The sequence below is a fragment of the Mchenga conophoros genome, linkage group LG7, assembly GCF_057382185.1.
Source record: "Mchenga conophoros isolate Kocher_MC1m ecotype Shallow Benthic linkage group LG7, M_conophoros_male_GT1.1, whole genome shotgun sequence".
Taxonomy (NCBI): domain Eukaryota; kingdom Metazoa; phylum Chordata; class Actinopteri; order Cichliformes; family Cichlidae; genus Mchenga; species Mchenga conophoros.
The window spans coordinates 5,069,578-5,290,295 of record NC_140532.1 but is presented as its reverse complement, the minus strand read 5'-3'; the positions used below and the strand labels follow the sequence as shown (position 1 = coordinate 5,290,295).

At 41.6% G+C, this 220,718-nt stretch overlaps 13 protein-coding genes and 1 long non-coding RNA gene across 30 annotated transcripts; 6 read left to right on the top strand and 8 right to left on the bottom strand.

Moving 5' to 3' along the window:
- Positions 1–16,874: 16,874 nt before the first annotated feature.
- Positions 16,875–71,391, top strand: mob2a (MOB kinase activator 2a). 5 transcript variants are annotated; one of them, XM_085281691.1, is made up of 5 exons: positions 16,875–17,543; positions 65,019–65,179; positions 66,596–66,689; positions 70,410–70,534; positions 70,907–71,391. In XM_085281691.1, exons 1-5 carry the CDS (start codon positions 17,527–17,529, stop codon positions 71,218–71,220), a joined length of 711 nt encoding a protein of 236 aa, XP_085137817.1. In that variant the 5' UTR covers positions 16,875–17,526; the 3' UTR covers positions 71,221–71,391. The 5 variants fall into 5 exon arrangements, with proteins under 5 accessions (XP_085137817.1, XP_085137816.1, XP_085137815.1 ...); XM_085281690.1 differs by lacking the exon at positions 16,875–17,543 and adding an exon at positions 39,348–40,143; XM_085281689.1 differs by lacking the exon at positions 16,875–17,543 and adding an exon at positions 42,755–43,107.
- Positions 71,392–73,611: 2,220 nt separating this feature from the next.
- Positions 73,612–75,729, bottom strand: kcnj11 (potassium inwardly rectifying channel subfamily J member 11). The gene has a single exon (XM_085281685.1). It carries the CDS (start codon positions 75,093–75,095, stop codon positions 73,923–73,925), a length of 1,173 nt encoding a protein of 390 aa, XP_085137811.1. The 5' UTR covers positions 75,096–75,729; the 3' UTR covers positions 73,612–73,922.
- Positions 75,730–76,135: 406 nt separating this feature from the next.
- abcc8 (ATP-binding cassette, sub-family C (CFTR/MRP), member 8) lies at positions 76,136–143,190 on the bottom strand. Of its 5 annotated transcripts, XM_085281680.1 has the most exons (40): positions 142,828–143,190; positions 139,676–139,838; positions 131,771–131,912; positions 130,261–130,382; positions 128,822–128,988; positions 125,373–125,615; positions 121,073–121,261; positions 120,049–120,213; positions 118,564–118,719; positions 115,373–115,507; positions 114,764–114,926; positions 112,587–112,627; positions 112,043–112,188; positions 106,274–106,388; positions 105,952–106,131; positions 104,333–104,405; positions 104,105–104,210; positions 98,674–98,706; positions 97,495–97,533; positions 96,797–96,895; positions 94,060–94,144; positions 93,668–93,748; positions 92,634–92,771; positions 92,315–92,440; positions 92,032–92,127; positions 91,506–91,566; positions 88,797–89,044; positions 86,119–86,285; positions 84,550–84,777; positions 84,257–84,349; positions 83,587–83,689; positions 83,055–83,168; positions 82,039–82,159; positions 81,453–81,583; positions 80,647–80,725; positions 80,283–80,391; positions 79,473–79,576; positions 77,851–77,984; positions 76,942–77,004; positions 76,136–76,455 (listed from the first exon to the last, which is right to left on the bottom strand). In XM_085281680.1, the coding sequence occupies exons 1-40, from the start codon at positions 142,846–142,848 to the stop codon at positions 76,318–76,320; spliced, it is 4,917 nt and encodes a 1,638-aa protein (XP_085137806.1). In that variant the 5' UTR covers positions 142,849–143,190; the 3' UTR covers positions 76,136–76,317. The 5 variants fall into 5 exon arrangements, with proteins under 5 accessions (XP_085137806.1, XP_085137802.1, XP_085137804.1 ...); XM_085281676.1 differs by lacking the exon at positions 91,506–91,566 and having other exon boundaries at positions 92,031–92,127; positions 142,828–143,189; XM_085281678.1 differs by lacking the exon at positions 91,506–91,566 and having other exon boundaries at positions 92,031–92,127; positions 105,952–106,071; positions 142,828–143,188.
- A 736-nt stretch (positions 143,191–143,926) lies between these two features.
- On the bottom strand, positions 143,927–165,458 carry ush1c (Usher syndrome 1C). Its single transcript, XM_085281362.1, is given in 28 exon segments — positions 143,927–144,393; positions 145,384–145,439; positions 145,664–145,773; positions 147,236–147,335; positions 147,423–147,476; positions 148,351–148,392; positions 149,152–149,285; positions 149,288–149,369; positions 150,077–150,205; positions 150,373–150,426; positions 150,824–151,474; positions 151,824–151,940; positions 152,076–152,240; positions 152,485–152,534; positions 152,905–152,973; positions 153,149–153,282; positions 153,366–153,431; positions 157,780–157,922; positions 159,867–159,923; positions 160,306–160,365; positions 160,459–160,647; positions 160,727–160,784; positions 160,894–160,918; positions 161,016–161,124; positions 161,969–162,107; positions 162,230–162,373; positions 163,540–163,607; positions 165,336–165,458. Coding segments are annotated over 28 exon segments (3,054 nt in total). The 5' UTR covers positions 165,372–165,458; the 3' UTR covers positions 143,927–144,380.
- On the top strand, positions 165,331–170,340 carry ccdc77 (coiled-coil domain containing 77). Of its 3 annotated transcripts, none has more exons than XM_085281683.1 (13): positions 165,331–165,458; positions 165,809–165,948; positions 166,634–166,681; positions 167,047–167,233; positions 167,335–167,477; positions 167,832–167,928; positions 168,193–168,283; positions 168,464–168,552; positions 168,673–168,821; positions 168,991–169,246; positions 169,416–169,541; positions 169,665–169,817; positions 170,046–170,340. In XM_085281683.1, exons 3-13 carry the CDS (start codon positions 166,647–166,649, stop codon positions 170,190–170,192), a joined length of 1,473 nt encoding a protein of 490 aa, XP_085137809.1. In that variant the 5' UTR covers positions 165,331–165,458; positions 165,809–165,948; positions 166,634–166,646; the 3' UTR covers positions 170,193–170,340. The 3 variants fall into 3 exon arrangements, with proteins under 3 accessions (XP_085137809.1, XP_085137807.1, XP_085137808.1); XM_085281681.1 differs by having other exon boundaries at positions 168,461–168,552; XM_085281682.1 differs by lacking the exons at positions 165,331–165,458; positions 165,809–165,948 and adding an exon at positions 166,262–166,281 and having other exon boundaries at positions 168,461–168,552.
- A 995-nt stretch (positions 170,341–171,335) lies between these two features.
- hdhd5 (haloacid dehalogenase like hydrolase domain containing 5) lies at positions 171,336–177,136 on the top strand. The gene is made up of 8 exons (XM_085281684.1): positions 171,336–171,719; positions 173,316–173,519; positions 173,626–173,738; positions 174,122–174,215; positions 174,290–174,323; positions 174,423–174,597; positions 175,586–175,774; positions 175,855–177,136. The coding sequence occupies exons 1-8, from the start codon at positions 171,609–171,611 to the stop codon at positions 176,264–176,266; spliced, it is 1,332 nt and encodes a 443-aa protein (XP_085137810.1). The 5' UTR covers positions 171,336–171,608; the 3' UTR covers positions 176,267–177,136.
- On the bottom strand, positions 177,134–181,450 carry rab19 (RAB19, member RAS oncogene family). 3 transcript variants are annotated; one of them, XM_085281692.1, is made up of 5 exons: positions 179,969–181,450; positions 179,798–179,892; positions 179,007–179,195; positions 178,432–178,615; positions 177,134–177,671 (listed from the first exon to the last, which is right to left on the bottom strand). In XM_085281692.1, exons 2-5 carry the CDS (start codon positions 179,846–179,848, stop codon positions 177,388–177,390), a joined length of 708 nt encoding a protein of 235 aa, XP_085137818.1. In that variant the 5' UTR covers positions 179,849–179,892; positions 179,969–181,450; the 3' UTR covers positions 177,134–177,387. The 3 variants fall into 3 exon arrangements, with proteins under 3 accessions (XP_085137818.1, XP_085137819.1, XP_085137820.1); XM_085281693.1 differs by having other exon boundaries at positions 181,295–181,450; XM_085281694.1 differs by having other exon boundaries at positions 179,013–179,195; positions 179,798–181,450.
- A 144-nt stretch (positions 181,451–181,594) lies between these two features.
- ccdc34 (coiled-coil domain containing 34) lies at positions 181,595–184,496 on the bottom strand. Its single transcript, XM_085281686.1, has 7 exons — positions 184,334–184,496; positions 183,836–184,086; positions 183,630–183,753; positions 183,410–183,517; positions 183,166–183,324; positions 182,953–183,082; positions 181,595–182,110 (listed from the first exon to the last, which is right to left on the bottom strand). Exons 2-7 carry the CDS (start codon positions 184,069–184,071, stop codon positions 181,908–181,910), a joined length of 960 nt encoding a protein of 319 aa, XP_085137812.1. The 5' UTR covers positions 184,072–184,086; positions 184,334–184,496; the 3' UTR covers positions 181,595–181,907.
- A 1,638-nt stretch (positions 184,497–186,134) lies between these two features.
- Positions 186,135–189,527, top strand: slc15a5 (solute carrier family 15 member 5). The gene is made up of 9 exons (XM_085281361.1): positions 186,135–186,486; positions 186,825–187,047; positions 187,383–187,552; positions 187,663–187,883; positions 187,973–188,159; positions 188,329–188,517; positions 188,638–188,769; positions 188,864–188,972; positions 189,240–189,527. The coding sequence occupies exons 1-9, from the start codon at positions 186,135–186,137 to the stop codon at positions 189,361–189,363; spliced, it is 1,707 nt and encodes a 568-aa protein (XP_085137487.1). The 3' UTR covers positions 189,364–189,527.
- LOC146569403 (E3 ubiquitin/ISG15 ligase TRIM25-like) lies at positions 189,167–193,922 on the bottom strand. Its single transcript, XM_085281675.1, has 6 exons — positions 193,293–193,922; positions 193,114–193,209; positions 192,350–192,595; positions 192,105–192,258; positions 191,940–192,002; positions 189,167–191,854 (listed from the first exon to the last, which is right to left on the bottom strand). The coding sequence occupies exons 1-6, from the start codon at positions 193,884–193,886 to the stop codon at positions 191,325–191,327; spliced, it is 1,683 nt and encodes a 560-aa protein (XP_085137801.1). The 5' UTR covers positions 193,887–193,922; the 3' UTR covers positions 189,167–191,324.
- A 1,616-nt stretch (positions 193,923–195,538) lies between these two features.
- Positions 195,539–198,412, bottom strand: LOC146569402 (tripartite motif-containing protein 16-like). Its single transcript, XM_085281078.1, has 6 exons — positions 197,901–198,412; positions 197,635–197,730; positions 197,117–197,350; positions 196,878–197,034; positions 196,723–196,767; positions 195,539–196,623 (listed from the first exon to the last, which is right to left on the bottom strand). Exons 1-6 carry the CDS (start codon positions 198,381–198,383, stop codon positions 196,103–196,105), a joined length of 1,536 nt encoding a protein of 511 aa, XP_085137204.1. The 5' UTR covers positions 198,384–198,412; the 3' UTR covers positions 195,539–196,102.
- Positions 198,413–198,673: 261 nt separating this feature from the next.
- LOC146569401 (uncharacterized) lies at positions 198,674–201,174 on the top strand. The gene is made up of 3 exons (XR_014893171.1): positions 198,674–198,806; positions 199,542–199,602; positions 200,089–201,174. It is a non-coding gene; the product is annotated as an uncharacterized LOC146569401 (long non-coding RNA).
- Positions 201,175–201,588: 414 nt separating this feature from the next.
- Positions 201,589–204,204, top strand: tmem17 (transmembrane protein 17). The gene is made up of 5 exons (XM_085281674.1): positions 201,589–201,800; positions 201,962–202,065; positions 203,443–203,556; positions 203,670–203,813; positions 203,896–204,204. The coding sequence occupies exons 1-5, from the start codon at positions 201,686–201,688 to the stop codon at positions 203,971–203,973; spliced, it is 555 nt and encodes a 184-aa protein (XP_085137800.1). The 5' UTR covers positions 201,589–201,685; the 3' UTR covers positions 203,974–204,204.
- On the bottom strand, positions 204,109–213,035 carry agbl2 (AGBL carboxypeptidase 2). 5 transcript variants are annotated; one of them, XM_085281671.1, is made up of 25 exons: positions 212,901–213,035; positions 212,696–212,746; positions 212,171–212,297; positions 211,122–211,251; positions 210,676–210,843; positions 210,441–210,548; positions 210,107–210,257; positions 209,749–210,004; positions 209,151–209,552; positions 208,776–208,918; positions 208,376–208,535; positions 208,063–208,189; positions 207,874–207,974; positions 207,617–207,711; positions 207,430–207,505; positions 207,222–207,317; positions 206,198–206,278; positions 205,987–206,076; positions 205,765–205,840; positions 205,524–205,676; positions 205,365–205,395; positions 205,074–205,285; positions 204,834–204,957; positions 204,558–204,717; positions 204,109–204,436 (listed from the first exon to the last, which is right to left on the bottom strand). In XM_085281671.1, exons 3-25 carry the CDS (start codon positions 212,228–212,230, stop codon positions 204,365–204,367), a joined length of 3,072 nt encoding a protein of 1,023 aa, XP_085137797.1. In that variant the 5' UTR covers positions 212,231–212,297; positions 212,696–212,746; positions 212,901–213,035; the 3' UTR covers positions 204,109–204,364. The 5 variants fall into 5 exon arrangements, 4 of the variants coding, with proteins under 4 accessions (XP_085137797.1, XP_085137796.1, XP_085137799.1 ...); XM_085281670.1 differs by lacking the exon at positions 212,171–212,297; XM_085281673.1 differs by lacking the exon at positions 212,171–212,297 and having other exon boundaries at positions 206,020–206,076.
- Between the last annotated feature and the right edge of the window lie 7,683 nt (positions 213,036–220,718).

Below are 220,718 nucleotides of genomic sequence, written 5' to 3'. Positions count from 1 at the left end.
GTTGATTTCAATTGAGGGCTTAAGCGTTACCTAAAAAGACTGTTTTGTTTGTCTGTGTGACGAGGGAGACAGAGCAGCCATGCAATCTCTGATCACTCACACACAGTGAAACATCCTCTGCCAGTTTCATGAGGGCTTGCATAACAACAGCTATATGCAAACAGACGCAATCTTTCACAAGTTTGAGATTTAAAGGCTGAGCGTCCTCCCTGAGCCAGCACATGTTTATCAGTCATCATCACAGTGCATCCACCAAAGCTGAAACCAACACACACACACGCATACACACCTCACACTGTATGCCCTTATACTCACACATGTAAAGCCTAGCTCCCCTCCCTTACACACACACACACACACACCCTTTTGTTCATTCTCAGGGGATCTTTCAGTGAGCCAAGCCCGACACAGGGTACACAGCTGCTGGTACATCAGCACAATGCATGTCCATAAAGCTCCTTAGCTTTTCTTTCTTTCTGTCTGTTTTTTGTTTTCTTATTTCTTATTTTCCAAAGCTTTGATTAAAAACACCAGTAACAAAATGGAAAGGAAAAAAGTGAGGATCTTCGTATCCTGAGGTGAAAGACATGAATGCTCTCCTGGTGCGAGATGGTTATTTATTTATGATGTAAATGTGTTTATTTTTCCTTTGACCCTTGATTAGCTTTACTCTTTGGCAATCTCTGACTTTTGACCTTATGCTGCTGCAACTACAGTAAGTTCAGATAGATTCCTATGTTTCCCCCGGGGCTCAAGCAACCTTTCTTTTCCTCACCTCCCTCCTTATATTTTTTAAAAAACTGTTGTTAGAATTATTTATGACATGTAACAAGGATGATGCAGGCTGTCCCATTTGCTAAAATTATTATTATTATTGTTATTATTATTACTATGTTGTTGTGTAAATAGCAACGCATCTAAGAACACTGATGAATTTAGATGAGTTTTTAAAAGAAAATCCTGATACCTTAGGCTGCTTGATGCAAAAATACCTCAGGTTCTACTGAAAGGCTTTTCCTTCCCCTGTTCATGTTTTTGTGAAAATGAGACAAAAATACAGAAATGACAAAATACAAACTCCTCTCTGCTTCTTCTTCTTCTTCTTCTTCTTTGTGTGTTTACATTGTGTGCGATCAGGGCTGGGGAGGGAATTCCACCAACAGATTAACAACACATTACGACATCCAGAGATGCAGAGGCTCAGTATTGATTTTCTGTTTAACAAACTCGTCTCTGACCACACAACAGGGTTTCATTGATTTTTTCTTCCTCTTGTTCTCCGTCAGTGCCGGTGGCACATGGTTGCATATGCTGGTAGGGTTGTGAATTATTAAATGCAAAGACTAATTTGAAGAGAACAAGAGAAAAGAGACATGTCTTAATAAGAATTAAGCAACATTTCAGGTTCCTACTTTCAAAAAAGAAGAGTATATTACAGTGAATGAAAGTAGGGGTGTCAGATGGCTTTTTGGCATCGTTTTTTTAATTATCTAGAAAATTATTTGAGCTAGGTCTTTCAACTTTTTTTAGGGTAAATATCTGGTACTGTTGCTATATAAATGTTGACTCTCACAACGTGGCTCAAGATAACTTAGAAGGAAGGATGTCTTAAGTCCCTAAAGTATTTGGATGTCCGATCTCTGACAGCAGATTTAGCAGCTTGTACTAATCGCAGTTTTGCACGGAGGGGACATATTATTTTATTTACAGCTTTTCATATACAAAACACATTCTTTTAATGAGTCCAAATAAGGGTAATGGATTTACAGATAGTAAAGCTCAAACGTAGGACAACAATCCAAAAAAACAACCAAAACATCAAAGCAGTCCCAGGTAAAACAAAAGTTGACAAATCCAAATAACTTTGGATTTTTAATATATAGTCATATTTACAGTTCTTAGCAAGTTTATTATGTCACTTGTCATTTTAAAAAAAGTCATGTTCTAGATTGAAAGTAAATATCTGTACCGTGCTGCCAGTAATTATATTTTTAGAAATATCCCTTGGATTAAAGCGCATCCACATATGGGTGGATTATTAGTTACAGAAACATTTAAAACATGAATTTGGTAATTCCCACTGCTGTTAATTTAGGGCAGCTGCAGCTAGGGTTGCCAACCGTCCCTTAAAAAACGGAATCGTCCCGTATTTCGAAACAAAAGCACACGTCCCGTATTGAGCTAATAAGGGACGCACTTTGTCCCGTAATACAGTGAGAATCAAAAGTAGTCTATAACTTTTAATGGAATTAACGCTTTGTTTGAAAACATAATTCCCAGCCCCTCTCCTGCTTTGTGACCAATGAGCTGACACCACACTTATGACGAGTATGACAATTCAGATTACCGCTCATCTCATTGGTCGAGGAAAGGTCGCTTACGGAGAAAATACCGGAAGACAACAGATGACCACAACAAGAAGCATGGCCAACAGGGAAACAAACGCCGACTCTGCGGTGCAAGTCTCGGACGACAGTACACCTAAAGCTGGGCAGACACTGTGCGATTTTTTCAGTCGCGTTATTCAGCTCCTGCTCAAACTGCACGATTGACTCACAGGGGTTAAAAGTTGGTAGGTCACGATGCAGGTCTCACACTATACCGCCCGATGCTCTGATGCGACCTGAGTGCTCACACTGTGTCTCCATAAAATGAAGGTTATAACAGAAAATCTGTCGCGCTCTCCCTCTGTCTTTCACTCACACAGACACACCACCATCAACTTTGCTAAATTGCTAATGAAAAACATTGATCAGGCAGCTGTGATTGAGCAGCAGTGTAAATCCAACTATTTTCATGGTTGTTGTGGTCATGATAATTTTGTGAGGCCACATCGAAATGGCTCGGATGAGCTTTCCAAAGTTCTACAAGTTGTGCCTCCATCGCTTGTGTCCAGATCACACGCTGCACAGCCGTGCTGCTCCGTCTTTTTCGCTGACATTTGTGTTTGCGCGTGCGCAGTGTGACAAACTGCGGTGACACCCTCACGACCAAGCGATTGATGATCGGGAGCTGGTCTTGAGGTGTTAATCGCGTCTCGTTACCCCACGTATACTACACGATGCACGATGAAGGCCAAAATCGGGCCGATCGCCAAATCGGTCGCACGACTCAAAAATCGGTTCAAAATGGGCCAAAAATCGCACAGTGTAAGCCCAGCATTACACTCACACAGACACACCACTACCATCAACTTTGCTAAATTGCTAATAAAAAACATTGATCAGGCAGCTGTGATTGAGCAGCAATGTAGATCCCACTATTTTCACGGTTGTTGTGGTCGTGATAATTTTGTGATGCCACATCGAAAAGGCTCGGATGAGCTTTGAAAAGTTCTACAAGTTGTGCCTCCATCGCTTGTGTCCAGATCACACGCTGCACAGCCGTGCTGCTCCGTCTTTTACACCAACGTTTACGTGTTTGCGCGCGAGCAGTGTGAGCGGCTGTGATGAGACCCTCACGAGCGATTGATGATCGGGAGCTGGTCGTGAGGTGTTAATCGCTTCTCGTTACCCCACGTATACTACACGATGCACGATGAAGATCACTCAAAAATCGGCTCAAAATGGGCCTAAAACCACACAGTGTAAGCCCAGCATTAGAGCAGCAATGTTTGTTCCCCTCAGAGAAAGGGAAGAATGGGGAAAGGAAAACACCTGGCTGGAAAAAGTTAATATGGGCATGTGCAGTGAATATCAGCGCTATGTGGCCAGAAGTGTGATAATATAACTTATTTTGTGTAATAAACAACTGCAAGGATAGATGATTACAAATAGATGACTAATACATAAAAGTAATACATAGATGAATAATGATGATGAGTTAAGATGCGTAATCATGGGAACAAGCGGGTTTACAAACAGGAGCAGCTGATTAGCATTAGAAAAGCTGAAATAATACCTCAACTGAAGCCAATTGTACTAAATGCACTAAATGTGCACTGTTACAAGAATGTTTTTCTTTCTATTGTTTTCTATTATTTTAAGTTAAGCAGGACAGAGTTCTTTTAAAGAAAGATTTACTTATATTCTCAAAAATTAAGCATGACAGGCTTCTGTTTAAGAAAGAGACCTGTTTTATTGTGTTAATGTTGTCATTTTGAGCTAAAAATAAATGGCTAAATGATCATTTGTTTCACATGTGTTCATATCACAAAGAATAAACATCTACTTAAATCAAATTCAAGTCAAATGGTTAAAAAAATAATTTCACACACAAAAAAAGAGCTAGAAAATTCACCACACTGGGAAGGGTGAAGACAACTGGGTCGCCCGGCCCTGGCCACGAGGTGTCCCTTATTTATTTTTCAGGGAGTTGGCAACCCTAGCTGCAGCACAAACATTGGGTGATGGTCTAATAAATTTGTTAGCCACTGGTTGTACAGTATACTTTATGCACCCTCAAGCTTTGTTCTGGCCAAGAAGAGAGGACGTGTGCTAAGTGTCATCTGTTGTAAGGACATCCAGCTAGCTTAGTTTAGCTTACAGACAGGAAACAGAGGGAACCAAATAGCCTGACAACACCCTCAACCACCCTCAGCACTTAAAAAAATCACAGCTAAGCATATTCCATGGTTTCATTTGAAGAATAAGGAGTAATAGATAAATAAAGGAAAAACAGGGATTTTATTAGAGCTGGACAGAGCTCGCTGTTTCTTTGTTTCCAGTTCCTAAGGTGCAGGTTGCTAGCTATGGGTTTATAAAGACATGAGAGCAGTGCCAGTCTTGTTGTCCAAGTAAGAAATAGGCATGAATGTAAAACATTTCACACTGAAGTACAAAACAATTAACAGATATACATTGTTTAATTGCATAAATGTCTTTTTAGTTTTTCTCACCAGTAGTTAACGGATGAATTCACACCAAGGTAACGTTTAGGTGCCTCCATCAGAGATTTTTTTCACCACGTGGCGACCTAAAGCACACCTTATATGCACTCCCTGAGCCTTAACTAGAAACACTTGTGCAATCTAATGCAACCAAACAAAACAGCTGCGCCACAAATTCTACTTTTACGAAACTTGTTTTCAGCTTCAGTTGACAATAAACACAAAAGTGGTGGCACAACTGCAATCTGAGCTGTAAAAAAAGATTCCCTAATATTTTGTCACTGCTGTAAATGTGGAAGCCTTGAAACAGCTGTTGTGTTGGATTGCACAAGTGCTATATAAAGTGCTTGGTGAGTGTACATGTGTGTCTGAGAACAGGAAAGGGGCATGTTATGCCTCTAAAAAACATCACCCTGTTCTTCCCCGTTTTCCTGATTGACTCACTGTCTGGTTACGGCTTTGCTTCCTCTTTTTTACTCAGAGCACACACACGACAGGTTCACAGGTCTTTTCCGGCTCGTCTCCTCCTCAGCCTCTTCCTTATCCCTCTGTTTCTTTGAGCACACGAGTAAGGGAGGCTGACTGGCAAGGGTGCGGTGTTTACCAATGATGTGATGTGTTTGAACATTGCTTACCTCTAGGGGATGAGACACTGAGATGAGGTAGTGGTGTGTTTGTGTGAGAAAGAAAAAGACAAAGAGAGGCATTTGCCCCAAGAGAATACAGTGTACACGTATGTTACAAAAAACATCCGAATCCATGGGGGGCATTCATCGAGCACCATCGGTGGGGGTTTCACTACAAAAGCAGTTTTGGTTTCATGATGTCATGGTGGAATTCCACCTTGTGCAATCAAACAACATCTCTCCTGCAAACAAGACATCCCTCCTAAAGCCCCAGGATTTGATCTGGTCTAGCCCAAACAACTAATGGGGAAATGAGTGAGGTGAGGAGGAGCGAAGAAGATGGAACAAATCCTTTCAGCGTTTCCAAACACACAAACAACATGCAAAACCAGATGGCCCTTAGCCTTCAGCACAATGCTGCCTTAATGAACGTGTCCAATAAGAGACAGGCAGAGGTAATGACATTACCACCATCTCCAGCTGAGTCCCTCTGCTTTTCTTCTCTGAGTGTGTCTCTCTTTTATTGCCATCATGGGAATTCCCCCTGACAAGACCACCGTGGCTATGAAATACACAGTAAAATCCCATTTACTCACTTTCATCCTACTTGCCACGCTGGTGTGCATATTTATTACTTGGATCACAACAGATAATCCCTTTATAATATGCGCCCTCTAGATGCGTATATGTGTGTGCGTTTGTTTTTCAAGGTGCCCTCAGCTCGTATTATATACGGATCTGCATCTCGGGTAACCTGCCTTGTCTACAGTCTCTTTTCTGTTCTGTTGTAGTCTGCACTTCTTTGCAGGTTTCCTGTTGCGAGTGTGCAATGTCCTGAAATAGCTTTCAGAGCAATTCCTTTTTTCGTGGTAATTTCTCTGCTGTTTCTTTATTTATTTATTTTTCATTTATATTTTAATAGCCCTGAGCGCTTCTTTACTTTGCAGATTGTTTAGTAAAACAAATATATGGGAGGGTCAAGGCCAGACAGGCAGCTGGAAAGAATGCAAATAATGTGCATGTGGATAGAAAGTGAGCGTGTGTGTGTGTGTCTAGGTGTCGGATAAAAGTGTGCATATGAAACTTTATTAGGTATGCCTTTGTAGCACTAGTTTGCCCTCAGAAATTCTTAGTTCTTCGTGGCACAGACTCAACAAGGTGCTGGAAACAGTACTTAGAGATTTCGGTCCATACTGTCATCACAGCTGATGCAGATTTGTTGGCTCTACATCCATAATGCAAATCCCATTCCACCACATCCCAAAGGTGCAGGAGTTCACTGTTGAATACAGTGAACTCATTGACATGTTCAAGAAGAAGGTTTGAGATGATTTGAGCTTTTGTGACATGGTGTGTTACGCAGGAAGGAGCCGTCAGCAGGTGTCTGCACTGTGGTCATAAAGGGGCCAGTGGCCAGTAACAATATTCAGGTAGGCTGTGATGTTTAAATGACGCTCAGTTGGTACTAAGGAGCCCAAACTAGTCAACGGGTCAAGCAAACACCACTACTAGCCTGAACAGTTGATACAAAGCTGGGTGGGTCCGTGTTTTCATATTTACACCAAATCCTGACCCTCCTATCCGAATGTTGCCACAGAGACTGACACAGAGAGAGAGAGAGAACTGTTCCTCACTGGATATTTTCTCCTTTTCTGACCATTCTCTGTAAAGCTTATTGTTGTGCAGTTAAATACCACTAAAGTATACCAGCCGCCTGGCACCAACCATACCAAGTTTAAAGCATAGATATTAGAGGTAACAAACAGTTGAATAGGTGTACCCAATAAAGTGTCTGATGAGTGTACGCATTCTTTGGATGTTAGACCAAATGCATGCATGAGATGTTTTTACACACACACACACACACACACACACACACACACACACACACACACACACACACACACACACACACACACACACATATATTTATATGAGGGCAAACCCAACCGGTTTTGTAAGTTGTGTTGATTTGTGTGGTGACACAGAAGCTCCTGGTCATGACAGAGACATAATGACTGCACAGTAAGCACCAGTGATTTTAGTCTACATCACAATTATATAAATAGTTGTGAGTCAAATTGTGTTTTTCATAATATGCAGGATTATCATGTTTAAACAGTACATGACAACCCAGGACCGTTTATACTCTCTGTGACCAAAGTCAAACCACATAGCAAAGAACAATCAGAGCACTCTGGTTAGCATCTCAGGATAGGAAGTTTATGTGTAAAGCACAAACAGTGGTGCTTTTTTTGTTTTTGTTTAAATAACCACTCAAAGTAGGATATTAGTGTGAAGTAATACAGTAGAAATGGATTCCTGAAGTCTCTCGCAACTCACCACAACTTTTTCCATCTTTGGTTTTATGATGATGGGATAGAGAGCACAGTTTGAACTCTTTAATGCAAATCTACATCATCATCAGTCATGTCCACAGACCTCTTGTGGGTCATATGGAAGGATCTACTTTGTTTTGTGCGTGCTTTTATTAATGTCTGCTCCTTGTCCCTCTATGTGTGCATAGATACGTTTTTACATGTTTTATGCAGACAGCAAATAGTAGTGACAGTTAAACATTACATCTGTGAACAATATGTGCATTAACATGTGCTGCATATGTGTTAGCATGCATGTGTGGGTGAATGATAGCGTGTGTGTCCTCCCTCTCACAGTGGCTGATGGGTACCAGACGTATGCTGAGGGGCTGCCTGGCGCCTGGTCCAGGCCTTCTATATGGAAACAGTTTGGAAGCATTATGTCAGCAATCTACGCCACTCTTTTTTCCGCTTTTCCACTCGTTCGCATCCAAAGTGGACTCACGCACGCACATATTTTCACAGAACATGCCCGCTTTCTCTTCCTCTCCTTCTTTTTTATGTGCTTTTTCTTTTGCACACTTTAATCTCCGCCACATACTCATTAGGCTCTTTCCCTGCTCGAAAGTTACGTCAGCAAAGCATTCCGCACTTTTCCACGCGTCACTTAGGATGGCTGACTCCAAACAGCATTTCTTGCCCCCCTTTTTTTCCCATGGAAAACTCTTGTCCTTATATAACCCTGTAGTCTGGCAGCCTGCTCGTCCTACTATTTCTCTCTGTCTGACTCCCTCTCCCTAACCTCTCTCTCATCCCTATCCATCTCTCACGCAAGCAGGCGAAAAGTGGAGCTCTTTGGACTGGGAGGCCAGGCAGACTGTGGTAGTTCCCCTCTGGTCTATGCCAGGCCAGCAGCAGCCTTGGTACAAACATATGTGTCCAGCGTCCCTTTCTGCTGTTCCCCTCATGCAGTCTTGAGGGCAGTCATGAGCGGGCCTTCATTTCTACATGAGTTACAACTCACCACAGTGAAATGAGCTAAATAAATGAACACAGGGAGATCATTAGTTTCTTGAGCAACAGGCTGTGTGCGTCTGTGTGTGAGGCCTGTGGTGAGGAGGAATCCCTGGTTGGCTCAGAGGCTCAGCAGGCCTCAGGTAATCCAGCCTAATGCAGTTAGTGTTGTCATGGCCACCTGTGTATTACAGCCTGCAGCGTTACAGCAAGACAAGAGGGGGTGTCTAGACAGGCAAATCACTGGAAAAAGAAAGGCTGTGAGGACACACTGCGCTGTCTGGAGCTTTTGATATGAATAAGAGTAAAAGTGCTTACAGAAATGGGTCATGGTAACAATCATGCATCCACCTGGGTGATTTTCATAGGCTACAGAGACAGGTTCAATATAATTTGCATCTACAGTGGAGCTGGAGTGTGGTTGAGTGATGAGGGGCTTGCATATATGCGCACACAGCAGCAGCAGAAAGCAGACACTCGGCCTTGATTACTCATTCAGGTGTTGTGTAACTGACTGCTGCCACCTACTGCTGGCTGCTAGTCAACCTCAGCAGCTCCACTTTTGTCCCCTGACAGGAAGGTGAGAGGCGATCAATATTTTTGTTCCACTAGTGAAGCCAGCAGCAGATTGAATCTACATCAGCCCGTTGGGCCTCAGGTTTCCCACAGTTTCTGCTTTCTGAAATGAAACGAGAATGAGAGAGGGAAAGTCTAACTTCATTTCCTCTCCATACATACCACGTGTGTGAGCAAAGCAACTCTTCATCACCGTAAATGAGCATGTGTATGTATGCTCAATGTGCTGACTGAAGCAGCTGGTGCTGCTGACATCTGTCTCTGTCTTTCAGTAGAACAAACTGCAACTCTCTCTCTCTTTCACCACATCAGCCCCATCAGCACTCTGCCCTGCTCCAAACCCCATCAGCATGTCAACACACACACACACAAACAGATACACACACAGGCTAGTCAGCAGCACACAGCGTGTATCCCATATCTCAGCATCCGCACCTCCAAAAACAACATCCTGGACCACCACAGAAGAAGACAGTGCTTCAGGTGGATGTGGTTCCACTTAGTTCAGACACTGCATCATCCCTGTGAGAGCCAAAAATAAACAAAAATAGTTTCACAGAGCACAGACCACAGTATCCTAACTGAGCCTTTACTAACTCTACTATACTGTACCCACAGTGGCCTGCAGGTATTGTGTTTAGCTTGTGTTAAAACAGTCTTTAGTTACTGTTTTTAACCGAACCTAAGCCTTTTTGTCGTTATTCATGCAATCCTGACTGAATCGGTAAATCTGAGCTTCAACAACTTTGCTGACTTTTACATCAGATTTAAAATGCAGGCCTTTGTCTTTTCACACAACAATGAATGGGACCTCTTTTATGGTCAGCCGTGTGGATAAAAGGGAGCTGCTTTCAAATACTTTCAATTTGAACTTAGTGACTTTTCTTGGTTGGGTAGAAAACACATTTTTTTGGTATTGCGGCTGAACAATTTTATTGGTTTTGTAAATAATATTTACATTCTGACTACATTATTTTATTGAGAGAAAAAAATGTACCTACTTTTTAGAGCTAGGTTAAGAGTAAACAACACAGTGATGACAATACTTCACATGTAGTGAGTCTTTTCTGTTGATTACAGCTTTGGAATTTAGAGCAAAAATCCCAAAATTTTGACTGTAAACACTGATGCACGTAATTAGACCCGTTGCTTGGGGAGGACAGCTTTAACAATCACAGAGACACCATGACTTGTATGTTGCCAAGACAAAGACGGAATCTCTCACTCTGTGGACTGCTTGCTGCTGACACTTAGTATTTGTGGCTGCTGCTCTGTTATCATTTCTCCTCTCTCTGCCCATGACCTCAGAGCCACATGCAAGTTATTTCTGTTGACTTGCTTCTGGCTGAAAATGACTTCATGTCTGATTTGCTAGAAACAGAAAGGGGGAAGGGGGGCTGCATCACTGTGGTCACGGAAAATTTACTGCATTAAAACAGCATGATTTGACTGCTCCGAAGACGAGTCGCTCTGGGTTTAACGTACCGGAGGCAAAACTGTGCAGCAAGTGCAGCTTTTTCTTTTTGAAAATCCCAAATTGGTTTCAGAGTCTTGGGTCAAACAGTCTCCTGATTTAACTGCTGTCCTCTTTTAGAATCACAACAGCATGAATTTAGTCTGAGAGAGTCACATCCACCTTCTGCTTCTCCACCCCCTCCACCTCTGTCCATCTTTAAAGCATCGGCACACTGGAGCCAGGTAGGTCTGCAGACATGAGTAATGTGGCTAAGACTGACTCACGCACTAAGACATCAGCCGTCAGTGTGGAGCCAGCAATGACACAAGCACTACAGCAAACACACACACACACACACATCATATACTGACTGAAAAGACACACAGGCAGACAGACTTGGCGGTGCCGACGTTTTGAAACCCAGTCATGCAAACAGCCATTATCATCACCTTATGTTATGTGATCATTATTGAGAAACTGAAAATTAATCCATCGGTGATATGAGATCAGCCTGCTAACAGTAAACATGTCTAACACAACCACACACACACTTGCATGCACACTGTATCCAACTAAGGGGATGTTTACCTATTTCAACATAAATATTTCTGCAGTTCTACTATTAAAGGTTCGCAAACAAATTATCCTGAGGTTACATAAGTCTGATTTAAAAAGATTCCAAAACAAACTGAGTTTAACTTGCAGGTCTCATTTGAGTTTCTTTAAGATTCAAGAATGAATCAACTGTCTTTTTGCAATCAAGCACCTCTGATCAAAACATACTTTTAGTTCCTTAGTAGGCAAAATAGTGTTCTAATGAAGCTAAAACACTGATCTGCATACACCTCATTGCATCTATTAAGCATTTATTATTCATGCAAGAGTAATGTGAGGTGTCTCCGTTTTAATGCCTCCTAATGGCTTTTTGAGTTACTGCTGCCAGCTATGAATAAATCATATCAGTCATGGCGCAGCTTCACTCACCCTGCAGCGCTGAGCTGATCTATAGGTATGTGTGCTTGTGTGTGCGAGCTTTCACAATAATCTTATTTTTGATCCAAAAAAGGCTTTAAAGTTTTTGAAAAAGAAAGAGGCCCAAGTCCAAGCCCGGTTGTTTAAGTCTGCCAGTAAAAATGGCCATGTTTTGAAGAGTCAGGACTGTGTGATCATTACAACATGCAGCGATCGGGATACAAATGTATGGAGCTACAGCAGGTGTACAACTTGAAAGGAAGGCAACAGCACAATGCAGCCACCACAACAGATCTTTTTCATGATCAGAAGTACTTGGGTCACCCTAATAGTTAATAGTTAAACCTGTGCTTCCTTTTTGTATGTAACTAGGTGTTTTGTAATACATTGCAAGGTGTAATATATAATCTACTACCTGTATTTAATATGCAAGTTATAATAAACCACAAACAAGATCACAGGTTTATTTTAAAACTGACCATAACAAACTCAGCAAAGATTGTGTTTAAAGTAGGATTGATCTTGGATTGTATTACGTTGAATTGCTGCTGTTTTTATTGCATTTGCTGACTGTATGTCTAAGATTAGGGATGACGCACTAAGTACGGGTGCAGATCTCTTTCATCCACCGTACTGGCGGGGGTGCTGTGCAATGGGAACATATCGACCCCCTGGCTGACTCTGTATCGACGAGTGGATGCATTTCAGGAAATGACCTTGGCTAACTCAGACGAGCACCTGACCAGAGCCCAGCTCATTTTCCCACAGAGCACATCTCTGGCTGTGTCTCTGAAGTCAAGCTGCAGGTCATACCCTTGAAAGAGGTAAACATGGTTCACTGAACACCTGAGGTCACTGCAGACTGAGGTTCATTCACAGTGGTATGCTGAAGTATTGTCGTGAATTTTACAATGGCAGTGTGTTTTAAACATGGTTTATGTTTCTGTTCATTTTGCATTAAAGGAGACGGTGCACATTAGTTAACATTAACTCTTGGTTAAATCATGTAACTGTGCAAGATTTAGCAGTACAGGCTAACTTTCAGGAGCATGTTGCTGGCAGGCTGGCATTTGTATATGACTAATAAATAGCGCATTCATGGAGTCATGTGAAAACAACATGTTTTTCACTGTGTTTCCTCAATGACACAGCAGCTTATAGAATCACCTTTAGCAGTAATAACTTAGAGTAATTGTTTTCTTTATGACTTTATCAGTCTCTCATATCTTTATGGAGGAAGTTGGGCCCATTCTGCTTTACAATGTTGCTTCAGTTCACTGACATTTGTGGGCATTTGTTTGTGCGTAGCTCTCTTAAGTTCCACAGCATTTCAGTCAGTCTTAGGTCTGGACATCAGCTGGGCATTGCAGCATCTTGATTCTTTTCTTTGTCAGTCATTCTGTTGTGAATTTGCTGCTGTGCTTGGGATTGTTGTCCTGTTGCATGACCCCATTTGAAACATGCTTTATCTCTCAGATGAATGGCCTCACTTTGCCATACAGAGGAGTTTATGGTCGACTCAAGGTGCGTGCAAGGTGCCCAAGTCCCGTGGCTGGGACACAAAGTCACATGCACACCAATACAAAAGGGTACACAAGTAGCCAAAACACTAGTTTACACAACTTGAGATTATGACATGTTTGATTATTCAGTAACCAGTGTTTTGGATTTAGAAAATGATTTGAGAGTTGTTGATATTCCAGGTAAGTGCTGCTCGATAAGCAAAGCCTGATGGCCAAAAGCTATTTTCTTAAAAGGTATTTTACAGTTCCCTCTAGAAAACACTCTTTATATGTGTGGGTGTGTGTTTTTTTTTTTTTAATGAACTGAAGAAGAAGAGGATGGGGCATACTGTAAAGAATATCTGCAAATGTTTCCCCAGTTCAAAAAACTGTTTTTGGCAAAAATATAGCTTAAAATGTGACTTTAAAAAAATCGAATGTCTCTTCTGCTGCATTGCACAGATTAAGTATTAATCTTTTTTTTTTTGGTGCCTGTCCCGTTTTGTTCTTTAGCCATCAGAATTATTATCTGAAGGCAAAGAAAGATGCCCAACAGATTTACTTTACCAAGTGGATCATCACAGCCTTGCCATATTGGTCCAATTGGTTGACCTTTGTTATTATTATTTATTTATTTTATTTTCAGTAGTTACAGATGGGACAGACATGACTGGGGAAGGAGGCTGAAAGAAAGAAAGAAAGAAAGAAAGAAAGAAAGAAAGAAAGAAAGAAAGAAAGAAAGAAAGAAAGAAAGAAAGAAAGAAAGAAAGAAAGAAAGAAAGCGGAGGAATAAAAAGAGGGGAGGGGAAGAAAAAAATCAGCTGGATCACCTGCTGAGAAAAAAAGAAGAGAAAACAAGCAAGAAAGAGAGCAACATAATAAACACAACACCATCGCAATAATCTAGCTAAGTGTAAATAACAGTAAATACTAAATATTGAATGTTGTTGGGCAGCACGCAAGACCGACAGCGCACAATGTGCTTTGAGGTAGCAGCCAAGAAAGGTGAAGTTTGTGTCTGTGAGCACCTGTGTGTGTGTACACCTGTGTGCACACCTGGGTGGATAAGCGCGCTTGTATTCAAAAGGTTTCTCCATGTAATGATCTGCTGGGGGGCGTGTGGGGAGCCATAGCCCCGTCCCCCAGGTCATGAAGCAGACATGAAGGAGATCCAGGCCCCAGACATCCAGAGGCCCCTGAGTGTGAGAGCCACTCCTGGGAAGAACTTAGGAGAGCCCCAGTGAACTTTAATTAATTAATTAAAACAGGCTGGATGTGAACCAGATACACCAAACATTTAGAACAGATATTTTGACTACATAAGCATTTCCCTATGAATTTCCCTATAAAAGTGCACGCATGATATCATTTGTTCAGTTTATAATAATTAGCATGAGATCCCAGTACTTTCTCCCCAGTTAACTGAAGGCAACCTGGATTTTGTGTCTTATTCTGCAAACAATGACACAATATTTTGGAAAATTCATAGGATAATCCAGAGTTTTGGAAGCGTTTATAAGGAATTGTCCAGCGTGACAGAAGTATTGTGTATCTCTAGAAATTAAGCTTTGAAAAGGCAAGTCTGGTGCATGTTTAAAAGAGACTTCCTCTCTGTGTCGTGCTTGTGCTTTGTGTTGCTAACAATCCCAAACCCTGGATCAGCTGATTCCAAACTGTAGCATCAACAAGCATCCCACACCTCCCTCGCGTGGCCTTCAATGGAATTACACGAGTTTTCAGCTTTTTGTCAATCAATTCAGAAACCCCGCCCCACACTGAATCGATTGGTGGCCAGCTGGACGCTGGAGCGTCAACGAACCAATCGTGTGGATCTGCCTGCTGTTAACAGGGCTCCTGTTCTGAATGCCCTCTCTGTCGCCTGTTTGATACTGTTATTTATAGACGCCCGAGGATGCATAGTGGAGCATGACAGAGGAAAGGAAGGAATAGGAAGCAAAGGGAGGCTGATACAGACGGAGGAGGAGGATGAGGAGGGGGGAGTTAAGGGCTGATGATGGCTATACGTCTTGCTCTAATGATGTCTGAGATAGGAAGCAGTAGGGCTGCAGTCCTTTTTACAGAGCAAAGTACATATTGATCTATTTTTTTCTCTCCAAAATGCATCTGTCTGATCGATGCTTTTCTTTAAGAGGAAAATGGTGGGGAAAGAATGAGAACAAACTGACTAAGGAAAAGCTAGTGAAGGGGAAAGTCTGGTGCATGGTGAACTATAATGAAATATATATCGTGTTATAAGACAAGCAAGTTTAAAATGGCAATAAACTACAACTGTGCAAAACAAAACTGCTCGGTAAATAACAATTACTGTTATTCTAATTAAATATATTTGACCCAATTCTTTGAAACTGGAATAAAAATAAATAAAATGAGTTTTCCAAATAATTTAAAAACAGAGAACAGGAGTTATTATTCATCTATGATTTTTTTTTAGACTTCGGGTCTTTAGAGTGCTAACAACTGAAATATCACTATAGACATAAAACACAGTTTCTCCTGTGGGAGGACAATCTGTTTCAGAGAGCTAACAGAGCTTTATAGCTAAGACCATAGCCAGTGATACACTGCTCATTACTGTAGCTGCCTGGCTGGACAGGTTCACAGTGAAAGGTTAGCATGTATTCCTATTGAGATGTATGGCCTCCAGCAGCATTTATAAGAAGAGCTCTTCTTATGTGTGTTATAACAATAAAACAGTACGGACAGAAATATTTCCCCATAGACTTTTCTGAGTTATCTAATGCTGGATAAATATCTGACCACAGATAAATGATAAGACTGATTCTTGTAAAAGAAAAAGCACCTAAACCTAGGTTTAAGCATTCAGGTATGATAACACCAACGAATAGCATTATTGGTTGTAATAATACCCAACCTACTTTTGTTGACCTGCTGGCAGCTGCATGCTTGGTAATCCAGTTTCATGACAAAGGATCTTCATTTCCAAGCTGGGTCATTTCATCTTAAACCTGCTTGACCAAAAATTCTATGTTCCAAAGTTTGGATATACATAATAGTTGTCGTGAAATTTGATGCATAGTTATATTTATATAGAGCTATTTAAATGTATTTTGTGTAACAAATACTTTTGAAGGTATTTACAAATGGTTGTCTCACAATAACTGAGAACTTAATTTTGATCTAATTATATTTTTTGTAGGTAAGTATAGCAATTTTCCCTTTAAAGAGGTGCATATATTTAACTTAATTATTTTCTCACTTATAATTAGAGTACCATCTGGAAAGTCCACAATTTTGTTCTGTAATGTTGTTTTTAGTTGTTTGGCTTGTCATCTTTGCTCAATCCAGAATTACAGTTGAATAAATGAAAAAACAAAATCGGAAATGGTTGAGCAGAAGGCCCACGCTGACTTGACATGAATCATCCAACTGGGAGTCACTAACCTAGAATAAGATGGCAAGTGTCTTGACTTTGTGTTATAACGCCCAAGCCCGCTAAGCTCCGCATCCACTGGACGGTAATTATGGCTCTAACGGCTTGCCATAGGTAATCGTTCTATTAGCGCGTGAAGGTGTTTGGTGTTGGATTTGTCTTCGTAGCGTGATCACGCCAAACCTACCGGTTTTACCCCCATTATTTTTAATTCTTCAACTACATATCCCATTGCATCTGCGCTCACACGCATTTTACGCACAAGAGACAGAGTGGGTCGGGTCTGTGTTTACTTCCGGACTCCGATTTAGACCTCGTTCAGAAAGCAGCAGCTCCAGTGAAGGTTCAGGCTGGCAGCGCAGTGGCCATACAAGGCTTCATGACAGAGGTTACCGGTCTGACCAGCGACATCCCCGTGGGCAAGTCTAACGCAGCGCTACTGAACACTGAACACACCGCGACGCAAGACAGACTCGAACTGCCGCTCTCCTCGCCTTCGTGCTCAAAGTCACTCAATGCTTCAGTCCCGCTACCAGCTAACAGACTGATCCGACTGTGTTCCTGCCGCTTCATGATCCGAGCTAACTGGGGGATCAAAACAAGAACAATCGCTTGAAGTTCAAGCGGCGTTTGCGTTTGACCGGCCGGGATCCATCGACTGGGAGAGACGCGGGCCCCGTGGGGAAAGAGCAACAGGACTCGGGGGGCCAGTCAGCTAGTGTAGCGAGGGTGGTGGCTGGATAAACTAGGGGGTTGCCTCCAGCTCCTGGTGGATTTATCCCCTGCCAGCTAACATTAGCTAAGCTAGCCACAAACAGCACCATGGATTGGTTAATGGGGTGAGTACAGACAGCTAACTTGCATAGCTATAGCATCCTCTCTTATATGACAGGTCAGCTGCGCAGTCTTTCTGATGCTGCCTGCAAATTCACTTCTCTGCAGCTGATACCACTGGAGTCGGCGTTATGCAGGTGCACTGTCGTGTTCAACAGTGTTAAATTCTCGCTTTAATCTGTGTGTAAACGGTTGGCGTGTTGCTTAGCTTAGCTTCGCTCCGACGAGGCTAGCAAAGCTGGCAACGGTTAACCGGCCTCATGATAGCGTTACCCAGGGCCAGGTGGTATTTTTCGGCATCTCTTCGGGCCGCAGATTACTAGCCAAGGATGGCAGCTCCCGGAGTAGGTCGTGATAATATTGCTATACATGGCAGTTTACTGGACGGTGACCTCATCGCTGAGGTGATGGACTTTAGGTTAGCGGCTTGTCAGCGCTGCTAACGCGGCTATGAGCGGTTTCCCTTATTTCCCAGCGCAAGGTGCGCTGGTCGCTTTGACGGAGGGGAACCGCTGCTAGCAGTCGTGCTAACTTATCTAATGTGCAACCTTTGAGGCACAGCAGAGGTTCTGGTGTCAGAGAGAAAGCTCACCGATGGAGAATGTGTGTGCACCGTGCACATCTTGAAGCACAGCGTGTATGTTTTTGTCAGCGAAGTGAAGCGCGCAGTTTTCTGCCTTGGTGTAGCGGTTGACACCTGACAGAGGTTGGTGATGCTGTGTAAGCTGCGTTATTTTTAGCTCGAGGCTGCACAAGTCATGAGTTTTGAGTGAAAGCTCGTGATAGGGACTGCATTTATCAGCCTCGGTGACGATACCTGCTATACAACCAAAGTTCAAAGCCACGATCGGTGTGCTCGGGCTTAACATTTGAAATCAGTGGAAGCGACGGAGTAACTTTCCAAACCCTGACAGCCCAGAGCATTGTTGTAGACTTCGGATTTGCTATGCAAACTCTTAAGACACTGGATTGTCTGGTCTCGTTTGTCTCCAATCAAAGTAGGGCGTCAGAGACGTTGCACTCCAAGGTGCGTTTGCAAGTTGAAATCCAAACCTGAAATGTGAAATAAAAACTCGGTGTCATCATATACACAAATGGCTCGGGCTTAAACATTGATCAGGTTATTGCTTTTGCTTACAGTTTATCATTGTTGGCTTGCTGCAGCACTTTAAAAGCACATCAGGGATGAGGAAGGGTGGAGGCCCGTTCTTAGGGGAGTTTCTACATGTCTGCTCAGTTTTTTCTGGTAGATAACAATGCTGCAAGTCTGTTCCCTGAGCTCGATGTAGGCTGACTGTTAGCTCTGTAAAGACAGTTAACTTGTTGTCCAAGACAGTCTGCTCATAAGTCATAATCTCAGGCTTTATCAATTGTGCCCAGGCATGCTTTCCAGTAACTTAAAAAAACAACAAAGAAAACCGGGTTGCTTGTTAGACATCAGGCAGTATTGGTAAATAACACATTTGCTCCTGAGTGGCCTGTTTGATATTTTATGCAGGTTTTCCATGCATGGTCTGCTTTGCATAAAGAGCATTTGACTGCTTTGGTAGACACGGGTTTCTTGTAGTCATTGTTTAACTTGTGTTTTTCCCCTCCCTATGACACTGGTTTTCCTGGTTTCACTAACTGGTTCTTGCAGTAACTTGTCTTAAATAACATCAGCTCTCTGTTATAATTCTTTTTTTTATAGGTCCTTAACTTCTCTTCCCTTTTTCTCCCCAAAGCCATGAAATAATCATTTTTTGCCCAGACGGTGCTTTCAGACCTGAACTATTTTGCACAGCGATCTGATGTAGCTTGGTTTTAGAAGAAATGAGGAAAGTAAAGGCCTACATATAAAAGAAAAGACCTCTGCCTGTCTGTGGATGTTACTGAATGTATTTGGTGTAGTCCGTGTTCTCCAGCTGAGAAAAGTTGTAGTTGGTTCTATTTAATACATTTTTGTGTATTAAAAAACAACAACAAAGCAGATTGGCTTTGTGATAGAAGGTCATGCCTAATATCCAGTGATGGCATTTGGTCATGTTGAGAGTATGTGTTTACCTGCATGTTAAAGGAGCTCTTTGGATAGAGTGCAAATATGCAGTTAAGTTGAGCGTTTGTGATCTAAATGCATTGGAGGCCAGCAGGAACGTGTCCAGTGTGCGTCATCAACAGTATGGAGTCCATGAATTAACCAAGCGTGTAATCACTCTGAATACAAACCTGGGGTGAAGGACACCCCTGCCAAGACCAATGGAAGAATGAATTGAGAGTGTGAGCATAAGGATGATGGAAGAAGAAGATCTAGTGAAAAAGAGTGGTTGATTTGGAGAGAGGAGGAAAAAACAGGATGATCAAAAGAGATAAAGGAATAAGCGATACCTCCTTTTTTTTTTTCTTTTTTTTTTCGTTAATTAACCAGATAATGGGGAGGGTGGAAGGTGATAAGGTTGCTTTTGATAAAATGGTTGATTGTGGGATAGTTAAAAGAAATTATAAGGTGGGGGAAGGGAGAGTGTAGTTCATAGGAAAGATGAAGCTCTGCAGGGAATCAAATGGAGACAGATGAGAAGCCTGTGAGTGGTTGTAATGGTGAATAAAGGAGGAGATCTAGAGACAACAACATATTATGGTGGGAGACATACTCACAAGAACCAACCACTGGTTTTAGCTGAGGCTACCACCTCTTGGTATGGTGATACATACACGTACCACTTTTTAGCCTAAATCTGTTTGTTAACTAGCTGCACTCTATCTGTGTACTGTGATATTTTAGACGGAGCACATTATTTCAGAGCTGAATGACCTCATCTGTCCCTATTCAGAGTCAGACAGGATGTTAAATCACTGGAGAGATGTGCGACGCCTAAATGTGTCTTTTGCTGCTGGGTGAAATGGGTAGGCTTTGACAGATGTTTAATCCCCTTGCTTTTGAGTGATGGCTTGGTAATGCTGAACGAAGAGCGAGCGAATGGAAAGTACAGCGTCTAAGTGGAGCACTGCTTCAGGCTGCCCGATCTGAGCAAGAGTCAGACTTGTACACTTAAAAAGGCACCGTATCACCTTTGGCTAGGTATATGGGTAGTGTATCAATATCCAGCACTATGGGAGTAATGCAAGTCATGTGATAGGTTCTGGCTTTTTGTGTCTTTTTATTTTATAGATCTCAAATTTCGTCAGGTTCATATAAAAGTATTTGAACGAGAAAATTGATTATATAAAGTAATGTCTTTCTGCTATTTAGTGTATAACGTGCGATGCAGTATAAATATAACAGCACTAAGGCAGGATTCACACAGATGCTTTGCTGGCACAGTCATCATAGCAACAATAACCAATGATCACAAGGCATGGCAGCCAAGCTTCAGTCTGACTTTTCCTAAATTTTGATACCGCACCCACCTCGCACTCTAAGGATATTTTTATGACGCAGTCTGGAGGATTTGAATAAATGCGACTTGATTGGCTGACGCCTTTGCTGGCATTACAAAGTCAAACTTGTCTAAACTTCAAACATGAGCAAAACAACAGATCAGCACTCGTGAGAAGCAGGAGCACTGAAGGCTGAATCTGTGTGAATGCTGCCTAACAGCCAAAATGACCATAAAGTCAAACTGACGTCTAAAACGGTTTCGGCAAAGTCTGAACAAGCTTCCTGTACAGTTCCTGATTTCTATTATGACTTCACCCTCTGTGATGTTTTTAGCCACATTTCTTGTAGGAAGATGTTAAGCTCTAACACGATTAAGCTATTTACCTTCCTATCATCAGAATAAGGTGTTATGGTGCTTCTTGTGGCATTGTACTGAAAAATGTCAAACTTCAGGTGTGACTTGAGTCAGATTGAAATGGTTTAGTTACTATCTTTTTAAAACTGTTTAAAATGTAAAAAGAGAGTGACACTGTCAGATGATGGTAGATCGAGAAGGGGAATTCACATGAACTACTTATAGGTTGGACGTTGTCAGCAGTGGTAAACGTCTGTCTATTTGTAAAGCTCGCTTGCCACTGTGGGTCATTTCCAAAATAAGAGGTGTCTTTCTGTGTCTCTTAGTAGGTTTTTCTTTTTTTGTTGTTTTTTTTTTTTTTTTTTTTTTTTTAGTGTGATAATGCAATTTCTTAATAATTTTTTCACCTATGGCCTGAATGCACAGTTTCTCATGAGTCCATGCTGCTTTTTAGGTTTAAAAGTAGTGAGTGGGGGGATTGAAGAGGTGGGCACATGTGTCAGTTTCTAAGCCTAATCATTTTAGTGGCCGGGAATACGTTTCTGTTGCAGTGTTGGATCATATTAATAGAGTAGCAGTAATTTGGATGACTGTATATCCAGGAGGGACTTAAAAAAATAAATAAAAAATATTTATTTTAATTTTATTTGTGTTTGTGTATATATAGGTATGAAACTTTAGTTTTCTTTATCAAATATTAGTTTCTTGGGCGGGGGGATGGTTTGCATAAAACTATTGTAGCTAAATCGGCTGCAAGATTTCATCAGTTTAAATGAAGTCATGTCTTAATTTGAGCGTCAGTTACAATATAACGGAAGTTCAAACATGTAGAATAAACCAGTCGCCATGTGTTAGTCCTTATACAGCAGACTCCTATGTTTTAAAACGTTTCTAGTTTGTCTGCAAATACACCGTTAAGAACAAAAAAAAATGTGTGTATTTTAGAAAACATGCAACATGTTCAGTGTTAAATCTCTTAACTCTGTGTGCGTATCACCTGACCTGTTCATGTGGTCACGAACCGACGCTTACAAAACCTTGTGGTAGAATATCTTGGTACGGTGTCAGTACTTTCATTCTTAGCCTGCATGTTTGACTAATATCCCTTTTTACGCTTTCCACTTGCTCTGTGTGTATCTTCCCAATGGGGATTTTGTGCACTTCAACCCTGTCCTCAAGTAACCTCACCGCCTTATTTCCATCTCTGCCGCGGTGCAGGCATACACATGTAAAAACACATGCGCACGTTCTCAGCCCAGGTGGCTGCTTCCGCTGCTTGCACCACAGATGCAGTTCTGATAACAGACTGCGACAGATGAGCAGACATCATCTTAATGCAGTCACCTGCTTTTAAGGGTGGAAACTAACAACCCTGTCACTGAGTTCCTAGTATTGAGTCTTTGCTGTCTAGTGTCAGGTTTTGAATCATGTGTGCTGTTCCTTTTGTACACCGTTTGCTTACTAGGTCTAACCTGAGAGAGGTAAGCGTCAGTTCCCAGAAGTTCTTAACGTCTGTCTGTGAAGCTGTTTACTGTGCGATACATAAATCAAACAAGAGCTTCTGTTGGCTCTCTGCAGACAGCATGTAAGAGCCTTGCTCTATTAAGAATCAATGTAACGTGTCTGGCACTGAAGTTGCTTTACTACTGCACACCCACGGCAACCCAAGCCAAGGTTTTTAAGACCACGTAACGTAGCTAAATCTGCTTTAGTGTTTAACACATTACGCCCGTGTTTGTTGTAAATCCTGTATCCTGACACGTAGTTTCTCCGCAGCTCCTAACATGGAGCACAAATGACACCATGGTTAATGTCAGTTGAAAACCAACATCCTGTGACTGTATGTTTATGGTTTAATAAGAAATGTTTCTGAGTTTCTGGTAATTTGGTCAGTTTAGAACTAATCTGTCCTAGAGCTTGCACAGGAGATCTGAATGTCCCGGTCTTTAGGAGTCTAACTTTCCAAGTGTTTATATGTAAAAGCAAAAAAAACCAAACTGAAAACACAAATGTTAAAATGCCAGTAACAGTCATGTGAAAAATAGTTTTCACACAAATCTGGAAAAAGCCAAGTACTCTCTTACTGCCTTCCCGAACTAAGAGGTACTGCTAATCAAATTCTCTCAGTGAATGTGACCATCTTTTACCCCAAGGTCAGACCAAGCGATGTTCAGAGAAAAATCTCAAGTGACATACCTGTGAGACTTGACAGGCCTCAGTTACCAGGTTAAATGTTAAATTATAAGGACTGAACTAGTATAGCTTTTATTTTAGAAGGGTGGCCTCTCTAAAAAGAGCATCCTGGCAAGTCATGCATATGCAAGCTGGACCTGAACCACAACCACAAGATTCAGGAACAGTGTCTTTTGGACAGATTAGAACAAAGTGGAGATGTGTGGCCATAATGCTCATATTAGGCAAAAACTAAACTCAACATATCAGCACAAATGCCTCAAAGCAACTGTCAAGCATGGTGGTGGAGAGGTGATGGTATGGGCTTGTTTTGCAAGACTGAGTTCCTCTATATACCGAACTATAAAGTCCACCAGCTAAAGCTAGGTCATGAAATACGATGAGGACCCCAAGCACAGCTGCAGATCTACTGTAGAATGGCTGAAACGAAAAGAATCAAGGCATTGCAATGATTGAAATGTTATTGGAGCTTCAGTGAGCAATATGAGAGCGTTAATAACGACATACAAAAAAGTGATTGCTTCAAGATATCGCTATTAAAGGTGATTAAACAAGCTGCTTACTCAGGGTGGGAACTTTGTTTCCCAAGCACCAGATTGCCTGTGAATTGCATCAGATTATTATATCAATATTTAATATTAATCAGTACTAATTTCTAGTTTTCCAATAATTGTTTTATGCGCCTCACATTAATTCTGCGCTGCTTTAGTGACGCGAGGGCCCATTCCCGGGGTTCAACGTCAGGCTTGAGGTTATTCTACCATGATGTGCCTCCGTTTCTGAGGTTTGTTTACTCCCCACAAAGGACTCTGTAGTCACTTTCAACCCTTTAACACACTCTGTCTTCTACTCCCTCCCTCCCCCCCTTACTCGCGCTTGCTCTCTGGACACTGACATGCAGAGACGTTTTCGTGCTTGACTGCTGCCTGAGCTGGACTGTGCAGCCACATAGAGCAACGCAGCCTTGGTAATGTTTTTGAGAAATGTTTTAAACTAGTAAAAGCTAGTGGAGGGGTAGGAGGAACGCCTAGATGCTGAGTAATGTTGTACAAGCGCTATCATGCTTTATTTTTTTTTGTTGCTTTTTTTTGTGGGCTTGCCTCGTGTGGGGAAAGAGAAAGGAAAACAGTGTAAGGGCAAAGCAGAGCTGGAGGGGCAGAGTCAAAACAAACAAGTCCTCATCTTGCCTCTGATATCGGCTCCCTTCTTCAAGGCTGTACCATTATTTTGCGACAGCGGTGCCAGGTCCCTCCTATTCCTCAGACACACCATCAGAGTCGAGCTGTTATAGTTCAGAGTTGTCAATGACATCAAGTTTCACAGAAAGCTGACACCTAGAGCATGCAGGATTAACAGTGGTCGTAGAGATGCAGGTGTTCTGCACTTATAAGATGATCATTTTCACATTGGTTAAAATTGTGGGCGATCATTTTTGAGAACCATCCTAAACCAGTTGGTGTCCAATTAAATCTTAAATGAGGTTTCTGTATCTTAGTGTTCCAGGATATCAGTGTGCATCATTCAGGGTGATATAAAGGCACTATTGAAAGTGAATGAATGAATCTGATACCAGGATGACTCTGCAGTTTGCCTTTCACTGAATATGCATAAGTGGATGAAGTGGATAATGAAGAATCCAAATGCATGCATGGTTGTATTAAGCACTTTCACGAGCACTTGAGATGGAAACTCTTGCTAAGTGTGGTAGGCTTTGTTTTTCTTCTCCCCTTTTTGCCAATATATTTGAGTGAAGATGAGCTTTCAAAAGCCTCAGGGCAGTGCATGCTCTGAGTGCACTGCAACTAAATACTGCGATAGATTGAGAGGCTGCAAATGAAACCCAGCTCTGAGTACCTGGAGCTGGATGCGCATGTGAAGCTTCTCCACCCACTCACATGGGTTCTGACCTGTTCAAAAGCTTGAACAGACTGTGTTTCACAGTGTCAACTACACTGGTTGGTAACATTTAACCAGCATATTACACTGGTTTAAGAGGCCATATGTTTCGATGTGTTTACAGTCTGTAAAATGAATTTGTTGCTGCTTTGAATGTGGAGATGTTCTCAGCTGGGCTGCACTGTTCAGCTTCTGGCATGGTTGTGTGTGTGTTTGTGTGCATGTATGTGTGTGTTTTGCCTCTGTTTCACTTGGCAGGGGAGTGGCACCACGCTGCGACTGTGTTTACTCTTTCATAACGCTCTGGGCAGCTCTGCCCAGCACACACCACTGGCGCTGCCAACAAATGGAGAGAGGGAGACGAGGAAAAACACTGGCAGCAGGCAGGAACCGTCATAGCTGATCAGCTGCTCTCTCACTCTCACCCCTTCCACCTCTTGGTATTGGTCACATCAGGACATTTTCCTCTCACATGCTTAATTACAGAGCTGACTTCAGTATGCAGATCCCAAACTTGACTCGCTCTTCTTGTAGCTGAACTGCCTGCCACAGGCCTCGGAGCAGCTACTGTTCTGTCAGAGAGCATCGCAGTCATGGGCCGCTGTTGGCTACAACTGTCTTAAGATCATCTAAGATAAGTTGAACATCCTGCAGCAGATTTTTAGTAGTTGTTGTTGTTGTTGCTATCCACCCACACTGAATGCCGCAAAGAACAGTTCTGCTGCAAGTTTGGCTATAAGATGCATTTAATGACATCTTTCTTATTTAAGAAGATATATTCTTTCTCTCTATATGTTTCTTTTCTGTTTATTGGGTTAAATATAATTCTGTTTTTCTAAATTAGAATGTCAGAGATTAATCATATGACCGTTTTGTTCATAAACTAATTAAAGTGCCACAATTTCAATAGGCACGCACATTTTCTGTGTGAGCGTACAAGTCTCATTACACTACTGAGTCACAGAGAAGTTCTGAATCTATTAATAAGCCTCAGAGAACTTGAGCTACTGATACATGTCCACTTGTTCAATGCCATAAACTATATATACGAGATGGATGTAGCCCCACTGCAATGTCACCTAGTGACTTGTGAATCTTTGAGATGAGTGTTTTGGCCATGACTGCCTTGTCTTTTTGAAAGCGGGCGCCTCTAACGAGGGTTATATCTGTCTGAGAAACCAAAGGCTGTTGTATACTCATAGAATAGTATGCTTTAGAGCAGGTCTGTCTTGTAGCATTCCCTGGTTTATTGGTATTTTTGATTGCAGTGGGGACCAGAATTGGCTTTGTTTTATTCGGTAAGACTTGAATCTACCAACTGAAGCCATAAAGTCACGAGTAAAGTGTTTCCTGAGGTCATGGCCAAACTGAGGAATGTAGTCTTGCAGAATGCTCTGTTAGATATGGCACAGGAAACCTGACATACATAGTTATCATCTGAAACAAAACCGGCTGAGTCTTTCCAGAAGTTGAATAGCTAGATAAGAAACCAAAAAGATTAACAATATAATTTCCAAGATCTGGCTAATAAGAGTTGAGATGTGCTACCTAAGGAAATATGAATTAAATACACCAGAGGAAAAGGAAGACAGAGGTAGATGATAAGGAGGAGAACAGCATGAGACTTTTTTTTTTTTGTAAAGTGAGGGAAGGAGGAATGCGATAGAGACGCCTAGGCAATAGGTTGAGATATTCAGATAAATGGGAAGCGGCAACGTGGGGCAGGGAGGTAGATTAGAAACAGCAGAGCTCTTAAATGGAGGACGAAGAAGGAGATTTAACAGCAGGGGCCAGGCTGCAAATGACAGAAGGAGAAATGCAGTTTGGAACTCTGTGCAGGTCAGAAATGGGGAAAAATGCACCAGAAGGACTGAGGAGTCCAAATGCATAGTATTTCTCCTGTGGATCCTTAACCTCCTGCTTTGATTCCCAAAACTGTGAAGACCAAGATTTGAGTGTTTCTGCAGCAGAACTCTAGAGTCTCATTCAGCTAATCAGGTTTCATTTGTCTTGGAGGAGGAAGGATTTAATTCTGGCTGATTTTTATTTATTTTTTATGTGGTCGGCACCCTCGGGCGAGGTTTCAGCTGAGCAGTTAGCTGCTAAATCTGTACAGAGCCGGTGGGCTACTGGCGTTGATGTAAGCTAGCTAGGTTTGTCCTTGGTGGCTGAAGCTAGACCGCTAGGCTGGTTTGAACTATAATTGGATTAGAGATCTCCGTGTTGCATCAGGCAGGGTAAGCCGAGTAAACACACTCACTCGCGCTCTCTCTCTCTCTCCCTCTTTCTCCAAAGCACACATGCCCGCCTCAGGGAATCATCTCAAGGCTGTACTCCTCTGCTGCCACATGTTTTTTCTCCAACACTTTCGTCTTTCCTCAGCATCCCACTATTTGTTTTTTATCCCCCTTTAATCAGTGGCCCGTCCACTCCCACTGGCTGTAAAGGTGAATGCGGATGTGTGTTCTTGTGTATGTGCACATTGGTGCCTGGCACAGGAAGGATGTGGATGTTTCCAGTGCCACGGATACCAAGTGGGATTACATGGGTTACATTTACTATTTACCATTTGTGGTGGGACAATAAATCACAAAAACAGAAAGGGAAGTCATGTGTTGATACTAATGTGAGATCTCATAGGAACATGGCAGATGTGAATATAAAGCTGCCCTAAATGGAGAAGGAAGTGAGAAAGCTAATCTTAACTTTTCTTGTTTTTTTCCCTTTGTCTTTACAAAAAAACAAAAAAACCTTCCTGTTTGGTAGTTTGGACAGGAAATAAAAGATGATGTCATGTGCCTCTCAACCAAATGGTGTGCAAAGGCTTAATTTGTAATTGGTGTCTTGGACTTTTCCCAGAACTGATTTCTTTAAACTCAGTTAGATGTTAACTGGAAACAGTTTGGCGCCTTGTTCCATTTGTCTGTCCCGCTTGGTGGCTCGCTCAGATCATAAAAGTGTCACATTTGAATAAACGAGTAAAGGAAATGTAACTTATCAGTAAACACTGGACAATTTTTCAACAGTTCAAGTACCAGGAAATGAAATGATACAATTGTCTAGATGAAAAATGGACTTTACTGCATGTGACCTGTAATAGAAACTGTGACTACAAAGATTTGTTTTAATTTATTTTTTCAGGTTAGTTGGCAAAGTTTTAGTTGCTGGCATCAGTGAAGAAACAAAACTTCAGTCAGAGCTTTTTGCTCTTTTTATATGTGTGCATGTCTGTGCATTAACATTCATACAGCACACATTGAAGCAGTTGGGGTGAGAAATTAACAGTGGAGAGACAGTGTGTAAGATTAGAGGGAGACTGTGACAGGCCAACACCAGCAGCCATATATTTGCTATGTGTAACTGACAGCTTTGATCTGCCCATATGGCCTGTACATATCTTTAACTTGTGAGTCAGAAATCAAATGTCACACTGACAGAGATGGAGGGAGGGGAGAAGACTCATGCTCTGATGTGGGATGACACAGGGTAGTACATGCAAAACATCCACCCACAACCAGTATCATCCTTCCCCACCTATCAGTATGGAAAATATCAGTAGCAGCAGTTTAGATTTCCAGATTTCATTAAACTGGTTTATAATGTGTATCTCCACAGGATTCCCTTCTTTTTCCTGTAGGACAATCGACATGCCTGCATCTACAAACCTAATTGTGTTGTGGACAGGGTGCCAAACATGAGTGTGTGAGGCTGTGAACTTGTTAGCTTGAATCTAAAAAAGGATGTGGAGGAGGAGGGAGATGTTTTTGAGGGAAGAGTTTGACTTGGAATGAAGGCAAAGGGAGATAACGGAGAGGGAGCTGGTGTTCGGGGTCGTCCAATTTCCGCTGCAGGGTTGGGGTCACTCTGTGGAAGCTGCTGACACGGCCTCCCAGGAGCAGGGCTGAAAAGCTCAAAGCTGGACAAAATACAAGAAACACAAGGCACACAACAAAGTATTTGACCCTTGAGGCGGTGTTTAGTGTAAACACGGATAAGTCTGATCATCTGAGTGTTTGCAGAGAACCACACTGGGGAACGTGCTCTGTCCATGCTCTTCGCACACACACAACATTGCACTTCATTATAACATAGTCATGCCCGTGGTCTTGCATACCGTGTCACAACACTAATCTTCATCTTCTCTAGTGTTTGTTAACGGTTGACCTGTTAAACATGACCTTTCTTAAAGCCTTTCTAATCCCAGGTGGTCTCTGAGCTGGGTGATAAATGACAACACTGAGCCAACAGCTTGTTAGCACAGGGAGCTAGGTTACAAGTTTGCTGTGCAGAAGACTGGCTGTGAATACAGGGTATTATGAGGCACAGGGGGTTCAGGAGCAGCTCACTTTGCCACAGTTTAATCCAGGAAGCCATGCTCCGACTTCATCTGTCGACACCAGATTTAACATTTTAAAACTTCCAATATGGGAGGCTACAACGTAACCTTTTTCCCTGCCTATAAAAAGTTATTTTTAATTGCATAGTTTGATTAAATGCAAATTTTACAAACTTCCAAAAATATTTTGCCACAGATGTGAAACTCTTAAAATACTATTCCCTAATATGTGACAAAGGTCTAGACGAGAAAATATTGAACAAAAGGCTTAAAGTTCAAAATAAGTAAAGCAGAAAAACGGGAGATGTGAGTCTGTTCTTTCTTCTTCTTGCTTCTGGTCTCATCCGTCATCCACACTTTCTGATTTTCTGGTTGCTGTCTAACCCCTACTTCCATCAGTAACTGCCTCGCACTAGGAGTCGAGGTGGACTGAGTCATATATCAGGGGGAGTGTGCGGAGCAGAGCAGGCTACGAGAGATTAGAGGTGAGAGGAGTGTGCTGCTGATTTATTACCATCCGTTAGCTGGTTAAAAGAGGCTAAGTGAGCCAGTCGGCTCAGGGAGGTGAGATGGAAGAGATTAGCCTACATAAAGAGTGATGGAGGGAGATCTGTGACGCGAGCCAGTGACTCCCGAACTCCTCTCTCTTGTATACTCTTTATTCTCCCTCATTCCTTCTGCGCTACTCTTTATCTTCTTCAGCCACACTTCCTCCCCATGAGTATGCCATGTCTTTGTAAAGCACCAATACCAGTAGCTGCCTGTTTGAGAAGTGATTAATGACGTTCTCTGCATTTTTAAATCATTATGCAAACAGTGACAGTGACAGTGCTGCTTTTCTTGCATGCAGGCTTGGTCACATATAAATCACATGTTAAAACTTCTTGTGTTTAAAATGCTGGTAAAATACGTTTGACGCAGCAGTGGGGGAGGTGGTAAATGGCTTGCACCATGGAAAATTTACACCACATGTTATTTACAAAACCAGACATTTATTAATAAATTAACTAATTAGCACTAGGAAGCAGTGGGGGGCAAAGTAAATCAGAGTGCTATTGAGTTCATTATTGAAATTGAATAGTAATGAAACGACACATTCTGACAGGAGGTTGAAGGAACTAAATGCATCATTTCTGCATTATGCCTTTTTTAGGCTATTTTTTTCTGTCTTTCAGTTACAGATATTGAGAAGTACTGACAAAAACAACCCGTTGTGATAGCACTGTATAATAGGGCTGCTCGATTATGGCAAAAATGATAATCACAATTATTTTCACTGAAATTGAGATCTCGATTATTTGACGATATTTATTTAACCCTTTAAGACCTACCATAGAACCAAGTCCGCCAGAGCTTATATATATTTTTTTACATGCTGTAGTGCCATTTTTGGGAGCATTTCAAGTTGCTATACATCAATACAACTGTTATAGCCCATATTTTAATAATATGTATGCATTAAGTCCATAGTAACTACATTAATTACAAAAAAGTGCAATAAACTACAAAAAAATTGAAAATCATTTTTGTTTTGTTTACATATATTTCTACTTGGAGAAATTTAAGAGGTTTATCCCTCAAAACTTTAAATACAAAAAAGTTGCAAAAAATAGTTTCCCACCACAGGAAATTTATTTTGAGCGTCTTCATAGTTTTATTTTGGAGATACAGCAATTTTTATATACTGCAGGAAAAACAAAAAACAATCCTATGATGCAAATTTGCAAAGAAAACAGCAGGTGCATCAAAATAAACTATTTCCAGCAGTGCAATTCGAGTTCTAAGCATCACAGAAACTATTCAGAAAAGTCAAACATGACCAGTATAGGCTTTTAAGGCCTACAAGTAAAGAACTACATTTTCCGCGAAAATGACATTACTTCCGGTTTCAGACAGGAAATGGCGGACATGCGATAGTTTGTGTTTCCGTCGTTTTCATTGTGGGAAGTGTTACGAACAGCTGATCTGATCGGCAAAGCTGTTTCTGGAATATTATGTTTTTGTTCCTGCAAACGCTTTTTATGCAATTTTTGCAAAGCTTTATGTGGAAGGAAACCGTGACCGAGGACAAGCTGATGGCATCAGATGTAAGTACAACTCCTCTGGTTTCATATGCAAAACTAATTATTGCGCTAGCTTACGCGGTTCCGGTTCTACAGGGATTTAAAGGGTTAACAATAACAATGTATTGGATAATGACTTTAAAAAATAATATAAAATAGTGTGCAAATACTGATAACAGTGCAAATGTTTGCAATATAAAAAATAAATGAAAAATGTAAACATCTATGTTTAGTGAACTTTGCAGTGTTGCTCTGTGGTGCAGCTATGACACCATAGCAAAGTTTACACACTATGTCTAATTGAGCCCAGTTCTGACTCCGCGAACCCATAATGTTTCCACACCACTGAAGTTTTTTTTTACCTCTTTTCAACCAACGGCAGTCACTCTCCTCTCGAAATAACTTCTGCTTAGCTTTCCGAGCTTCCCTCGGGTCCTCTTAATTGTTGTGACGCGTGTTCGAGATGCAGAGAAGTGCGCTCGATTTGCCACACGGAGCAGCGCGAGAGTAAAGCATGAGGGAGGGGCTAATAATCGGCTCAGTCATTTGCAATGATCGTTGAAAGCCCAGATCGTAATCGTGATTAAAATTCGATTAATTGAGCAGCCCTACTGTATAATGAATTATTTTGTACCCAGCTGTAATAGAAATATGAGGTAATAAAGGATTTGAAGATAATAATTCTTAAACATGTCACTGATTTTGGACATTTTAGGGCCTCAGTATTAGCAATTTGGCTATCTTTGTTATTTCTTTGAAGCCACAAGTTACCATATTTGGCAAGTTGCAATCATAAGCTGCAGAAACGCGAGGAGTGGGGGATACAGTCTTAAAACTCTGCTTTAGCAGCTTGTAACCACATCACTGGCTTCCATCCACCATTTGCTCTTCCTGTCATACGGAGCGCAACTAACGAGCACCCCAGCGATGCTAGATTGAGTCACAGTTAGTGTTAACACTTGTGTGCTGTTGAAGTAGCTTGCTTTTTTCCAGGTATAGAATCATTATTCAAGGCTGACCTGCTGCTGCTCACTCTTAGACATGTCTGGGCTTGTGTCATTGTTGTGCTCGCTTGGGAATGTAAACACATGGCATCGCTATATCATTGGTATCACGAGGTGGAACCTTTGTTTTATTTTTATTTTTCATCATGTAAAGGCACAGGCGTAATGGACACAAATTGTTTGTTTCCATGGCGCAGGCTGTAAGGGTTTATTTGCTTCAGGGAGCGAGAAAAATGCGAAAAATTAAAGTATTTTGACCTCTGAGGTCTAAACTAACACAAAATGATTGCTCCTGTTCATCAGCAGCGCATTCAATGCACACTGAGAGCTTCCCGACTACTTAAAATGCTGGGATTTGACAGAAGCAGCAGATAGAAATAGAAAAGCGCTATCTATGGCTCTGGAAGAGGCTATATGCGTCGCAGCACTTGTGTGCTGGACATCCGCTCTGTAAGCTGTTTCTCGTCTTAACCTTGGTGTCAGTGTGTCAGGTTGAACATTTGTTTTTTGTGTGGGGAATAAAAGAGTAAGACGCATTCCCCACATCCGTTTCTTCTTGTAGATGAAGTGTAGGTCAGGGGTTTGGTGCGCTCTGGTGAGTTCATGTGTCGCTCAGGGCCATGTACTGTATGCACAGATGGGACATTTCTCACAACCGCTGGGGATTTCACCTCACCGAGTAACCTTGATGACGTGGAAGCTACTGCACTGACTAAACTAGACCGTGCTTCAGAAGGAAATGTTAGTGCTGACTGAATGAAATTAAATCTGCAGTCTTGATTTTGATAAGGTTCTGGGCCTTTATGTTGCAATTTCCCTGTGTTGTTTTCTTTCTTTTTTTGGTCCCTTTGCTTCTCCTTTTTCATGTTGTATTTGGCCTCATTGTAGTTATCCACACTGCCTGCATGTGTGCTTGTTTGATTCAGGGTGTGTGTCCTCACGTACACCTCAATCTTTGCCTGTGTTTGCACATGACCTGTGCGTGTGTGTGTGTTCCTCCATTATCTCCTGCACTGCCCGGCTCTCTCTTCCTCCTCATTGTTCTGCCTCTCTGCCTGTGCTGGGAGTCTGGAACAGGAGCTTGCAGGAAATCTCGTCACTTGTTGTGCAAAAGGGAAAGCAAACAGCGAGATGCACAAACACAGGAAGAGCTGCTTCCCTCACGTGGGCCCCGGCTGGGCATCTGTCGCTCCTTTGCGTTTATCATAACGCAGAAACGTGAGCGGCGTCTCTAACCGCACGTGCCTTTCTTTCCATCTTTCTGTCTCCTCGTCTTAGTCAACTTGTCACTGTCAGTTCCGTCTGTGCAGCTGCATTTCATGCCTGAGTGCTAATAAACAAGAAAGACCAGAAAATAATACATACAATTCATGAACGTGACGATTATCACAAGTGGAATTTGTGTCTTTAAACAACATCTTTGCACTAGCTGCCCGAAAAACTTTAATAACAGACATAAATTCTTCATTGTGGCTCTTCTGTGTTGCTCGGAGCAGATGACCTTGCTTTATTACTTTGTCTAGCCTTACATTACGGCGAACCCTTCACTGGTGCTGGTTTATTGGAGTTATCTATCAGAATATAATTTCTGAATGGTAAATGGCCTGTATTTGTATAGCGCTTTACACGTTCAGTCATCCACCCATTCACACACTGGTGATGGCAGCTACATTGTAGCCACAGCTGCCCTGGGGCGCACTGACGGAGGCGAGGCTGCCGGACACTGGCGCCACCGGGCCCTCTGACCACCACCAGTAGGCAACGGGTGAAGTGTCTTGCCCAAGGACACAACGACTGAGACTGTCTGAGCCGGGGCTCAAACCGGCAACCTTCTGATTACAAGACAAACTGCCAACTCGTGAGCCACAATTGCCCAACAGCTAAAAGGTGAGCAGTTTGCACAGAGGCGTTTGGTCACTGGTCTCCACAGACTGCACAGTAGCTGCAACCTGGACAATGCTAGTCTTCATACAAACACACTGCTGAACATGCCAGCTGTTGCATAACCACTGTCAGGTGTGGGCTACATACTTCAGCACTGTCAGTGTTTCAGTGGGTTTCCAGTGTCGGGCTCAGTTTCCTGGGGAAGGAGTTTTTCGGCATTAGCATAGAGCTGTTTGGGGCTAAACTAGAGATGCTCCATTTGCTCAGCAAACACTTTCTGTGGCATTTTCACACAACCCCGTGGTTGAATAAATTATTTCTGGAATTTGAGTCTAAGTTACACACAGCCTCATTCGTATTACACAGCTCAGTGTTTGGTCACAAAGGGTCACTGTCCAATAGTTAACACTGTACAAACCAGCGTGATGTACACAAAATGTTTGCATGAAGCTTAGTGATGCAGTTGCTGTGCATTATGTTTTAAGTAGAGAATGAAAATTATGAAGTTCAGTATTGCAGTGAAATTAATAAGGGGACAAGAGGCCATAACGGCAACAATTAGGGCATTCATATAGAGCCTGCTGTCAATAAAAATAAATAAATAAAACTAATCAATGTTGCAATAAAGTATAAAAATAACTAAAAAACTATATGTGTACTGTAGTATAGATTTTCCACGTTTTTAATCCATTTTAAATCTTTAGTGCAGAAAAACTTTTAAAGGATGTTTTTGCCACTGTAATCTTAAAATGTTTTTTTTAATTAAAAAAAACAAAAACACACTCACTCACATATTGTGAGCCTCTGATGGAGTCCTGCATTGATCCGGTCCCAGATTTAACAGCCACACCAGTATGTGTGGTCTGGAAAGGTATGGCGTGCGAGTTGACTGCACAGATGACTGCCTCTTTTTGTGATGTAAAATGTGAGATAAGTAAAAATAGCTTTGAATGTTATTTAAATGTGAGTGAAAGAACCCTCTAACAAGGACGTTTATGTTTTGTCTTCAAGTTCAGATGTTACAGCTTGAGTTCATGCTCCTCTATATCTGTTATCGTCTAGACCATCCTTAGCTGGTCCGACCAGTTGGCCAGGCTCCATTTTTCTCTTTCTACAATCATAGGAAGTAAAGCACAGCTGTGGCTCTCTTTTCTAAGAGAAAAGACTAAGAACTTATAGTGATGTCCATAGAATGTGGTTTTAAGCTGTTTTTTAATGCCACAAGAGGGCAGCACATCTACAGGTTACATGACTTTTCACCAGAAAGGAACATGTCTGTGGATAAAAAATGATTACCTGCTAGGAGTTGGGTAACTTCATTTGCTTAATCATTGATTTTTAGCAGGTCATATAAGGTCACTATTTTCCAAGAGATGGTGGAATATGCTCAGTCTCATGTGTGTTGAAGACTGAGAAAAGCGATGAAGATACTCTGGTTGCAGGATAAATGTAGATAAAGTACGAGTTGAGATAACGGAAGGAGAGGAGAGATCCAGTGGGCATGAAATCAGATCTTGTTGTTGCATAATCATGGCTTGCAGGCCTTCCCAGTGTGCACCAGGCTCGATGCAGTCCAGTATCACATGACTGTACCAAGCAGCTGCAGTTTTAAACCAGTGATACCAGTACACCACCAGCCTGAGGCTGATTGGGATCACTAGTTCTGTTCTTATTTGTGCTGAGGCATGTTCTGTTTTTCCCCTAAAACACACACACAAAGTGGGCGGTTCAAGTCCTCATTGTGTCCTCTCATCTGTAGTTTATTCCCATCAGTGTGTAACCATTTTTTTTAACCTGCAAACGTCTTCTGCAGAGTCCTTGCTTCTCATTGGCTCCTGTCATTCATGTCATAACGTCCTGCCTTTCACATATCAGCAATACCATGACACTGAGAGCCCGGATCTTCTTGACATAGCCTTCCTCCGTCATCTGTCTTCTCTTTTTCCCTTTATCTCTAATTCAAAGCCTTTATTCACATGCCAGCAATACCAGACAGCATACCAGTCGTCAGGACATCAGCGGCGGCCCGCACCTCTTCCTGCAGCTTTCCTCCCCTTCCTGCTGTCTTTCTCTCATGACTGTTTCTCAGCTCATGCGTGCCACAGGAATAATGAGAAAGCGTTTACTTTCGCTTGAGCAGTACATTATTTCTTTTTAACAGCAGGTGGCACCAAAGTCCCACCATCCTGAGAAAATAAAATCACCACTGTCTTTTAATTTACTGTGTCACATCTGCCCCTCGTGAATCTATCTTCACAGGCTTTGTGGTGCTACCCATCCTGGTGGCAGAAGCCCAAAAAGGTGGACAAGCAGTTCTCTTGCTTCTGTTTCAGGCCACGATGTGAAAGACAGACACACACAGAAAGACCGACCGCCTCCTGGCGTCACCCAGCCTGGCTGTGTATATATAGGCTCTTTCATACCACACCGCTTGGCTCGGCCCCAGCTCACATATACCTCTGCTGTGCTGTTTTTGTGTGCGTAAACATTTTTGGAGTGTGCCCACTTGTGTTGGAAAGAAAAACAGCATGTGTTTGGTTCTTGGCAGCAAAACCCTATGTACATTAAATTGCATAATACAAACATGGTAGTGGTTTCGTAAGACTTTTTTGGCACTGAAGTAGGGAGTTGTGTGGTTTCTGTCAGTATCACCTCTGTCAGTGCTGGGAAACTTGGAGACTCTAAAGCTGGCCTCTCTTCTTATACATGCACTCAGGTTCCTGGAGCCTTGATATACTGTGTGTGTGTCTGTGTGTGTTTGTGCATTGCGGTCCACCAGAGTATTCCTGGAAAGCTTCAGAGCAGGAGCGAGGGTTGAAGGGGGCAGGGCTATTCCACAGCCACACACCAGCCAATGATGACCGCTTTCTGGAAGCTTCCCTGTCATTAAAAACGAGGCAGAGAAATGAACAGAGAAGGTTTATGGGTATTTTATTTTAACCTCTGTGCCCTCAGAAGCTTCATCTTTTAGACAGGAAAAAAAAAAAGAGAGGGAGAGAGTAAAGGCATTGCTGTTTGGCTGGCAACTTTTATCCTCATTAGTATGCAAGGAGATGCACTTACAGTTCACCACATTGTTGCACAACAAGAATAAGAGTGTAGGGAGGGATGGGCTGGATGGAGAGAAGTGATGCCAGGTGGAGGAAATGGAGGAATCAGCATAAGAATTGCAAAAGAAGAAAGCTCAAATTAACTTAATGAAGGGGCTGCAAACAGAGCAATAAATCAGGGATAGTTGAGGTGCAGGAAGCAGGAAGACTGAATAGGAGGAGCATCAATAAAACCCATGCTAATTGTGCCTCCGTGGTCTGCAGCGTTCACTGCCCCACACCTTTTAAAAGTCACGTTTTCTTGCTGTTGATATTCTCCCTCATACTCCTGCCTCCTGTTGTCTTCCTCCTCCTCTTCTCTACCTCCAGCTGCTGTTGTGCAACTCTGCAGTGACTGATGGAGCAGCTACAGCAGTGCCATTGATCAGCACTTTTGGTGCCAAGCTGCTCTTATTGTAATAAACGACTTGGAGCTATGAAACCAGTCCCGAGTATTTTGCGGCAGCAGAGGAAACACGCACACAAATGCCACACTGCACTTTTGCACTTATATATGATGTAATGCGGAATAAGTTGGATTACTTTTAAACTTAACCGCATGCCTGGATTCATTATTTTGTGCTTCTAATCCCTCAGGACACGTGCACAAAACGTAATGAGATCTTTTATTTTGCTATTAGAGAAATTATTAACCAAGTAACTCAGGATTCTTTAAACCTCCTAGATTAGCTGGGCTTTCCCTGTAATTAAGCTGCTGTTGGAGAATTTAGAGCAAATGTAACATTTCTAAAACCCTAATTTGCCGTTACTGCAACACACAATGCTGTCCTGGATTTTGAGCCTTCATTGCATGTCATCTTCCCCTTCTCAAAGCTTACTCAGCCGTATAAGAAAACCACATCTCCTCTTCGCTTTCTGTGGTCTGGCTGTCTACCAAATTTTAGCTCCATTCTTGCCCTCTTTTCTCCTCTCCAACTCCTCCAAACAGTTTTTTTTTTTTTTTTTTTTTTTTTTTAACAAATCCATTAAAAAGCCAAGCTTGACAAAACAACAGCTTTGCTTTATCTTTGGTTGTAGTCGGTGTACACAGATTATCAGGTGGTGTGAAGATTATCTGCCAGGTGAAAGAGCCCCCCCCCCCCCCCCCCCCGGATGGAAACAGACACACATGGGCCTAGCTTGAGGGGATCCAGTCTCACCTTTATGTCCGCTTAAATTATCCTCCAACTCATTTCATTATCATTTCTAAGGAAGGTGCTGGGAAAAAATGTGGCTATTACTCACTAGCAAGTCAGGATTGATCATTGTGCTCATCTGTACCTAATGCACGGTCAAGAGTTCCTTGGTATAGTAGATGGGGATTAATAGGCATACCCACCCACCCCCTTTTTATCATTACAAACCAACCATGTGATCAGCTGTGATTACCGTAGTTTTTCTTTATTAAACCACATCCTGTTAAAATCTTAATCCAGTGTTTATATGCCAGTAACAAAAGAGCCGAATAGTGCTCCTGGAGTTTAATGTAAAGTGACTATATGCGCGTTAGAAAGCCACAGATACACCTGGAAGGACTACTTTGGATTTAAATGGCATTAATGGATCCTCAGCCCTATTCTTAGCGTCAAATCTGTCTCACCCTTCAGGCGCTGACAAGATCCGTGTTGGGGTGGTGGCGTCTGGTTTGCGTTCAGCCTATATGGAGGAATATAAATGCGTATTTTTAGCTCCGCTGATAGGAAACGCGGTTGAAACATGAGATCCTCCGCGGGACCCTGTGTGGAGAGAAGAAAACTGACTCGCTTCGATCATCATTCTCCATAAAGGGACCTTTTTTGTTTTGTTTTTTAATGTTTTATTGTGTTTAGGGGTCACTTTTATATCGGTTTTATGCCGCCGAGTGGAGCCTGAGGAAGGGATGTAGATGTGGTAATATTGAAAGGATTCAAGTTACATTGCTTTCCTCTCTTTTGGAGTAAAGCGCGGTGGTTTGCGTCAGCGAGGCTGTGGACACAAAGCCGAGCAGTCTCAACCAGACTTCGTGTTAATATCACTAGATTTTTTCCAACTTACACCGACCACATGTCACCGGTACGAGGTCTGGCTTTGTTCTAATCGCAACTCCTGCAGCATGAAGACTCGTTAACCCTGCCCCATGCACGGAAACTAAATCGAGTCGGGAACCAAAGGAGTAGGAGGAGGAAGAAAAGAAGGAGGCGACGGGGTGGAGGACTGGGGAGAGGAACGGTAGAAAGAAACAGTTGTGGAGGAGAGAGGGAGAGGTCTGCAACAAAAAAACGAGAAAAAGGCGTTTGTTTGTTCTGCAGCGGTCCGGAGGGAGACGCGGCGCTGTTCGTTTGTTTCGAGCTGCGACAATAAGAAAGAAACACCATCAATTCTGGATTTCTTTATCCGCTTCCTGTCATCCAGGATGAGATTCAAAAGGAACGGGTCCTATACGTTAAATAGGTAAGAGTGCGGAGCAGTGCTGCCAGCGTGTGTCTGTATGGAGCGCGGGGGGAGACGTGTTGTCATATCCTGAGCTCCTAAATCAGTTCACGTTCTCTCGTAGTGCTCCGAGGTCTCTTTATGGCATCTCTGTAATGTTCTAGAGTAACGCTTCATGTTGCTAACGGAGAGTTTGGCTACTTTTCTACTGCAACATCAGCGATATTGCTGTGGCATTAGCTGCAGCTTGAGTCTTTGAAGGCTTGGTCTCTGCTGGCGTGGACATTAGAGGAAACTTTGTATTTATTTATAATGCACTTACACAATTTGAGTGAGTTTGCCATTTTAATGACAGCCTCAGAGTTGATTACCTTAAAAGCATTGGTTGATCAGACGGCTGTTAAATCCTTTAGTGTGTCAGCTCGTTTAACCGTTGGTGCCCTTTCACCAGCGTGGTACCCATGTGTAATTCAAGTTTCTGTAGCTGGATGGGGAGAAAAACCTGTTGGTCTCGCTTTTTTAGGGGTTGGGCTCTTTCTTTTGTTTTCCCTCTTCTCACTTAGGGAAACTGTGTTTTGTCCCTCTCTCCCTTCTTTATCCTCCCCTCGCTTTCCCCTTCCCAGGAATACCCTTTCTTGAGGTTACATCACCTAGCAACTTTGTATGTAGCGGCATGAATGATGTACCTCTGCCCCCCCCCTCCCCAACCGACCTTGCCTTTGCATGGTTGCAACAGCCTTCATTCATATACCAGTGTTTCAAAACCAATCACGAGTCAGGTCTTTCCACTGCTCATCGGTTCACTTTGTCTCTTTCTCTCTCCTCATCGTTATCAGTCCAAGTCACACGTTTGTACAAAAAAGTTTTTTCTGCTTTCCTCCAAATGAGTCATGCACAGCCCGTGCAACCGTTACTCCGGATGTCTTGATTTTATGGTTGGCTTGACTTATTTGGCAAAAACACACGCAGATGGAGACCCACAAGAAGCTGGTCACATTGTTGAAAGTGACAGTTGATTCAATGGCAGTTTCATTTCTTCCCCTTTCCCCTTGGCACTCCTTTTCCCCTTTGGCTTGTTATAAGATGTAGGACTTTCCGCTGTGCTTTACACACACACACACACACACACACACACACACACACACACACACACCACATCCTGACTCTCAGGTGCTTGGAAACAAAGGGGGCTAACGAGTGCCAACACTCATTTCATCACGCGGTTGAAAATGCGAGTGATATTATCACTGCATACGCGCTCAACCGCTTTCTTTTTTTCACTTAGGAAGTGTGTGTGTGATGTAGTCATGCTCCACATATACTTTCACATCTGTGTGGATGCAGGTGAGAGAGAGAGAGGAATAATTAAGCTATGACAGAGGAGGCCTTAAAGCTGAAGCTCCTGTTAGCACTTCTCCAGGGAGCAGAAGGAAGAAGATGAGGAGGAGGAGAGCTGACGTCATTGCTGCTGCGGTGCTTCTTTGTCATCTTGCATCTCAAAAAGTTGTGCGCAGCAGGGTAAGAATAGGTTAGGCGAGAGAGTCTACAATCACTGCTGGCTTTTTTTGTTCGTTTGTTTTTTGTTTTTTTTCCACATTCATCTCACAGTTCAGAGCTTCTTTGAGAACTCAACGGCAGAAAAAGAGCAAAGCCCCCCTTCGCTGCGGTTACATAACTGCCATCTTCTGAAGGTGACTGTCTCCTGGCTCTGCTATCTCAGTCTTTTTCTTGGCAGGCTGCAGTGATTTGTTTTCACTAAACAGCAGAGTGGATTCGGTCTCTTTGACATTGAAGCGTCAGTATTCACTGGCATAGGCTGCCTTCGTTATGCTCAGTTAATCCTGTGTTTGTCTGGTGTGTCCGGCAGTGTCTGAAGCCTTCGATTTAAGCAGCAGACATTGATCTGTTCTCTGCAGTCCCTTAAAGTGCTTATGTGTGTTTTGAGCAGCGAGGAAGTGAATGATGGGGAGCAAAAGAAGCTGAATGTTTTTATTTGTGTCCTTCTCCTTATTTGCCCGCATCATAACTAGAGTACTCTGCAGTGATTGGCTCACTTCCTGGAGGCTTGTCTCTGCGCTATCCCCTCCCTTACCGTACCTATGCATCATTTATATGAATGAACAGTCACAGGCACTTATATGTGCTCAAAACGCTGTATAACCTTGTGCTGCGTGTTCATTCCCGTGTTCAGTCCTTTCTCGATATTAATGCAAGAGCTGGCAATCACCTTTCTGCAGTTACGATGACGGTGCAAAAATGCGAGTCTGTCAGCTTCCTGAACTCCTCGACTTTCTGCAGAGGTTGGACAGGATTTGACTCAGACTTCGATTTAGTAAACATTGTGTGTTTGGTCTGCGATGGGTGGAGATGGGATGTTTAGCCCTTGTTTAGGATGTATACAGATGTCAAGATTACTGCCTCCCAGGGATTTTCACCCCCCGCTCCCCTGCCCCCCAATGTCCCTCCTTTTTGCTCTACCCTGCAGTCCACCATGTACTGCCCAGCAGTCAGCAGTTTGTTTATGGGACTCTGTTTGCCAAGCTAATCTTCCCGCCTTTCAAGTGTGAGCCAGCAAGTGGGAGGGAGGGAGAGAGGGAGAGAGAGCGAGCGCAAGAGTGTGAAAGTGAAGCAGGCAGTTGCAGTAGTTGGAAAGGAGCGAGAAAGAGAAACCTGCTCAGAGAAGTGCGTCTAGTTTTGTGAATGGTTGTTTGTTTTGAGGTGTTTTTCTCTGCCCGTCCGGCCAGCTTCGTGCGTGACCTGCGTTGAAGTCGAAGGTCTTTGCAGCAGACATATGATTACACTCAGTGCTACGTTGGAGCTGGGAGCAGTTTTCCTGGTGCACCTGTAGCAGAGTTTCAAACGGGAGCAAAAACGGGGAGGTGAAACGGTATATAGGGTGCTGTGGTTTGGAGCATCGTCACCTTGGCTCTGCTTGATCGACTGCTGGATGGGGGTGCTGGTGTGCTGTGACTGCTTCTTCTATAGGTATATTTTACGTGTCGACTCTTGACCTTTCATTCCCCTTTTGTTGTTGTTGTTTCTTGCTGTTGAGAGTATAATTTCTAGCAGTCTTTAAGTTAAACTTCAACTTCTCCATCTGATCCCTCCTCCCGTTTCCTCTCCTGCCCACTCGCTCTCTGTTATTGTGCTGCGGTTTGGGGGAGACTTTTGAGGACACTGCTGCTGTAACAGGCAGATATTCTGCTGTAGTCAGACACACACTGTATCTTGAATTGTGGGGAGGGCAAGAGGAGGGGGGGAGGCACGGAGTTGCAGACAAGGGGATGTCGATGGCTCATAGCCAGGCTCCTATAGCTGAACAGAGAAGCGGAGTGCTAGACTTTGGAGGTTATGGGTTTTGTTTGGAGGGTAGGTTAGAACTGGTTGAAATAAAATGGAATACAGCCAAAAGGTAGCTCGTCAGTCATGCTTGCCCAGCTTCTCCTCTCATCCTGTTGTGTGCCCCTTTGGCTGTGCAACACTGTTTGTTTGTTTTGGACACAGTGTTCCAGCATAAAGGGACAGGGGAACGTTTTTCCTCGTCTTCTGTTTCCCCTGGTGTTTGCAGAACACTGGACTTAACAGACTTTGCTCTTTAAAAGAAAAAAGTAAATGTTCCCAGTTTGTTTTTTTGTCCCCCCCTCCCGCAGATAGACCTAGCACGGCTATGCAGAGCTTTAGTTTTAAAATCTGACTGGCTTACTGGCATGCACGTAGCTGGTTATTGTGCTTGAAAGAGAGGCTAAGATGATATAGGCTCTTGGGCAGTTGGAGCAGAAAGATTCTGGTTCTTCTCTCTTGTGGTTTTAGGGCTAGCCACTCGAAGCGTGCCCCAACTGCTGTATAAAGTCTAAATATAGCTTTCTAGTCTTAAAGGACCATTTTGATGGTGAGGGTAAAATTGTAGCTTTAACACATCCACCACAGCTGGATTCGATTAGGCCTCAGTGGGATTCAGAACTTTGTTTACACTTCATCGCTACTTTTAGCATGAATAACAGCCTGTCGTTTCTGTGTGTGCGTAATGTAAATCTAAAGCTCTGCATGTGTTAAATGCTGTTGGTGAAATGCACACAGAAGCCTGGTAAAGGCAGGGCTTATGCCAGAACTATTTAACTATTCTCCCCCCATCATGGTGAAGGCAGGGGTGGGACCTGATCCTGATGTCTCTTGGGCTCATTAAGCCAAAATGGGCTCTCAGGTCTATTTTTAGCTCTTCTCTTCCTTTGCGACTTCATCAGCCAATCAGATGTCTTGGCAGTGATGTTATATTTCTTGATTAATGTGTGTTTTAGGAGGCACACCCATCTGAACGGGTCCTCGTTGACCTCGACTCGAGGCAGCCCTGGGTCCGCTGGGCTCCGGTGTTTAAGCTTTCAACGGTAGCATTGTGTGAAGTAGAAAACGCCTGCCAGCACTCCAACAATCACTGTCAACTCCAATGTCGATCATGTCATTTAGAACAAAGCCATCTGAAACGTCTGTCGTCGTATGACGCAAGTAAAATAAAACTGACTTGGCTTTAATTACTTGGCCGTTGTATTATGTTTCTGTCCAGTCAGTAGCTTTGATTTTTATACATAGGCAAAATCGGGGGAGGAAACATGTGTATAGGAAAGATAAAAATTGCTTTCAAGTCTAAAATATGCAAGTGGCATCATTCTAATGGCCAGCAGGGGGCAGAATTCAGGGGTATAGAATTCTACATGGACATAAACCGTATTACCTCTGGAAATGTTATCCAAATAACTTAACCGATAAAGCAGGGACTGCAGTCACTTTGCTGTGAGAGTGCTGATACATTTAGCCAATATAATATAATACTTTAATTTGAATGATGAAATATCTGAAAATTAACTGCAAACGTATTATTAGAAGCATATTGTTCAATCACATATATGTAGTGTACTATATCCTAGTGTTTTTGTTTTAATTGAAATTTAACCCTTTTATTACCGATACATTAAAGACAGGAAGCTAACACGGTCACGTCTACATGTTCGTGCCACTGTTTTAATCTTGCGTGCTTCATTTCTTTCTTTCTGTTGGTAGATTGTCTCGTCTAACCAAGGGAGCAGAAAATACTTCTTATTCTTGCTGAGCGTGACTGTCCTGATGAGTTTCGATTAAATAGCTGAATTAAAATGGTTTCAGTCTCGTTGGCGGTTATCTAAGGAACCCCTCACTAAGATCTTTATGTATTGTAACGTGTAGAAACCATTCTCGTGCTCTCACATACTCTTTGCACCCACAAACTCACAAGAATTGATTTTTCCAGGGTCTCTTCCAACGCAACACTCCTGAGGCAACTACTGCTGTTGGAGTTGAATCCAAGGTCAGGGTTTCATTCAGTTTTTGAATGTCAGAGTTGTGGTCGTCAGACCTCTCTACACAATTACAGCATGAAACAAAGAGAAAATTTCAGTTTTGGCAGCATTTTGTGGTTCAGCGTTTCTCTACCCGTAAGACATGTTGCTGACACGTCGCTGGAAAGCGGCTGCAGTCAGACTGTAAGGCTCCATCACATGACAAAGCTTGTGTATGTTTGCTTGCAGTGGGTCACTTGGTTAGTTTTATAATGTGCGGTGTAGAACAATAGCTGTGTGTCGTACTAGCAGAGCAGACCATACTGGATGCCATGTGTCTCTCATTAGGCTGTCTTTGGCAGACCGGGCTGCTGTCACAGAGCTGAGCTCAACAAGAACACCATTCTCCACCAACAAGCCCCGCGATCCTTCCCCTCAGCCCAGCGGGCTCCCTTATTCTGTGGCTCACGGTCGCTCAGATTGATTGGAAATGCTAAAATTTTTCAGGAAAGTTTGTTGAAACGACTAATGCCTAGGCATGCCATATAACCATTATCTATTCAATTCCTGGAAAAAGTGAATGGAATTATTTCCTGTGGCTTTGTGTTGTACAATAGGCAGCATTTATCATTCCAACTTGAGAAAAAGGCTTACACATCAAATCAAACTGTAAGATCAGCCTTTACATTTTAGATAAGGGCTGTAATATGTAGTCGTTTCTTCTTTTTTTTTAAAATCTGTTGTCCTTGTAACCCGACTAGTGTTTGTCATAAACTACTCCACCCAAATAAATGAGCCATAGAGTTGAAAGTCAACCAGCAGGATTTTGCAAATCTTAATTCTCACATATATTAGACACTCCCTGACTGGCTGCAAAAAGGCAAATGCCTGCAGTCAGACCGTGCCCTCGTTAAACCTGGTGAATTTGTAAATCGATCTTTATCTGGCCTCAGAACACTGCTGGTTGTAGGGCTGGGCTATATCATACCATTCACGGTAATACCGGTGTAGTTTTGGGCAACGATAGGAAAATGAAATATCGCGATAGAATATGGGTAAAACGCACATGCGCAGTGCCTTTGTTTACATACGCACATGGCGGCGACGCAGAATGAGAAGCGCGAAAGCGGATCGTTGAATGAAACGGACGAACCAGAACTGGTTTGTAAAAATGCTGCAACTTCAGTGGTGTGGGACTGGTTTAGCTTTCGTCCGTCAGATAAACAACAAAGCACTATTTATGGTAGCGCATGCTAGCGGGCCGTCGTTATTACCGTGTTTTTTGGAAAATGCGGCGCACTTAAAATCCATCCTTTGATTTTTCTGAAAATCGACAGTGCCTCTTATAATCCCGTGTGCCTTATGTATGAATTCTGGTTGTGTTTACTGACCTCGAAATGATTTTATGTACACGGCGCTCGAAAATCTGTCAAATGTTTCAGTGCGACTTTGCTAAGCTACGAAGCCGCGCCGCTTGATGGATTGTCGGAGCGTTACGGCTATCGTAGGCAGGAGCCTGGCGGAGTGATACGTACTGTGCTTCAACATAATATTACAGTATTGTGTGTGTATAACCTCTTTTTAAGTTTTGTGGATATTATACATGGTTATGCTGAGGATATGTCGGCCAGTTTCCACTGGAAACGCCTTTTGGTTAAACTGTCAGCGAGGAATTTGCTTGTTTAAGTGAAAATACATTGATGGGTTTTTTGCACTAATAAAGTTGAGGAGTTGTAAAGTATTTTGTCTAGTGTCAATTATATCGTCAGTTATATCGTTATCGCAAATTTTCAAATGTATATCGTGATAAATATTTTTGGTCACATCGTCCTGCTCTACTTGGTTGGTTTTGTAATGTGTGATGAAAATGAAGGCGTGTTGAATAACTGTCAGATTGTTTATTGAACTCAGCTGAAGGAGGAGGAGGAAAAACAGCTTCATCAAAAGCATGGCTTTACCAGTTTGATCTTCTCTCCAAACTGGTTCTTCAGTGATGAAACCATGACTCAGTGCCAGACAGTCCCTTTGTCTGTGTCACTGAAGTTGTTGCGATCTCCTGGGAATAATCAGTGCATTAGAAACACAGTAAGGGATTGTGGTACAATATCATCCATGTCTAAGGTGCCCAGAAGAAATAATCCAAACAGGTCAAAAATCCCCCCCAAAAAATTCCAGTGCCTCCTGTAGCTTCTAGTCCTGATGAGTCAAATAAAAAATATGAATACTGTTAACGGGAACAAGTAAAAATCAATTTAAATGACAAACAGCCACTGCACAACTGGAAAAAGCATATTGTTTTTTTTCTGTTTGTTTCTCACTAGTTTGAGGCTTTCCTCTGCACATGCCCAGTAGGAGACGTCTTATCACCCAGCATCTTAATGTGGAAAGAGATATTTGAAGAAATGAGGCATAAAGGGGTATCTAAACAAGGACATCTGCTTTTTAATGAGTTCTTCTGGGCTTAATTTCCTGACGGTGTAACCTGACGTCCTCCATATAAACATAACTACACATCGTATTGACGCAGAATCCATTTTTTGCGGTTGGCCCGTTCAGCACCGTTGATGAGAGAATAACTGTCATCATTTCAGTATAAGCATGCATAAATGTCAGTAAATTCTTGGAAAGAAAATGCAAAATGTGCTAAGAAGTAAAAAAAAAAAAAAAATTTAAGGGACAAACATATTTGTTCCTGGAACAAATAAACTGAACACAACAAGATTGGGGTGATGTCAGCCAGTTACCTAGGTTACGCTGTACATTCACCACAAAAGTCTAAATCTGCCGTTAGTCAGTTCACATGTTAAGCAAGCTCTGTCCATCTTGCCTTAACTGACTGTCCTCTACGTTCACCTGCCCTCTAGTCACTGCAGAGGGCAGAGCCTCACACAAGAGGCTGGTTGCATAACACAGTCTGTGTGTGTGTGTTTCAGAAGCAGCCCTGTTCTGCTGGCTCAGGAGGAGTACAAAGAGATGGCCTTGCACTAACCTCACCTCCGCATTTAGATTCTCTCAGTCAGCAGCACACATGCTTAAATCAAAAACTATTCGACCACTTCGCAGGTTTTTTGTTTCTGAAGTATCCTTTTCCAGTTTGTGGCAGCGAAACAATAACAAGGTGAAGACGGTACTCTCCACGTTACCTATCAGTGCAGTTTAGACAAATGTTACTCAAGAGTGTTTGTGTGTGTGGCAGCAGGTGCCCTGTAGGCATCGGAAAACGTGTTACAGCTGCATGGTGGCTCAATTGGCAAGTGGATAATGGCTTCATTGTGTTGGCTCAGTTTCTCGGTTGGTCAGGTGGCAGGAAAGGGGCGAGACAAATTTCACTACCAAAACAACGTGTCTGGAGGCTTTGTACAGGCTGTAAAGGTGGCGGGTTGTTGCAGAAGCAGCCCACGTCTTGTGTGTTTAGCCTCTGGCAACAACAGACCCATTTGAGTGGAGAGGGGAAGTGCCTGGGCGTCTCATTTCCTGTTTGTCAAGCTTGTCCCATGCAGTTGTGAAAAGGGAGGGGTGGTCTGGTTCTGTCTAATTGAACACTGAATTTGGTGGTCAGTAGGTAAGACATCCTTGTTTGTACTATTAAAAATAAAAAATAAAATGCAGTCACATGCATGGCTGCGTAATTGGCTCTATGCTGCAGTGCCTCTGGAGGCTGAGTCTCCTCATTTGTTTCAATTAACTGCTATCTGACATGTCGCTGTTACCAAAGAGAGAAGACGAGGAAAAATAAGCTTTATTAAGATTTTAATTTCACACCTTAAAATCAAAGCATCGTAGGACGACTCCTACGCTCAGACGTAGGAGTCGTCCACAGAGATTGATTATTGGACAATCAGAGGGTGGAAACTGTGGCTCCCGAGAAAGCAGTGGTGCTGCAGAGTGCTGACTCCAGTTTGTTCTGAGGCAGCATTCATTTAAAGGTTGTGTGCCAAACAAGCACTCACCTCAGATGCCCTTTTTGTAGCCATAAAGCTCTTCTGCTTGTGATGAGCACAATGCCACCAAGACGCACACAGAGTCTTTTGTGAAGTCTTTTGTGTTGCGGACAGATGTGCTTACTTCACTGGCAACCAGCCCATCCCCCACGGTGAGAGATGATGTCACTGCATAAGCTCATCTTCCCAGGTGGTAGATGGATCCTCCCCTGTTTACAGCCAATCAGAGGCTTGTTTACACCTGAGTCCCCTGGCACGGAGACGAACAGACACACTTTCTTACGTGGCTCTGTAGTCATCTGCTGATCTCATCTCACCGAAAAGGTGAAATTAGTCTCAAATGCGTCTCACCACAGCTCATCCTTTCACTTGTATTCTGCGGAGGAAAACCCAAATATTACTGCTCATCAGTGAAACGGCTCCATTAGCATCTATTGATTTGACCTGTCCTGTGTCTTCTTTCCTTCAATCTCTTTTCTTTCCTTGTTCTTATACTGGCAGCAGCTGCCTATGCCCACATCCTTCTCTTTTTCATTGACGTGCCACGAGGATGCTGAATGGAAAAAGGGGAGATCAATCTTTATGTACACTTGCTTTCAGTGCGTCAGTGTTTGTGTAGCTCAGTAAGATTACGTACATGTATTACTCTGCAAACACAGGACATGTCACGGAGGTTTTTTGCTATATCTGAAGTCGTCTGTGAATTGCCCTCAAATAGCAAAACATGAGTAGCTTTGTATTTCTGTAACATTTGCTGCCTTTCTTTCCCCTCCTAAATCCTCCTGTCCTCTCCTTTACCAAGGCTGCCTCCTCGCTACCATCACACTAACATGTGCGCACTGTCTTTTTCCTCTTGATTAGCCACCAGGGATGGGCATTTACAGACATGGCTGCGTGATCTTCTGTCACTGCGAATCATCGTAACAAAGGTCTTTGGGTTGGACGCGGTTACATTCTAAACAAAGTGCAGCTCGGTCCGAGTCTTTCCGAGCTTCTGCAGTTTAGTCTCAGAGCTGTTGTTGTTATGATTGGGTGTCCGTAAAAGGCGTTGCTGGTGGTTAAAACCTCCCTGCCTTCTTTCCAAGTATCTTCCTTGGAGAGATCAGACTTCCTCTCTGGGCAGCAGAGCTGTTGCACAAACACAGTCACATGTTACAACGCTGTCTGTACACCTCTAAGCCGATTAGATGTTAAAATGCGCACATCAAAGGTTTAAAATTGCTCATATTTTCCAGCCGCCTCGTTTTTGCTTTGTAAATTTGTTGGCTTCTTTGAGTCACATGCTTCTTTTCACCTTTTTGTGAGCTCCTGGGTGTGACTGCTTCCTGCAGCTTCATCACTCCCACAATTAATCGGGCTTACACAATGGACCAGAGTTTCCTCTGCTATCAGATGGTGAAGAGATCTCGTCTAGTCATCAAGGAGGTGGATGTTGTCTCGTTTTCTTCTTTCTTTCTTTTTGTGCTTGTCCTCTCAGAGCTTTTTGGTTAGATTAATAAACTTCCTCTCTGCTTAAGAGTCTGTTTATCCTTTGTTTTTGATGTTGTACCCATATCCCTGAGTTATTAGGGATATGAATTATTACCCTTGGCCTCCTCATTTGACCCAGCAACTGTTTTGATAATCAGAGCAGCAGATGTGAGTTGGCTGATTTAAAGCCAGCCCGGCTCTCGGGGGCTTGTTGTGACTACGACATGTCAACTATTGTACAACACGCACTCTAGCTAATGGATGTGTAACAGTCTGTGGAGACAAGTGTTGGAAGAGCATTTCTCAAAGTGCTCATGTTACTTACTGAGCTGAATGTTGAAAACAAAGAAAGAGGAGCGATCCTTTCAAATGGACGCCTCAGACACTCGGCAGTCGCACTACCTGCAAACCTGCCTTACAGATGGGTTAAATGGTTCATTTCAGACAGTGGATCACAAACTGAGAGGCAGCCCAAAAAAACAACTTACAAGAACTTTTTGAGTTTATGTAACATTCATGGGTTCACTTGAAGTAGTATTTTACCCCTGAAAACCCCACTATTGTCTATAGAAACTTTACATTATAATAACAAATGTTTAAATGCATATATACATATAAATTGTCAAGAAAATGGACCAGTGTGAGAGCCCAGTGGGCAGGGGGCAAAGCACAGATAAGTATGACTTGTTCACTATTTATTGGTGGCTACAGTTTACCAAGTTTAGAGCAGGCCTGCTATCTCCACGGCCCCCGGGTTAAAGACCAGAAGGACATTGGCCAGGCTGGAGAAAAAAGCAAATGAAACGGCAACATACCAGACAGTCTGACGGAGGAAATTGAGATCTTTCCTCTGGGAAATAGGAAGGGTTTGGGGGGGAAACCCTTCATCTCTCGTCTCTGTTTGTGTCTGTGTTTCTCTCACAGGTTGGGGAGGATGCAGTGATATACAGTATACCTAGAAAGAGATGTCTGTCTGTGTACGTGTGCATTAACAGGCAGACTAATGCGATATGGCATTGGATTTTTAACAGCAATACAGATCTCATCAGCTGGTTTTTAAGGCATTGTTGTTAGTGTCGTTTGAAATTTCTCTTAGGTATGGCACTGTGCCATACCTGTCTTTTATGTAGTTCAGGTTTCGAGCGTTTGTCACATTTACCTTTCCCACGTTTCATCACTTCAAAAATTGATGATATAAAATATGTCAACCCAGACACTGAAGCAAACGGGCTGCTCTGCATCAGTAAGTCACTCATTCCTCGTCGTCATCTAGTTTTCACTCTGAAACCCAATTACTTGAGCTTAAATGTCCATTTTAAGGGAACATTCTGTGCTTTCAGTCAGTATGTGGTGGTGCGAGTCTGTTCCTGGAAGCGCTATAGGATACTTGCATCCACATTCCCCTCAATAGGAAATGTGTGTCTAAATACCCTTACTTAGGAGTTAATGACCTGGATCAGAGCAGACATGCACAGCCCTGCAGCAAAAAGCAGAAGGCTACCCAAACTGTGCAGAAACCCCACACTCTGCTCTTTACCCCGTGCATCATTTTTACTTTTAAGAGTCACCAACAGTTTCTTCACTGCTTTGCGATATTTCTTTTCATTTTGTTTTGCCAAAGCCTGTTTCTACTTTGTTTCTTTTTTTTAAGGTCCATTCTAGCAGTTTCATCTCATTTTGTTGTTTTTTTGTTGTTATTTTTTTTTTCTCTTGGAACCCTGAAAAGAGAGCTCTGTTCACCCCAAAGCCCCGTGGTCTACCCAATCATACTCCACCCTTCACACATACATCCTGTGCAAACATGGGCGTCACCTCCATCTTATTTCCCACAACCTCCTCTTTCCATGATGCTCTTTCTTCTCCATCCTTCCCCCTTCCACCTTATTCTCTGCTGGCCTCCCTAACACACACACACACACACACACACACACACACACACACACACACACACACACACACACACACACACACAGAGACTACTACTTGTGCTCCGACGCAAACAGCAGCTCAAGTCTGACCACAGCTCTTCTTTATGTTACAAGTTCCCCTTTTCTTGCCTCATCCTGCCCAGCTTTACTGAAAAGTTGTTAAAATATTATTCCCCGTGTCCTTTTCACACTATATTTTCTTTTATGTTCATCTTACTCAACCGACACCAGCAGTAGTGGAAACTAACTCATTAAATTTTATAGTCTTCAAAGGATGCTGGCATCTGTAACGTCAGCACAGCTATGGTTCGGTTTCAGGTGGCAAAAAAAAGCACACAGAAACTTAACACACACATCTAAGCATCCACACCCAGGGATGGAAAAGTGGAGTGGAAAACTGTGTCTAGCTGTGAGGTTGTGTAAGTTTCAAACAATGTCTGCCTTGAGAGGTCTTTTTCCAGTGGTGGGAAGATGCCTCTCAGCTTCTTCTTCTTCTTAGATGAAAAAAGGAAAAAATGTATTTCTTTGCGTTGTCTGTTTCCTGGTTTGATGCAGCTGTTCATTGCCAGTAGATGGCAATGTTGATCTCACACCCAAGTCATACCTGTGTGGTCCTCTTCTCTCAGCCTGTGCACTGCTTGTTTGTTGTTTGTTTGTTTTGTTTTATTTAAACTGTAACCTGCTGCTAATGTTTTGCTTTGGTTCAAAAATGTTCTGAATTTTATCTGCAGTTGGGGAATCATTAAGATAAGTCTGTGTGCATCCAGGAATTTGCACAATCGCAGGAAAAGAGATTTTTCCTGGTCTTTTTTCAAGTCTATACGGGGTTCTGGGAACATGTGAAGGAAAGCTTTTGTGTCTCCAGCAGTGCAAACTTGTTACATTTGCACATACCTACATTTTTACAATGTTTAAGTTTATATCTAAGTGTTCCAAAACTTAGCCACATTCTCTTGGTTCTTCTTGATGAAGGAGAATCTCTTATAAGCACCATTTTATAGATTATTGCAGGTCATCTGTCTCTCCTTCCTCTAGACTGTTAAATTTAAATAAAAATTGAACATGCCATGTCATTTTAAGCCTTGGAGGTTGTGTTTTTGTGTCTGTGTTTTGGGGGGCTCTTTGTGCGCTGTTACACTTGACAGACAGGCGTTTGGCTGGTCCAAATGGTGAAGTGCAGGATAGATAGAGACTCTCCCCTCCTAAGGAATGCAGGGAGGAGGAGTGCAGCGGGCAGCCAGGGCATGCTGTGACAACCTCCCACATGATCTAAACTCTTTCACTCTTTGCTTCTTCTTCTTGCTTTTAACTGTTATTAACACTTTTTCTCTTCTGTTTTTCCCCTTGCGTCATTCTCTGCAGCTCAAACCTCTCACTTTATCACTCTCACTAATCTTAACTCCTTGCTCATTCCCATTTCCTAGTCTCCCCCCCCCCACCCCCACCCCCCCATTTCATCCATTTCTCTCTGTTTCATTCTCAGTCATTTCTCACTGACATAATCCACGTAGCATCCATGTCGGTGATTTATAAGGATTTGGATACGAATCTGGAATTTCTCATCTCATGTCTGCTTCTTGCTGAAGTCCTGTCTTCCTTTAGCTTTAAACAAGAAAAAACCCGTCCTCCTGTCTATTACACTCTCTCTGCTTTCATATTGAAATCAACTCTGTGCCAAAGGTTTGCAGCAAAATGTCTGAACTCCAGACTAAGCTGACTTGTAACTCGCTTACAGATGCAGCAGCAATTGATCAGACAGGTCAAGTTCTTTGATGCCATTGCTGTTTTTAAATAGAGCATGAAGTTGGAACTCTATTATGTTTGTGCATGAAGTGCTCACATATACCTCCCAAACAAGAATGTCCAACTGAACTGTGAGCCAGAATCGAATGCTCTTGATCTCCTTCAGTTCAGTCTTAAAGTAACTCTTCTCTTTGTTTAACAAAGCTGTGTTTGCAGAAAGCAATGACATGTCTTTGCTTGTAGCCCTTCCCCTACAGGAATGTAGAGCAAAGAAGAGATGACGCAAAGGACACGAGAGCATATGTGCAAAGATTCACAGGCATAAAGGTCGAAGGGAGAAAGTGGTGAGCAAAGACTAGTTAGTCTCTGTAAGGGGCTTGCTGAATTATTGTAAATGTTTAATGCCATGTGCTTCATATGAGTAGCAAGTTGAGATGGTGTTAAAAGCACAGCTGCTTGTTGCACTCTTTATAAGCCCAAAATGGTCTGTAGCAAGTAGGTGTAAGCACTTTCTAGCTGATCGTAGTCATTGAAGCTGCCTTTTTTGGCTGGTGTTTGCACAGACATACAGACCATACGTGCCCATTTATCTCCACAGTTTTTCAGAAGAAAAGGGAGAAAATTACCAATGTTGGTTTTTTTCCTTATTTTTGATTAATAGGGAGGCATGGTAGCAGATGCTATATTTTTATTAAACAGATTTTCTTCTGCAGTTATGTACTGCAGGCCAGGTCGCTGGGTTCATGGTCCAAAGTTATCTCCCTGGCCCTGCTGACCTTTATCCGTGCCTATAGAAACCCCCCAGGCTCTAAAGACCTTCGGTCTGTGCTGTTGTTACTGCCTAAGACCTTACCTAAACACAGTGCACACTCCCACATGCCCAGAATGCAACACCAACGGGTCATATCGAGCAACTTGGAACTACTGTTTCCGATTCATTTATTTTGGGTTTTAACACGGTTGGGTCCCTGAGCTGTTTGTCATTTTGACCCCAGCGATGATTGGCTGGAGATTCACTGTGGCCTGACCAGGACTGGTCTGTTGCCAGGCCCCAAGGCGCATCTGCTATGGTCGTGACTCATGTAGCTCTGGCCTGGAATCAGTGTTTTCTTTGTTTTAAATACGTGGAATTTGTCCACTGACTTTCAGACTCAACCTGTTGAGCCAGCTCCAGAGATCGCTGTTCACAAACATGTTTTATCCAGAATCTTGTATTCCACTTTAAAACCTTTTAGTGATAACGAAAACTTTCAGCAGATTTTAACACATAAATATGAATTTTATCTATGCCTTATGCATTGTTGCTCATAACGTCAATGCTGTGGTGAATGAATATCTTACATTTCTTACAGTGCTTATTTTTCTTATCTGTTGGTCTGATCAGTTCTGACTATAATTATCATGCTTAATGTTGTTGTTTGGGTTTTTTTTTACCGACATCACATTAGGGCTTCATTAGGCATCTGTCAGTATCAGTGATGTCGGTGTTTCCATAAATTGCCTCTGTTTATTCTTTTATTTTTTCCCACAAGCGTCCTGTTTTGTAATTAAATCCAATCCTTTGGTATCTCTTAATCAGGGTGGTCGTTTTTGATTAGTTTAACATCCTTCAAGCAGCTTCCAGGTACTGATAAAGTCAGTCTTTCTGTGGTTTTGCTTGTTAAACTAATCTGCAAATTGTTGTTGCTGTGGATTTTACATCCGTAACCTTTTTATAGTGGAAAAAAGTTGCTACACTTTCTCAAGAACTATGCCTTACCCACAAACAAATGGATGTGTGTTCAGAGAATAGAAATTTGATCCTGTATCTGCATTACTGGCAGGTCATTACAGGACTTGGCCTTTTCTATCCAACCTTTCCTGTGAAAGCTTTGCTGTGTTATTAGTAATTTACAGCAATATCTGTTTTGTTGAAAGCAGGTAGCCTTGTCTGCGTATTTGAAGGGGAGGACGCTAGCAGGGAGGGAAGAGTAAACCTCTGTGTGAGAGACAAAGGAATGTGGCAGTTGGTTTCCATTCACGTCAGACGTTGCATAAGAGAGGTCCGACTTGTGCATCATCAGAATCCAAATGGTCACACAGCGCTGCAGACTGCAGTCGTGATCACATATCGCCCGTTTAGTAAAAGAAGGGTCTATTTTAGGTTAACAAGCTCTGCCTCCTCTAACTTTTATCCCCGATTCGCTAAACGTTTTGTTCCCACAAGCGATTGTCGAGGCCAAGCGCTCAAATGATGTTTTCTATTTTCAGTGACCACTTGGGTCCAATAGTTAGAAGCAAATTAGTGGAAAGTTCCTCAAGCATGGGATTTCCATTATAGCGACACACTGTTTTCTCATGATTACATGTAACACTTTAAACAGCAATATCACACTGTGATAGACCACATAAAAATGTGATTTTAGTGTTTATGATGTCCTGTAATACCTTATTATAAAATTTCTTTTATTTTATTTTTCATCATTAAAATGACAGCAAAAAGGGAATGAAGAGAATGAAACTATTAGCAGTTTGAAGAAGTTCCCGAAATGACAGTAAACACAAGCAGAAAATGACCAAGAATTTGATGAAAATTTGCTGTACATTTTGCAATATTTAGAACTTTTTTTTTTTTTTTAATCTTCCTGAGACCTGTAGACTTTTGATAATGAGCTAGATACAACATACCGACCACAGCCCCAACACAAACTACCCCCACGTCTGATTATATATCCCTTTCTTACCTCTTACTTACACAGTGACTGGTTAAGCTGCTCACTTATTTGTTCCTGCTTACTCACCCTAAGACAGACACCCATGCCCCCCACCCTTTTATTTTTTTAAACGCTTTCTGTAGTCTTTATGGTGAGGCATGCTGATACTATTATTAGCATCTTAAGAACAGAGTCTGTGCCCTGTTCTGGTCTCTGTCTCGCTGTCTCTCTCCCCTCTTCCCCAGACTCCTCACAGCTGGTATCGGGGCCAGAGCCAGACTCCGTGTGCACCCGTAATGTGGTATGCAGGATGTGGGTGCAGAAAGGAGCCTATCCTACTCGCTGTCTCTTAAAATTTCTTTCTATTTTTTTTTTTTTTTTGATCATATAAGGGTTACCCATAAACAAGTACTACATATTCCTTACACACTCTGACAGTCTCATTCATCTTGCTCTTACAACTGCATTCCCCAACTCAAGGCATGCACATAGCGCTACAGAATCCCATAGATTTGTGTCCATGCATGAATCTATACTATAGCCGGGCGCATGAAGTTTTGTCTGAGGAGACTGAGCAAAAACAGACAGTAAAGGAGTGAGGCGGTGAAATGCGCAGAGAGAGAATAAGAGGGCTCATCTGTTGTAAGGCAGTAATTAGAGGGAAGAACAGCGAGGGAATGATAGCTTAGTAACACTAGTTGTAATCTTCTCATGAATGGAACACCTTCCACTTGTCTGTGTTCATTTACACTAGCACATTTTATACTTAAGTGTTGCCGCTTCAGCTCTCTACTGATAATTTAATTAGAATTTATATCATACATGTGCTTTAAGAAAAAATATCAAATAAGAAATGCAAAGTAACCTCCAGATGTTTTTTACAGATCTCCTTTTGGCTTTTAAGCAGGCTTTGTTTGATTGGCTCACTGGTTCTTCAGCTTTTACAGCATGTCTGAACTCGCCTGACTGCTGCCAGCCTATCATAAATTGACTCAGTTGAAGTTCAGAATGAAGAGGAGGAATGTTGCACAGCATGCAAGACAATTAAAGTGAACGAAGGTTTTAATGGTTATTTTAACACAGAAATAAATGTTTTTTACCTACACTTGCAACGCTTTTCATCCACAATTTTCAGTGTCGGCAGATGAGTTTGAGCATTATTTAAAATGCATATATTGGTTTTAGTTATATTTGCACCAACTTATTTTGTGAAAGTTAACAACTTTAAGCATACATATGCAGTATCACTGTTGTAAACCCAGAAACGGTCATGCTTGTGTAAATCAGCAGGTATATAAAGTCTAGCGACACCTTTTTATTGTTTGTCGTTTACCTGCGGACCACCTGTTGCTACATTGTAACTGCAATTCTGGGGAAAGGCTGAACCACGTCCACATGGGCAGACACTGACGTCACCACACCCCACCCCTTTTGCACGTTTCTTCCCCTCTGCGATTGGACGAGAGCAATAGAGGAGGAGCGCCTTTCTGTAAAGTGTGCTCACAACGTTTTTTTTTCTCTACCCTACAGTGAGTCACACCTTCTCATAAGTCCCAACGTAGTGTTTTTACAGGCAGACTACAGCTTAACAGTATTAAGGAGAGACTCTGACATCTCTCTTCATGTTTTAAGCTATGGTCAGAGACTCTTACTTCTTTTCTGTAGATAAGAAGGTCATGCACCCTCAGAAAAACTCTAAAACCGGACTAAGTTGCAAAATGGTGCTCCAGGCAGTTGGAAAAGTACTAAGGTAAAACTTATATTTTAACTTAAAAGTGTTGTATCTGCTATTCACTTGAGTGTTTCCCCTGCGTTGTTGCTTTTAATGAAGCCGAAGCAGTGGGTTGTTTTAGTGTCGTAATGCTGCTTTTATCGAAGACGCAAAAACCCGCGTCGACTTTGCCTGTTGTTTGTTTTTGTCGTCATATTTCACCACCTTCTGATTACAGCAGCGCTAACAGTTAAATATGGTTTGTTTTTGTATCTAAAGCTAGAAAGTCTCTAATCTGTGGTTAAATCAAGATAAACTTGCTGCCTCTTGCCTGCAGTAATTACACAAGTATTGGGCTCCTGTGATTCTGGGGTCAGTGCAAATTATCAGGATCACCTGAAAACTAATAATTGCTTTCGCTGCAGCTCTTAGCAAGACTCAACAAGAGCAGGAGAAATGTGACACTATCTTCTCATCCAGTCTAATCAATTATTAAAGACGCCTGTAGTATTTTAACATACTTAATTGTGTTAGTCACAGAAAATAATTACCCCCTTTTTCCCTTAAAGTAAAAATGAATAAAAGGTCAAATATTTGCCAAGGTTATGTGTAATTAGCCTCTTAATTTATAAAAAAGAATTTTACTGCTATCTACAGGTCATAATATGAAGGCGCAGACTTAATACCTGAGGAATGCCTGACCCCAATATATGGGTTAACAGTTTGTTTGTGTGTCATACAACGTGATAGAGCTACCCCAGTTATAGAGAATAAATGTGTCTACTCTGTTTGTGTCAGAGGCCCACAGTCATTATGACTGTGTTCCTCCAGGGGACAGACAGTCATGTTAATGCTGTGATGAAGGTTCCTGTTACTTTTCAAGTCTTCGGCCAGGTGTGCTTCTCTTCAAGCAGCAGCCCAAAGGGCACATGCCTCACATCCTGTGGTGTTTTGTGAAGATGTGGAGAGGGATAGTGAGGGGACTCCCCACTATTGTAGGTTCGCTTAACATATTCTAGGCTGGATATAAGAGCAGCATCAGAAAGTGTTGTTGTACAGTATGTTGTCTTTTGCAAGAACAAGTTTTTCTGCTCCGTCTTTCTTGCGAACTCAACACCCGTGCTCAAGAAATGTGCTGATCACCGAGAAACTACAGCCTTAATGTATTTGCGGGGGGGGGGATGGTTTCAGAAATCTTCAGTAAAACCTAAATAAAATTACCCTGTTTGAGTTAAGACCTTATATAATCCTATTTCCTCCTTCAGTCACTGATTCAATGCCCTTGACTTAGACGCTGTTATGAGTAGAGGTTAGACAAAAGATTACTAAGATGGCTTTTAGGTATTTATGCCTTACCCGTTCTCGTTTTTCTACAAGTAGATTGATGGTTGGTGATGATTGGTGTCGAGAAATTGTGCTTTATTTCAGTATGTTGCTTCCTATTGTGTTAAATCAATTCAAGATTACACTCACAGGTGGTTAAGTCCCAAACCCTTGTGTTGTTATGATGATGAGGCTCGAATGTGGTGCTCACAGGGGTTCCTTGCATATTTTGGTAGACTGAGAGCCAGTAAATGGGATGTTTGATAGGATAACAAGGAGAAGTTGCTAGAACAGGGCTAGTAGATAGTGTGTGTGTGTGTGTGTGTGTGTGTGTGTGTGTGTGTGTGTGTGTGTGTACATTTACATATGTTTAGGTCCGCACCCTGGCTACAGTCCTCATTTACTCATTTGTGAGGCTGCTTTCACCCCCAGTAAAGCTGTTGATTAAGTGGTGACAGCTGCACTGTTGTAGTTTTTGTTTTCTTGTCCAAAAACTAAAATTGGCAAAATATTAAAACTATACTTAACTCTGAATAAGGCAGTACTGACTTAACAAGGATGAACCTCAGGTTTAGTCGATCCTTAAGTCGGTCTCTTTTGTAAGCTCTGTAATGGCTGCTGTGGTGGAGCTTTGGTGCGCTCAGACTGCTTGCTTTTTTCCCTCTTTGTGGTTTTTCAGGGCAGGGTGCCATTGGGTCTATTTAATTTAAGTCCTGAAATAGATCAGCAGACTTGGAGAAAGCTGCTTATTTAACAAAATAGCAGAGTTCATTCACTCTGTTCTGGCCTTATCATTAAATTTCAGTATTATTCAGAGTTTTATCACACTTTTTTAAACTTGACTAGTATAATAATGGGCTTAGAAATGAGAAATAAATTAGAGATGCACTTCAATATATGACTTGATCCTTAAACTATGACGTGTGTTTAAGGTCTGGGCACATAGTAAGGCTTTATTTGCTGTATGACCTCCAGTGGATGCCAGTGCTGATTTCTGATTTGTTTTTTTGGTTGTTGTTGTTTTTTTTGTTTTACTTTTTACTTTATATTTATATTTTTTTTAATATGCCAGTGCATTTGATCGCTTTTTTTTTTTTTTTATCAGTCAGATCAAAGCTCTTCATATAGAAAGCAGCTGTCTTAAAGAAAATGGTAAAAATTGTCAGTGTCACCCGACCAGATTGCATTAAAGCGTCCATATGCCACTCGCTGGATACCGCTGTTATCCAAAAAGCCAATTCAAGCAACAGTTGTGTAATATTTTGCTCGCCTGGAGCCAAAGGCTCAAGAGGAACATGGGTTTTGTTGAACAGGTTTTCTTTGTTTGTGTTCAGCTCACAGAAAGAACCAGTAAAAACTGAAAATGTTGTTTGTTTGTTTTTCTTTTTCTTTTATTTTAAAGCATTAATGTCAGTGATTTGGTGATATGGAGATGATTAACTATGGAAAGAAGAAGTCGGCATGTTCTGAATACTCCTGAAGCGGTTTAGTCGCCAATTTATGGTGTTAGAGAAACTACTGTAGTTAATTCTCCAAGATGGTGCGGTAATGTAGCCCCATCCGATGGCACGATTAATTGGAACCAGATTCTGGTAATGAGATGTAGGTACGCCAAAAGCAAGTCCAAGAGGTTCCTCCTTTTCTGTTAGATGAGCCTTTTGTAAGAACCAAGCGTATTCAGGATTTATTTGGCCCACAGTCAGAAAATAATCAGCAGTTAACATTTGCACGTCATGTATATGCATGTTTGGCTTGGTTGATGCTCACATGTCTACACAAACAGTCTTTCAGACCAGATAGAACTTGCTTCTTCTACTTTTTCTTTGGTGGGAAAAGGGGGCTACTGCTGTGTGTGCGTGCGTGTGTGTGTGTGTCTGCGCGTGACACACACAGTGCATTTGCTCTGTACTTTTGGTCTTGTACAAGAGGAAAGGTAGTGAGAGAAGATGGCTTGATGGTGGGGGAGGTGGCATTGCTGGGAAAAGTGAAAGGGTGAGAGTGGATAACGGATGGAGTTGAACAGCTGTCGGGTCAGTTACTCCACAGCTCTGCAGCACTGAACTTTGCCTAACCTGTATAACAGCCCTATTTCCTTTTTGTTTTCATTGCAGATAAACGCCAGCAGGTGTTTCTTCCTGCTTCTCGCCATCCACTCGTATATAAATCAGGTTTAAATGTATCTCTCGATTATGAGGCCATATCGTGGACCTGCTTCTGCTGGTGCCAGGCACATGTTCCTTTTCTCCCCCACACTCCTGACTTCTGGATTGCCCTGATCTGCCCCTGATCTGGCGAGGAGAAAGAGGCATCTGATGCCTTTTATGGCAAAAACTTGCCTTGGAGAACATTACCAATCAGAAAGTTGTGTGAAGGGAGGAGTGCTGGCAAAGAGGAAGTTTTCTTTATCCTAAAATAAACTAATGGCTACAGACCATCACCTCCCCTTATCCTCAAATATTCGTAAGAACTGGAGGAGGCAATTGTGTGGGAAAATTATGAAATTACAAAAAGAAAGGCAGGAAATGGCTCAGTGAAACAATGTTTTTAAAAGGATCATTTCACAGGACTTGACCAGTTGTTCTGAAAGGCTTAGCAAAACCTTTGAAACGTTGTGAGAGCTTATGGTATCCAAAGATGAAGCTCTTTTGTCGGGAAAAGCTTTTTCACGTGATAGAACATGTAGCTTACAGCGCAAAACCACACAGACCACATGAATATGTCTGTGCCCTCATGAGAGGGAAGGGGGGTATTTTCTGTTTGTTTTGGCTAGAGGAAGGAAGCAGATGGCGATAAGGAGATATGGGGGAAAAAAACAAGCACTTGAAGGAACTTTAAATGTGAAAAAAAGATTGGCAATTAAAACTGACTCGGTACAGTTCATAGTGTGGGGTAAATTGAAAGCTGGTTGGGCAGGACAATCAAGAGTAAGTCTAGATAGTTGCAGCTTACAGTTGCACTGTACCCACGTCGTAGATTCAAAGTACAGTGCAAATGGTGCTGTGAGGAGAGAAGGATGGGAGGAAAGGACAGAAAGATGCCTTAAGACACATGAGTGGAGCAACTGGTGAAAGTAGCGTGTCATTAATAATTAACCATCAGCGTGTAATCTCCAGTGTCTCTGTGGTTTTACTTTTGTTTTTTCTAAATGATGCCAAAACGAGCTCAGGTACTGCCTGACGGAAACATCCGAATAATTTCCCAACAAACAAGAACCTTTAGCACCTTTGCAACCTTTGGTGTGTGTCTGCGAGTGTGACTATGCAAGTGTGAGTCTTTCAGTGTTTTCAGACGCATCCAGAAGACAGTTTACAGCTAAGCATTTGTCTGACAGATCAATTAGGAGACAGTGAACATGTAAGGAAATGGGGGCGGGGGTGTCTTAAACATTTACAAAGTAAAAAGCTCCAGGGCTCTGTATCTGTCTGTATTATGTTGACATGCCTTTCCTTGTTTGCTGAGGTGGAAAGCTGGGCGATGCTTCCTGGAGAACGGAATTAAACAGTGAAAGGCTTTTGAACACGGAGCTCTGGCCAAGAGGCCTCGTGCTTTACAGTCCAGTCGTGTTTTGAAAGTGTTTATTAGTTCCCATGGATATCAGCTGGGCCTGTGTTGATCTTCCCTCCTCGCTCCATTCCTTTCTACTTCTGCCTGCTCTCTTTTGCTCTTCTTCCATGAATTTAATACCCTTTTTCATGCAGAAAAACAAGCCAATTAACTTTCCTCCTGTAAACTCCAGTGGGGTGAGCTGTGAACAGGAAGTAAAGGAGAGAAGGCAAGAGCCGAGAACACATTGATGGATCATTGTGTTTGGAGGTTGTGGAGAAACGAGGATGAGGGGAATTTGCAATAAGTTCAAGAAGGCTGGAAATGAAGGTCAGCAGTAGCACAATAAATTTAAGGAGCAAACTGAACCTCCTTTGTCCTTCAGCAAACCAAAACAGCGTAGCACTGGCAAGTAGGAGCGAAATAAAGACGCATGTATAATCGAGAAGAATAATAGTCTTTACAGGGTGTGGAAAGGCTTGAATGGAATAGCAGATTAAGCTGGTTATTATTAGTCCTAACTTTTAAAATTGTGAAAAAGGAAGATGGGTGGACAGTTGATTGCGCAAAGTCTGCTGCTTGTTAAGATTTTCAACCTTTAACCCAGGAAGGCAGTGCCTTCACTGAGCAGGAGCTGAGGGAAGAAAGGGCTCAGCCCTGGGAACTCTGGCAGAGTGCAATATCACATTGCAGCACTAAAACTAACAGTGGAAGTACAAGGAGCTGGAGATGGCTGCCTTTATAGAAGCTATTCTACAAACATTCGGTATTGAGCCAGAGTTGGAGGATAGGTACAGTAACAAAGGGCTCTTTTGTTTGGTCTCTTTAGGCTGCTGTTAATCAAACGATGGAAGAGTCACAGAACGTTTGTGTTTCGTAACTGATATTTTTGCAATCTGTTATGCATTGGATGCATACCAGTTATTTTATGCTGACTTCCCTGTTTATCAGTGGAATTTTACTGAAGTACTAACTTGGGCTGTTTTGTTTCTATATTTACTGTTGGCTTATCATTTGACCAGCTCATCTTGAAAGGCTGGTTGTAGAATATATGTGGGGGTTTTTCAGCAGCCTGAGCAACTTTCATTCTTTACAGACTCAAACTAAACTGTAGTTTTACAGCTGGCATAAATCTCAGGCACTAGTAAATTTCTTCTCCCGCTTCACTTTATCTTGTATTTGCCTTATCGGCACCCTTATCATTTTATTAATCTGCCCTGTTGTCTTCTATATTCCAGGAAGTCCAAAACGAAGCCAAATGGAAAGAAGCCACCAGCAGAAGAGAAGAAACAGTACTTGGAACCAGAGTTCACGAAAGTCCGCGTGGTGGACTTCGACCTTAAGGAGTTGGTGGTGCTGCCCAGAGAGATAGATCTCAACGAATGGCTAGCCAGCAACAGTGAGTGCCTTTGACTGTGGTAGTCGTGACAAATTTGAACAATAGAGTTGGACACTTGTAGATGCTCGGCATTTAAAAGACATTTAGTGAGGTTCGCACTCATTGATCGAGCTTGGTGTTTGCACCCACTTGTAATGTTTTCTCGGGGGCTTGGAATTGCTTTCCACATCTATATGCGCTTGTCACTCACCTGGATATAACAAGTAGGACAAGGGAGCTAAGCCTTTAACATGATCCAGGCCTGGCACAGTTTAGAGACTGTTCCCGGTGCAACACTACACGCCACCATTTACAGCCACTCTCAGTGCAGCGTGTCAGCCTTTACCAGAATGTATATTTGCCATTATGAGCGTCGCTTCTGGAGTTTATTCAGCTTTCTATGACCTGGCAGCTGGATCAGTCTCAGACTTTCTTTTTGACTTTGCTTTGGTTACATATCCAAACCACTACGGTGCGTGCAGGGGGGTGGGGTGCAATTCTTCTTTCCTTTTTATTTTAGCTAATAAAACACTGTTGCATAACAACAGATGTGATTTCACATGCCGATAAGTTTTTCACCATGAAAATTAAGTTACACAAGCTTGCATGTATCCATCAGTGGCTGAGGTTTAGCTTCCAGGAAACTCAGTTGGGTGGAGCAATGTTTAGATTTTTTTTTTTCTTTCTTGTAACCAAATAAATAATGATGTCATTTATATTAAATATTTTCCAAATTCAGGCTTCTATGTTGCGCAGGGGGGAAAATGTGTGGGAACTAGTGGGATGGTAGTTTAATCCTAATAGGAATAGCAAGGGATCTACTTCTTTCCTTTGTAAAAATCGGTTGACATTTTGCCTTATTTAGCGTATTTATGTCTCCTGTTGTTGGAGATGATTACATTGGGAGTCCCTCTAGTAGTTCAAAGCTTTAAAAAAACACAGTCACAGAAGACGTATTACTTAAGGAGTCTCACACTACAAGTAAGATGGACGGGTTTTCCTACAACTAACATGCCTTGCAAGCATGTTGACAGTTGAATAGTTTACTTGAGCCCCTATAGACCCCAGCTTTGCTTTGTTACACTGTTGTGCAAGCGTATAAGGCTGTGCAGGAGTTCTACCTTGCAGCAAAAATACCTGTCTGTTTTAGGTGAATGCTTGTCAAAGCCTCCCTCCCATTCTTTGTGTGAATCAGAAACAAAAACATCTTTTGAAGGATGTGATAATTGGAATTAGTGTGTGCGCATGTGACTCTGACTTCCCACTAAGCATTGCGTATACAATTTTAGGTGTGTCCTCACGAGCCAAAGAAGAACGTGACAATAACATATCTTCTTACGGTCATTCACCCACTGGCATGCCTGTGCATTAGTGTTGTTATAATTCCTGTGTTGTGGATGACCAACAGTCTTGTGCTCTCTCATCTCTTTCCCACAGCAACAACATTCTTCAATCTTATCAACCTTCAGTACAGCACTATCTCAGAGTTCTGCACTGGGGAGATCTGTCAAGCCATGACGGCCTGCAACACGTAAGTTATCGCCCACACTTCTGGTTTATTCATCACTCACCTGGAGAGCCCTTATTGGTTTATTCATCAGAAATCTGGTGTCCTATTGGATAATTCATTAAGCAACGTTTCTCTGGTCAGCAAGGGCGAACTCACAACCCCGAGGAGGTGCTCGGTCTTCTAACTACCCACACAGTATAGAAATGTGCGTATTTTAAAGCTTTCAAGGAGATCTGTTCAGCTCATCTGAAGCTTCGTATTATTTTGTGAATTTATTAGCATGATTGGCAGTTCAAAAATGATCCTTATTTTACACTAGTCCTTCATCCAGGTTCTCAGGTCTGGGAAGGGGGCCTTTAAGGCCACTCACCTATTAAGTCAACTTTTTTCTGATTGGCTGCCCCTCACAAACAGAAGGTTAGGGCTGCTGTGCTTTGATGTGCTTAGATGTTGCACCCAAGGCATGGCCTTTTTAAGCACTAGTTTTCCTCTTTTCATTATTATCACTGGCTTGCACAGACGAAAACCTGATGTAGTCTGGCAAATGTAGAGTCCACATGCTAATAACTGTAGCCTGGGCCAGGTTCAACTTCAATGCCTTGCAGTCCAGCCTGTGATTTTTGCTGCTGTCTGAACCCTGCTAATATCATTACACTCACATCACACACACATTTCCTTGATTCTCTTATCAAAGTGTCACCAGGATGTCTGCCTTTAATCTCTTGCCATTTGTTAGCAATCGGTTCCAGTCCAGGGGCTGAAATGTGTATCGCTCTGAAGTCACCACACAGGATATTTTTTGAAACTTGTCACGTTTTTAGACCCATACCTTTTGTACTAAACTGGTTTATCACTACTATGTGCAGTAAATTAGGCATATTTTACATTAGTTTGTTTAGGATAATCCTGACAGAGGTGTATCCATCTCATGTTAACACAAGGGGATTATGACTAACTCTTAAGTATTTATTGAACTTGCTTCCCCTGTTGAGGTTTGGTGCAGTCTTTTTATGAGGCCTTGACTCTTAAAAAGAGGCCTTCTTTTCCCCTGTGTCTGCTGAAGGCTCGAAAAACTAGATTAGCCACACTTTGAAAAACCGCAAAAATCACTAAACACCTCTTAACACATTGTAAGTAATGCAATCACTCAAGCCGAATTCTGAGACATCGACAAACAACCTGGTGTTTGACAGTAATCACGAGTTCAGCTGTCAGACAATGAAGTTTTCCACTGTTGTCACCTTGAGCTACTGCTTCTAACCCACACCCTGACAAATAAGACAAACATGCTTCACCTGCGGTATTTGAACGGAGGAGGCGTTGGAGCAGATTAACAGGTTTTTGTTTGTGAGTTAATGTCTTGAATATTAAAGACGCAGAGTTGGAGTGAAAATGAAAATAGTCTGAACTCCAAATGTAAGCCCAGCATTTAGGATTGTACCTTTCTCCGCTGCCTGGTACCCAGCACCCCGCCTTTTCCTGCCTATGCAGGACCTGGCACGCGCCGCCCTCTGTGGTTAAAACTGACTGAGGCCCAGTCACAGCAGCAGCGTCAGTGCCCCTGCCCAAGGGCAGAGCTGAGCACTATTTTTGGAAGAAAATGTTTCCATGAGCTCTGAAGGCACCAGAACCATTTGGTAACTATTTAGACCCATTTTGTGTAGGTGGGTGGATAGAAGTGCTCACTGTGTTCACTATACATTGAGTTCTTATAGATGTTTCCAGTTTAGATTCTGTTTCTGAAAATACACCCACTTCTTCAGCATTGTTATAAAAACGTACGTCATTAGGAAAGAATAAAAAAAACATCCAGTCACTTAGCTCGAAGCTAAACATTCACTGCACAGTCAGTTTTTGTGTAAGTCAGTATTTAAAAGCAAAATAAAGTGAGGAAGGAAATTAAGAAATACAATTGAATCAAAATCTGCAGTAGACAGAAAGTTGAAAAAGGCATAAAGCCATGTTTTATAAAGTATCCTCAATTAGATTTACTTAATTTAATCTTGTTTTGTGATCAGATTTCTTCTTACATCTCTACAGGCGCTCGTTGTACACACTCGAACAATTTTAACGATTTGATTTTTTTTTTTTTTTTTATAACTTCTTTTTCTTCTTAACTATAAACCGAGGACACTATAAAAGAGACAAACTAAAGGTTAAGCAAAAGCATATTAAATTTGAAAAGCTGTCTGTGCCCCGTTCATGAAGTCTGACTAAGTCACTGTGTTATCTTTACCATGTCTGCTTGTCTCTGTGTATTTAGCAGCACAGGTATATTTGTAGTTTAGCCCGTCTCCCACATGCACACAGTATTAGACTGTCTGTCTGTTAGTGTATTGTAAGTGTCATGTCCTGCTGTTGTGGTCAGTAGTTGCCTCCTGGAGGATCAGCTATGTGGACACTTTACATTCCTCAGGTTTTGTTATGTCTGCCCTGCTGCCTCCCACAGCCGCACTGCAGACCGCTACACCTGCACTCACATTTTATCTGCTTATTCACTGGCCTCTCCAACTCAGAGATCATCTCTCGTCCCTGTGGTTATTTTGCCATTTCTGTCTCAACATCTCGTCTCCTGACAGCCCTCGAAAAGCCTCCCGTGGCTCATTCATCTATCTCTAAGGTGCCTGCTGACCTCCCGTTTGACCTTTTGTTAACCATGTTTCCAAGCCAGCCGCTTACAATTCAGTTATCTGGGTCAGCCCCCACGGAAATGTTTGCCCAGCAGCAGGACTGACGGGGGATCAGTGTCAGCAAGAGGCAATGTGGCCTGATCAGGAAATTAAAACTCAGAGTCACAGGATCCGCTGTAGCCAAAAAATGTAAACATAATATCTGGGTTGTGCATAAGATTGACGTATCACTTTCAGTCATACAGTGATACTCTGATTAGAGGGCTGGGTTTTTCCTCGATGAGGAAACAAAGCAGGTGATTTTTCATGAGCTAATTGTCACTTGTGTTATTTTATCTTCCTGCTTGCTCGTTTCTGTTCTACCGCATTCAATTCAAAATCCTGCTGCTTACCTTCCGAATTATTAACAATATAGCGCCAAGCTACCTCATTGAGCTACTTAGATCATACACCCCTACTAGAGCATTAAGATCATCTTCCCAGTCACTCTTGGTACTGCCGAGATCTCGGCTGAAGACTAGAGGTGACCGCGCGTTTGCCTTGGCTGCACCCGATTTATGGAATAACCTCCCCATCGCTATACGCGGTTAAAAACCCACTTATTTAGCCTCGCCTTTTCTACCAGTTAACGCTTGCTTGATAGTTAGCTTAACGCTTATTCTTATCTTCGGCTTATTCTTAATTACTTTTAATTCATTATTAATTTTTTCTGACTGTTTTATCCTCTACACTTAGCCTTCTTTTATGCTTTTATATGCAATTCTTTTGCCTTCGTGTGTTTTAATGCCATTCAACCTGCTAGCACGTTTTGGTACCTTGCCATAGCCCTCATCCTTCCCTGTTACTTCTTGCATGTTAAGCACTTTGGTACACCACTGGTTTTTAAATGTGCTATATAAATAAGGTTTGTTGTTGTTGTTCTAGCAAACACTTTTGTCTGAGCTAATTTTGCTGCTGCTACATGAGCCACACACATTCTTTCAGCAGCATTCATTATGATTATTAAAGCTCTGATCACTGCTGTGTAATCACATCCTGTTCTCCATTCATGTCTTAATGTTGTTGTAATAACAGGGATTGTGACGTTTCCTCTGTGTTACTCTCTTTCTAGAATATACTACTGGTATGACGAGAAGGGGAAGAAGACGAAGTGCACTGCTCCACAATATGTAGACTTTGTAATGAGTCTTTGTCAGAAACTGGTCACAGATGAGGAAATCTTTCCTACAAAATATGGTGAGTGCGGGCCAGAGCAGCTCTCAAGTGTTAAAGCACTTTACTTCCCCCTGCTGGTGCAGATGTGGAAGTGTAGGGTACCATAAATCAGCAGCAGTCCATTGAGTAACAGCAGGAAGAAATTGTAGATTGCAATCAAAAGGCTTTGTGAGTCTTGGGATTTTTTACTTTATTATCTAAGCAATGAATATTATCAGCACTTTTTAAATAACTCACACTAAATGCAAACCTACAGCAGTGCTGCATCTTTAGTTTTGCATTCACACCAAGTTATAATATTTTATTCAGGGACTGGCAACACGAGCCAGTTCATAATACTGCCAAAAGCTCAGTCATTTAGTTATTATTGTTTTTGTCTTTTTCTCGTTTCAGGCAAAGAGTTCCCCAACTCCTTTGAGTCCTTGGTAAAGAAGATCTGCCGGTACCTGTTCCACGTGCTGGCTCACCTCTACTGGGCGCACTTTAAAGAGACGGTAGCTCTGGAACTGCAGGGCCACTTGAACACTCTGTATGCACATTTCATCGTTTTCGTAAGGGAATTCAACCTGGTCGACCCCAAGGAGACCTGTATCATGGACGACCTGTCCGAAATCCTCTGCGCCCCTGCCCCGCTGCCAGCACTAACCCCGGCCCCCTCCGCCACAGCACCCTCCCCTTCTTCACAAAACCACGTGACGGAGAGATGAGCGGGGGGGCGGTGGTGAAACGGCAGCCGCGGGGGTGTTAGAAGATCAGATGGAGAAGGACAGACAGCCAGGCCCTGGTGCAAGCAGGACTTAAGAGACCTTCCACTACCCTTATATTTCGCTACAACTCCAACCAGCCGGAAGAAAAGGGGGGGAGGGGGGATTTTTCAAGGGGGAGGGTTGGGGTGGTGGGTAGGGGAGGAGTTTGTCACGCCAGCAGGAATTGGCGTGAGCGTTCCTCCAAGGGACAAATTCCTCCCACCTTCTCTGCAATTTAAACTAGGAACAAAAAGTATGTGTTTTATTTTTTTTGGTTTTTATTTTCTTTTATTTTTTGTTGACTTTTTATTTTTGGTTTGAGAGGGAGGTGCAGTGTGTTTGTCAGCACTTCACCTCCCTCTATCCTCTGCCTAACATACAGTACAGGAAGGGGGGCTCTGCTTTGCTTCGACCTACTATTGTACAGTGTTGTTGATGTGTGGAGAAGAGGCGTCTCTGCTGACTTGTGGGCTTGTCCTTCCCCCCTTCGACAGTGGGAGGCGGCCGACAGGCGCACGGCCACTACCCTGGCCAGTAGGGAGCCATGTTACTGCCTGACAGGGGCGATACTAGCCAATCACTGTTTTGGGTTGTTTATGTGGGGGATGATTAAAGCGCTTCCTACTCAGGACCTGAGAGAATACGTCACTGCTGCCAGAGAGACTCTACTCATTTTCATTCTCTATCCCTTGTTCACCAGACTGCTCAGACAGATGTCGATTGTGTTTAACTACAATATAGTCAAATAATCACCAGGGGAACCCCTTAACAAAAATATCCCAGAGCTTACCTTTAGAGGGCAGCAAAGATGTGGAAGATGCCACAGAAACAGGGAGACGGAGAAGAGAATATAAAGATTGTATGAGAGATATTTAATCCTATCAGAGAATCGAGACTTTGAGACAGATTGGTGCCTGCATAAGGTGAATCAGAGCTGTTTGCTGGTGTCTCACACAGCAGCAGCCCCTTAACCCACCAACACCATCTCCACCCACTCACTCCAGCAGCACAGAAGGACAAAGACATGAGGTAATGTCTGCAGGCGCAGAGAGGGGGAGAGAGGGATGGAGTGAGAGGTGAGGGCAATGGTGTGATGCTGCTCTGCTGTTTAAACCAGTAATTCCAGTGCAAAATAAAAATTATTTTATTTTTACCAGTCCCTTTAAATTTGCTTTTTATATATATATATCAGAGGAAAAATTACTTTGGAAATGATAACAGTATCATTACACATGTATAGAAAATGCACAGTCTGCTTGGACTTTACTGTACAAAGAATCACAAGCGGGTTCTGTCAGAAATAGCCTCTGTATGGAGGAGGATTCAATTTATAATTCTCCTTTTTTATTTATTTTAACTTTTTTTGCAGGGTTCCTCAGTTCTGGCTCTTGTTTTTATGTATTTTAATTATTAACTAAGTTAAAAGCAATTTAATATTTTAAGCTCTGCGGATTATAATCTAATAAAAGAGAGAAATGCCAGCTGTCTCTGTGTCTTTTGTTTGTTTTTGTTTTTTGTGGAAATTGAAGAAGCAGCCTGATGTGAGCATTTTAATGGGAACTCCACCAACTTCACACTGGAATTTTTGTTTCCACCTCACTCCTAAGATAAAATACTACTCAGCATGTGTTGACCCTTTTGTAATGGTGATCAAAGGTTCTTTAGTATGACCAGAAGCTTGTTAGAATGAATGGAAGATGGGAGGCAGGCAAAAGATATCTTTTTTTGGAGAGTGAAGAACTCAGTTTTCTTCCGTTTGGCCTCTGTGGAGACCTCGAGGGCAGTCTGGCTGCCTGTCTGTTTAGGGAGAAAATGCCAAAACCTTTGGTTCCTTATCTGGAGAGACTTTGTGGAAGGATACATGTGAAACTTGAAAAGAGCTAACTGGAGGGAAGTCATACTTGAGTATAGCACAATCTCATCCACGATGCTTCTGTAATAAATATATTTTATACTTTACATTTCGCCTTTTTTCTGCAAGTGGAAAATGCGATCTCATAAAATGTAAATGATTCTTTTGACTGTACTGTGGGAACTGTAAGGTTAGTTTGATCCAGCCTGTAGAGTTGGGTTTGGGTATGACTGCTTCTTCAGCCCTGATCTTTGACTGTTTGTATTTTAATCTTTGTCAGAGTAGCTGGCAGCTATGTAGCCATCGACAAGAGTAATGAGAAACTGTAGTGCAGTTTTTTGTTTAGTGCTACAGCCTACTGTGCTATAACTTATGCTGTGTAAAATCAGGGGATATACTAATGAGTTCTTCCGCATGTTGAGAACGCCTTGCTTAATTGTGGGAGTGCCTCATTGTTCTAATTTCATTTCCGTCTTGTGACCCATTCACAACACCATTTCTAGCAGCGTTCTTTTATTTATTTAGGACACATGCAGTCACTTTTTTCTTTAAATAAAAGGCAAGCTGATTCACTCTTGATACAACAGTCACTTCTAATCATCAGTGCATTCTATCTCATTTTCACGCTGACTGAGTATAAAAGCATGTTGTGCGCACGGGCTGCATACGGCTGCAGAGAATATGCTGATTGTTGATTACAGGTAATCCCTGTCATATGTTATAAAATAAATATGATTATCTGAATCTATAACCACCAATCTTAGACTGTTAACACTCATACAAAATGCTCGCAGACATGATTTTCACACTCTTAATCGTGAGCTTTCATGGTCTCCAGCCTGGACCTTCGAGCCACCGCGGAGCCCCGACGTCTTCTTACTGACGCCCGCAAGGTGACGCCCTCGGTCAGTTTAAACCGAGCGATGCCACCTGCCTCATCCAGTTTCTTAGCGCTGCAGCAAGGTGTTGGGACCTTCATAGTGTTGCCAAACTTGGAGTAGTCCACTGCGTACATGCCGTCCTCTTCGGACACTGTAGGCACAAAGCGCTGTCCCCACAGGATCTCCTCAGACACGTAGGACGTCCTGGCCTGGGTGGTGATACCGGTAGTCTCCACTACCCCCTCCAACACAACGATCACCTCTATGTCTTGGTGTAACAGATCAGAGGCTGAAAGCTCGTAAAGGGGGCTGTGCTTGTCAATTATGTGACAGATGATGAGGGGAGATACCAGGAAGATGCCATTGGTACCCACTGGGTTATCCATGTGTATGTCGAGTTGGTCTAGTGGCACCACCTCTCCCTCCTCCGTGGTGGTTCTCTTGACAACCTGCATTCGCACGGTGGCGCTGATGATCATGCTTTTCCTCAGATCCCCGATGCGAACCATAAAGCAGAGCTTGTTGTTTCGGACAGAGATAACAGCGTGTTTGCTGAAAATGAGCGTCTCCGCGCGCCTGTTGGCCTGAGCGGTTTTCATGAAGATGCAGCCAAGCATGATGGCGTTGATTACCAACCCGACGATGTTTTGCACGATCAGAATGATGATAGCGGAGACGCATTCCTCCGTGATCATCCGGCCCCCGAAGCCGATGGTCACTTGGACCTCTATAGAGAACAGAAACGCGGAGGAGAAGGAGTGAATATCCGTTACGCACGGGATAAAGTCGTCTCCGCTCTGGTCCAAGTCGCCGTGCGCAAACGCAACGAGCCACCAGATCATTCCAAAAAGGAGCCAGCTGCACAGAAACGACATGGTGAAAATGATGAGCGTGTGAAGCCATTTTAAATCCACGAGCGTGGTAAACACATCCTGCAAGAATCGGCCCTGTTCTCGGATGTTGGTATGCGCCACATTGCATGTGCCGTTCTTGGAGACGAACCGAGCCTTCCCCGCTTTCGCCTTGAACTTGGGCTGCAGAACATCCTCGGCCAAACGTGTAAGCAAGTAATCTTCAGGAATGAGTCCTTTCCTGGACAACATAGCGCTCCCATGCTACGTACCCACAGCCGTTTCGCTTTGAAGGTGCTGCCTGCTTGTGCTTGGATGAAAAAAAATGAATTCTCCTCTCTCCCGGTGACTTCTCTTACCAGCCGGTACTCACCGGTGCGGTGTCAGCTTTTCGGCAGCTGTCAGGTGCACGAAGGGAGAGCCTTGTAGTGCCCTGTTTTCTGGAGGTATGTGTGCTCCTCACGTTGCCTCCAGATCAGGCGCCTCGCAACCGCCAAGTCCCATGAGAAGATTCTTCTAACAGCTCCGCAGCTGACGCCGTCACTCACGAAATGGAGCGACCATGCGTAGTTGTGGCACACCGCTTTGTTCCCATTGTGATCTCCATCTACCGCTGCGTTGGTATGCACTCACCGCGGCCCTGTGCGTAAAGGAAATCGAGTGAGATGTAAAATGTTCCTTCTATCGCCGCGTAATGGGCCTCTGAGCTGAGTTTTATCACATTTGGAAGAGGAGGCAGGGTCATGAGGCGCAGTTGGCTCTTTGCTGATCTCGCTACTTCGCTATAGCTTGGTAACGTGAGAAGGAGAGGCAGTCCCTCCCTCCACTACCACCATTACCACCAGAGTGGTGCCCTTCCTTTCATTTTCAATGAGAATGCAGGAGAGACCATTACGCATTAAGAACTGTTCAGCCGTGTAGCTGCTATGCCACAGGCAGCTTATTATCCGATCATATAATGGTCAGAGTTTTTGTAACTTAGACAACATTAGGCACTAGCAGGCAGTGGGCTGGTCAACCACAGAAACCAGATCTTGTCTGTTTTGTTTTTCATCTCCGAGCCCATCCCAGCTTTATAAATTTCTATTGTCAGATTGTCAGTGTTCACTCCATTAAGTGCAGCCTCAATCCCACTAGAAGCACATGAAGAATGTTTATAGCATGCTTTGTTTCTGGCAGTGTGCATTTATTTGTCTGTTTAGCTCCAGGTCATTTTAAACTTACAATCCCATGATGACTAATCAGTTTCAAACAGCAAGTTTAACAAATGCCCAAAACACACTTTTAGTCTCACTGCACAAATAACTCTGGACACACACTTTAAGGATAAGTTATGTTTTATTAACAAAGCATTAACATTCTTATGTACAAATATAATACAACATGATTAAAAAATAAAAGGAATATATTCCATGGGATCAATTGCACTTTGAATGTCTTCCTTTAATGCTTCCACACTCTTCCTCCTCTTGTGCTACTTGTCCGCTTGCACAAAGGAGGCGAAGACACTGTCCTCCTTGTCCAGCAGAGCCTGCGCTCTGTCGTACTCAAGGATGATCCCCCGCTTCATCACGATCACCAGGTCGGCATTGAGAATGGTGTGGACGCGATGCTGCGCGACAGAGCAGAAGAAAGTAATTACTGCAGTGAGCAGTCCAGCCAATGCTAGATCACTCGGACGGTTTAGAAACAAAGCTGCGATAGAAAAAGCTGTATGCGCATCTTTATATTGGCTGGTAAATTAAGTGTGTGGTTGCATCCACTGTAAATACCAGAGTTCATCAGGTTTCTGGCTGTTTGGCTTTTGTTCTTAAATATTTCATGAGAAATATTAAAAGTGAGCACCACACATTTTATCATACTTTTTTTTAACCTCTGTTATTTCTCTATAATGTAATTGCAATAACAAAGAATAAGACCAGAAACATGCCTTGATTTCCTCTTTCAATAACTAGCACTGTATTTGTAGCTTTTCAAGGTTAAAATGCCGGCAAAGCTATTGTTTAAAGCGTCAGCAGTGCAGTGCAAAGGTCAGCAGTCCTTGTGATAATGCCAAAGCTGTATGCATTACTGTAAATGGCAAGGGGGATATACTCACTGCTATGATAACTACTGTTCGATCAGCAAAAGCAGTCATCACCACTTTCTGCAGGATGTTCTCCTGTGGAGATGGAGGCAGGGAGGTTAGTTTAAGCAAACATGCTTTTATCTTCACTGGGATTCAGAGTTTGTGTAAAAACAAAAGGTGCTTTCGATAGTTAACATCATCATTCGTGTTGTTTAAAAAAAAAAAAATCACATTTTCACCCTTATTGTTCAAACCATCATCTCTTGTTCATTGTCTCGTCCCTTCTTACAGGCTCAATCGTGTTTCCTTGAGGGCAGTGCTGCTGCCTTATTGTAAGCTGGAACTGGCGCTCTTTGTGGCCAATCGTATAAAAGAGAGGCTTTTAAGTACGGAGCAACCATTTCCTGAAATTCCCCTCAGGCTCTCGGTGTGCTCAGTATTTTCCTTCTATTTCAGATTTTCTCTTGGCACTTCATGCATGTTTTCTCCTACACTTTTTCTCCTTGCATGCAAAAAGCATCAGTTAAAGGTTTACTCATGTACACTACATGTTACACATGTAGTGTAAAGCGCTTTGGGGTCCTTAGGGACTAAGTAAAGCGCTATACAAATACAGGTCATTTACCATTTACTCCCAAAACTGCTGAGATTTTTTTTTCTCATTCTGTACCTCTTGTAATATTACTCTACAAAAGAACAAAGTGTTAATCTTTTACCTTTGCACATCTATTCACAAATCATTCAGTCTGTCAGCTTTTCCTTCATTTTCTTTGTTGCCATGCCCACAGATGAAAATTACCACGTGCACTTTGTGTCACCCCTGCTCTTCTCGTGTCCTTCACCTCCCCTTTCTCTGATTTTCTCATTTCTTTTCTCTCTCTTCACACCTGCTCTCCACTCTCTGCCTTAAAGATGCTCTTTGTTTAATTACACACTCACCGTTGCCATGTCTATGGATGCTGTGGCTTCGTCCATGATAAGGATACTGCTTTTCCTGACGAAGGCTCTGGCCAGACAGAACAGCTGTCTCTGACCCTGACTGAAGTTTTCTCCTCCTTCTGTCACTATGGCATCTGAAAACACAAACATACACTTCAATATGTTTCAATCATTTCCAGAATTTAGAAGCAATTTTTATTGTTGTTTTTTGCGACACATGACACTACAGAGGAACTACGTAGTTCAGTTATTTTCTTAAGTAAGAGTGTAAAGAGTAAGAGTGTAAAGTTAATTAGCCTTTAGGTTTTGGATTGCAGATCAATAGGATATTGATTTCCCATTTTCTCCTCAGTGTTATAAATGATGAAGGTTAAGTCATAAAAATGCTTGAAGAACCAAAGAGCTCTCTAGTGATTTAACCTAACACAGAATAAAAAAATCTACCATTAGGTAAATAATTAATGACTTAATTCGCTGAATGTTGAGATTTTCTTTTTGTTTGTAACGTCATGTAAGTTTGACGTTTATATACAGAAAGAAGAAACAACGAGAGGATCCGGCGCTCGGTCTATTCAACAGTAGGATGCGTGTCACTCTTCAAACAGAGGCTTCCAACAGGAATCAAACTAGTTACAAGGTGAATGTAAAGGGTTAGAAATAATAGGAGGGGTGAGCTGCATTATGCAGTGAAGTCACACTGAGAGGCATTGTTTGGTGTTTTGCATTAAATATGATTAATAAGGTTATTTTTTAATTCCTCAAACTACAGTTGCCATTATGAACATATAAAGGCAGTAACAAGGACTCAGGTTGGTTCACCACACAGCATAAATCTATAGCACACTGTATTGTTGCTTAAACCAAATCAAAGGACGAACTTAATTAGCCATCAGCTCCAGCCTCAGGGATCAATATCTTACTGAACATCTGGTTCCAGCAGACATAAACTAAAGCTGCAAGCAGCTTAGCTTGAACCTGTCACATCCTGACACACACACACACACACACACATTCGTCAGTGTCACACAAGACTAAAATTGATAATGTGAGATGAGCAGCAGGCTTATTTCACAAGAGAAGCGTTTCTTTTGTTGTTGTTGTGATGAATTCCAGAGGACGGCAGAGACGTAAGGAATCGAGTGATAAACTGGAAGTGCTCACGCGCCAGTGTTAATGTCCACACAAAGACGGCCCCGTGCAACATCATCGCTTCAAGCATTCATCATTTATGCACGTTGGATTTTCTGACTTGACTTTCAGATAATATTTGATCTGGCCGCGAGTCGTCCTGCTGGCGGCAACTGTCTAGTGTCCTGTGTCAAAACCACGAGCAGAAGACTGTGCAGGACGGAGCAGCAGCACATAAAACAGCCACTGCAGCGAGTTAAAAATGAATGCTCATGTCATCTGATACAGCGGCTCGATCTTTGTATGGGGACACTCGAGCAGCTGGTAGATGTGACGCTGACAGAGTGCATGTAACTTCTGAGAAAGAATTAATTTTTCTGTTTAATGTTCAGATCCGGGTGAGCACACTTTACTTTCTGTGTGTCTTTTAAAATAAACAGTTTGCAAATGCGATATAGTTGACACACACATATGAACAAACACAGATGTCTCACCCAAGCCTCCTGGAAGTGATTTAACAACAAGTTTCAGCTGAGCTATCTCCAGCGCTTCCCACAGCATCTCATCGGTTGCTTTCATCTCTGGGTCCAGGTTGAACCTACAAACCCGCAAAAACAAGCTACATTTAGTGCTGCAACTTTCAGTTACTTCATGATTAAGGCATTTTTTTGAATGACAAATATTTGGATGATCTGTAAAATGTCATAAAACAGTGAGAAATATCCTTCCTAATATCCCAAGTCACCAATAATCCATGTTTGTATTTCACAAGACATAATAAATATTATATTTTGAGGGTCTGAAATCAGTATTTTTGCTTTAAAAAAGTCATTTTTATTCGTGGTCTGTACATTTAAGCTTTAATATAATCCTCACCTCCGAGCTGTCACTGGGGCCATTTTCATTATGATCTATGTGAAGCAGCGTCTCTGATGACTGTGTAATGAATATTCCAGTAAATGGACTAAAGCGTATGAGCTGGTCAACTCGAGCGACACACCCTTCTGTCGTCACTAAACTGAGTCCATACATGTAAAGGGACAAACACTGAAATATACTTTTACATCACTGGATAAAACTACAGTCTGAGACCATCGTGCAGCTTGTTTTTTCTCTGGGATGACATTGCTTTTACGGTCAGTGCTGCTGGAGTCTAAAAATAAACCTCTTCACTGCAGTTTTCAGAGGACACTGCTCTTATCCACAGCTCACCTCCTGTTTTGAAGACTCTCTACCCCCCCGTTTACTATAATGCAGAATCACTGATTCACTAGTCTTCTTTTTGACAGAGAAGTGTACTGTACCGGATGGTGCCACTGAACAGGATAGGGTCTTGGAGGATGATGGACAGCCGAGATCTGAGAGTCTGCAGAGGCAGCTTGGAGATGTCGATGTTATCAATCACAATCCTTCCTGTGTGACAGAAGTTTACAAAAACACCCCGATTTCACCAATTAAGACACTTTTCCTCTTTTTTTCTACTATTTCAATTATTATTTTATCCCCTGTGGAGACACGAATCCCATTTGGATTATGTCAGGAAGGGCATCTGGTGTAAAAATCAAACGTGCAGATCTACGTGTGAATAAGCAAACAGCCAAAAGTAGATGTATATTTTATCCTGTTAACTTTTTTTTGTGCTGGTGTGAAGCCGAAGTGATATTTTACCCTCAAACATGTCCACCATGCGGAAGAAGGCCAAGGAGAAAGAGGATTTACCGCTGCCGGTCCTGCCACAGATCCCCACCTGGGAAAAAAAGCAAAAACAGTCATCATAATTATCACCATTAATCTATCCATCCATTCTCTTAGCAGCTTACTGGTGTGGGAGGCATGTGGCTAGAGTCTATCTTAGCTGTTAAGGCAGGATAAAGCAAGAGCAGGCTACTCCCTGAACATGTCAAAGTCCATTAAAAGGCTCACCAGTGCTCAGTAAACTAAAATGTGTATTTTCTGTATTATCTCTTTTCACAAGTAGAAGACTTAAATTGGTAAAATAAAAATAAAAATCACAAAAAATAAAGTATTGAGTGAATACATTAATATTTCATTAAATGCATCCAAAGTGGCATTAAAAATAAATGCAGACATTATTTCATTTATATTTAAATGTGATTTATTTATTTGACCTTGTATCATTTCTCCTGTTAATTAGCTGTCCGGTTTATTTAAATCTTAGTATGTATTTCTGCTGTGAGTCTGACGCTGATCAAAAACAGTCCATAACACAGTTTGAATGACACCTTCCTCATCTGACGGGGCACACGTGCAAACACCAACAGTAAAATAATAACATAAAAAACAGAAATACAAAAAGTTTGAGGGAAAATAACACCAGATTAAATGGAAATATGCAAAAATTGCGTCATTTAGCTGTTATGCAACTATATGACCTATATTTGTTTTTTCTCCAAATAGTTTTCATTTAATCTGTTATGCTCCTCCACATTCAAACACAGGTTTCTGTCCTGTACCTTCTGACCAGGGCTGATATGTGCGTTGACATTTTTGAGCACAGGCTTCAGCGTGGCGTCATAACGAACGCTCAGATTCTGTATCTTGATCTCTCCCTGTCGGGGCCAGCCGTCAGGAACCTGAGACACAGCTGAGACACACAAGAAAAACATCACGACTTTCAATTTGATCTTTTTTCCATCCGAGAAGCAAAAAACTTGAGTGAATCCACCTTACCAGCATATATTCTCCTTCAATTTGTGACCAAAATGTAAAACTTTCCCACATTTTATGGATAAGAAACAGACGCACTGCATACTGCACACGCACACACTTTTACATGGCGCATGCATGATCGATTATTAGGGGATATAAAAGACATTAGCAGAGTTTTCAAAAAGTGCGAGAGGGATAAAGATCCATTTCTCGTGAGCATTATGACAGCCTTCTTGAACTGACAGTGATGAACGTAGAGTTAATTTCAGGCTTCTTCACTCAAGAAGAAATCACAAACACTTTTCAGGTGGTAAGACGTTAGACATGATTTCTCTGAGCGCCTGCTGAATCAGTAAGAAAGTTTAATTTGAGGCGGCAGAGTGCACTCACTGAGCAGTCCCTCGTAATTCTCTGGTTCAGTTTTGAGCAGGCCGTTAATCCTCTTGACTGAGCCAAGCTGTACTTCCATGTCTGCCAAGTTACGCACCATCCAGTTCATGTAGTTGGACACCTGATACAAGAAGGGAGGAGGGAGGAGATGAGCTGAGTAAATGTCACCACACAGACACGCAGTCCTTTCGGTGTGGACATTGTTGTTGTTTTCACCCAGATACAACTCGAATATCCTCAGTGTGTCTCGGCTTTTCGTGACTGTCACGATGAATTTTCTAGACCGGCTTTTTCAGAAACACAGAAATAAAACACTTGAAATAAAAACATTTTGTTCCCAATTTATCTGAAATTGCTGCATTTTTACAGCAAAAATATACCAAAAAAAGAAACAAATTTACACAAAAATCAACCTTTTCTACCTTTTAGCATCCACAACCTTTATTGTGGCCAAGCTACAACAGAATGGCTGAAAAAGAAAATAATCAAGGTGTTGCAGTGACCCAGTCCAGTCCATGTGTCAGAGAGAAACTTAAGAGAGCCGTGCATAAACGGGGAACTGAAGCAACATTGTAAAGAAGAGTGAGCCATGCGAGAGACTGATGAAGTCATACCATGATGATTAATTATTATGGTGCAGCATGTCATGTGTTTTTGTTCATCTCAGGTTGTATGTACTCAATTTAAAACCTGGTAAGGATCAGATTTCTTTTCACTGATGTGTACAAACTTGAGAAAGGACACATTTTCTTTTTACTGTGACTGTAAAAGTTATTTTTATCTGTCTGCACTAAAACATGTAAGAATCAGTAGAAACAGACGAAAGAAATTGTTACAAAAGACAATTTTCTCCATCCTTTTTTAAAATAAATTAACTACAAATGAAACACATTGGTCAAGTAATGAAAGTGTTCTTTATACTACTAGTGCTGCGGGAGGTTTTTGCAACATTGAGCTTAAACCTGTAAATACCTTAACAGCTAAACAGTTAAACACACACACACACACACTCTCACCATGAGTGCGTATGTCAGACCGAGCCCCACCAGCCCGGGGGACAGCTGGTTGTAGAGCGAATTGGTGATGGAAGCTACCGCCGCCACCAACACCACACAGGCTCCGATGTACTCCTGCAGAGACAGACGAAGTCAACATCGCAGCGAGAAGTTAACGCTTCACTTAATAACTGAAGAAGGTAAATAACGCTTAAAGAGATCCATTATTGTAGATTGGTTTATTGTTAGCAGACATGACAGTGGGGGCGGTGGGGGCGTGTTCTTGTTTGCATTCATCAACATTTCAAAGGTTTCTGCTGCTGTGAAACACAAGGAGTCGAATGAACTGTGAGCAGCACGGTCAATACATAAAACATGACATGTAGACAGCATTTCAAGCTAATACGAGAATGAAAAATTCAGTGTTTTATAGACCCCAACAGAGGGAGCAGTTACCCAGCAACATCGACATAAATGTGAAGCAGATATCTGACAAACAGTGAAGCAGAACTGATGGGAATTTTAAAGAAGGGCGCAGCAGACGGATCATTACCATGCGGACCTCCAGCCAACGGTTGGCTGCTGTGAGGAAGAGAGAGGCGATGTTGTTGGCATCGGTGAACTGTAGTAACCTCTGTCTGAACCTGGGCTCATACCTGCCAACAGAAGGGGTTTAATTCATTCATTTGTTATTTCACTGTATCACAGACTGCGTTACATCTACATCTAAGAAGAGCACCGTATGCTATTTCTCATTGCTCTTTATCTTTTAGGAATATAATGACATTTTAGTGACAGAAATAAAACTAATGGCTTTGGCTGTTTGGTATTTAAGGCTGAAATTTCTTTTGACATTTTCGGGTTCAGGAAAATGCCACATATGTAAGGATATTTCAATAAACGCTGCCTTTCCAAATGTGCAAAGATCTCAAGAATCTGAAAACAACTTCAAATGTTTGCACTTGTGGCTCCTTTGTCACTGAATGTTTGATTTTAGCCAAATACCTGAAATAAGCTTTTGGCATTTTCACTTCTACAGTACATAATTACCTAACCAACAGTCCACTCTAGTCCAGTCGTAAATGCTGAAGCTTTTGTGTGTCTCTGTTTGCACGCAAGTATCCTACAGCGTTCTGAAGTCTTTTGAAAAATATTGTATTTTTAACCTCGGCTATGGCTTTTTAAAAGTTCCCATTTTCACCAAGGATGTAAGCATGTGTTACCTGAGGGCTCGTATAGTGGTGAGACCTTCAACTGTCTCAGAGAAGTGGGAGAGTAAAGGGAGCTGTGTGCTGTCCTCCAACTGCTGCAGGTCCCTGACCAGAACATAGCAGAGACAGCAAACGGGGAAATATCAGCTGAACCACATTCAGATATTAGATTTTTGCATCCAAATCATAAATCTAATGAATTTCATTCTGAAAAGGAATATTTATTTTGTCCCACCAAAAAAAAAAAAATCTGGCTATATAGCAATGTGTCTGTGACTTCCCTCCAACTATCCCGTCAGACTCACCTGGAAGCCATCCGGAAGTATTTCTGAATAAAGTAGCAGGTGACAGCCAGCGGCAGAAGGGCAATGAGGAAAACGGGTGTGACGTAGGAGATGACACCCAAAGCAGACACGCATAGCAAGGTGGAGCGGGAGAGGCACTCGAGGGTGGTGGGAATGTGCTGATCGATCGTGTTGGTGTCAGTGGAAAATCTGTTTAGGATGCTGCCGAGAGGAGTGGTCTCAAAGAGCCTGAAGAGAAGAAAGAGAGTAAAATCCCCTGGACTTTATCATCAAAATGACCAGATTACTCTCTGAAATACTGCCGGCTTATCAAAAATGCTTCCGCTGGAGCTCTAACAAGGACTAGAAAGAGATTAGCTTTTCTTCATTGGCTCTCTGTTAAATCCATAATTGAATTTAAAATCCTTCTCACATACGAAGACCTGAGCTCCATCATATCTTAAAGACCTTAAAGTATCAAATTATCCCAAATAGAGCACTTGGCTCCCTTAGAGGTGTCTGTGCTTTTAATATTAGACTTAAAAGCTTTTCTTTTTGATAAAGCTTATAGGCAGGCCTGGATCAGGTGACTCTTAACCATTTGTTATGTTGTTATAGGCTCAGGCTGCTGGGGGACTTCCCATGATGCACTGAGCATTCTCCATTCGGCTCTTTTCCACTCTCCATGCAGTTCTGTGCTTCTACTGCATGTCATTAACTTTGTGTTTTCACCTGTGGGCTTTCTCCCACCTCTTTCCGCTCACCCCCAACCACCTGGGGTCTCTTCCTCTGATATGGGACCTTGCTCGCAGGGGATCCTTTCTATCATCTTGTTAAGACTGAACCTTACAACGTAAAGTGCCTTGACATGACTGATTTAATCTCATAAGGTTATTTTCAAAGATCAGAATTATACAATAAAATAAAATAAGATTCAATATTTAAAAACAGTGTGGATGCTTCTGCCACTGAAAAAAATGCATTTCCACTTTATAACTCAAACATTCATGTTATTTTCTCATATTTGAGTTGTTTTCAGAAGCTTGATTTAGTAAGTTAAAAATTTAACATGCCATTTTTTGAGCCAATAATCCGAAACGTTGACTTACAGATGGAAATAGATTTTTTCCAGAGTTGTCTGGCTCAGTTACTGCACATAATGTCCTCTTTGTATATATTTACTTACTGTATATAGTGTTTTCTCTCTCTTTTTGCACAGTCGAGGAGCGTATCAGGACACATTTCACTGCGTGTTGTACTTGTATAACTATGCACGTGGCAAATAAAAGATCTTGAATCTTGAGTTTACATTCATTCATGTGAATTCTGCACAGTATGTTAATGCAGCTTCTTTATGTGTATATACAGTGCTTTCCAATGTGTCTTGAGGCAGGTGATGTCTCCTGGGTTTTGCATGAGGAAAGCAGATGGTGCTCAGAGTAATGAGGCAAAAAACCTTTTAACTGTGTTTTCTCTTATATCATCAGCAAACACACATCTTTCTCTGTCTCTGCCCGTTTTCACACATCATAATGCACACACACACGCACGTGCACACAGACAAACACACAAACGCGCTGAGCGTCGCACCTCATGGGGGCCAGGATGATCTTGTTGAGCAGGTTGTGGTGGAGCTCTTTGGCCACTTTGTGACCGGTCCACTCCACAGCCACGGAGGTGGCGAGACAGAGGATGATGCCCAGGCAGCAGAGCACACTGAACACAGACAGATACCAGGAGTGGCTGAAGCCACAGTCCTATAACACACACATACAAATACAGAGGGGGTTATAAAAGGCATGAGCACAATGCTATGTGTTGTTTGAGAAAGAAGAGTCTGTCGTCCTACTTACTTTGTTGTAATTATAAACACAATTAAACATCGAGGCTGGTTAAAAAACCAGCTGTCTAGGACAAAAGCCAGTGAGAGTTTCCAAGCTAAGCTGGTAATATTTGAACAGAAAAAGAGAAATAAAGAGGGCTGGGGAACTATTTTCTTCTTCCTTTTTCTTCCAATCTAATTATTCTCTTCACCCTGGATCCAAATTTTCTATCCTCTTTTATTTTATGTGATAACTTTTGATCATAATACTAAGAAATGTTTATCTTCATTTTCATTCTCACATATCACTAATTCAAATTTCTTCAATTTCACACAGTTCGCTAAAGAAATAGCTACATTTATTTTATAAAAATAGACCTAATACCAAGATCCTAACCATTTACTAATGACAGAGTTAAGGGACAGCACTCCATCCTCTGAAGGAGCAGTGGCCAAGAAATAACAGCTCTAGCACCAAACATTAAAATGTAAGTGACAGCAAACATATAAAGACAAGCTTCAGGGCGTAATCGTGAGGATTTTATGGTTGTAATGGTTTCCACGCAGTCCTGATTGATTAGATCTCGTAAGTCACAAAGCAAACTGAACTGATGATTATGCTGCATGAGTGAAACAGTTGCAGCACGGCATGCTTCACTTGGCTAAAACCTGTGATTTGTACATAACCTGCTCTCCCCGCTGAGTCACACTGATCTAAATTTAAACAAAAGCCAGGAAGCATAATCCAAAAGCAGGTCTGGCACCTCAAACTGATAGATAATTCCAAAAAAGCTGGGAAGGTGTGCAAAGTGTAATTAAAAACAGAATTCAGTGAAATGCAAATATCACAAAGCCACATTTATTCACATTAGAACATAGAAATGATATAAAATGATAAGATTTACTATTTGAAGGAGAAAAAAAGGTCATTTTTAAAATTTGATGTCATCAGCACCTCTCAGAATATATATTTGGGAGTTTAGATGAACTCATTACCGTCTCAGCTATTAATGTTAGCTGATGCTTATTTTTATATACAGTGAAAAAGTTGCAGGTAGGACCTATAAAAGAAGAGCAAAATATATCAGAGATATCACTGGAAAAAAAGACCCTTTAGCTGCTCATCACTCAGCCCAGTTGCCACTTGTGACATGAAGCATTTCCACTATCTAATCCTCTCACTGCTCAATTATTTCCTCTCTCTAGAAGGAGAGAAGCAGTGTGGCATTTATGTGAAGTGGCCGAGTGTGCGTTTGTCAGAACAGGACTTCTGAGAGTCTCCTCGTGGATTAGTCTGTAGCACAGTGCAGATTAGATAAAGCTGGCAACGACGCACTGAAGTTCAGCCAGACAAGTTGTGATCAGCATTCAAGTGACAATTTATTATCAACGCTTAGCTGGACATGCAGTGGATGTTTGTGGGTGAGAGAAAGAGACAGACGGCTGCTGCTTATATTCAGCAGGACACGGTGCCTTTTATGCAGTCTGTCGACGGCCTTCACGTGACCTGGCATTTCACACATGCACACATAACACAGACACGCATGCACACAAATATACATATACAGCAACTACTGATGACAGTGTTGTTTTACTGGTCCTGAAACACAATCCTTTGTTAACAGCCCGTGCGACTTCTTGAATGTGGATGACGTAGGTTAACTCTTCCTCTGCTTACTCAGAGTGTTTTTTTATGTTAGTGTGTGAAGGCTACTGACCATTTTGGTTAAGCGGTAACTAAAACAGTCAAGTAGTAAGTAGAAAAAGGGTGTAGGAAATGCTTTATAGGTGCTAAATCATTCTACAGTCACCTGGTGTGGACAGGAGTGCAGCTTTTACCCACTCAGATTTATGACTCAGTTACTGAGAGTTTAAACTTCTTCATAAATTACAGCACTGCAGCTGGCATTCACATCAGACCTCACACGTGCTTTAACCCGAACATTTTCCATTTGAAAACTGACTTCTATAAATATGTTAGTTCAGCTTTAATATTCAGATGAGGCCGAGCTGCAGTCTCTTCAGGATGTGTTTGTGTTGTAGGTCAGCTCTGCTTAACTGAGAATTAGTGAGAATATTATGTCATTCACGCTGGCCTACAATCAGATAAACTATTTGCATCTAATGCAGTCTGTCTTTTTTGAAGCTTATCAATTATTCCTTTAACGTTAGCTAATATTTACCTCTTACAGAAAAGCATGTTTGGATTATAAGTCAAATGATGCCAAACATTTTATACAATAATTTAAATTGGTGTTGTTTGTTTTCATCCCACTAGATGGATCTTTTAAAAAAATGACCGACTGATTGTATTAATGGTCAAATAATTTTTAAAAAGGCAGTGTGAACGAAGCAGAAAATACTTTATGGCTCTAAAATATCTCAAGAGAAGCAGAAACAAAGAGCTAAGTGTCTAAATCAAAAGTTGAGCGGTGCATCCTCTCACCTGTACGATGGTACAGTTGTGAGCTGAGGCGTCTTTCTTGGCTGCGATGACATGTGACGTCCAGTGGGCCAGCCAGTAGTCAATGGCCACCATGAGGGAGTGTTTGAGGAGCTGCGACAGGAGGAGCAGGCTGAGCAGGAGGAGCCCTGCAGAGGACAGGTAGGTGCCGCAGGAGCGCCAGGGGATGGTAGCTCTCTGGCGCATTACCTGTGACAGGTTGTCATCATCTTCACTCTCCACAGATTCCTCTGGAGTTGAAACAGAGATGAAGTGCAGTGTTAAAGGTTTTGTTTTTGGCCAATTGTGAGATGTAATTAGGCCGAGTTATCTATTTTGCAAGGACTGCTTCCATTGTCACATTTTTTTTAATCTTACAGTGGGGCAAAAAAGTATTTAGTCAGCCACCGATTGTGCAAGTTCCCCCACTTAAAATGATGACAGAGGTCAGTACTTTGCACCAGAGGTACACTTCAACTGTGAGAGACAGAATGTGAAAAAAAAATCCATGAATTTACATGGTAGGATTTGTAAAGAATTTATTCGTAATTCAGGGTGGAAAATAAGTATTTGGTCACCTCAAACAAGGAAAATCTCTGGCTCTCACAGACCTGTAACGTCTTCTGTAAGACGCTTTTCTGTCCCCCACTCGTTACCTGTATGAATGGCACCTGTTTGAACTCATCATCTGTATAAAAGACACCTGTCCACAGCCTCAAACAGTCAGACTCCAAACGCCGCCATGGCCAAGACCAAAGAGCTTTCGAAGGACACCAGGAAAAGTATTGTAGACCTGCACCAGACTGGGAAGAGTGAATCTACAATAGGCAAGCAGCTTGGTGTGAAAAAAATCAACCGTGGGAGCAATCATCAGAAAATGGAAGACATACAAGACCACTGATAATCTCCCTCGATCTGGGGCTCCACGCAAGATCTCATCCCGTGGGGTCAAAATGATCATGAGAACGGTGAGCAAAGATCCCAGAACCACACGGGGGGACCTGGTGAATGACCTGCAGAGAGCTGGGACCAAAGTAACAAAGGTCACCATCAGTAACACACTACAACGGCAGGGAATCAAATCCCGCAGTGCCAGATGTGTTCCGCTGCTGAAGCCAGTGCATGTCCAGGCCCGTCTGAAGTTTGCCAGAGAGCACATGGATGATACAGCAGAGGATTGGGAGAATGTCATGTGGTCAGATGAAACCAAAGTAGAACTTTTTGGTATAAACTCAACTCGTCGTGTTTGGAGGAAGAAGAATACTGAGTTGCATCCCAAGAACACCATACCTACTGTGAAGCATGGGGGTGGAAACATCATGCTATGGGGCTGTTTTTCTGCCAAGGGGACAGGACGACTGATCCATGTTAAGGACAGAATGAATGGGGCCATGTATCGTGAGATTTTGAGCCAAAACCTCCTTCCATCAGTGAGAACTTTGAAGATGAAACGAGGCTGGGTCTTCCAACATGACAATGATCCAAAACACACCGCCCGGGCAACAAAGGAGTGGCTCCGTAAGAAGCATTTGAAAGTCCTGGAGTGGCCTAGCCAGTCTCCAGACTTCAACCCCATAGAAAATCTGTGGCGGGAGTTGAAAGTCCGTGTTGCTCGGCGACAGCCCCAAAACATCACTGCTCTCGAGAAGATCTGCATGGAGGAATGGGCCAAAATACCAGCTACTGTGTGTGCAAACCTGGTAAAGACCTATAGTAAACGCTTGACCTCTGTTATTGCCAACAAAGGTTATGTTACAAAGTATTGAGTTGTATTTTTGTTATTGACCAAATACTTATTTTCCACCCTGATTTACGAATAAATTCTTTACAAATCCTACCATGTGGATTCATGGATTTTTTTTTCACATTCTGTCTCTCACAGTTGAAGTGTACCTCTGGTGCAAATTACTGACCTCTGTCATCATTTTAGGTGGGGGAACTTGCACAATTGGTGGCTGACTAAATACTTTTTTGCCCCACTGTATGTAAATTTGCTTATTTCTGTCTAAAAACGCCCTGCTCTGCTACAACTCACAGCTCAGACGCTCATTACATTTCTTTCTCTCCTTCTACCCTTCTTCTCAAATATTTCATTCCTTCACTTTTTCCTCTTTCTTTTTCTGACATATTGCTCAACATTTCTCCTCCTGCGCCAGTCTGACAATCCACAACTAGCACAGGAAAGGAGAGAAGTGAAGAAATAATAGACAGAGGTCCAAATGAGAGGAGAAGGTGTGCTAGAGGCTACAGAAGCTACACTCCACAAAGACAAGCAGTCGCTCATTCCCATGAAAGGCATGTTTTTCAGGAGCACCAGGGTGACCACCGCACACTGACTCGGGGGTGAAGAGATAATGTAACGACCTCCAACCTTTTTCCCACTTCGGATTTAAATGTATCACATTACATCAAGCAGCAAGCTTTGGAGCATGAGGCTGCATGTGGGTGTCTGAGAGGCTCAGACAAGATGGGGAAATAATGAGTGGCAGGCCTAAAGAAACAACTACTCTCAACTACAGTCATGCTCACACTAAGTAAGCCTTCAAGAGCAAGAGAGACAAATGTTTGGGAGGGGGAAAGAGCAGGAAAATGGATGATGAGATTCTAAAACAGAGAAGCAAACACATGTGCCGTTAGCTAGCAGCGCTACAATGCCACAAATGTCTTTTTCTGTTTCAACTTTTTTTTTCAAACCATGCTTTCTGGCCACACCTGCTCGATCGAACATGAGGGTAGCTGGAGCCATCGCACAAGTCCACCCCGGGGTGCCACCAGCACACGGGAGACAACACAGAACAAAGATAAAGTGTACAGCCAGCGCACCTTAGCGTTTTTCAACTGCAGGTGTTCGTTCAACAGCAAACACACACACACAGAGAAAGGATCAGATTCAATGGTTAATCACAGCAGGAGGCGGTGGGAAATAACATGGCGACGTATCCAGTTGCTGAAAAGGTCAAAAGAGGAACGAAAAGACAAAAAGACCAAACCAAGATAAGAGACAGGAAGGAATCAAATACAGGGAACTATGAGTCATTCAAATAACTGCAGACATTACAAAAGATGTTAAGATTAAAATAAGCTGAATAAGCTTAAGCTCTCAGCAGGAGAAGGGGAATTGTCATCCTGCATCTATCATTAAGGGAAACATAAGTATTAAATCAGGCTGAGAAGCACCCACACCAGTCATGCACATTCCAGCTGCTGTCATCGTGACTCTTTCCTGTGTCCTCTCACCTTCCTCATCCTCTTCAGTCCTGGCTGCCTCTCTTGAATACATGGCCCTCCGCAGGTTTTTTCTCTCTAGGTCTGTCATACTCTCTGCCACAGTTTCCTGAAGGAGAGATCAACAGTGAATTTATTTCAGCATAAAAACACCCAGGTAATCTAACTTTCATTCCAGACAGAGACGGCGTGTCTGTCTCACCTGGATCTACAAAAGAAAGTGTTAAAATTACACAAATTAAAGATTCTTGGCGCTGATTAAAAGATAACATTTTGCTTTTGTAGTCATTAATCACCTTCTCAAACTCCTGATCCTGTCTGTTCATGAGGGTTTTCCACTGCTCAAAGAGTTCAGGTTCAGAGTTTTGGACGTCCTTCAGAGTCCCCTCAGTCTGGATGGTGCCATCTTTCATGGCAATAATCTAATAATAGCCACACACACAAAAGAAGATAGAAAAAATATGATCTGTATTTAGCTGAGACTCAATCTCTATTTGCTTTGGGATCTTTGAGAGATAAAGTGCGTCATAAATGAGACAATAAGATGTCTTTATCGTCCATTATATACCAGCCATCCCAGACGGACAGTCTTATTAACTATTAAGCAGTTCTTACCCAATCTGCATGTGGTAAATATTGCAGTTTGTGTGTGACCAGCACCACGGTCCTCTTCTCTTCTCTCAGGAGCTTCAGGATGCCATCCTGCATCAGATGGTCACTCAGGTGGATGTCCAAAGCAGAAAATGGGTCATCCTACATATGTAGAGAAGTTCAGAGGAAAACAAACCAATACATCTCCTGAAAACATGATTCAGATGGTGAATATACATACATATATGCCCACTGTTAAGTTGTTGCTAGGCCAACATCATAGTTATATTATATATAATTACGTTTTTGAGTAAACGTGAGAAGTTATTATGTAATGAAATGAAAATGACAGAATGCTTTCATAAGGTGTTGTAGGCAGATAAAGACAAAAACAAAACAGACATCAGCTTATTTTAGGCTGTTGTTAGCTGGTTGCCAGGTAACCTGATGGCATCATCATATAACATGCGAAACAGAAGTTTTGTGAATATAAATTAGATGTTACTGTAAGGATGTGATCACAAGGTGTTATAGATGTATACATACTATAAATGGGGATGTGTTAGGATGTGTTACACTACAATATTTAATATTAATTTAAATATTAATTCAAAAATGCTGGGCAGGGTGGCTGTGGCTCAGGGTATTGGGTAAGTTATCCACAAGCTAAAAGGTCAAAGTGTCATTGAACAAGATACTGAACACTACATTCCCCCCAGTCATGAGTCGTGAGCACACAGAAAGTCATTGTGGTGTTTCTCCTGTTTCTTCAACTTCTATTTTTTTAATATTTGAAGGATTAATAGAGGAAATTTTGAGATCGATGTCATATAAAGTTATTTCTATTTAATGGCAGGGAATGTTTTTTAAACTTTCTGCTCTGGGCTTCTTAGAGTGTGTAGCTATTTATGTCACACAGGGAGGCATCAGAAAGAGAATCACAAGCACCGTCAGGTAGTGCTACAGAAACAGTTTCTCAATGAATACTGATAAATCACAGGTGCAGCCTGAGAAGCCATCCGTTTAAACTGTTCAGTTATTTCTGTGTGCAGTCTCACCAGAAACACAACGTTGGTCTGCTGGTACATGGCTCTGGCCACGCTGATTCGCTGTTTCTGTCCACCTGATAGGATGATGCCCTGCATCGGAGGACAGCAAAATGTTATCTCATAGGGGCTGCAACACAAAGATGAATTAACAATATCCAGAAATATGTGCGGCTCTTTTCCTTAGAGGAGCAAAGGAGACTAGGGTTTATTTCCTGCATTACTGGTGCATGAAGAAATCCAACATGACAGCGCTCTAAATGAACAGGGTCAGTCTAGTTTCCTGATACGCAAACATCAAAATCTTGCTACACAGTAACGATGACAAATGATTCTGCAATAAAACGAGCCACAGTGGGAGCTACAGCCAGACAGAAACTCATAAATGTTACTGTGATACTGACCCGTTCCCCGATCTCTGTCTGGTCTCCCTGTGGAAGAATGTCAATGTCAGGCTGAAGCGAGCAGGCCTCAATGACAGCTTTGTATCTGCCGGGCAGAAACAGAGACAGAATACAGATGAGGGCAGAGAGCAGCTGCTAATACCAAGCAGAGGGAAACTACAGCCCTGCTCATTATTATCTCTTGGGCCATTGATTCACATTCACATAAATGTAACTCATGGGACTGCGTTATGTATGCATAACACAGTCCATGAAAGAGAGTGGAGGAAACTGAAAATAGCAGCTTCTCTGGTTCATCTTAAAAGGTTTTACCCTAAAGGGTTCAACGCCACAAAGACAAAGACTAAAGAGGCGATACAAGAATTTCTTTACTCTCTATTTAAGATAACCCACACAGTGTAAAACGTAAGCCACACATAGTTTGACATGACAGTTTGTCAGTCACTCAATTACTGAAGTAACAAGAAGGTTATGACCTAAAAATATTGTCGTTGTCCAGAAAATACCAAAAAACTCTCCTCTAATATCTCTGGGAAGTTTAGATAATGCACAGACTTCTTCTATAGTCTTTTTAAGGTGATATTATTAAATAAGATGCTTAGATGTCTGCTTTTTAAATTAAAAACAAAACAGATTAGCTCATGGTTTATATTTGTGGATACACAGGGACAAATTGTGGGCTTTTTCCAAATGCAGGAATTCAACTGTTTTGCAGCACAATGTTGAATCAAAGACTGAGTTTAGTGTTTGGGGTCTATGTCAGGGTGGAGAAATACATGCTCTCTGCTTAGTGAATATCCAAACTTACATATTAGCTAGGTAGGTGATAAAGTGTTCTGTTTATGTTTCTTTGGCATTTCCTAATAGCCATAGAATTGGAGCAGAGCTTTGGAGGAACTGTATCACTTGAACCAACTGTTGCACAAGCATAAGAAAATGTGATACAATAACGGACACAGCAGGTTACAACAGCCTTGATTAAACAGCTTGGAAGTTCATGGACCTGCTGCAGCCCGGTGGTAATCCAGATTTTGCTGGATAAAACAGACAGCGCAGTAGGACAGCAGCGATAGAGCGAGACTGGAGACTGTTTTATTGAACATCTCCACAGCAACAAAGCACAGTAGTCCATTAAACCTGTTTTATCAAAAACAGTCCATTAGAGCCACAGAGACCCAAGACGATGCCATAAATGCATTCGACCTTTGAGAAATACCATTTGTTGTGTGGATGAAAGCGGCATGTGTGTATCTAGAGTGTCCCTCCACAGGCGTTTTCAACAGCGAGCAAAACTGGAGACACGCTGCATCACAACACAAGAGGCACAAAGAACCACACACCTTCAGCAACAAAACACCCTGGCTTGAGGTGTTTCAGTGTCAAGGCTGCTTATGTGAAGAGTTCATAACAGAACTATTGACTATTCACATCCAATTTACTACAGTTGCTGGAGGGAGCAGAAGTGCTGTTGGCTCTAATTTGGCTAAACTGCTCGACTTGACTGAGAGTAGATCCCCTTGTTATAATGAACAACTCTGGATGTTATTTTTAACATTGTTGTGATTGCACGTGTCACAACAGCACAGTGACAACAATTTGAATTTCAGTAGAGCTCATACACTGGTTACTTATGGTATGACATGTTCTGCACATCCACAGACACACAAAAAGGAAAACAAAGACAAAAATCATCTAAACAAGAGTGTGAAAACCACAAAGCTGCAAAAGTGCAAAAAGTCTGTGCAGCCCCTCATTTCTTTGCAGGTGCCAGACTTCATGATAGTTCTTTAAAGTCTTTAAATGTCTTTAAAGGTTATTCAAAGTTTATCTATGGGCATTCAACCACTTAATAATGACCTACGAATTATTCAAGCAAAAAAAGGCACCTAACTCCAGGCAGGCAGTAGTGTTAATAAGTAGTGTTGTGTCTATACGTAACAGAAAACTGTTCATGGTCCTGGTTTTTGTTTTGGACTCGTGTTCTTGTTCTAAATTATTTAGTCTCGAGTATAGTTCTTGCTAGTACGCCTGTTTCTAGTGTTTTGACTGACTGTATTAGTTCCCCTCCTTGTCCAGTCTGTCCTAGTCTCTTCTCTGTGTTTCATACCTCCTGTACGAAGTCATTGTCTGACTGTCTTCTGTCTCGGTGGTTGTCTGGCGTCCCTGTCTTGTCAAGTTATAAGTTATAGTCCTGGGCTCTGTGTTAGTTGCCTTCTGTTTTATTTTGACAGTCCTTGTCTTCTTGTTTTCTGTGCATCAGGTTCAGTTTTGCTTCTTCTGTCTGTCTTAGATTCTGTTTAGCTGTGCTCCCATGTTTGTCCACTCTGCCCTAATCTCCTCCCGTGTATATGTTGTCCGTGTCTCCCTTTGTTCTTTGTCGGGTCCTCCCTCGTGCTGCGTGAGCCTCCATCCTTCAGTTCCTACCCTGCTCTGTTACCTTGTTTGCTTTTGTTTTCTTCACCTTATTGCCAGCAAAATAAAAGCTGAGATTTCGAGTTTAATTCCGTTTGAGTCTAGCATTCTGGGTCCATTGCCTGCTTGCCACACTCCCTATCCTGTGACAAAAACTGGGTATAAAAAATGCTGGTGTGAACGATCCAGTTATACCAAACATACATATGCCAGCAGCGTGCGGCACCCCAACCAACAGCGGCATCCACTGAAAAGCGTGAGTGAACAAATATACTCATTATACCTTTGTTTTTTTAAACAGTGCAATAAAAGTATGAGGTCTTACCTTGATTTTATCATGGGCATCTCAAAAGTGATGTTCTCCACCACTGTGGCGTTCAGCAGCCAGGCCTTCTGGGAAGCGTAGGCCACAGGGCCTCTCTTCCTACCAGAGATTTACGACACAAGCAGGCTTAAAGCAGGGTCAAACAAACACAATAATATCTCTATGTTTACATTTTACCTCTTAATGAGTGTATAGTTTCACACATGGGTGAAGGTTAAAAATCTATTTAACCTCTGGGATCATTAACGACCTTCCGTATTTGTGGAGTCAATATGTAACCGAGGGTCTGGGGCAAGTATATAAGCAGTGGGAATAGCTAGTTCTTGAGGGTGATCAATAAAGACAGAAAACAGAACGTAGCAGAATAAAGTTACATTGAAACCAAGCACACCATTGTTTTTCTTGTGACATTACCAATAAGTTTGATGTGTCACATGGCCCTCTTCCTATTGAAAAAACAAAAGTTGTATCCAAGATGGCCGACTTCTAAATGGCCACCATGGCCACCACCCATCTTGAGGAGTTTGCCCCCTCACATATACTAATGTGCCACAAACAGGACTTTAATATCACCAACCATTTCCATGTTATTACGGTGTATCCATATAAATGGCCCACACTGTAGATAACCACCCACAGATACATCTCTAATGGCTCTGCTGTTATTGGTGATGCATCTCCATGGAGACTGCGCTCACCTGATGTCTCCTTCACCTGCTGCGTCTTTGTCTGTCGGACTGTGGAGAAAATACCAAACACACGGCACTCATTAGAGACACGCCCAAATAATTAAACAGGCATTGTTCCCCCTGAAATAAACAGTCTGTTGACTCCACCAAATTCCTGTAATGATTAACAAAAACCAAACACACTCACTAACCCGCGTACTCTTCCCTCACTATGGCAATCATGTCACTGCCACCCCAACACAAACAGGCCAACCACTGCCCTACATGAGCAAGTCTATCATTAGCGGTGATCTGATGCTTCCTAAAATAACGCCCACGCCCTCTTCATTTTTCTTCCTGTAATTTGCTGAACTGGAAATCAGCATCACCCCGTTTGGATTGTGGTGCCTGCAGTTCTCTGAGAATCTGATTCCTCCGCCTGAGATTAGTACGTCAGCACTAAGTCTGCGGCTGGTGTATGGATGTGTGTGGCCATTCACTGGTACCTTATTCATTTTGTTTCTCACTGTTAGATGCTGCTAACAATAAAAAAGTGAGGTAAACTGAGTGAAGAAAAAAAAACAAGGCCAGTGTGTACCTGTGAACTCAGGTCTGAGCCAGGAATCAAACTACCAACCTTCTGATTGGTAAGCTTTAAAATACTTTTAAATTGCCTTAATAACTTCACTGGGCAGTAATCTATTATTTAACGCAACTGAATCTGTTTCCAGTCACTGGGGCAATCTAGCTAAACTAGATTATTCCTATTTAAACAAAGATGAGATGTGTGTTGCCTCAGGTCTTTGCTTCTTGCCCTCCTACCCATAAAACATCATGCTACCATTAGACACACACATAGCAAAGAGTTACGTGTTCAGTCAGCAGAAACAGAGGCATCAGTTAATGACGAAACAACAGCTTTCAAAAGTAAACACAACACAAATACTTGAAATATGGAAGCTTCATTGTGTGTACATGTAGGTCCAGAGTGAGAAAGCAGTGAAAGGAAAGCTGAGTCACAAATAGAAACAATCAGCCACAGTGTGCTATGATAAGGCTTCCATGTGTGTTAGCTAAAGCAGTGACAACTCTGAACTGTCAACCGAGCTCTATTTATAATCCTGACAGTAACCAGCACAGTTTGTCCGAGCACTTTAAGGCCTTACTAAAAATACACGATGATTTTAGCTTTCTGCTTGCAACACTTACCTCTCATCCCCTTCAGACTCCAGGTTTGGCAGACTGTAAATAATAGAAAAAAAATATATATATGTTACTAGTTCGTAATTGTAAAACTGCTTTTATTAAAGACCAAAGGAAAGTTGGTAATTATGGCTCTTTATTATTACATTTATTGTCATTTGAAACTCCCACAAGCTCTTTCTCGTGTAACAAAATGCACAGACATTCACAGCCCTAACCCTAACATTTATTAGGATGTGATTGGCTGTTTTTGGCTTTGCACATGCTCAGTTGATGCTGCGGTGTATTTTTAGGTTTGACAAGTTGACACCTCAAACACTTGTCCTGAAAAGGTGACTCTGATCCCATCTGAGGACAACCGGAGAGATTTACTCAAAGTTTACTGCAGCAGCATTACGTCAGCCAGAGGGCACAGCTGTTAGGAAGGCTGACTGATATTTAAAGGCTCACACATGGTGCACACTCACACGCAAGCACGGCTGTGTAAAAGCAGCTAGAAGCAAACAGGGGGAACAAATTTATGTGGCAAGTCAAAATGCAAATTTAGTTTACTTGGTAAATATCAAAACATGTTTTTTTCCTCCTAAAAGCAAACATATTTATTTTTGAGCAAGTTCATTACTCCTTTAGTTTCTTTAATATAAAAATGGTGGCCAAAAAGCCAATAATTTAGAGTGGAACAACTAACATGAAGTGATTTGTACACTTGGACAAGGTGCGGACACTGTGCATCTAGACAATACAAGGTTGCTATGGTTACTATACTGCAAAAACAAATGGAAGATGATGTTCTCATTAAAAGCTTCCTTCATCATGAGACCTAAACTGAGAAGTTTGAAAAACACAGAATGTATTAAAAAAAAAAAAGCTAACAATGGGCATGACAACCCACGTCATCCCGAGCTTACTGTCAAACAAGCAATCAGCCATGATCATGCACTTCCACCACTGTTCTCTTGAAGGACCCAAGGTTATGACAATTTATAAGAAGTCACACTTGACGCTTTCTATCAGCAGCAAGAAACTGAAATCTAATCTTTAAAGCTAGGCTGAGTGTCGATCTTACGTGCTGCACAATAATGTTTAATATTTAGTATTTACTGTTATATTCCCATATATCATTGTGATGTTGTTTATTATGTTGCTCTCGTTTTCTTTTGCTTGTTTTCATTTTCATTCTCAACAGGTGAAATTAAAAAAGTATCTACTGTTATCTACTGTTAGCTAGTTTATTGTGATGGTGCTGTTTTTTTTATTATGTTGCTCTTTGTTGTTTGTTTTCTCTTCTGGTTTTTTATCTCCATACAGGTGATCCAGGTGTTTTGTTTGTTTTTCTTTTTTTTTTTCTTCCCCCTTTTCTCACCGTCTCGTCTCCCCTCTATTTTTCTTTCTCTCCCTCTCTTTCTTTCATTCTTTCTCCCTGTCCTATCCTCCAATCATGTCTGTCCCATCTTTAAAAAATGAAAATAAAAATACATAACTATAATAAAGGTCAATCAAATGGACCAATATGGCAAGGCTATGATGATCCACTTGGAAAAGTAAATCCACTTGGCATCTTTCTTGGCCTTCAGACAACAATTCTGACGGCTAAAGATCCAAACGGGACAGGCAAAAAAAAAGAAAAAAGAAAAAGCTAGGCTGAGTGATTCACCAACACTTTCTAATTTAAAGTGTTTATTTCTGATTGACGGTGACTCAGATAACGCAGACAACATGCAGACAATGCAAACAGACAATAAACGCAATGCACACATTATACAAAACAATCATTATGCTATGTGCATAAAGTAAACAGCACTACACCATGTGTGATTAATAAGTGCTGATTCTGGTCAGCTTTTAATGGCATGTATCTGAACATTTTTCCCCGCTGCATGCCGTAGTGCAGGCTGTGGAGGATTTGTCAGGATTTACCTGGTGTCTTTAATGGCCCAGTCACACTAGAGGAAAAATAGGTTGGCAACATTTGTGAGACCACGAAAAAACTAGTGATCGGCATCGGATTGCATTGAATTGTTTTGCTGTCTGGGGCCAATTGCAAGTAGTTGTAAAACCAGCTGGTTGCTCCAAGGTCAAGCATCCAGCACGCTCAGTCTGCAGGTGACCAAGTTTCATTACAAGTTGATTGCACATGGTTGCAGTCATTTTGGTTGTGCTGTAGCCACCAGTTGCTATGTGCCTAAAGAAAATAAAAACTGCAAAGTGCACATTTCAGTGATCCTCCACAGTAAAGTGCACTTTTCATCTGATAATTCTAAAACAAGAGTAAGTCACTGTCCTGCTGCAGTTAATTACTTCAACAGGTATGTTTTAAGGTTGCAACCTTCCTGTCTAATAGCTGAACTCTGGGTGTAGTGCACACGTGATAAGAGACCTTCGGCATTTTGACTGAATATCGAGGTCAAAATGCAAATAGTCATGTACTTTAATATAAGAGAAGCCCCAGATGTCCCCCTGCTCTGTGCCATATTTGGATCAGGAGAGTTGAAGAGGACTACAGGCGCCAGAGGGAGCAGGTGGGGTGTTTGTGTGTGTGGTTTCCCACCAATGGATGAGATTAATTAAGTTTTTATCAAGCAGTCACCCTTAATAGGAAAGATGCCACCCTCTGGGACCTGTAATCCAACAGGTTCCATATAATTACAATATTATCAGACTTTATTAAAATCAAGTACCCCTGCAAAGACAGACTAGAGCTTGACTCCTTTCTAATGATTCTGAGGTACAGTCCCAGTCCTTGCAATGTCACATACATCTACAGCTCAGAAAAAGCAACACTGATTTAAAAATAAAACCAGACGCTTTCCCCCCAAAGGTTAAAGAGGTTCAGTTTCAATCTGTAAGCCAAGGTGAACAAGAAATCATTAAAAAGCTCAGAAAAAAAACATAACTTCTATGAACAGAGGGGTCCTCAATCTAATACAGAGCTTCACAACAGCTGTTCAATGGCCCCTTTTTTTTCAGGTGACTAGAATAGGTTTTCAGTGCTTGATGAAACAAACACATGGAGCATGGTGAGCTCAGACAAGGTATCGCAGTCATAAACACCATCAGCCGGTCAGTAACAGCTGACTGTGAATCACCAATTACCACCAAGTCAATGAGACTGTCTTTATATATCTGACAAGCTCACATGCTCACGCGTCTGATTAGTCATGTGTTCGGCCCCTGCCAGGCACAAGCTGCTCTCATTTAATCTGCATGTTTATGTGTGTTTCTTAGCAATACAGTACATGCTGCTGACTCAAAAACATTGCATGACAATAACAGCAAAACCAGAGAAAACAGAGGAAGAAACTACTCAGGTTGTGCGTCTGCATACTTCAGCAATGCAAAGTCTAACTGACAGCCTTTTAGTCTCCCAGGGATAGATGATAACTTAGATGCTCGAGCACTTGGCGTGCCTGAAGTTCATTCCAATTTAATATCAGAGGGAGTGCCAGCACAACCCTGGCATCAACACAGCAGAAGTGTGTGTTTGGCTGCCAGAGACATTGTGACAATCAAGTAGAACAGCCTAGACTTTGGTGACAAATGGAGACTGATAGCAGCGCGCCATCCTGGGTAGGTGACGAGACATTCAGATGCAGAAAACGAAGGCTAATGGCTCCCAGAATGCATCTGGCACGATGTGAGGATTCACTTTGCATTGTGCTATTTTAAATTCAGTCTACTTTTAAAGACCCACTGAGTTTTGAGTGGAAAGCCACATCTGCAGCAGGACCTTAAAAAAAGACTCAGACGGCACCAAAAAGGAGAACTGGGTCACTAAATGAACTCAATCCAAAAAATAAGTAAACAAGAAAAAGTTTATAGTTTGTCCAGAATGAGCAGCATTGTTAAATGTTAATATGAATGATGTATTAATAATAAATACACTGTATTCAAACTATTAATCAAAATAATCCAGATTATAATGAAAAAAGTATTTCATCTATTTAAATCTGTCAAACTGAGATGAGACTATAACAGCATTTTACACCACAGCCTGTCCAGTGCATTACAATGCATTCATTAGCACAGTGGTTTTTACATCTGGGGCTCTGAATCACTCAAAGGGTAGCAAAATGAATCTGAAGAGTCACATAATCGCTGTTTTTCTTCAAATTTATCGTACAATATGAGAAATATAATTTTATTCTTGAATGGACGGATCACTTTACTTGTAACAGATACACAGTATGCAGTGAAATAGAGTAAATTTAGCTCAGTTTCTATGTCTTTTCACAGCTTTTGGCATTTCCTTTGTTTTTATTAACCACATGGTGAATACCACTTTATTATTATTTAACCAAAATATTCAATTAACAGACTTTATTTGTTGAAATGATGATCTAATTTACAGAGTTATGAGGAAATTCTGCCTCAGCACAAAAGCCAAATCTGGTCTGAAATTAAAAACAAACAAACATTTGTCCAGATAAATTAATTCAACCTAAAAAAAAAAAGGCAGATGACAGAAAACTGGAGGATTATTTAAAGGAAGTGAGCTGATAAGTGCTAAAAAGGCATACCCAGGTGTCATTAGGAGGTGGGCTTCTGGCCTGCAGCCACAGCAAACCAGTTGGGATTTTCAACCAAAAGCAGCCAACTGAATCTAGGTCAGTGGTGCATAAAAGGATGCCCACATTCTTCCACAATGTTTCTCCCAACCATAAAAAAGAAAGCTGCCATATCAGCTCATTTCACTGACCTACAAATCCGTTTATGTTATACTGCTGTGTCATGGAAACAGAGTACTTGTAAGTCTGATTTTGTTGGTAATTGCCCTGTCAGCGGCATGTAATTAATAGTTGTGCAAAAACACATAAATAAAAGAACAAAGGTGCCCATGACAGACCAATTATCAGAGAGGTTTGGAAAACCATATGTCAGAAAATAACGCAGGCTGAGGATGGAGAAGGAAACGTGGCGCGACATCAGCTGGAGTGGTTCAGGTCCCTATAGGTAGCAGATTTCTTGGAATTTCCTTTAACCTCTGGACTGAATTTGATTCCATAGAATGAAGTGTATGAGATGCAGCAGTGACAAGTGTTTCCCTGTTGGTGCATTTGTTTTTTTTCCTTATAATTGAATGGATGGGTGAGGTGATCGATGTACTGGGGTGACTGCTATTAAGCACTATCATGCTAATGAGATCAGTACTGTTCTCAAGAAGAATCATAATCTCAACAAAGAAAATTTAATCACTTCCATTGTTCTTCCAGTGTCCTACAGTTTAAAGAAGAATTGCAATTCTGTTTACTTTTAATCAACTTTCAGCCTCAAAGATTCCCTGCAGATCGATATGGTGCACATCAGTCTCTCAGACTGATAAAGCAACAATATCTGCACTTCTTCAGACCCACAAAGAGAGATCAGAATCACATTTCACAACTGATTATCGCACACTTTTGCAAGCACCAAATAATAAGTAAAAAAAAATATAGCTGACCTGTTCCAGGTGACAGTTCCAGACACTCTCTGCATTTCTCCCAGCGCTGCCAGTAACAAAGAGGATTTCCCACAACCCACCTGGCCCACAATCATCGTCAGCTTACCTGAGAGATTTCATGAAGAAGAGGCAACAGTACTGTGAGTGAATGAGCACGTTAAACAACTGAATAGAGAAACAAGCGAAGCAGGGGCAGACAGACTGTACATGGCACTGCTTGATGCTCACCAAAGGGAATTTTGATGTCCACATTTGAAAGCGTTGGTGCTCCATCGACCCAGGTGAAATAGCCATTTGATATCTGAAAAGATGCACAGGCACATGCGGTAAAAACATCATCCATCCCATCCATCCATTCGCTTCCGCTTATCCTTTTCAGGGTCGCGGGGGGCGCTGGAGCCTATCCCAGCTGTCATAGGGCGAGAGGCAGGGTACACCCTGGACAGGTCGCCAGTCTGTCACAGGGCTAACACACAGGGACAGACAACCATTCGCACTCACATTCATTCGAACATTCACACCTAGTGACAATTTGGATTATCCAATTAACCTATCCCCACAAGCTGCATGTCTTTGGATGGTGGGAGGAAGCCGGAGTACCCGGAGGGAACCCACGCAAACACGGGGAGAACATGCAGACTCCACACAGAAAGACCCCGGCCTGGTGTTGGAATTGAACTCAGGACCTTCTTGCTGTGCGACAACAGTGCTAACCACCGTGCCACCGAGCTGCCGTGCTGGTAAAAACATCAAACAAAGGATAATTTTTCTCTCTTTGTAAGCGCGCAATCCTTCTCAAAATGGTGCATACGTATGTGAGGCTATAAAGTAACTGTTGCCTAATTCTTATTCATGTCATGCTGGTGTTGTTTACTTGCTTCCAGAATATTTTGGTGACATACAGAGAATGAATTACTGTATGCAGGCAAAGAATTGCATGGCATGTGTCAAAATGCTCAGATTTCCTACAAGCTGTAGTGCCTTTTCACTGTGCAATACTTTTTGTTAATATCCAGTGGTGCAATAGACTCACAATACTTGAAACTTGAAATGTGCAATTCCCTTGTACTCTTATTTCTGTTTATTCTATTTATCCCTTTTGTATACTCTGTATTTATATATGCCTCTGTAGTTATATATGTGTATATATGGTATAACCGAATTTCCCGGAGGAACCCACCTGAGGGATTAATAAAGTTTCATCTAATCTAATATAATCTAATTATTGAAAATCCCGCTTACAGTAACCCAGATATTAATATGTGGATGACAGCAAATGCAAATCTCACACAATTCAGTGCAAATGTAGAAACTGTGTTAAAAAAAAAAACACCAAAATATTTTTACAAGTTGACTTAAAATCTGATAAGTGGTGTCCAAAACATCATGCATGATGTACAGACTGTGCTGTGATGATGACATTTCAAGCTAATTGGTTCAGCTTTGAAACAGTTTTGAAGAGCAGTGATGCTCTGAGGACTTTGATCTCGTAGGGATGGGGAGTGTGATAAATAACATACCACATCTCATATTTGGGTGAATATGGATTCAAATTAAACAGTATATACAAATAAAAATCAGGAACATGTTAGTATACTACTAAACCAAAATAAAATCTAAAACAAAACTCCTACATGAGCTGGTGAAAATGTTAAAAAAAAAAAAAAGACCCTGCAGGGAATGAGTATTCACTTCCTAACAAATGCTAAACATAAATCTCCAAATTTAGTTAAAGTAACAATAATAAATGTGTGATAAACGTTGGGCTCCTGGGTATCTCAACTCATATCTACCTCACCTGCAGCCCAGTCTGGAGGCTCATTGGTCTCTCTGACTGTCTCTCTCACCTTGATGCAGATATCTTGATCTACATCCTGAAAGGGTCCATCGCCTTCGTGGTTCCCCTCTGAGCCATAGTTTTTCCAGTCATCCCGCGTGGGGCGCTTCCGATTCACCACCTTCAGGGGCTGGAAAAATCGGGATAAAGAGGAGGAGGAGCAGGACAAAGGGAAAGGTTTAGAGGATGACTAAAGGAGGATTGTATAACATGCAGCACAAAGGACAAAAAGGTAACGGTGAGGAAGGCGGTAAGGTAGAGGATGAAAATGTTCAAAGGAGTCACTTTGAAAGAGATTTTATCCACTTTGTTTTCTAAACTCAAGCCCTTACCACAGCCTGGTACCGATTTTGGTTGTGATTGCTGGAGCCAGTGGGTAACGTTGCTTTGGGCTCCTGCTCGTCTCCGATCTCATCGCTCGAAAAAAACTCGCTGAGCTTCTGAACGCTGCAAATAAAACAGAGGACAGAAAAGCAATGAAGCAATAAATACTAAAATAAAATATGCATCATAAATAAAATTAACAGGCTGTTATTAATATAGCCAACATAAAGCATCATAATAAATTCTCATAATAAAAGCCCGGCTCAAGTGACGTGGCATTTAAATTAGTTCACTTTCATTCATGTGAAGAGAACTGCTGTTTAGTGTCACATCTTTCATTTGCCCATGCTGACTGGCTAATCAATGAAACACGGTTCACTAAGGATGAGCTTTATCAGCTGGTCTGCCTCTGTCACACACACCCACATATCTCTGCATCACCTTCACTTTACTCCTTCTCCTTGATGAATAAATTACAAAATCAGTGCCAAATAAAAAGAGCTGAAACTTGTTATATCCTATTTTCTTCATTTATGTCTTTAAGTTCTCCAGAGATTAAACACCTGGTATAGATGAGAAAAGTACACGTCCAAATCTACGGCATTAAAATGAGAAGATCACAAGAAAAACATACCTCCAAAATCAACTGGATTATGTAATGAGAATGACTCATGATTCACTCACATGTTCAGTCCAAAAGTCTAAAAAATGCATTTCTGTTTCTTTACAGTATATTGCTACGATCAAATCCTCTCTTTCCTCTCAAAGAAACATTTTCTCATGTTGAGTGAAGATAAGCTGAGGTGTTAAATCTAAATTTTCCCCCCTTGTCGTTGATTAAGTGTGTGAGATAGCACAGTCCCAAAATAGAAACCTCAAAGGATCCCAAACTGCTCGACTTAAAATGTTTACCGCTGCTAAACCCAGCACACAATGAGTGCTGAGAACACATATTTAAATTACAGCTGCAGATCACAGAGAGAGTAAATCTGAATTTATTCTTTCTAAGAATCTTAAATATGAGATGTAACAGTCATTTTATTGCTTGGCATTTGTTTCACCATGCATGTAAAAATTTGAACTCAACACCATCACAAGTACGATGGCTTATAGCAAGCTGTTTCTGCAGCTAAATTTCCACTGCTTCTCCTCTCCAAGCACATTGCTTTAAGAAGCCCGCGTCTGCCATGCCGCGAACAGCTGCCCACGACGAGGTGGGTGGCTATATCGTCAGAAAAGAACGTCTGAAAATACGATCCCTCTGAAATCAGAAAGGGGTTCTAACATTACCGTACAGTTAAGAGGGTGAGTTTCAATCTATAATCTACTACATTTAACAAGTGACCAGGCTGCCGACACTGTTGTAGGAGGCTGTTTAAAGGAAAAGAAACGTGTCCTGTTGTGGCAATTTCATCCATCCATCACACATAATTCACAATTACTGCTAAGAGCTACAGACTGAGATGATGGGATTCAACGTGCCTTATTACCTGAAGAGTGCTAACGAGAAGAGCTCTGCTTCGCTGATTTTATGAGACATCCCCAGAGGATTGTTTTAATTAGTAAACTCCTTCATATTTGAATTTGATAATGATCTGACAGCTTATGTTTACAAAAGACATGTGTTACAGGCATGGTCCTTTAAGGGTGAAGCCTGATGGGAAATGTATGCGGGTGTGTGTAGCGGAACTGCCTGTCGGGTGTGTGAGGGTGAGCGGAGAAGGAAAAGAAAAGTAACGGTTAACTACAGAAGAGACGAAGAGAAAGTAAATAAAAGGAATATAATAACTCCCTCGGCAGCCAAAGTTGTATCGGCGATGCCCGCTGTGAGTAAACTGTTTCAGCCCACTGTACGCGGTGTTCGTGCCTTGGAGGAGAAATAAAGGTTCGGTAAAGCAGTTTCCTACGCCTCCCTCGATCTTCTTGCTAGCGGAGTTGACCTGTATAGTAAGCTGTTGCCGGCTGCGAGTCAAGTAACTGCCAGAGGTTTCCTTACTACGGTTCGGGGCCGCGGATCTGGCGCGGTAACACATGCCTAACCAGGGTGGTTCAGTTCCATCCCTGTAGTGACGGTTGGAGTCGTCTCAAAGTGCTTTGAATTGTAAGGTAAAGATCCCACAGTCTTACAGAGGGACCAGCTGAGGAGTGCAGGAAAGAGAGAGTACACACACCAACAACACAAAACATAAACTAACACCTTTTTGGATTTTATTATTTATAGGTCAGATTTGTAGGGGGAGCCCTGCTTTTGTGCAATCGGTAGCCTATCAAGACATCTGCAGACATGTGGCACATTTTCTCAGAAGATAAAGGTATAAAATAGCTTGATCATATCTATTCTAATTACCCTGCACAGATACAGCATGAAACAATCAGTTTCATCACCCAATACAATAAGAAAAGCAGCCAGAAGGATCGGAGATCTGAGTTGTGATAGCGGAGTAGCTGCTCTGCACCACCCTAATGACAACCGATGTTACGATTGGCAAACTAATTGAAATTGGTGAGATTAATAAACATTAGTGTCAGAGACCAGTTGACTGAAGTAACTGAGGAGTGAGGGTTTTTGTTACACGAGAAAAGGCTGATCTAATAAGCTGATCCATCCACTGCGGGTAAAGGTCAAGTGCTTCATCTAATCGAGCCGCTTTTAGATCGTAAGATCTTTGCCCAATAAGATGGATGAGCTCACGTCGCTAACCTGGTCACAGAGGGAGTACCGGCAATGTAGCATCATGATGCTAACGGAGTCGTGGCTAACACCGCTAACTCCGGACACAAGCGTGACACTACCGGGATTTCAGATGCTGCGAGCGGACAGGACGAGAGAGAGCGGTAAGAGGAAAGGAGGGGGACTGGCAGTTTTTGTGAACGACAGATGGTGTAACCCTGGGCACATCACTGTGAAAGAACAACTCTGCAGCAGAGACATTGAGCTGTTAGCCGTTAGCATGCGTCCGTACTATCTGCCCCGGGAATTCTCGCATGTTATCGCGATAACAGCGTATGTCCCCCCCCTCGGCCAACGCGGATGCAGCCTGTGACTCTCTCCACTCTGTGGTCAGCAGACTGCAAACACAATCACCGAGAGCCCTTCTCATAATATCAGGGGACTTCAATCATGCCTCACTGGACTCCACACTGCCCACCTTCACCCAGTATGTGACCTGCCCAACCAGAGTCAATAAAACACTGGACTTACTGTATGCCAATGCTGAAGAGGCATACAGTTCATCACCTCTCCCTCCACTGGGCAAATCTGACCACAACCTGGTGCACCTTGTCCCTGTGTATGAGCCCTTAGTGCGCAGGGAGCCACCAGCCACCCGCACAGTGCAGAGATGGTCAGAGGAGAGCGAGGAGGCTCTTAAGGACTGTTTTGAGTCGACTGTGTGGGAGGTGATCTGTGACGACCATGGAGAGGACATCGACAGCCTTACTACATGCATTACTGACTATATTAATTTCTGTGTGGATAACACCGTACCTACCAGGACTGTACGGTGTTTCTCCAACAACAAACCTTGGATTACCCCAGAAATTAAAGCTGTCCTCAAGCAGAAGAGGAGGGCCTTCAAATCCAAAGACAAAGAGGAGTTGAAAAGGGTGCAGAGAGAGTTGAGGGGACTGATAAGGAATGGGAAGGACAGCTACAGGCAGAAGATGGAGAACCAGCTTCAGCAAAACAACGTTGGTGAAGTCTGGAGAGGCCTCAGAACCATCTCAGGCCACAAACAGCAGAACTCTCTGCCTGGGAGGGATGTGAGGTGGGCAAATGAACTGAATCATTTCTTCAACAGATTTGATTCAACCATGAGACAGTCTACAACATCGGCTGCAGACTCACCCACCCCCACTGCTGCTGTTCCACCTCTGACACCTCAGACACTTCACACCTCCTCTATTCACCCTGCTCACTCCCCCCCACCCCCAACAACAGCATCCAATACACACTCAACACAAGGCTCCAGCCTGTCTCTCTCAACCACCCAGGTTAGGAGGGAACTGAGGAGGATTAATGGCAAGAAGGCAGCGGGCCCAGATGGCATCAGCTCGAGGGTCGTCAGGTCCTGCGCGGACCAACTGTGTGGGGTGATGGAGCACCTCTTCAACCTGAGCCTGAGGTTGGGAAGAGTCCCACAGCTCTGGAAAACCTCCTGTGTTGTACCAGTGCCAAAGACTTCACGCCCCAAGGACCTCAACAGCTACAGGCCGGTGGCTCTGACATCCCACCTGATGAAGACCCTGGAGCGGTTGGTCCTGGCTCAGCTTCGGCGCCTAACAAGCTCATCACTGGACCCACTTCAGTTTGCCTACCAGCCTGGCATTGGAGCGGATGATGCCGTCATTCACCTCCTACATCGTTCCCTCGCTCACCTGGAGACCGCTGGAAGCACTGTGAGAATCATGTTCTTTGATTTCTCCAGTGCCTTCAACACCATTCTTCCCTCGGTTCTAAAGGACAAGCTGGTGAACTCTGGAGTGGACCATCACCTCACTACCTGGATCCTGGACTACCTCACCGACCGACCACAGTATGTGAGGACTCAGGGCTGTGTGTCGGACAGGGTCGTCTGCAGTACGGGGGCCCCACAGGGAACGGTTCTGGCTCCGTTCCTCTTCACCATCTACACTGCAGACTTCTCCCACAATTCCACCCAGTGCTTCCTGCAGAAGTTCTCTGATGACTCTGCAATAGTCGGCCTCATCACTGATGGGGACGACAAGGAGTACAGAGGTCTGACCCAAGACTTTGTGGACTGGTGCCAGCTGAACTACCTCTAGATCAACGCCAGTAAAACCAAGGAGCTGGTGGTAGACTTCCGCAGGCACAAGCATTCTCCACTGCAACCACTGAACATCCAAGGTATGGACATTGAGGCTGTGGACAGCTACAGGTACCTTGGTGTTCATCTGAACAATAGACTGGACTGGACTCATAACTCAGACGCCCTCTACAGGAAAGGGCAGAGCAGGTTGTACCTGCTGCGGAGACTCAGGTCGTTTGGAGTGGAGGGCCCACTCCTGAAGACCTTCTATGACTCTGTGGTGGCTTCTGCTATCTTTTATGGTGTGGTCTGCTGGGGCGGCAGCATCTCTGCTGGGGACAGGAGGAGACTGAACAGGGTGATCCGAAGGGCCAGCTCTGTTCTAGGATGCCCTCTGGACCCAGTGGAGGTGGTGAGTGACAGGAGAACGGCGGCTAAGCTGTCATCCCTGTTGGACAACATCTCCCACCCCATGCAGCAGACTGTGACAGCACTGAGCAGCTCCTTCAGTGGGAGACTGCGGCACCCACGGTGTGGGACGGAGAGATTTCGCAGGTCTTTCCTCCCCACTGCTGTCAGACTCCATAATAAAGACTTTAACTGATCAAGCACACACATCCATACATATGCAATAATACTAAGTGCAATAATCTTTTCTGGCATCGTTGTATTTTTACTCAGTTGTATATAGCATTCGTATTCTATTTTTATCTTATTGTATATTTTTATTCTATTTTATTCTACTGTATATAGTATATTATTTTATTCTATTCTGTACAGCTGTGTACTGTATTTATTCTTATTGTATTCTAATTTTTGCCTCATAACTTTTGCACTGTCCACTTCCTGCTGTGACAAAACAAATTTCCCACGTGTGGGACTAATAAAGGTTATCTTATCTTATCTTATCTTTCATGACTTTGCTCAGTCTGTTGTTGTAGTTTAAGTCTCCTGCCGCACGACTGTCTTCAAAAATGTTATTTGTCCAAACACGGCTTTCTTTCTCACCTAACCAGGGCCTTGACAGTGGAGCGCACCACGCTGGAGAGGAGGAAGAGGGGTGTGACCAGGATGTGAAAAAGGGACAGAGAGGCAAAGGCCACAGCTGGTGACAGATCAGCGTCCTCTGAGATGTGGACGTGAACCACAAATGTCTGCAGGTTCAGAAGGAGCACATAATGGGAAAAGTTAGTCTCATAATAACAATTTTCATCCTTTAATTGATAATCTTTTGGCTGCCAGTCTGACTTGCATCATCTTGTTAAGAGTCTGAAGATTAAATCAAATGATAGATGAGGCGTTTGTCTCCATGTGTCCTTCACAGTCATCCTGTTCCTTGGTATCAGTCTGACTTTTCTCATTTGTCATCACTCAAGTCTACATCCATGAAGGACTTCAGAAAGTCCTCCACTGTCTCAGTGTGAAACGTCACTGGACAGTCAGACTACTTGGCACTGTCTCTGCTCTACCCTTCACACTGGGAACAAGACAGCAAGATAAAAGTCCCAGCTAACTTAAGCATAATGATTATTACATTTTAAATTAAACTTACCGTCAACACAGCTGCTATAGGAATAGCTGCATTCATGAAAACTGAAAGAAAATAAGAAAATCACAAAAGCTGTAAGAGAATTAAACATTTTTTGACATTTTTTTTGACCTTATATCGCTTTTTGCTCAGATGTTGTGTTGAAACATCACATAACTGATATTGAACATCTCTTTTGTTCATGGCTGGAATTTAATTTCCTCCCAGCAGCAGGTGCGTACAAGCTAATCAATCAAGGTAATGAATTCAAGTCTTGTAAAAACTTCTCTCCTGTCCATCATTTTCTAATTTTCTGTCACTCTCTAATATAAGATAATATTTAAAAGTGGCATGTTGTCCGGATATAAACAGATGAAAACACTTAATTGTCATAAAAATGCTTTGCTTCATAAATCTTTCCTGAGTCGTCTGTCAGTGAGGAAATGATATTGCTTCTTCCCTCCTCTACAACAATCGGCAACTATTGATTTTAGATTTAGGACTCAGCCTGTTATAGGACTGTTCATCTAAGCGTGTAGGAGAAAAGAGGATGGACAATGAGAGAAAAATAAATGACTATCAAGTAATAATGTTGAGCACTGTAACAATAATCCAGGCTAGCCTTCAGCACTGGTTTTTATCACATCTAGTTACTTTTAGAGTTCCAGTAGACTAATTTTAAATATTGACTGGAACCTGTGGGGCTAAAACATGAACTTAGATTCAGATTTTTCAGTCTGAAGATTTTCCATCTTTTCTGTTATACTATGTGAAAGTTTTAAGCCAAAAACATGTGCAAACATACATGGAAATACACATGCATAAGGCAAAAACAATGTCTGCAACGAGCTTCAAAGTCAGTATTTGGCATGACTGTCACTTTTCTTCATCACAGCCTGAACTCTCTTTCTTATAATTCCTTCAAGTAGTGTTCAGGAATCGTTCTCTGGGCTTTTTGAAGGACTTTCAAAGCTCTTCTTTGTATGTTGGTTGCCTTTTGTTCATTTCTGTCAAGATGATCCTCCTGATAGGCTCTGGGGAGGCTACTGCATGTCTGGTAGTGTTACAGTGTGCATTTTTGTTGCCAGTCAGATGCTTTCCAGATTGTATTGGATGGTGGATATGTTTCTGAGATAATTATATCAGTTTTGACAAGATCCCAAGATCACTGTAAACACTTATGGTTGCACTGCTCTCCTTAGTTACTCCATAAGATACGTTGCATACATGTGCAGACGCAAACCATGACAGAATCTCAACACTGTATTTTACAGATGGCTGCAGACACTCTCTGTTGTACCTCTCTCCTTCTCTGTCTATTCTGTTGACAATTTCATCATATGACCTGTTGCCACTGATTTTAAATCCAGTTCTTGTGTAATTTGTCATACCTCAGCCTTTCCTTCCTGGTTCTCCTCCCTAACAATGCCTTTTTGACAGCTTCCATTTCTAAGGAGGCTTCACAGAAGAGAAGATCAACCGAATGAAGAATGTCTCAGGTCTTTGCAGGATGTTTTTTTTTTTCCTGTAGTTTGCGATTATGACTTTCCAGCCACTTTTTAAGAACATATTTGGTTAAAAATAAAAATGTATGGTTGTCATTTTTCCAGGAACTAATAGGTCAGTGTTAAATAACTTACAAAAAAAACAGTTTCTTTGAAAATGCTCATGTATAAAAACTGGACTAAAATAATGAGTGAAAAAACAGCAAAGCTCTTTTAGCAACTCTGAAAGAGCTTCGGGAAACCTGGAGGACTGTTGCTTACCACCACTTTAAAAACTTTACAGGGAAATCAGACTACTGGGAAGCCAAAAATTCAAAATAAGGAGGCTGGCTGATGACTTTTGCACGGTACTGTTTATATACTGCTTCAGTAGTAAAACCAAAGTTTTAAACAGCAGGGTCAGCATTTGTAATCCAGTCTGAAAAGTTCCGTCTGCAGATTGGTCCAAACACTTTGTTTCAGTCTCGGATCTTTGATCTGTCATGTCAGTGACACACATCTGGCTGTGAACACAGAAGCTCAAGCTGCTTACTGATCAAGTCTTATGTTTAAGAAGAAAGCGGAGTTAAAGGCAGGAAGGGGGCAGCATAAGTTAAATATTGGACTATTGAGAAATCTGAATCATACAAAACTACTCTAAAAGAGTCCAGGAATCAAGTCAAATATCATTAGTGGGAGGGGACCAAATGAACTTACTGGATATGGATGTGTAAAGAGCAAAGGCCTGCAGGCTGGTGAGCTCTTTAACCCTGGTCTCCTCCACACTGTCACAGAAGATGCGCTCCCAAGCATACAGTTTCAGCAGCTTGATGCCCCGCAGCAGTTCGTTGGTCTTCTTCAGGCGCTCACTGGAATATTCCTGATAAAGGCACATTTGATTACCTAACCTCAATCCAGCACATCAAGGCACAGCAGCGATAACAAGGACTGACAAAAACACTGTAATCATATTTGACTGGTTGTATTAAATGTATCTTTGGAGCAGATAGGCCTGAGGTAAGGAGGGTTTGTGGAAAGTGGCTGTCCTCATTCCCCAAGGAGACGATAGCTGTTATTTGAGGTGCTGCTATAAAAACAACATTTTCTAAATTGCATTCTAAAAAACATTCACTCTGACCAAGTGGCAATTATGTGCAGTTGGTTATAAAAAGGTCAGAAGATTACCATCCATTTATTTTTTAAATATATTAGCTTAAATGACACACTCGGCCATCCTCAGATGCAAACATGACCAAAACTAGAAACAAATAGTTACATAGTTATACATCTTTTAAAAAAGAAAGAAAGGCCCATGGTAGCACTCACCAGGGTGCTTTTCTGTGTTTGGGATAGCTTTGTGGCCACAAAGTATTGTACAGGAGCTAACACAGCAATGACAGTCGCTCCAATCAAGGCACTGATTCCCAAGAGGTAGTAGAGCAGGATCACTCCCACAACAATCTGAGCAGGGAAGAAAAAAAACATTAAGCAGGAGATGAAAACAAGATTTCCACAGAGGTAGTTTTCATTCACACAACACTCCCCACTGACAATTACAAAATCCATATGAATTTACCGCAGAGCTTTCTGTGAAGTGGTGACCTTATAGTAGGTCAGCTTATAGCAAACCTCCCACCTAATATCCAGTGAATACAAAGATAGAAACGTGTCACCGGAGAGTAGGTGAGTGATTGGTTTTCTCTTTATTCTTTATAAAGGCCTAGAAAGGTGTCAGCTGTATAAACCACCAGCCCCCACACAGTTTCTGTCAGCTCCTCACATCAATCGCACATAACTGGAGCTAAGCAGCCAAGCTATACACATCTGTGAGGTTTCCACTACTTTATATGCATCTTTTTTTATATATATCTTGCATCACCTTCTGCCTTTGCAGCTCCCTAAGGACTGCAGCATTGTTTAAAAAAAGGAACCAAATCTGCTCTTTGCAATTGCAGCTGGCAAGCATCATCTCACATAGATGTTAAATGAGAAGGAAATAGACAAACTTCAACAAAAAGAGCTTTGATTAGCTCATCCTGAGTCATAACTGATCCTGTCACAACAGGTACTTTGGCTTGTCATAGCAGGAAAAGCAAAGGTGTAATTATTAATATTTTTAAAAAGACTGAATTCCGTTCAGGTTCCTGTTATTGTACATGCTGGTTCACTGCTATTGCTCACTGGGACACCTGATGGACCAGAGCCATTGTTAACATAACCACAATGGCAAGAATGGCCTTTCTGTATCACGAATAAAAGACTGATATCTCTGGTTGCTTAAAGCAACACGGTGAGTTTTAAAGCATTCATCATTTTGTTTTGTCTTTTTTCTACCTGCCTATAAAAGATATTTCGGAGGAAAAACACAGATGTAAGAAATAAAACAACCGATGCCTGAATTCAGACTTTGGGATTGTGGTACTAGGTCCCATCTCTGTCTTTTCTACCATGACTAAAAAAAAATGCTGGATAGCCTCACAGCAGAAACATAGTATTGAAATAATTGTATCTGTTATGTGAGGCATCAGCGGGGGTAATAAAATATTAAAATGTTAGTGCAGTCACTAATCTGAAACACAGAGAAATGCAGAGGTAACTAGATCATGTGAAAAAGGTAAAGAGCTGTCACGTCTGAGATGAGTATTGAACTTCATCCATCTCATCAGTGCAGCAGGCAGTGGAGAGCAAACGCAATGGATTCATTCACAGACGGGTGGGAACGGCCAGTGAATACAAATTCTGCTTTAGTCTCCGAGATACTCACAGAATACTTTTTACTTTTGTTCATTTTAGCAGTTTTTCATTTAGTGTTTGACGTGGTTGTCGAGCAAATTATAAAACTAAAAATGAAACAAGGCACAAACACTAGACAGGGATTTACTATATATGCACGTGTAATGTGCGAGAGGTTTTATGTTAATAAGCATTAATCAGGTAGTATTTATATTGTATTTGAGTAGTCTCTTTCATCGTTTTAGTATTTTAAAATTAAAAATTGCTGTAAGCTCAATTCTTGGAGCTTAAAGCAATTAGCTTGAAAAAGAAAAAACAGTATTTTCTGCTGCAACGAGATAAGAATACATTTATTTGTGCCAACAAAAAAGCCCAAACAGAAGCCTGTAATTGTACATCTCCAAAGGAGTGACACTCACTAGACCTGTGGCAAAAATTCATTTCTTATAAATGTTTTTTTCAAGTGTAATTAAATGTTTTCACATTTCTATTTAATGCAAAAACACCTTTTTCATCTGATATGGGTGATATGGGCCAGATGGAAGAAAAATGACATAAAAAATGTATTATGCAGGGCCTTGAGAAAGAACAGGTGGGAGGATGAACCATGAGTTTTTGCAGGCATTCTGTGACACAAGAAACTACCTGATCTCCATGTTTTGCTGAAATTGTATTTTTATCATAAACAGTTGTCATATTGAAATCTAATTTATCCCAATGGTATAAAAGTAAACACGCTCAATAACAGTGCTGCTTGTCATAAATTATGCGATCCACTTATTCCAAAGTAGTGCATAAAGGTCGTCTACTGCATGCATTAGGCTGTTCATCTCCAACACCCAGTGCTCAGTTTTTAAGCCCCCACATCTGTGCATGCAATCATTTCTTCTCCCATGCGGTAAAGAGAAAATACAATGCACATTGCAGAAAGACAGACACCAAACAATCTGGTATTAAAAATGCAGTGTGATAAACACCTTTGACTCACACCTTTACTAATATCTAACACACTCGTGTGCAGAGAAAACTATCTAACAATACACAATGGAATGCAGTAACAGAAAGCCAGCAAAAGTATGACACAGAGTTACACTTATACCTGCACTGTAACACAGTGTAAAGCATTATTTATAGTTCTGCAGTAAAGGACTGCAGCCTAGCAATAGAGCCACATAAATAACAGGAGGCAGAGCAGTCACAGGGATCACCTGAGCTGTGACCATGGTTACAATGACACTGAGTCCCTCGTAGTAAAGACAACATTAAAGGTTCACTCTGGAGCTTTGGACCTCTAGTTCTTGTTTTGTTTATGGACAACTAGATATACAGTCATCCTGAAGGTTTCAAACAGGAGGAGGGTGAAAAATGCTAGCAAGTACACATGGTGTAAACAGGATTTCACAATAAATCTGTTTTGCAAAAGGATTTTCGAGAAACGAAAAGCATTCATTAGTTCCAGCTTAAGCTTGGTTACAACTTCATGGTCAGTGGGACTGAATTTTAACATAACTTGCTAGAAAGTTCTACAGGACATCTTCCAGAAGATTTTAGTACAGACATCTCCGCTCCTGTTCTCTTTAGCAAGTGTTGCAGCTTTCTGGGATGAAATGTATATTAATGGAAGTAACCCACTGCCATTCTGTAGCAGAGAGCAAAAGTTAGAAATATAATTAAAGCATGAAACATATAAAGCTTCAATAAAACACCTACACTGAGTGCTGCTCTCAGTGGAAACAAAACCCTAAAGATATCTACGGAGTAGAGAAGAACAACGTGCTTCATACCTGTACTGGCATGGCCCACAGGTTAGGGCAGAGGAAGAAGAACCACATCAGCTGGTTGGTATCGATGGCAACCAGATTGCAGATCTGACCTACGGTTAGCTCACCCATGGACATGGTGGAGGTGCACAGACGCATGATTTTGTTGTAGATTTTTGTCTGGGGAGAGAACAAAAAACATAAAAGGGTTGACAGCAATACATTTCCTTGTAATGATCATTAGTTAACTGGTGCTTATTATAGTGCTGATTAGTCTTTAACACAATGCCGTGTCTCAATACACACTCACAGACCACCTGTCCAGTTCATCGTTAACATAGATATCTAATTAGCTGGTCACATGGTAACAACTTGGCATGCAGGCAGCTCAAATTGAGCATCAGGTGATTTAAGTTATTTTGAACATTTCATGGGTTTTGCTGCCTAACAGGCTAGTCTGTCAGTTTCAGAAACTGCTGATCTACTGGGATTTACCTCACACAACTACCACAAGAATTTATATAAAATGGGCCACAAAAAGAGAAAATACTAGTCAGCTGCAGTTCTCTGTGTGAAAATGCTTTGTTGATGCCAGAGGTCAGAGGAGAATGATCAGACTGCTTTGAGCTGACAGGAAGGCAACAGCATCAAGAAATAAGCGCTCACTTAAACAGGTATGAATAAGAGCGTCTCTGAACATACAACACATCAAGCCTTGAAGCGGATGGGCTAAAGCAGGAAAAAACCACACTGGGTGGGTGCCACGTGTGTTAGCTAAGAACAGGAAACTGAGACTACAATTTACACAGGATAACCAAAACCGGACAATAGAAGATTACAAAATCTTTGCCGGGTTTGATGAATCTCTATTTCTGCTGCGATATTCAGGCTGTGGGATCAGAATTTGGCATAAACAACATGAAAACACGGATGCTTTCCGTGAGCAACAGATCTAAATCCGACTGCGCACCTTTGGGATGTGCTTACAATAAATCTGCAGCAACTGTGTGATGTTATTGTGTCAATATGGAGCAAGATGTCTGAAGAATGTTTCCTGCAGCTTGTTGACTCTATGCCATGAAGTGAATTGAATAATAACAACCCAGTACTAGCAAGGTGTACCTAATAGTGTCCAGTGAGTGTATATGTCTTAATAAAACCTGGTCTTTATTTAATTTATCATTTATGGCATTGCAAAATCTTCACTGAGCTTTTTTTGTAATTATTTACAATTAAAAAATGCTTTAATGTTTCTTTTTGGCAATTAAGTATTCACTCATTAACAGCAAACTGCCTCTTGTTGCAGCATTATCATGTCCAGACACCCAAATCTGTGGATTTTATTGCTTTAAAATGAAAATGTAAGCAAAGGATAAAATAGACAGTAGTTTCTGTGTTTAGTCCTTTTACTGGGTGCCACTGAGTTTATCAGACTTCAGTTTTCCAATAAAAGATCTTTAAACGTCTCATAAAGAAAGTTTCCTTAGAGAACAGATCAGTGCAGTGTACCTGTATGGCTCCACGCAGGTTGATGCCTGTTTCAATAGCCACATAGTAAGAGGCCTGGAGGAAAGTCCTCTGCAGGAGTAGGGCGAAGAAGAGCAGCACAGCCAACACGTATGCGTTCTCCAGAAACTCCTTGGAGGAAATGAAATAGATCCCAAGCAGCTTTATCTGGAAGTGCAGACACAGGGAGATGTTAGACAAGCAGGAACAGTTGTTAGGAATATAGGCTGAACTGCCCTGGATTTTTAATTTCAGCTACAAATGTTCCCGTTCATCACTTCAAAATTTGAGGAAAACATCATCCATTTAAAACATATTACCTCCATTTCAGAGCAAGCTTTAATATTGTGCATGAAACTCAATTAAACTGAAATGAAACAGAGGCTTTGGAGTGAAACGCACAGCTGATATGTGGGTGTAGGCTGGAAACCCAAGAAGAACAGGGACACGGTATCTCTCTCAAAAATTTATGAATCCTGCATAACAAAGTAATCGTTCTCCCAGAGGGAATTACAAATTATTGATTAGAAATATGTCTGCACTCCATGGCAACTCATCCTTGTAACTTTCCCTTGTTTTGCTCTCTCGATACTCATTGGCTGAAATTGTCACTATTTTTCAGCTTGTTGCCCTGCAGACAAGAATATTTACTGAGTGCTTCTTACTGTAAGTCTATTTTTTCTTACCGTTCCCTGCATTGGACTTGACTTTCAAACAAATAATTGAAGAGTTATTCTTACAGAAAGACACCCGACCAGAGACAACTTCTAAAGCAATAAGTCGCATAAATATTTGACGAAGTTTAAATTAGAGCACCATCAGGCAGGTGTGCAGGGGAGACAGGGCATCATAACCTTTGAGAGGCCAGAGGAAGCTATGTAATGTCTCTGTTATGCCTAAAGCTGCTCTCATTACCTGAACAAATGCAATAAAACGTATTTAAATGTCGGACTAGTAAAAATTCAGCATCCGTACTTGCTAATAACAATATTTTTTATGTTATGTTGTGCTGTGTGCATGGCCTCACCGGTGGCTGAATGGTGCGATTGTCTTTGCTGATGTGGTGGACTATGCCAGAGATGCAGAGAGGACCGACAAAGCCCAGCAGGTCGGCCAGGAAGCGGAACGTGATGCTGAGGATGAGAGGTCTGCCGAATGCTTTTCTCAGGGCTTGCCAGATCCACTTTGGACTTTGCGGTGCTATGCCCTGAGGCCTCTTGAGGGTAATAAAAAGAAGGGCCAGATGTAGAAAAATATTAGCATGAAGACAAATAAGCCACTTTTTAAATATTCTTTGTCAAATACAGCTAATCTGCCAGGGCACAATAACAAGTGTGGCTTTTTTTTATTGAAAGTCTAAATTACAAACAGTAATCAGAGTATTTTGTTAGCATGATGAAGATTACGTCTTTGAAGAGAAGTGCCATTTATCTGTGTTGTTGAACTAGCAGCACAACAAAAGGCAAAGAGATTTGAGCATAAAAGCTGGCTAACATAGCAAAAGGAAATAACTGCTTGAACATAAAAGCTGAGTCAACACCATTAGATCACAGCACTGCAACAGAAACCTTTAAAATGAGGTCAGGTTCAAGGCTCCCATCCACCTCGTTGCTGCATAGGATAGCATGATTAATGGCAAGTTTCACACTGCATCACATGAAAAGCCTACATAACTCCTCTGAGGGTAATGAAGCTGGAGCACCATGTCAGGGACACAAAAACAGAGATTCCAAGACTGACTGGAGAAGGTATTGCTGTTAATTTATATTTATTTATATACAATTTTATGAATTTCCTAAAACAACACAAGAGCATGGCTCAGTGAGTCAGTTAGTACGATGACAGGAAAACATCTGGACTGCTACGGTGCAGTAAACAGTCCCAGGACATTTTCACTGTGTGTGCGCATCTCTGTGACCATCTCTAAGTCATTCTCAGAACTGTGAGAACAAACGTGACCCTGGTCATGTGCCTCTATCTTTCAATTCAAGCTCATATTAAACATCAGTGTTTGCACACACATACACACACACACACACATCCTTTCTTCCTACCTCAAGTTCAAACAACTAGGAAGGAGGATGTTTCGTTCTCACACACTCACACTGTAACTAGCTTCCCATGAAGTGTAGTGCTTTCACCCCCACAGGGGTCAGGATGTTGCCTCGTTCACAGTAGAATGGGAATGACCTGGCGCCTCCAGGCCCTCCTCTAAATGCCCCACCACCACCCTTCCCCAGCGCTCCACTGGGATCCCTCAGTCTCTCTCATCCTCTGCTCCTGCCGGAAGGAAGTGGGGTTGCGTTCACACTGGACGCACATGCAGACGTGACGTTGAGCGTGACCTTCCAAACACTGGAAAACAATGACCCTACAGAGGACGCCCTTCACATCTGACCCCTGACACGTGCTCCAGAAGTGAGATGGACAGAGAGACAGAGAGGGAAAGAGGAAAGAGAGACAGCTTGGACTGACATTAGCGAGACTAGAAGACCAGAGAAGAAGAGAACGGGACATAAGCTGTGTTCACCACATAAAAGTCTCAAATGAAAATACCAAACACACATCATAATATAATTTTAAAACACATGGAATCTTTCTGGGAGCCATATTAAGAACTAACTCATCTATCGATTCTGCTAAAGAAAGAGGAATTGAAAGAGTTCAAATATTACATTTTATTAGAGAAAGTTTTTCTTCTTCTTTTTTAATAAGCAGCAAATAAAAATGTTATTACATCCATTTAAAACTGGCTTATGCAAATGGACGTATACCAGGAGGAAACCTTCAAAAATGCAGGGATGTGAAGCAAGCCCAACACAGAAAGTCAAAGCCAGCAAGGTGCTTTTATGCCTTTCCTCATTTACATATATGGAGATGAAAAAGTACTAGAAAGCCCTTATAGTATGCAAAAATGCAATCTAATATATCACCACCATAAATACCATAAATACAATAAGGTTTAATCAGCACATATCTAAAACAGTAGAGAGGATGGTATACAACTGGGGTAAATCCTAAATAAAACACAAGCACGATATAGAGAATAAGCCTGACCGTGTGTACATACACTACACACATTCTCGTGGCAGTGTGACAATTCACTGTTTACATTAGTCAAGTACTCATCTCTATGATGTCTAAATAAAGTTTATTAGTCCCAGAGTTCAGCAAGCCATGAGTCACTGCAGGAAAGACATTGATTCAAACATACCCGGCAGAAACATTTTTTTAAAAAAAGCACAGCAAAAACGGGCCAAAATGAAGAGAATAAGCAACATGTTGACTTCTCACAGAAATACTTAAAGTCTTATTTGTGTCTCAGAGCTCAACGTCCAAGATGATCCCCTGATAATCAAAAAGAAACACAGTGTTGAGAGTTTGTGTTCTAACTTTGCCTGTGTGGGATGGATTTCTGTGAAAGCACTGCTTTGCCCCAACAGGCCACAGACTTAAGTGAAGTAATGTTTAACTCTGAATTGACTGTAGGTGTAAATATGAGGGTGAATTTCAGTGATGGACAAAAGTTATGTCCAGGATATGCTAAAGTAGGCCCTGAATTATTCATATTAAAGTCATGGACAGACAGATTTGTGCATTTCACCTTTGCTGGTTATCAGTGCCTGATATACAGGGAGTGCAGAATTATTAGGCAAATGAGTATTTTGTCCACATCATCCTCTTCATGCACGTTGTCTTACTCCAAGCTGTATAGGCTTGAAAGCCTACTACCAATTAAGCATATTAGGGGATGTGCATCTCTGTAATGAGAAGGGGTGTGGTCTAATGACATCAACACCCTATATCAGGTGTGCATAATTATTAGGCAACGTCCTTTCCTTTGGCAAAACGGTTCAAAAGAAGGACTTGACAGGCTCAGAAAAGTCAAAAATAGTGAGATATCTTGCAGAGGGATGCAGCAGTCTCAAAATTGCAAAGCTTCTGAAGCGTGATCATCGAACAATCAAGCGTTTCATTCAAAATAGCCAACAGGGTCGCAAGAAGCGTGTGGAAAAACCAAGGCGCAAAATAACTGCCCATGAACTGAGAAAAGTCAAGCGTGCAGCCGCCAAGATGCCACTTGCCACCAGTTTGGCCATATTTCAGAGCTGCAACATCACTGGAGTGCCCAAAAGCACAAGGTGTGCAATACTCAGAGACATGGCCAAGGTAAGAAAGGCTGAAAGACGACCACCACTGAACAAGACAACCAAGCTGAAACGTCAAGACTGGGCCAAGAAATATCTCAAGACTGGTTTTTCTAAGGTTTTATGGACTGATGAAATGAGAGTGAGTCTTGATGGGCCAGATGGATGGGCCCGTGGCTGGATTGGTAAAGGGCAGAGAGCTCCAGTCCGACTCAGACGCCAGCAAGGTGGAGGTGGAGTACTGGTTTGGGCTGGTATCATCAAAGATGAGCTTGTGGGGCCTTTTCGGGTTGAGGATGGAGTCAAGCTCAACTCCCAGTCCTACTGCCAGTTTCTGGAAGACACCTTCTTCAAGCAGTGGTACAGGAAGAAGTCTGCATCCTTCAAGAAAAACATGATTTTCATGCAGGACAATGCTCCATCACACGCGTCCAAGTACTCCACAGCGTGGCTGGCAAGAAAGGGTATAAAAGAAGAAAAACTAATGACATGGCCACCTTGTTCACCTGATCTGAACCCCATTGAGAACCTGTGGTCCATCATCAAATGTGAGATTTACAAGGAGGGAAAACAGTACACCTCTCTGAACAGTGTCTGGGAGGCTGTGGTTGCTGCTGCACGCAATGTTGATGGTGAACAGATCAAAACACTGACAGAATCCATGGATGGCAGGCTTTTGAGTGTCCTTGCAAAGAAAGGTGGCTATATTGGTCGCTGATTTGTTTTTGTTTTGTTTTTGAATGTCAGAAATGTATATTTGTGAATGTGGAGATGTTATATTGGTTTCACTGGTAAAAATAAATAATTGAAATGGGTATATATTTGTTTTTTGTTAAGTTGCCTAATAATTATGCACAGTAATAGTCACCTGCACACACAGATATCCCCCTAAAATAGCAGAAACTAAAAACAAACTAAAAACTACTTCCAAAAACATTCAGCTTTGATATTAATGAGTTTTTTGGGTTCATTGAGAACATGGTTGTTGTTCAATAATAACATTATTCCTCAAAAATACAACTTGCCTAATAATTCTGCACTCCCTGTATATGCAATCATTTATTCAGCTTAAACAAGGAAATACAAGGAAAGCAGATGTGCTTTTGACACACACATTGACTATTTACTGGACAACAACCTCAGCCCACTTACTGTTCACAAAGATCTACTAATACTAACCTTTTGGTCTTCAAAGGCCCTGCGAAGCTTTATATAGTTTGTGAGTGCTCTCATTGCTATGGGCAGTTTGCCAATGACCTTGAGGTCGATGGGTCGTTTGTGAGCAGAGGTAATGAAGGTGTTCATCCACCAGTAGGTGGCTTTGGATAATAAGTTAACGAAGGGCTGCAGGAAGCGAACGCCGAGGTCCTGAAGGTCTTCGGGAGGCTTCACCTCTGTTGGATTGGCGAAACACATGTAGCGCTGTGACAAAAAGAAGAGCTTTGATTAACTGTTCAATTCCCCCTAGTTACCTGAAAACTAAGAGTGAACTCTAAAAACCACTGATTGGGCTTTAAATGTACAGAAATATCGACTAACCTGTGCACAGCAGATGATAATTATATGTCAGCTGAAAAGACTCTTATTAGTGGGGTTAATTATAGTAGTAGTAGTACAGGCTGTCTGATATGGAAATTTATGACTAATGTAAAGTTTAAGAGTTGAAATCAGGCTCTATTTTAACCACAACAAAAAAATGGAATAAAATGGAATTCCCAGCAAAATATGTTCAGCAAGATCCTGAGCATGAATAATTAGAAAGGTTTGATTTAACAATCGTTTATTCATTTTGTCAGCCAGTAAAATCTAAATTAGCTTTTTAATGAAAGCATGTAATGATTTCTTTTCTATTACTTCAACATGAAAGTTCACATCAATTATTAATATAAACTGTTTGCACACTTTTAACAGTGCAGATGAAGACACTTCAAGAAACTGAGGTCTAGCAGGCCAAATTATTGCAGCGGATGATGGGAGAATCTGTTTCTCTGCTGTTTGCCCACGGCTCTGTGATTTAGTAACAGGTGTTTGCTTAGTGCAGAGGTTAACAGAGACAAACACATTGTGAACTGTCCAGAGGAAAAAGACAAGAAAAGAGCACTCTGCTCTGACATTTTCTCCATGCTCAGAAAGGGTCAGAAGGCTGAAAATGTCAAAAGCTGAACAATCATCGATAGAATATTAATAAGATACATCTAGAAACGTGATCAGAGACCAGCATGAAGCCTCACACTGAACCACACGTGTGAGGGGGATCTTGTGTCTTTTAGATATACTTTAAATGAAAGTGAAAGGATCAATTTTGCGTTCAGAAAAAAAAATATTTATGCCTTTTTTTTTTTTTTAACTTTTGCATTTGACTTGAAAAGTTTGGATCACTGTTCCAACAGGATGCTTCTGTATCGGTGATAAGCTGGTGTAACTGCACAGTTATCAGTGTTACTTTGGGTTCAATGTGAATCATCAGAAGTTTGCACTAAAATGGTGAAAAGGCTAACATTAGGATGGAGCAAACAGAACTGGTTGTACAGCACACGTCTTTAATGACCTTAAAAAACAAGAACTGGGTCAATAAGTTTGAATTTATTTTTCTGCAAACCACAAAGGGTCAATTAATTTGAGGATTCTGAGATCATCAGTTCAAATAACTGTATGTAAGAAATTTGCCAGATCGACAGACGGATTGGTGCAGCGGCTGCAGTGATGCGGACGCTGTACCTGTCTGTTGTGGTGAAGAGAGAGCTGAGCGTAAAAGCGAAGCTCTCAATTTACCTGTCGATCTACGTCCCTACCCTCACCTATGGTCACGAGCTATGGATAGTGACCAAAAGAATGAGATCACGAATACAAGCGGCAGAAATGGGCTTCCTCTGAAGGGTGGCTGGCCTCTCCCTTAGAGATAAGGGGCCAGGTGAGGTGGTTCAGGCATCTGACAAGGATGCCCCCTGGGCGCCTCCTGGGTGAGGTTTTCCAGGCATGTCCTACTGGGAGGAGGCCCCAGGGCAGACCAAGGACACGCTGGAGAGATTATATCTCTTGGCTGGCCAGGGAACGCCTTGGTGTTTCCCCGGGTAAGCTAGAGGAGGTGGATGGGGAGAGGGAGGTCTGGACTTCTCTGCTTGGGCTCCTGCCCCTGCGACCCGGCCCCGGATAAGCGGAAGAAAATGGACGGATGGATATTCAGGAATAACCCAGAAACCATTAAGCCTGCCATGAACTGGAAGGTACTGAAACACCAGCTTCTGCATTCAGAGTGAGGTGATTTTCACATAACCATGGTCTTCAAGGGTGCTAACCAAGAAAGTACCCCCTGCTCCAAAATCAACACATTCAAACTAAAACTGAAAGTTGAAGCAGCCCTCATGGATGAGCCAAATGCCTTCTGGAGAAAAACTTTATCATCAGATGAGACAAAGATTGGCCACAGTGACAAGAGGTATGTTTTGAGGCCTAATCGTGAGGCTTTCAAACCATTTAAAACTGTACCAGCTGCCAAGTATGACAGTGGTAGCATCATGCCAGCGGTGTTGGTACATTACATAATGTGAATGGAATAATGAAGAACAACGACTAACCCCAACCCACATCAACAGATAGATGGTTAAAACTCGGACGTAGGTGGTGTTCCAACAGGACAATGACTCCAAACACACATCATAGCTAGCTTTGGAACGGATAAAGCAGGCTAACGTTAAGATTCTGGAAAGGCCTTCCCAAAGCCTCAACATTAATCCTATTAAAATTTGTGGACTTTGCTTAAAAGCCACATCTGCAACCAGTTTAAATGAACATGACCAACTGGTTAAACAAGTGGCTAAATATGCAGCCTGAATTATGCCTGAAGCTTGCTGATGGCTCACAAAAGTATGTGGGTGAGGTGCAACTTCCTAAGGGACATTTAACCAAATATTATTGAAGGTGTATGTATATATGTGAGACTATGAATACTTTTGACCTGGTATAGATTACAGAAATCAAAACTAAATTCAAACATCTGAACATTGTTCTCATTTTTTAATGATTAACGATGTACAGTATTGCAGTCAGTTCAAATAAATCATGAAAAGTCCAAAAATGACCATGACCTTCATGGATTTTACATTATAATGATGTATTAAAAATAAAGCTCTCTTCTCAGGCTCACAGAGTTTCCACAATTGATTAAAAATTCTCAAAAACATCGTATGCGGTTGGAGCTGTCATCATTTTAATCATCTGATTCATAAAACTGAACCATGGGGAATAAAATGCTCCCCAGCTGCAGGGGATACTGTAAATGGCCTCAGCAAAATCGCAAGCAAGGCTGAAAGGAAATGTCACATCATTGTCTTTAAATGCAGCTGCTGTATTGTCACTGTTGCTGGCCAGCCTGGCTTTAAAATCTGGAGATTATTTTTTGTTTTTCATAAATATGCAGTTTAAGATAAATGGCATGTTTACTTGCATTCGAATGAAAGCCAGTGAAGGTTCATAACCACCGTCACATGCTCCAGTGTAATTATTACCATTTTAAGAGCTTAACAAAAAGTAGTACCACTGCATCTGAATGATCTTACGTCACTCTCAGTAGCTTATGTGTTATACCTGCACACACAACAGTGGACAAAGACACAAATGTACACACTTACCCTGCCGAGGATCACGTTGATCTCTACAGTTAGTAGGAGTCCATACAGCAGCACTAGCAGTCCTGTGATGCAGTAGCGTAGCTGCCTGGGGCCGATGCCATGCTCGGTGTACTTGCCAAACTTGATGGTCTTCATGATGAAGGCCAGCACCCAGTAGATCAGCAGGGCTAAAGGGATTTAGCAGGGATCAGAGTCACACAGTGAATTACCAGATAAGCCAGAAACGATAAATAACTCGACCGCAAACTTATATTTCAGTCTAAATGAAAAAGTGTCATCAAAATGACATCGTTCTCTCTGAAACTCAATTTGTGCAATAGGTGTATTTTGTTACAGGCTGGGATACATTTCATATAACTGTGTCCATGGTTCAACTCGTGTTATAATTTATTTAAAATGTGGAGACACCATTCAATCTCATGTTTCAGCTGCGTAAGAGAACAGTTAAGATATGAGTTTTTTCTTCTTGTTTCTTTCCTCCGTTTCCATTGCACTGTGTTTCTAGCAGACGTCTAATTCAGGAAACAGAAGCTAAATCTGTTGTCTTTGTTCCATTGTGATTTTTGATGGAGCTACATCACGTCAGTCCAGACGATATGAGACGATAACGGATTCTTGTTTCTACACAAAGGTTACACTGCTGGCCAATAGCAAAACCACTGAGATTTTTTTATCTTCTTTATAATGAAGAATATCTCTAGCATAAAAGTCAACACCCAAGGCTCTCTTTAGAAGATGAATTTCTGTCTGGCTGTGAAATGGAAACCTTACAGCCAGGGAAGCTGAGTGACTCAATGGGAGCATTGAATAAAGCACCAGGAGCTGCACACAGATGAGTTAATGATGCCTGAGAAGGAAGGGAAAACTGTAGTGTGATTGTTCCACAAGCAAACATCACATGTGGAAAACTAATGGACAAAGGTGAAGCATGACACTGCCCTATTTATCAATAACTATCACGAACTAGAGGAACTGAAAACACTGATCATTTCATAACAAAAAAACTAAATATATTTGCCATGGAGATGCTTGTCTGCTGTGCAAACTGTGCAGCGCTTTCACTTTATATTAATTTAAATGCATAATTAATATCTGCACAGAGAACAATCCCCCTCGATGACACTGCCCTGCATCATTATCTGAAAGTAATGAACCAGTCATCTGCAAATGACAACACTGACCCTGCTGCTCTGTTATGTAATGTAATGTAATCCCGTAGAGTGTAGTAAATCAATAATCAGTTGCCATTCTTTATCAGACATTCAAGTAAGTACAAAGCTAATGCTAGCTTCACAAGCCATGATCACAAATCGTATTGCATTCACTTCATCTCAGTTCTACGAATGAATATGCTAAGCAGTATATCCCAGGGTGAGGCTGACAGTAAAGGTAAAGTTGTCTCTCTCAGGAAAATGAAAAAAAGAATAAACAGACGATACCTAACAGTAGTTTGGGAAAGTTGGAGGTCTCAATGTTATGATAGTAGACAATAGAGGTGATGCCAGCCATGAAGGCCAGAGCTGCAGGCATGTACAGGTGAAGATGGAGGGACTGACTGAACCTGCAAATAAACATCAGATAGAGAAAGAAACAGGTTAGGCTGATAACAATAAAATAATTATTATTATCATTATGCATTTTGACAGATGTCTCATTAAGCAAGTAAATTAGCCAAATTTCTCTTTACCTCATAGGGCTAACCACCCCAATCTCCACAACTAATCTAGAGCCTGGTAAACTAAATTAGACAACAACAGGATACACATAGAGACGAATTAGATAACGAGTGCTAAACATGAGCAGTTTGGATTCTGATATAGCCCTGTGAGTCATTTCATGAGATTATCCAGGAAATGGAGGCAGTACTGTCATCTCACAGCAGGTCATGGGTTTGAATCCATTTGCCAGCTGAAGCCTTAGTGTGAGAAGTTTATATGTTTTGCCTGTGCCTGCATGGGTTGTCTGTGGCTTCCTCTCATAGTCTACAGACATGCTTATTGGAGTCCAGGGTAAAGCTCACTGACGTGCTTTCAGTTGGCAAATATTAACATTTGCCTCTCAGTGGCTTTGTCTGTATTGTGTTGGCTGGTGGTGAATGCTAGCAGGCTCCATTATGCTAAGTAGCATCCTTTTGTCTGCATTAGACTTTTTCCATTTTTTTTACAAACCCACTTCAGTATGCTATTAATTCCTACAGTTTCCTGTTTGTAGTCACGGACATGGATTTTAGTAATAAAAAAAAAAAAACTTTTCACGGCAGCACATTAATGAGGGCTCTGTGTCTTTTCTAACGTTACATGTAACATGTATTTTTCATATTAAAATGGCTGCTTTGAAAAGAGCCTGTGCTTTGTTCTTCTTTTTTCTTGCTCCACTGCATCTTCTCTTTGCCTTGCCAGCTTTTGCGTTATGTCAACTCCTCTTATTCCTGCTGTGGTAGTGTCCTTATTTCTGTGTACAGTAAATAAATAAATCCAAAAAAGTAAATCATATCATGAACTTTTTTTAGCTTGCAAACTGATAACTGTCAGATCACAACCTCCACTTCCTCACTGTTAGCTTTGACTAGCTTTAAGCTTTTATTTCACGCCGCATTTTGTTCTTTGTCTTCATATTCTTAACTAAAAGTTGTTTAGCAATAAAATCTACTCTGCTTCACTACTGTATAAGTAGAAAGCAAGCAATCAACAATTTGAACAATCAACAACTGCAATCCTTCCTGGATTGCATAATTACATAATTGAATAATGGCGGAAAAATTGAATTGTGTCACACAAAAATCATACTGATAATACACAAAATACATTTTACTATACTATACATTTAAACTAAACAAAAGCATATAAAAATGAACATTCTCACTAGTGTCATGACATAACAAACATCACCTCATAATGACTGAGATCATCATGAGGCTGCAGTGTTCTGTTATTAAAATGCCAAACATACCCATCTGAGACAATGCCCTCTGCAATCTCACAGACGAGGATGAAGAGCAGGATGAAGGTGAGGAGCCATCGCAGGTTGTGTCCAGGAAAGTGAAGCCAGGTGCTGTGGTGGATGTGGACCTTTGAACTCTGGCTGCCCCAACCTCAAACATGAACCAGGAAATGAAAGTGATTGAAAAGCAACAGGGTCATTTCACTTTAAATACAAAAAGGCCAAAAAAGAACCATTTTACTCACAGTAGAAGACAGAGACTCTATCAAATGTTTAAACTGAGAAAACATGTCACTCTAAACCCTGTATATACTTTTCAGCATTGATGGTGCCTTTGCAGATGTCCAAGCTACCAATTCCATACGCTCTAATGCATACCATCAGGTTATGGCATCCATGTTTTTGAAAAGAAAAAATCTAATTTTGATTTCCTGACCACAGAGCAGTTTTCTATTTTGCTTCAGTTCATTTTTGTCATGGTCTCCGTGCCTGCCCGGTCGGCCCCACAAGGCTACAATTGCTGTTTCTGTTCTCTCCCTCTCTGCCTGGGCGGAGCTCACTGTGGGCTCCTGCCCTTGGCCCACACACACACCTGACAACACTCACCCATCATCACCGGGAGCACTATTTGAGGCTGGAACACAGATCCTCTCGTCGCTGGATGATTGTACCCCTAACATCTCCCCCCCCCCGGGACCTGCGACCTCCCTGCTGCGGGAACGTGTGTGAGTGTGAGCGAAGAAGACGTGAGCGAGTTACCCTGTGATTCCCCCGGAGTTTTGGATCCCTTCACTGTACATATATTGCACTGGCACTGTAAATAAACTACACCTTGGAGATACCTTACCGCTCTGCGTTTGAATCCCTGTACCAGATCGTGACAGAATCATCCAGCCACGGAAATGGATTCAGCAGATCCAGCGGTCTCGACTCCCACCCTCGCCACTTTGGCCGCGATGCTGGCACGCCACGAGCAGATGTTCATTCACCTTCGAGCAGAGCTCGCGAACCTCACACAGGCCGTGGCCCGGCTAACACCGCTACCGGCCGCTCCACTGGTCGCCGCTCCTCCGTCGGAGGCGCCAGCTCCAGCAGTAAGTGTCGCGCCACCTGCTCCCTCACCTGTTCACGTTGACAGATTCCTCCCCACTCCCAGGGCTTTCACGGGAGAGATTGATAAATGTGCTGGTTTCCTCACTCAGTGTGCCCTTCAGTTTCGCCAGCAACCGCAAGCCTTTTCTACTGATGGTGCGAAAATCGCTTATATCGTCCAGTTACTCCAGGACCGTGCTCTAACCTGGGCTCAAGCTGCGCTTCAGGCGGAGCCGGACATCACCTTTTCTGACTTTCTTACTAAGTTTAAAGGTGTGTTTGACAGGAAAGCCACAACTGCCACCGCCGGCCAGCGCTTGCTTGCGCTTAAACAAGGTAAACGCAGCATGGCTGATTTTTCTATTGACTTTTCTACCTTGGCTGAACAGGCGAAATGGGGGGAAGAGGCCCTTAAAAGTGCATTGCTCACTAATATTAATGAGGAAATAAAGAATGAACTAATGCTCCGTGAACTGCCTTCCTCCCTGGATGCGCTTCTGGTTTTGTGTATGCGGGTGGACGATCAGGTGCGCGCACATCGGAGCGCACGCGCGCGTTCGGGGCATGCCCCGCTGGACTTTTGTGGGACCCCTACTGCAGCCCATGGGTCGTGTGACGCCGACACCGGGGATGGGGAAGAGCCCATGCAGCTTGGGCGCTCACGGCTGTCGCCCGCGGAGCGCCAGCGCCGTCTTGCCTCCGGTGAGTGCGTTTATTGCAGCCGTAAAGGCCACTCTGTCTCCTCCTGCCCAACGCTGGCAAAAGGGCGCGCTCACCAGTGATCGTGAGGGTGCTGGTGGGCGATCTGTCGAGTGAAAGCCCTCTCCCCAGGCTTCTTTTGCCGGCTACTCTGCGTGTTCGGACTGTTTCTCATTCTCTCTCCGTTCTCATTGACTCTGGGGCTGAGCAGAACTTTATTGACACTTCACTCGCCGCCAAACTGAACATCGCCTTGGAGCCTCTGTCACGCCCCCTCCGCGTTCACGCACTGTCGGGCCAGCGCCTGCCTGACATCACTCATGTTTCTGAATTCCTTTCATTATCTCTCTCTGGCAATCACGCAGAAAGGATTTGTTTTTTTTTTCGTTTAAGGCTCCTCTCACTCCGCTGGTTCTGGGTCACCCCTGGCTTGTCCTCCACAACCCGCATATCGACTGGGAGAAGGGTGCCGTACTAGGTTGGAGTGTGGCCTGCCATATGAACTGCCTCCGGGCTGCGGCTTCCCCCGTTTCGCTCCCACCCACGGCCTCGCCGTCGGACGCCCCGGACCTCTCGATGGTTCCGCGGGTTTATCATGATCTGCGGGATGTTTTTTGTAAGGATCGGGCGCGGTCCCTTCCCCCGCACCGCCCGTACGATTGTGCCGTCGATCTTCTTCCTGGAGCTCCGCTGCCGTCTAGCCGCCTGTACAGCCTCTCCCGGCCTGAGAGGGATGCTATGGAGCGTTACATCTCGGAGTCGCTGGCGGCAGGGTTGATTCGCCCCTCCTCTTCCCCTGTCTCGGCTGGGTTTTTTTTTTCGTGGATAAGAAGGATGGTTCGCTGCGGCCGTGTATTGACTTTCGGGGCCTTAATCAGATCACTGTTAAGAACAAATACCCTTTGCCGTTGCTTTCCTCCGCCTTTGAACTGCTTCAAGGCATGACCGTCTTTACCAAGCTGGATCTGCGCAACGCTTACCACCTGGTGCGCATCAGGGAGGGGGATGAGTGGAAGACCGCGTTCAATACGCATCGGGGCCACTTTGAGTATCTCGTGATGCCGTTTGGGCTGACTAACGCCCCCGCAGTGTTTCAGGCGATGGTTAATGATGTCCTTCGTGATTTTGTTAACCGTTGTGTATTTGTGTACTTGGATGACATCTTGATCTTTTCTAAGACACTCGAGGAGCACAAGGTCCATGTCCGGCAGGTCCTGCTACGCCTTCTGGAGAACCGGCTCTTTGTGAAGGGGGAGAAGTGCGATTTCCACGTGGCGTCAGTGAGTTTTCTGGGCCACATTATCGAGAAGGGGGACTTGCGGACTGATCCGGAGAAAGTGCGGGCTGTGGTGGAATGGCCTACTCCTCCTGATCGCCGCCAAGTGCAACGTTTTTTGGGATTCGCCAACTTTTACAGACGGTTCATTCGCGATTTCAGCAGAATCGCTCTCCCTCTCACTAAACTCACCTCTCCCAAAGTTCCCTTCCAGTGGGATTCTGCCGCTCAGCGAGCCTTCGCCCTGCTCAAGGACAGGTTCACCACTGCTCCCATACTCCGGCAACCGGACCTTACACGGCAGTTCGTTGTGGAGGTGGACGCGTCGGACTCCGGGGTTGGGGCAGTTCTGTCTCAACAGCTGGACGGTAAGCTGCACCCGTGTGCCTTTTATTCTCGCCGTCTCTCCCCAGCAGAGTGTAACTATGACATCGGGGACCGGGAGCTTCTGGCCGTCAAGCTGGCCCTGGAGGAGTGGAGACATTGGTTGGAGGGAGCGGCACAACCATTCATCGTCTGGACGGATCACAAGAATCTGGAGTACCTGCGCTCGGCTAGACGTCTCAATTCCCGGCAAGCCAGGTGGGCGCTGTTTTTTGCTCGTTTTGACTTCACTATCACCTACAGGCCAGGAACACGGAACGTAAAGCCAGACGCCCTGTCCAGGCAATTCTCCATCACTGGGGAGGACTCGGACCCTGAGCCTGTCCTCCCGGCCGCCTGCGTAATTGGAGCAATCTCCTGGGAGATCGAGGGGCTCATCCAAGAGGCGCAGGAGACCGAACCGGATCCTGGCACTGGTCCACCTGGTCGCCTCTTCGTTCCTTCAGCCGTCCGCTCTCAGGTTCTCCAGTGGGCTCACACCGCCCGCTTTTCATGCCATCCTGGGGTCCTCCGCACCTGCTCGTTCCTCCGACGTTACTTCTGGTGGCCTGCTATGGCTAGGGATGCCAAGGAGTACGTAGCGGCCTGTTCGACCTGCGCCCGGAATAAGCTTTCGAACCGCCCTCCACCAGGTCTTCTGCAGCCTCTCCCTACACCAGCCCGACCGTGGTCCCATGTTTCTTTGGACTTTGTCACGGGGCTGCCGCCCTCCGCTGGTAACACCGCCATACTTACCATTATCGATCGTTTCTCCAAAGCTGCACACTTCGTCGCCCTCCCGAAGCTCCCCTCTGCCTTGGAGACGGCCCGGCTCCTCACCTCCCATGTGTTCCGTCTTCACGGGATCCCCGAGGACATCGTCTCGGATAGAGGGCCGCAATTCACGTCCCGTGTTTGGAGGGAGTTCTGCTCCGCACTGGGGGCCAAGGTCAGTCTGTCTTCCGGTTTCCATCCACAGAGTAACGGGCAATCGGAGCGGGCCAACCAGGAGCTGGAAGCTGCCCTCCGCTGTGTCGCTTCGCACAACCAATCGACCTGGAGTGAACAGCTTCCATGGATCGAATACGCCCACAACAGCCACACGTCCTCCGCCACGGGCAAGTCTCCCTTCGAAGCGTCCCTGGGCTATCAACCGCCTTTGCTCCCGGCCATCGAAGGTGAGCACTCCGTTCCTTCTGTACAGGCTCACCTCCGCGGGTGCCGTCGTGCCTGGCGGGCGACTCGGGCTGCCCTACTCCGTACTAAGGAGCGGAACAAGACCCTCGCTGACCGTCGCCGGACACCGGCCCCCGTGTACACCATCGGTCAACAGGTATGGCTGGCTACCCGTTTTGTGCCGCTACGGACTGAGTCAAAGAAGCTGTCTCCTCAGTTTATTGGCCCTTTTCCCGTGGAAGCCGTTGTGAACCCTGTGTCTGTCCGCCTCAAGCTGCCGCGCAACATGCGCATTCACAATGTCTTCCATGTGTCTCAGGTCAAGCCGGTGCTCTCCAGCCCGTTGTGCCCGCCCCCCCGGCTCGTGGATGGTCAGCTGGTCTACAATATCACCCGCATCATGGACTCCCGGCGCCGGGGTCGGGGTTTTCAGTACCTGGTTGACTGGGAGGGCTACGGGCTAGAGGAACGCTCCTGGGTGCCTCGAGCTGCTGTCCTGGATTAGGCCATGCTCTGGGACTTCCACCGCAGGCATCCAGGTAAGCCTGGTGGGTCACCGGGAGGCTCCCGTTGAGGGGGGGGGGTACTGTCATGGTCTCCGTGCCTGCCCGGTCGGCCCCACAAGGCTACAATTGCTGTTTCTGTTCTCTCCCTCTCTGCCTGGGCGGAGCTCACTGTGGGCTCCTGCCCTTGGCCCACACACACACCTGACAACACTCACCCATCATCACCGGGAGCACTATTTGAGGCTGGAACACAGATCCTCTCGTCGCTGGATGATTGTACCCCTAACATCTCCCCCCCCCCCCCCCCCGGGACCTGCGACCTCCCTGCTGCGGGAACGTGTGTGAGTGTGAGCGAAGAAGACGTGAGCGAGTTACCCTGTGATTCCCCCGGAGTTTTGGATCCCTTCACTGTACATATATTGCACTGGCACTGTAAATAAACTACACCTTGGAGATACCTTACCGCTCTGCGTTTGAATCCCTGTACCAGATCGTGACAATTTTAAATGAGATGAAGAGAAGAAAGAAGCGTTTCTGGATCATGTTCACACATAGGTTCTTCTTCTGTAGATCTTTAACTTGCGTTTGTGGATGGTACGGTGCACTGTGTTCACAGACGGTGATTTGTGCAAGTGTTCTGGAGCCCATGCAGTGATTTCCATGACAAAACCCTGACTTTTTTAATGCAGTGGTGCCTGAGGGCCTTGATCTCGTATATAACCAAGACGTATCTTTTTTATGCACAGGGGGAAAGAACATTAGCACAGAGCAAGATGACAAAAGCCATTTTTCTATGGGAGTCTCCACTAGGAAAATAAACTTGTGAGCAGTCTTGAATGAATGTGTTGTACATCATGAGCTCCATGATAAAGAGCTGGCATGCTCAAGCATGGTGAATAACTTACAGAAGGGAAAATAGAAAGATGGCTCTGCTGGGAGAAAATACCAGGCTGCTAGAGTACAGCAGGAAAGTTGTGTTATTATCACTTTGATTGTTTGACTCTCTGCAGGCAAGGAGCCAATAGATGTGGTTGGATGGCTGCTTGCCTGAGATCCTTAAGTCAATTATTTATTGCTCAAACCTCCTTCTCCATTAATTTCCTCTTAGACAGATGTTGGTCTCAGTTTGCCCTGTAATACAATAGAGCTTGGCTTGTAAAACAGCAACTGATAATCAAAGTGCAATTTATATTTCAGATTTGATTTTGCTGTCATAAAACTCATCTCTACTGATGAAATTCTGTGAATCACTCCTCACTTCTTGGCACCTTAACAGTTTTTCTCAGTGAGAAGTGCTGGCACAGGCTGGCATGTACTCCATCACTTCCTCTAACTCTTTTTGACGCACACTCTCGGCTCAAGTACTGAAAAGCATCATTAAAGTCAGCACCATAATATTTACTCAAATAATTTGGCACTAGGGTAAATAAGCCACATATTAAGTGATAGCATTGCAGATATATAATAAAAGTATGCATTGCATCGAACTGTGCATTAATTATAATTACATGGATTTCCTACAGCCAACAGCAGGTAATAAGGATTCATTCAAGTCAGCGATGGTGTTGTGGTGCATGTATCCCCAATATCCTCTCTTAGCCTTGATGTGACATGGTGAAAATAATGAGCTGACTCTCTCAAGGGCAATGCACATCACAGGATGCTTAAGAGGTTTTATCAAGTGAATCAAGATAAACAGAAAACATTTCACACCCCTGAGGTTTGTGTTTGGTGGCAAAGTTGTTAGCGAGAGCACATCAGCTCAGTGTGACAGGAGAGAGAGAAAACCCCCTGCAGCTTGCAGCCTGTTATCATCTAACAGTGGACTTATAGAGCCCCTTAGTGACTTATCAGTGAGTGTTTTTGTCTTCAAGTTAAAGGAAAGACAAAGAGAAACATTTATAGAGATATCTGCAGATAGAGAAAGTATCGGGATTCTTTAATTAGGAAAAGCAACAATATTGATATATGGAGAAACGGTGTTTTAAATGTGAGAGATGACTGGAATATTTCTAAAGTAGAAGCACAAACTGTTTAATTACACTATTATTGTCCAGATAATAATGGGGAAAATAGTGTAAAAGTTACATTTTGCATCTTCTTCCACTTTGTTCCACAATGAATAGTGAGCACTTATAGAGTGGTGTCTTGCTTTTGAAAAATGAAAAGGAGGGCACTAAATGGGCACACACATTACACACACACCCATGTGAAAGGTCAGATGACAGCGCTGGAGCATGTGTGACTGTAGCAGCAAAACGTGCATGTAGTGCTGATCCATTACACGCTGCTGATGACTCTAACAGAAATGACCAGCGGCCAGATAGGAGGGCAAACAAGGTGCAACCTAATGCCATCATCTGTTTGCCTGCATTTTATCGAAAGACGTTAATTTGCTCAGAAAAATGCTTGCAGCTCAGTAATTATGTCCTCGTGTTGTGTCACTGAAGAGGCTCAGCCTTCCATAACTGGCTAACCCATACACCTGCAGATATTTGTGGGTGTTATAAATCGGAGAATGAAATGCGCACTCAAAACCACTCGTCGGTGGCATAAAGGTTGAGTATACTGAAATGAACAGACTCTATAAAGCAAGTGGAGCACTCACTGAATACATCATGCAATAGTTCATCAACCGCATGCAGAATAAAACAAGCTGATTAAGAGGAATGTGAGAAAGACAGAAAACATATCGAAGCCCATCATGCTGACTTGTGCTGACACGTTATCTGAGCACGTGTGGAAGTCAAGGCAGGTAAAACTGTGCAGTGAAAAGGAGGATCTCACTTCATTGACACTCACCGATGAAGAGGATGGGGAAGGTGATGAAGAGGACAAAAACATGTGGGACCACATTGAGCGCATCCAGGAAACAGCCGTTGTTCAGAACCCCTCCATCCACGTTGTAGGCCATCGAGTTATTCTCGTTTCCACAGAATGCCAAGGACATGGTGGAACCGGGACTCTGCCGGGAACAGGAGGAAAAGGAGGAGGAGGAGGAGGAGAGGATGAGGGGAGGACAGGAGACACAGACGGAGAGATTTAGAAGAAGAGGTTCTCAGAGCATGTCGTCTTTTCAAAAGGAAACACTGACGTCTGCAGTGGATCCCGGTAATTCCCAAGGTGTCTTCCTTCCTGTTCCCTCTCTAATCCAGCTCCCAAATATCAGCTCGAGTGAAAGAGAGGAGACAGAGGAGGAGGGAGGAAGAGGTCAGGGACAGTCACAGTCCAGCGCAGCAGTGGCAGTAGCAGCAGCGGCGGCAGCTCCCTCTCCTCTGTGATAGTTTAAGCAGCTTTTCTGGCCATGCCGGTGAAAAGCATCTGCAGCTCGTCCATCCGCAGTCTGCAGACATCCTCTAAGGCTGAAGCTTCACTTGTGCACAGAGCTGCACAGCTCCACTGGAATACATTCAGACATGTTCGCATTCCTCATAAACGCACACACACACACACTGATCGAGCAGCGACAGCATTCTGCAGTCCACCTGCTATTCCTGTCTCTTTGCAATCGAGAGCTCAAAGTCGACCTTGGGAGAGGAGCGCAGAAGGGGCAGAGTGTGCAGACGAGCTGGAGAGAAACTAAAGGTAGGAGGGGGAGGGTGGAAGGGAACAGTGAATGATGAAGAGCGAGACACTGGGATACAGCTAGTGGATGAACAGTGCAAACGTCATACAGAAGTACGTGTGAAGCATGAGCAAGCGCATAAAATCTAAATCTCAAAAACATGTTCTCAGGGCTTACATAATTCTAAAACACAATTTTTATCAAAATGATAAAAAATTAAAAAACAAACACAATAACGGAATAACCAGGCTCAACACATGAGGAACGATAGCATCAAATATTTATGAATTCCTGGCGTGGATGCATTATGTGTATGGTCCTGCAGAGAGAAATCCCACTGCAGCCAGTAGCAGCCTGCTTGTAGAGCAGGATCAGCAAAGACCCACATGGGAGCAGATTTCAATAATCCATCTGTCGACCAGGATAGACCGATGGCCTTTTCTTAGCATTTAAAATGATTTACATTCAATGTAATCCATGGCTGATGACCTTTTACATCGTTGCAGCAAGGAGCTAAGCTTAACCGTAATGAGCAGTTTACACAAGTGTTTTGTTGTTTACACAGACACTTGTCAGCCGATTCACGTACACGGACTCAGACTGTGGTATAACAACAGCAATGTACATTTAATATGAGAAAAAATACAACTTACTGTAGGTTCAGGCTGAGAACTCATGTTTGAAATGAGGAGAGGTTAAAAAAGACATATCAGAGCGAGAGATGGGAAAGCTTTAAAGAGGCCGCCAAATTGGAGGGTGTGTTTGGTATGTGACGTGAGGAGAGCGGGGCATGTAAATGTGCGTGACACAGTACAGCTCGAGTTTCCTCTTTGAACTGACTTGCAAGCTTCGCCGAACATGTTGTCCTGTACTTAAGGCATCTCGAGATATAGACATTAAATTCCAGCTATCTATTTAAAAGCAAGGTAGTATTTACTTTTGCAAATGTTCATTACAGTGCACAGCTTTCTGCAAGCAGTGATACCATAAAACAGGATGCAATGCTTTTGCAAGCTTGCATTTATTCAATCCCAGCAGAACAGAATTATTCTAATTTGACTGATACTTATATACACTTAATATGTAGAAAATAAATAAGTGGATTATGATTGTAAAGCCATAAATGTGTCCAAAATGCAAGAAACAGTAAGGTTCAGGTTGGCCCCATATGCTGTAGTGCTTCTAGTTACACTTTAAGCACTGAGATATATGGGAAGTAGGAAAGGGACACCAGGCATAGCTGTAAAATGATATTCCAGTTGGTTTTTGATTTCATCACCCAATATATGATGTTTGGGTCAGCTGCAGCCCTACCTAATCACTTCCTGCACACGTCAAATATCTTAGTAGATATTAGCTCTATCATTTTGTTTAAAAATAAAGGAAAAATAGGGTTATAGGACCAAGTCCAGTTAAACAGAACAGAATACATATTGTTAAGTCTGTTGGGGGTTACTTGTTTTGTGTTGTTTTGTTTCTACTACCAGCATCAGGCTTCAATTAAAGATTCCTTCTTTATATTACACTGCCCCTAGGCTATTATTATACTTTCGTTCTGTGATGCCCTACATCAGAGATGGTCATCACTGTATAGCCTGGGGAGGGTTGAAGCATTGGAGTGGGTGAGGACAGAGAAAATGACTAGACAGAGCAGCAGCCTCTCAGAGAGACGCCAAGAGAGGAAAAGTCAACATCATCTTAGCAAACTCACAACACAAAGGGAGAACAATAGATCCTAAAAGAAATCCTAAAATATCAGACCGGCCTCAAAATAGACACTGAGCCACTGTTACGTCATAAAACCCCAAATACAGATTGATGCCAACCAAACGACAGTGGCTTAACTGAAAACAAGGTTTGACTATGTGTTGGCTGAAGTAGTGTGATGATTATGTCTGTGGGTGTAAAGTAAGGGTAAGGGGTGACCAGTGACTCATGCATTGCATTGTAGTATCAGTGTACATCTACTTTCTAGGCATTTTTCTCACCTATGAGAGAAAGAGGAAGGGGAGGTACTTGTTTTTGTGAAATGCTCCCCATCTGCCTGTGACAATTTGTTACCACACTCGGTGCAATGGCCCTGTTGAGAAATCAGCACACTCAATAGTTTAAACTCTCAGAACTCGCCTCCAGAAATAAGCCTCGGTGATGGATGAACCAATTACAGCGCACACGGGGATTCACTGACTAAATATGAACTGAAATGACTTGTATCATCACTGGATAGGCCTTAATCTGGAAAATGCTGCGTGCAATTAAATCAAATTACGTGTGTCTTTTGTGTATTTTCGACCTTAATCGTAGGCCTACATGCAGAATATTCGATGCTTTAAATTGAATATCGATCAAGCGACTGAGCAGGTTACAGATATACTGTAGTAGCACTTACCGGTTTATATCGTGAGATCATTGTTCCAGCCTCGTATCTCTGACTTCAGAAAAAATCTTCTGTCACATCCGTCGCTTGGATGTTAAAAAAAGAAAAGAGACAAAATCTCGTAAATAGCACAGTCTCATGTGTTCAGAGTGCGCCCGACTTCTCGCTGTCCTACTTGCGTTTGACAGCCCGACCGCAGGCGGTGGTTTACGGGTGACGGAAAGGAGCTGTCCACGGTGCTGACCCCGGGTACCCAGGAGGGGAAGGAGGAGGAGGAAGAGGAGGGGTTGCAGGAAGAAAGAGGCAGATCTTTCCAGCCAACCTTTGGACTGTATCATGAACCGTAGAGGTAGAACATCGGCAGCTACACGCAGCACAGCGGCCAACTGGCAGCAGACAGATGTCACGTATGAACAATGAGGCGGGAGTGGATGACTGCACAGAGCTTAGAAAAGAGGGAAGCGGAATGCTGCCCAGCAAAGCAACACAGGTGTAATATTACATGAAACCCACGCGGTGCATTCTCTTTATTTTTTGTGTTTGCCACCTTTAACTTAAACACACCGATTACAAATCTGATGCTGGCCCATTTGATGACACGGAGGATTATCTAAAGCACACGATTCCATTCGATCAGTATTCACGAAGGAGCTTTGTCGCCCCCTGTGGACATTCGGTCACAGCCCTCAGCATAACTTGCAAAAACGAGTAAATAATCAAGCAGTTGACCTCATGATCCACTTTTGAAACCAACAAAAGTGGAACCTGGTATAGTTTAAGCAGTTTCACAGTCAGCTTCAGTTATGTACAAAATCACATCATTAAGGTCCTGGATTAAAATCCACCAACTGGCAGGGTTTATGGTACCTCCATGCCCCCTCTGAGCCATCATCCATACCTTCCCCCCCACAGCCCAAAGTCATACATGTTGGGTTATCTGTTGATTGGCTGTAAGTCTCTATTCTATATGCTATATGCTACACTTCAATAGCCCCCCCTCCATAACAGCTGGAACACCTACTCTACCAGGGATAAGCAAGGAAGAATATGGATCAATTAAGCTTAAATCATAAAAATATACAGTGTATAATGAAAAGGCATTGACACGCACTCGCATAATTATTTTTTATTTTTACATGTATTTTTTTTGCATCACTAACTTAGAAACAGTGTTTAAAAAGGAAAACATGAAGCAGAAAAATTAGCATGCACAACACAACCTCATTTCATGTCCTTAAGAGGAGCTATTGATTACAAATTGTCTTTTTTTCCCCCCCCTTTCTTATACTGACAGATGAAAGGAAAGCTCAGGTGTGTCTAAATTAGAAGAAGCGATGAAGATTGGTGGTGACAACTGCATATTGACTGGACCATCCATTATCAAGCCAAGACAGTGACAGCTCATATAGACAGCATGGCTCAATTTTAGAAAGAAAAACCAAGTAAAGACAAAAAGACCATGTTGGGCAAGTTGATGTGTCGTGTTGCGATTGGTGAATCGTGGAAGAATCAAAAATTATAAGCTTCTCAATTAGTCTGGTTTTCTTGGCAGGTTGTAGATGAGATCAAAAGAACGTCCTGCAAGAGAAAAGATCTGTCAGATCTACTTTATTCAACTGCATCAAACACAAAGATTAAATCCGCTGTGCTTTATTAACTGTTAACAAATGTATGCGCTGGAAAAACTTCAGTCACTTCACACTCAGCACTACAGGCCAACACATGCAGCTGAGCACCAAAAACATGAAATCATTTTATTTATCTTTATATCAAAAACACTCCAGATCCAACCCTGGGAATGGGCTGGTTTCAGAACATGTAACAGTCCCATTGAACAACATGAATCAGAATAACTGCTGAAGGCTGGCAGGAGTCCTAGGCTGCTTTTACAAGTGTCCATGACCTCATGAGGTACCACAGAGGCCTTACGTGTATGGATGCGTTTATTTATGACTCCCTGGGTTGTGATCTGACAGATATATGGAGGCACAGGTCACTGATCGCATTAGTTGTAAATGTCTTCACTCAAACAGCATGGCTTTATCACTGGACAGGCTGTCTTGAGGTGACATTTTCTAAATAAGCTGCATATTGTGTCCACATAGAGTTATTGTCACACTTTCTTTATGTGGCACTAGCCGAGCTATAACAGGAAGAGAGATTCTTTGCTTTCCTCTAAATGACAGGGAGACTGTCACATGCCCTTAAGAACAACAACAACAAAAAAAATGGGGCCAAATAAAAACAAGCGCCACACCAAACATCCCCCGGGACGTGCAGTGAAGAAGAGGAGGTTTGAAGACTACGTCGATTACCAGGATGAGGGTGAGGTACAGGAGAGGGAGGGCTAGTGCTGAAGTAGGTAGCCATGTCTGTAAAGTGTTGCACTGCCTTCAAACACCTTTCTGTTCACGGTGTGACTGACTGATGCTGACTTAGGGCTGCATACACATGCACACACACGCACACACACACACACACCTATAAACACCTGAACAAAATCCATTTTATTTCATTAAACTTCTAACAAAATGCTGCATAAATAATAAGAAGAACGTGAATGCTTACACTTCATCCTCATAGTCTTTTGGGGGGGCCACAGCGATCACCACATCGATCCAATCCTGGGGGTGAAAACCAATTTGCATGTGACTGAATCAATAGGAGTTATGAACTCAAGCAGCCCGACTGAATCTACAACACACACAATCAATCAGGGTTGATAAGGTTTTTAATGAAAATCAATAAAACACCATGCTGCACTAAGGGGGTGAAATTTCTACTTAACAAAAAAAGGGGGAGGGAGGGAGCATGGCGTTTCATTTAATCTGAATCTCTGGAGTCATACCCCTCCACTGCTCCAGGCTCGAGTCAGAGAGTTTTGCCCCTCAGTCAGTGTGGCATCAATCAGGATCTTCCCATTCACAGCCATGAGTTCATCCCCGGGTACAATCCCACCTACAAAGACAGATGTCACAGATATTTAACTGGGCAGCAGCATCAACAGGAGACAATAGCAACACTGTAAATGTAAAAAAAAATAAAAATTAAATATATATACATACACACACATATATATACACACACACACACACACACACACATATATATACACACACACATATATATACACACACATATATATTTATATATCTATATATCTAAATATCTAAATATATCTAATATTTAGATTGCTTTAGCAGTTCTTAACCCTGTAACACCAAGTGTATCATATTTCATATATTGCAAAAATGATGCAAATTGATATTTAATTTCTTGCTTGTTTGTTTTTTTAATTTGTCAGAAGGTTAAATAAATACTCCAGTTTCAAAAAAGTTAAACATTTTCTGGCTATTCAGGTTCACAGGTTTAAGTATGCCTGGATAACACTGATAACTAACGCAGTGCCTGTTGTCACAGCAAAGGTGCATGTCACAATAAGGAGGTTTATTGATCCCCTTTGAGGTCAGAGACCGTATCACAATGCCCCTGATGATGTAATTTTACTACAAAAAGAACAGGACTGCCACTCATTCAACCAGAGGCACACACACAAATATTCACCTCATATATATTTTACAAATAAATAAATGAATCTCTGCCACTGAACCCTTGATGACACCTCAATTCATATCAACAAGATAGGGAGAGACCGCCCACGCTAACTTCTGATGCTGATTACAGAAATCACTCAGTTCAGAAAAGAGCTTCAAAGGTTACCCCGAGTAGGATTTCAAAGGGAAAAACACCTCAAGCTTGGTGTGTATGTTGCTGGAACCTGAGGGAGTGGAACACCAGGTTATAAGACATTTTGATGATGGTCAGCTCATTCTATTATTTCAGGGTCTATACCTTATAATTTCAAGTGCCCTGACATGAATTGGCACAACAAAATAAAGCAGAACTGAACTCCTGTTCTGTTAGGTAGGAATAGGACCTGTTTTAAGGGCATGAAAAAAAAATGCATCTTGGCTGATCAGCTCAGTAGGAAAAACCAAAGACAAACTGCTGTTAACACCAGTTTGTATTGTGCATCTCCATGTCCAGCATTTGTTCAGACTACACACTGTTGATGAGTCCGTCTGCCACTAGTCAAGCACCAGATTTGATTAGCAAACCGTGGCAAAGAAAACAAGATGCTTCAAGAACTAATGTGGATGTTTAGGTTTTCCAGCTGTTGACGCTAGCAGGACAAAGTCATGTGGCTTGTTAAGAACAAGCAGTTTAAGTAAACAGACTCAAAGACTTTGACACTTGTATTTAGCGAGTTAACCTTCACTAACATCCACCTTTGCTGAGGTCAACATGCCTGTGAATGAAGCCACTACATCAGTAGCTTTTAAAGCAAAGCTTTAAAAAACTGAAATACAGATTTTTAGAAATCATGACATGCAAGTGTGGAGATTAAAAATGAACTAACCGTGCTTATCAGCAGCACCACCCTCATACACTGCAGATACCACCAACTTCCCCAAAGGAGAGTCTGCTCCCCCCTCCAGCGCCAGGTCAAGGTTTCCATCCTTAAGAATGATAAGCAAACACACCATGAGTCGTTTTCTTGAATATCTTCCTTTTCCTCTCCTCACAGCAACAAAGGCTCTGCCTACCTTTTTGATTCGCAGCTGCCTCACATCTCGGCCGGCTATCTGGTCCGCAGAGAACTATGACAGAGAAAGGATCGCAGATGGAGAGGCACAAACTAACTGATCAATAAAACGAATGAGGTGGCAGCATAATGAATAGCTCGCTACTCTTTGAACATGTGTTTAGCCACAAACAAAGAATATTTAAAATGCAGGACTGTAGGGAAAAAAAGAGATCACTGCAGCTTTTTAAGTTAATGAAAAGCTGCCTGTTTCACATCAAACTGTTAATGATAATTATAATATGTTTGATCTATTGGCTAGCTACCAGAAATTAGTTATGCAGCAGTATTTAGTCTAGTTTATTTACCGGCTGACACCTGTCACTTATTGATATTATTACTAAATTAGTTTTTTAACCTATCATTTTCTCCCACTTTATAAATTGTGTCAGCAATACCAATTTTTAATGACATCACTAGGTAAGTAATTAGGCCTATCAGCTGTCTTGATTATCTACTGATCACATGCTTGTAAACAAAACCATTAACTTTATATTTTCACAAATATAAAAATGATGGATCTCTAGTGGTCAAATACAGTAAGACCATTTTTGTTGCTTAAAAGGTTGAATTTTGAAAGTTTGATTTTGATTGATAAAACTGTTGCTGAGATATGACTTTACATCTTTTTTGAAGCCTCACTGCATATTTTAATAGACTGCAATAGCAGAAAGCTTAAAAAAAGACATGATTATATAGGGTCATATGCTATAATGGCTTTTGGGAGGATTTGTCAAAGAATCATCTGCTTTTGTAAGAAACTTTGTGGCTCGTGAAAAAGCAGAAACTGAATTTTGGACTGAATTCCTCTAAACAGTCTTTATTTGTGATTTTATACTATCTGCAGCACATTCTGCATAGCTGTAGTGTTAGGCTTGGCCATACGATACCATGGAGTAGGGGTCAAAGTCATCCACATATTTCTGAAATCCCTGAAAGAGAATCAAAAGGCAGTTTATTAAAAATGATCAATATGTCAATAGGAAGTTAATAAAGAGCACATCACTGCAGACATGAGCTGTTTAACAAGTCACTGCATGGTGTGCTGGCCAGATTTCCTTTGACAATCACTCCTATGTTGATCTGATAAAGGGGAAACACAGTCATTTATTTTAAAAAAGCACTTCGGCTTTTAAGGCGTTACACAGTTGCTTTGAAAGCCTCACCCCTTAATTCCGTTATCAAGACAATAATTCACACTAACATGCACAGGCAGAAAAAACTCACAAATCATTCTAAACGGCTGTTTAATTTCATAGGAAGGAAACAAGAGCAAACGGACATCACATTTACGCAGTTATGAGTCAGAGAGGCTCATTTCCTGTTGTTACACAGTGGCTCAAAGTTGGACATAGAAGACGAACTCATTGGTAATGTACGTTTTGATTTGCTGTGGCTGGAGAGAGGAGCCATCAAGCAATGCAAACAGGTGTAGTGTTTAAATATTAAACTAAAGCCACATGAAAGCGTAAAGCAACCGTGTTCCTTTCTTCTGGTTATGTAGACTGTACAAGAAACACGTAGACAGATATTTCAACCACTTGGAGTCTTCAGTGAGCCTCTATGAGAGAGTTCAAAGCATCACTTGCCATCACTGCTGTAAAACCAAACCTTTGACATGCATTCCTTTATGGAGTAGACAATATCGTCATCTACTCCAAATCAATAGAAGCTCAGCTACATCAAAAGACAGTGATGCACATGGGGAAAAACGAAGAAGCCATCACTGAGGTTTCACTCAATAGCCAAACCTGAGGCGTAAGCATGGAGATTAAAAAAAAGAAAAAAAGAACAGAAGAAAAGCACTGCAGAGTATTAATGGAGAAGTTGACATATGGATTACTTGTCGCTTGTTGTTTGTTTTAAAAGACGAGTTGAAAGGCACCATCCGTTTCAACATTTCAGGAGGCTGAAACACAAAAGCAGGTAAAGACTTTTAGTCCAGTCTGAACACTTTAAAGATGAAACTTTAGACCAGGTTGAGCAGCAGTGTGTTACTGCCCCCTCTGGTTCAAAGTCCGGGTGACTTCTGACCACATTTAGCTACATTTACCTGTAACACAGTTTCAGCTTACCATCGCTGGCTGTTTACATTGACATTACACTATGCCAGCAACTAACAATTGCTACTAAGAAACTGATGGTTTTATTGATTACAATAAAACAAAAAAAATATTAATTCTATTAATGCCATCAAATGTTTTGTTGTGCCCAAAAATGCCTGTTTATTATGAATAATAATCACTTAATGGCTCATTTCAGCATATCAGTGCTGAAGTGTGTTGTGTTGTGACTCTGTGACAGTTACTGGAAAACAAAGCTGTTCTTTTGAATTTTAAAATGCAGATTTTAACATTCATAGCCTGCCCAGTTTGATCCAAGTTTATTACAAGAAGATTAACTGGTCACCTTTATAATATGAAACCTACAGACTGGGAAACAGCTGGAGAATCAGGGAAACTCATCAGGAGTCTGAGATGAGGCAAAGAGTAATTCTTCAGCCGGCTGATGGCATGCTGTGTCAAAAGTCTGAATGTCTGATGACCCTTTTAAGCTACCAATGGTTTTTATCTTGAGAATATTCGAAAATTCACTGCAGTGTAATGTGTTTATTACCAGGCCATCAGATCGTAGAGCAGGTCTGTGTGGATCTGGGCGGTGGGTCTGTGACTGAGGCAGCATGACAGGCTTAGACATGACCGGGGCCATCTGACGCCTCTGATTGGGGGGACTGGGAGCTAGTTGCTAATGGGGAAAGACCAGGTTTCCAAGCAACAACTGAGCAAAGGGTAGTATTGAAATATATATATTTGCTTATTTGGAAAAGCACATTATTTTAAATGAACAAAAAAAAAAGAAAAGAAGAAGGTGCGATTACAAACGTCAGCATGACCTTTTGCAGCAAGACTCACCAGCGGGCTGCTTGAAGTTGAAACACGACTGGCATGGGATGTATTTCTCATTACCTGAGCCACAGTGGAATATAATGAAACTTTCAGCCCTCTGGCACAAACAGACCACTCAGGAAAATATCAGCGCAAGACACTCCAAGACCCACACCCGTTCTCTCAGATATCACACCATGGCTGAGAGTTCAAAAGCATCTACTGCCAACCCCAGAGGCCCAACTGCACACGCACAAACATAAGAAGAAAGAAGAAACCACACACTACAAAGAAACACAAGCAGCTCACTGTAGATAGAACGTGCTGCTCTCTCTTCATGCATTAAAACATCCGAACACATAAGAGACGACATGCACCTAAACCTACGCATTGAAGAAAAACTAATGTTGCTATTGAAGATGTAGCAATCTACATCTTCAATAGCAACTCACATGTTTCACACATGAGGATCTCTGACCTTTGGACTGGAGGGGTAGGACATTTCACTAGTGTTAGACGAGTAAATCCCTCCTCTGGGGAGATATCTGCCTGCCTCCCACTCACTCCTGGGTTCTGGTGGACTGGGGGGATGCTGGTGATGATGGTTTTGGTACACTCTGATGGTGCCAAGTTGTTCTTCAGAGAGCTGTGGAGGTGGCGGTGGTGGAGGAGGTGGGGGCGGCGGAGGAGGAGGAGGGGGTGGGGGCGGAGGGGGCCGGGGAGCAGGTTGAGGGGACGATGGAGGTCGCGACACACGAGACGGGTAATGAGAGGAAGGTTGGGGGTGCGGCTGAGGTCTCAGCCTCTTATTCGTCAAAGTGGATGAGGCAGATGGAGGTTTCCTAGCATTAGGTGGGGAAGGGGGCCGGCGCTGTGGGGACGCCTGAGAAGGAGAGGGGGGATAGTTATGGATGGTTGGATTCAGGTTGGGCGAGCGTGGAGGGAGAGGCAAGGGAGGGGGTGGCTGGCTGGTGCTGGGCTGGGTGGGGGCTAGTCTTTTTAATGGGCCCCTCAAGCTCTGATCCACTTCGTCCAGGTTAATGTCGTCCAGATCAGTGGTGGCCAGGTGAAGACCACCAGGAAAACGCTTCACTTTTGGCTCAGAAGCAGGGGAGCGTGGTGGGGAGAGCTTAGAAGTCAGAATGAAATGGAAAAAATTTCACCTCACGTTAATTCACCTTTTAAACCATTTCACAATGAATGCACCTTAAGAAAAAAATACCGCCTGAACTTTTCTACCAAATTACACAAAAACATGACTGGCTGAATATTCTGTTCAACAAACAAATGACTGCATTTAATATTCAGCTCATGGTGCAGTCTCCCTGTTTTTGTTCCATGCAAATGAGTGAACCGATGCCACCTTGCTCATTATTGTTGGGCTGCTGTGCCTTCAAAGCAGTATATATGTTCTTTAACCAGTATTTTAAACATTGCATATAAAATTACATTCAGACAGAGGAGGTCTCACTCTGTACCTCGGGGGATTCGTTCTCCACACACGAGATCTGCTCCAGTCGTGTCTGACATAGACGCTCCACCCAGTGCTGCACCTTTTCTGACTCCTCTAAGTCTTCTCTCTCCGTCTCTGAAACCTGGTACAGAGTCAGAGCCAGGCAGCATCACACAACAGGAGTCAGTCCTTCACGCATGCTTGCACGCTGATCTATAAAATAACCGATGTATGCAGCTGAACTCAGCGCTTGCTCCTCTGCACCCCCTCCACATACCTCCTGAACCAGCCGACTGATCTTGAGTTGCTTCTCTCGCTCGTGCATCTCTTCCTTCTCTTTGGCGAGTTTCAGCTCAAACTCCATCTCCTTCTTGTTTTTTCTCTGCTCCTGCAGTGTGTCTGTGTTGGACACTTTCTTCTTTTTCTTCTTTTTGTCTCCTTTCTGACATATCACCAGTTAGTCAGAATACAAGGAAGGAACGGGGACAGGCAAATCTGCCAATCCAAACTCAAAAGCACTGCAGGCAAATAAAGCCTAGTGATACCACACAGTGTATGAATAAAAAACCCTAGCAAACCACTTTCACTTAGTGAATAAAGTTAAAAGCAAAAGCCCTGATTTTAAACGTCTAACCAACACTATAAGAAGACATCACAGCAAACTGAACCCACACAGCTGACAGTACCTTGCGTAATGATGGCAGTTTCCCCTCATATCGATAAAACCAGCCAAATGCTAAAGACAGAAATGAACAGGTCAAGCTTACAAGGATGATTTCAGATTAAACAGTGACATCAAACTCCATCATCCCAGCCAAACAAAGCACTCAAAGAGAGAAATGAATCCATTCATGCTGTCCAAATAAAAAAAATGAAGTTGTAACTGCATTTCAAGTGATGCAAAACATGTGCTGGCATTAACTTTCAGCAGCTTCTACCAACAAAAAAAACAAAAAAACAGCTGGGGTAATAATACAAACATAAGACTCCCATTGTGAAACTGTGATTGGCAAAGGAAATCCTGCACTTGTCTTTGCGTTTGCTGCTTCGCTTCGCGCAGACATCCACCTACAACAGCTGTCACAATGTCAGCTGAGGCCCCACACTCACTTCTCTGTCCTCCTCGTCCTCCTCATCCTCCTCATCTTCCTCATCTTCCTCAGCGAAAGAGTTGACTTCATCAGCATAAAGAAGAGGTCATAAAAAGCAGCACAGCACACAGCAGCGGCAGAGAGAGAGAGAGCGCAGAGAAACTGGGTGAATGAAGTAAAACACGAGCGCCTCGCTGGTTTCAGAACGAAACACAGGATTCATGCATTTTAAAAAGAAGACACTGCTGTCGGTCCTTACGAGAACTTTTGGCCTTTGGAGTTGGGGTGGTTCTTGGTGATGGGACCTTTGGACTGGATTTAGGGCTCTTGGGTCTGTCAGTACCATAGTCCTCCTCCCACTCTCTGTTGTGTTTTTTCTCCATAGCTTCAATCCTACAGAGATGTACGAAATTATATACACATTTAAACAATATTTGCTTGGAAGTTCATCACATTAAAAGTAATCAGTTGTGCACCTTTCCATTTCCTTCTGATAACGCTCCTCCTCTTCTGCAGCTTTCTGAGAGAGCTCCATCTTTCGTCTATAAAACAAACCAATATCTTCCGTTTACACAACATGTTAGTGTACTGGGCTCTAATCAGCAACCAGTGGGCGAAAGGAATATAGATGTTACTTTGACACCCATGAGCCAGCTAAATAATCTAGAGGCAACCCATCGGCCTGCAAAATCCCCAGAGAGCAGTTAATTAGGATTCCCACCCCCCACGATCGATCCAAAGGATCCTCTGCCAGCGTCTCGTGTCCATGCTTTGACATTTAGGTGACCATCGTGGTGCAGGTGGTTTTACTGCTTTGGCCATTTGGTGTCTGCAATTACAACTTGTCTCCTTTTGCGTGTCAATTTATAATATACACACATATTATTCATTCCCAGGTATTGTTGGAGATGAATATTACAACTGAAAGCACTGAGGTTATCAAGTGTATCCTCTGAATTTACAAGCAGCGGGCTAAATTTGTAAATGATTTAATAAAGTGAACATTATAAGATGTATAAGTTAGATTAAAGAGTATTCCTGTGTATTTGTTGATTAATGTTTCTGATGCACACAGCTGGTCATTTTTGCAATCATCTGTTTGTAGATCAGTGGGAAAAGAATAAATAAGTAATCAGTCACTAATTGACTGACTGGATCCAGAGAAGACTGCTTTCTGGAAAATATTGAGGGAACATCAGTCAACGCCTTTCCCATTAGATGATGACATTTCATCTCTGATTATTGACCCAGTTGTTAGTTTACTTTGTACACTTGAGGGCATACTAGGCTGACAGCAGTGCTCTGTGAATGATCACAAAAAATAACCTTCCAGCTGATGAACTGAGTGTCTTTGTTCCCCTGTTTGTTACAATAACAAGTAGCAGCATTTTAATCATTGAAAAAGCCTCCTATTGATGTTCGTTATTTGCAGAACATTTGCCCGGAGTTCCCATATTTTTGCATAAATAGTTTCATCTGCTTACAAAGGTAGTACACTCTCATTGCCTGATATTGTCTGTGGTTTCAGTATGACCATGCCTTAACATTATGAAATGTAATGAAGGGGAATTTGATAATAATTCATTGGCAATGTTTTATTAAACAGCCCATGATTTTCACATCCAGCTGCAGGAGCAAAGTCAGGGGACCACTCCACATAACCAATGGTGAAGCCTTTTAGAGGGCTAAATTTGCATCTAGTAATTGTGTGACATTTTATCACAACAATTTTTTTGTCAGTGTTCTGTAAAATTTGTTGTTTGCACATTTTAATGGTGGAAAAACTCATTTAAATTGTAATTTACTTTCTTTATTGATTTATATAGCACTCTTCACAGGATAAAAACCACAAAGTGCTTCACAATAATATAAAACAGATAAACGTACAATCAAACATACAGCACAAATCTAATTAAAAGCTAGTCTGAATAAGTGAGTCTTAAGATGATCTCAGGATCAAATTATCTCAGGATCTTTATCAACAACCCACATAGCAAAATTGGTATGGTCCGGGTCTGGCCCACACAATGTGCTTACACATGGCCCACATACCGCAAAGAATGACGGCCCTTTGGTGGCCCAGACCTGGTTTGCCAAAGGTGGCCCACATATGGGCCAGCACAAGGCCAGTTGCAGACACACTGGTGGTTTTGCTGGCCCATGTGTGGATTACCTCTGGCAAACCTTGTCTGGGCCACCAAAGGGCCGTCATTCTTTGCGGTATGTGGGCCATGTGTAAGTTGTGTGCAGCCACGGGCCAGTTGCAGACACACCGCTGGCCCAGAACAGTTTCAGCTCTGGCCCCAGATGTCAGCCTAATGTGTACCTTAATTAAGCCATGTAATAACAACATGTTAATAATAGTGCAAAAGTAACATAATGAAACTCTGTTCAGACAGTGAATGGCCTGATTCTTATAGAGCATTTTTCAACTCTCCTAACCACACACTTTCTCTTAACTGAGTGCTTTCTAACTACATTCATACTCACGACATGCAGACTGGAGGACCCAGGGATCGAACCACTAACCTTCCAATCAATAGGTGACCTACTCTACCACCTGAGCTACAGCCACCCACTGGCAAAAATGAGTAAACCCTCACTAGGTTTTGGACAAAGTGTACACTCACAAACCTGTCAAACCTGCATTAGTGGGACTTCAGGAAGCACACAGCCCCACTCCCCCCCATCATCCTGACTGACACCCCCATCACCTCTGTGGACTCATTCCGCTTCCTGGGTACCACCATCACCCAGGACCTGAAGTGGGAGCCCACCATCACCTCCGTCATCAAGAAAGCCCAGCAGAGGATGTACTTCCTGAGGCAGCTGAAGAAATTCAACCTGCCAACACGGACGATGATGCAATTCTACACTGCAATCATCGAGTCCATCCTCACCTCCTCCATCACCGTGTGGTACGCTGGAGCCACTATCAGGGACAAACAGAGACTGCAGCGTGTTGTGCGCTCTGCTGAGAAGGTGATTGGCTGCAGACTCCCATCTCTGCAGGACCTGTACACCTCCAGGACATTGCGGCGTGCAGCTCGGATCTCAGCTGACCCTTCTCACCCTGGATACAGTCTGTTTGACCTGCTCCCCTCAGGCAGGAGGCTCCGGTCCATTCGCACCAGAACCTCTCGCCATAAGAACAGTTTCTTCCCCTCTGCTGTTGAACACATGAACAATAACCATATGACTGTTCCCACCACTAACACATGACCCTACGCTGTGTTCACTGCATCATTCCATGTTTGGCACTGATCACCACCTGCACTCATGTATATATCTATCTACTTAGCACTTTTAATTCTTATTCTTATTTTTATGTCTATTTTAGCGTAATTTATGACAGTATGTTTGCACTGAAGCACCGCAGCAATTTCCTGATGTTGTAAACCTGCTCAACATTTGGCAATAAACCCTTTCTGATTTGAAATGTTGGCTTTCATAGAAGTATAGTATTACAACATGGCATTTGGGTCTTCTAACTAAAATAGTCAAATAGGAACATAAACAGTGCCATCATTGCCAGACCTGCCCCACATCTGGTTGACATACACTCTGCCATGACACCGGTCAGTCAGAAGTGCCAGCTTGATGCCAGATCCGGGCCAGGCCTGTTTTCTATGAGCCTGGGCCACATAAACCAAACCACAATCGAGCCAGATGTGGCATGCCATCACATAGACAGTGCCATCTATGCCAGGCCTGGCCCATATCTGGATGGCATACGTCTTATCATGCCAGAAGTCAACCAGCAGTGCCGGCTTGATACCAGATCGGGGGCCAGACCTGCTTGCTATGTGGGAAAGGAAAAATAATAGACTGAAGGGTACATATATGCTTATTATCTATGGTTAGTCCCATGAGTATTTGGACAGTGACACAGTTTTTGTAGTTTTGCCTCTGTACGCCACCACAGTGGCAAAGAATGAAGACACGACTTTACTTCAGAGGGGTTATTATAACTGTTTTGGAATTAGATGGATTTTTACACATATTCACCAACTTTCAGAGGCTCAAAACTAACTCTCGGGGGTTTTATAACCAGGTTAGTGACATCTTTTGATTTGAAATCCATGGTGGTATTGCACACAGCCAAACTGTAAGATTTGGTGAACATTTCCTATTTTCCACTCAGAAAGACCATTAGTGGGGCATCAGCTGTTGTTTTACTCTAATAAAAAGTCCAGCAGACACAAACTAACATCCATATTCATTTGGACATATTGTTCAGGTGCTTCTAAAGCACAGGTGTCGAACTCCAGGCCTCGAGGGCCGGTGTCCTGCAGGTTTTAGATGTGTCCTTCATCCAAGACAGCTGATTTAAATGGCTAAATTACCTCCTCAACATGTCTTGAAGTTCTCCAGAAGCCTGTTAATGAACTAATCTTTGATTCAGGTGTGTTGACTCTGGGTGAGATCTAAAACCTGCAGGACACCGGCCCCCGAGGCCTGGAGTTTGACACCCCTGTTCTAAAGAATATGATTCCAATACGAACAGTTTTTTAAGTTTTTGGCTTCTTGTTGCCTAGAAAGACACCGTGAGAGCACTGATAAAGTTACTACAACAAACATTTACATGTCATATTACTGATGACCTATCTATAGCATAAAAAAATATCTTAGTGGCATTTACATTAGTAAGGCTTTCTCCTGTTAGGATTACCTGAAAACAAAGTGTGATCCAAAGCCTAAGTAACATCTGTTTGAACAGAGTCAGATCAACGTCGTACCTTTGAAGTTAAAGCGACAGCAAGCTTGCTAACTAGCATGAAGTCAGCATCTTGCATTACAACATAAACTATACAACTCCCACCATACACTGCAGAAGCTCCATCTCGTGTCAGGACAAGGTTAATTAGAAGTTTTGTGCTGTTCACTCACTGTCTCTCCTTCTCCTGCTGCTCTTTAATGATTTTGTTGGTCTCCAGTGCCACCTTCTTCTGGTGCATCAGCTCCTTCCTCTCCACGTCCCTGCGGGCCTCCAGTGCCAGACGCTCCTCATCTGTCATAAACAGCTCACTGCCCTGAGAGAGTGAGAGCCACAGACAGTAATGACGGAAAGACATACAGCAGGGGTCCTCAAACTTTAGCTCTGGAGACTGACAGGCAAGTCCAAACCAGTCTCTCTGACCGAGAACAGAGGGGAGATGTCAGTTTTTGGAACCTGACATCCTTGAAGCCTCTCAGAATCATTGAGTAGATCAGCAATTTCTATTACTGGTATATAATTACAATATCCTGTGTTGTCCTTATAGCTGCATCTCTTCTTCTTTTTGGCCCGAGTGTAATTAACTGAAGCAGGTGCTGAACTTAAGAGCAGTCACACCCTAATGTCTGGGTTTGTGGCATTGTTCATACATTCTTCTGTTATTGTAACAAGTCTCGACCCTGGATTCATCAGACCCTTTTTTTTCTGTCGTGTCCTGTATATGTCAGTCTTGAAGCGTTTGTCCTTGTTACCTCTGCTGAGAAGTGGTACAGAGACCACTAAACATCCCTCAAGACCACATGCATCTTTTTGTGACCTTGGCGTATTGATTTTCTGATGGTGTGCTCACTTTTTGGTGCTCTTGCATGTTTTCAAATGTCACAGTACTGATTAATAAACAATTTTCTGCAGATAGCATGAGGTATAGCCACATAAAAGCAGGTGAAAATGGCTTCTGATTTACATCAGCATTAATTATAAACACTGTTTCAGCAGAATAGCTCTAACTTAATTTTAAATTCATTGTATACTGCAATTTTGTTATCCAACTGCTGGAACAAAACGCTATAAAATGCATTCTAGAGGTATACTTTATATCACGGTGTTACACTGCATATTGCAAATGTTCTGGATGATTTAATGCTGCAGGGTTCCCCAAATATGCAGAAAAATAACATCATACCAATATGAAAAGCCGTTTTAAAACTAAAGTGTCTCTGACCTGAAGGTGATTTACTGCACACGTCCAAACAAAGACATACTCACAGATAACGACATTAGACGGGCACCAAGGAAATAAATAAATAAGATGTGAATGCCTGTCTCTGTTACACAGGCCTCATGACTGAGTCCCAGAGCAAACAACATGATGAGTAACTTGACTGATGATAAATGTCGCTCCTGCAGACAGCGGGGCTACAGCACAGGCTGGTGCTGTTATGCCTCCAAAACAAACAGACAGATTAATCTGAGCAATGCAGGAATGTAAATGAGAAACTAAGCAGGAGGCAGAAGTCTCTGTCTCTTCGTCCATGACAGATGATCCCGTAAGTGTTTTACTTTCTCAGAGGAACCTGCTTTCTCAGAAGTTGCTTCAAAACTGAGGAAAGTGATTTTATCTGAAAGGTTTCTCCACATCTGCATATTATTCTGTAAAGTTATGCAAAATAGTAAAAGATTTTGCCCTTATTAACTTCTTAAGCCCCGAGCCTAACTGATCTCCTGCCTTTTGCCCCGTATCAGGGGGACAGAAGTTAAATATCAATGAAATTTGACGATTCATATGTGACTCGATCGGGGCTTGCTAGCGTTAGACTCTTTATCAAATCCATCTCATTGCATATGGGTTTGATTAAACAAGCTGCAGTAAAAGCATAAACTAAAATTTTATGCACTTATTAATTATATACACTCATTGGACGCTTTATTACATACATCTAACTAGTACCAGATTGGACCCTTATATCCAATGAAAGATGAATTGCCTTCATCTTTCACTGCAATTATTTTTTAAGGTGTCGGACACATTCCTTAGAGATTTTGGTCCATATCGATATGACGGCATCACACAGTTGTTCCAGATTTGTCAGGTAGATGTGGTCAACAGCAATGTTCAGGTAGGCTGTGGCAGTTAAACGATGCTCAGTTTTTAATAATGGGCCCAAATTGTGCCATGAAAATATCCCCCACATCATTACACCACCAGCAGCAGCAGCAGCAGCCTGACGTACATTTGTATTCAAAACAAGAGTGTACTTACAGCTCCTGCCAGAACTGTAATAGTCAAACTTCTGCTGCTCTTCAGGACTTTCACGGCCTGGAAATGTTGAAACAGAGGATTTTAAATAGCACTTGTAAAGTTCAGTTTTATGAAATTAAAGAGAAAAAAAAAAACAGACAATCTCTGGAGCCCGCGTTGTGTGTCCTATTTGCATTCATCAGCGTGTGAATTATTCAGTTAAATATAGAAACATGCTGCAAGCTTGGTTTTGGCCATCAGCCACAGGAAGGATTTTTGCTGGTTAAACACTAATTTGGCTTTGGTAATGCACCTCAGTGATTTAAGCTGAGAACAAACACAAGCAGTGAGAGAGGGCTTAACTTTTACTACCATGAGAGGCATAGTTTTTTAAAAACAAAGAGAAATTTTAAAAAAGGAAATAAAAACATATAAAATAATTAAATTAAGCAAAACATACGTCTCTGTGGTCCATGTTAGTGAAATCCACTCCGTTCACCTCCACAATCTGGTCTCCAGCCTACATTTTGATACGACGGACATATTCACTGTCAATAGATTTACGAGTATCATAATTTAATACGATCTCTGCAGTCTTTTAGAAAAAAATCACCTCAAGCCCAACTTCTGCAGAGAGGGAGCCTGGCTTGACGTTACTGATGTATATACCAGGTTTTTGGGTTGGACCACTGGATATGCTGATGCCCATGCCCTTGGTACCCACAAGACTGAGGAAAACTTTCTTCTCCTTGATCTCCTTTCCTCCAATGGATGCCAAACCGGCCACACTGCTTTTTTTCTCCTTGAAGAGTACAGGAGAAGTCTTTTAGCTGGCTGGTAAACAAACACCATTAAGAAGAAAGTAGCATTTCATCTCTCACCCCCGATTCAGAAACAAACTGGTCGACAAACTGCCACTTCAGGGGTTCATCTGATGAGCTGGAGAAATGAGAAAAAACTATGAGAATTCAGCCCTGCACAGCAGCAGTATTCTAGAGCACGGCACAGTTTGTTACAACAGTAATACACAAGTGGATTCATATCTCACGTTTTCACTGGGATCATCCCCACGTCTGCACAGAAAAATAAGTAAGATAACACAAGTTAGATCACTTTCATGTTAGCAGGTAATGGCACTACTAATGGACACAAAGTCTGTGGTTAACCTACGTCGAACTTTGAGTGACACGACATTCTTTGTCTTGATGAGACTGATGACCTCCTCGTGGATACAGGAGGAAATAGAGTATCCATTGATACGCACAATCTCATCACCAACCTATATATGAAGACAGGAGAATATATCATAGATGAGAAATTAAATGTCATTATGTAAGTGGTTTACAGTCAAATGCTTCCTTCATAAGTCTATTTTACACTATGTAAGGCCGGTTTAAAACACTACACACTTGCAATAAAAAAAAATCTATTCAGTTAAAATTTAAAATCTCCGATTGAAGATTCTTGTATTTGATTAGGCCAGAAATGATCACCATTATCAAAGGTCTCAGTAGTAGTAAAAAGTTACTTTGTTATAACAGTTATAAAAAAAGCTAAAGCACAAAATGTAAAAAAAAAAAAAAAAAGAAAAAGATTAAGTACAATGGTATATATATATATATATAAAACATGAATTAAATAAAAGGCTCCATGACAAAACAAAAAAAAAATACTGGCAAACACCAGCGCTACCCCTCAGCCTCCTAGTGGACACACTGTGGTATCAATTTTAATCTCCTACGTTGCCTCGTTCTCCAGTTATTGCATTCATGAACTTGGGTGTCCACGTCACCCACCTGCCCACCCGGTGGGGTAATGACAATACCCAATTAGCTTTTGACAGCAGAGGGGTAAAAACTAAACAGAATTTTAAATAAATATAACATAAGATTAAATGGAAAAAATAAGCACTAACTGAATTTAAGTTTACTCTTTTACTGACATTTTCTGTTTGTATTCAACTAGAACTAGGAATATTAAATCCACCCCCATTATAAAGAGATATAATTATTCCGCATGTGGATAGATTCGTAAATAGTGCTGTAACCCCAGTCTGTATACTCATATTTTTTTTAAAGAATAAAAAAATCTGTAGAAACAAACATAAATTATAATTATAGTACCTGTAGGCCCACATTATCAGCTTGTCCCTCTTTTATAATCTGGGATATATAAAGACCACAGCCAAACTCAAGCCCTCCTCGGACGCTCAGACCTAGACCATCACGATTAGTCCGATCCAAACGCACCTCTTTTAGCTTCCTGCACACATCAGGTGAGAGAGGAAAATATTAAGCAAGATGTACAAGCCAACATAAGGTGAATGCATGCCAGGGTCAATAACTGCATGCTAAAAAGGCAATAAATAACCATGTTGTACTCACCTTGACCTCTTGGGGGTGAGCAAGTCATACTCCACCTGGTGTTTGAGAGGGATGAGAGGTCGGATGGCGTCAAACAAGGGGAGACGCTTTGGTTCGTTAATTACCAGCTTTAGGTCTCCCACCAGCACTCGCAAATCCATCGACCTGGAAAGTGAGAGGAGGATAATTAGCGGTTTCACAACAATTTACCACATCTGCTAATTTATGCAATTACAAAACGCTGAAAGCTCCCCTTGAAAACCAAACAATATGAGAAAGTCTGCAAAAAAGGGATTTCCAAAAAGGCTGGGATGCTGTGAAAAATGTAGATAATTATTTAAACTCATATTTAATTGTTTCAAAGAGCTATTGCTTAGTCATTTTTGTTTCATAATATGCCAAATGGTTTTCAAAGCATGATATGTCTGGAGTGCAGGTGGGTCAGTTTAGGAACCAGACTCTTTTCCTGATCCGTGTGGGATTTTTCCCTTGACACTGACAAGGAGATGAAAATCTCACTTCTATCAGAGTCTAAACACCTGATTTTTAAAACGTTTGTACTTTACCTTCTGATGCAATTGATCAGGATTTACAAAGCAATCTCTCTAGAGCCACAGGCATTTTCTCCTCACAATAAAAAAAACAAAAAAACCATCCAAATGTCCCTTTGAGTATTTTTTTAATTTCAGGATAAAGGGCAACTGGAACAGCAATTAACGCAGCAAAGTAAATGCTATGGTATGAAATTCTTCCAGGTCACCTTCCTTTTGAATAATTAATATGTGCCATTTTAGCTCCATTTGGAGGTTGAACATAAAAAGAGCTTTTGTTGATAACTGGCCAGGCTTGTCGGAGCTCAGTGGAAACTGATCAGAGGCTTAACCAATAGGGTCACAGGACTGTGCCTCTGTACAAAGATTAATTGAAACCTAGACCTATCCCTCCCCCCTCTCATGTCCTCCAGGACCACATTTTCATCAAAAAACACGACCCAGAGGAGGATTTGAACCAGAGTTCTGCGAGCATTAAAACTGTCAGGGACAAGATTAATGGCTCCTAAATATTATTCATGAAAATATTAAAAGCTAGAGAAAACATACAGAAGCAGAAGAAGATGTTTTTTGTATTTAAATCTATACAGATACTACAAAGACCCATACATGCCTACAGTTCCTTCGTTGTAACTCTTTTTGGCTATAGTTGTGCAAAGTTATTTAAGGACATAATCTATTCCATAATCATCAATGTTTTAGTCATAAAGTGTGAAAAATCAGTGAGGAAATACAACACACACTCTGTAGACATGCTGAGCAGTGACAGATGGTACTCACTGGTGATACATGCGGAGGACGTCATACAGGTAATCCTTTTCTGCTTCATTTTCAATCAGCAACTCCACCTGCAAGAAAACACAAGCATCTGGTACCATCCTTCTTCATTAAGGCCCCTGAAACACACTGTATCTCTCCCCTGTTTTCCTGTCAGCTACAGGGGGTGAGCCGTGTGTGTGTGTGTGTGTGTGTGTGTGTGTGTGTGTGTGTGTGTGTGTGTGTGTCCGAGTCATACAAACCTGATGACGGTTCAGTTGCAGCAGGATAGTTTTAAGGAACCGTTTGGGCCAGTCGCTGATATAACACATTTTACCATCTGTCTCCAGCAAAATCTCTCCTATAATAAGCTGAAAGCCTCACTTTCTAAGACATTAAAGTTCAGATAACTCCCTGGATGTCCATGTGCTAAACGTGTAATGGGCTGCCCATGTCTAACCATCAAACCCCTGGGAGGAAATAATGGCCACAGGGATGAGGAGAGGCTGCAGTAGGAAGGTCCGGAGTGTCACCTTACATCTCAAAAAGAAGTAAACATTCACACACGCACGCCTCATGTTGAATAATCAGACCTCAAATTAAAGAACAGGCATCATAGAGCACACACCCTCCAAGGACCATTTCTGCAGGGGTTAAAGTTAAGGCAGCGCCACTGAGCCACACAGGGTGTGTGAACGGTCATAAACTTCTCTTTTTCCTGCAGACTGAGCCACATGGACCTTGGCACCATAAACCAGTAAAGTATAGATAACTTGTTAGGCAGACAAGCATTTCTGGTTTAAAGATCAGAACTGTTTTCATACAGTGAGCTTCTCTGTCACAGTGTAGTACCTACAGAATAAAAATGTGTGACTTTTATGCAAATAAAAACACAATAAAATTGCACAATAATCCAATTTTCAGGCAAATCAGACCATAAAACTGACAAACATCCTCAACCAAACAATTAAGACAGTGCCGCAAACAGAAACAAAGCCCATTTGTGCCTCATTCACCCCTCAGCCTCTAATTAAACCCGTAAATTGTCGCATCTCTTCCGCTTAGCTGCTCGTATCTGACACATTATCTAATGCGAAAGCGCCCTTTGTGGAGAGCCTACAATATGGGACTCTGCTTGCCTGCGTGCAGCACAGATGGCTGTGAGGTGATCCCTACATGCTCTGGGGACGAAAAAGCCTTGAACATATCGTGTTCTCTTCCTCTGTTATCTTTGCTGCTGATGACTTTTTGGGGGGAAGTAGTCAACACCGCCCACACACGTATAATTTCAAGTTGATTCGCTGCATGAATGAATCCTGACTCCTAATAACATTTTATACTGCTTGTTGTTTACTATAGTGACCTCTGCCGTATAACTTTTACCTGAATAAGAATAAGGTACCAATCAAGAGGGAAAACAGTCTTACAGCAACCTCTTAAATTGTGCAAAGAGATTTAAGTGTCATCAAAAAGACAAAATCCCCCGACACTCGTTTCACTTGGGCAGCAGATGAGATTAGAAGCAGATGTTTCAGCTAAATAAAAACCCGTAAATCTACTACAACAACATTAAAAACAAACAGCAACTTTATTTCTTAATGATATGTTTGAATTACTGTTAAAATAAAAGTTGAGGATTTTTTGTTTTTGTTTTGTTTTTTATTCGTCGCTTTGTCGGGCAGGCCTGTCTACGCAACATCTCACCGGCAGACACCTGAGCCAGCCAGCGAAGAGACAACCAGGTAGAAAAAAAACCAGCTTCATTTAACATCTATTTAATTCATGTAAAATAGTAAAAACTGTTGTTATTTTTATCATACCTTGTGCCTAAATTCTCGAGCAACTTTCCGCTCCATTGTTGAGAAACACCACAAAGCGGTCCGACGTGAGATCTCAGCGTTGGTCAAGTTTGACGGGAAGCGGCCGGAGGTCAATACGTCAAGGTAGTAGGACTGCAATCGGAGCTTCCGGTTAAAAATGTTATAGTGATATGCTTATTCGTCAAAATTAAAGGGGTCTTTGTTGTAAATATAGTCACTTTTAATATTGAAAAACATCGTGTCCACAAAATTTAATTGCTGTACGCTTTATTTCAAGCTCAAATTTATAATTAAGACCTTTATTTTGAAGGGTTGACTGTGTCGCTTGGACTTCTTGCTAAGTCTGATTAATTTGTTGATAATTAAACAAATAAATAAAGGATTGAATAAATAAACGAATTAAACACACGTCATCATATGTTTTTTTTAATAAATATATTCATGATAATAAAATATTATATTATATTTTTTAGGTTGTTGTCTCTACGGTCCCTAGGTGGCAAAATAACGTCTGTTACGGCTGAGTTCCTACGAAGAAGAAAAAGGGGCGGTAACTTCCTGATTTCAAAAGAACAACACCGCGGTGCTGCTAGACTGTTTAAAGTTGTAACGGGTGAGTAAAATTCAGAAGTATTTAAGCGAAAAGAAAACCTGGAAAAACGTACGACAGCTATATTGGTGCGCTATATAATATGACATTTCTTATTTCTCATGAATTCATCACCATGAAAAATAAAACATACCTACTCATTTTGCTACGACATGCTCTTTTTTATAGATTATTTTTTATGTGAAGTACAGGTTCTTTGTGACCAACTGAATCATTGACGTGGCCGTTTAATATGGGTTTAAAGCGTTAAATTATCCCTCGGCAAGAATAGCGGACTGGTTTTAAAAGTCCCGCTCCCCCTACCGCCCAGTGTGTGGCAACCGAGATACACGACTGGTATAAATTACCCTGTTAGCTCTGCAATCCACTCTAGAAGTTCTTTTAGTTGACGTATTCACCGGTTATGTAACGTGTCATAATAATTAGAAATACTGCAAAGGGTAATATTTTGCTTGTCCACCAATTCCTAATACAAGATGTGTTTATTTTTTTCTAATGATGTATTTCAGTATTTGTATAATTATATCTGTTCTGCTGACTCCGTTTATGCTCTTTACATAATTGGGCTCTTAAAGTATGTGAATATTAAGACCACAAAACTGTTTTAAGTGCTCATTATTTAAAAACAACTCATTATTCATGTAAACCTTTTAAGCATCTGTATATGTATTTTCCATTTTGTTTACAGTGTCTGCAACAGGATGGGGTCCCCAAAGAAACATGCAACACCACACAGGTAAAGAACATGCATTTGACACGCTGAACGCTGGACTTTTGTTGCCATAGCACAGAGTGAGCCAGAGTAATGCTTTTTACTTTAATCTCCCTAAATGATACTTGGATTTATTGTGACAGTCTGGTTCCCCTACTGTTACAGACTCATCCCACATGGATTAAGCGTTATTACCTAAATGGGTTTAAATTCCTGGGTAATCCTTTACGCAGTTTATATGTCATTGGTAAAGTGCTGTGATATTGTAGCTGTTACAGTTACAACCAAAGTGTGAGTCTTCAATGCCCAAATGTAAATTGTATGCCAGTATCATCTTCTTCAAAATGCTTCATGTTCTTTGTTTTCTTTTTCTGTTTTTCACCCACCAGGACTACTATTCGTACCCCGGGTCAGGAGCTTGACTCGCCACTCCCCCCTATTCACGAGCGTCTGGCGCAACTGCGTCCATCCAGAGAGCTTCTGGAGTTCTACAGACAGAAGATTGCCCAGTTTGATAGCGAGCACTTGGAGCTGCTGCAGATGCTGGAAAAGTATAAAAGCCTCACTGAAGATCAGGTGAGAGATGGGAGTCAATGTGAGAGGCTTTGATGTTGAGCCATTTGTGCCAAAGAATCTTTGCCTGACTAATCTTGCCTCCCTTCATAATGCCCTGAAAGCATAAGCTACAGTGGGAAATACGACAGCGCGAAGGAGAGATTGCAGAGCTTCAGAGTGCTCTGAGTGACATGCAGGTCTACCTTTTCCAAGAGAGAGAGCAGTCTCTGCGGCTTTATGCAGAAAACGACAGACTAAAGATCAGGTAGGTGTACAGTTCAACCTTAAGTATAGCATTTAATATTGATAAAAGTGAGTCACAGTGCCTGCAGAGAATGATTACTATTCTGTCAATAGTGATGAGTTACTTTACCATCTGGCTTACTGCAACTAACCAAGTATTTATTTTATTTTTTTACATATTTTTAATAATTAAAACCAGTGGAATGCACAGATATATGTTAACATATTTCGTTAAGAAAGTTGAAGCCTATACAAGTTATTCTTGACTGATAGCAGTAGGTGTGTGGCATTTGATATCTTGATAACTTGTAACCACCATTATCTGTTGTTGCTTCTGTGTATAAAACTTTATTACCATCTAGCCACTGTTTTACAGAGAGCTGGAGGACAGGAAGAAAATCCAACACCTTCTTGCTCTTGTGGGTCCTGATACAGGAGAGATGACATATTTCCACCGGGAACCTCCTCACAAGGTACGTGCTTACTTCATTGTAGGTCATTTTCTGAGTCGATGCTTTGAACTCAAATTTATAATCTCAGTAAGATACACTGGATTGGCTGGTGCTGCTAAACAGAACTACAGCATTTTTAATGATATTAGCAAAGTCCTTCTAAAAGCAAGCCTCCGTTTGGCTGTTATCATGGTAATGCAGTCAGGCAGTTGTTTAGGGTTATGACATTGAAGCTCCCAGAGTAGTTAAAAATACTGTTGTACTACTGTTATTGCTATATTTCAGGTCACTATCTCACAGAGGTACCCAGAGTCAAGACTGGAGGAAAGTCTCAGTCTTAGGCCAACAAAGTTGAGACCTGCTGCAACCAGGAAAGGTTTGAAAATATATTTTTCTACAAATAATATTATTTTCTTTCGTCTGATTATTCAAGAAAATGTGAATGTATTTTATTTGTGTTGTTGTTTTTGTTTGTTTTTAATCAAGTCATCACTACTTATGTATTTAAACCAGCCTTTTGTAATGACCATGCCGTTTTGATTTTATATTTAAGCAGAGAGTGGCAGGAGAACTAAATTTGCAGATAGAGAAAATGGAGAGAACTTGGTACAGTACAACAATGAAAAAGAGACATTGTTGCTACAGGTATGGGCCCACTTTATGTATGCTTGAAATGCGATTTCATTTATATGATCTGTTACAGAAAGTTAAACATTTCTTTCTCTTGTGTGTCCTGTGTTTACATTTTGTGGCACATGTCTCCAGGTGGAGGCGTTGCAGGCTCAAATGGAAGAGCAGACTCGCCTGGCCAAAGAGCAGGTGGACGCTCTGCTGGAGGATCGAAAGATTAAAGCAGAGGAGGCCGAGGCACAGCGGCAGAGAGATCAGGACCGCATTGCTGCTCTGACTGACAAGTTAGTCTTATAGTTTATGTAGTTTATGATGTCTGTATTTTTAGTTATTTATCATTGTGACTTATAGCTGTTTGTAAAACAAACCTCTAGACTTTTGTCTTCTGTGGCTGACATTAAATTTCCATTAAATTTCCAGATTTACTTTTATTTATCTCCTTTGACATGTCAGACTCCAGCGAACTCAGAACCTGTTGCATGAGAGCACCAGAGATTTTTTACAGCTAAAGTTTGACACACGAGCTAATGAGAAGAGCTGGATGGTGGAGAAGGATCGCCTGCTGAGGGAACTGGACTCCTGCCACAGCCGTCTTAGGAAGGCCAGGGGTGTCAGCACTGAGTTGGGGCGAACGTGGCAGCCCAGCAGCAGCACAGCCCTCCCTCAGCCTCAGTCAGAGTCAGATCAGCCACACAAAGAGGAGTTAAAGGTAACATTAACTATCTGTTTGTGTTCATGAAAGTCTGTAAGAAGTATTTCCTGATTCCATTTCGCGAGGTTGTATAAATGCCTTTTATTAATGTCTTCAGAATAAATCACAGTTTTTTGGCGAGTTCATTGTAGTCTCTGTTTTTTTTCTTTATTCTTTTTTCAAACAGATATTGCAGGAGGAGCTGAAGCAAGCCAACCGTCTGGCAGACATGTACAGGGAGCAGTGCATTACTTTTGAAACAGAACTGTCCCAAATCAGAGAGGAAGGGGATGTGGGCAGGGAAATATTCAAGGTACACCAGTTTGATTGATGGTTCAGTCTGTACAAGCCTTATACACATCTCTGATTAAATGGTATCTGATGTTGATGGCGATCACCAAGTTTCTTTTTACTGATACCTTGCTTCTGTGTGCAGGAGCGTTCAGAGAAAATGGCCAAGCGCCTCCAGCTGATGACTCAGCGTTATGAGGCATTGGAGAAGAGGAGGGTGATGGAGGTGGAGGGCTTCAAGGCAGACCTTAAACTCCTCAGACAGAAACTCAAAGATGTAGAAAAACAGCTTCTGAAGGTAAAAAGATCAAACTGTGTGACCAATTGATTTTTATTAGAAAGTTATTTGTGATCTCAGCATGCCTGTGCTTGTTTTTACATATTATAAGCACTGTGAATGGCTTTAATTTTAATGCAAAACAAAGTTAAGCAAAACCTTCACCCATCTTCCTTCAATTTTTCCACCTTGCTCATGTCCAAAATCACATTTTAGTAAGTATTGACTGGGAGATTCTCTTTTCATCAGGTTACCTTGAATGTGGGGCCCAACCAGGACTTAGCCATCCTTCATGAAGTACGACAAACCAATGCCAGGACCAAAAAGGTTCAGGGCGAGCTGATGGCTCTGAAGGCAAAAATCTTTGGACTTGAAAATGAGCTAAGATACAGCTGAGAATAATGCTCTGATATTTTCTGTAATGTGTAGCTGTGTTTATCTCTGTTATGGCTGCTTATTCTGCTGTGTTTATTTTTAAAAACTAGACTAAATGTTGTTGATATTTTGTGCTTTGGACTAATAAAAATCGTAGAGTTATTTTAAATCAGTGTACAATCAGTTCTTTATATTTAATTAAAAAAGATGCAGCTTTGAATTTTTTTTACTGTGACAACCAAATTGTTGTCATTTTTATTTTTGGAATTGGGCAGTTTTTTAAATTTTCATATACAGATGAATGTTGGATGTCATCTTGGGATCATGGAACAGACGTTCATGTTCCACATCAAATGTGTAACCTTTATTGAAACAAGTACATACTATTCAAAGTTTACTGAATATGAATTTATTTGTACTTTTAAAATCATGTATTTTTTTTAAAAATATGACATATATAAGAACTTATGTTTACTAATGTGTTACATAGAAGCGTTTCAATAAGGAAAGATTATTAGAAAGGATGAAAATGATTTATCGATGAACAGAATATACACGGTTAGACTCCGATGGCCTATCTCAGCCGAATGGACCCTGGCTGTAAAAGGGATTAGAGCAGGACCCCCGGAGCTGAGATGAAGGTGGCTTGAATGGAGTTTGAGTGATGAGAGGTGGAGGTGGGTGGCACAAAGGCATCTGCAAAGGAGAATGACAGTAAACTAACTGAAGTAGGTAAAAATGTCAACAAACCTTGCTACTGGTTATAATAACCCAGATAAAATTAAGTAAAGTTTTTGTAAAACTAAGTGCAAATAATCAAGAAAAAATATGTACAAAAAAAAAAAAATTATTCGTATATTCGTTTTGTTTTATACAACTATACATGAAATGTGTCAGAAATGAGGAAAATTAGAGGGGGGAAATGCAAACATGCAAATCATAAAATGTAATATTTTGGGGTCTTTTTTTAAAGATAATATAGTTTTGTATCTTTGCCATGAAATTTACAGTTATTTATACATGATGTTGAAACTAATAAATAAATAATAATATTAGTATTGTGTTCAGGTACAGAGTTTATTGAGTTTCAAAGTTAGTAAGTTAGAAAGTGACTTTCATTTCTACAAAAATGATAAACGTGTGGGTTTCCGTTGTTGACGTAATATTGGACCTGGAAGTTCAACGGTTTGCTTCTTTGCGCATGCGTCCTCAGAGCTATGACAAATTGTACCGCTCCTCGGTATACACCCGTATATTACAGTATGAGGAGCGCAGAGTATGGTATTGACTTAGACTGATAAAAATATCATGACCCGGTTCTTCAGCGGTCACATTTGCTAAGTTAGCCGTTACCGTTGGCGCAGCTAAAGCTAGCTCGGCCGTGTCTGTTGTTGTTGTTGTTTACACGTCGCCTTTTCCACTAAAGTGCCTGAAACAATGCAGAGAGTGAGATATTTAAAGAGTGGCTGGCAGCTGCTGAAATCAAGCTGCGAGGGAGCAGCAAAGCAAGCGAACACCCAGTCTTCGGCCTCAAGATGTTATAGCCATGTAAGTCAACGCTTTGTACAAACTGTATTAACGAGAGTGGAGAAGGGAGTGCTGATTGAAAGCACGGTGGCGCTCCATCCCATTTCAGTGCTACCTGTCAAAGAAATGTATCCTGACAGAAGAGTATTCAATCTCAAGTTATCCAATTTTTTTTTTAACATTTTCTGCTCAGCCATCTTTGACTTAAATATAAATATTCTAATCTAAAGTTTGGAAATATCCGGTGATTTCTGTGAAGTTTTAGTCTCTTTTGTTAAAGCCCATTCACCCACTTTCAAATCTTTTTCCACACTTTGAAATCTCAGACCATGTTTGAACACAACTTCACATTTGTCTCATGTGTCTGGGTATTGGCTAACTAAAAAAGTCAAGCAGTCCTGCAGAGTGCCATATTTGAAAACTGCTAATAAAAAATCACATTGGAAAGAGGACTCACAATTTCTGAATGACGTAGTTGTATTTTACAAGAAGAAGCACTCAGAGTGCAAACCTCCACCAAGGCTACCCGCTATTAAGGGAAGTATTACATTTTGTATGTATGAATTTTGTTTTCTTTGTTTGTTTGTTTTTAAAAAAAATTTATTTTAAGAAGTTTGTAGTGCAGTAAAAATTAGGTAAAGGTAGGATTACAGATGTTTAATTTGATTATACAAATATTATGTAGGAGTGGGTAATGGATAATAGGTACTGACTTGCAGCTCTTTTTTCTTGATAATACTTTCTTTAACGATATAATACATTTTGGAGTCAACTCCACAAAGAAAGCTTGAGGTCAGAGGTCAAATATAACATCATTTGGATGCAGACTATATTATTTTTAGTCCCCATATACCAATATCATTTCCTAAATGTTGCCAATACAAACAATGGCAGTAGAATTCTAAACATAATTTTGAAGATAAAAGACTGAATGTTTGATGTTGTTTGACCTTGAAGGAGAGGCCAGAGGACAAATGTGCCACATTTTACATTTTTATAAAGTAATTTTTTATGTTTACAATGCACACCAAACTTGTAAGGGACTTATAAGGAATGCATGAATGTTTTTCATATTTTTATTTGTCAAACGCAGATCCTCAATAAATTTTATGGTAAGAAATGTGAAAGAACTTTGAGATATTTATATTTGAATATTTCCTTAGATTTCAGTGTGTGAAAAAAGTGAGTGGATGGGCTCTTTCTTAAACAATATCTAGGAAACTATTTAATATAATAAGCTAAAATCTCAGAGCAATTATTATAAATATGTAGAAACTTACAAGATGGTGGAGCAAAAGGCCAGAGACTGAATGTCCCAGCAGGAGAGCATGCTGAGGCTACTCACTGCACACATTGATCATTGTATTTTTAGTATACTATAGTATATAGTACGGTATAGATTATTTTAGTATCAATTCATCAGTGTTCAATCACTAACTTTAATAAAACTATGCTGCATAGCTCATAGAAGCTGCAGTGGGATCAAAGTCTCACTCAGTTCAGTGTGCCTGCAGCGATGAGCTCTCAAAGACTGCTCAGAATGCAGTATCAGTTAATGAGTAACCTTATGTTGTCATACTACACATGTCCCCACTCTGTCGCCTGCTCCCTCCTCAGGCAAGCAGCTCCTTCGGGCTCCTCTTTGACATTGACGGGGTGCTGGTGAGAGGCAAGACTCCGATCCCTGCAGCCAAGCAGTGCTTCAAAAACCTGGTGGACCGCAGCGGAAAATACAAGGTCCCTGTGGTGTTTGTCACTAATGCTGGGAACTGCATGAGGCAGACAAAAGCAGAACATCTGTCACATCTGCTTGAGGTGGAGGTAAATTGAGAGCCTTTTAAAACATTATCAGTTTGCTTTGTCTCGTGTATTTTGTTTTTAATATTCTTTGATATCAGCCATTTATTCTAGACTCTGTTTATCTCAGGTGTCTCCAGACCAGGTGATGCTATCCCATAGTCCTTTGCGAATGTTTACCCAGTTCCACAAAATGCGTGTGCTGGTCTCCGGACAGGGTCCAGTAGAGGAAGTCGCTCATAAGTATCCTGCAATAACTCGGGTAATCTGGTGCCTGCACTCTGGATGTTGACCTTTAAAGCTGAATGTTCTGTTTATTCACTTGTTTTTCTCCATGTTCCACTTTGTTATCAGTGTTTAATCGTTTCACCCTTTGTTCCCTTTACTGCTTGACAGTCTCTGTGAAGCCCTTCAACAGATTTTTTTGTTTTTTTGAGTTAGTGGGATTTTGTTTTTAATTCAAGTCAAACATTGTTATTTGAAATATAAAGAAATGCAGTAAATTAAACATTGGAAAACATGTTACAAAAAAACACCAAATACCCAAAACACTGTTAAGATTTTCTACATATTTCCAGCTTGTAATTCCTGCTCAACCGGTTTGACTTTAACTCGCCAAACTTCAGCCTGGGCTTTCAGGATGTTGTTACTATAGATGTGCTCAGAGAAGCGTACCCAGTCCTAGATGTTGTGGATCACAATAGAAGACCCAAAGATGTTGTAAGTAATACTGTTTAATCCATTTATGTTCAGTTCAGTTACACGTCTTCCCAACTTTGCACAATGTCCTTCAGGTGCCGCCCACTAAAGGTTTACGGCCAATAGATGGTATGTTTCCTTTGCGCAGTCATTACATAATCCCTGAGAATTAATGATTTTCTGGTAATGTGGCCTAATTGTATGTTTTGTTTTTATTTGGTCCTGCAGCTGTTGTTTTATTTGGTGAGCCTATTAGATGGGAGACCAACCTCCAGCTTATTGTTGACGTGCTGCTAACTGGTGGGAACCCAGGCAGCACTTGGAGTTCAGCGCATTATCCTCACATCCCCGTCCTGGCATGTAACATGGACCTGCTGTGGATGGCAGAGGCCTGGAATCCCCGGTACACATCAACACCACAGTCTGAAATATTACAACCTTCAAATTTTACAGTATTCTTCTTATACAGTGCCATGGAAAAGCACTATTATCAAAACCTACCTGGCCCTGTGTGAAAAAGTGATCGATCTCTCATTAAATCATGAATTACTTTTGAGTAACCACATTTGAGAGCTGAGTTCAACTTCACCAGCCACAGTGGCCTGATTACTGAGAAACCTGTTGAATAAAGAAACCTCTTCAATAGAAGTTAAGTGAATTAGGCAAAATTATTCAAGAAAGCAACACATCATGCCACACTCTGAAGAAACCACTAAGAAACAAAGTCATTGACATTATCAGTCTAGAAAGGGGTACAAAGGCAAATCATAGTGAAAGCTATGAGAGAAAACGTGGAACACAGGTGAACCTTCCCAAGAGTGCCCGGCGTACCAAAATGATCCCAGGAGTGCATCACCTATCCAGCAGGTCACAAAAGAACCCAGAACAACATCTAAAGGACGTCCAGCAGGACAATGATCCAAAACACACCAGCAAGTGCACCTCTGAATGGCTAAAAAACAAAACAAAATGAAGATCATGGAGTGGTCTATTCAAAGTCCAGACTTAATTCCAATTAAGATTCTTTGGCATCTGAACTTAAACGGGCAGTTCATCCTTGAAAACCCTCTGATGTGCCTGAATTAAAACAATTATTTAAAGAGGAGTTGCACAAAGCTCCTCCACAAATGCTTGCTTGCCAAGTGTGTCACAACCAGTTATTAGGTTTAGGTTTTTTTATATTGGACCAAGTTGGCTTTGATAGCTTTTCCCTTAATAAATGAAATCATTTAAAAAACTGCATTTTGTATTTACTCAGGTTATGCCCAATATTAAAATTAGTTCGATCTGTAACGTTAAAGTCACAAATATGACAATGTGCAAAAAACTAAGAAAGGGAACAAAACAAAAACTTTCTCACAATACTGTATTTCCTGTTCCTTGCATCACAGGTTTGGTCATGGTATGTTCCTGGTGTGCTTAGAGTCTCTGTACAAGAAGGTCACAGGATACAAACTCAAGTACGAGGCTCTGATTGGGAAGCCCAGTGTGGTGACTTATAACTACGCTGAGCTGCTGATTAGACAACAGGCGGAAAGACTTGGCTGGAACACGCCTGTGAAGAGGGTGTATGCTATAGGGTGAGTTTTTCAGTCTACATTTAACACTTAGAAATTCAGTTTAAAAAATAATTTGAACTGAGTCCTTTTTTTTTTTATAGTGATAATCCCATGGCCGACATATATGGCGCCAACCTCTACAATCGCTACCTCCAGTCTTCTCGTCACACCAAGGCACAGATGCAGGCTCAGAGTGCTGGTGGAAGTATAGATCCCTCAGCTGTTGATGACACCCCTAAAATGACATCAGCAGAACTAGGTGGAGCTTCACGTGTGGTAGAAAGGGATCTCCCTGAGGGATGTAGCTCAATCCTGGTGTGCACAGGAGTGTACAGCAAAGACCAACAGGAGCTGCTCTCAGACCCAACGAAAACAGTCACAGAACAACGCATCTTCCATGGTCACAGAGACTTCCGCTTCGATCCCAGCCTCACTCAACCATCCTTCGTGGTGCATGATGTGAAGGAGGCGGTTGAGTTGGTATTTAAGCAGGAAGGCTGGCCACTACAGTAGGGGTCTCCATCTCATAGTCTGACCTTTCACCATTAGCAACAGGTTATCAAACCATTCCCTTGATTATTACAGGGGAGAAGTAGGTGTTACTATGTTATAACGAGCCATAGAGTCAGCTGTAAAAAGGAATAATATCAAATACATAGAAGTTGCATTTTAAATCAGTCATCCATAATAGTGCATCAGACCACTGCTGAATTCTTTTAAAAAAGTTTAAGTTTTCAATAATAGACATCACTGTTTCTGAGTCAAGGAATTCAGGTTTTTGAGTACATACATTAAGTTGTTGAATTACACATTTTAGTACTTTAAGTATTGGTAAGCTCATGAGTGGATTTCAGGTGGAATTCCTCCACAGTTACATCTTTCCAGCAAGTTTAGACTGATTCAGAAAGAGCTGTACAAAGACACAGTTTTGTGACATTACTATTTCAGGCATTTGCACAGTCAAAAAAAAGACACCCCTATTGGTCCTAATTTGTTTTTACTGCTGTCATATTTTACCTAATTATTTTTTTAAAACATGAATTTATAAGCTCTATTTAAGTTGCCAGCTATGAGTGTATTACATCATTTTTTTTTACTTTAGCCAGCAGCATGTTAAATTTTATTTTGAAAAAAACTAGTCTTATTTTCTGAAGTTGGTGGAATTTAACAGTAGGGTTTTTCACATAATGAATAGTGAATGTCTGTTAGAAGACTGCAGTTATAGTTACAGCGCCACTGAAAATACAGTTTTTACATTTGTAACTGGTTTAACAATGTGTGATTTGCAGGTGACTTAAACCTGTGGCATTGTACTTCAAAAGCCATATGATGTGAAAGAACCTTAAAAAAAGGGATTAAAATGACACAAGGCTACATGTAAAACTGTAGTGTTTACTGTGCTGGAGTCTGTGTACAGAGTCCTCTGGCAGAGGAGTGGTTTGTCATCACATTCATTATCCTTAGAATAATATTACAACATGTTAAATATTAAAAAGTCAAAACATACAAAACCAGTATTCACACACACGTTGCAACACACAGTTTCTCTTTAAATAACATCCCATTCTCTGGTAGAGAAACAGGTAAATTGAGTATTCAGGCCTCCATTCCCACTCTTCGAGTGACTCCCTGCTTCAGCCTTCTCGGCACCCACACTTTTTATCTGTAACCACGGCACTAGGAACCGGGTGAGAGTTGTTACTCAGCATGAACTGAGGAGAGTTTTCAGAGGACTCGTTTATGATGGTCATACCATTGCGTGCCATTAGTTCTCGAGCCATAAGAATGAAGGCAGCCTCTATGTTCTGGGCCTCCTTGGCTGAGGTTTCCAGAGCAGCCAGCACACCACTGTCTTCTGCCAGATTGCAAGCATCCTCGAAGAGCACCTGTCTCTTAGTGTGGAGATCTGACTTATTACCTGCAGTGGTGAACAGAACCAGAGTTGGTAAAAACAGAAGTGAAGCAGATATTTGCAGCTATGATTTGTATCATTTTCAGTTAAATTATTCTTTTAGTGCAACACTTACTACAACCAAGTCTTCAGATCACATTTAAACTTTACCCGTCAAAAACATGGGGCATGTTTCTGACTTTTTGGAATTATATCTTTCCCAAAAAACTTAGTAGACTTTAACTATAAGATACATTTTTTTTAGGGTTAATACAGACAACAGTCACACACCGGAATCGCTGTTTTAGCACATTATGCATATGTCTTTGGTCTGTAGGTGGACGTTACACGATACACTACCTACAGAGACACAAGAAGAATATCTAAACTCTACATAAAAATACTCTCCCTCACTGGCATGCTCTTTCATGTCATTGACCTATTGCAAATTAATACAACAATACTGCATTCAGTTAGTGAGATCAGGATTTGATCTAATCATGAAAATATGGATTTATCCTGCCTTGTATCAACAGCTAAAGCTGCTGGTGTGACATTGTTTGGGATATTTTCTTGGCACATATTGTTAACACATTGTTAAACAACACAGTCTACTTCAGTCTTTTTGGTGACCATGTTCATCCCTTTATTAGCACAATCTACGGATCTGCTAATGACTTTGCAAGTGACTTTTGTCTTGTTGTTTGAATTGATTTTGTAACATGTTTTTTGTGACAATAACTACAACTCAAAAATATATTCTGCTCTGTGCAGACAGTTTACATACCAATGAGTATCAGCACCACACTGGCAGCTCCGTACAGCTCCACTTCCCTGATCCAGTGTGGAACCGATTCAAATGTGCTGCGTCGAGTGATGTCATAGGCCACCATCGCCCCATGGGCGCTGCGGTAGTAGCTTTGAGTTATGGTGCGGAAACGCTCCTGTCCCGCAGTGTCCCACACCTGCATCTGCAAAACACAGATAACACAAATATGGGTTAACCGGTTATACAGAATAGGTTAAGGATCAACAGCGTACAACTCTTAAGTTATTCAAGTATGATGTCAGGTTTGTCTGCTGTTTGCAGTTGTTTCTGAACAAATGTCTGCAAATGTCTAAACAGAATTATAAACTAGCAGCTAATAAATCAACACACCCAGAAAGCTAACAGAAACACCGAGGATACTACAGACAGCTTGTCAGCCCCTCCCCTTTCTCTGAAGAAATAAAACAAAAGGAATTCTTTACTTTAAGACAAGAGTGCACCCACACGGATCTCATAAATTGCACACACCTAAATATGTGGACAGGACTGCACTATCAGCTGTGATGCAAGTGCTTAAAATAAAAGTCATCTACCTTCACCTTCTTGCCATCAATGTCCAGGGTACGAACAGTAAAGTCAACACCAATGGTGTTTTGTTGCTTTTCGATGAAGATGCCAGATTTGAAGCTTTGCACCACGCAGGTCTTCCCAACATCTGAGTCACCAACCAAGATGATTTTAAAAAGAAAGTCAAAAGAGTCTTCAATCTCTGGCCCAGCAGTCTGCATGGTGACAAGAGGAACAGAGAGAGGGAAAAAAAACACTATCGCTGTAAGACGAGACCCAATACCTTTGGGCCTCAGTGCAAATGAACCGGTCCCTTCCAAGTTGTGTCAATAAGAACTTAGAATATTTACACAAACAGCAGTCACATCCTTGAGAAAGAAAGGGAAAAATCAATTGTCTACTGGCAGAAGTAACACAGACAGTTTGATCCCTGGTGAAAGATCCATCCAGAGCTCAATAAAAAGTAAAGGTTCTGTCAAATCTAATCTGTCAAATCTAGTGAAGCAGCTTGCTTTTTTCTTCTGCTATCTTAAACCCATTCTTTAACCTTTGTTCAACAATCAGAAAAGATTACACAATCAGCTCAGGTATTCCATAGCAGGGATAAAAATCAATATTCCTTGAGACAGACTAGTCAGAATCCAAAAGCTGTTTCTTCATCAGGAGTTTGTTTCCATATCTACATTACACCAGTAGTCACATTCTTGAAACACAAGTAGATTCTGTCCTTCTGCCCTTTAGACTGTCACTCTGTGTGCTTGCTACACCCCTGCACCACTCAGTTTACTTCTGAGGCAGTATAAGACACGCCTCCTACCTGTGTTGGAAGTTGTGATTTCCAACTGCCAGCCCACCTGCACCACTGCATCTTGGGATATGGATTTTCTTTGTATGTTTAACAGGACTCAATACCTGAAAGAGCCAGACAGCAATCATTCATTACCAAAGGCTCTTAAAGATCGAGCTAAAATGAGTAGCTAGAACTTACCGTAAATTATAGGAGTGAACAAAAGTGTTGAAGGTTCACTCTGAGTGCAGACTTCCCATTTTAAGAGGGTGTGACTGCTACACTTGCAGCCATGCAACTATAAAAATCAGTATTTAAGCATGTGGGCATGGTCAAGATAACCTGCGGAAGTGCAAACTGAGCATCAGAATAGGCCAGAACGGTGATTTAAGTGACTTTGAATGTGGTATGATTATTGGTCCAATACAGGCTGGTCTGAGTGCTCTTATGGTGACGTCTTCCAGCAGGGTAATGCACCAGGCAAAATCATTTCAAACTGGATTCTTGAACATGACGGTGAATTCATTATATTCAAATGGCCTTCACAGTCAACAGATGTCAATCCAGAAGAACACCTTTAGGATGTGGTGGAAAGGGACATTTGAACAATTAATGCAGTTCTGGGGGCAAAATGAGCTCCAATCCAGTACTAGCAAATATACCTAATAAAGTTCACTGAGAGTGTATGTTAAATTTGTTGGATTTACTTTAATTTCTAATAATTTCTCTGGTTTTGCAGTGCTGGGTTCTCCAAGCAATGATATGGTCTGCCAGCATATAACGAGCAAAAGAGGTGTCTTTGAACGCATCACTATTTAATACAGAAAGTGCTGATTGGGAGATACCACGTATTCCAAGATCATAGGAAGATAGCTGGAGTCATTTATGTTAAATGCATTTATTTTCTGTGTCTCCTCAGTAAGGTATTTAGTTGTTCTTTTAATTACTGTTAGGTTAGAGTAACAATTAAATTAAAGCTTGATTTTGCTTCTCTAATATTAGTTGATTAGCTTTGTTCCCTTGTGTCTAAATTGGTCCGATCAGCAGGTATTTAAGATCCCCTTTCCTTCTCATCTGATCAGTTTTGGTTGCTTGGATTGGTTTGAGCATTGATGTTATTTTATCTCATGTTGCTTCTTACTTTTTAAGTTGTAACATTACTGTTTGACTTTTTCTTCCAAGGATAAAATAAAGCACTTTTTTCTCAAATTTCTGTGTCCCTGTGACTAACCTTTCATGTGGAGAAAGGTTTTATTTACAAGGCTTCAAATACCTTAGAGCAAACAGCCTACACCCTTACACCCAATAAAACTACTCACGACAAAATGTAATCACGTTACATCTTTGTTTTAACAGTTGCCCACCCCACAATGATTAACAATTAAAGAAAACATAAGCTCTTCTCCCTGATTACAACCAGCTAACACATTCCAGAGCAATCAGGAAACTGTAAAGAGTTAACCACAAAATGAACAAGAAGAAACTACACAAAAATACACCAGAAAAGCATAATTTAAATCATTTTACCTCAGGCTTCACACATTGGCATCACTGTGAAATGCTAACACAGACTGAGCATACTGCTCTGAATCTCTCTCTCTCTCTTTCCACCCCCTCACTACATTCTGTCGTCATCTCAGCCCACAGAAGAACAAGGCACAGCTGGACACAGAACAATGTGTGAAGTGTGAGGGGCACTTGACCAAGCTGGGTCTATCTTTGGCTGTGACCACCAGCCACCTTCTTTCTGTCATGTGGGTGGTGCCTTATTTGTTCAGTGCAATGAAACGTGGTTTTGTTGACCACAGAATGAATGAGACCGAAACAGATCTTTGACTGTGCCACATTTATCCAAATAAAAAAAAATGTATTGCAGTACATCTACAGAAAATTGTATTCTGGACTTTTAAATATCTAGTCACACGAACATCATATCAAAATTTGAATAATTCCATTGATTTAAAAAAAAAAAAAAAAAAAACATAAAACCAAATACGTCTTCACCACAACCACCTTAAGAGAACAAAAATCCTTGTGTGACTCAGCAGAGTCTTGGCCCAGAAGCTGTGGTGGTGCAGAAATCACAGTTAAGCCCGTAACTAAGCTGCCGCATCACAGTCATACACGTCAACCTGCTGTGTCATCTCTTCTGCTGCAAATGTGCTGGACTCTGAGTGTTTCTCAGCCTAAATGTGTTGCTGAGGCTCTGTTGACTTTTTCTCTGTTTCAGAGGTTTCTTGCTTGATGTCTCGAGGGAGGATGGTTCTGGAGGAGGGACATGGATTGGCTTCCAGGGGATTGGATTGACAAAACTGGGCGATGGGTAGGATTTGTCATAGGGACCTAGAGAAAAACAATCCAATGCAACAGTGACACATAAATCTCTGGAAGTCTAATTAAACTAATGAGCTACCGTCTATCTACAGGAGCCTCCGGACTAAGACCACCAGGTACCGGAACAGCTTCTTCCCCACAGCTGTCAGACTCCTGAACTCTGCCTCCTGACATCTGACCCACGTTAAACTCATGGACTGAACATACACACACCCACAACCACCTACACACACACACACACACACACACACACACAATGAACAACTGTACCCTCAAACACACAATAATAACATGGACTGAACCACCACTCACAACCACTAGCACTTTATATAGCCTCTGTAGAAATTATCCACATGTCTCACTTATCTTAACTGCACTACTGTATAATTCTGTGTAAATAATCATTCTGTACATACGATAACTTTTAACCCTAAAACTGTTTATAACTTGCATAGTTCACATTTCTGTATAACTGTATATCTCAGATTTCTGTATAGTTTTTCATATTTATATCCTGTTCATATCCTGTACATAGCTTGTACTCACTACAGCCTGTACATACTTATAGTTATAGAATATTCATAACATACTTCATACCGTGTACATTATAACATACCATAATAGACCCATTTCTGTAATATACTTACATATCTATATTATTGCTAATATATATTGTAATATATCTATATCATGGCTAAAGCACTTCTGGATGGATGCAAACTGCATTTCGTTGCCCTGTACCTGTGCATGTGCAATGACAACAAAGTTGAATTCTATTCTATTCTATGGAATGATTATGATGTTTGAGTAAAATAAACCCAATAACGCCAAGTTAATTCAAATAAACATACTTGATGGATAGCTGGGCTTTTTGGGACTAGCTTTGCTTTTTTCATTCGCCTTTGCCAGCCATTCCTTAAACTTCTCTTCAGCCCTCCTACGCCGCTCCATCTCCTGCTCCTCCTTCAGGGAGGCTTCCTCCTGTCAAAAAGATACAAAAGAAATCTCTGAGAAACCATTTGGAATTTAAAAAAGAAGAGACAGCTGAACGAGAGCCTGATTACTTTCTCCTTCTTTTCCTTTTCTATTTTTTCTTGGTTCTTTCTTTGCAGCCAGTCTTTGTACTTTTGTTGAGCTTTCTGTTCAGTCTCCCGCTGTCTCTCCTGCTGCCTCTGCATCTCCTCCTCCTCCTTTCTTTGTTTAAGAAGTTGCTCATGTCTCTCCTAGAATTATAACAAGAAACATAAAAGACTGTAGCGTAGCAGATAAGAAGATCAACACAACAATTTTACTTGAGAAGTTGTTTACCTGTTCTGTTTTAAGTTTTAGCCATTCTTGGATCTTGTTTTCTATGATGAGCTTTTTCTGTTCCTGCTCCCGTTCTTGTTTTTCTTTTCTTTCTTTTAGTAAGTGCTCCTAATATACGGGACACACGGAGCTTTTATTGGGGTGAAATGGTCACTACAACAAATTACAATCAGAATAAAAACACTTTTCTATTATGGGGATGGGACTAATGACTGCATGCCTTTTCTACTTTCTTTTCCTGCTTAAGACGCTCCTCTTTTGCTTTATTCACCAACCACATTTCCCACGCACTGAGGGTAGGTGAAGCTGCAGGCTGCTCCGAAATCGCTTTTGGTAGCTCACATCTATAAAATAAACGCAGATATAAAATTAGCTATGCCGCAAACAAGCCAGAACTAAAGCTGAACTAAAGCTTTACTGCAGCACCTGAATGGTGAAATACTGAGCCTGGAGTCATCCCTCTCTCTGGGGGAAGTGGTCTGCTGATCTGGGGTGGATCTCAGTTCTTCTTCGTCACTGTCGAAGCTGTCATGATAGATTGGAGAAAGCAGAGAAAAGGTGTCTTCTTCGTCGGATAGGATTCCGTCGCCAAAGTCCTTTGATGGATGGAAGTCTTTGAGAGGGGTCGAGCTGAAGCCGTTGGGTAGCCTCTCTCCAGACATCACTAGCCAGCAAATCTGTAGCGGACAGCACAAAAGCGAACAAAGTTCGCTAAGTCTTTTCTGTTTTCTTATGTAAAATGTAAAAGAAATGGGTAATGAGACACATAAATCTGAAATTCCAATGTCAGACACGGACGACGCTATATGAAAATATGTATTTAGCAGCATGCTAACGTTAGCTCAGTTCCTTAGCTCACTCCAACGACAACATAAACACATTTTGTGACATGCTATGAAACATTAGCAGAGCAAACTAGCTTACCGGAAAAAACAAATGCAAACTGGAGCTATTATGTTTAATTTTACAGGTTAACTGTCTCTTTCCAGGCCAGCTGGTCTCTTCTTCCAATCACGAGTTTGCAGCAGCGGAGGTTAGAAGTGATTTACAAACTTTTTCCCATGATACACCACGCCCCCACGCTGAGCTGGACGCTGTTGTCGTAACCATGGCGACACCACAAAAACGCACGTAGTTTAACAGTCCTAATCAACCTGCTCAAACTGCTTCACATTTCCACTTTTTATTTAAAGTAATAATGGTACAAAATCTCACGTTTGTATATTACTTCCCAGTTTAAATTACACTAAAATATAGGCCACTTTTTTTTTTTTTGCTTTAAAGGACTAAATCCGAAAAGAAATTTAAACTTGTTAACTTAATTCTTGTTTTCTAAGGCATTAAGGATGTATACTATATATATACTACTATGTATACTACAACCGTTCCAATCTGGAAAAAAGTTCAAAGACATCATATGAAGCTCAAAATTACCATGACATTCATGTTTGTGATGAGTGTGTGATACACTGTGTGTAAACTTTTAGCTGTTTCTTCATTAAAAAAGGCAATTGGGACATTTAAATATGATAAAGCTTCAATCATTTTGTGAGGTTCATTAGAATGACTGCTTCTATCATATTTTATTACATGGGACATTCCTAAAGGTGGGGAAGACAGAGAAATCAGATATATTGATTGGACTCTTGCTTCATTTCTGGTAGTATTATTGCAAGGTGCTTATCATTAAATGTTGTCAGCATATCAATAAAATGTAGATAAGTCTAAAAATAAGTCTATTAAGGACTGTAGACTTTGTACTTTAATGAATTCCAATGTTCAGTGCTTGTTTGGACAGCTAGTTCACCTCCTACAGTGATAAAATGCTGTCTGTCTCAGAGCTCCTTTAGTTGAAGTTAACCTGCACATGCACCCTGTCTCACTCTCACTTAACATTTTGAGTCTAATTACCAGCAGGCCAGTCAAAATGAGGTTGTACGGGGAAGTGAAGAGAAGAGCTGCTTTCACAGAGACATGTAATATTTTGTGAGTGTTTGTAAAACCTTCTGCACTTGTTTATTTTTTAATGTTACAATAATATTGTACGTTCCCACAATACAACTGTGATTATGTTAACTGAAAACAGTGAGCATGTCAGCAACCGTGGTTAACCTCAATCATGGAAAGATTAACCTTCAAAGGCAGACATTAGTTATTGGGCTTATTGTATTCCCAGAAACTAACTACTACTACTCCAGAGCTCCACTTAATAAACTGATTATATTTATCATCACATGACAGACCATTCATTGGCAACATTATTTAAGTCATTATTTATACCAGGTATCTTATAAGATGACTTGAAGTGAAATTGAACCCGTTTGATCTGGATAATAATGCTATCTTCACAGCATTAAAGATCATTATTTAAAAAAACAAAAATAAATAAATCAAACAGCCACATGTTTATCTTTGAAATATTAGAAATATTTTAGGGTTGTCCTCTAAATAGCTCCCATCCATCACTCCTCCCTTATATAGTTTTTCATAATGTGTGAAATCTGAGTAATACATCCACACTTCCCCGTAAAATAAAGATGGACGAATCAGGTATGGCCATTTGCAGAAAACAGGTGGGTGTGGCTGAGTATACGTGTCCAGTGTCAGAGTTACACCTGGTTGTGAGATTCCAGCTTCTGTTACTCCTTCCCGACAAGGGCAGCAGTTCTCATTCAAAGCTCTTTACCGACAGCATTCACCCCACCAAGCAGAAGAGCTGCCCGGGATGGTAGCAGGAGACTTCAGGAGACTCCCAGAGGGCAGAAGCCCACTGCGACGTATCTCCCACACGCCTCATCTAGACCAGAGACCACGAAAGAAGCCTCGCAAGAAGCTCCAAGTGATCATCTGTGTACTTCTTGTGGAGTTATTTGAAAGGTTCACTTTCTTTGGGATTGTATGTAACATGATTCTATTTTGCACTGTGAAGCTCGGATATGACAACTACCTCGCTGCAACAGTCAACCTGTGCTTCATAGGAGCCAGCACACTCACCCCTGTTCTGGTTGGCTGGTTTGCAGAAGCCTGTCTAGGAAGGACTAAGGTGCTATACGTGTGTGCGTTTCTTCATTTCTTTGGTAAGACACAAGGGATTAAAGGTTGACACAAGTTGGCTGCCAAGAATTTGAAGCCATATGACTTCTAAAACAGCGTTTACCATCTTGGACTGTATTATTGTGAAAAGCAAGACTAGAGTAAGATCTGATGTTAGGCGATGACAGCTGTTTATAATGTTGTAATATTATAATGTATTTATTTTTATTTTTAAATGGCAGGAAAACAGGTGGGCACCTTGTACTTCTTTTCATTTGTTTCAGTAATTTTTTTTTGACTACATATCTCATGAATGTATCAAATCAACCATTGCCAAAAAGAAAATATCACTCAGAATCATTAGATGCATCTGCCACTGTAGGTACAGCCATGTTGCCTGTGGTGGCATTTCCCTTTGAGGATTTCTACATCGACAGCCACCACATGACCCACCAGCTGGGGTCTCGGGAGCAGCAGATTCTTTTTTACACTGGCCTGCTGGCTGCTGCACTGGGCATCGGTGGCATCCGAGCTATCCTTTGCCCCATGGGAGCTTACAACCTGCAGGGCTACAACCAGCACCAGCTGCTGACCTTCTTCAACTGGTGGGTGATGAGGCTACCCTGACGCATCATACATGTAGTTTACCAGTAGATTCATTTTTAGTTCTGCGAGGTTGGGTTTCGTATGGTTTGATTTCAGACAAAAAAGTAGTAGTGACATGCCTTTGTTATTATATTACAAACAAACCTTTCTGACATAATGGTAATTCTATACTAGAGTGCATGGGGGGTTTCCTCTAAGGACTCCTTCTCCTTTCATAGACAAAACAAGTTTAAATTGAACCACCCTAGATGATGAAATTAGCACAAAGATATTTTGGATTTAAGTCTGACCAATATCACTGGCTCACTCTAAGATTTTTTTTCTCTTAATTTAGGTTCTACTGGCTGGTGAATCTGAATTCCACTGTTGTGTTTCTGGGCATTGCTTACATCCAGCAATCTGTGGCCAAAAATCTGGGCTTCCTCATCCCCTTCACCTCAGTGCTGCTGGCTCTCATTGCCATACACATGATGCGCAGTAACCTCACCTACAAACCCAAGAAAGGTAAGATACCAAAAAAAGGATTAGAAAGAGAAAACCTTTTCCTCGTCTCCTTTTTTGTACAGGCCACAAAAAGTTCAACTGTTCGTGCTTCATGCTTTTATTGAGCTTAGGTGGATCATTACTGACCACATTGGGAGTTTTCTTGAACTCTTTCAAGATGTGCTGCCTCCACTATCGCTACTTGAGCGGGCAGGTAGCATCTTGGCTGGACCGGGCGAAAGAGAATAATGGTGGCCGGTACAGTGAGACTCACGTGGAGAATGCCAAAGTCCTGGCCAAGCTCTTCCCTCTTTATGGGCTTCAGCTGCTCTACAGAGTCTGCCTCACACAGGTAGGTCCCTGAGAAATTACAATGCATGAAGCAGAAAACTGACATGTTTAATCGCCTTCAGGTCTGGTTAAGAAATATGCCTCCCACAGATCCCCTCAGGTTACTACATTCAGACGATGAGCTCCAACCTTCACCTGAAGGACCACCTTTTGCCCATCGCTGCCATGAATGTGATCAGCATCCTGCCTCTGCTGCTCTTAGCGCCACTGATGGAGTGTGTGATGACCTGCTACCTGTCCATGGAAAAAACTCCTCCAGCACCTGTAAAACGTATTAGTGAGTATTTACATGCATGCAAGCCCCAACTAGTTCGCATGTTGTCGTTATTTATTCTCTTAAATATTCCTTTATCTCCTCTCATTCCCTCTTTTTGTCTTGTAATCACAACCTCCCGTTCCTCAGCCCCCTCTCTCATCACCCCACCCTGTCCATCCTCCCCCTCCAGCTCTGGGCCATGCATGTGCCACTCTGTCGGTCCTGGTTGCAGGTTTGACTGAGCTGCAGAGGAAGTCTTACCCCCTGGTGGAGCAGACACTTTCTGGAAAGCTTTTGCAAGTTTCTTCCATGCCGTGTTTCCAGCTGGCTCCTCAGTACATCCTGCTCGGTCTGGCAGAAGCTCTCGTCACCCCTGCGTGTGAGTGGGAGACTTACTGTTATGTCTCCGTTTGTGCATATCATTCTGATTTGTGAAACGAGTATAATGTGGCACATAAGCAGCAGGAGACATGCTCATACAGTTTCTGTTGTCTGGCAGGCTCCCTCATTTCTTTCCAGCTCACCCCGAACCACATCAGAGGGATCGCCCTGCACTTCCTCACTCTGTCCTATGGAGGGGGATGTTTTCTCGGTGCCTTTATTATTCAGCTGATGTACTTTCTCTCTGGAGGTAAAATTCAAACAAACAAACAAGAAAATACAAATACAGGACTAACAAATGACATAGAGGCACTGGTACTAAACACTGTGGTGCTCTGTTACAGGAAGCTTTTACCCAAGCACACTGCATGATGGCAATTTGGAGAGATTCTTCTTCCTCTTGGCCACACTGATGGCTGTAAATACCCTGGCATTTTGGAGTGTGTCATACAGGTACAGTAAAACAGGTAGACGATGATCCAATAAAGTTTAGATTGTTCCATGTCCATCACAGTCTGTTGAAGGTTCATATCAACAGCTGGTAAAGAATTTGATGTTTTAGCAAAAACACATACATAGAGTTTGATATAAGAAACATGATAACTAAACGGTTTCAGTGTAAACTTTTTATTCAAAGCATGTTTTTACAAGTATATTTGTAAAAAGAAAAAAAAGTATCACAGCTCTAAGTGTATTTCTTGTTACATTAATGTTGTGCAGGTACGTGGACCTAAGTGTTCAGGGCAAAGCGCTGACCATCAGCCCTCTGACTGAGAAGCTGCTGCATTACAAGGCCTGTCTGCGCTTCTACGACACTGTAGACCGCACCGACTGCATTTTATGAATGATTTCTCTAAAATGTCCTCTGTTACTGGTGCTAGCACTTTGTTACCGAGTCAAAATTTATAGTGATTGACTAAATTGTAAAAATGTAAAAATGTAATATATGAAGTGTGCATATTTTATTTATTTTCACGTATATTGTGTATTTAATTAAACGTCATGAATTGTGAGCTTTGTTTTATTTACATAAATGTGAATTCAGGAGTAAACTGTGACATTTCTATATTGAAAAGGTGAATATTAGTACAATAAACTCAATAAAGAATATTATTATTAGTATGCATGGTCCTTACTTTAAGGCAGTTTAGCTAAAGCAATGACTCCGTTTACGTGACTGAACAGTAGCTGCAATTACAAAGCAATCATATTTCAAGCTCTCCTCACAATGAAAATCAGACTTAAAGCTATTAACCACTTTTCCAAACAAAGTGTGCTTAAACGTGATCAATTTTAGACATGACACAAACAGAATAACGTAATCTGTTTTTAACCGTCACTTTGAAAAATATATAAACATTTAAAGAGTATAACTACCTTTAAATTATTGCATCTTATATCAGGATAAATTTCAATACAAATAGTAAATAAACATTATATAACTATATGTATTTTTGTGAAGGTTTCTCCAGTGAATTATCAGGAAAAAAGGACAAAGCATCCAAGGTACCGTCCTCGTTTCTGTTAATCAGTTATGTTGTCACCAAGAAATTTCTAGGACTGATGTGAAAAATATGAAATGAGCATTTAATCAAACATGTCTCTAACTGCGTGTCATCACAACTTTATTTTATTCATGCAAACATGAATTTAAGAGTATACTGTAATATTACCTCATCAAAAAAGGTAAATTATAGTTTATTAAAATCAGTAAACAATAAATTATTATCATGATCCTTCATTTGAGTCATTTCAGAAAAAGCAATCCTTTACTTTGAGTCAGTTGAGCAGTAGTTTCCCATCGCTTTAAAACAAACAAAAGCTTGTTTTCATTTTGTTCCTCTACCTTACAACACAATAAACTCAAAAAGACTCACCCTCTATGTTTAAAGCTCTAAATATAAATAATGCAACATAAATGAGACTTAAGTTACAGAGAAATCATCCTCTCAAAGTCTCTTTGGGCTCAGTTTTAGGCATGAAGGAAGCTGTAAAATCAGCCTTAAAATGAAATACTAAAAAGGCATGTTACATTGTTTATTATGTGTTTTGTATCATTCAAGTCTTTCACAAAACTGCAAATAAAGAGGAGTTTAGTCACAAGAAAAAGCAGAATAATAGAAATTCTCTCCTAAACTCTCAGGGAGTTGAGCTGTTATTACATTTTACACCTTGATATAAAAACTAACGAGGTAAGAGTCATCAAAAAGTGCCAAATGTCAGATTTTACATTTTAACAAGCATCTTGGGAAAGACTTAAAAATATCCACTGTTTAACTCACACAGCAGAAACCTCCCTCAGAAATATTCATATATTTGTGTTGAGCTATTTGGATTTCCCTTGCGATCAATTCCGTCCAAGCTACTTTCACTTTTCCCACTATTTGGACACTGAAGTAGCTGAATTGCTCATGTTATGTTTATTATCAAATATGTCTTAATGTCTTAAAAGTATTAATTTATTTACTTGAAAGGGGGAAAAGGTAAAAAAACATTTATCAATCAGTGTTTTGATGCAGTTTTACTACTATTTAAAAGAAAAAAGATAGTTATAATAAGAGGAAAGGTAATTGTTTACTGTTTGATTCTTGATTTTTAACTGAGAAAGAAGTACTCAGAGATTATTTTTATCACTTTGTCAATCAGTGCACTAATATTGGAAACTGCACTATTGTCTCTAACTCTGAATTTTAAATGTGCAGCTTGTCCTGAAGATAACACTTTATTAATGTGCGCAAAATTGATTGATTGATCACACTTTATTCATCCCGAGGGAAATTGGCTTAAGGCTGCCAGCCGTGCCAGCTAGATGTTGCTTATTTTCAGTGTTGCACCAAGATCCACAGAAAACCCGGGATAGAGGGGCTCGGTGAAGGTTGTCTGGATTTGGTGCAGCAGTGTCAAACTTTCAACTCCAGATACGCTGTAAAAAGCCAGCGTTCCCTCTTCATAATTAAGGTGTACCCCTACTTTGTGGGAGACAGCCGGAGGAATTTGACCTTTGTGAAGATTATTGTGCCAGAATGTGCAACCAGAAGGAGAGCAGATTAATTTCCAGGACAGAGCATTGTGGCCAAAACAGCAATCTTTCCCTGAACCCTTTCTATCTATCCCTCTGTACGACACAGCCACCTCAACTATGCCACCATCCCACTCCACCTCCCAGTAGTGGTTTCCTCTGAGGCCCTTTTTACACAAAGCCTGGTAAAAGTATGTGAATCTGTCAGGGTGATCTGGATGAGCCTGGTCCTTGTCACACCATGATATCTCTTTCTTTGTATCAGAGAGGTAAAGACAAGCTGCTACAGTGTCAGGATCCACCTCGATTTTGGAGTCTGCAGGGAAAATGAAAAACTCATTGATTACGAAGGACTCGCTTAAGCTCTCAAATATGTCTGTAGTCATTAACATCATGCTTACTCTTATATTTCATCACAAGTTCTGTCCTTGTCCGTCCCTCCTGCGGCCTTGTCCTTCTTGACACTTGTAAGGAAAAACACAAAAAGCATAGTTTTTAAGTAAATAACATGAGACCACAGTTATGATGTTTAAAAATCTCAAATGATCCCAGATGATCACACTTACTGATGATTTTTCCAGAATAATCCGTCAGATCCCTTTTTTCTTCGTCGCTCATCTTTTTCATTTTATTCTTTTGTGCAGTGACGAACTTTGTCAAGTTGTCAAGCTCTCTGTGTGAGTCTGTGAGCACAGGGAGGTCACCCAGGGTTTGGAAGCCCTGCACAGGGAAACATTAATATTAATATTTAACCTCACAAACTGGATACAAAATGAGACATAAGCCTAAAGTATCAAAAAGCAGCCATAACCTGAAGAAACTGAATGGGATCCTCTGTTTGTGAAAGCTGACAGATTTTACTCTCTCTCCTCCTTAACTCAGACACTTCACGCTTCAGCTGCCCGAGGTGGTGTTCGGTCCAGTCCACTCCAGCTTTCTCAGCCTCTCCAACTTTCTCTCTCATCTCAGAGCACTTCTTCCTCAGGAAGTGGGTGTACAGCAGGATACGTTCCTCACAGACCCGCTCAAAGTCATCACACACCTCCCAGGCAGCGTCCTGTAGGAAAAATGTACTATTTGCCTGCTATGACTGTTACAATAGTGATCCAAGCCAACTAAACAAGTCACACTCAATCACTGACTGAATTGCTGACTTGTAAACTCTCACACCAATTTGGTGCTCAGCATCTTGGCTTAGGACACGTAGTAGTTAATACTCCTATTAATTTTAAATACTGTTTGTTGTTTTGTTTTTTTTACATTAAATGAATGATTGATTCTAAGCCAGGTTTGTTCACCCCTGCCACTGAGTCCCAAACATGAATCTTGTATTACTCTAACAGTTCCACTAACCTTTTGAAATAATGTCAACAGAGCACCGACTCACAGCTGTCATCGCACTGGCTGAAAACAAATGATTTCCCCCCCCTTAGCTGCACTGCTAATTTTTAAGGTTTACATACTTTTTCCACTCAAAATGATATAAAACTTATTACTTATTATGTATTTAAAAACACAAAAAAATCCTTTGCTGAACCAAACAAATGCATATTTATGTTTGGGGATAACACTCACTCTTATAGAGCCTGCAGCTTCCATCAGCTTTTCCATTTTGGCCTCTGAAGCCAGCACTCTGTCTGTGATTACCCATTTGGTCTTTTCCAGGTGCCTCTGTTAAACAAATGCAGAAACTTTTCAGGACCTCATAAATGCCGTGCAACAAATGTTTACAACATGGGACTAAACTGACTAACCTGCATCTCTTGCTTTTCTTCTGTGACGGATATAGTGTTATGGCCTTTGTGTTCATCCACCGCACACATGAGGCACAGGAACTGCCGATCGGTGCGGCAGTAAAGCTCCTGAAGTTTGTCATGACGACTGCAGATGCTTTCTTTGATCCTCGTAGAAGCTTTTACTAGTTTGTGCTTTTGTAGCGGTGGCACCTGAAAATGAGGTTCCAGGTGAGCCTCACAGTAAGAGGCTAAACACACCTGACAAAACATGTGAGCTTTGCGTTTCCTCCCTGTGCAAAGGTCGCACTGCACATCCCCAGGTGCAGCATAGATGTTATCATCAGAAGCTACGGTAGGAGCAGCCCCTTGTCTGGTTGTTTTCTTATGTTCCTCTAACAAGTTAGCCAGAATGGTGTTCCTCTTCAAAACAGGCCTTCTGTTAAAAGTCTGCCTGCACTGAGGGCAGCTGTAAGTTTCTTTACTGTCATGTTTTGTATCCCAGAAAGTATTGATACATTTCATACAGTAGCTGTGTCCACAAGTAGTAGTCACTGGATCCTCCAATAATCCCAAACATACGGAGCAGTCAAATAGGTCCACAGCGTGAGCCATTTTCTTCCTCCACAAGAGAAGTTACTTTCTATTTCTCTGAGGAAGGAGTGGCTTAAAGGCAGCTTGTTCCTAGTGGGAGGGCACTCAAGACCTCATTGACAGCACAATAAATGCCCGCTATTCTGATTTAAAGAATAACTGCATTAACTGGAAGTAAGTGAAAGTATTTGTGTGAAAGTATCAGCCTTTCATCAAATGCAGTCATGACCTGTTACCTAGATTCAAAGCTATTTCTCTTTCAGAAAAAAATGCCATTTTGATACAGGTCAGTAAAACAACCCCTGCTTTCCTTTTGGCTATTTTGAAAAAAGTAATTTGCTAAGTTAGAGTTTATTCTTCACGTTCTGGCCAAACCACAGGGCGCTAGTAGATATACATGATTTAGTGAGCTGCAAAACCTTTTTTAAAGCAAATAAATAAGTTTATTTCTTTTTTGTTATTTTGGTTCTTATGTTGGCAGAATTTGGTTTCACTTTTGAGTTTGTAACATTAACCTCCTAAGACCTGAACTTTTCCACGGCATGCATTTTTAGTTTCTCTTTGATATTTGGACATATTCGGCCCGATGAATGTAAAAAACAAAGAATTACCAGATTTTTTTTTTTACTTTATTTTTGTTTTTAAGAAAAATAAGAGCCACATATGAGCATATTCATTTAAAATTTTGATAGAACAGTAGCAGTATAATGTCCTTGTAAGTGGATATCAGGCCCTTGTAAAGCAAAATTGAGTATTTTGGTCTAAATAACCCAAATGTTAATTAATTTGTAAATTCTGTAGTTGTCATGGTCCCCGTGCCTGCCCAGCCGGCCTCACAAGGCTACACTTGTGTTTTTTTCTTTTTCTCTTTCTCCCCCTATCTCTCTGCCTGGGCGGAGCTCACAGCTGGCTCCCGCCCTTGGCTCTCACAGCTGTTGGCGATCAGCTGATTATCCGTCTTCTATTTGAGGCTGGGTCACAGATCCTCTCATCGCGGGATGATTGCGCTACTGACGTCAGTCTACCTTTCCAGCTCCCGTGGTCTTATACCTTTACGCCCTGCCTTCGTGATTTGTGAGTGATTTCTCCCTTTCCCTGTTCCAGCTTATCTTCCCGGACCTGTGACCTCCCCGCGGTACGAACGTGTGTGAGGACGTGAGCGAGCGTGAGAGAGAGAGAGCCTTCCCCTAATCCCCTGGAACCCTGAATTTCCCGTCACTGTATATATTATTGCACGGGTGTGTAAATAAATCGTGTTCTGAGACATCAACCTGCTCTGCGCTTGAGTCCCTGCTTTCAGCCCGTGACAGAAGTAAACTGTAAATTGTAAATATTGTAAAACTTTTCTTCTGTCATTTAATGGTCGGGCATTGTACAGCAAGCATTTCACCCCCATGTCATACTGTGTATGGTTGTGTGTGTGTGTGACAAATAAAATTTGAATTTGCAATGTGATGTCCACATATGTGGACGCCAGGTCCTAAGAGGTTAAATAATATACAAATAAAATCCTCTATGGTAGTTGGGATAGGCTGGAACCTATCCCAGCTATCATATGGTGAGAGGTGGACGGGTCGCCAGACAGGCAACCATTCGCAGTCACCCTTATGGGTAATTTAGAATTACCGATTAACCTAAACCCCTCTAATTGCCTGTCTTTGGACTGTGGGAGAAAGCAAGAGTACCCAGAGAACATGACAACTCCACACAAAAAGGTCCTGGCCAGATGGTGGAATCAAACTTGGGATCTTCTTGCTATAAGGCAACAGTGCTAACCACCGTGCACCATAAAAATAATAACAGCGTCTTAAAATGCAGTTCTATGGATCTGTATTTGCAAGATTACACTTAGAAATGAGTCTTTTGAGAAGAAGAATTCCACTTTTATCGACATAATTAAACAGTCACATAATGGTTTAAGAATTCTCAGCATTGACATTTCTGTAGAGGATTTTCTCTATGAATATATTAGTGCATGTTTATGTAACTGCACCCTCTTGAACACTGTATACACACAACAGACCTCTGTGCACAAACACACTTGCCAAATAAATTCAGTTCAGTAAATGTTAGCCTAATGTCTTTAGCCTCACAAACAAAAATATTTTAAACAAGGACGCTTTAGCTATAATGAGCAAGAGTCAACAGACTGTATTATTATACTTAAGAGTACTTTGTGAATAGTGATAAACATGTACTGATACACCTGATGTAATTCTGGTGCTTCTGATGTCGCTTTACTCTGGTGTGATTATCCTAACTGAGGCTCCTCTGGAGACCATGAACCCAGGGTACAGAGGCTGGGAGAATGTGGTCTGAACTCTGTGAACGAGCACCATTTGACCAGAATCAGACACGCTGTAGAAGGACAGGCTCCCTCCCTTGTGGTTCAAATACACTCCCACTGTAGAGGAACAGGGGACGGGTATTCTAGTTTTGACTTCATTGTGCCAAAAAGCGCAACAGGAACTAGAAAGAGAAATGCACCAGGACTGGTCGGTGTAGCCGAAGCCACTTTCTTCCAGCTCTGTTCCTTTATAGCACAGGGCTATCTCAACCCGTGGCCCTTTCCATTCAACCTCCCAGTAGCAAACACCAGATAAACCCTCAGTGCACAACACTTGATCATATTTGGTAAATCTATCTGGGTGGTAAGGGTACCTCTGGGTTTTTTTAGCCCAGGTTACTTTGGTGTTTCCATCAGAGAGCAACAGGTTTTCAAATGCTGTGTTGGGATCCAATGTTATGCAGCAGGAATCTGAAAAGTACAATGTCAGGAAATATTAACTCAGTGAAATCAAAGTAACGGAAAGCACAGAAACTGAATAAAAATATGTACACTAAACAAATGACTCACACATAGAAAACTCCTCTCTTGTCTTGGGATCAGGATCAACTTCAACTACAAGTACAAAACATGATATTATTGAAAGTAGCACTTCCTGTTCTATTTAATTAAAAATGATTAGCATGATTTTACTAAGCATTATTTTAGCTAACTTCTCATCTTACTTGTCTCAGATATTTGTGCAATGCTCTTGGCCACGCTTTCCATTTTGTCTCTCAAGTCAGAAATAGCTTTTGTGACAAAGTCGAAAGGTGTGTGCAGTTGGATGTTCACATCAGAAGACAGATCAGGTTCTGTACAGTCAAAAATGGTCTGGCAGTGCTGTAAACATGCAAAACAATAAACACATCATTAACTGCTGCCCTGCACACAATATGATCCACGTATTTGACTGTTTGCGCACCTGCAGGAAATTAATGTGATCTTCAGTGAGCGACAGCTGCTTCAGTTGGTCCTCTCGCTTCCTCAGCTCACTGATTTCCTTCTCCAGCCGATCCACAAGCTCCCCAGCGCGACTCAACGCGGCCTTCTCCTGATCTCTGATCAGATCGTTCACGGCATAGCGCCTTTTGTCTGCCTTCAGAACAATCTCAGCATAGGCTTTCTCATTTTGAGCAACTGCTGCATCACTTGAAGCCTGAGCAGTAAAAAATTCCATTTAACATCTCACAGTTGTTGGTTTAAGGGCTTAATTTAATTAATTTTATTTAATTTCTAGACAACTTCATAATTTTATCTTGTTAAGAATTTACATGACGTTTTGGAAGTGGCAAATTTATTCTTGATTACACTTTTTTTCCTTTGAGGTAACAAAAAACCTTCACGAGAATAGGACAAGAGGACATAAAGGAACAATGCTGGTTACTTTGCAGAAACAGATTTTTAAGGAAAACTTTACATAACACAGATTCAAAACTTCACCTTCAGTCCTTTAGTTTTCTGTCTTAGTTGCCGGAGCTGCTTCTCTTTTTCTTGAATGCCTTGCTGGATTATTTGTTTCTTCTTTCCAAGTTGTTTCTAAAAGCCATCATTACAAAATCATCAAAGTTTAAATTACAGAAATACAGCTGAATATAAAAAATCCCTTAAAACCCTATGACTGCTATAACAGAAGCTCTAGCAGTAACTTTAAATTGAAATTCACAACAGCATGGATGATGGTTGGAAGTCTACAACTATATTATTACCTGCTTATCTTTTCTCTCTGCTGCAGCCGAGACAGTGTCATGGCCTTTATGTTCGTCCATCACACAAAGGAGACAAACGCACTGCCCATCACTGCGACAGTAGACTTCGAGTAGCTTGTCGTGCTTGGAGCAGATCTTCTCTTGTATGGAAGCGGACACTTCGACCAACTTGTGCCTCTTAAACGCAGCAGACTTATAGTGAGGTTGCAAGTGAGTGGCACAGTAAGATGCCAGACATACCAGGCAAGACTTAACAGCTTTCAGCTTCCTCACAGTGCAGAAATCACACTCCACATCCCCTGGTCCAGCTTCATCCTTTACTCGCATGTTGGATTGTGCTCTCACAGACATTTTTACCATCAAATCAACCAGCACTGTGTTTTTCTTGAGGACGGGTCTTGGGTTGAAAGTGTGTCTGCACTGTGGGCAGCTGTAAATACCACTCTGATCCTCCTGGTCGAAGCAGCCATTTATACAGTCCATACAGTAGCTGTGGCCACAGTGAAGAGTCACGGGATTCTTCAAAACATCCAGGCATATGGAGCAGGAGAAGGAATGTACACTGAAAAAAGTCTAACATGCAGTCATTCATTCAATCTAATAAGTGCCATTCAAAACAGAATAAAATCATTGATTTGATTGTGAAACCCTTTCTTTTTGCATTTTAAAATACCACTTTTGATTTGGATGAAACTAAATATCTGTACAAAGGACACAACGCAAAGTTTTTGATTTCTCTCGAAACATATATTTCTTTTCATGTTGAACAGATAATATCTTTAATTTGAGTCAAAGTGATTTGCACTTGAACACGCCCACCAGAAATAGACCGGGACCCATTTTTATTCTGCATGGCTGCTGGAAACATCATGTCACATCTTTGATTAATTTCATCTGAAAATAAACGTAAGTAAAGCCAAGTGTGTTACAAAAGCTTGTATAATTTGTATTGCCAAAATTGCAGAAAATAACCCCATTTAAGCTGGGTCGACAGCCACCCCTAATTTTTGCATGATTGTAGCTGCTAGCTATAAGCTAGCTAGCTATCCTGCGCAACGTTAGAACTGGTTACCAGAAACCGACCATCACAGTCGGGAATACAAGTTAGTATACTGGTAAAAAACGGCTTTTTGCCTAACTAGCTAGCGTTACCACGATGCATCGGTGGTGGATAAAGCTAGCTAGCATAAGTTCATAGTTCATAACATTCATAGTATAACTCCGTGCTCCGCTTCGTTTGAATTTTTCTGGTGAGCTCGCGGTTTCTAGACACAAGCTTGTGTTTGTGCGCGCACGTTTGTCTCTCTTCATATAAACATCTGTGTGTTATGTGTGTGTACACCGAGCGCAAAAGATAATTATTAATGTGCATGATTTAGAGACAGAAATAACAAGCCAGCATATAAGATCAATGACATAAGACTAATTCCTTCAATTGACTTTCAGGCGCGGCTCGGAAAAATGTGCATTTTCTGAAGAATTTTTAATTTTAACAGCAAAAAATTGACCCTATGCCAAACTTAGTCGCTAATGGCTGGTCTGTAGACTGTTTGGTATGTCATGTTACGTATTTCTTGGTTTTTCTATGTAATGTGTTTTATAGAGAAGTAACATTATTCTTTTTTTTCTGTATGCTTTCAGAACCACAGATCGCTCCATCCATTCCATGGCTGAAGCATACATTTTCATTTAATCTGAACAGGTATCATTTTGCATTTACACTGCACATCCTTTTTAAACATTTCATAATAATCTAGACTCTCCCTCATTATCCTCTCATTCACCTTGCTGATGTGTTGAGGACTTGATAAAAGAATACATGGTATGTCCATATCTGTTCTGTCTCTACATGAGATGCAGTCTCTTGATGTAAATTTGACAACTCTGCTATTAAATGCAGTGATTAATGTAGGACAGCAACGATTAATCAACTCATCAAGTTAATATCTTAGGGTTCTGTATTGTTTTCTTTTTTTTTTCTTGGGCTTTGTGGAACATTTATGAAAATGTTCCACCATTGATTTAATTTAATGATTATGCAATTCACAATCTGATTAGTCAAATAATTGTTCTAATAGTCTGTGACCAAACAACTATCAAAATAGTAGTTTATTATGGTCAAAGATTTATCAGGTGTGCCAGACTTCAGTTCTTCACTTGTACATTTTGTTCCATATTTTACCTCAAGATATCCCAGAAAGATGAAGCTGAGGAAGAGCTGCAGAGTACCACCATGGCACTCTTCGTCTTCAGGGACAACTCAAGCCTCCTACATCAGCCTCGAGACATCGGGATAATCATTGATGGTGTGGAAGTCCTGAATGAGTTGCCTTCTGTGGCAGCTGGAGTGGCAATGGTCTTTGGACTCTGTTATGCTCTTAATATGGAATATCCACGAGGATTCAGGTTCACCTTTGAGGCTCTTCAAAAGATTATGATGGAGCTTGACTTTAACAAGATGACCTCTAAGATTCGCAAACTTAATTGTGAACTTAACACTGCACAGTAGTGTGTTTGCATGCATGTGCATGTGTGCTTGGTTATTTTGCTTGGTTGGCCTGCAGTGGTATTCTACATTCAAAATTTATAAGAACACCCATTTGAAAGGGAGATTTAAGTTGATTTCATTGATACATGTGTAGATTTTTTTTTTTTACATTGTACAGGCACAGTGCACATATAAACATTTTTGAGTACTTGCAAATTGGTTTAAAAAGAGTTTTTATAATGGTTTTATGCCAGTTTTAGACAGGTTGCAGGTTTTATACTGGTTTTCAAAAGATTGCAGGTTTTATAAAACAAACATTTCTCTAATCATTTCTGCCGTAGCACTAAATCTGTATATTACTAATCCTCTCTATTGATTATAGTTAAAATGGTTTGGAACAATAAATAATTTTGAAATAATTGGTTGGCCAACTGTCTTGTTTTTTATAGGAAATGCAGAGCATTTTTGAACTGAAATGAAATGTAAAAAATATAGTTTGAATATATGTAAATCAATTACCTGGCTTCAACACAAACATATTAGTTCATGTTAATTTGGTTCGATGTGAATACATTAGGTTGGTTAAATTTCAATATATTAGCTTGGTTCAATAATTAAAATATGGTTCTATGTAAAAAAATCAATTTGGATCAATGCAAAATTTAAAGTTTCAGTCAAGTCTAGTAATATTGTTTATATCAACATAAAAGTATCAGGTCATATCAAGTGACTCAATTTGGATTCTATAAAGCCAAATATTTTGGATGTGACAACTGGACATCATTTTTTTTAATTTGAATAGGGTTATTTTTTTTACAGTGTAGTACTTCACAGCTCTCAGCCATCTTCGTTCCACATCTGTAACTTTCACTTTCAATGGAAACAAAAGTAAAAGTGATTTAATAGTCTGTCCAAACACGTCCAAAAATCTAAAGCTAATGTAGCTCCACCTATAAATCTGCAGAGCTACTTTTCGATTATTATTATTATTATTTTTTTAAATGTTAGACATTTTTTCTAAAATATAAAGTTCATTATTAATATTTATTTATAAATTATTTATTTACTTACTTACTTACCACTGTGGTATATTAATACATTGTAGGCAGATGCGCTATTTAATAAAAGCACTAAGAGGAAAGGTGTCTGGTTAAATACAAAGAACATATTCCATGCGAGATTTAAACACAGAACGCGAGATTTCCCTGGTAGCCATGGAAACGACAACGGCGTTCAGTTTCTCAGTGAGGAAGAGGCGGAGTGGTTTTCCTCTTGTAATGTTTTTATTTAGCGGACTATGGAGCTCCCGGAGACACTTAGAAAACATTTAGAGGACTTTTCTCGCAACGTTTTGTTTGACCAGAGTCGGACGGAGTCTTCCTCTAAAGACCGCGACGCGTTTTTGGCACACGGTGAATGCAGCTAACGTTACTGATGAATTAGCATTGGTGTTAGCATTGATGTAGCTGCACTAATGGCTGTTGTTTACTCAAACTAAGCTTTCCAGTAGTTTATTTGCACTTAGGTTGCTTATTCGGTTCGTGTATGTTCTGCTGTTTGTATTTGTTTTCAGACAATCGAGTTCTTTCAAGCCTCCAGCTCCAGATGTCTCTGTACTTTAACATGTGGTTCTTCCCCTGGTGGTGGATCAGTGAAACTGTAATGCTGCAGCTTAAGGTATTATGCCAACATAATTCTGGTTTACAATCTTGACCCTTTCCACTCTTATTTAGATTGTTATGCACCTTTCTGTGGTATGCTGGATTTCAGCATCAGGGGTCCACCCTGTAAAGGTCGCCAGTGTGTCACTGGACTAACAAAGAAAGACAGACAACCATTCACAGCTACAGTCGATTTAGATTCAATAAATAACCTAACCTCACTAGCTGCATGTGTTTTGACTGTTGGTAGTACCCAGAGAGAACCCACACAAACACAGGGGGATCATGCAAAGTCCACACAGGACCTTCTTCCTGTGAACCAACAATGCTAACTACTCTACCATCTGCTGCATAGTTTCCTGGCCATGGATCCAAAGTGTGAATTTGATGATCACCAGGTCACTTAGTTATTACTTTTTCCCTTGTGACATGGTGCTCCATCCTGTCATGCTGGAAACTCCACAGGTGCCTGAAGGTCTCCCAGGTTAACATGTCGAATGTTTTCTGCAACCTACCCTGTGCCCGAGGTGCTAAATTAAAGCCCCTAAGTTACACAAATGTTTGTGGGATACAATGAACGTGGGCACAAATTAAAGGGAATGAAGCTGCAGTAAATCCTGGAAAACTTTCAACTGGGTGCTCAGATTTTGTTTTAGTGTTTTTTGTTAATTATTTGTGAGCACCACATGAAATATGTAGCTCACCACTGAAACATAAATAGTTACTGGACAAAACAGCAACTGAAATAACAGTAAATACCAATTTTAAAGGTTATTGAGACAAAAAGGAGAATACATGATAGCAAGAAGACTATCGTGTATCAAAAATTACAAACCTTGGCTTCCTTTTATACTCAGTGTAGTTATTTAGCAAAAATCACATTCAGTTAAAAATATGTTAAATGTATTTGACCTTTTAGTAGTACCGTGTGCCACGTTTTCACGGTTTTTTTTTCTTTCAAAAACAGACTTTGTCCCAGTGTGTTAGGAACTGTAATCTTACCAATAAAAACATTCCAAAATACACAAGTGGTTATGAAGAGGAGCAGAAAAAAAAATCACATCATACGTTTAAAAGCAAGGATGTGGAAGAATGAACAAGATTTAACATTTGAGACACATTTGGCACTTTGCAAAATTTTTATATTTCAGTTGCTTTAAAGTCAACACATAAATATTTTTTGAGTGTTTTCAGCTGGACATAAAATCCCAAAACAGTAATATCTGACTTTTTTCGATACTTATTATTTAAAAAAATTAAATCTGAAAATGCAACAGGAAATTTGCTTGAGTTTATCTCAGAGTGTAGCATTTAAAAAAAAAACATTACAAAGTGGATACAAGTTTTAGTGTTAGACTATAAACTGTGTTGTTTGGCTTGTTATTTCCACCAGTATCCTGCTTTGTCAGACTACTACAAAATCATCCTTGTTACTATTCTTATCCTGATGACGCTGATCGAGGCTATTCGACTCTACCTTGGTTATGCCGGGAACTTGCAGCAAAAGGTGCATTTATACATTCACATATGAAATAAGGATATTTGTATAATTATATGTAAAGAAACCCAGTGAGTGGACGGCAGAGATGAAAACTTGTCAAATGACTGTATTTGTTGAAGGTCCCAGAGCTGGCTGGATTTTGGCTCTTGAGCGTCCTGCTGCAGTTTCCATTAATCCTGTTTCAGCTCTTTAATGAAGCCATCCTTGTTCAGCCCCTGGAGAGAGGTGTTCACATCATCCTTGCCTTATTCATACTCACACAGGTATGGTAAGTTGCATTATCAACATTTTCAGAATTTCGTAGCTACATTTATTAACACGGATTGTATCCCTGAATGCTCCCAGGCCATTTCTGGTTTTGTTGCGCTCCGCGACATGGTCAGACACACAGAAAGCCAATTTCATCTGCGACAGTTTGACTGACTTCTCACACTCTGACGTCCACATCTGGGCAAAACCTCTGCTCACATCTCCAGGGTCACAGGCTAACAACAAGAAACTGTCACATTTTGTCTTAGACATGCTGCACGGGGTAGCTGCTACTCAAGATCCGTTATTGAAAATAGGGGATTTTTAACATATATTTTTTGTATTTTATTAACATTTATTTTATTAATATGTTTTCACATTTTGCATTAAAAAACATGAACATGATGTGAATCCTTTGTCGTTTGTTAGAAAGAGCCAAAGATGAAGATTTTTCAGCCATAAATCAGGTCTTTATCAGGGCCATTAACATTAAGCAAAAAGGAAAAAAAGTGATTAAATTCAGAGTCAATTTATTTATTTCATGTTTAATAAGAGGCATTTTTAACTATTCCTGGAGTTTTCCCTTCCCTCTGATCCATACTGAGTATTTTTTTTCTAGGGTTTCTTTTGTAAACAACTGTTGAAGTAAAAAAGAAAAAAAATTCCATCACTGACCAGTGAATAAATTAAGTGTGTACTTCTCAGATTAGAGGTTTTCGCTTGTGCAAGGCTGACTGTGATGTCCTTTTGACCATTACTTCTTGTGGAGTCACAGTTGTATGGCTTTCTTCTCCAAAGTGATAGAGCCTAATGTCCTTAGCCTGAAGCACGCTGACTGTGTCACTCTGTGGACGTGGAAGTTGCTCTCTCATGGGGGATGAAGGTAAAATACCCCTGTGTCTTTTGTCGTTGCTTTTTCTGAGGAAATTGAAAAAGGAGAGACCAGGGTTTAAATGAACAATGCTTGTATTATTATCATAATATTTAACAGAAATAATAAATCACAGAATTAAGAGGATAATGGAGAAGTTCACCTTATTCCTGTTAGGTCCCTAAGCACAGGCACAAAAAATCTGCATGAATCGGGTTCCTTCAGGGAGGTGTCACGAGTATGAGCTTTCAGGTCCTGAACATCATGTCTGAACAGTGATGAATCCACTGAATAAAGTCAAAGTAAAGTAAGTAACAGTGATGGAGCTATTTCATGAAAATTTATCACAATAATAACTAACTACAAACTGACTAGTCTTAATATAACAAATGTGCAACCCAACCTTCTGAGGAATTGTCTTCTTCCCTTTTATACCATTTGGTCTCGGTCATTTCTGTGCGTGAGGTCTCTTTTGCATCAACGTAATGTGAGAGCCATGAAGAGCTGTCTCTAAAAATGTGCCGGCCACTGAATTTGTTGTTGTTGAAACTTGTCAGTAGATGCCTTCTTGGAATTATTTCTGGAGACATATTCACATAGGTGAATTTGGGAGATCTGTCACAAAAGAGACACAACATTTCTCAATCTTTAGTTCTGTTTAATGATAAAGATATAATAAGATTGTGAGGTTTACCCGTGGGCTGATGTAAGCAAAGGTGGCAGCCCTGAAAGGGGAAGACAAGTTTCACTACAGAGGAGCGACAATTTGATACAAACTTGAATTGACTGACTTTTTAACATTAGTAATAATATAATTAAGTTCCACCTGAAAGAAGTGTACAGACAGACAAACCTTTGTAGAATTTGTAGGGGGTAAAAGGCTGGCGGTGGCAGTGATGTTGATGCTGGCTGGATTTTATGATTTTTGATGACGGTGGAATGAGAGCCCTGAGGTTCAGTGGGGGAGAGGAGTGTCCCGGCCGTCCTGTCTCCATGTCCGGATCACCTGTAAAGTAAGTCAAGCAAGAGCTCCACATTAGTTTGGAAATACTCTGACCTTTACCTGCAGACTGAATCTCCAAAATAAACCTTACCTTTGTGGGGTGAAGCACCGGTGTATTTGCTGTGAAGTGGGCGTGGTTCTGGACTGTAACGTAGATCTGAGTTTTCCTGATTACAAATTTGAAATGAAAGATTATGGTCTGCTCCAGGTATTGCAAGACATCTGCAGATTCTCTGTGAATTATTAGTGCTTACAAAAGGCAGGTTTATGGTTGATGCATAAGGCTTCAAATAAATGACCTTCACATGATCACCTTTACATGCTTGCAGCCCTGCCACAGCCTCACCTGACTGACCTCACCATGGTGAGTGATTGTAGGACCTTTTCTCATCAGAGTGTTTACCTTAACAAAGGAGGAAACAGTAAGGATCAGTAAATGTCTTCATCTGTTCACCAGCCTCAATATTGTAGTGTAGCTGGTGTTACTGTGAAGACCACAAACACGTTTGGATGCTGTTTCATACGTGAGGTTTCTTCCTGTGGCGTTCAGCAGGCCTCTTTTGGACGCTCTCTTTGATTGTTTTGTCAGGGGGCACGTCAGACTCCTGCAAAGATCAAGAGTATTGTTTACAGCAGTGATTCCCAAAGTGTTGGAATCGTTTGAATTTTAAACTAAACAGGATAAGATGCAATTTTACTGGATAATATCCTTTTGGAGTGGTTCCAAAATCAAACAGAATTTTCTATTGAAATTTCCTTTGGTATCCCAAAGAACCTTTAATGAGGGTTTTGCAATTTGGCTTAAAATTTTCATGAAATAGTTACAGTGGCTTGCAAAAGTAGACCCTAAAATTGTCCAATAGCATGTAATTAATAGGAAAAATTTTTTGGATGTGTGATGATCAGAGCTATAAGTAAATATCTGAGTTGGCTGCAGAAGATTTTCAGATTTTATATTTGGCCCATGTGACATTTCTAGTACATAAAACACTTAGGTCAGGAGACCATTTCTGACTGTATCTACAATATAAATAATGAAAATTCAAATCTTAGATGGACTTTGACTTTTATTCCAGGCTAGATAACCTCAAAATATTTCCTCTTTTGTTCGATCATTTCATTTGTTAATATGCATCCAGTCCTGCATTTCAGGCCTGCATCACATTTTTAAAACAAGCTAGGATAAGGGTAAATGTGGGCTAATAACGTCGCAATAATTGCAATAATAAAATAAAGATGTGAAATGAGAGAGGTGATGTCAATGGGTGACTGCAATCATGATTTGGTATTAAAAAAATGAAAAAATTAAAGAATTGTTTAAAAGCAATTGCATATTTCTCCCTCTAAAGTGCATAAAACCATGAAATGGTTCAAGGAATCTGCAGAAATGCCAGCCTCTAAAAGGCAAGACCAGAAAAAGATTAAATATTTTGAGTTCATAATGGCTAAAATCAAACAAAAGTCAAGGTGAACTTAAGAATCACCAACTTTTTCTTTTTTTATTTAAGATCTGGCTGATTAAAGACTTTTCGTGTTGCTTTTCAGGACCTTTTGCTGTGTTTTGTTTTTTACTCTGTTTGGTCGTCGTCTATTCCTCTCTTTATGACTCCTGAAGTGTTTCTTTTTTTTCGTCACTGGAGTTTGCTGTGACAGAAAACAGAAGCATGTTGTAAACTAACAGAACATATGACTTAAAACTGATTACTACAGTCAAACAGGTGCTGGAGGCTTCGGTGTATTAGTGTAGTCAGTTTACCTCTGTATATGTTTCTGGCTGGTTCAGCAAATGAAGTGGGAGTCCTTCTGAATCTGAACTATCTGAGCCACTCGTGCTATGAGAGCAAAAGAAAAATGTTTGCATTCAGGCTAATTCAGAAAATATTCTCCCAATCTCACATTGCCCAAGTGTGGTTAGTATGGATAAAAATATATATTTTTATCACCTGGTTTCGAGGTCAGAGCTGTTGCCCAAATCTTTGCCCAGTCTTTCTCTGAACTCCTTTTGCAGCAATGCCAATTCTGTCAGACAATAAGTGATCTCAAATAAAAAGCACAGACAAAATTAAAATAATTGCATATATATACAGTCACTATATCAAAACACAAGTATCCAGGATTATTATTAACGGTCATACAATAGCAACTAGACTGAGTTGGAGCTTACTATAGTATTTGTTTTTATATTTGCTTAATCTCTCACCTTTATTGGATCAGGGTCACAATAGTCCAGGAGGGTGTCACACAGGTGAAAACCCAGGGACTTCAAGTCTTGAGTAGTAAAATGTGTTCCTCTCCTGTCGCCTAAGAGTTCAGCAAATTATAAATCCGCTTACGTGATATGTGCAAGCTTACAAAAAACATGCACATCTTCAGAAAGTTTTTTACTCACCTAAAGTGGAGCCTCCAAAGGTGGCCTCCATGGTGTAGCTGTTTTTGATGCCAAGTCTCCACATGACGATTCGTCCTGTGCCCTCTTTGCTCTTCTGCACCCGGAATTTACAGCTGTTAAAGGAGAACTAAGAAAAGAACAGTGTATATGAAATATCAAGAGTTTGATAGGTAGTAAACTTGAAGTTTAAATACTGGTGAGTGACAAACAGGTGGGTAAGGTAAGGCCCATACAACCACAGAAAAAAATGTCGAACTTTAATCTTAAAAGTCAGCAACAGTGTTTGAAAGCCCTCAGACAAAATACACTTTACCTTATTGCTAGCATTCTTGCTCATCATTAGTGGAAAGACTCTCGCGTGAAGTTTCAGTGTAGAGTCACCTTTGTTTTTGCAGCCATACATGAAGACATCGTTTTTTCGGCTGTGACCATGAAAATCACAGTAAAGAACTACATCTCTTTCGGCCAGTAATCTGAGGAAAATGCAGTGTGGCAGAGATTTCGATTAAGAAACAAATTCAGTCAACATTCACAATCAATTAAAAAATTGTGTATGCACAGGCTGTTTGGTAATCATCATATTTGAAACATATTGGAAAGCCTGAGGCACTTCAAAGGAGAAATATCTTGAGCTTGATTAAGCAACTCTAAACATGTCAAAAATGATTTTTTTTTTTTTAGCATTTAGCATTTTTTTTTTTATCAAGTCTCACTTTTCCACCATGTTTCGGGTGTGCCACACAGAAGGAAAGGAATCTCTGAGCAGTGTCCTGTAGTTTCTGTTGAGGTCCCTGCCTGCAAGAGAGCAGCGGTAGTTACCCACCACGACACCATCTGGGTTCAACATTGGGACCACCTGCAGCACCAAAGAGGAGCAAACAAAAATTAGCTTAATTGCCATAATTAAAACTAGAGAAACACAGCGATCTGTAACAATACGTTTAAAAAAAACAAGTGTATTATAAAAAATAGGTTTATTATATTAAATTGATTGTTATCTTCTTTCACAAACAAAAAACAAACACACAAATTTGCAATGTATTTCAGTACGGATTAACACATTAAGCCAGAATAGAGACAACAGGCACCTTAAAAACAAAAGTGTCCCTGAGAAGCTGAGCATCATCTGAGTCACCAAGAAGAAAGTTCAGGAATCCCTCCATCATCCAGGATGCATTGGATTCTCCTGGGTGCACCCTGGCTGTCACCACCACAGCCTTCTTGGTCTTGTCGTCCATTCTGTTAGAGTCCTGGGGTGTTACTGTTATCACATACACAGCGTTTCCAGCAAGACTTTGGCACAAGACCCGTACTTTGCAGTATGACCTAACTGTAGGGTTGGAAGTAATACGGCTAAGGTAGCGCTGCAGGCGTGAATATGTGTAGGGGTAGCAGTGGGCCAGGTAGCAGGTGTCTGAATCATAAGGGAACTGGAGTGTCCAGGAGAGTGAGTAAAGGGTGATGCCATCACTGTTGTTGTCCTTTGTATTCTAAGTGACGCAGAGAAAATATACTTTTAGAAACAATCCTGTCTACAGTCAGACTTTCAGTTCAGGCATTAATCTTTGACAGATTACCTCTACACTATGTTCATACATTTAATTCTCAGCTAATGTTCAAAGGGAGAAAGTGATTGGTTCTGGGAAATAAGGTATCATAGTTAAACTTAATCCAGATGCCACCTACCTGACTGCAGTTCTGGTAGTATTTGATATTTGAACCTGCGCGTTTCCATCCAACACCATTCTCTTCAGCATCCCTCTCAGAGTACAGGAGTGGTTTCATACCCTGTGAATACAGACTGCTCCTCTTCATCAAGTTAATGATAGTGAAGCGGTAGGTGACGCCAGCTTTTGTGTTCCTGACCCTGAAGTAAAACCACTGCGTGTGCTTTGTTGTGTACATGTCTGTGCGCAGGGTCAGCTCATAGTCATAGGCACCCCTGAACAGGCAAGAAAATATGAGCAGAGATCCAAACTGAACCTAACATTACTCCAAAAGTGAAAATATACAACTGAAAAGAACAATAAACCTGCAGACTCACACTTGGACGGCCTGCTGAAGGTTCCCACTCTCAAACCGTGACTCAAACTTGAGAGTCAGCTCTGACTGACTGACATCATAAAAAGTGGCTCGCTTAATGGGTTCTCTGCTTCCTCCAATACGAGAGTAGGTGAAATATGGGTGCTTAGCGGCTTTAAAGGATGAGAAGAACAAAAAAAAAAAAGAAACACTAAATTTACTTAAAGCTTTAAGATGCACTGAATTTACATTGTTTTTTCAGAGAATAGTGACAGTATACAGTATATAACTTAAAGTACATATGAAATAACCTGGAAGTGCAAACATAAATCCCAATGATGACAGTTAAGAGTTACCATGGTCAATGCAGAATACCACCTTCCCCCTCTCCTCTCCGACTGGCATGGGTGTCCTCTCATATCCTGTGCACTGATAGAAGGGCTCTGGCTCTGGTGGGTCCCACTCTAGAAAATACACTCATTTTAAACAAGGGAATGCCAAATTTCTGTTCAACATATTGTTGGTATGGTTTTTATTCTTACCACTAAAAAAACCCAGTGACATCAAAGTTTTATTGAAATGAAGCATTACCTATGTGATGGATAATGTCTCTGATGACCTCACACTCTATTGGCCAGCGGATGCCGCATGAGAAGTTGACCAGTTCTGGTGGTGGCCTGAGACTTATAACAGGTCGTCCACCACTGATGGTAACGAGTAGCTGTGTGGTCCTCAGCTTCTGACTTAGGTCTCTACATACTGAGTGGGAACATGAAACACACCTTTAATGCTATTTTAACAATCATGCTGTTTGCTACAATCTTCATCATGTATGCCCACTTGCCTCATGGGGTTTACGCTGACAGATGCAGTTATCTCATTTATAAAACAGTGCTTGTTAAATATATAAAGATGTAAAACTGAAATGAGATGACCATGCTTGCTTTTCAAAAGTTCATTACATTGACACTCGTGTATCAGCAACATTTAGGCTACATACATGTTATACAATAACACCCTTTATGAAAACAGCTTACACTGCTTCATCTTTGTCAGTTCCTCATCATCTTCATCTGTGCGGGAGTAACTGGTGTCTGCTGTGTCCAGCTGGTGGGCAGTTCCACAGTTCCTAACAGCAGAGCTGACCATGGTTGGTGTTTTCTCTGCCTGGTCAGGAAAATATAAGTAATCAGTGCTGGATCAATTTTTAACCAATAAACATATATAACTTAGCACCTGCACCAATACTGGTTTGTAATCAAGACAATATAAAATAAAAAAATTTCAACATCTTCTAGTGGATGTTTTCAGTTATGCTGTTTTCAGGTCTTTCCGTCGGTCATTAGCTGTTACATACATAGAGTTCAGAAGTTTACATACACTCATCACTGGAATGAAAGTCATGGGATTTTTAAGCTTTTAATAATTTCTTTGAACAATGTTTTTTTGTGTATGTGTGTGTTTAGGATCATTGTCCTTTTGGAAAGGCTCATTGTGTTTTAAATGTCTAGCTGTTGTTTTTAGCTGAAGAATTTGGAGGTAGTCCTCCTTATTTCAATCACTTTGAATAACGTACCAGTACCACTGGCAGCAAAACAGCCCCAAAGCATGATGCTACGAACACCATGCTTGACAGCTGGTACAGAGGGCTTAAGTTTGAAAGTTTCACTCCAAATATATACTTGCCATTATGACTAAATAGCTAACTTGCTAACTTGTCTGAACATAAAACTTTAGATTTCCTGTCCTGAGTATGACTGTTTGGGTGTTTTTCCACACCTTGGGAAAGTGGTGACACACCAGCATAATTTGAACTTATGTACAACTGTTTATGTTAAAGTGTGTCTGTATACTTTCTGACCCTGTGTCTGGAATACAGAAAATCCTAAATAATTTTCATTTTTAAATTCTTTAATAATATAGGCTGTACAATCATTCCAGCCTGGAAAAAGAAAAGTTCAAAGAATTCATTAACCCCCCCCCCAAATTACCATTTGGTGTTTGATATTTAAGCCCATGATAAGTGTATATAATCTTCTGACTGTATCATTTCAAATCAAAGCAACAGATCAAAATCATCTGATACCCCCCATTTTCCTCCAAAGAGACACAACAGGATCTGATCTGATACAGGATCTTCCACCATTGGTAGTCCAGGACAAATCACTGCAATACTTTCAATGACAAAAATGTGTTTTGCCCGTGTGTGCAACCTGTATCAGAAAAATATGACCAAAAGACAAAAACAGTTATTTTGTACATTTCAGTAGTGGTTTCTCACGTCGTTTAAATTCCAAAGGAAATGTTCATTCTTTTGGTTTTTCATATAGTTCAGTTTTAATTGATTTTTAGATTGGATTGGATCTTTACAGTTTAGTTTGAATATCAAGACCCCGCACCCCCTCTTTTCCCCCTTTATTTCGTCAGGGTCATTTTTCAAAAAGGGTTAGGCCTGGCTTTTGTTTAAAAAATATCTACCAAATCAAACACGTACAACTGCCCGCTCTGGCGACCCGTTGTGAATGAGGGCGCAGCCCAACGTAGCTGTATCAGAGCTCTGCTTTAGTAAACTAAAATAACATTTAACGTAAACAAAGAAACTCCAAATTACCTGTGTAGGTTTGAGTGTAGAATCTCTCACGGGGATCTTAACCTGGCATTCCTGCATGAAGACAGCAACTTAAAAACCTTGTTCACTACATTTTCGAGCGTGTAAACGCCACTACTATCGTTAGCATACATTATTTTGGCAGCTTGCTAACATTTCTGACCGTGCTAGCGCTTTCTACGTTTATCACACTCTGACGGCCACTTACCTCGCTCATATTTGATTGTACTACGGCCCCCCGGCGAAATATAAGCGTACGTTTTAGAGGTAAGTAAGACTACACTGAACAACCTTTTTCGGGGGACCTGACTTTGCTATGCAACCAAAAGCCTCAACACCAAAGTTGCCATGGAAACAGGTAACTTACTGAAAAAATCTAGGAAATGCGCGATGATGATGTCGATAAGAAAAAAAATACTTTGTGTAAAATATTACATACATTTTCAAAATAATTTTATAGTTACAAATAATAACAATATAATACTAATAGTAACATTATTATAAGATTTATAATAATAATAACATTACATGGCAGTACGGTGACTAGATTACCCTCTTTACGGGACTGCACAGCATGTATAGTCTTTGTCCCCTGTCTCACATTTCGGCTGGACCGTTGAATAGTCTGGCTTTTATCCATGGTCTATGAAGGGAAGGCTTTTTATTAGCCTATAATCAGAGGTGGGTAGTAACGAGCTACATTTACTCCGCTACATTTACTTGAGTAGGTTTTTGAAAAAAATGTACTTTTAAAGTACCTTTTTTGCACGATACTTTTTACTTTTACTTGAGTACATTTGTGAAGAAGAAACCGTACTTTTACTCCGCCATATTTGCAAAATTCGACTCGTTACTTTTTTAAATAATTAATTTCACACATTGGATGGATCATGCCGCCACTTGGAGCTACCGGTAACTCTTTCACCAATCAGACGTAGCCATGCGGTCACATGACCAGATATAAAATGGCAGGCCTAGTATTTTATTTTATTTTTTTTAAATATTAAACTTTATTAAGAAACAGTATACAGAACATGTATACTGTTAGGTATTTTAGTACCATGGGAGCATTTACTGGATATTGTTTTATAGTGACATACAGGAAAACTCTGTCATTCAATAAGGCCCCTTTGTTTTAGTTATTTTTCTCTTTGACCCAAGAATTGATGTGTGAGAATCACAGGCTGGTACAAGGTTGAAATACCACAGAGATCACTCCCTCAGCTACATTAGTTTCTAAATCTCTTAGGAGACGCCTGTTGAAGGCCAAATGGTTTGTTTCAGAATTCACTAATGAAAGAACTCTTTATTTCGTGCCTTGAAAATATGTCGCTGAGATAATCACAATTGTAGCTGAACTGATAAACTATACAAAGGATGCTTCTTCACCCAAGGGCAGGAAGACGCTCCCTTATCTTGGTCTGTACTGGTTTAAACTGATAATCTGCTGTCTCATGAATTTTACCCTCTATATAAACTGTTGTACTTGTGAATAAAGTTGAGTCAATTTGGGAAGACAACCTGAAGCAGTCTCTGTTTTCTTGTTCTCCCAAGCTGCTCCCGAGCTCGTACTAACACGCTGAATGGCATGCTTGAATATTACTTGAGAATATATTTGACTGTGTTACAGACTAAGGGACATTCTCTGCTGATAGACGTCCACGCCTCGGAGGAAGCCGATCCACGGATTAGGCCCTGGAAACCGTTTCCTTCATATACAATCAGAACAAAATTAACATATGCCAGGGGGTGTAATACAAAGAATTACAAACATTCAAATAATTTGTAATTACTACAAATAGTAATAGTTTTCATAGCCTTTTTGTTAAGTGATCCACTATAAAATGGCAGGCCGAGTAGCCCAAGCCTTTCAACTTCCAAAGACGGACGGAAGAAATACATCAAAAAATGGCAACCGTCTCCGCTAACACTGAACAGGACAAACACCCTTGGCCGCATATGCAAAGCATGTTTCACTTTAAAGGAGTACAAAAGGACAGCTATATAATGCGGTGTCTTCTGTGTGAGCCAAAGCAAACCGACGTTTCAGCGTACAAAAACTCAACATCTAACCTGAGGAAACATGTTGCGGTAAGTTTGCTTTAAATTTCTTTTTTTTTAGCTGTGGTTAAGTGGATGTCAGTAGTGATGGGCAGATGAAGCTTCATGAAGCACTGTAGATTTCCGGAGGAAGGGTCATAACAACCATCTGCCTCTCTTCATTGGTAGTGAGGCGGTGGAGAGGGTGAGCAGTTTTAAATTCTTGGGGGTAACTGTAACTGAGGACCTGTCCTGGGGCAACCATATCACCTTAGTTGCACGGAAGGCCCAACAGCGCCTCTACTACCTGAGGAGACTACGGAGCGCACACATTCCCAGACCTCTGATGTTGAACTTCTACAACTGTGCCATCAGCAGCGTTCTGACGCATGGATTTCTAGTGTGGTTCCCCAGCTGCACCAAGGCCGACCAGCAAGCACTCCAGCGGGTGGTGAAAGAAGCTGGCAGAATTATTGGAACAAGTCTGCCAGAGATCAGTAATATCTTCCCCACTCGCTGTCTGAGGAGGGTGCACAGTATCCTGCGGGACCAACATCACCCTGCGTACCACCTTTTCCACCTGCTGCCCTCAGGGAGAAGGTACAGGTCTATACAGGCCAGAACATCCAGACTGGCCAACAGCCTGTATCCACAGGCTGTGAGGCTCCTGAATTCTGCCCCCCTCCCCTCTCTGCCCTCCTCTCACGGACAATAACCATATCCAACTTCTCAATAGCAATGAACTGGTTTGCATTGGTGCATTATATCTTTATTCTCTTTCCCCCCTGCCCCCCCCCCCCTTTCTTAAATAGACAACCATCATATCTCACAGTATAATAATATTGAACGGGTTGCATTGTTGCATTTTGTCATGTTTCTCAGGTCTTTGTCTGAATGTCCTATGAACATTACCTGTCTTGTTCTCATGTTGTTGCTAAGGATTGTCTCATTGCACTGAAGTCACACTGGGTTAAATATTTACACTTGGGTTTTAAGGGGTATTTTTTTTTTTACGGGTTGTACGGAAGCCCCAAACGCAATTTCATTGTTCTTTGACAATGACAATAAATACATACTTGACTTGACTTTTCATCCAATTGGTTCATCCCAGCGCAAAGCTTCTTGAAGCTTCATTTGCTCTAGTAGGACACCTACTGGACGTAAAAATATTAGTTGGCATGAATTTGAAGAGTGTGGCCTTTTGCACACAGCCTGTAAATGTCAACAACAAAAGGAGTGTGTAAAACATGTATATTGTAGTGATGCAGTATACTGTGTATATTTATACTGGCAGTATGGAAAATGATCATTTGGAAATGCTTAAAATGGAAATGATCATTTACTGTGAGGTGAGGTGTGGTTGGGGTGTGGACAGTAGTTGTGCTTTTGTAACGTTGAGGTATGGACAGCTACACACTGAGGCTTTGAGCCTCAGTCCTGCCTGTTCACATTTTATTCTATAAAAACTAAATTTTCACTGCTTTTATGGCCTTTTTAGTGGGGGGAACATAGCTAGGATTTAATGGTTTAACAAATCTTTTAAATCCTTTGTCCTCCACAATGCTAAATGGCTGGGAGTCCTCAATCACCATGCTAACCAGGTCTTCATCTATTTGAGATTGTTCTCCTGAGGAAAGACAATAAAGACAAAGCACAAATATAAACATCACACACGTAACTTATTACAGCTGTATAATATTGTTATATCATTTAGTAACATTACTGCATGCTATATTATCATGGCATTTGATGGCTCACCTGGTCTTGCTCCACAATCGGTGTTCCCCTTATTCTCATGCAAAGCTCTGTAGTGCCTAAGCATGGATGAGGTGTTGTTGTTATATCCCAGCTCCCTGGCACATAGCAAACACTTCACCTTGTACAAAAGTCAAGACAGCTTAACATAAATTGTATTGCACCATCAGTATTATGAAAATATATCTTCTGTAGAAATTTACATACCTTGTTGGGAGGAATAAAATCAAAATGTTCCCACACAGGGGAGGACATCCTCCTCTTCTTAGCTGGCTCCATTCTCTCCTGACTTTCTCTCCTCACTCTCATAAACCTCCAAACTGTCTCCAAACTCTCACTAACCGCAACTCTCCATCAAACACCTACATTTTTGAATGAAGTCTGAGGGGTTTATATCGCTGTCATATCTCGTGGCAAAGTTCGAACCACTTCATGAACCAGTCACGTGGTACAGCCGGGCAGCGAGGCTTCGGACGTCATCATTTTCAGCTCCTCCCATAAATGAAGCAAGCCTCGATACGCGCATCGCGGAAACGCCCTCTCCATTACTCGACACAAGCTTTGAAACCTCGATACAGAACGTCACATCACTAGTGTTGTAATCTCATGATTCTAATAATGCTACAGATATCTGGAATATACATTCAAAGGTAATTCTAACAAAGATAATGTTTAATGTAGCCTTAGAAATGAAGCTTTCCGTTGTCCTTTTTTCCTATTTCCGTTGTGCTTTTGCAGCGCTTTTCTCTTTGTAGCGTTTTTCTTTTTGCAGTGCAGCGTTTTTCTTGAAGTTGCAGTGCAGCGTCTTTCTTTTTGCAGCGTTTTCCTTTTTGCAGCATTTTTCTTTTTGCAAGTGTTTTCTGAAGTTGCAGTCCGTTTGGTCTCTCAGGGCCACCGTACGTTTCAGCCCAATTTAACGTCACCGTGGTAGGAATTAGAATCAAACTTATGGGAAAGGAGACCCCTTGGACATCAAACAGCGTGATGAGAACTATTGAAAAGAAAAGAAATAATCTTTGGAAAAAAATATCTAAGGAGAATTAATTTATTTTAGTCTGACCCCACTCCCATCCGCTAACATGGAGGAGGCGGGTTTATGACTTATACTGCAGGGGGCGATAGGGACGTTTTGGCTTCATTTTTGGGGAGCTGTCGCGTCGTCCATGTTTTCTACAGTCAATGCTCACACACATCACATACACTCCTTACTGCACCCAGTCACACGCAAGACAGTAATTCCCGCAACACAGAGAAAGAACTCACAGGACACTCTGCAAAATTCAAAGCTGTAGCTGTAGCATAAACAACAACAAACTGGGACTGTTTGTAATTCTGTCCTGGGGTTTATACAGGTGCCGTCATAAGTCATAGTCAAAGCTATAAATAAACCCAGCAGCTTCAAGATCATTTTTGCTCTGGCAAGATGGCAAGACGGTCATATTCACTGCTTCAAGCACCTGACTATGTGAGGCACTCAGAGAGCGAAGATGACGAGGAATCCGCTGCATCAGTCTCCTCAGAGAATGACAGCATCGCTACCAGTGATGAGGATTACCATCCAGTGCCCGATTCCTCTTCTTCAGCAAGTGAGAATGATACAAAGACAGCAGTCGAGGTAGAGCGGCTAATGGAAGAGACGGTAGGAGAAGCGGCAGACGCCGGGGCGCCGGGGGCCGAGTGGATGTCTCGTTCTGGGAATATTGAGTGGTTTCCCACTGCTGAGGAGACCATGCGCTACAATCCAGTACCCACTGGTATCACTCCAGGGCCCACCCTGTATGCAGTTACCCGCATTAGCACCCTGAGATCTGCATTTGACCTGTTTGTGACAGAAGAGATCATTCAGCTGCTGTGCACCTACACAAACCTGCATGGGAGGCGAAAGTGTGAGAATTGGAGGGATGTGGATGATGTGGAGATGAGAGCGTACATTGGGACTTTGATTCTCGCTGGTGTCTACCGCTCAAGGCATGAAGCATCGCGTGGTTTGTGGGCTGACAAGACCGGACGGGCAATATTCCGTGCTACAATGCCCCACTATCGCTACGCCCAGATCAGCGCTAACATCCGCTTTGATGACAAGCTCGCCCGCCCGAGATGTTTCAGGAACGATAAGCTTGCTGCATTTCGCGACCTGTGGGAAAAGTGGGTTGCTCGTCTCCCCCTGCTGTTCAATCCAGGAGTTGACGTCTGTGTCGATGAGCAGATGGTTGGATTCAAAGGTCGATGTGGATTTCGGCAGTATATGCCCAAGAAGCCTGCAAAATATGGCATTAAAATCTGGGTGATCTGTGATGTGGCAACCTCCTATGCTTGGAAGATGGAAATTTACACAGGAAAATCTGGAAGTTCCCGGGAAGTTAATCAGGGAATGAGAGTTGTGCTACAACTGACAGAGGGGCTCAAAGGACACACTGTCACTTGTGACAACTTCTTTACATCGTTCAGCTTGGCAGAGGAGCTGCTCAGAAGAAAAGTAGCTCTGGTTGGCACAATCAGGGGAAACAAACCAGAGCTCCCTCCCCAGCTTGTTCAGCTGAGACAGAGGAAGATTCTTTCATCTCTCTTTGCCTTCACCAAAACAACCATGGCAGTCTCCTACATGCCCAAGCAAGGGAAGAATGTGCTTCTTTTGAGCACAAAGCATAGGGAACCAGCAGTCAGTGATGGGGAAAAGAAGAAGCCAGCAGCAATCCTTGATTACAACAAGTGTAAAGGTGGAGTGGATAACCTAGACAAGGTTGTCGGCACCTACAGTTGTCGGAGGAAAACCAGTCGCTGGCCACTGGCTCTGTTCTACAATCTTCTGGACATCTCAGCATACAATGGCTTTGTCCTGTGGAAAGCAGTGAATCCTGAGTGGGAGTCCGCCAAGACCCACAAACGAAGGGTGTTCCTGGAGGAGCTGGGCTACATGCTGGTGACTCCAGAAATTGCAAGACGGCCTTGTGCCCCACGCTCAAAAGCAGCCGCTGCTATTGTTGCTGAGATACAGCAGACAGAATCAGAAACAGAGTCTGACCCAAAGCCCATCAACAAAACGAGGAAAAGGTGCGAACTGTGTATAAACAGAAGAAGAACGGCAACCACTTGCTCCAGCTGTGAAAAGAGTGTCTGCAAAGATCACTCTGCTGTGGTTTGCGTGTCCTGCCTTCCCTGAGTACACGTGTACACACACACACACACACACACACACACACACACAGAAAGAGGATGTATTTTGTACAAACAAGCAATAAAAGGCCGTTTTTGGCATGACTAACAAAGTGGGAGTTTCTTTTATTGGGGTCATTACTCACAGGAATAAAAATGGTTTTCATGACTAGGACTGGTTTTCATTTAAAAAATGAAGTTGGTCTAAGTAGAAAAATGTTTTAATATATAATAATTTTATAGTATTCTGTAAATGTAAACAAGGGGTGGCCATTTTTGGCCACGGACGGTCTGAGAGGGAGTTTTTTTGTTTTTCTGCCACTGCAGAAAAACAAATGTTGCATAAATGTCATTGATGCTGTTAATTATTGCTATGCATCTAACCTTCATCATGGTTAGCAAATAAATCAGATGGCATGTATTATTTAGAAAAAAACTGGGATTTTATGATTTTCTCAATTTATGAGTTATGATTATGTGCTCTAACTGATATTTAAAGGGTTAAATTTCAGAATTTTAATGAAATTTTGATTTTCATGAACAGCCCTGATGCTAATCTAAAAAATCATGTTAAAAAAACTGGACATTTTTCTTAATATATATGAATTCTATAGCATTTTGTAAATGTAAACAAGGGGTGGCCATTTTTGGCCACGAACAGTTTGAGAGGGAGTTTTTATGTTTTTGCTCTCTCTGCACTAAAAATTACAGACCTAATCTGTAGGTGGCCACGAACAAGCTGAAAGGGTAGTGATTTTGATCAGACTCAGAGGGTTAATCAGTCTGTGGGTATCATCAGCTCTGATCCTGTTCCCCCAGCAGACCACAGTACAAACTGCACTCACCACTGGTGAGTGACAGAATGTCTCCATCTGCACATACTGAAGGATTTACAGCTTACTTAGGAAAGAGCCTGCTCATCTCCCAATAATTCCCGTTTTGCTCTTCCAGTTCAGCCTGTTATCCTTAAGGACACCCAAGTTCTTGTACTTCTAGACTTGGATTCAGATGCAGAGCTCTGTACGTCTCCTCCTGCCCATAACTAACACACAGAACAATGAATGTAGTATCGACTTTG

What these genes read in the sequence shown, in the direction of transcription:
- mob2a (XM_085281687.1), top strand. Translation starts at nt 58,838, where the DNA reads ATGGTCAGAGACTCTTACTTCTTTTCTGTAGATAAGAAGGTCATGCAC. An exon ending in CGAATGGCTAGCCAGCAACA is followed by an intron (nt 65,180 to 66,595) that starts GTGAGTGCCTTT and finishes TCTTTCCCACAG; the next exon opens with CAACAACATTCTTCAATCTT. An exon ending in AATCTTTCCTACAAAATATG is followed by an intron (nt 70,535 to 70,906) that starts GTGAGTGCGGGC and finishes TTCTCGTTTCAG; the next exon opens with GCAAAGAGTTCCCCAACTCC.
- kcnj11 (XM_085281685.1), bottom strand. Translation starts at nt 75,095, where the DNA reads ATGTTGTCCAGGAAAGGACTCATTCCTGAAGATTACTTGCTTACACGT.
- abcc8 (XM_085281680.1), bottom strand. Translation starts at nt 142,848, where the DNA reads ATGATCTCACGATATAAACCG. An exon ending in AGACAGAGATCGGGGAACGG is followed by an intron (nt 93,749 to 94,059) that starts GTCAGTATCACA and finishes CCTCCGATGCAG; the next exon opens with GGCATCATCCTATCAGGTGG. An exon ending in ATCATCCTGGCCCCCATGAG is followed by an intron (nt 84,778 to 86,118) that starts GTGCGACGCTCA and finishes TCTTCTCTTCAG; the next exon opens with GCTCTTTGAGACCACTCCTC.
- ccdc77 (XM_085281681.1), top strand. Translation starts at nt 166,647, where the DNA reads ATGGGGTCCCCAAAGAAACATGCAACACCACACAG. An exon ending in AAGAGACATTGTTGCTACAG is followed by an intron (nt 168,553 to 168,672) that starts GTATGGGCCCAC and finishes ACATGTCTCCAG; the next exon opens with GTGGAGGCGTTGCAGGCTCA. An exon ending in ATTGCTGCTCTGACTGACAA is followed by an intron (nt 168,822 to 168,990) that starts GTTAGTCTTATA and finishes TTGACATGTCAG; the next exon opens with ACTCCAGCGAACTCAGAACC.
- hdhd5 (XM_085281684.1), top strand. Translation starts at nt 171,609, where the DNA reads ATGCAGAGAGTGAGATATTTAAAGAGTGGCTGGCAGCTGCTGAAATCA. An exon ending in CCTCAAGATGTTATAGCCAT is followed by an intron (nt 171,720 to 173,315) that starts GTAAGTCAACGC and finishes CTCCCTCCTCAG; the next exon opens with GCAAGCAGCTCCTTCGGGCT. An exon ending in ATAGAAGACCCAAAGATGTT is followed by an intron (nt 174,216 to 174,289) that starts GTAAGTAATACT and finishes AATGTCCTTCAG; the next exon opens with GTGCCGCCCACTAAAGGTTT.
- rab19 (XM_085281692.1), bottom strand. Translation starts at nt 179,848, where the DNA reads ATGCAGTGGTGCAGGTGGGCTGGCAGTTGGAAATCACAACTTCCAACA. An exon ending in TTGATGGCAAGAAGGTGAAG is followed by an intron (nt 178,616 to 179,006) that starts GTAGATGACTTT and finishes TGTGTTTTGCAG; the next exon opens with ATGCAGGTGTGGGACACTGC. An exon ending in TGTGGTGCTGATACTCATTG is followed by an intron (nt 177,672 to 178,431) that starts GTATGTAAACTG and finishes TCACCACTGCAG; the next exon opens with GTAATAAGTCAGATCTCCAC.
- ccdc34 (XM_085281686.1), bottom strand. Translation starts at nt 184,071, where the DNA reads ATGTCTGGAGAGAGGCTACCCAACGGCTTCAGCTCGACCCCTCTCAAA. An exon ending in AAAAGGAAAAGAAGGAGAAA is followed by an intron (nt 183,083 to 183,165) that starts GTAATCAGGCTC and finishes TCTTTTTGACAG; the next exon opens with GAGGAAGCCTCCCTGAAGGA. An exon ending in AAAGCCCAGCTATCCATCAA is followed by an intron (nt 182,111 to 182,952) that starts GTATGTTTATTT and finishes GTTTTTCTCTAG; the next exon opens with GTCCCTATGACAAATCCTAC.
- slc15a5 (XM_085281361.1), top strand. Translation starts at nt 186,135, where the DNA reads ATGGTAGCAGGAGACTTCAGGAGACTCCCAGAGGGCAGAAGCCCACTG. An exon ending in AGCACCTGTAAAACGTATTA is followed by an intron (nt 188,160 to 188,328) that starts GTGAGTATTTAC and finishes CTCCCCCTCCAG; the next exon opens with CTCTGGGCCATGCATGTGCC. An exon ending in GATGTACTTTCTCTCTGGAG is followed by an intron (nt 188,770 to 188,863) that starts GTAAAATTCAAA and finishes GCTCTGTTACAG; the next exon opens with GAAGCTTTTACCCAAGCACA.
- LOC146569403 (XM_085281675.1), bottom strand. Translation starts at nt 193,886, where the DNA reads ATGGCTCACGCTGTGGACCTATTTGACTGCTCCGTATGTTTGGGATTA. An exon ending in ATCCCATTCAGTTTCTTCAG is followed by an intron (nt 192,259 to 192,349) that starts GTTATGGCTGCT and finishes TTCCCTGTGCAG; the next exon opens with GGCTTCCAAACCCTGGGTGA. An exon ending in ACTTGTGATGAAATATAAGA is followed by an intron (nt 191,855 to 191,939) that starts GTAAGCATGATG and finishes TTTTCCCTGCAG; the next exon opens with ACTCCAAAATCGAGGTGGAT.
- LOC146569402 (XM_085281078.1), bottom strand. Translation starts at nt 198,383, where the DNA reads ATGGACTGTATAAATGGCTGCTTCGACCAGGAGGATCAGAGTGGTATT. An exon ending in CAGAGAGAAAAGATAAGCAG is followed by an intron (nt 197,731 to 197,900) that starts GTAATAATATAG and finishes GATGGCTTTTAG; the next exon opens with AAACAACTTGGAAAGAAGAA. An exon ending in AAGAGAGGAGTTTTCTATGT is followed by an intron (nt 196,624 to 196,722) that starts GTGAGTCATTTG and finishes TGTACTTTTCAG; the next exon opens with ATTCCTGCTGCATAACATTG.
- tmem17 (XM_085281674.1), top strand. Translation starts at nt 201,686, where the DNA reads ATGGAGCTCCCGGAGACACTTAGAAAACATTTAGAGGACTTTTCTCGC. An exon ending in CTGTAATGCTGCAGCTTAAG is followed by an intron (nt 202,066 to 203,442) that starts GTATTATGCCAA and finishes TATTTCCACCAG; the next exon opens with TATCCTGCTTTGTCAGACTA. An exon ending in CCTTATTCATACTCACACAG is followed by an intron (nt 203,814 to 203,895) that starts GTATGGTAAGTT and finishes GAATGCTCCCAG; the next exon opens with GCCATTTCTGGTTTTGTTGC.
- agbl2 (XM_085281671.1), bottom strand. Translation starts at nt 212,230, where the DNA reads ATGGTGGAAGATCCTGTATCAGATCAGATCCTGTTGTGTCTCTTTGGA. An exon ending in GTGACCCTGATCCAATAAAG is followed by an intron (nt 207,712 to 207,873) that starts GTGAGAGATTAA and finishes TTTTTATTTGAG; the next exon opens with ATCACTTATTGTCTGACAGA. An exon ending in GCCACAGGAAGAAACCTCAC is followed by an intron (nt 206,077 to 206,197) that starts GTATGAAACAGC and finishes TCCTTTGTTAAG; the next exon opens with GTAAACACTCTGATGAGAAA.